Source organism: Euleptes europaea, chromosome 7 (assembly GCF_029931775.1).
Source record: "Euleptes europaea isolate rEulEur1 chromosome 7, rEulEur1.hap1, whole genome shotgun sequence".
Taxonomy (NCBI): Eukaryota; Metazoa; Chordata; class Lepidosauria; order Squamata; family Sphaerodactylidae; genus Euleptes; species Euleptes europaea.
The window spans coordinates 28,827,528-29,115,885 of NC_079318.1; the positions used below are offsets into that span (position 1 = coordinate 28,827,528).

General features: G+C 43.6%; 3 protein-coding genes across 11 annotated transcripts in view; 1 reads left to right on the forward strand and 2 right to left on the reverse strand.

Annotated features, from left to right (window-relative positions):
- Positions 1 to 11,327: 11,327 nt before the first annotated feature.
- On the reverse strand, positions 11,328 to 216,138 carry RGS7 (regulator of G protein signaling 7). 9 transcript variants are annotated; one of them, XM_056852417.1, is made up of 18 exons: positions 216,061 to 216,138; positions 134,919 to 135,015; positions 94,075 to 94,125; positions 68,761 to 68,867; positions 66,330 to 66,381; positions 53,140 to 53,204; positions 51,298 to 51,374; positions 51,114 to 51,195; positions 40,979 to 41,053; positions 36,521 to 36,619; positions 33,885 to 33,946; positions 33,569 to 33,679; positions 30,717 to 30,842; positions 26,224 to 26,410; positions 22,352 to 22,441; positions 18,068 to 18,121; positions 17,255 to 17,335; positions 11,328 to 12,008 (listed from the first exon to the last, which is right to left on the reverse strand). In XM_056852417.1, exons 1-17 carry the CDS (start codon positions 216,136 to 216,138, stop codon positions 17,261 to 17,263), a joined length of 1,488 nt encoding a protein of 495 aa, XP_056708395.1. In that variant the 3' UTR covers positions 11,328 to 12,008; positions 17,255 to 17,260. The 9 variants fall into 9 exon arrangements, with proteins under 9 accessions (XP_056708395.1, XP_056708393.1, XP_056708398.1 ...); XM_056852418.1 differs by lacking the exon at positions 11,328 to 12,008 and adding an exon at positions 14,688 to 14,801; XM_056852415.1 differs by lacking the exons at positions 17,255 to 17,335; positions 18,068 to 18,121 and adding an exon at positions 14,616 to 14,801.
- A 24,188-nt stretch (positions 216,139 to 240,326) lies between these two features.
- On the forward strand, positions 240,327 to 241,613 carry PIGM (phosphatidylinositol glycan anchor biosynthesis class M). The gene has a single exon (XM_056853339.1). It carries the CDS (start codon positions 240,327 to 240,329, stop codon positions 241,611 to 241,613), a length of 1,287 nt encoding a protein of 428 aa, XP_056709317.1.
- Positions 241,614 to 273,866: 32,253 nt separating this feature from the next.
- The window catches only part of OPN3 (opsin 3), a 15,331-nt gene continuing 839 nt past the window's right edge, over positions 273,867 to 288,358 (reverse strand). Inside the window, exons 2-4 of the mRNA XM_056853340.1 lie at positions 278,270 to 278,589; positions 275,878 to 276,129; positions 273,867 to 274,130 (exon numbers count right to left, since the gene is read on the reverse strand). Coding sequence (XP_056709318.1) covers positions 273,867 to 274,130; positions 275,878 to 276,129; positions 278,270 to 278,589 — 836 coding nt within the window. The remainder of the gene's footprint in view (positions 274,131 to 275,877; positions 276,130 to 278,269; positions 278,590 to 288,358) is intronic.

The following is a 288,358-nucleotide window of genomic DNA, read 5'->3' on the forward strand; positions in this document are numbered from 1 at the left end:
CTCTCTCTCTCTCTCAGGTGCGCCGGCTCCGCAGCCCGGCTGCTGTCGCGAGCGGGCGCAAGAGCAGGGGCTCCAAACCAAGTTCGGAGAGCCGCACTCAACGGGCCAAAGAGCCGCATGTGGCTCAAGAGCCGCAGTTTTGAGACCCCTGGCCTAGAATTTGAGGCTGTGTTAGTTAAATCCCATGACATGAATTGCTTCTGCGATTGGTATGATGAAAGCTAGACCATTGCTTGCTTTTCTGAATGCATCTGTTTTTCTGGTTTGTTCCATTTTTTTCAAATGGCCCACGGCTGACAGAAATAAACTTGAAGTGAACTGAACTAACAGTGCCATCCTAACCAGAGTTGAGGGCAGCAGGAAAAGTTGAGGGCAGCAGGAAAAGAGGAAGACCCAACAAAAGATGGATTGACTCAATAAAGGAAGCCACAGCCCTCAGATTGCAAGATCTGAGCAAGGCTGTCAAAGATAGGACATTTTGGAGGACATTGATTCATAGGGTCGCCATGAGTCAGAAGCGACTTGACGGCACTTTACACACACGCAAACAATGAATGGCACTGAAACTCCACTTATAAAATTCATTCCCCTCAAACAATGTGGGAGGAGAGCGATCATGCAAACTCAAGCTCATCCTCGTTAGCCATTTTATGTTGATGCCCAATTCAGTGGGAAGTTGTCTGTATAGACGAGAAATGGGTGATATGTCTACAATTCTATCTCAGCTTCAGCAGTGGTGGACTATGAAGCCAGGGCTTGGAGATCCCTAGCCTCCTTCCTGCCCCCCTCCTCCACCACCTTCACCAAAAAACATTTGAAGGAGGGAATGGCCAACTTAAGTCTCAATTGCAGAAATGCCTAGAATTTGAGGCTGCCTTAGTTAAATCCCATGACATGAATTGCTTCTGTGATTGTTATGACGAAAGCGAGACCCTTGCTTGCTTTTCTGGATGCATCTGCTTTTCTGGTTTGTTCCATTTTTTCCAAATGGCCCACGGCTGACAGAAATAAACTTGAAGTGAACTGAACTAACAGCGCCATCCTAACCAGAGTTGTGTGTGTAAAGTGCCGTCAAGTCGCAGCCGACTTATGGCGACCCCTTTTGGGGTTTACGCCCCTCTAAATGGAAGTCAGTGGGCTTAGAAAGGTGTGACTTTGTTTAGGATCACACCACATGCCTAGTTTAGCTTAAATCTGGAGCACAAAGGAAAGTATGTCGGGGCCATAACCGAACCATCCAAGATCTTGTAAGATATTTTAGCCAGAGGGTTTTGATTGAAGTTGTACTAATGTAGGTTTGCTGTGGATGAATGAAATTCACCTCGGTGAGATCAGGAGGCAATGAGGAAAGAAGACAGACTTGCCAGACCGTGTTATGCAATAACTCTGGGGCACTGCGGGCCGGAGCTGTCAGCTCACTGGTCCCCAGAGAGTCATGTGGAGCCAATTATGCCGATGAAGTGGTGTTGAAAACTATATTATTCAGCAGCTATTTAACATTCACAGATGAAACCCTAGCAGAGTTCTTCATAGGTCATGGTGCCATTGCTTTCCCAATCAGGACTCCCCTTGGGACATATTTATTGGTTTTGATTATACTGACGGATCATGTTATTTTTAACCTGTCTTTTAAGTCAAAAAGCCCCCCCCCCAAGGCTATAAAAACATTCAAATACACTTAAAATGGCAAGAGTCTTAAAAAGCCTCAGCTGGCTTTCTAAAAGACAGAGGAGGTGATGTGGCTGTTTGGTAAAGGAACATTCCCCACAAACCTGATCTTTCTACGATTTAACTATATCATTTCTTCATGGCTGTAGCTTTATGTCTGCCCTGTTTTCATGCGACAATCCATTTCTAATGAGGAATGCGCGTGTGTGAAAGAACAAAAAGACTGTACACATCTCAAAGACATTTTTTTGTCTTATTAGCATTCTTTCCAAAAATATTGGGCACCTGCGCCTTATTCAGTAAAACAACTCAATGCTGCCCTCTGCTGGGTTGGTCTGCTTCCAAGTGCCTGGAGTAGCAATTTTTGGCTTTCGCAGAATGAAACTTCAAAGGGAAACTTCAAAATCTTGCAGATTTGTTCCATACACAGGTTTATTTATTCTTTACTTCATTTATACCCCCCTTTCCTCCCCAACGGGAACCCAAAGCTGCTTACGTTACTCTCCTCTCCTCCATTGTATCCTCGCAACAACATCCCTGTGAGGTAGGTTAAGCTGAGACAGACTAACAGCCCATTCCTGGGGGGGGGAAACCTCTTAGGAGGCGGCCTGACCCCGCCGCCAGCATGTGTGTAATCACGAGATTACACGCACTTATGCAGGTGGGGAGGGTGGCTCCGCCGGCGCCCAAGCCATGGCACTGGCAATGGCGTAGAGAGGCCGGGTTGGTGCAGGGAAGTGGGCCGGGGCCGGGTCTGGGGGAGGAGCCGCCGGTTAGGCAGCTTCCTACCCCCTTTCAGCCACTTGCGCCAGCAGTCAGAATGGCGTTGCTGCGCCTGCTATTTTGCAGGCGCAGCCTTGCTGTTTGCAATGGGGCGAAAAGCCCCAGTTAAACAACAACAAAAAAAGCCGCTATACAGTTTTGTTTTTTTGTTTAATGGTGTGCGCGATTCGGCTTAGGAAGAGGCATCGTTGCACCTCTTCCCCACCGACTCCGCACGCCGTATTTTCAGGAATGGGCTGTAACTGGCCCAAAGTCACCCAGCAAGCTTCCATAGCAGAGTGGGGAATCCAAACTTTGGTCTCCCAGATCCTAATCTGACGCTGTAACCCGCGCTATACCACACTGGCTCTCACATACATAATCGATTCTAATCTGTTTCCCTGTACAATCAGAGCGATGTCCTTTGTTTATTCCTGACTAAAATTTATATTTGTCAGCTGATATAGTTACCACTATATCAGAATGTGTGACCAAACACTCAATAGTTTATCTCCAATGAGTATAAGGCTTAATTTGAGCCTGAGCTCATCTGGGATCTACCCTATACTGGTTTTCCTTGCCAGAGTTCAGTCCTGGAACATTATAATAAAGGAAAATTCTACTGACCATGTGCAAAGTGCGTTTTCTTTCAATCTAGTTCAATATTGTCTACTATGGCTGGCAGAGAGCAGCTCTCAGGCAGAGTTAGACCTTTCCCAACATATACTAAGAGACTACAGCGAACCCCCAATATTCAGAGGCAGCAAATCTCTGAATACCAGTGCTAGAAAGCAGCATCAGGAAAGGCCTTGGTCTCTGTGCTGTATTTATTGGCTGTCCATGGCAACTGGTTGGCTGCTGTGTGAAACAGGATACTGGATTAGATGGATTCCTGCTCTGATCCAGAAGGGGTCTTCTTAGGTTCTTATGAGATCTTGTAGCTGGAGATGACAGATTGAACCTGGGATCTCAGGCAATGTGTCATGGAAAGTAATTTGCTGTGGTAGTTACCACAGGGAAAGGCCTCCAAGTAGTATGAGGTCAGTCCTTAAGGGAGTAATCCTTCCTGACTAGTGAGATGGCCAGAAAACAAGAATCAAAAGACTTGTGGGAAGACGCTGATCAGAGAGAAAAGTTTTGCCAGAAGGCCTTTGCAACTGGGAGGAGATATTCAGAAGACCCAGAAGACCCATCTCCCGCATCCATTCCAAATGGGACTCTATGTTAGCAGTGCACCATGGTCAGATGGTACCAGGGTACCAGTTTGTCCAGTTGTTTGGGATACTTGTTTTGGAATTTTCAAATTGTTTGTGAAGTGCTACATAGTCAGAAGTCTATATGGGGCTGCCCTCGAGAAGTGTTTGGAAACTTCGATTGGTACAGAATGCTGCAGCCAGGATGTTGACTGTAGTGGGCCGTAGGGACTATATCATTCCAGTTGTGGCCCATCTACACTGACTCCCAATTTGTTTCCAGGCACAATTCAAGGTGTTGGTCTTGACCTTCAAAGCCCTATATGGTTTGGGACCAACATAGCTGAAGGACCGCTTACTCCCTTAAGAACCTGTCTGACCACTATGTCATATTTGGAGATTAGTAGGGTTGCCAGGTTCCTCTTTGCCACCGGAGGGAGGTTTTTGGGGTGGAGCCTGAGGAGGCCGGGGTTTGGGAGGGGAGGGACTTCAATGTCATAGAGTCCAATTGACAAAATGGCCAGTTTCTGCAGGTGAACTGATCTCTATAGTTACTCCAACTATATTTAGGATGAGACTCTCTCACTGGGAGGGAGTCCAGAAGCCTTGAAAAAGGGAGCCTTGAAAAAAAAACTCATTTTTCCTTTTGTTTCTGTGTTGGGAGAACACGGGAACCATTTTAAGCCATGCATTACCCCAACATTAGTGGTCTGCCTGAATTGTGGGATCACAGGATGGTTCTGTAACTTTGGTCTTTTATGCATGGCTGTTTCACTGGCCGTCACCCCCTCCGATGACTTTGGGCCTTTATGTTGACTATGTATGCCATTTCCAACTGTCAGAGGTCCCCCTGCGTTTCCCCAAATTTTGCCCGCATTTTCAAAGTTGAGATAAAACAGGTCTCTGAAAATGCTGGCAAAATGCGGGGAAACACAGGGGGAGAGCGAGGCGACCTCTGACGATAGGAAACAGCATGCATAGTCAACACAAAGACCTGAAGTCATCGCAGGGGTGTTGGTGAGTGAAACAGCCATGCATAAAAGACCTCTGTCATTAATTTCTTGCTCTTTTGAGTTAGCTCCTTTAGTTTCCATAGAGCATTTGCAACTAGAGTTGCCAGGTCCCTCTTTGCCACCAGCGGGAGGCTTTTGGGGCTGCAAGTTCCCATGTGATTCCTCCAAATGTTCACAGCCCACACCTGTTTTCTGTCTCATGCCAAGAGTATGAAAGAGAACTGGCAAATATGGAGCAGCTTCCGAGATTAGAACAGAAATCAAGCCATCTGCAATTTCACATTCATCCCTGGGAGTTTGAATTATAACTCAGGGAAAGCTTGCTTGGACAAGGAAGCACTGCACACACAACAATTCTCACATGTGCTCCCCATCTTTGTACACTCATGTGATGGAAGGGGCCCTGGCTCAGTGACAGAGCATCTACTTTGCATGCAGAAGGCCTCAGGTTCAATCACTGGCACCACCATTTAAAAGGATCAGGTAGGAGGTGATGAGACTCACCTTGATAGACCAAGGATCATACTTGGAGTAAGGCATAAGAACATCAGAAAAGCCATGCTGGATCAGACCAAGGCCCATCACATCCAGCAGTCTGTTCACACAGTGGCCAACCAGGAGCCTCTAGGAAGCCCACAAACAAGATGACTGCAGCAGCATCTTGCCTAAGGCAGCTTGATGTGTTCCTGTGGGTTCAGAATCCCTGGGCCCCCAGTGTGACACTTGCTCCAGGCCTCTTAAACCCTCTGGGCAGCCATATTTCCATGCAAAACATTTTTCCACTCTGACTGTCTTTACCTCCAGATGACTGTAACGTTTTCTCTGCCTCTCTTCGAGATGGCGGACCTTTCTTCAAGGGGACCTTCTGCAGCATCTCATATCTTTCAAAACCAGCTTTCAAGATTTCATAGGAAGAGTCATTATGATGACTTTGCTCTGAGCAGTGAACATACAGCTTTACTCACAGTAGGACTGACTTACTAATCGGCGCACAGGTTTGAGGATGGTACAGCGTTTGCAGCCCAGTCGTCTCACAGTGGTGGCTCGACCTGGGCAGAGGATGAAATAAGCCTTCGAGATGAAACGGAGAGGAACCCTGAGGCGAATGAAGCGCTGCCTTTGATTCAGCACATAAATGGGCTGTTTGCTCCCTGGTCACAAAAAGAGGGAGAAGTTCCCTTTTTTGCCAGTATCATGACAAATATGCCCTCTGGTTTTGGAACCGTTGACTGTATAAAGACGTATGTGAATGTCATAAATAGACTGCTGAAAACACTCCTTGGATCGTGCTTTTTATTTCAACTGCCCCAAGCTGATGAATACAGATGAAATGAAATGAGATCCAGACCGTTCATTGGGCGTCCCATTATGATATATTTTGCTGAAGAGTTGTTTACAATTAAAACTGTGATAATTCCACCAGTGAGTCATTCTAGAAGATATTGCATTTCTATTTAAAAAAAGAGAAAAAGATGGAGTGACAAGAATTTAAAGATATCTAGGGAGAGAAGCACTTGACTAGCAGTTAGGAGCATTGCCGTCTACGGAAAGTGAGAAAATATATGAGTAAGAAGAAGAAGAAGAGTTGGTTTTTATATGCCAACTTTCTCTACCACTTAAGGAAGTATCAAACCGGCTTACAATCACCTTCCCTCCCCCTCCCCACATCAGACCCCCTGTGAGGTAGGTGGGGCTGAGAGAGCTCTAAGAGAGCTGTGACTAGCCCAAAGCCATCCAGCTGGCTTCATGTATAGGAGTGGGAAAACCAACCCGGTTCACCAGATTAGCATCCGCTTCTCATGTGGAGGAGTGGGGAATTAAACCAGATCAGAGTTCACCACTCCAAACCACCGCTCTTAACCACTACACGATTCTGGGAAGTGAAAGAGAAAAAATAGTGATGTAAGTGGCAAAAAAAACAAAAACAAGATAGCCACTGTGGTGTAGTGATTATGGCGCCCGGATAGGATCTGGGAGATCCGGGTTTCAATCCCCACTTTGCCATGGAAGCTGGCTGGGTGACCATGGGCCAGCTGCTTATGCTCACCCTAACCTATCTCACAGAGTTGTGGTTGTGAAGATACAGCAAAAGAGGGGAGAACAATGTTGTAAGTCACTTTGGATTCCCACTGGGGAGAAAAGCAGGGTAAAAAAATTAATAAGGGGGAAAAAGAATAAACGACTAAATAGTGTGAGAGAAATTGAAATGTTAGGACCAGAAAAAGAAGAGGTTGATTAAAACGGCACCTTCTACACGTCCACAGATCGCATTCCCCATCAAAAACCTAGAGGTGGAAGAGGGGAGAGCCACCAGTGAACACCAGAGTGGCATCAAGGACCTGGTCTTCTTGGGGCTGAATCCAGCGGTACCTGAAACGCTGCTAACTGCTGTTAAAATAAGGGGACAGGTCGAACAAGAGGCAGGGAAAGGACCAGAGAGCAAAAGGGAAAGCTGAATAGTGTTAAGAGAGGCAGGCGATGTGAAAGGCCTCTGCCCGAGACCCTGGAGAGCAGCTACCATTCTGAGTAGACTTCGATGGACCGAGGGTCTGATTCAGTATAAGGCGGCTTCAGGTGTTCATGTGTGAGTCAGCCATGCCACCGGCTAGTGCACGAGACCCAAGGAAGGACATTCATTTGTGGTGGCAACGAGTCTCTGATACACCAAGAGCTCAGAGTGGGAGGCCATCTGCAAGGCACAAAGCCCCACCCCTTCCCTCAGCGTTGCAGTTTAGCACCCTCAGTTGCCACACAGAGAGCCTTTAGATGGAACCCACCACTAACACGAGCAATACACATTGCAGACTCGCGATCTCATGACAGACAATGTGCATGTATGGCAGACGCACACGATGAAGAAAAAGGATCGTGCCAGCTGCCGGAAGAGCACGCCGCCAGTTATTTTACCACTGTTACGCTCTTCTTTGATCATGAAAGTTATTTTCTGCGTCAATTTAGCTCCGCGAGGATTTGAATGTACAAGCAACAATTGGCTGTTCTTCTGGACTTTGGCAAGTATGGCTAAACGGGAGAATCAAAACCCCAAATCCTTTACTGAACAGGCAATGCTAAAGGTCCCTCTATAAAAAGAACTGCCATCTGAGCTTTAGTTGTCTGTAGGGTTGCCAGCCTCCAGGTGGTGCAACCAAAAACAGCACACAAAAAACAATATGATATAAATATATAATAAAGTGACTATGTGAAAAATGTGAAATATACAAAAGTACAAATAGAACAAAATGCACAAATATATATATACACACACACACACACACACACACAAAGAATTCCCAGCCTAGACCATTCAAGCAATCATCAGAAACTTTGGAAACTTTGCATTTACTGCACTGGGAATAGTGTTGCCCTAAAGGTTAGGTGCTTGGTTACCTAGACTAATAAGTGCTCATCATACTGGAAAATCAGAATGCAGGCGATGCCGAAGAATGTTTCCCTCCACATCACACAGTAAAAAGCACCGGTTTAAAACAATAAGAACACTTTCTGAGGAGAAGTTCCATAGAATAAAGTGGGACTTACTTCTGAGTAGATGCGTTGATTGCTCTCCCTCTCACATACAGCAGGAAGCCTCATCTGATATTAGTTCTATATGTTCTTACACTTGTTATTTTCACTCATGCACACACCTGTTTTGATAGATCATGATGGGTAGCTGTGTTAGTCTGTCTGTGGCAGTAGAAAAAAGCAAGAGTCAGTAGCATCTTAAAGACTAACAAAAATTCTGGTAGGGTATGAGCTTTCTTGAGTCGCAGCTCACTTCTTCAGGTATCTGAAGAAGTGAGCTGTGATTCACAAAAGCTCATACCCTGCCAGAAATTTGTTAGTCTTTAAGGTGCTACTGTACTCATCTACACCTATTGTGGTCTTTTGTGAAATGCATTTTAACATGCTCTAAGACAAGTTAACCAAACTCTGTGGTGCAGAGTGGTAGGCTGCAGTACTGCAGTCAAAAGTTCTGCTCATGACCTGAGTTCAATCCCAACGGAAGTTGGTTTCAGGTAGCCAGCTCAAGGTTGACTCAGCCTTCCATCCTTCTGAGATTGGTGAAATGAGGACCCAGCTTACTGCTGGGGGTAAAGTGTAGACGACTGGGGAAGGCAATGGCAAACCACCCCGTAAACGTAGTCTGCCTAGTAAACGTCGGGATGTGACATCACCCCATGGGTCAGGAATGACCCGGTGCTTGCACAGGGGACTGCCTTTACCTTTTTAAGACATGTTAACACACACACATATTTGGGAGCAACCTTTGTTGAACTCACTGGGACTGATTTCTGAGCAAACATTAAGGATTGGGTCACATATTTGTACAGCCAACTACTGTAAAAGACAAAGCTAAAATTAGGAGGTTGGGCATGGGCTGTGTCGTTTAGCTGTTCCTGACACTAAACATTTTTCTAGAATGGTACAAAACCTTCCAGTGCGCCCCTGCTTAACCTCCCAGACGACCAATCAGTCCATATTTGCTAGCATTTTCCTTTAGAATTTCAGAGTGCTTTGATTGTTTGAACATCTGGAAATTGTCACATACTATTGTTAACTGCAAACCTCTGAAGTCTATCCAGCAGGACTTAAGAGACCCAGACTTAGGCAAGAAAAACATTTCACTTATAAGACCATTTGGGAGGAATTACCAAAAAGACATCCCCTATGAGACAGCGGCCGGGCTCAAAAAAGACTGCTCCTCCCAGCCCTTAAGTAACAAGACCAATTAGTCTGTACAAATATATACATAACACATTACCAGTCCTTGTGACCAGTCTTACCCTTTAGCCAATGCTAGACCAAGAATCTTGCCACCCAAGTGGTTACAATGCATGATCTATATATAAAATTTATGGCAGTCTTTGACCAGAATAACAAACGTTATCACAAGATTTAACAAAAGTGAATGCATGATCTAAGAGGTCAACCCCAAGCACCATTGCAATATTGATACTGGGGGTACCTTTTGAATCATCACTGCTTTGCTGGTGCACTAAAAAAAAAAGCATCTGAAAGAAAGTGGAAATTCTGGCTGTTACCGCACTAGGTATTCCCAGCGATGTATCAAGAGTTTGGAAATGTTATAAAAAAACATCGCTTTAAAAGGGTTTTTGGATGCCACGGCTAAAAAATGATTGGAAGACATCTTCACAGCTAAAGGGGCCAAACAAAGTGCGAACAGTATTTTTTATAACATTTTCAAACTCTTAATACATTGCTGGAAATACCTAGTGCGGTAACAGTTTTCTTATACTTGCATTGAAACTCAATTCTAGTCCTCACCACCACAATGGATGGGCATTTTTTGGTAGTAGCTGCCCCCTAGAGAGCCAGTGTGGTCTAATGGTTAAAGTGTCGGAGGGGGCAACTCATTTTTCTCTCCCCAATATTTCAGTCTTTCCCTTCTAGGGTTGCCAGGTCCCTCTTCGCCGCCAGCAGGAGGTTTTTGGGGCAGAGCCTGAGGAGGGCGGGGTTTGGGGAGGAGAGGGACTTCAATGCCATAGAGTCCAATTGCCAAAGCGGCTATTTTCTCCAGGTGAACTGATCTCTATCAGCTGGAGATCAGTTGTAATAGCAGGAGATCTTCAGCTAGTACTTGGAGGTTGGCAACCCTATTCCCTTCCCTGAAAGCCCTTACAGCCTCGCCTCTTTTTATGTGTACTTCTCTCATTCCCACCCATAAGCCAGCTACCTTTAGCCCCCCACATCTTCAGCTTTCCCTCCTTAGCATGAAATATGCCTGTAGCACTGTAGCACACTGAGTACAGATTTTCTTTGAGCTGCCCACCATGACCCCAAGATCTTCTTCCTGCTCAGTCACTATCCCATCAACATGCATTTAAAGGGGGGGGGGGAGTTTGGCCTCACCTTACACATACTCACAGAACCTCATTTGCCATGTTGTTGCCCACTCATTCAGCCTGCACCGTTAAAAAACAGTTTGCTACGGCTGTCACAAAAAGAAACACAGCCTTCTTGAAATGCAAATAATATTGAAAATCAATTTTATCTTAGATCCAAAAAGGATGTTGTTAAATGTTTTACCAGATAAAGTAAATTTAGTATATGGTGACAGGGGCAAGGGTGAAGTATGCAAGAAAGTGGAAAGCAGAAGACTACCCAGATGTAACTAAATGGACAGATAAAGTGGCAGCATATGCAACTATGGCTAAGTTAACATATTTTGTGGATAATACATCAACCTCTGATTTTTATGGGAAATGGAAAGTATTTCTTGACTATATAGCTATTAACTAATAAAAATAATGGAATATAAAAATCGAAGCAGCTTAATATTATAATTCAAAGAAGGTTTATTAGAATAGAAGTTATAAAGTACACATGAACACATGAGGCTGCCTTCTACTGAATCAGACCCTTGGTCCATCAAAGTCAGGATTGTCTACTCAGACTGGCAGCGGCTCTCCAGGGTCTCAGGAAGAGGTCACTTCACCTACTTGCCTGGTCCCTTTCAACTGGAGATGCCAGGGATTGAACCCGGGACCTTCTAAATGCCAAGCAGATGCTCTTTCACTGAGCCCCTGCCCCTCCTCATTAGAAGTAAGTTCCAGTATAATGTAAGAATCTGATGTGTATGTTTGTACGTTTGCATGCTTGTATGTTTTGTTTTACTTGTTTGAAAAATAAAAATGTTTATTAAAAAAAAGCATAGCCTTCTCAAAGGGAAGAGATTCTGCATATTTTAATGAAAGATAAAACAACAATATAAACATACACAAATTTACAGAGAAAGGATCAACTTTAATACATTTGGAGTAAAAGGTGTTCTTTTTTTAAAATATGGTATAAAAATAAATGCAAGAAACATTAACATAGAATGTACAGACAACAGACAAAGACACCGGCTTTCTTTCTCAATGTGGACACATCTGTGAGATGAAACCTTCTGTGCTAATTTATTGTGCAGTAGCTGTGATGCCGTAGTAGGTATATTTATGAATATATTCATTTTTTTTTTTTACACATCTTCCAGTTTGTGACTGACAGTACTGTAAATAAACTGTGCCTGACGGAAGCTTTTTTTTTTTTTCACTGTACTGGAGCTTGCGGAAAATAAAGACACAGATCCAGCTTGATATGAAGGCGAAAGTGAGCAGAGAGTTTTCAAAATGGAGGCATCGAAAGGTTAGCGAGTCCCTTGGCGTCTGCAATGCCTTTGATATACACAAAAGAAAACAAGTCAGGTCCTTGCTCATGCAACATCTCGTTCTACCGTCCTCTGATTTTTCAGGCAATTAGTGAGCTACAAAGTATGTATAATGATCTGAGTCTGCTTCCGTGCTACAAGGTGATCCTTTTAGTAGGACTGCACTAGACTGGTTAATCTCTTTGAGGCGAGCGATTTCCCCTAAGGAAAAGATAAAAAACAAACAAACAAAAGAAAACAGAAGATAGAGGCATGATCACTGGAAACCCACTTCAATGCCAAGCACCTAGCGTTCGGCAGGCACAGGCAAACATTTTGCACATCGGTACATTCAACCCGGGAAGTCTGCTCTCGGTCTAGCTTCAGACGTGACCATTTTATTTGTGGTTGACAACACTGCTAAGAAATGACATGCATATGTGAATGGACCATCGCTGATATGATACCACAGATTAAACTTTCCTATCACCCCTGTGGAGCAGAGTGGTAAGCTGCAGTACTGCAGTCCAAGCTCTGCTCACTACCTGAGTTCGATCCCGACGGAAGTCGGTTTCAGGTAGCCGGCTCAAGGTTGACTCAGCCTTCCATCCTTCCGAGGTCGGTCAAATGAGTACCCAACGTGCTGGGGGTAAAGGGAAGATGACTGGGGAAGGCACTGGCAAACCACCCCGTAAACAAAGTCTGCCTAGTAAACGTCGGGATGTGACGTCACCCCATGGGTCAAGAATGACCCGGAGCTTGTACAGGGGACTAACTTTATCTTTACCTATCACCTCAAATGCAAGATTTTCAGTGGAGTCAGCTCACACAAAAAGTTGCTTGTAATCTTCATTTTTGTTAATATCATTCGCATGGTAAACAGTGCAAAGAAATCGTGTGAACGGCTAGGCATGTATGGAACAGTGATTTGCCACTCTAAACAAATCCAAGTTCAGTGATGACAGGAGTCTGGCTTTCAGTTTAAAGTGCCACACAATGTACACGTTTGAAATCAACAGCTTGGATTTCAAAGTCTTTTCAATACTACAGTCACTTGAACTCCAGTAGACCATTTGTATCTCTCAACCAAAATGTGGATCTAATTGTATAACTTTTATTGGCAGTCACCGGGAGACAGCAACCACCATGGGAATTTCACTGCCAAAATCTGTCCCACTGATGAAATGAAATTTTTGTATTTGTTGTTGTTTTCATTTTGAAGACTGTGAAGTTAACTTTATAAAGTAAAAAATAATGAATATGGCATACCGTATTCATGTGAGTCTACTGCTAATATGCTCTTGTTTGCAAAATAGTCCAGCCAATGTTAGGTGTTAGCTTCAACACTCAGCATTTATCATATCCATGTATTATAACCATGCATGGATATCAAATTTCCATGGTTACAAGTTCATCACAGACTACCTTTACTCTCCGTTCATGGTTGCTGCTTGCATTAAACTGTCAATCATGGCAAAAGCCAATATGTGATAAACTTCAAACAACACTTTTACCGTAAATGCAGTTATTGTGCACCACACAGGTTAATCCTAATGCAAAGCAGCATGTAGATCTGAGCATGATGTGCAGCAATGATTTGTTTATTGTTTAAAAAGCGCAAAATGTGATAGGGACTTAGATTATCAGCCTGCAGTGTTTTAAAGAGCCCAGTGGCGCAGAGTGGTAAGCTGCAGTACTGCAGTCCCAAGCTCTGCTCACGATCTGAGTTTGATCCCGACAGAAGTTGGTTTCACGTAGCCAGCTCAAGGTCAACTCAGCCTTCCATCCTTTCGAGGTCAGTCAAATGAGTACCCAGCTTGCTGGGAGTAAAGGGAAGATGACTGGGGAAGGCACTGGCAAACCACCCCGTCAACATAGTCTGCCTAGTAAACGTTGGGATGTGACGTCACCCCAGGGGTCAAGAATGACCTGGTGCTTGCACAGGGGACCTTTACCTTTTTTTACCTTTAGTGTTTTAAAACTAGATATTTTAAACGAAATTATTTGATTGGGAATTCTTCAGATATTTTCCTCAACTGCTTTGCCTTTTCAGCCTTCCCTCTATATTCCCTTACATTAATACCACGAACCATCTGACATGTTCCTTGCAATATGTTCAAGCAATACAATGCTGGAAATTACAGATCATAAATATTGGATTGGACCCTATTTTTCTCTTCTACTTTTGCAACATTTTCATCTGTTACAGAGTACCTCTTTCCTACACGCAGTGCTTCCTGCTCACATAGAAAGCACCTAGCATGTGGAGATTTCGCTGCATCAGCAGAAGGAAGCATAGGATCCAAGCCAATGTTAAATTCCAAAATAAACTGAGATAAATATCCTTCTGCCACTCATTCTGCTTGTAGAAATTATTCTAAATTAGCTTTTCATGGTCCGATGTCCCAGCAAACACGAATGTGTTCTACAATCTCAGATGCTCTTTTTGATGATGGCGCAGGCTGAAGAGAAGCACAGCTAATACTACTACTCAGTTTGGCAACGTTCCTTTCTGAGGCTCTTTATTATTGCCCCATTTCTTGTTGAAATCAATGGGATGAGTTAGCCATGACTAAATTAAAGTCTTGCTGATTTTAACAGGAGTTAGACGCAATTAGCTATATTTGAACTAGGACTGGTAAGTAATAGCCATTACGTAGCCAGTACACTATTGGTAGATTAGCAATGGTCAAATCACAAAAGGGGTTCACTGCTTTCATTACTGGTGGGAGGACATGGATTTCCCAGCACTCCCTTAAAAAGGGCTATTGTTTGATTTCCAGTGGCAGAAAACCCAAATGCTGCAGTGTGAATACATGCTATAATTACCTGCCAATCTACAAACATATTAAGCAGCCTTACACTGAGCCAGCCAGTTTTTTTTTGTCTTCTGAAGGCAGAGAATTCAAGAGGATAACAATATTCTTCCAAGAATAGGAGAGTCTTACTGATAATAGGCCAATGCTGTGTAGCTGAATTACATGAATATCCAAGAGAGGGGCCCAGATTAAATTCCTGTAATCCCTGGTTACAAAATATGTCCAGAGAAAGATATTTTCCCAGCACTACTACCTAAGATCATTTCAGCTGGACATGTTAGGAAGCGAACCTCTGACTTTGGATATAGTAAAGCATATTCTTGCCACAGAACTAGGCTCCCTTCCTCTAGCTGACTGTATGTCTATCTATATGATACATCTAGCATATTGTGTTATGTATCACTTTAAATAAATCTCTTCTATTCCTGGAAGAAAAGTTACCATCTTGAATACACTTGGCCTCTGACATTAGATCAAGTATTCATTTCTTTTTCTTCTTTCATGATTTTTGTATTGCTTTTTGACCCTTTTCCTTCAATGTGAAAGAGGACATAAGTATTTATGAAATGGTGACTTGTCATTGCATGAAAGTACTGCAATGTATTGTACCACTGGCTTGGCTTGGCTTGATATCTGGGTATTTGGAATGGCAAAGAGGAGAAAACCTGTTTGTGCCCTGGATTAAAGAAGACTGAAAAAGGCTGATTGGTTGAAAAAAAGGAATATGTTAGTCCTAAATTTGTAAAGCTGGGCTATAGATTTAAAATTTCATACTAGGCTCCTGTAATTATTAGCACTTTATATAATAGACTGGCTAAATGGCAGCACTAGTCTGACACACACGACATAAGTGTCTTCGAGAACATGTGCAGAGGGGGTATGGGATTGGGGCCTCTAGTCCCTCGCTTGTATTTAGCCTATAAATCGGCACAAAGTCTCTGAATTCTGCTCATAAGAAGGTTCTTCCTCCATGCTTGGAAAATCTGCTTTTGGCAGGGTCAGTGTATGCCATCCTGCTCTTCGTTTTATGCATAGTCCCAGCACACCCTTATGTAAAAAGGCCATAACACTTCCTCAAGCATCCTGTGTTACAGGCGGTCAAACTGGGTAGACAAGAGAAGAGCTAACATGAACAGAACAGACCAAAGGAGAATAACACTTCTGTGGCTACTGATTTCTCATCACACAGCTGACATTTGGGAACGGCAGGTTAGTTCTCATAACTGTCTTTTTCTTAGGCATCAAAACCATATCTGTCACAACTATCCCTCCCCAGTTGCAGCTTTAGCCCACTGTTGCGTAAGTGGAACTAATGTCCTTTAGCTACATTTGATACTTTACGGTGATCCACAAACTTAATGTGCTGATGCAATCCTCCCATCTCAACTCTTCTACCCTATGTCAGGGTAGGCAGTTAGACTCTGGCAAACCTCAGAATACTACGGTTAGGGATATCACACAACTATGTTACTTCATGTACCCCACACTTTTCTCCCCAGTGGGGACCCAAAGTGACTTATGATGTCCTCGCCTCCTTCATTTAATCCTCCCAACAACCTGTAAAGCAAGTTTGACTGAGTGTGTGTGAGTGGCCTCCTCCAGCAAGATTCCATGACAGAGTGGAGATTTGAACCTGGGTCTCCCAGATCCTAGTCTGGCAATCTAACCACTTCACCACATGGTCTTCCATGTTTCATGCACTCTTGGCCATGGGGTAGCTAGCTCCCAGGTGTGCCTGGAGTTGGTAGTACTAGCCCAGGGAGGGAAAGTTGCATCAGCATGGCCCAGCCGGCTGGTGATCATCCTTTGCTTTACAATCTGCTAGTCACTGCAAAAGTGGAAATCTCCAAAACGCCAAGATTATTTGGTTCTCAGCTTTTGTTTAATATGGTACCCGGCATCATCGAAAAGGAAGATGTCAATCACACACCTTTAATTACTAAACTTCGTAACACTTATTTTATAAAAACTCCCCCCCTTCTTAGATGATACGGAACTCACAGAGTAATACGCTGTGGCAAAACCACCATGCAAAAATAGGGGTTTTTGTTTCAAACACCATACTATTTTTTTTTAATTGTGTGGCTAGCAGTAGGGGCACAATTTACAAAGATGTCTTGGTGTGCAAGTCCCATTGACTGAATAGGTTCTGGGCGAAGGCATTAAAAAGCCCTTAATCCAGTTTAATTCTTAAATTTACACTGTAATCTAGTATTCTTCTGAAACATTTGCATTATCCTAAATATCAATCACTAACCACTGCTTCACTCAGTCTTTATTTTGCTTGCACCAAAGATAGTTCCACTCCACCTGTTGCATTGCCTTCATTAGAAAAATTAATGGATTTTAGGTGGTGTTTAAAGCCTTGGTGACTTGTGGATTATTGAAGTCATTTAGGGGGTCAGGGGAAAATGTTCCGTAGAGAAAAAACGGAAAACAAAAACCATGATCTTTGCTGATGCTTTGTGGATTACCATTTCAACACACACAACTTTATTAACTGGGCATCACAGCAAAAGCCACAATACACCACACTTAAAATGTGCACATGCACACACACACACACACCACACACACCTGCACACATGAAAGGCACACAATTCAGCAGACAATGTCAACAAACTGGAGTAGAAGCCAAGATCTTTCTACCTCTTTTCATAACAGGTTAGTGCTCGCCTTCAGTGTTGGCGTACAGTTTTTATGGCATGGGAAAATTGGGATGTTTCTGCCCTACAAAAATAAATGTGTTGAACGCTTAGTTTGAACTTGCACAAAGTTGAGGGAAAAAATCCAAAGGCACTGGTACATAATTTTTTTGTTTGTTTGAGGTAAGAAAATGCAGCTTAAGGAGCAGCATTAGCTGGTCAAGTTATTAGCTAGTGGAAACAACTGGCTGTCAATGCCAGATAGTCAAGGTGGAGGAAAAGCCACACCCATACTAGGAATCTTCAAGAGGTCGTGATGGGACAGGGGTACCTCAGTCACCTCAGGGGCACCTCAGTCAATGATGCACCGTGGTGTGGTTGCTACTTTGGCATGGATGGCTGATGTTAGTTAGGGGCCGCTAGCCAATCAGCAACCACCCACTCGTACGGAGCTAACTGAGGGTCCCCTTGTCTCCACGGCTGCCTTTTGATGGTCTTCAGTCATGGTGGCAGTTCGATTCCCCTCGATTGCCTCACTCCCACCAATTTCCACCAGTGGCCCACCAACAGTCACCACAGGTGTGAAAGGACACACGAACTTAGAGTTTATTTCAGAGATCTCTCTCTCTCTTTTCTTAAAGAGTAGATAAGATGATGTTGCCTGCTTTAAAGTGCTCGTCCGGTTTACGTGATTCTGGATCATTTCATTTGAGCCAGTGTTTCAAGCAATTCCCGGTAAATTGAGTACAGGGGTCACCCCAGATAACAAACTGCGGCAAACTGTTAACTGTCAAGTCTTACAAGGTTATAAACTTACCACATTGCGGGTGAATTTCTCAAAAGACGTTCGGCGATCCATTGTGTTTCCAAACTTAAAGTGAAAGAAAACAAAAACAACCAAAAAATGGAAAGCAAACCAAACAAAAGAAGCCAAAAAGAACAGACCGGGGTGGGGGAGAGGAGGGAGAAGGCGCTATGAAGCAAAGGGGCTGCCAAAATACAAAGCCGATGTACAAAGCACAGCGCAAACACGAGCATAGAAGAGGACGCAAATGCTCACGGAAAAGCCAGGAGGAAAGCCATTGCACCTTTCCTCCCTGAGGCAGCATGGGCAATCCACACACACACACACATACAAGTGCAAGGGCCAAGACTGCCTTTCTGAACATGATCCCTAGCATTAAAAAGGGTGCTGTCAGCCATTCTCTCTTGCACCAAGGAGCCCATCAGAGAGCTCCGGCATGAATCATGGATCTTTGAATACCTGGCTGGTTCAGCCAGCTGTGACAGCACTGATCACCTGGGAGTGCATGGCAGGACCTCTGGAAAGAACGATTTTGTCCAGTGGATTAAGCAAATGGCATGGAGAGGAAAGTCAGAAATAACAAAACAATGAGGTGCGGACGCCTCACTTGTTAAAGGGATAGATGTTTGCAGAACCCCAAGCATTTTGCCTCTCTTGGAGACTCTCCAGCTCTTCCTGCCTGTTCTGTGGTTTGATATAGCAATGGAAGATGGAGCTTGGTTTGGGTCTATCCTGTTGGTATACCAGCTATTAATTATAAGAAGCCGGGCTTCCAGGGCACAAATTATCCATTGAGCATTTGAAAACATGGGGGGGGGGGGGGAGAAATCATTAAGTCTGAAGGTTCATCCTTGTTATGGGCATCATGGAATTCATTGCAAAGCCCTTTGAGAAATGCTCCCTGGCCAATTCTATCTCAGCTCAATGAAGTTTGGTTTCCTACATCACTTTTAGCCCTGCCTCGGTGCTATTTTTTTTTTACTGAGCGATTGGAATGTATATAAAAGTGGCAGGGCCTGTTTCTATGGTGGCCAACCTAGCAGCAGTGTTGTAAGCCAGATCTGCACAACTTGTTTGGACCCACCCACCAGCCACATCTGGCAGGCCACGGTGTTTTGGTCCACGGTTTTAGTTTCCTGGTTTTCGGCAGCTCATTTTGTAGATTTGTTTGTTTTGGGTATGCACGCTATACTTTTTTGCATACCCCTATACCTACATTTCTATGTATAATGCATAGTGCTGCTTTACTAACACATAAATACAGTTGAAAAATGAATCCATATGGGAGAAATTCAAGGGGAAAGAAGTAAAAGGTCGTAGGTTCAATTCACAGAAGGGAGAAGCAAAATCAAAGCTGGGATTGTCAGGCTGAAACCGCAGATATAAGAAATCCAAAACCATCCTTAGCCAGCGACCATAAAAACAGAAAGTTTGCCAAGTGCCTGGCAGGTCAAGACTAATGGGCTGCGTTCAGCTTGACTGGACACACAAGTAGTGCAAACAAGTTGTAATCTAAATTACAATTGATGGTGAAAGAGGATGGATCCCACTCAAAGGCATACCAAGGATGGTCTCTGTCTACATGCTGGCTGTCACCCTAAATGGTTGGCATGAATGATAGTATTTTCCTTTGTGGAAACCACGTTCATCTGGCAGCAGTTCAGCTTGTTCTTCTACACATTTTCTAACTTTAACACCGCTTTCAACCAATTTACCTTGGAGAATTGACCATGCTGCCACTCCCCAAAATCCCCACTAGATGTCTTCTTGAACACTGGTGTTACTTTGGCTACCTTCTAATCATTTGATAATGAGACTGTGAGTTGCATTTAAAAAAATGAGCAGTTTTATATTTGAATTCTCCAAGATGTCTTGGGTTAAGGTCATGCAACCCAGTGACTTGTCACTTTTTAATCTGCCAGTTAACTTTAAACCTTCATCATTAACCTCTCTACTTTACCTAGCTCTTCCAATACCCTCCCCCCCCAAACAATGGCTCAGATGATGAAGTCTAATTTTTTCCACAGTGAAGATCAAAGAATTGGCATCTCTCTGTCCTTGTTCAGTAATCCTTTAATGCATAAAAATTCTACTGCCTACCTAGCTGTTTTCCTGTGCTTTCCATTTGTCTGGAAAGTACCATCAGTCAGCCTGTGAACAAGGATGGGTTAGGTAGCTGGGTCTGTTGGGTGTGAGAGAGGGAATCCTCATCTAACAAAACAAAACAAAAAAGCTAACACAATCTTGGGGTGCATCAACTGAGGTATAACATCCAAAACGCAAGATGTCATCGATCTGCTGTATACAGCATTGGTCAGGCCGCACCTGGAGTATTCTGTGCAGTTCTGGAGGCCTCCCTTCAAAAAGGATGAGGACAGAATCGAGCGAGTGCAGAGGAGAGAGACGAGTATGATCAGGGGCCTGGAGACCAAGCCCTATGAGGAAAGGCTGAGGGAGTTGGGAATGTTTCGTCTGGAGGAGGTTGAGGGGGGACATCATTGCTCTCTTTAAGTATTTGAAGGGCTGTCACTTAGAGGAGGGCAGGGAACTATTCCTGTTGGCAGCAAAGGATAGGACTTGCAATAATGGGTTTAAATTGTGGGCAGAGAGGTACCGGCTGAATATCAGGAAAACATTTTTTACACTAAGAGTTGTTAGTGGAATGAGCTTCCTAGGGAGGTGGTGAGCTCCCCCTCACAGGCCGTCTTTAAGCAGAGGCTGGACAAGCACTTTTCAGGGATGCTCTAGGCTGATCCTGCATTAAGCAGGGGGTTGGACTAGATGGCCTGTATGGCCCCTTCCAACTCTATTATTCTATGATTCTAAATGCAAGAGGAAAGAGGAGGGCAGGTCTCAGATCACTAATGGAAAGCCACGTGGTTGTCTTACACAGACAGCCTACAATGTACAGCTGAGGAATGTGATGCCTTCTCCAGCCAGGAACAAAGCCACAGAAGGAGAGGGCAAAATTGTAGAGGTCCAGAAAGGATGGTCATGCGGGCCCTAAACAAAGCTAGGGAGCAAATCGGGTCTTCTCTGTAGCCTTTTGGAAACATGATTGAAGAAGACCATCATACAAGGTAAGAAGAAAAGGCCTCACTGGCTTCTGTGATTTGAACACTACCGTTGTTTGGACATTCTAGAAATGACATGTTCCACAGTTCCTCATAGCTAACATGTTTCCCTGGGATATGTAGTTTCTCGGGCACGTGATATTCATGCTAAAGATCCTGGTGCCCTGTATAATTAAGTTCCCTCAGTTTCCTGACATCTGGGAGACTGGTGCTGCAGCACTCAGGGTGGGAGACCTTACACAGAATCCTCTCCAAGGCTTCCTTGCAGGTACTCTATTGTGGCCCTGTAAGTTTCAGGAAAGAAGGGGCTTCACAAGGCAGGGATTAAGGAATCCTGGTGGTAGAGATGTGTGGACCTTGTCATGCCCTGATGTTACCATCCTGACTTTGACATGGTTCTAATACAGAAATGGGCTTAGAAACCCATTAGCTATTTTATTATTATTTTTAAAAGATACTGCTTGGTTTGCCTGACAAAGTGGTTCCTCAGTGGAACAGGCTTCCTCGAGAGGTGGTGGGCTCTGCTTCTTTGGAGGTTTTTAAGCAAAGGATAGATGGCCACCTGACACCAATGCTGACACTGTGAACTTAAGCAGGTCATGAGAGGGATGGCAGGAAGGGTTGCATCAGTGCTTGGCTCTTGTGGCCTTTCTTACATGCCCAGAGTAATGCCAATTGCCACTTTGGAGTCAGGAAGCAATCTTTCTCCAGGCCAGATTGGCCAGGGATCCTGGAGGGTGGTTTTTTGTTTTTTGTTTGGCCATCTTCTGGGCATGGAGCAGGGCCACTGGGGGTGTGGGGTGAAGTAGTTGTGAATTTTCTGCATTGTGCAGGGGGTTGGACTAGATGACCCTGGAGGACCCTTCCAACTCTAAGTTTCTATGATTTCTATGATTCTATGCCAAGCCTAAATTGAAATTGAGCTGGGGAGTTCAACCACCACTGGGCATAAACTACTTTCCAGATTTGGTCCTTGGTCCAAGAAGACTTGTATATTTTGAATGTCACAGTGAAACCAATTAAATCAACTTATCAAGCATACAAAAATGCAAAATAAATACATGCATAGGCACATCTAGTATTTGTGTGATGCTCAAAGATAGCCAACTTCACCTACCAGATATTCAGCTGAGTTACCCAAGCAGAATATGTAGCCAGCATGGTAGTTAAGGAGAAACCACTACTGAAAGAGCGGAAATAAATAGGCAAGATGGACTAATACCTTCTTCTTGGCCTGTAGTAGTTCCTGGTAGGCACTGGATCTTAGAAAACGAGGATATGAATCACTTTTCATCAATTTGTAAATGTGCTCCTAAAATAGTTTTTTAAAAGAAATAAAAACGTAAATCAACCATTTGAACTTAGATCACTTTGAACCATTTGAACTTATATCACCATGGCATGTCTTACTGGCACTGGCGTAAATGGCCCCGTGCCAACATAAGTGCCCCTTATCCTGGGATAAATGCCGATTCCCCCCCCCTTCAAGATTGTGCTCAAACTTTTACATGTGGATTGCACATATGGTGCATGCAAGTCCTTCTCAGATAAACCAGGCTAAACATATGTAGAAATAAACAAACAGCTGTGGGATAATATTATACAGGGAAAAGACGTGATCCACTCCTCTGACTTGCAAGTGTGCACACTTGCATGAAGTCCTGCAAGCAAGTAACACAGGGATGCCACGTACAGATCCTTTCCATAAACCCAGTCTGCGCAAATGAGCAAAGTCCAGACACAGTGAAACAATTCCTTACAATAAAAAATCATAGTTAAGGGGTGGCTCTACTCAGAAAAATAATCACGGAATATGATCTTTTGAGCAGGCCAAAATATATTTTTAAAATTATTGTTGTTCTTATTTATATAGTGCTCTTGAAAAGAGGAAGACCCAACAAGAGATGGATTGACTCACTAAAGGAAACCACAGCCCTCAATTTGCAAGACCTGAGCAAGGCTGTCAAAGATAGGACATTTTGGAGGACATTGATTCAAAGGGTCGGCCTGAGTCGGAAGCGACTTGACAGCACTTAACACACACACACTTGAAGCACAGGGCTTTTTACAAAATTTAATAGGAATGAATAAGCAATAGGGTTAGGTCCCTCTTCACTAGGTCCCTCTTCGCCACTGGCGGGAGGTTTTTGGGGCAGAGCCTGAGGAGGGCAGGGTTTGGGGAGGGCAGGGACTTCAATGCCATAGACTCCAATTGCCAAATCGGCCATTTTCTCCAGGTGAACTGATCTCCATCGGCTGGCGATCAGATGTAATATAAGGAGATCTCCAGCTAGTACCTGGAGGTTGGCAACCCTAATAAGCAAATTGATCCCTGCTCTCAGGGAACTTACAATTTAAACCAATCAACAGAAGAGTTAAGAATGGAGGAGAGGGAGAGGGAGAAAACACAAGGGATGGATGTGAAATATGTTCAAGGGGCTACTCCAGAAGTCTCACAAAAAAAGGTGGGATTTGAGAGATGGGGTGGTGCTACATACAAGTTCAAGGGAGCAGTTCCACAGAATGGAGACGCCGTTTAAGGCCTTTTAAGAAGCAAGGCAGAGTAAAGCACCTTTAAATAAATTAACAAACAAATAGCAAATGAGGATAGGCAGGGTCAGTTCAAAATGCATGAGACCTTTGGACAGCTGAGGGTGGTACAGAAATGAAGGAGCATAACTCAAAGGTAGGGACATGATCAGAAACACCAGCACAAGACAACATGGAGTATGTCTCTGGAGAATTTTTAAAGGTAAGAACGAATTGTTTTTGAGAGATAAAATCATATCTGAGGACAAAAAAATCCCTTGCTGAAATCTAAATACTAAATTCTGGGGGCTCCTTAGATGGTGGCTTGCTGTCATTCTCACGTTAGCTCAACGTCATCGGATCTCAGAAGTTAAGCAAGGTTGGCCCTGGCTAGCATTTGGATGGGAGACCACCAAGGAAATCCAGGATTATACAGAGGAAGTCAATGGCAAACCACCTCTTCTGGTCTCTTGCCTGGAAAACCCTAACAGCTCGCCATAAACCAGCAGTGACTTGATGGCACTTTACACACACACAGAATTACCTCCACCAATAAGCTGATTAATACATTAAAAAAAACTTGTAAAAAAAATGATATGTCTGATTGCGCTCAATGGTCTTAAGCCACTAAGTACCAAATGTGATACAAACCAACATAAAACCCTCTATTCCTGTATCAACAACTCACCAGCCACAGTCAGGATGAATAGGAGGTTTGTATGAAATCTATGAATAAAGACAGCCATCTAGTGGCCTAAAAGGAACTTAGCATTGACTGTATATATTCTTGTATGTTTAAGGGTATGGAAATATTTTATAGTGTAACCAGAATTGTTTCCAAGAGAAAAAACTTGGTTTGCGCATTTGTTGTGGATTAAAGAAGCAGACAACCTTTTTAGTAAACATGCCACATTGCCACATTGCCACTCCCAAACTGCCAATCTATAGTACATGCGCAATTCATCTCTTCTTATCCAACTATGTTGGAATATTTTTGCCTCTAGCTCACTGAGCCAAGGAGCAGACGTCTGTGTAGCAGGAGTATGCATCTGGCTCTGTGCCACAGCCATGCCCACTATTCTTCCAGTTCTGTCTATTCTTCCAGTTCCAAAGACCATGCCAAAGGCAGGTCAGCCATAAAAAAGATACCTTATTGATACAAATGACAAGTCATATATAGACTCAGGGCTAAATATTCTATTTAAACTTGTCTTCTTGGGAGAAACACAGGCCACGTGTGGGCTCCCGTTGTCACTTTCTGTACCCCGACCTCTTCCTCAAGGACCAAGTAATTGCTGAAGTCGTATGTTTTAATCCTGACCAATCTATACATTAGAAAGACAACTGATTTACAACTTTTTTGTTAAAGATATTCCATGGAGAAGGATCTTTTCTGATATGTCTTATATTAACCTTGGAGGACATACTACTTTGAATCTTGGGTATACATTTTTTGGTTGTTTGTTTTATTCTAACTGCATGGGAAATAACTGTCTTTTAAATTCCTGCATACACTTTTAGTAGGTAAAGTCTGAATCATGTATAAAAACAGTGTGGTGTAGTGGTTAAGAGTGGTGGTTTGGACCGGTGGACTCTGATCTGGAGAACTGGGTTTGATTCCCCACTCCTCCACATAAGCGGTGGAGGCTAATCTGGTGAACTGGATTTGTTTCCTCACTCCTACACATGAAACCAGCTGAGTGACCTTGGGCTAGTCACACTCTCTCAGCCTCCCTTACCTCACAGGGTGTCTGTTGTTGGGAGGGGAAGGGGATTAAGACGGTTTGATCTTCCTTAAGTGGCAGAGAAACTTGGCATATAAAAACCAACTCCTCCTCCTTTTTCTACATTTGACATGTAACAGCTTTTCCCATCTCTAGCAGATAATTCTTTGAAAGCTGGTTCTTTGGATTTAGGTCAGTTTGGAGAACGCTATATCTTTCAGATCTGCAGAATAAAATATTTGTTCTGAAGTCTGGCACACAATGTCAGCTCAGCCTTTCAAAAAACACTGATTACTCTTAAAGATAGCTTCTGCTCCATGTGAGCATTTTCTTGTTAATGGTGATCCAAATTCAAAACTATTATTACTTATACTGTGGAAAATGTAAAATAGAGAATGGGAAAGATTGCATGGAGGAAGGAAGAGAGAAAAGATGCAACAGATGAATGAGAGCATCTGTATTTATGTGGGTTTTGTTTGTAGAGAATTTTTCTCCTTTGTGAAGGACCGTCCTTTAAAAGCTACTCTTGTGAGCCAAGCAATTATATTTAGGTGAACAAAAAAACTCAAGGACAAGTGGGGCAGAGGAAATTTTAATCCCGGTTTCCTTGATCCTAGTCCAACACCCTAACCACTACACCACACTACTCACTTTTTAAATTATGTGTTGAGTTATTATGGACCTTAATTAATCTAGACAGGCATGTTATGTGAATAATGTTCAGTCTGTTAATAACGACTTTAGAGAATTCAGAATGAAAGACTAGAAAGCAAGTCAGGTATCTCCCATACTACATATCCACAGCCGATATTGGATGCATATATGAACCAGTTATACTCACCTGAGCATCATTAAAAGTATACCGGCCTGGTTCCTTCACCTTCTGAGTGGTTTTGTCGTAACTTTTTGAATCTAGGTTAATGGCACTCGGGGCTCCAGGTGCAAGAAATTCTTGCCAGATTTCCTGGGCTCTGGCAGGGACTTCCCGCATTGGTCTCTTTTTCAAATCTTCTACAGATAACCAGAACCTGAATAGGGAAATGCAGAAAGGTCTGTTAGGGACTTGACGACAGAAGCATATATTCACTTTTTTTCATGTTCAAATGTGATATTAAAAATAATTTGGAAAATTTTTGAAAGCACCGCAGTGTCAGTCCAGAATCCCATGTTCACTTCAGTGTGGATGTGAAGAATTTGTTTTATATTTATTTTGCTTCATTTATACCCCACCTTTCTCCCCAGTGGAGACCCAGAGTTGCTTACATTGTCCTCCTCCCCTCCATTTTATCCTCACAACAGCCCTGTGAGGTAGGTTAGGCCGAGAGTGTATGACTGGCCAAAGGTCACCCTGCAAGCTTCCATGGCAGAGTGGAGATTCAAACCTGGCTCTCCCAGATCTCAGCACTGTAACCACTATACTGGTTCTCATTTGCACATGAAGGGCACCCATTCACTTTACTTGTGAATGCGGCTCTGGATATACGTCTCTGTGTTTGTTCAACTGCCATTTTATTTAACAGGATGCTCTTGCGCATAATGGAGCACATATATATGGGGACATCAGAACGGCAAGAAATGAATGGATTGAAAGACTCATTCTGCCTTCACTAACTGCAATTCATCAATGTACAGTTGCACTTTAAGAAAGATTAAATCAGAGGTAATCAGAGTTAATACTTTTAATTCATTTCTTCAACTTGGCAGCATTGCAAAATGGCTACTTAACAGTTTTTAATGGCATTTTAGACAGCTATTATTTTAGTTTGTGCTCATTCATGGTTACAATGAAATGTGTCAGTTGTCAGTACAGGTGGGTGTAAAATCAACAAATTATGCTATCTTGAAAAACAGACACATTTCACTGGAGTATTATGCTGGTTTGCTTCCTTGCTGTCAACAAGCAGGGATCTTTAAAACAAAGCTGAAGTCAGGAATCACTGGATGAAATAGATGAGTCATGAAAACGATGCAGAAAAATATAGTATACACTGGATAAAACATCAAACATGCTTTTCAGTCCTATAGCCAGCCTTCCTCTGTAGGTTGACAGACTCATTTCCAGGGGGAGTTTCTAAGAAATGAATGGAAAATCAGTGATTTCCTCATAATTAACAGTAACTGTAATCCTGTTGCCAAGCCCAAAAGTCCATGTCCATGTCTAGTTCTAAACTACAAACATGGAACATTGGAGGGGAAATCTTAAGTGGCATATGGTAGGAAAGGATAAGTGTGCTTTTAGAATACCACAGGACTATTAGTTGGAATGGGGCAATTAGATCCCAATTTACATTCTAAGAAGGGAAGATCATTGACTGAGCTGAGAAATGAAACTAAATCCCAGTCTCATTTTTGCCATTTGGCTAAGCTGCCCAGTGCCTTTGATGGTTTATTGCTAACTTTCCCTTGGTGGGCTGATCTCCTTTAATCCAGACTTTCGTAGCGATTGGTCAAGAGTCAGACAGCTAAATGGGAAAGTTTGAGCCTGCACCCTACATTCTGGTTGGCCCCAAAAAGGAACTCCCATGCTGTAGAAACATCCATAAATGTGTAAGCCCGGGTTGTGGTTCTGAGTCAACACTTCAGGAAATATGGCAGAGACCCTGTGCATCAGTATCAAGATTCTGGAATCAGTATCAAGATTCTGGATGGTCAAGATCTGACAATCTGAATCTGTGGCTCCATCTTGTACCCACTCATAGGAAAAGATATGTAGATATTCTTGTAAATATAGGATTAACTAGTAAAATACTTTTCATGTTCCTTCATAGTGTTCTGCCTAAAGTTTGCATGTCTACCGCTTATTCCCAAGTATCTGTGTTTCCTATGATTTATGTGTAGTTACTGAAGTCTTGCTATATTCATGATTCCTGAAAACTGGTTGGAAGAATTTCACCTTTCCCCAGATGTTGCTCTGTAGAGTGAGCCAGTGCTGAAGGACAGCTCCAGGTGAGAGAGACACAAAGGCCCTTTATGCATGGGAGGTTTTGCTTTGGATTTGCCACTCTCTAGATTCACATTTTTCCCATCCGAAATCTTAAAACTCAAAAATAAGCCCCCATGCAGAGTTTTGAGAATTCGGATGGGAAAAACATGCATCTAGGGAGTGGCAAATCCAAAGCAAAAAAACCCATTCATAAACAGCCAAAGACATTTGAGGGTGGGGGGAAAGCAGCAGGAAGCCCCTCCCCTCACTGTCAGGCAAAACACATGCACATAGACTGTTGGTTTGCAGGGGAACCAGAACCACTGATAATAAAACCACTGAAAATAACTGAGGGCAACCAATACCAAGGAAGATTCCCAGATGGGGAAGATTCCCAGATGGGACTATTCACGGGGGGAAGTAGCTTTTAAAAAACACCAGACTTCTTGGTTCTTGGCCAGCTTGGAGCACAGGGCTAAGCCACAAGTGGTGGAATACAGCACAGCAGCCAAAGGATGCTGGGACCCAAGCAGATCTATGGTAGGGCAAAGCAGTATTTTATTCTCGTTGGGGCAACACGCTTACTGGGCCAACCCTTCCCACATTCTGAACTGCATGACGTAAGAAATTAACAGAAGATTTTAATTTTCTTTCAAAGCCCATGCTGATAAAGATGTTTGTGGGCAAACAGTCAACTGAGGTTACAGCCCCTTTGCCAGCCTCGTTGATTAATGGGAAGGGACCAGCGCTCCATGAGGTGGAGCTCTCTTCTCCATCTTGCCTCCCCAAGTTTATTTTCTGTGCATGGGCCATTACCTGGAATAGGACACCTGTGTGTGGTACCCCTTTATACATCTAGATTTCCCTCCCATCCAGAGTCTGAGTGTGCATCTAATAGGCTGAGACCTGAAGGCCAGCCAGGGATAGAGAACAAGCAGGAAGTCTACACTGAGACCTCCACCAGTTCTACCGTGTGAGCATAACTATACAAAGGGCACAAACTAACAATTAACATACTCCTTTACGCACAAGTAGGATTCTTGTTTTAAAGAAATGTTTGATATTCAACATCCACAGCAGCTTGGATGTTGTTTTACTGGTGGGCTACCGGTTCTGCGACTATATGACACGGTACGGGGACTTGTCTTTAGCAGGGTTTGTTGCAATGTAAATGAATGAACCTCGACACCATGTAGAGGGACTACTGCATGAGGGAGGTGGGGCCAATGCCTTTAAAGGAGTACGTGGGGAGGCAGGAGTGGAGATGCAAGAAAATGCCTCAGGTAAAGTTGTCTGGAGGTGATTTTTCAGTGTGTCATTGTATCATTTGGACTTACATGCTCACATGAACACATGAAGCTGCTATACTGAGTCAGACCATTGGCCTATCAAGGTCATCATTGCCAACTCTGACTGCGAGCAGCTTTCCAGAATCTCAGGTTGAGGTCTTTCACATCACCTAAAGGTAAAGGTCCCCTATGCAAGCACTGGGTAATTCCTGACCCATGGGGTGACGTCACATCCCGACGTTTACTAGGCAGACTTTGTTTACGGGGTGGTTTGCCAGTTCCTTCCCCAGTCATCTTCCCTTTCCCCCAGCAAGCTGGGTACTCATTTTACCAACCTTGGAAGGATGGAAGGCTGAGTCAACCTTGAGCTGGCTACCTGAAACCGACTTCCGTTGGGATCGAACTCAGGTCGTGAGCAGAGCTTGGACTGCAGTACTGCAGCTTACCACTCTGCGCCATGGGGCTCTTTTCAGACCATCAGCTACCACCTGATTATTTTAACTGCATATGCCAGGTACTGAACCTGGGAATGTCTTCATGCAAAGCTGATGCTCTACCCATGGCCCCTGCCTAATGCTCAAAGGTGGCGGGTTTTTTGGAGGGGGAAGATTGCAAGGAAAGCTCACCAAAAAGCAAGTATAAATTAAGGAGATCTAAGAAGACAAATTAGAATATCAGTAGCTGGTGCAGCAGCCCATGAATTCCACTTCATTATAGAGCAATGCAGAAAGAGCTATTTCATAAATTAGAACACTCTCACGAAAGCTTTTTAAAAGGTGTGCTCTCTCAAGAACAGTAGGATGTATAATTACTCTCCTGTATAGGTGATGAAAAATCAGATAGTAATCCCTGCTTCTGTTATATCCATTAAAAAAACACCTAGAAACATTGTTCCTCCTACCTAAATCTTCCAAATGGGAATGCAAAGCCTCTTTTCCCTTTTTTTGTCAATTTAATGTCTTAAGTCACCTTCAGAAGGGGAAAAATACCATATGGACAGACATGACTAATAGGAGGATTTGTGAATGATCTCTGGCAAAATTATCTGGCCACTTCCTCAGAGAGACTGGGTGTTAGAACAAAGTCAGTAACTGAGAAAAATCAAAAAGGGAATAATCTTACCTCAAGTTTTCTGAGCTGAATTCGGACTCCAGGAATTTAAGAAACTGCTCTCTTCCCACAGGGTCTTTCAGGGCTTCATCCATGCAAAAGCCCCATCGTTTTACCCTTTGCTGACCTGGCTCTTTACTGGAAATGGGGCATAGGGGAAAGAGAAGAGTTCTCACAGAGTTAAGACTTCAGGCTTTCTTGAGATTTCATCAGTTACATACTCCCTAAAGTTCTGATACTAATTTACCATTATTCGAGACAGTATTTCACAGTTATTTGTTTCAGACTTGTCTACACACATCCTTTTTTCCTACAGGGACCTAATGCTTATCTAGAACAAAAATATGTCTAACCTGTCATATGTAATATTTGATTTGAGTATTTATTTTGCTGCTGGGCTGATTTTTGGGAAGATGACATGCAGTCTATGAAGTGGCCCTGAGAGAACTCTTGTGGCTAAGTCCAAGGTTTGTCAAAAGCAGTAAACATAATACCAAGCACTACATCTTTACAAAAAGCAATTGACTTATGGTCTTTTCCTTAAGGTATGTGATGCAATGATGGTGGATAAAATGATATTGCTTTGGCCAGAAGAGTGTCCCCACATGCTGCTTCTAGTTCATCACGTCTTTGCTCAGTTCTTGTTTCATAATAACCACTGTATAACATTGATGGTAATAGCAATTCCTGGTAGGGATGTCGATTCGGTTCCATCTGAACTGAAAAACAGCCGAATTTTCCTCAATTCAGTGGTTTTCAGTTCGAATGGAACTGAATTTTAAAAAAGACGGGAAAACAACAAGCCGAAATTGGCGAGTTTGGGCGACTGCTGAATAAATTTGGCAAATTCGGCGGCTCCAAATCAGCACCATAACCATCAGTTAGTAAGCAACATTGGCCCACGGCTAATGGTGGCCAATCTGGGTCTTCTTCTGGCCAATCAGAACAGGGATTCTCCCTTTTTGAATTGGCCAGAAGAGTATAAAAACTCCCGTCCTCCTGTCCCATCCCGAGTCTGGAACTCATTTCCTTCCATTTTGGTGCTGCTGCTCCTGACTCTGAGAGATCCCAATTCCTGCTTACTGGAATAGAACTGGATTGGATTTACTTCTCGTCCCTGCTCCTGCTGGAAGACATCCACACAGTTTGATTTTTGGGTTTTTTCTCTATACCTTTTCTCCTGTGTGTGTGGGGAAGAAACAGATTCTGTGTGTGTGTGTGGGGGGGAAGCAGTTTCTGTGGGTGGGGGGGAAGCCAAAGGGGGGGGTTGCCTGTTCTGCCGTGTGTTTGTGCCCGCTCACCTCTGCGGGAGTTTACGTTCTGCTTTTTTTGCCTGCCCATGGCCTGGCAACCCTCGCCTGGAGTTGAGTCCGTGCGGCGGTGCACACGTGTGAGTCTCTCCCTCCGCTCGCCAACCGCCCCTCCTCCTCCTTGGGTCGTTTGTAGGTGGTTGAGCCGAGCCATGCTGGCTTGAGGGAGGGATTTGGTGCCCGCTCGCCTTTATTTGGGGTTGAGCCAAGCCATACTGGTTTGAGGGGGGGGTTGCCTGTTCTGCCGGGGGTTTGTGTTTGTGTCCGCTCACCTCTGCAGGAATTTGCGTTCTGCTTTTTTCCTGCAATTGCAATGGTTTGCAAACTCCAAAAGGTCTATTCTGTTCATTCCAATGGGCTGATCAAGGGGGGACCCACTTCCGGGCCCCATAACTTCGGACCCCCTGACCCAATCTTAACAAAACTTGTGGGTTCTTGCAAGAAGGGTCCCCTCAAGCTACACTGAAAGTTTGGGACCTCTACCTCTAAAAATGCCCCCCCCCAGAGCCGCGGAAAGGCGTGAATGTGTTTTAATGGCTTTAAATGGCTGAATTTATTCGCAAACTCTGAACTTAGTGCCAAATTCCATGGATCTGAATCGGGGGAGTTCAGACTTCAGCATTTCCTGAATAAAAACGGGTCGAATTTTGCCGAATTCGAATTTCACCTTGTACAAAGGTAGTGATTGATCAGACAACTGATGCAAAGCAAGCGTCCTCTTCTTGCGATGTGACTGGCTAGGAGCTTCGTGTTCCCTCCTAACATGCAAAAACATTTCGCGTGAGGTGATTTCCCCTCTGTTGGGAAGGGTCAAGCATGGAATGTGCTTAGACTTTGGAAAAGCCAACCTCACCAATTTCAGCTGAATTGAAGAAAAAAGCTTTCTTCAGACGTTTGAAGAATCATAGAATTACGGAATCATAGAATCATAGAGTTGGAAGGGGCAATACAGGCCATCTAGTCCAACCCCCTGCTCAATGCAGGATCAGTCTAGAGCATCCCTGGCAAGTGTTTGTTCAGCCTCTGCTTAAGGACTGCCAGTGAGGGAGAGCTCACCACCTCCTTAGGTAGCTGGTTCCACTGTCGAACAACTTTTACTGTAAAAGAATGTTTCCTAATATCCAACCAGTACTCTCCGCCTGCAATTTAAACCCATTATTGCAAGTCCAAGAGGCTGGAATAAACATGGGGGATGGGGTAAAATCACATGTGGGTGGGCGGAGAGTAGTGGCATGCTTATCGTACATTTCTTTGAATTATATGCATTGAATCTACACACATACAGCTCTCTCTATGAGCTTGGAAACCTTGAAAAAACAGGGCTGCTAATAGGTGGGTAGAGCTGTATGCACATACAGATGTATACACATAGGATCTTTCCATATAGTCAAATGAATCCCATAAGTAAAACACAAGAGTTTGCCACTGCAATCTCACTTTTCTTTTATCCCCATCTCTGATCATCTGGCTAGAATCTCTACTTGGACTATGAATTTTCAAGTTAGTAATACCATTAATCTGAAAACAAATATAGATAAAATTCACGTGACATACCTTACTTCTAATTCCCAGAAAATGGCATCATCTGACAACCAGGGGTTAGACGGGTCAGGTGGCACAAGAAATGGGTCATATTCCACATACTGCTCAGTGTAAGCTAACAGACTAGAAAAAAAATTGCATTTTTGTGAGAGGACTTTTAGTTGATACCTAGGTTTCAGAGGATAAACTACTGTATAGTTTGGTAAGAAGAAGAAAATCCAATATATTCTTGTTTGCATGCCAACACAATCAAGTATCTGGCAATGAACTTAGTATAATTAAAGCAATCAACTTTTTTATGTTAAAAAAGACATGGTAACATACATACCTTTCTGCAACTTTTGACATTTTTAACCGATGTCTGTCTAGCTGTATTCGCCAATACTTTATCTATAAAATGGGGAAACAGAAGACTGTGATAAAAAAATAATTGCTCAGATGGATTTTCAGAGAACCTAACCTTTCAATATGTACAATTTAATTTAGGCTATTGGAAAATAAGAATTCTACATAGAGACTGTACGCAGTGCCCTGAGCTCTTACACACAGGACTGGTTACAAATCAGACAGAGAACACAATACATCCAAAAAGCAGAGAGCAAGCAAATCTATGGGAGATTTACTGGTGGTGCATGGATGACACACAAAGCATGTGTTTACTCTCTCACTGTCTGTGGAACTTAAATATGGTTAACTTTCCATTTATTTACTAGCTCCTTTGACCAAAGGTCTTGAGCTTAACCATAACAATAATACATAATACAACAACACATAATCAATTTACAACACCCAACGTATACTTAAGGTTAAAACACAGTAGAAAACAATTACTAAACATAGCATCACTAATACCATAATAATATATTCCCCCTGAACCAGTCTCATTGAAATCACAAAATCTGTTTCAACATTCAACTCGCAGTTTACGTGCTTGTTTTGTTTTGACGTTTGAGCGACATCACCTCCACCAAAAATCTTGCAACAGAACTAGTGATATCAGGATGAATATCTCCCATCATGTGGGATATCACCCAGGACTCCAAGGGAAGTTTGTATTTAGACAATATTGGGGTGATCCAACGCAACCGAGGAGCTGACCAGTGCTGACAAAACAATAAGAGATGGTGTAAAGTCCCAATATCTCCAGATTTACATTCACAAACTCGATCTGAGTATGGAGTTTTCGCAAAACGAGCTGACATCTCTGCAGTTGGGTAAGCATTTAATCTGGCAAGCATAAAGGCACGTCTATGGCTTGGGATTGTCAGCAAGCTCACATAAGAGGGCACGAACTCAGGAGGGGGAATCCCCAGTGCAAGGGTAGAACATACGCGCCTAGCGCGGAATGTAGTGCTAACACACTCAAGATTTCTCACCCTTGACCTTACTAATTTAAATGCTTCAGAAAAGTTTAAGTTGTTAAGAACTAATGGTGGAAGGTCAAGCAGTAAATATGGTTAACTTCTGGTAGACCATGACTTAAAAGTTGAGAAGCATTTCCACCCAACATTTTGTACTGAGAATGTAAAGTCATGATTGAAACAGACCCAAGTACTTTGGAAGCTCAGAGGTTAAATCTCACATGCTTACATTTCTCCCATTGAAATAATTGGGGCTCCAAACTGTTTAACTTCAGCTAATTGTGCCCCGAGACAATCCACAGCACAGACAATGCCAAAAACTTCTGTGGATACTACGGGGTCTGGTTTGAGCCTTCAATACATTGTTGTTGCACTTATCATTTCAAATGCTCAAGTCCCTTGAGAAACATTATCTCCAGAATCCTTACAACAGCCCCATGAGGGTAGAATGTTATTATCAACGCCCTTTTGCAGATGAGGGACTGAAGAATGGTAACTTTCTGAGGTGAAATCTGAGCCAGGAATTCCCCAGCTCATGACTCTCCCACTTAGCCAATGTACCACAGAAGTACTTCGGGAGGCATAATATGTCATCTGTTTCCAGTCAAATTGTTTACTTTCCAGCTTAACTACTTTGGCTTTGATCCTAAGCAGTACAAGTAGAGTCGTGCTGCATGAAAGGAACTTCCCTGCCTCTCCCCTCTCACTGTTGCGTTATTTTATTTTATTTTATTGCCTCATGAGAAATTGTTCCTTCATGACAGTGGGCCTGATGGGACAATGGGGGGGGCACCATAAGAGAGGAGAATCAACAGAAATCCCTCTCAGGAAAACCCTCTCTGTTGGAGGAGTTGCTGCTGTGCTGACAGGACCGCGTCCTTAGATCCAAGCCTTTCGGTCGGAACAGCACCTACAGTTTGGACATACAATGAATTCAATCCTATAACTGCTCTTAATTCTGTATGGGTCTGTCAGCATCTGTAGCGTTTTCTTACAAATCAAAAGCGTTCTTTGGTGATTTTTAGGAAAATGTTACTGTGTGAAACAAAAATCCCTGGGTGGAGGAAATCCAGTCTCCTGTTATATCCTTCTTTTTTTCTTTTCTTTTTTACTTTGAGTAATTTTATTTAACTTAAAATAGTCACCTCAAAACATCATGAAATACATTTTTTTTAAAAAAACTATGTGAATAATAAGAACCCCCATAAACTCCCATCTAGGCTGCAAAACCAACTCTCAGAAAGGGCAAAACAGGCAACAAAAGGCTCGGTGTCCCCCATTAATACTTTCAAGACCATCATAAAACATTGCAAGGTAGTTCAGAGTCTTTGACAAAAGAAAAACCTTCCTTCTGTTCCTCTCCCATCCTGGGTGTGTGCATAATGCCTAGAACCATACACGGCACATTTCCATTCATGATAATCAGACTGGATGCCCCCCTCCAAGATAGCTCTACATTTCAAGGAATAATAATGGAAAGAAATACATTCTCCAGTTCTGAAACATTTTAGGGGCCTCATTTAAGCATGTTCCATATATTCTACATTTAATTTCCCCCCAGAACTCATTTGATTCAGTGTTCTGTTTTTATAGACTAGCTAACCTCTTGACGCAATTCATCTTCTGTGGGTGGTTTAGTTTCTGGCACTGGTGTGTGTGTAGGACTGTGACTTCGAATGTCATTTTGTAATCCATAGACAGACTGCACATAAACAAGGAAAGAGAGAAATTAGTATGTAGACAGTGCTTTCTTATGCATAGTCATCCTTATTGCACATATATCTGAAGAACAAACCATTCAATGCATCCATTTCCCAAGACCTGTTTCAATATGTTACCATGTGTGACTTATACCTTATCATGACTATGAGCCCATATAGACCACCAACCTATTCTCTAGTGAGCTCTCTGACCTTATGGTAGCTTTACATTTTCACCTTATGTCATCTCATGTGGGTCACTCTGATGTATGTATTTGTTTCGACACTTTTGCTCTTTACTTTCCCTCTGGATTGTACTGTTATGTTCTCTCTTCATTTTCTGTCAATCGTGGTCTGTTCCCACTCCTTCTTTTAGTGGTTCTTGTACAGTTTAACCCTTTCCTGCATTCACATGATCTCCCCTTTTCCCTCTCTCCAAATTAAAGAGGTCCGTATCAATTTGAACACAGACAGTTGAGGGAAGCACTCTTCCCATGGTTCAACAGAACAGTACGTGAAGAATAGGTAAAGAATACACAGCATTAAATCTAGATGGAAGCAATCCCTCCCATATATATTATCCCCGAGAGGAAACCCTAAGAAAGAAGCAGAGATCTGTGGATACTTTAAGGACACATGGAGAAGCAGTTACACAACCAGTTCAGTTTCAGTCACCTTTATTGGTATGATAATAATAATAACAAGAATGCATACATGTACTCCATCTCACTCAGAAGGGTCTCACATACAATGATATAACTAAAACATGGCTATCCAATTAAAACTCTTCAGTTTAAACGCTGTAATAATACATTCTTCCGGACAACAGATAAGAACCACAGCTAACACCAACTAACACCAGCGCCCTTTTGTTTATTGGTACCCAGTATCTAGCAATTGACTCAGTTGGTTTTATTTATTTATTTCCTTACCCTCTTGGTTTTTAAATTTTTAATAACAATTGTCAGAAATTCTGCTACATGTTCGGAAACAACAGGCATCGTGTCCGCTAATAAAAATGTGATGCCATCATATGCTGGATTTTTTAAGGGCATAATGTGAGGGTTAATTAGTTCTAGACGTTGTTTATAATACAGGGGACAATATAGAAGAATATGCTCTACTGATTCTGGTTCTCTCAACTGACAGTTGCAAAGTCTTTTGTTCCAGGGAATACCCCGATATCTGCCAGAAACTATGGCTGATGGGAATGTGTTTAATCTGGCTACACAACCACCATTACCACATGAAACAGAACCGATTAGTGTGCGTATGTAAAGTGGCTGTTAATTATCTGAATGTTCCTGACAAGTGGTAGAGAGGATTTTACCACGCATCAAGTACAGATGTGAAGTAGGACACGTCCATCTGTGTTTACCATCTGTAAATGACAGATCTCCGAAAGCTGACTCATGTAACATCATAATAGTTACATTTGATGGTGTTAATATTTTATCTGAGGCTGAAGAATAGAAAGTGAGGGGAAACAATCCATAAATAAACAGCTCTTATCCTCACTGGGAGTCAGCTGAGAAAAGAAAATGGAAACAGAGAGGTACAGCGTCATAATAGACTGCTATTTCTATAGTTCCCCAGTGTGTGCCAGATGTTTGATTCATGACTAATTTCCATTCTTGGCAAACTCGATAACACATATTGTATCCAAAATGTCATTACAACCTGGTGGCTAGCAGTTGTCTTAAATCCTACTATAGTCCTACTGCCCGGTCTGTGGATTCAGCTGCAGGTCTTCTCTGTATCTTGACTGCAAAGAAGTTTTAATCCCCTGACAAAAATATTGTTTTTAAGCATGATTTAAACTGTAATTCTTATTTGAACAGGCCCGGTATCTAGGAGTGCTAGAAGCCAGAAGAGGAACATTTGAACAAATTGTGTCGGAACAATGATTTGGATTTAAAATCCCAAAACTTAACTGAAAAGCAGACTTTTTTTTTTCTTACAAGAGAATTCAAGGAACCATTCCTCTGCTGTTTCTATCAGTTATATATAAGGGTGCTGAAAATTCTTCATGCGTCTAATTTATTGTTTGTATATTATTCGCTGTATTTATATCCTTCCTTTTCCCCATCACGAATCTCCAGTGGCTTACATGGAATTCCCAGCAAGACTTCCTTCCAGGTACTGATAGATACTGTTAAATGCAGGCAGTGGAGTCGTGTATATACCCCCAAAACAAGAAAGGACATGGTGGGAGGAGGGCCCAGTAGATAGGGTTGCCAACCTCCAGGTACTAGCTGGAGATCTCCTGCTATTACAACTGCTCTCCAGCTGATAGAGATCCGTTCATCTGGAGAACATGGCCGCTTTGACAATTGAACTCTATGGAATTGAAGTCCCACCCCTCCCCAAACCCCGACCTCCTGAGGCTCCGTCCCAAAAACCTACCGGTGGTGAAGAGGGACCTGGCAATAGAGCCACTGCTGCCAACACCATGAGAGACAGGGTAAGCAGTGAGACTGCACAGTGGTGAGTAAGAGTTCAGCAGTGAACCTTCCTGGGGTCCCAGCAGCTGCCCAATGTTTTAAATAACCACTGACTTTCTTTAAGCATATCAATATGCTGAATTTTTTAAAAGCTTGAAAAATGCCCCCTAAAAATTGTGTGTGGGAGGGGGTTTACCGGCAAAAAAACAGGTGCAATAAATAGCTGTCGAAAAAGCGGGCCCCGGATCACGCTGAATGGCCCTGCCACCATGGAGACTGGCTTTGGCGGACAGGGAGTGAAGATCGCACTGCCTCATGGCCGGGAGACAGCGCGATCTTCAGTTTCCCATCCTCGCCCCAGTCAAGCCCGTGGAGCTTGCCTGGGGTGGGGAAGGACTGAAGATTGCCCTGCCTCCCAGGAGGTTCGGATCAGTGCTGCTTGCTGGCTTATGCCTACTCCAGGAGGCAGGAGCCAGCAAGCTGCGCTCATCTAAACCCCCAAGTGGTGCAGAACTGAATGCTGGGCTTTGGAGAGCCCCATGTTCAGCTCTGAGCCCATATTTTTTGCGTTCAGGTTTTATAAATCTGAAAATTTTCGATTTTCCAATGGATTCAGCTTTTCCGTTTTTTCAAAAGTTTCTGGGTTTATTAAACCTGAACCAAAAAAAATGCTGAAGGGGGAAAAAGCTGCACACCCCTATGAAGCACCCTGCCAGACTCACAGCGATTGGTTGGTTGTGAGCACTAAGGATGATGGTGGACTATTAAGAACCTTAAATGAAAACATGAAGGTGCCTGAACTAAACCATCAGTCCATCTAGCTCTGTCTTGTCTACTTTGATGGCCAGCAAGCTCTCCAGGGTCTTGACAGGAAAAAGGACTCACTCAATACCTGATACTTGAGATCCTTTAAACTGAAAATGCCAGGTACTCCTCCAGAACTGTGTACAAAGAGTAAAAATATCCCCAGTCTATGCATCATAATGCAGGTGTCTGGCCACAGGGCCAAGACAAATATGATACAGGAGATCCATGACTCCAGTCAATTTTTAATGACACAGTATGGGAAGGGGTGAATACCTCTTCTCACCACCCCAGTTCTTTGATTGAAATCATCCCCTCAAATCTTTAATTAGCACTAGCAATCAATCAATCAATCAATACAGACATCAGTATGGTGTCTGGATTTTTGTGCTGCTAGATTATAACAGCATCAGGAGAGAGAGAGGATTTAGCAGATTTAAGATACTATGAAGGAAGTATAAAACTAACACTGCCTACCCATCATGTGCGTATGAAGGTTCATGGCTTAACCAGGGTAAGTTACCCTCTGACACCAACTAGGATTCTAAACTCAGACTAAACCTCAGAAAAGAATCCTGGTTTGTGTACATGGCAACTAATTCTGGTTAAGCCACATACCTGATTTTTGTATATCATAGGGAACTGGATTTAGTTTTAAACCACTCTTCTTTCATCATGCTTCACCCGAAAGGATGCGCGTGCAAGTCCAGCAACAAGCACATTCAGATTTTATGTTGGTTTGATGTGCCATCTGAATGTAACCAAAGTGTTATCCCATTCTTGGTGAGAAGGACAGAGAAGAGATTTGAGTCATGGCTGGGGAGAGCTGCCAACTTAATATGTATCCTCTAAATTATATCCTTAAACTCACTCTTCATAGGAATGCATTGGTAGATCTGTGAATATCTATGACAGTACACCACTCAAAGTTTACAAAGTTTAGATTCAGCAGAAATTCATATATGCTTCATGTTTTTTTTAAAAAAAAACTTGCCAAGAGTAAACAGAAGCTTGTTTCCAAGTCACAAATAGTTGATTAACTCCATAAGAGCCCAGAAATATGGGTCTCTTCAGTGTAAGGCAAGAATTATAATTTACCATACATGTACGTACCTTTCTTGTTTTGTGAGGATTTTTCATTCTAGAAGACTTTTTAATATCCACTTCAGTAGTATTTACACATCCAGGCTAAAGATTTAAGAAGAAGAAATATGTGTGATTTTCCATTTCATATTTTATGCAGTCAGTTACCAAATCTGGCTCTGGGTTGAGGAAGTTTGACTTCAACAAACAGGGTTGCTGTTCTCTGGAATTCTTTCCTGCCTCTTCAATGGCAAAGGCCCCCTGAGTTACAAAGGGAGAGACAGCAGAAAGAGAAAGTAGCAAGTCATTCTTGATCTACGGCAAAGTCAGCCCAGATCATTTTGTGAAGGGCTAGGTACGGCATTGACCAGGGAAAACACGTCTTTCTTGTCTGCAAAGTAGGGGTGCTTCCAAAATTCTCCTCATCTGAAACTTTCCCCCAACGGTTGGAGTTCCAAATTCCCTAGTCTTGTTTCCAAAGTTCAACCGGTGCATTCACAATTCTCCATTGTCCCACTATTTAATTGTGTACGTTTACAATTTGCTGTCACTTTCAATTCAGACCCCCCCACCCCCAGTGTATGCAATGTTGAAACACTGCAAAGATCCAATCTTGGTGTGACTGTACATACATTGCATTAATTGTCTGTGCGTTTATCAGTGAGGTAAAGAATACACATGATGCATTAAAAAAGAAATTGCAAACCAAGAAGCAGAATGCAGTCATAAGTATGAACAATGTTGCTTTTTGCAGCATTTTAGTTAAGTGCATGCATTCATTGGCAACCCTAGGGTGGGGATGTAAATGAGCGAAAGGAAATAAAGGCTGTGGCAGATTGCATACGATCAATTCCAAAATTAAGTTAAGTTTAGGTTTTCTTCTAGTTAAACCAAAGCAAAGGAGGAGTGGATTACAGCGCACAGAGAAGTTCTTTAGTATTCTTCCCCAATAGATGCTCAACTGATGCCAAGCTTACATTCCTTCAGGCACCAGTCAAAGTAGTTTTATTTGTTTGTATATTTACTTCATTTGTAGTTCTAACTGCCATGTCTGCATAATTTCTCCCCACTATGGCCATTTATGCACAGGAGGTTTTGCCTTGGATTTACCACTCTCTAGATGCACATTTTCCCCATCCGAATTCTCAAAACTGAAAAGTAAGCCCCCATGCAGAGTTTTGAGAATTCAGATGGGGAAAATGTGTATCTAGAGAGCGGCAAATTCAAGGCAAAACCTCCCGTGCATAAATGGCCTATGTCATTTTAGACTTCTAATGCTGGTTCTTCATTTTATATCCTTAATCGGGTGTGTTTTGAATTGTTCATGGTTCTTCTTTTAGTCTGCTTTTTGTAGAATCCCATGCATGTTAAAGTGTTGCATTTTGAGATTTTTAATGTATTAATTTATGACTACGCTGTGAGTTGCCTCGATCACAGACCTGTAAAGAGGCAGAGTGCAAATGTTTTAATTAAATAAGTTCTGGAATAATAAAGGAGTGGAGTGTAAGGAATCCACTTACAGATAGTCAGAAGTCTCATCTAATGGGTGAATGGCTTCATTGGCCCAAACTGTCTCCATCCAGATATTCAGACTAGATTACCCTAGTGCATTCTACAAGTCCTTGAGGATGGATCTCCTGAAGGAACTGGGTCATTAACAGGCTAGTCGAACGGTGATTGCCAACATTTCTCCTCTAATTGATTAAAAAAAAAAAATAGAAAAAAAATACAAATCCCAGAAACATAAAGAAAATCACTGGTTACCATGCACAGCTCCAGACCAGGTGAGCTGCTCTTCCACTTTGTTTAGAAGCGAAACAAAAATCTGTCTTTTTAATTTAAAAAAAATCACTTCTACATCTTTTGTTTGAATAAACACTATTAAATAGTGAAGAAGCATGTTGTCAGCATTCTCAGCTCAACCTATAACAGCCATAGGGCTATTCTTAAACAGCCAGTAATTAAAACTTCTTGCAGTTGGTGCTTGATAAGTTGATGTTTTGTGTAATGATTCCTCAAACAAATTTAGATACATGGTGGGAGAACGACGCTTACTGGACACATTCTGCTTTTAAGCTAGTACCTCTAACATAATAATTAGTCTCAAGGTACAATTATCACCAGCTGTGCTGTCTTTTATAATCCTTTATGCAGATCATGTGGCTTTTGTTAATTATGGGTCCTTTGTATTGGGCACTGCCCAAGGTGATTGGCAATACTTTCAAGCTTCTCAAGAAGAGATATTTCTTCATCATTCCACAGAAGAATTTTTAACTAAGTACGAAGTGATTGAACCTAGAATGTTTTACATGTTTGTTTGTTTTTAAACCATGTTGTACAAGTGAGCTGTCAAAGTCCTGGTTTATAGTACAGAAGTATCTAAACCTCAATAGGTGTGGTGGGAAATTGGTGTGGAGTCCATGTACTCCAGCCCTGCCCACAATGTAACAGGTGATGTGATGTTATACACAATCTTCCCTGGAAGAGGAAGGATCACAACATATTCAGATGGCCATATTAAGCATTGTAGAGTGATATGGTCCCTACAACCAACCCCAGTCAGCATCCTGGCTGCAGCCTTCTGTATCAATTGAAGTTTCTGAACACTTTGCAAGGGCAGCCCCACATACAGCACATTGTGTGTGTGTGTTAAGTGCCGTCAAGTCACTTCCGACTCATGGAAGTCTATGAATGAATGAAAGTCCTCCAAAATGTCCTATCTTTGACAGGCTTGCTCAGATCTTCCAAATTGAAGGCTGTGGCTTCCTTTGTTGAGTCAATCCATCTCTTGTTGGGTCTCCCTCTTTTCCTGCTGCCCTCAACTTTTCCTAGCATGACTGTCTTTTCCAGTGACTCTTGTCGTCTCATGACGTGACCAAAATACGATAGCCGCAGTTTAGAGCACATTGCAGTAACCTAATCTAGATGTAACCAGGCATGCACCACAATGGCCAGATCTTTTCTGCCCAGGAAATTCTGCAACTGGCTAACCAGTTGAAGCTGGTAAATGGTACTCTTGGCCACAACTGCCACCTGCTTATCCTGCAGTAGGCCTGCGTCCAAGAGAACCCCCACACTACGGTCCTGTCCTTCAAGGGTAGTGCAACCCCATCCGGAACAGGTGACACCTTCAATCCCAGGTCAGGCCTTCTGCCCACCAGTAGCACTTCCATCTTGTTGGCATTAAGCTTCAGTGTATTAGCCTGCATCTATTCCAAAACTGCCTCCAGGCACTGGTTCAGGGTTTCTACAGCCTCCATGTGATCAGCTGGAAGTGCAAGCTAGAATGGAGTATCATCTACATATCAGTGATAATCCAATCCAAATTTCCGGATGACCTCACCTAGTGGTTTCATGTAGATGTTAAAGAGTATAGGGGATTAGAGGGAATCTTGGGGAACCCTGTTGGCCAAAGGCAAAGGGGCTGAACAGCAGTCCCCTAGCATCACCTTCAGAAAACTACCCTCCAGGTAGGATTGGGACCATCGCAGAACAGTGCCTCCCAATCCCAGTCCAAATAGGTGGTTCAGAAAGCTATCATGACTGATGGTATTGAAAGTCACTGAGATGTCCAGGAGAATCCATAGAGTTGCACTCCCTCTGTCCATCTTCTGGTACAAGTCATTAGTTAAGGCATCCAAGGCTGTTTCAGTCTCATAGCCATGACTAAACCGAGACTGGCAGGAGGCTAAACAATTTGCCTCATCCAGCACAGCTTGGGGTTATCCAGCCACCACCCATTTAATTGCATTGCTCGACAATGGAATATTTGAGAGTGGTCAATAGATATTGAGATTTCCTGGGTCCAGGGTATTTAGCATTGGATGCACCACAGCCTGTTTCAAGGCTGGAGCGACCACCACCTCCCTTAATGAAGCATTAATTACCTCTCAAACCCAGTGTTTTGTGGTCTGTGTCTAGCTTGAGGAGTATTTTATGATTTCCCTTTCAGGCTTTTGAATTCTGCTTTCTAAAACATAAGAAGGTTTTAGAACCTAAACTTACTATACTGTAGACTAAGATGACTAAGATAAAAATAACAAAATAATAATTAAAGTAAAAACAGATAAAATCAAAGTTATTCACAAAAGAAATAATATTTATAATATTCTGCTCTGTGTAAGGAGAGTTGGAAATCGGTTTCTGTATTGTTTTATATTTCACTTTTTCTTTTCTTTTTTCTTCACTTTCTTTTTTGTATGTTCTTTTGTATATCTTGACATATTCTGTAATATTTTATATACTTCAATAAAACTATTTTTAAAGAATTCTTCTTTATGCTGTTTTTATGTCTTTGGTTTGTTTTTTATAGTTTATTATTATTAATTCTTATGTGGTTTCATCATTGGTTTTACTTTGAGGGTTGCTTCAAGAGGGTATATGGAAAGGTGTCAGTTACATTTTCTAAATAAATAATAATTCATGATCCCTCTTTCCCAAAACGAGTAACAGGAACCATCGAATATGACCCTGTCCAGCAGTTCCTCTAATATCAGATAGATTGCAGATTGACGATTAACTCATATCGTACTCTGACTGTGTTGATCATCTCCTGCATTGCTTCTTGGGAGGTGCATTTCGCGCTGCAGTATCATGACTCACACTCTTACTCTTTCCTCTGATCTGCTGTGCTCATGAAACAGAACATGCAAAATGAAATGTGCAAATTTCTGCTTAAATACAGGTAGTTATTTACATCCCTCAAAAGACTGTGAGATGATGTTGGCAATTTGACATCTTTTGTTGTGAAACATGAAGTTTTTAAATGTATGACTCACAACGAAATCTATTATTTTTTTCCTCTAACATTAACATGGAATGCTGCAGAGATAACGATGCCTGACATTCTGTCCTACAGCTACCTTTTGCCATGGTGTTTGCTTTTGTGGTAGCTAAAGAGTAGATGGTTTGGGTTTGGAAGGGTTTTGAATCAGGTGTTTTTAGCTGCTTAATTGTACATGAGTTTGATTGGGATAAACTTTACATGTCCCCTCTCCTAGACAGGAGCTATTGCATACATTTTAATGGGGTTGCTGGTTTGCATGGGAAAGACCAAGGACTTCCTATTAATATCCTTTGTAGAAAAAGGAATAAGGCATTTAAAGTGACAGTTATTGGCTAGTGTAATTCATGCCACTGTTTACAAAATGTTCTGCACAAGGTAACCCTTCCAGAATGCTTGCAATAAAATGTCTAGATGATACCTGCATATATGATTATTTTAGCAAGAGGCACCCAACACATTTATAACTTGCCTATGAAATGGTGGGGGAATGTACCCCAAAGAATATTAATTGATCCTGCTGATACAGTGGATAAATTTTAAGGGAGACAGATGTTTTACTATTGGTAAGAACATTACAAACCTAAACTTTAAAAAGGAGAGAAAATAATCAGAATGGCTTGAAAATCCCTAAACTAGAATGGATATCTATTTCTAATACCTCATTCATGGTCTTAAAAGGAGAATGGTTTTTCCTGATTATTCGTTGTTTGCATTTGTATTCAACTTCGTACTCACCAATAAGTAAATGTTTCTTTGTTCTCTTGCCACTAAGAAGTTAACCTTGCTTCAGGCAACCCTGATCTCATACTGCTACTGCTGAACTTGAAATAGATTCAAGATATTTTAGGGCACTATATGTTAATAGCTGTTGTGCCTCTAATTCCTAAAGGTTATTTCTGAAGGTTATTCCTGTGCTCTTTTACAGAGGCCTTAAAAGTCTGCCCCTATGCTAAATGAAAACTTACTAGAAGCTGGTTAACACAAAGACAGGAAACAAACTGGAATTTCCATGCCTTCAGCAGCAAATCAGGGCCATTGCATTTTTGATACGAACATCCAAAAACTGTTTAAGAGAGTACAGCCTAGTCAAAAAGTTAAAATGTGAAAGCAAAAATGAGTAACATACAGGCCAGAGATCATAACTCAGATGCACATAAACATGAAGAGTGAAGAGTAGTCTTTGTAATGTCACTGGGTTTGTCCCATAACCCCAGCAGAGTTGGAATCAAAAGAGCAATCCTGAGGGCCAGCATGGTGTAGTGGTTACATTGATGGACTAACATCTGGGAGCTCCAGCTTCAAATCTCCACTTTGCCGTGGAAGTTTGCTGGGTGACCTTGGGCCAGTCACACACTTTCAGCTTACTCCGCTTCACTGGATTGTTGTGAGGATAAAATGGAGGAGAGGGGAATGATATGAACTACTCTGAACTCCCATTGAGAGGGCAGAGTATAAAGGCAGTACATAAAATCACCTGAAGAAGAGTTGGAATCATGAGGAGTTTTGTGTTGCAATGAGAAGCATCCTGTGTAGGCCCTCTGAGGAGCTCTGAGAAACCCCTTAGAGAACAAGGGGCCCAGCTGAATCCTGCCCCATCCTTCAACTTCCCATCTAAACAGAAGCCCTTGGGATTATCATCTGAATCCCAGGAAAAATGACACCAATGAGTCCAACAGGAAGCTCAGGCTGGTAGGGACAATGGAAAGCATTCCTGATCTCAGCCCTGTTTCTAAGGAAAGGGTGAAGCTGCACATCCAAAAATAAAGACTTTTAGCTGCTGCTGGGACTTTGTGGGTATGCACCACCTCTGTTAGTCTCTTGCCTTGAAAACCCCATAAGGGGTTGCCATAAATCGGCTGCGACTGGACGGCACATTACACACACAACACCATCTTCTAACCAGCTACAGTTTTGTATTAATTACCTGGTTGGACAGCTCCCCTGCTAGTTTTGCAAACCTGATCTGGATTCTGCTCCTTGCCCAGCTGGACAGCTCCTTTGCATCTCTGGTAGACAGAACTCTGAATCTGGTAACATTGGTCATTTACGCAGGGGAAATTTGCATTTGGTTTGCTGCACAGTTTTCTGCTCCGAATTCTCAAACCTCATATGCAGGAGGGCTTCTTCCCCCCTCCAATTCCAGGAGTCCCTTGTGATTAATTAGGCATCCCCAGTGAATCACGGAGCTTCTGAGTCCCTCCTCCTGAAAATGCAGCCTTGTTGCACTTTACTTGGAGGGGGCAGGTCAGCTCTTAAAGGGACGGTGTGTGCTTTTGCTGGGTATTCCTTCCCACCTTTCTTCAATCTTCCAATCTTTGCTTTCCAATCTTTGCAGCCTTCTTCATTGTCTTCCTGCACATTTCATGAAGGTTTAACTCCCTCTTTTGTGCTTTGCTTTGAGGGAAGGGGTTGGATGGGAGGGACAGACACGTAGGAGGGAGAAGCCAAAATGGGTGTGGGGAGAGAAACCCGAAGAGCTATGCATGGAAATAGGGGGAATTTGCATTGCTCTTGCCTCAAAGCAGTATTTAAATTTGTCCTAAAACAGGATCCTACAACTGCGGGGAAAGAATGAGGCCAGAGCGAAGACACATCTGAAGGTTGGTAATATCATGGATAATGCAAAAGAAGCCTCAAAGCAGTCCAGCAGGGACTGCAAAGTAAATACCCCTGCATAAATGGCCAGTGTTATCCATGGGAATTGGTGGGGCCTCTGTGTAAGGTGTGAAATAGTCTTAAAGAGAACAGATTTTGGTCTCTTCACATAATTTTTTACTCACATCCAGAAATCCTTCTCTGTCTGTGGTAGAAATGCATGTGCAAAACAGATGCTCTGTGTACACAGTTCCTAAAGGATCCAAATGAGTGTGGAAAACAAGAGTAGATCCACCATTCTTTCCCAATACAGTGATCTGAGTGAGATCTTGCTACATGAAGGTATCACATGAGGATGAGGAAAGCCAACCTAAAAAAATTTGATTATTAAGAAATGGACACGATGGAAATGCTCTGAAGTTTAGATACCAGAGGTTTGGGATGTGAATGCACCCAGATCATAATGGCCAGGTATATTCCTGAGAAAACTGTTGTCCAAAGCCAAAATTGTCTTTCTCCCTGTAATTTTAAAATGAGAGTTTAAAGAGTGCATGCTCTGTTTCTGTGCCTATGCAGAACGCACTGTGCAGACTAAAGGTAAAGGTCCCCTGTGCAAGCCCCGAGTCATTCCTGACCCATGGGGTGACATCACATCCCAGCGTTTACTAGGCAGACTTTGTTTACGGGTTGGTTTGCCAGTGCCTTCCCCAGTCATCTTCCCTTTATCCCCAGCAAGCTGGGTACTCATTTTACCGACCTTGGAAGGATGGAAGGCTGAGTCAACTTTGAGCCAGCTACCTGAAACCAACTTCTGTGTCACAATAGAAAATATGCCCACTGATACAGTTCCCAAGTGGAAGTGGAAGAATGCACCCACATGCTATCTGGAAAGAAACTGCACGCACACACAAAAAATATGAACCAATTTAGAACTCTTGGAGAAAATGTGAGGGGTAGATTCAAGTCTAGTAGCACCTTTGTGTGTTAAGTGCCGTCAAGTCGCTTCCGACTTATGGTGACCCTATGACTCAATGTCCTCCAAAATGTCCTATCTTTGACAGCCTTGCTCAGATCTTGCAAATTGAGGGCTGTGACTTCCTTTATTGAGTCAATCCATCTCTTGTTGGGTCTTCCTTTTTTCCTGCTGCCCTCAAGTAGCACCTTAGAGACCAACAAGATTTTCACAGTATAACGTTCCCTTCATCAGAGGAAGGAGCATTCCAGCATCACTTTCTAGCTCTCCTCCTGGGCTGGCTACCTGAATCTTAAATCAATGGCAAATACTTCATCATTTCTTATTGCAGGTAGACATTTTTATTATTTTTATTTAGGATTTTTTTTAATGCCACCTCTCCAGGAACCTACTTGAGGCAGCTTATAAACTACAAAACAATAAAAACCTAACATTAAAAGATCTTAAAATCCAGCATTAAAAACCCAGCAAAGCATAAAAAACATACACCGTACAAACAGAGTACTGATAGCTTGAAATAACATTCCAGACAAAAGTAATATTAAAAGGTCAACCCCTTAATTAAAAGCCTGGTTGAACAGAAACCTTTTAGGCCTGGGGCCTAAAAGAGAGTATTAAAGTACTCCCATCCTAATCATGTCCAACATCACTTTGAAAGCGGGTATCTCTGGATTAAGTAGGTAGTATACCATACAGATTACTCCATCTGATTTTCTGACCTGCCTACAAAAAAATTCAGTAGTATTATTGCAAGCAATCCCTTGGATTATATTTTGAAGTGTCATTATTAATTCACAATTGCTGTGTGAATTAATAAAATTCACAACTATCTCCCCCTACCCCCACAGTGACCCCTACTCCATGCCCAGAAGATGGCCAAGATGCCCTCCCTCTCATGATCTGCCCTCTCACGATCTGCCATAGAATCAGCATTGGTGACAGATGGCCATCTAGCCTCTGCTTAAAAACCTCCAGGGAAGGAGCGTTTACCACCTCCCGAGGAAGCCTGTTCCACTGAGGAACTGCTCTAATTGTTAGAAAATTCTTCCTAATGTCTAGACAGAAACTCTTTTGATTTAATTTCAACCTGTTGGTTCTGGTACGACCTTCTGGGGCAACAGAAAACAACTTGGCTGTTGGCACCATCCTCTATATGCCAGCCCTTTAAGTACTTGAAGATGGTTATCCTATCGCCTCTCAGCCTTCTCCTCTTCAGGCTAAACATCCCCAGGTCCTTCACCCTTTCCTCATAGGACTTGGTCTCCAGACCCCGCACCATCTTTGTTGCCCTCCTCTGGACACATTCCGGCTTGTCTACATCCTTCTTAAATTGCGGTGCCCAAATCTGAACACAATACTCTACGCAAGGTCTAACCAGAGCAGAGTAAAGCGATACCATCACTTCACGTGATCTGGTACATTAGTAGTACATTAGTAGGGTGGAAAGCAGCAAGCAGAAAACGTAGTTTGATCCAAGCTGTTATGTATTTTGCTGACCAGAGTTATAAGCAAATATTTGATTGGAATTGTGTCATTGTGATCATATCTCAATAGCACATTTCCCACTCTGTAAGCACATTTTCCACTCTGTAAGATCTCAGAAGGTCCAGCTCAGAGATAACATTGTGTTAACTCATAACAGCAAGAATCAAAGGATGGGTCAGCCACTTCATGTGGTCCAAAAGCATGAACTAGTTCTGTGTGGTCAGCAAAAAACAGGGATATTTCTTCAGATCCCAGACATATGACATCATCTTGTACAAGATGATTTTTGGATTTACATGTTTACTAACATAAATGAATATACATACCACTGGCCGGTGTACGTCCCAAAATGCTCTTTCCTGGCTATCGAGGATTTTTCTCTCTATCTTGTCCCTCTTCTTGTCCACTCTGTCGATGGGGAGGTAGATATGTAACATAAAGAACATCAGTGGAAATGGCTCTTAAGATGGCAGCTGACAAATCCAGCAACAAAATGTCAATGGGACTCACTTTGCTTGTGCTTCTGCTTGCATAAAAATAAACTCCCATTTCCGTGCAAAGGCTCGCTGTAACCTGGCCAAGCTCTCCTGAAAACACACCACACGTTAGCAAGTTTCTAGGGTAGCCCTTTACAAACTTTCTACAGGCTTCTTGGAATTGACAGTCCCACAGGATGGCTACAGCCTGAGACTGTCGCTGGTCCATCCGTGAAGCTCTCACTACAGCCCATGTAAGTTGTTGGATGAGTATGGGGGGTGATTCTTTTACAGTGCCATTTTAAACGACACAATGGAAGTATCTCCGGGAGGTTGAAACATTCTTAAAATACATTTACCTGAAATCATTTAATTTTTCTACAGCTACTCATCAGAGTCTCACACTGATATTCTAGGATTCATTTTACTGGGATATGATAAGATGCTAAGGGCCATTTGACACAGAAATGCCCTAACCCCAAGACCTGCGTGTACTCATTTCCCTCAACATTCTGATGGCCTGCTGTCACAAGTCAATCCTACATGTAAAAATGTAACATAAATAAGAGTTGAATACAGATCTACTTCCAAGAGAAGACTCAGGTATTTGTTTGTTACTCCAGATTTTCTACACACCCGTGCCTTCCTCAGAAGTAAACTGTCTCTAAATAAACCTTTCTTACATTACATTTTTAGATCCAGGCATGACTCATGGGGAAATCCGTATCGTTCACACAACACAATGCAGAAGTCATTCTTGAGAAGCAATGGTAGTTGCAATAGGGCTTCTGCTGCATATATATTGGTTAAAAATGAAAGAAGAACTTGGCTTCCTCTCTTCAGTCGGATACAAAGTGGGCTTTGAAATTGGTCTCGAGCTGGACATGTAGGCATCCTCTCAGAAGAATATTAGAATAGTGTAATCTAGTATGCAGCTCCATAGTCGAGTATAACAATTATGCAGGTACTACTAATAAGAATGCTTCAAACATTACTTTTTCAAATAGTGTTTCTGAGCAGCAGAGAGCCACACAGTATATTAGTCTTTCTGATGCAAGTTGGCACTATGCTGATGCCTATGCTAGTTTCCCAATCTAAGTACCTATAGTGAAAAAAGCATTCACAGTGCACTTTAAACAAGATAATTTTGGAGCTGACCCTCATTTTGTGCTGTTATGCAACTTTTTGGTTCAAGTTCAACCAAGGCCAGCCTGGATATTTATTATATGTCCTAAAACAAAAGACTAGCTTGTGGCTATACACGTAGGGTTGCCAGGTCCCTCTTTGCAACTGGCAGGAGGTTTTTGGGGCAGAGCCTGAGGAGGGCAGGGTTTGGGGAGGGGAGGGACTTCAATGCCACAGAGTCCAAAGCGGCTATTTTCCCCAGGTGAACTGATTTCTATTGGCTGGAGATCAGTTGTAATAGCAGGATATCTCCAGCTACTACCTGGAGGTTAGCAATCCAAAAGGACACCTCTGTACCAAAACCTAAGGTTAGTAACTAAGCACAGACTATGGCTATATATAGAGTTATATATAGACATAGTCTGTGCTTAGTTACTACCTGGAGGTTGACAACCCTATGTATATGCCATTTTGTGACTGTAACTTGGTAGAAGGTTAAACAAAAAGATCTCTGTTTTCAACACGGTTCCTATCTTCTTTCTCACCTCAGCCCAATGCAGTTGTTTTTTAATGCAGGGAGTTGAAAAGCCTAAAACTCCAGGATCATTTTCAGCGCACCAACATTTGGGCTATAGGTTCTCAACTGATATTTTCTGGGAGCTGTGGATTTTTTTTAATGTTGCGGTCTTGTTCCCTGCACACTACTCGTTTATTTGACATCTCAGTTCCAGGAAAGGCCCCAGGTACTTACTGCTTCATAGTCTGCTAGCTCAAGCCGTGCTTTGTTTTGCATTGTTCGCTTGCAGAGGTAAACCGCTGGAACACAAAAAATAATCAATCATTTCTTGCTATCTCAGACACTATCTAAAATCCCAGACATCAAGATCTAATGGCTCAATAATGCCTTCCATTCAAGCAGAGGTCCCTGACTGCTGCGTCTCCCTCCTGTGTGTCAATTTCAAAGGCTATGTTCCACAAAAAAGGGGCCATTTTTCACTGAGACGGACTGGCTGTCGACTGCAATGTCACTAATTCTCAGGCGGTTCTTATGTACATCTGGTGTTAAAACATTTAAGTAGGATTGATTGTTTTTATTCCCTTTGTTTGTAGCCTTCTGAATCAAGAGGAAATGTACGGTTCCCAGCTAAGGACCGTGGCCTACAGCTATATGCTAGATTATCAGCAGTTTTGGGAACCAAGCTTGAAAAGATAGAAAATGCAAACCCTTTACTCCCTTTTAGCTCCTTTGATTATAAATATAAAGGGGGATTTAAATAGGAAATGAGGAGGGCTAAATAAATCTGAGAAGAATGTGGATCACAGGGGCTTGCAGGTTAAGTCCTTCAGCCTAAGTGCCTTCATTTTGGGTAGTACAAATTCTCTGAAAGACTAATGGGCCCCAGATGGAGAAGCAAGTCCATCTGTAACACAGCTGCTTATTTGGAAGAAAGGAAGTATTTTAGAACTATAGAGTTGTTTAAATATCCAATAAGATTTACTTCCAAGAAAGACTCCTGCACCTGCGTGCCCAAGACTTCGACTGACTCATGCACAAAGCTAATTCTGAGCTCTTTCGTAGCATATTTCCTTGACAGAGCCCTAAGAACAGAGATGAATATCTCTTCCATTTACAGATAGTGAAACAAAGGAGCGGAGGTTATTCTTAATTCGGAGAGAATGGTTAGCGCATGACAAAGGACCTTTCCCAAATGGTTCTATAAGCTCAATGCAAAATCAGGCATCTTTCTCTCTGTAGTGTATATGTGAAATGGAATCAAGAGACATCTTATTAGTCGTCCCCCCACCATATGCTGATTCACTTTTTATGCAGTAAATGAGCCTGCCATATGTACACCAGTGTTTGTAGTACTGAACACCATAAGAAGAGGAGAGGAGAGGAGAGGAGAGGAGAGAACAGGAGAGGAGAGGAGAAGAGAAGAGAAGAGAAGAGAAGAGAAGAGAAGAGAAGAGAAGAGAAGAGAAGAGAAGCACATTCAGAACCTGAGAATACATTCTATGGATCCATGATTGGCTTGTGACTTCCTTGCACAGATCCACCTTTGTTCCTCACTGTTTAGAGATGTACATATCTCCATTACATGTTTAGGATCATAAAATCAAGGTATGCATGTGCTGCCCTGACCTGGATAGAGCAGGCTAGTCTGATCACATCAGCTCTTGGAAGCTAAGCAGGGTGAGCCCTGGTTAGTATTTGGATGGGAGACCACTAAGGAAGGCTAGGGCTGCTATGGAGAGGCAGGCAAAGGCAAACCACCTCTGTTAGTCTCCTGCCTGGAAAACCCTGTGGGGTTTTCAAGTTGCAATGTGAGCTGCAACTTGATGGCATTTGCATGTGCTGCAAAAAGTTACATTTGACCATCAGGATCTAAGTCATTCAAAAACTAATTTGTTTGTGCTATCTAGATTATATCCTTGCACAAAGTAGGATCAGAAGATGCACTTCAGAGACGTCTAAAGGAATATGAATCACAAAGCCATGTGAAAATGCTCATCACTGCCAGGAAGCCTATCCTGGAGGGGCAAGAATTCTTACCCCTCCCCAATATGCAAATTGCCAATTGGTAAAGGGGTCAGACAAGGATGTATTTTATCTCCCTATCTCTTCAATCTATATGCAGAACATATGATAAGGAAAACTGGATTAGATTTAGATGAAAGTGGAGTGAAAATTTGGGGGGAGGAACATTAACAATTGGAGATATGCCAATGATACCACATTACTGGCAGAAAATAGTGAAGACTTGAAATGACTACGGGTGAAAGTTAAAATGGGAAGTGCCAAAGCAGGACTGCAGCTGAACATCAAAAAGACAAAAGTAATGACTACTGGGGAATTACTCAAATTTAAGGTTGACAATGAGCAAAATGAAATTGTTCAAGACTTTCCATTCCTTGGCTCCATCATCAATCCAAAGGGAGACTGCAACCAAGAAATCAGAAGGAGACTGAGACTGGGAAGGGCAGCCATGAAGGAGCTAGAAAAGATTCTTAAGTGTAAGGATGTTTTACTGGCAACCAAGATCAAGATAATTCATGCTATAGTATTTCCTATTACTATGTATGGGTGTGAAAGTGGGACAATGAAGAAAACTGACAGGAAGAAAGTAGATTCCTTTGAAATGTGGTGTTGGAGGAGAGTTTTACAAATTCCATGAACCGCCATAAAGACAAATAAATGGGTTCTAGATCAAATCAAGCCTGAACTGTCCCTAGAAGCTAAAATGTTTAAACTGAGACTATTGTATTTGGTCACTTTATGAGAAGACAAGACACTGGAAAAGACAATAAGGCTAGGAAAAATGGACGGCAGCAGGAAAGAGGAAGACCCAATGTGAGATGGATTGTCACTATATAAGAAGCCACGACCTTCAGTTTGCAAGACCTGAACAAGGCTGTTAATGATAGGCCATTTTGGAAGACACTGATTCATAGGGTCGCCATGAGTTGGAAGTGACTTGACGGCACTTAACACACACACACACACACCAATATGCAGTCAGTTTGACTCCCAAAATGAAATTAAAACTTTATCCTAGGGAGATTTTCTTGCAGACATTTAGCAACCGTCTGTCTTATTCTCATTTGTGTCATGTCTAATGTTTCAAAGAAAATGAAAACACACCCAAAATTGGAAGAGAAAAAAGAGAGAGAGAAAAATTAAATGAATAAATGTACAATTTCTGACAATTCGTTCAGGTCCCACTGAAGCAAGGAACATTAATGCCTGCAGTGAATGGCTAAGTATAAAATTGCTTTAAAATCAGAGCTGAATGTTTATTCGGTTATACAAACAGTTTTAGCGAAGCCTGCTGAGATGCTCCATTGTGTCTGAAATAAACACTAATTACACAGCTTTTCTCTTTTTTTACTAAGTAGGAAAATGTACCTTCCATTAATCACAGTACAGCTTCCCTGAGGTGTTTCCTGATGACAAGATTTTTATTTAGATGTATTGCTAATTATACATTATCTATCCATCTATCTATCCATCCATCTATCCATCCATCCACCCATCTATCCACCCATTCATCTATCCACCCATTCATCTATCCATCTACCCACCCATCTATCCACCCATCCATCCAACCATCCATCTCATTAGCAACAAATATGCATTAATACTTTGCAAGCACTAGTCTGATTCAGTGCAAAGTGCTCAATCTATATTCTTTCTTCCCAAGGTATAGCTCTGCTGAGGAAATGTTGCCCATCTTTCTAGAGTCCCAGCTTCCACTGCTGGCCCAGCTGGGAGAAGTCCAGTTGGCTACCTCTTTCCCTTTAGAGTGCATCTCCCACCATTGCTGCTGCCGCTGGTTCAGAGAAAGAAACGGCGCTGCCTTTTTTACTAGGGTTTCCAGCTTAGCTGATGTTGCCAACCGAACCCACCCTTGTCCTCCTCTAAGAGCCCCTGTGCCATTTTCGCTGCTGCTCTTATGAGAGGAAAGGCAAACATGAAACGAATGATCTGTTTTCACCTCATTTCTGTCTGGAAAAAACACCGTAGCAGGACTGGGAGCAGTGGTAAGGGGAGGTGAAAGCCTTTTCAACTTCGTTTTTTAAATCAGAGACAGTGTGGACAGAACTGAAATATTGCTGTGTGTGATTCATATTTTAATTTCGAAAAGTGAAAGTTACAGGAGGCTTAGATCCAAAGGTCATTTTCTACCAGTGGAAGGAGAGGCAATTGTTTTGCAATTTCCCCCTCTCCTTGAAGACTCCCACTTCACCTCTCAACTATTCCTGAGGGTCTTGCATCCTCCAGCAGCCCCATTTCAGGAAGTTCAGCGGGCTGAAGGAAGAGGAAGTGGAAGGAAAGGTCAGGTCCACCGGCAGAAGTGCCTTACACCCAAGTATATATTCTGCATTCCTGCTAGAGCACAGTTACTCAGACGGATGGCTGGGGATCCTGGGGGTCTGTGATGGTACCTCAGAGTGTCAACTAATCCTTTGTAAAGCAGAGGGCAAGCCCACCTTGTGCTAATGGGCTAACTTGAAAACAGAGCCCTCTCATCTTTCATTAATGGGGCAGGGACTCTTCACCTAAGAGAAAGAGGACAGAAGCAGTCATCTAGCTTCCAGACTAGCTCACCACACTAGCCAGAAAATGTGCCAATTGGTCTCTGGGAACTAACGTCTGAGACCTAGGAACTCTAATGGAATGAGTGGCACCAAGGAAGTACAAGCCGCATCTACAAGTTGCCAGATATTGCTATGGACAATGATAGCATCTGGATCGACTTGTCCACATGCAAAAAATCAGGAAAGCAATTATTTGGGGTAAATGTCACATGGATTCTTAGGATGATACATGTGAGTCAGTTGTGTCCCTGATCCTCTGATCATGTGTCCCTGATCCCTGATCCTCTATGGATTTATTTCCAGATTTACTGAGAAATGTGTAGACGTTATTGAAGGAGAGCCTGAATTTTAAATCCATTCTTAAATGTTTTAATAAATGGGGAAAAATACGTAGTAGTTTACATAATTTGGCCTGATGTGTCAGTACATAAGAACATAAGAAAGGCCCTGCTGGATCAGACCAAGGCCCATCAAGTCCAGCAGTCTGTTCACACAGGGGCCAACTAGGTGCCTCTAGGAAGCCCCCAAACAAGATGACTGCAGCAGCACCATCCTGCCTGTGTTCCACAGCACCCAAAATAATAGGCATGCTCCTCTGATACTAGAGAGAATAGGTATACAGCATGACTAGTATCCATTCTAACTAATAGCCATGAATACCCGTCTCCTCCATGAATATGTCCACTCCCCTCTTAAAGCCCTCCAAGCTGGCAGCCATCACCACATCCTCGGGCAGGGAGTTCCACAATTTAACTATGCATTGTGTGAAAAAATACTTCCTTTTATCTGTTTTGAATCTCTCACCCTCCAGCTTTGACCCCGTGTTCTAGTATTATGGGAGAGGGAGAAAAACTTCTCCCTGTCCACTCTCTCCAAACCATGCATAATTTTATAGACCTCTATCATGTCTCCCCTCAGCCGCCTTCTTTCCAAGCTAAACAGCCCTAAGCGTCTTAACCGCTCCCCATAGGACAGTTGCTCTAGTCCTCTTATCATTTTGGTTGCTCTTTTCTGCACCTTCTCAAGCTCTGTAATATCCTTTTTTAGGTGTGGTGACCAGAACTGTACATAGTATTCCAAGTGTGGTCTCACCATAGATTTGTACAAGGGCAGTATGATATCAGCAGTTTTATTCTCTATTCCTTGTGTAATTATGGCCAGCATGGAATTTGCCTTTTTTACAGCAGCCGCACACTGGGTTGACATCTTCATTGAGCTATCCACTACCACCCCAAGATCCCTTTCTTGGTCTGTCGCTGTCAGCACAGATCCCATCAGTGTATATGTGAAGTCGGGATTTTTTGTCCCAATATGCATCACTTTACACTTACTCACATTGAATCTCATTTGCCATTTTAATGCCCATTCTTCCAGTATGCAGAGATCCTTCTGGAGCTCTTCACAGTCCGATTTTGTTTTAACCACCCTAAATAATTTGGTGTCACCTGCAAACTTGGCTACTTCACTGTTTAACCCCAACTCCAGGTCATTGATGAACAGGCTGAAAAGCACCGGTCCCAACACAGATCCCTGAGGCACCCCACTGCTCACATCCGACCATTGTGAGACCATTGATTCCTACTCTCTGCTCCTATTTTTCAGCCAGCTCTCAATCCATAAGAGGACTTGTCCTCTTATCCCATGACTATGAAGTTTGCTTAGCAGTCTTTGGTGGGGGACTTTGTCACTGACTCCAGTTCGTTCACATAAAAATGTGATTGCTCAAAATACTAACAAAACCCAGTTCTAAGAGTCTGGATGGCAAAGTAGGTCAGATGTTTCCCTTTGTCAAAACTGACCCAAAGGGATTTTATAAAGATTCTGGCTTGCTCTGAAAAAGAAGTCAACTGTATGGTTTTACGGAAGCCCTATTCATCCCAAGTGCGACTACCTATGAACTGAATTTTGGCTATGGACCCAGGTGAAATCTCTACAGAATACTCATCCAGACACCACTGAATTGGATGTGGCTTTTTATGCAGTGTGAGATGTGCATCTCCATCTGGAGCACTAGTTGTCATTGCATGAAACTAGATGAGCACAGGTACATCTGGACAGAAGCCATATTCTCTATGTGTCAAATGGTCATTTATGATCTTAGGTTATAAACTAATTTTAAAGCCTCATAAACTCAGCTTATAAGTGAGTGTGTGGCTCTTTATCTGTTTCTAACTTTTTATACTGTATTTATATTTTATTGTTCTCATGATTCACCACCTTCGACAATTTATGGAAGTATGGGATGGTAAGGTTTTAAATAAATATAAGCTACCTAGCGACTGATGAGATACTTAAGACCAGATTTTAACACATTTTAAAATCTATTTATTCAGATTATACACACATACATTATTATACCACATGTGGTTTACAGCTCATTAGAGATGATTGGTAATGCCATCCTAAGCAAAGTTACACTCTTCTAAGCCCATTAACTTCAATGAGCTTAGAAAGGTGTAACTTTGCTTAGGATGGCACTTTGAAGTGCTACAGGGAAGAGACAAAGGTTACTCCATCTTTAAGACAATTTGATTCTGTTTTTGAAAGCTACCTAAATCTTTGTCTTAATTACATTACAAATTCAGACAATTTAACAAAACATAATATTACCATTCAGGTGACAGCTTTATGAATGAATTTGGCTTAATTTGCATGGGAACATTATAAGGTGTTCTCTGAATTTAAGGGGAAACATATTAAATATCATGTACAGATGGTAACACTAGACATAGTTGCAAAAATAGAAAAGGCCCGCTCTAAAGGTTACTATAGGTGTAATAGTAAAGTGGGTTCATTTTTACAAATGTGGTGGCAATGTTCTATAGCAAAAGAACATTGGCAGAATGTATTCAAAATATTAGAGGATATTATCAAGGAAAAACAACCAAGCAACCCCATAACTGCCCAACTGGGAATCCTCCCTAGACAGGTGAAACCAGGAATTAGAAATGTAGTTAAGAACTTATTGGTAGCCACTAGGATGATTTTGGTACAATATTGGGAAAATGACACACAGTCAATAATTTGGTTCTCTAAAGCCTGGTTTATTATGCTAATGAATAAGATAACCGCAGTTAAACAGATCTGGGTTGTAAGGAGAAATGCTCAAGAAAACTTTATTAAGACTTGGCAGCTGTTAATCATATCTTGTATAGGTGTAAAGTGCTGTCAAGTCACAGCCGACATATGGCAACCCTGTAGGGTTTTCAAGGCTAGAGATGCTCAGAGGTGGTTTGCCATTGCCTGCCTCTGTGTAGCAACCCTGGACCTCCTTAGTGGTCTCCCATCCAAGTACTAACCAGCCAAGGTCTGATGAGATCGAGCTAGCCTGGCCAATCTAGGTCAGGGCACAATCGTACACTGGACCTCAACTAAGCCAGAAGGCACTGCTAAAGCGGCATTTAAACAGAATCCATTTCTACAAGGAACAGAAGCAGAATTCATTTTTCCCTCATAACAAGCCAGATGACATTTTAATTTTGACAATCAGCTAACAGATGAGGATGTGTCAAATCAGTGCACCAAGGTACCTGTGCGCATTAACTTCTCCCTCTGGGAAGGCAAATACAAATGCTGCCACTGTAATCGTGATATCATATTTTAACCGGCTTTAGAATCTGAACACATGGTTCCAAGATTTCCCCAGTATAATGGTGCTTTAGAATCTGAACACATGGGTTCCAAGATGATCCCAGTATAATGCAGGTTTATACATTCTCAATCAACCTAAGTAAAAGATGAGACTATACATCTCCATGCACGCTATGCAAGGACGATGGGGGCATCGCTGGACAGTGAGCATTATCATCACAGGAATGTACTTTGGGAATCTGTGGTTCTGTTCCCACATCTGCACAAGCCAGCTGCCTTAGCTGCATACAGCAGTATCTACCACGAACCTTCATATAGACAAGGGGGATGTCTTTATTTTCTCTACGTGCTGCAGGCTGTTTTTCCAGGACGTGCACCATCTATTGCATTTTGATCCAGCCTTAGCTTCAAAGAGCTCCAGACAGTGTACGTGATCCTTGCTTCCTTTGCTTATTTCACTACAACCCTATGAGGTAGGTTAGACTGACAGAGAATGCTTGGTTCAAGGTCACTCAGTGCATTTTGTGGCAAAGTAGGTATTTGAACCTGAATCCCCTTGGTCCTAGCTTATGACTCTAACCCACTATGCCACAGTGGCTCTAAATGCCTAAGACTCCAGGTGAATGGCCAAACCTCAATCTAGACCGGGGCAAGTGTTGTTGAGAGAAAATAGGCCTGCATGGTGGTGGGTTATGCATTGCACTGTTGATCAGAATTCCTATCAAGAAACATACGTAAGAAGAACTCCTGGGTTATCGTTCCTAAAGGTAAAGGTCCCCTGTGCAAGCACTGGGTCATACCTGACCCATGGAGTGACATCACATCCCAACGTATACTAGGCAGACTTTGTTTACGGGGTGGTTTGCCAGTTCCTTCCCCTGTCATCTTCCCTTTTATTTTTGGTCAGGAGAGACCAGATAATTATGAGGTTCCATACTATGAGTGGACTAATTAAATTTAGCATAAGTTGACTTAGTAGGAAACCCACAGCTTTCTTTATATAGCTGGGAAGCTGAGTCAGACGTTGTGATAAGAGTTAGACCATACTTACAAGGAAAGGAGAGGAAGACAAGTACTAATTTTTATGCCCATATCATTGCGTGCGAATAAAGTGCCATCAAGTTGCAGCTGACTTATGGCAACCCCAGCAAGGGGCTTTCAAGGCAAGTCATTAAGCAGAGTTGGTTTGCCATTGTCTTCCTCTGCAGAGTCTTTCTTGGTCGTCTTCCTTCCAAGTACCAACCCTGCTTAGCTTTCAAAATCTGACAAGATAGGGCTATACCATGCTACTTTCCCTCTGTCTGTATCATTAGGCTTTTACAAATGGTCATAGTCTGACAAGTGCACATCTTTCAAAGGTCTAGTTGAGGTTTTCATCAACCAAGAATGTCCAGGAAAATCTGTAGCCTTCACTCATGCATGCACCTCACTTAGCAAGGGCAAACTTTAGCAGTGTCATCTTGCATATGGAAACAGTCGCCTCCAATCATATACTGCAAGCAGAACTTAGTTTCGAAGCAACTGACTTTACCTCAAACAACTTATTTTTCTGTAAAGGCAATGGCAATATTCAGCCGCAAGTTGAGTGACAGATCCCCAAGTAATGATGAATCACCGAATGGTGTAAATCAGCTCTATGCTGATGTGAAAAAGGAGAGGGACTGCTGAGCCTGCTGTCTCTGGAGGAGCATAAATGAATGCCTGGACTGACTTCCCATTCCCCAGGAATGGGGTCTTCCCTGGCCAAAGATCACTGGAATGGATTGTTTCCAGACAATTAGTCCTAAGGATATTACTATACAACTCACTTTGAAACCTGAATCCTACAAAAGTGCACATAGGAACACAGCACTGATAGTCAATACTATAAACAGTCTGTTGAATATTCTAAAATGGCTATTGATTAAGTCTTTTATAGTCTGCCTTTCTTTCAAGGCAGATTACACAGTGTAAATCAAATACAATCAATAGGAGGAGGAGGCAGAGGAGTTGGTTTTTATATGCCGACTTTCTCTACCACTTAAGGAAAAATCAAACCAGCTTACATTCACCTTCCCTTCCCTTCCCCACAACAGACACCCTGTGAGGTAGGTTGGGCTGAGAAAGTGTGTCTAGCCCCTTCATGTGTAGGGGGGGGGGGAAAACAAATCCAGTTCACCAGATTAGCCTCCGCCACTCATGTGGAGGAGTGGGGAATCAAACCCAGGTCTCCAGATCAGAGTCACCTGCTCCAAACCACTGCTCTTAACCACCACACCACGCTGGCAATAGGATGGGACATCTAATAAACAAAACAATAGGGTCTGTATTCCAGACATCTGAAATCTTGTATTATTTCCCTGTGTTTTAGTCCATGCTATTTAGTATGAGTACCACAGGAATGAATTCTAGAGATGCAAATACAATTAAAACATACACAAACTAATAGCAATAGCAGACAGTTTCCCCCGTTTCCTCACTTTAATCTTCCGATGTCCTCCTTAACAACATTGTTTTACAAGTCCTTCGTAAAGTAAAGAGTGACAAGTACTTCTGCTGGTCAACTGTTCCAGAGCACAGGTGCCCTAACAATGGGAATGATTAATGCAGATGTGGCTGGCACAAAGATTCATGAGCTCGATCTATAACTGAAATATATAAGCTATAATGGTAGTTTATGATAACCATTATAGAAGGGCTCCTCCTCTTGGGCATGGTGTAGCGGTGGTCTCTAATCTGGAGAACCGGGTTTGATTCCCCACTCCTCCACATGAGCGGTGGATGCTAATCTGGTGAACCAGGTTGGTTTCCCCACTCTTCCACATGAAGCCAGCTGGGTGACCTTGGGCTAGTCACAGCACTCTTAGAGCTCTCTCAGCCCCACCTATCTCACAGGGTGTCTGTTGTGGGGAGGAGAAGGGAAGGTGATTGTAAGCAGGTCTGATTCTCCTTTAAGTGGTAGAGAAAGCCAGCATATATAAAAAAACAACTCTTCTATTAGATGACAAATATTTACTTGCTTCACCATCTGGATTTTGTGTTTATATCTATAACTTTTTCCTCCAACCACATTTCACACAGAAGTTCATCTTGATCCCTCCCAGTCTTTGATCTGGTAATATTCCATCACAATGATGACCCTCTTAGTTTTGCCTATGTGCAGACTATCAGACCAAGGGACCTACAGAAACATTGCAGTCTTTTAACATCATGAGCCCCTGGAGAGAGAGAAATCTCAGGCCTTATATGATTCCTGTAGAATTAGGGTGAAAATGCATGGTCGGTTTATCCTCCTTTAATCCCTGTTTCAGCCAGGATTCAACCAGGATCGAACGCATGCGTTTCGCCTAATGTGTGTTCAATCCTGGCTAAAACAGGGATTAAAGGAGGATAAAGTGACATGCATTTTTGCCCTTAGTTAAAGTTCAGGACTTTCGTTTGTAAGATATTATTCTTGAAATTCTAGGAGAAGACTGTCTTTTAGGTTTCTTATAACATTTAGCAGGTACTTTTCTTTTGCCAAGTCGAGGCCACACTAATACTTTGGGGAACTTTGATTTACTAACTACTGCAGATCTGCTTGTATCCTCAAATAGTATTTGTGGATGTTTTGGATATGACATTAATACAGTACAATTTATCATAGTCTGGGGAAAATGCATAGTGTGATAGTACCTGGGTATGTTTTGGTCAATAGAGTTAAGGCTAAATTTAAATCACACTTTAAGAGGCTTTAACTCTACAATTGGTTTTTCAGTGCCCAAATTGAACACCTGAATGTGTGCATAGCTTCAACCAAATTGCACACATCTGGATCCTGATGAAGGGCATAATGTGTAGGTACTGTTGAGCCCCAGAACTTTTCATTTCAGAAATCCACAACTGTGTGGGATGGATTTGAGGTTCGAGACAGGCTTGGATTCAGTGATGTACATGCAGAAACAAAAATAGATTTAGCACAGCCCTGCTTGGACAAGGTCTCATGCAACACCAAGTGCTTTCCTCCCTTTATATTACAGTTGCAGGAAATGCAAGTGGGGATACGATAACTTTGACTTAGCGCAAGTGGTCTTTCTCTTGAGTTTCCATTTGCGCAACAGCTCTAATGCAAGCAGAATTTTGTGCTCAATGAAACCCAAAGAGCATTCAAAGGCCCAGGGTAATCTGACCTTTGTGACAACCTACAAGCACAACTTTTCAATGTGCCGAAGTATGTCTATCAACCAGCATTATCATGCCCTTCCTAATCACTTTAATGCCAGACTTTTTAAAAAAAGTTCTCTGTTCATGTTTTTGTCTACCCTTCAGAATTTCCAAGTTACTCAATATACAGTTGCTTCATCAGTGTTGCCCTATTCATCTTTGTCCCTTTCACTTCAATTATACACTCCAGAGAAGTGAAGAAGATGTCCAACACAATAAACAGGCATGGTGCCATAAGGTACAGAGTACAGCACCACAAATGTTCAGGATTCTCTAAAAAAAAACCATGATGCCTGAATTCACATTTAGCTGAATCAGTCAACTCCCAGCTTTTGAAATATGCTGAAAATATTTCATGTTTAATGCTCAGTCTGATCCCTTTGAAGCCCCAGATGCATCATATAGGGTAAGAATATCAAGAAGAAATTAACCTCATGGACTCATTTTGAAAAATCTGAGCTCTGGGAGGAAACTAATTGACCATTGTTACTTATCTTTGATAAGAATGCTATAAGAGTTCACGCCGTCGACCCTGATGGTTTGTTGTGTCTCAGAGTTCGAAGTAAAGGTCCATAGACATAATTGTGAATGCCTTATATATGTCAATAGGATAGTCACATTTATGGCCATTTATAGCTATGACTGCTACGGTGGACATACACAGAACTCATTGACATACATCTGTTGTATCTTCTCAGAACAAGTTCTCAGCTTGACCATTCTTTAGCCAGCTGCTAGCTGTCGTTCCAACCTAACGGAAATGGCAGAATCACTACCTCCAGATTCTCTTCTGAGTCACTGCAAATGTATCATCGTATGCATTAACAAAGTAAAAAAGAATGCTATTTTTGTATTCCCAGTTCATGTGCAGATTTGACCTCTGCCTTAGTAAACTTTGTAAACCAAAGCCAATCTTGAGCTCAGCATTAGCAGTTCTTGCCCTGGGTTTGGAAAGTAAGACCAGGAAGAGTTTAGGAGTGCTGGGTTTAAATGAAAAAGACGGTTATGAGATAGTTATCCATACAATGCAAGACTCCGGAGTGAAAGAGAAGAGAGATCCACACTGACCATAATCTGTGTTTTCCGGCTCCCAACAATTGGATGGCCAAAAATAAGGTGTCTGCAAAACAAAACAAAACCTTTACAACTGGAATTAATCTTAGGCAAGGCGAACACATTGCAATACTAGAACTGCTTTGGTGTATAAAATGAATCCTGGGGAGATGCTAGTAGTGCCAGCTGGATGCATTTAAATACTGCATATCAAAATAAACAGAATACCTGTGGAAGGTTAATTTTATGATGTATACCCAAATGTTGGAAGGGCATTAGGTGCCAAATAAGGCAGGAAACTGTTGTTGTTTTTGCAAGCAATATTCACTGCTTCTAAACTGCAGAAGAAAACCAACACAAGCCTGAAACCAGCTTCCATCTTGAGAAAGGCACTCCTGTTTACGGCAGCGATTGTCCTCATCTGTATACAGAGTGAAGAGTGTCCACACCTGCTATGGGTTCAGACCGAGGGTTGCCTTGGGCTAATTACAGCCTGTGGACCTGACAGAAGCTTCCACAAAACAATGAGGAAGGAAGAAGAAAAAGACTCTCCAGTGTTCTCATTCTAGTGTGCAAGAAATAAAGCCTCCATTAAGGTTCCCACCAGCTACTATCAGAGGCCCTGATGTATCTCCAGCCTTTTTAGAAGCAAGGGAGGCTGTTTTCTGAGAAGCATGGCTTTCTCAGTGGTGGCACTAAGGTTGCCAGTTGTGGGCTGTGAAATTCCTGGAGATGTCTAGCCCCCACATGGAGGCTGGCAACCCTAGGTGGCTCTCCAAATGTGGAATAGCCTCCCCTCGATTTCTCACCTTGCATCAAGCCTATTAAAGCCTCAGTGCCAAATAGGGTTGCCAGGTCCCTCTTTGCCATTGGTGGGAGATTTCTGGGGGTAGAGCCTAAAGAGGGCGGGATTTGGAGAGAGGAGGGACTTCAATGCCATAGAGTCCAATTGCCAAAGCAGCCATTTTCTCCAGGGGAACTGATATCTATTGGCTGGAGATCAGTTGCAATAGGAGGAGATCTCCAGCTTGTACCTGCTTGTTGGCAATTCTAGTGTCAAGGAACAATACTGGTTTAACCTTGTAATTTGATGTATTTGAATTCATTTTCCCTTCACAATGCTAGGGGGTTTTGTGTGTGCATGCATTTTCCTGTTTTGGCTCATTATTGTCCACATATGCTCCATGTTATTCATTTGACTGCTTGATGTTAATTTGTGTCATTTCCATTTTATCTCATTCACTGCTGTTGATTAAGTCTTACTTGATGAACTGTTTTACTTTTTGAATACATTACTTTTCGTACGTTTTTAGAGAGTTGGTGTATTTGTACACTATATTAATTGACTCATTTTTATTTGTAAGCTGCTCTGGGAATCATTTGATTGAGAGGCAAGATAAAAATTCCCCAAATAAGCAAATAAATAAAAGAGAATTGAAGAAAATTATTAATAAAGCCAACATTACATGATACTGATCTGCTTAAGACTGCTCTTTTTAATTCAACTATCGCAAGACGAAGAACTACGTGCAGTTCAAAACACATTTGGCTTATTATTACTTTTCTGATAAGCTTCCCTTTGAATGACATTCTGACTTTTTATACTGTTATGGTTGTGTTCAGCTCTTTTAGTAGCCATGGACACAGCAGCACAAGGCCTCCTGTGTGCATAAAACCTCACATGAACACACATGAAGCTGCTTTATACTGAATCAGACCATCAAGGTCCATCAAAGTCAGTATTATCTACTCTGGCAGCAGCTCTCCAGGGTCTCAGGCTGAGGTCTTTTACATCACCTACTTGCCTGGTTCCTTTAACTGGAGATGCCGGGGATTGAACCTGGGCCCTTCTGCATGCCAAGCAGATACTCTACCACTGAGCTACAACACCATACTAGGGGAGGTCGTAGAATCAGAGAATCATAGAGTTGGAAGAGCCATACAGACAATCTAGTCCAACCTGCTGCTTAATGCAGGATCAGCCTAGAGCATCCCTGGCAAGTGTTTGTCCAGCCTCTGCTTAAAGACTGCCAATGAGGGGGAGCTCACCACCTCCCTAGGAAGCTTGGGCTCTGTTACAGCCTTTAAATCCCCCCCCCGCATCACTGACCTTTGACCAGGTTGATGCAATGCCAAGCCCAGTGCAAGTTGATCATGATCTGGAATTGAAAGCCCACCTGTCTCATTTCAGGTTGATCGTAACAAGGCTGCTTGTTCTGAGCAGGGCTGCTACTGAGCTTCATAATGGAAGATGTGCACGGGACTGCATCCAGCTCCCCTGGTTCCGTACACGGATAAATAAGGAAATCCAGGGTTGCTCTGAATCAGAATGTATTTGAGAAATGAGCAGCACTTGGTAACATCGTGGATAGGACTCTCTTATTTGCAGTGAAGAAGATATTTGCTAACTAGTGTAAGGTCAATAAAAGAATGCAATAATACTTACTTGGAACCGGTAAAAAGTACCATCATCCTTCAGTGTTAGAACATGGTCTGAGATAGGAAAGAAGTACCCATGGGCAGCCATTAATGTTCCCAAATGAAGAGCTTCCACTGTACCAGAGAAAGATAAAAGTTATGAAAAAAAAACATTTTACTTTGAACTACAAGGGAAAAAACCATTTGAACATTTCTGTTGCTGGTAAGAATTTCACGTTGTTAAATTGAAATAAAAACTTCAGCTAGAACCTGAAATGCAAACCCTCCTTATTAAGAGGCAGCATGCCTCTGATTCCTACATGCTGGCAAAGAGATTAAGAGAAGGCAAGTTCCCTTTGTTCCCTTCTCAAGACTGTGAAAGCTTGTTGGGCAACATTTCAGATTCTGCTTTGCTGCATCAGGGAGTCATCCTAGCAGTGTTAATCCAAAGGTTGCTAAAAACCACTATATATTCTTTTCAAAACTACAGCAGAAACATATATCTGCTTTAAGAACTGGTTTGCACAGAAGATGCATTCCAACAAGATCTCCTGCAATTAAGGACATCACAGTAGCGTTTGTATCTGTGAATAGGGTTGCCAGCCTCCAGGTAACAGCTGGAGATCTCCTGTTATTACAACTGATCTCCAGCCAATAGAGATCAGTTCCCCTGGAGAAAACGGCCGCTTTGGCAATTGGACTCTATGGCATTGAAGTCCCTTCCCAAAACTCGCCCTCCTCAGGCTCTGGCCTAAAAACCTCCAGCCGGTTGTGAAGAGGGCCCTGGCAACCCTATCTGTGAGGCACTGTTTCATATAACTTCTACCTGCACCAGAGGCATTTAGAGGGACTGCAAGAATGCCATTCACCTCTCGTACCCCAGGCCTAAACCTGTGCACATGTAGAAAATCCTATTTAAGAAGTGACATTTCTGTGAAAATGCAAATGACAGCAAGTAAGAACCTCAGAAGGAGCCTGGTACCGCCAAAACCCAAAAAATGTGATCCCAGTATATGCAGCGGTCACTGAAGCAAGGCTCCTTCAACCATCCATCACAACTGGGATAGACAGCAAGAAAATGAGCGATCACATTCTTTTTCAGGCTAACAACAACAAACAAAAAAATGACCCCAAGCTCAAACATTTGAGCAGCCCCCGGGAATATTTAGGGGGCGGAAACTGATGTGCTGGTGTCACAGTTGCAAACTGACATCACTTCCAGTTTTCCCTGTAAGTAGGGTTGCCAGGTCCCTCTTTGCCACCGATGGGAGTTTTTTGGGGCGGAGCCTGAGGAGGATGGGGTTTGGGGAAGGGAGAGACTTCAATGCCATAGAGTCCAATTGCCAAAGCGGCTATTTTCTCCAGGTGAACTGATCTCTATCGGCCAGAGATCAGTTGTAATAGCAGGAGATCTCCAGCTAGTACCTGGAGGAAATCAGCACAGATCAGCACAGATGCGAAGAGAATTGACAAAGTGCAAACATTTATATAAATAGCTACACAAATATAACACTGAACATCACTTGGCCATTCATACATACATATACACCCTAAACTATCCTAAAGCACATGAACATATAGGTGCAATCATCAATAGTCCAAATATCGTGTTGAAAGTGGTTCCACGGAGGTTCCCATAAAGTGGAGCTGCAGAAATGTAAGAGTCATTTCTAGGGTATTTATTTCTAGGGTATTTATTTAAACTAGTTTTCAAGGTTTCTTTTCAGGAAATGCTCTTTTGCTGTATTTTCCCTATGTATTTCACAGCAGGGAGTTGTTTTCCTAACCCCCATCTGCCATGTTCGCGATCCAAAATTGTACAAGGAAGCCTAACTCTCCAGATTTCTGCTACTAAGTATAACATACAGCAAACTCTGACTGAATTTCCTTGCTTACAAGTTTTTATTTTAGTTCTATGATATATTTTTTCTCACTTCATCACTAGCAACCTACATTCACTGAATGACAGAGAGGGATTGAGCACTCTTCCTGGACAGAAGTGGTATGGCACAGGGGCTTCTAGCACACCACTGCTACCAACACATGACTGCTAAAAGGTTAGCTAGCAGTGCCTGGTATTGGTGCTAGTGGTGACACCACTAGATGCTTCTAGGCAGTCAGCAACCGTGTGCCTGCACAGTGCTATGGGAGCAGCCCTAGTAACTCTCCTATCACCTCCTGACCTCTGGCTTGACTCTATTACAAGAAACTGAGATGCCGAAACAACATGTGATGATCCTAAATCAGCACTGCCTCAAAACATGGTCTAAAACTGCCGATGCAATAGGCTGAGGCGGTTCTGCTGTCTAGTATGGACAGAGGAGGTCAGAGCAGGCCAAGGCACCTTTGTTCCCCTAACGTTAACTTGAGCCCCTGAAGATGCTCGTGTCAGTCCTAGGTAATGAGTGCACACATTCAGATGGGTACTAGGACTGTCGATTTGGTTTGTCCTGAACTGAAAAACAGCCGAATTTTCCCCGATTGGCAGTTTCTAATTCGGATGGAACCGAATTCAGAAAGGGCAGGAAAACAACGAGCCGAATTTGGCAAGTTTGGGGCGAACGCCGAATAAATTCGGCAAATTCGGGGGATCCAAATCATCAGCATAACCATCAGTTAATAAGTAACTAGCCATTAAAAACACATTCGTGCCTTTCCACAGCTCCGTGGGGGGCATTTTTGGAGGTGCAGGTCCCAAAATTTCAGCGTAGCTTGAGCGGACCCTTCTTGCAAGAATCCCCAAGTTTTGTAAAGATTGGGGCAGGGGGTCCCGAGTTATGGGGCCCAAAGGGGTCCCCTCACCCATCTGCCCATTACAGCCTTTAAAAACACATTCGCATTGGGCCGTACCATTACCCCGGCCCGGGGGTCTGGTTGCCTCGGCAGTTGGGCCGTACCATTACCCTGGCCTGGGGGTCTGGTTGCCTCGGCAGTTGGGCCGTACCATTACCCCGGCCCGGGGGCCTGACTAAAAGGCAATTAATCCTGAGTTATGTGGTCCCCCCATCCACCCACTGGAATGAATGGGAGCAGGCAATCCTTAATGTGCATCTAGAGAGCGGCAAATCCAAGGCAAAACCTCCCGTGCGAGAGAGTATGTGTGTGTGAGTCTGCTAGAATCGTATTGGATAGGATTACTCCTGAGTCCTCCCAGTCCCTGCTCCTGATAGAAGAGAAGAAGACATCCACAGTAAGACCCGAATTCCATGGATCTGAATTGGGGGAGTTTGGACTTCGGCATTTCCCAAATCAAAACGGGCCAAATTTTACCGAATCCGAATTTTACCGAATTGTTTTTTTCAACAGCCCTAATGGGTACTTCTTCAAGTGTATGCCTCATTTGAGATGTTGTTATGCATGAATCTGGTTAGTGCTGAGGCTGCCCTAGTTGAATTATATCTATCCTAGATTTTCTTTGTATGCCAGTTTTCCCTAAGGAAATGGGAAGTGTATTTGCAGAGGTGGTGGCTGAATTAGATTAATGTGTTGAAGGCATGTGAAAATGGGCCAAAGTGAGTAACAAATAAGAGTGAATTGCCATTTATGCTTGGTAATTAGCAGCGCATTCCAGGCTAAAGTGCCCCGCATATTTTTTTAGTTTTTCATGCTGAACCGTCATTCAGGAAGTGACTGCGAAGCTGGCGCATACCTGCTTCACATTTCTTACGAGCCCCTTTAATGTGACCTTTTGAGTTTGCTCCGCCCCCACCTCGAAGAATCCTCTCAAGGAAGCATGCAAAATCACAGCTGCGTATTAGCTATGCAAATGGCAGTTGCTAATGGAAGGAACGAAGGAGCAGGCGAGTGTGTGGGGGGTGGAATTTCTCCTTTTGCGTCAGGACCATGAATAGGCATTTTGAAGGTCGCATTTACAAAAAGAGCTTTGAGTGAGCATCAAAATCGACCCTGCATATAGGGTTGCCAACTGCCAGGTAGTAGCAGGCAATCTGCTAATTCAACTGATCTCCAGCCGATAAAGATCAGATCACCTGGAGAAAAATGGCCGCTTTGTCAATTGAACTCTATGGCATTGAAGTCCCGCCCCTACCCAAACCCTGCCCTCCTCTGGCTCCGCCCCCAAAATCTCCCGCCAGTGGCGAAGACGGACCTGGCAAGCCAACCTGTATAAATAGCCAATGAGAATGAGACTGAGAGAGTTATGTGAAAGAAAGCAGGGTACAATGCAAGCCATAAGAAAAATTTTCTGTGGTGAGATGCCCTAACAATAGTATTGCACTGGCTTCCAAATGACTATCTTCCAGCCACCTAGTTAGAGAGAGCTCATTGTCCTGTCACTGCTGCCTCAAATATGTAACAGCTTAGGGCAAAAACGCACGGTCGCTTTAGCCTCCTTTATTCCTTGTTTCAGCCAGGATTAAGCCAGGATCAAACGCACGTTCAGCCAAACGCATGCATTCGATCCTGGCTGAATCCTGGCTGAAACAGGGAATAAAGGAGGCGACCATGCATTTTCGCCCTTAGTCTCTAGCTAAGGCAAAGGAGCTGCCTGCAGAAGCCAGGGAGGATGGATGGGATGGAACCCCATAAAAGCAGGAGACTCTTTTATACTTGGAAGCTGACCTCAGGTTCTAATGGGTACATTTTACCAGGCTGCAGGGCTTTAGGGGAGCTTGGCTTTGGTTGTGTGTCCAAGCCATTACCGTGTGTTATGGTCTAACCATTGCATGGTGTAGTGGTTAAGAGCAGTGGACTCTAATCTGGAGAACTGGGTTTGATTCCCCACTCCTCCACATGAGTGACGGACTCTAATCTGATGAACGGGTTGGTTTCCCCACTTCTACACATGAAGCCAGCTGGGTGACCTTGGGCTAGTCACAGCTCTCCGAACTCTCTCAGCCCTGCCTACCTCACAAGGTGTCTGTTGTGGGGAGAGGAAGGGAAGGAGATTGTAAGCCAGTTTGATTCTCCTTTAAAAGGTAGAGAAAGTCAGCATATAAAAACCAACTCTTCTCCTCCTCCTCCTATTTATGATTTTACAGAAATAAAATTGACTTTATTTTGCTTTGTATGACTCATGAGACTGTATGATTGCATTAGATTTGGGTAGGGGGGCATATGAGAACAAATTGTTCCGAACCCAAATAAGAGATGCTTTGGTCCTCTTTGCCTTCTCCCAAGCCCAGAGGCAGAGAAACAAAGTGCAAGGATGGGAGGAGGCAGCAAACAGCGAGCTTCTCCTCCACAGTCCCACCAGCTTAGCTGGTAGAGGGAAAAAGTCACTGCTGTGTGAGCCTCTCACATCTTAGTGATGGGAGCCAGAGAATGAGACAATCCAAGAGGAAAGAGACTAGAACCATTCCTCTCAAGGTTCACTGGAGGGTTTTTTGCTGTTGTAGTAGTTTTTTTTAAAAAAAAAAATTCCATAGAGGTAGGGTTGCCAGGTCCCTCCTCTGCTACGGCGGGAAGCTGTTGTTTGTAAGTGTGTGTGCGCAAGCGTGTCACTTATGGTTTAGAACCAGAAGTGCACTCTTGCAAATAGCCTTTACCTCTTAGTTTGAGTAGTAAAGCAGCCCAAACCGGAAGTGATGTGTGCAGTATGCACGCACGCGTGCACATTTGCCCACCGACCCTCAGGTGGTCATAGGGTTGCCAGCTGCCAGGTAGTAGCAGGAGATCTCCTGCTAATTCAACTGATCTCCAGCCGATAGAGATCAGATCACCTGGAGAAAAATGGCTTTGGCAATTGAACTCTATGGCATTGAAGTCCCTTCCTCCCCAAACCCCACCCTCTTCAGACTCCATCCCCAAAATCTCCCGCCGGTTGAGAAGAGGGACCTGGAAACCCTAGGTGGTCGGCTAGCAGAGGGGTAAATTGCCAGGGGTTTGCCCGCCACCAGCGGGCACCTGGGAACCCTACATATAGGCCCATCTTTCTCCCAGAAAAATGAGCCCTGGGCAATAAAAGCAAAACCATGTTAAAAACAAGACCATTAAAAATACCCAGCCCTTTCAAAGTTCCTTTCTGTTTATACTTCGCACTGAAGAGCCAGAGAGTCACATAATCCCAGGCCTGGCCAAAGCCTTTGCTATCTGTGCCCACTGATGCCTGGAAGATAAGGCCCCAAAAAGCCACCTCTCCACACAACAGCAGTGAAGGTCCTCCCCTCAGAGCTTACTGTAAATTTCTCTAAGGGTTAAAGGTAAAGGTCCCCTGTGCAAGCACCAGGTCATTCCTGACCCATGGGGTGATGTCACATCCCGACGTTTACTAGGCAGACTTTGTTTGCGGGGTGGTTTGCCAGTGCCTTCCCCAGTCATCTTCCCTTTACCCCCAGTGAGCTGGGTACTCATTTTACCGACCTCAGAAGGATGGAAGGCTGAGTCAACCTTGAGCTGGCTACCTGAAACCGACTTCCGTTGAGATTGAACTCAGGTCATGAGCAGAGCTTGGACTGCAGTACTGCAGCTAACCACTCTGCGCCACGGGGCTCCTAGTTCTCTACAGAGGTATAAATTACTCACTGGGGAAAGGGCATCGGTATCTTGATGAAAGGTCATTTTAAAAAATGATGTGTTCATTTAAAAAAAAAAAGATAGAAAGATCACCTGGAACTAGAGACAGGGCTGACTCTTTTTCATATTAAAATCCAAATAATAAAAGCTTGTATAAATGACATTCCAAACAGACATGATAGAATTATATTCTTAGCATAATGGAGGGTATTCTAAATAATAAGTTTCTGAAATAGAAATATAGCTTCCACTTCAACAATGTAAATATAGCTTCATATTCATGGTTACTATGGCAGTTGAAAGCAAATCTCAAAGAGATTCCTTTGAGCTGCATTTTGTGCTTTCTGTTTGCCAAGGACAACACGGAGCAGATGCTTCATTAACGTGCGCTCCCGACAACTGAGGAAAGCGAGAAGGGGTGAGTCCAGGACCGGCCCGTATTACGCAGATAATAGTATGGAGATGGAACAAGGCTGTTCATAGGAGTTCCTGTGTTCTCTGGCTTTTCCTTCTTCCGATCAAGCGTATTTGCTTAGCAATTAAGGAAAGGCAGTGACTATTTGGGAAATCATACTGCAGTTCAGATAAAGTGGGTTTGAGATATGCCAGCTGACGATACGAGCATCCTTTCCTGCTTTCTCGAAAAGGCCTTGCAAAATGCATTATTAGTCAACGTAGCTGCAGTTCTTGAAATATTCTCTGCTTAGTCATGTACAAAATTAAAGTTTTGGTTTGGGATTTTTTTTCCCCTAGAGAAAAGTAAATCCCATCAAATCTAATAGGGATGGTCAATTTTGCCCAAAATTGCACAGCAAGGCATGGCCAGAGGGATAAGTATTTGTTCTTAGAATACACTACAATTCAGGAGATAGCTCTGACTGGGAAAATGGCAGAGGGAACCTAACTCCCAGGCCATTGATTCATGGTCAATTTTGATGCTCACTCAAAGCTCTTTTTCAAAATGCGACTTTAAAAATGCCTATTCACGGTCCCGACACAAAAAGAGAAATTCCACCCCCACCACTCGCCTGCTCCTTTGTTCCTGTTAGCACAGTCATTAGCATGTGAATAGCTAACGCGCCACAGTTGTTTTTGCATGGTTTCTTGAGAAGGATTCTTCTAGGCAAACGCCAAAGATCGCATTAAGTGAGCTCTTTAGTAATGCGAAGCAGGTATGTGCCAGCTTTGCAGTCGCTTCCAGAATGACGGTTCATCATGTAAAATTAAAAAAAAAAATATGCAGGGCAATTCAACCTGGAACGTGCTGCTATTTACCATGAATAAATGGCCCCACAGTACTATGTGCCCAATCCAGATGCCCCCCATGGCTGCTTTCTAGGACCCACAAGTTCTAACAGTGTAGCTGCAATGAAACGAATGGGCTCCTTGGTCCCAAAGCTTGTTGGATGTGCATAGGACAGTTATTGTCTCTCAGCCTACCCTACCCCACAGAACAGTTGTGGGATAAAAGTGGCCAGTGGGAGGGGGGAACCATGTACATGCCCCTGAGCTCTTTGGAGAAAGTAAAAAAAAAAAAAATCTGATAGAGAGATAATTTCCCATGAATTCATCCAACCATTTAAAACTGTCTTTTCTATGTGCCACAACAACATCTCTGCACAAGGAGTTGTGTAGTTTGGCTTGTCTACAACCTGCGGCCCATCAACGTCTTTTTAGATAACCCCAATTTTTGTATTATGAAAGCAAATGTCCACTTTTAAAAAAATTACCACCTGTCTCATAATTCTCACTTGTGCCACATTTGACAAATGTGAGACATGGTGCCATAAGCAATGTGTTCAGCCTCACTTCTCATCCTGCCCTATACGTAAAACCAGAGTGCTAGATTTGCCACATACATTTTTACAGGGTGCTATAGAAAAGAGCAAAGTAATTTTAATGTGCGATTGGCAGCGTTTGCATTTTCGCTTCTTGCAAACTTTTCACATCTTATGGTTGTCAGAGACTCTGAAATAAGTGGTTATTATAATGCTTTAATTATAAGTGTAGATTTTGCGACAGACTTGGATGTAGAGGACAATGGAAAGAGAATGCTTGACGCTGAAAAACACGGCCTCAGAAAAACATGACTTTAAGCTCCAACAGTCAAGGCAGTCTTGTTTACATAGAATTTGGTTAGTATAAATTGCTATCATGAAGTCAAATCTTCATCAGGTTATAGGGAACATACAGTATATGGGGGCATCGTTTTTGTAAACATGAAGCAGGGAAAGCAACCGAGAAAAGGCAAATAAACCACAATAAACATGAAGGAAAGGTTACATCCAAGCCAGTGTGCTCATTATCTCAATTGTGAGAATTACACAATGTAACATAAAATTAGTCAAAGCATAACTTGAGCTCCGCAGAAAAATCCAGCCGGCTGCCAAATGCTGAAAGAGGCTAATTAGAAACTCTCTTGCATTGTGAACCTGATTCCCTAAGGTAACTCCAACAAATACGTCATGCTACAGGCCAATACATAGAGCCCACAAAGTGCAGTCAAGAGCCAACAAAAAAAGCAATAACCACCCCGCCACTGGTCACAGCAGATCAGCTAGCAACCTCAGAGATAGTACACAAAAGCAGAAAACTTTCCTTCCAATACATGTGTTCAGGATTATAGCCTAAGGAGGTACTCTGATTCAGTGGAAGAGAGTTGCATATGGCAACAGCAGCTGTAGAAAGAGATGCACACTAAGACCATGATGCTGATCTGGGCCCCCTTGAACTGGCTGAATGCACCTGATGATGCAGACACGCCCATCCATGAATACATCTAAAGCTGGATCAGGGGACAAATCTGCAAGAGTCCTTTGTTCTTCACGTTTCAAGTCAGTCTTTTTCACTACATATAACAGACTTCTAAGGGCCGGTGTATATATTACGGAGTACACAGTGTTATGTATGTACCTAGTTAGGCCGATAAGCAGGGGAGAAACCTAGGAGCTTGAGTCCCCGACCAAGGATCCTAAACCTGCATGCGCCATTGGCCTAAACTGGCACGCGCCATTGGCCCTAAGCCGGCACGCGCCATTGGCAACCCGGGGGTTGTTCCCCTCTATCACAGATCGGGGGAGTGGCTGCGGGCGGCCAGGGGGGCATAGAAGCAGGGCCAGTTCACTGTGTTCTCTAGTTCTGTTCTGTTCACAATAAACGCGTTGCTGTTGGAACTCTGTCTCGACCTCGTGTGTCCTCCCCACGCAGACTTAACACACAGTTTGGCTCTTCGGTCCCCCCTTGTGTCAGACATGATAGTAAGGTACGAATTGTGGGTTTTCCTCAATTTCCATGTGTGAGGTACCTGACTATGATTAGGTCCAAGGAGTGCATGGAAGTGTCTTCAGGCTTCCCCTGACAATGCTGTTTTCCTGACCTGCAATGGTCCTAGAGGGATGTTATTTTTGTCCTGCTGGGGAAACCCATGGCGGTTGCTACTTTCAAGGAGTGGTAGGTAATGAATTTCCCCACCCCCATCCCCAACTTCTTTGCCATAAAAATACATAAGGGTCAATCTGGCATAAATCTCTGTGTGTGTGGAGTGGTTTGTCCTTTGGAAAGAGTTTTAGCTTGAAACCCCAACTGCTTCAGGGAAAATCCACTGTCACAACAGTTCTTTGAAGAATTAAGGGAAGGTATAAACTAGGGGTGTGCATTCAGTATATCTGAGTTGACCCCCCCCCAAAAAAAAATACCTTGCTGCTATTTTCAGGTGTTTTTTCAGCCTAATACACATTTGAGAATCTTTAATGCTAGCCATTTATGCCCAGCCTGAAAAAAATCCAAAAAAATGCAGGTTTATCCGGGATTATTCAGGAATGCCGAACAGCAGCAGTTAAAGGGCTACGAAGTTTCCCTATGCCTGTTTCCTTCCTTTGAAGTGGTTTCTAGGGGATGAGGCATTTCTCACAGGTAAATAGGAGAGCACGTTAGGGGGATCTGTACTGTTTGCCCAGTCACAACAGTTATTTATCAGGATTGTTTGGCTTTAAATGTGGAGTCAAACAACCTTGTTCCTCCCCCATTAGCAGGTTTCCCAGGGAACAGGAGGGAGGGGGGAAGGAGGCAGTGGCATATAGGATTGCACACTAGGGAGAGCAGTGCTCTTCGCCCAATCACTAGGGTTGCCAGGTCCCTCTTTGCCCCCGGTGGTAGGTTTCTGGGGCAGAGCCTAAGGAGGGCAGAGTTTGGGGAGGGGAGGGACTTAAATGTTATAGAGTCCAATTGCCAAAGCGACCCTTTTCTCCAGGTGAGCCGACCTCTATCGGCTGGAGATCAGTTGTAATAGCAGGAGATCTCCAGCTAGTACTTGGAGGTTGGCAACCCTACCAGTCACAGGAGTTGTTTCAATTACACCTTAGTCAGGTTTTAGAATAAAAAGTCACTAATTCTTTAAAACATTGAAGCAAGGCTAGGTTAGATGCATTTTTACAAAGCAAAAACTTAGTTTTTTTGGGGGAAGGGTTTATTAAAAAAGGGTTTCAGAATCTGTTAGGTTGTAGTACAGGTAGCTAGGTACCCAACTTTCCTCAAGCAGTTTGACAGCAAATGGGATTGCTGGATAACCAAATATGCCAGTTGACAAAGCTTTTACCCAGCAACAAGATACCAACAGTGTTGAATGGGCAGCAACCATGTATGGGAACTGCAGCCCACTCCAATACTTCCCTCTTAGCACTGCCCTACATGAATGACTCAGGTGATGTCCGTCCAAGTTATTTGCAACGTGCCCACCATTCAGCCTGCATACCCGAGAGTGACTCGGCTGGCACCCACCCAATTCTCTTGGCAAGCGGGTATGTGAGTGGCTTTGCCACCACCTGCCCAAATGACCCAGCCAGTGGGGGTGTGACTCCTACAGAGTCTACCTGAGGGACTCAGCTAGCAGGCACAGAAGTGACTTGGCTGATGTAACTTGGCCAACAGGTGCGGGCGTCACTTGTAGGGCACCTGCCAGGGTGACTCAGCCAGTGGACATGCAGGTCACCCCAATGGTGTCTGTCTAAGTTACTGGACCACGAAGTCACCCACACACCTGCCATTGCCACAGCTTAGTGCCAACAAGAGGGCAGAAGTGCCAAGCAGGCAGCACATAAGTGAGTTAGGCAGACCCTTGGTCCTGGTAGAATCCCAACCACCAGGTGGGGCCTGGAGCTGGGTCCTCACTTTACCGACCTCAGAAGGATGGAAGGCTGAGTCAACCTTGAGCCGGCTACCTTGAACCAACTTCTGTTGGGATCGAACTCAGGTCGTGAGCAGAGCTTGGACTGCAGTACTGCAGCTTACCACCCTGCACCATGGGGCTCTTCTAATTTAGACACTAGCCCTCTAAGAATAGATTGCATTTTGTTGTCACTAGCACATGTTTGTTCCGTCTTTCTCCAGCATGGCACACATCTCCTTGTTCACCACAACACTGTGAAGTACGTTAGGCCGAGAGAGAGCAACTGACCCAAAGGTCAACCAGCAAGCATCATGGCTGAGTGGAGAGTTTGAACATGGGCATCACTAGTTGAACTCCAGTACTATACCACATTGGCTGTTAATGGCTACTTAGGCTATCCATCTAGGAGCCCCGTGGCGCAGAGTGGTAAGCTGCAGTACTGCAGTCCAAGCTCTGCTCACAAATTGAGTTCGATCCCGACGGATGTTGGTTTCAGGTAGCTGGCTCAAGGTTGACTCAGCCTTCCATCCTTCCGAGGTCAGTAAAATGAATATCCAGCTTGCTGGGGGTAAAGGAAAGATGACTGGGGAAGGCACTGGCAAACCACCCCACAAACAAAGTCTGCCTAGGAAATGTCTGGATGTGACATCACCCCATGGGTCAGGAATGACCTGGTGTTTGCACAGGGAACCTTTACCATTACCTTTTTAGGCTATCCATTCTTCCTGCCTAGCAGGAAAAGAGGAAGACCCAACAAGAGATGGATTGACTCAATAAAGGAAGCCACAGCCCTCAATTTGCAAGATCTGAGTAAGGCTGTCAAAGATAGGACATTTTGGAGGATGTTGATTCATAGGGTTGCCATGAGTCGGAAGAGACTTGACGGCACTTAACATACACACACAGGCTATCCATCAGAAGTTAAATCACGCCAACGAAGTCCTGCTTTTCCTAAAACCCTGTCACCACTGTTTCTTTGTGAAGAAAGATACCAACGAAAGACATTCAGAGATAAAACAGTAGGGAAAGGTGATCCAAAAAATGCAGCAGTATTGAAAAATAACATTTCCGCTGAGGCTGTCTCTCTCCAGAGTGATCCATTACTTAAAACCTGGCTCCTGTAGAACACCCATAAATCTGCCTGCAGAAGACAAATCAATATCAGTGTTGTGTTGCCGCTTTTATTATTTCTTCAAAGCTAAGATACAGCTAATCTAGCAGAGTGGGATCGCAGTTGGGAACGCTGACATCATAGGAAATGTGTGTGGTGCTTTCATTAGAAGCCAGGATGAGTGGCTTAGGGGATTTATCACAAAACTTCAGCCCAGATTTGTGGTAAACACAGCCATCACTGAAAGCTGTGTTGTTCAGTTTAATGGAGGGAGGATATAAGGCATCTGTTGAGCAGAATTTGTTTATTTTAAAGCTTAGCTAGAACTGTGTCCCAATTGTGGGAACTAGGAGTACTGAGAGACTATGTGCCTGCTTTGCTTGTGCACTCCCAGAAGCTTCTTTCACATGTTACCCAAGCCATATGGGAGACACACTAACTTCTCAGTAGCACCCGTGCAGCTGGGGTAACATTTAAATTACCCAGCTGGATGTGGAACAAACACAGCCCCCTCTGGTGGAATGCCAGTTCTAGAAATAAGGCTTATGCTCATGACAAGCAGCTTCCATGTACCTTGAGTAAGGTATGAAGGCCTCAAGAGTCCCCTTCCTCCCACCTAACAGATGTTTGGTGTTGCCAGCGGATAGGCAGTTAGAAAGAGAGGCAAGTTGACTGTCAGTCAAGCACCTCTAGCTAAACACAGAGACACAACAAAGGTTTTAACCTTTAAAGCCTTACACGGTCGGGGACCCTCGTATCTTCAGGACTCTCCTGGTATACCCCCCCCCCGAAGAATGCTACGTTCAGCTGATACTAATCTTCTGGTGGTCCCCGGCCCTAGGAACGTACGGCTGTCCTCAACAAGAGCCAGGGCTTCCTTGGCCCTGGCCCCGGCCTGTTGGAATGCTCTGCCTAGTGACATCAGGGCCCTACGGGACCTGAAAGAGTTCCGCAGGGCCTGTCAGACAGAGCTATTCCACCAGGCCTATAACTGAGGGCAGCCGTAGGTGTTATCTATGCTGGCCTCCTAGGGTTGCCAACCTCCAGGTAGTATAGGGTTGCCAGGTCCCTCTTCGCCACCGGCGGAAGATTTTGGGGGCGGATCCTGAGGAGGGCGGGGTTTGAGGAGGGGAGGGGCTTCAATGCCATAGAGTCCAATTGCCAAAGCGGCCATTTTTCTCCAGGCGATCTGATCTCTATCGGCTGGAGATCAGTTGAATTAGCAGGCGATCTCCTGCTACTACCTGGCAGTTGGCAACCCTAAGGTAGTAGCTGGAGATCTCCTGCTATTACAATTGATCTCTAACCAATAGAGATCAGTTCACTTGGAGAAAATTGCCGTGCTGGCAATGGGACTCTATGGCACTGAAGGCCTTCCCCTCCCCAAACCCCACTCTCCTCTGGCTCTGCCCCCAAAACCTCCCACCAGAGGTGAAGCGGGACCTGGCAACCAGGCCTCCCAACCCCTCTCCATCCTTCTTTCTTCATCATTGACTCTGCATATGCATTGACTTGAGGGGGTCCTACCTGCTTACAGCCTTTCAGCAAATGGTTTACAATCTTATGTGCCATCTATGGTTTTAATAGTGAGAAGATTTCTGTGCTATGTTTTAGTATTTAAATTGTTTTTATTGATATACTTATATTTGAATATGTGCTGATTTTATGGTTGTTACCCACCCTGAGCCTGGTTTCGGCTGGGGAGGGTGGCCTATAAATTGAAATAATAAACTAAGTACGGTAAGTAAGTAAGTAAGTAAGTAAGTAAGTAAATAAGTAAATAAATAAAAATAACATAAGATTAGTTAGCCTGAACTAACTCTAGAAGCTAAAATGACTAAACTGAGGCTATCGTATTTTGGTCACATTATTCATAATTTTTTTTCTGTATTCTTTATTAAAAAATCAATATAAAAATTATATATATTAAAAAAAAGACACTGGTGGCCAGGGCCCCCGGCTCCCCGTGTAAATACAAAAAAAAAAAAAACTTTATGAGACGACAAGAGTCAATGGAAAAGACAGTCATGCTAGGAAAGGTTGAGGGCAGCAGGAAAAGAGGAAGACCCAACAAGAGATGGATTGACTCAATAAAGGAAGCCACAGCCTTCAATTTGCAAGATCTGAGCAAGGCTGTCAAGGATAGGACATTTTGGAGGACTTTCATTCATAGGGTTGCCATGAGTCGGAAGCAACTTGACAGCACTTAACACACACACACAACATAAGATTTCACGGTGGACACCACTATATAACACTTACTGTGGTCACTGGGACACGAATGAAGGGTCAAATTAAAGAGCAGAACATGTTGGTCTCCCCCCAAAAGTTGTTTTCTGAAGGAAGACTGACAGGAACAATTCAAAGAAAGAGGTCAAGAAAGATGTGAACATGGGACTAGTCTGCGTGAGGGACTAGTCCCTCACAGCCACTGATGGAACTGCTGCACTCTCAAGAATCCAAGAGAGGAAGTCAGAGGATGGCGGGGGGGCTGAGAAAGAGGTACGAGCAGAAAGAAGACAGGGAACAAGGCTGGAAGGCTTTGAGAGACAGCCAAAAGAAGGCCTGAGGAAGAGGAGTATGGGGAACAAGGACAAAAAAAGGATGCTAGAAAAAGGAGTAGAGGAAGGAGGGCACCAACGAAAGGGGGTGTAAGAGGAAATAGGATCAAGGGAGCCCAATTTGACGGTCCCAGAGCCACTGCCCTAGCATTGAGTGAGCCTCTCTGATGCCATATGACGTTTCAGAGGAAAAACTTGCTTATTACTTCCTTTTTACCCCACCTTTCTCCCCATTAGGGACTTAGAGTGGCTTACGACTTTCTCCTCCATTTTATCCTCACAACAATTCTGTGAGGAAGATCATGCTGTGTGAGAGAGAGAGATACTGGCCTAATGTCACCCAGCAAGCTTCCATGGCAGAGTGCAGATTTGAACCTGGGTCTCCAAGATCCTAGTCTGACACTCTAACTACTACACCACACTGCTTCTAAGTGCCGAAGGATGAAAAGGGCTTATGTGTTTGTTTGCACATGCATGTGTGCAGGCCAAAGTTGCCAGGTCCCTGTTGGCAACCAGCGGGAGGATTTAGAGGTGGAGCCTGAGGAGGGTGGGGCTCAGGGAGGGGAGGGACTTCAATGCCATAGAGTCCAATTGCCAAAGCGGCCATTTTCTCCAGGTGAACTGATCTCTATCAGCTGGAGATCAGTTGTAATAGCAGGAGATCTCCAGCTAGTACTTCTCTCATACTGTATGAGTATGGAGTACTTCTCTCATACTGACATGTGAACTAGGCATTGAGCAGACCATGTCATATCCTGAGGAAGATTCACAAATCGAAACAGGAAGATTACCGTATCCCTGTATTCCAGTCTTGATAGAGGTCAAGGGAACCTTTATGCAGAAATTTATGTCCAAGACCGTACGCTACACAGCACGTTGTTTGATTGCCATGGTAGCTTCTTTGGAAGACCAACTTCATAATATGTCCTGGTCTACAATATGACCTCTTTGCTTGGACTCTTGACTCACTTTATATTCTTGTATTTTGCTATTGTATTTTGCTTTGTATAGTCAGGGTATTATACCTTGACCATTTGGATTTCTTCAACAACGTATACTCTTCTGCATATATTTAGTAGTTTGCCTCTCTGTTGTTAATTGTTGACTACCTTACATGACAGCAGGCTAACTTATTGTTGATTCAGTACCTGGAGGATGGCAACCTTAGTGCAGGCTGGCGCAGCGTTCTTGAACAGGGCTATCACACCACTCAATAAGTTGCATCATTGCAGGAGCTTTGCATTTACAAACTAAAACAACAATCCAAAGTGGGCCATGTCATTTTGAAGCAGAATATTGCCACAGTAGGTTCCTTCCGTTTTGTGCTAGTTTAGCATCCAAACTGGAATGTTTGTTTTTTCTTTGTTTAGTATCCATATGGCGTTGCCCCCTAATTGTCCACTGTCCAGGTTTCTCTCTGCTTTTCTTTTATCTTTCCCAAACCTGATTTGGTAGGAACTTCTGGGAAAGATTGCAGTCAAAGCATGTTTGCAAGCCATGTAGAAGGAAAAGTGCTAATTTTTGCAAGTCCTGCCCACACTGCTGCCATTTTCTTTGACTCAACGCCCCCACCCACCTTTCCCTGTTATGCCACTTCAGGAGTTTTTAAGACTTTTAAAAAGAAATGGTAATTTCTATAATATTATAGTGCTATAGCCCTGGCCTGGATGGCCCAGGCTAGCCTGATCTTGTAAGATCTCAGAAGCTAAGCAGGGCCGGCCCTGTTAAGTACCTGGATGGGAGACCACCAAGGAATTCCAAGGGTGTTATGTTAACATTTCTTGGAAACGTATGGTAGTCCAACACCAGAATCAGTTTCCTTTTACAATTTCTAACCCCTATCAGTCTGGGAAAAATCTCATAAATTGTGGTTCTGGTCTGCTTCAAAGGCTTGGATAGAAACTCTGGATTATCCATTGCTGAAATTCAGCCATTATGTTCTTTTAAACTGTCCTCTGAGATGACTCTACAACAGTTTATGGGGGCGGGGGGAATAATTACACATCCTATTGGAACTACTGGCACAGTGTAAGAACCACAATCTTCCTGAAAGTACTGAAGTTAATCCTACTTATCGGAACAAACATGAACACTTTAATTCTTACATAAAATCTCCTGTGACAGCTAATGGCCACCAATGCTAAGGAACTTGACTTTGAGTTACTTCCAAACTGAGGCCCATTTTTGTAGTACCTCTTAGCATTTTTGATAGAAAAGTCCCAGACCATGTAATGTTTTAAAGGTTAAAACCAGCACCTTGAAACTGATCCGGTGCTCCACCTGGAGCCAGTGTAGTTGATGGAACAAGGATCCTTGCTGCAGCATTTTGAACCAGCTGGAGCTTCCAGGTCAGTCTCAAGGGCACCCCTACATAGAGTGAGTTACAGTAGTCTAGTCTGGAGGTGACTGTCACACGGATCACCATGGCCAAGTCGGGGCGGGAGAGATAAGGCACCAGCTGCCTAGCCTGGTGCAGATGGTAAAAAGCAGCCTTGGCTGCAGCTGTGACCTGGGCCTCCATTGATAAGGAGGCACCCAGGATCGCACCCAGGCTCTTGATGACAGAAGCAGGTGTCAGCTGCATGCCATCAAGAGCTGGGAGCTGGTGCACAGCCTCTGAGCCATCCCAGCTTAGCCACAGGACCTCCGTCTTCGATAGATTAGGCTTCAGTTGGCTCTGCTTCGGCCATTTCGTCATGGCCTCCAAGCACCTGGCCAGTGTGTCTGGGGTAGTATTGGTCTGGCCGTACGTCAACAGATAAAGCTGGGTGTCTTCAGTGTACTGATGACAACCCAGCCCGAACCTTCTGAGTAGCTAGGCAAGGGGGTGCATGTAGATGTTAAATAATATTGGACAAAGGATTGCACTCTCTGACACCCCAAACACCAAGGAGTTCCACAGTGACACCCTCTGCCCCAGCGCCACCCTCTGTCCCCAACCATGAAGAAAGGAGCACAGCCATTGAAGGGCTGAGCCCCAGATCCCAATGTTGGTGAGGCAGTGGTCTAAAAGACCATAATTGACAGTGTTGAAGGCTGCTGAAAGATCTAACAAAATCAGCAACACCAACCCACCTCAATTCAGCTGTCAACAAAGATCATCTGTGAGGGCGACGAGCACCGTCTCCATCCCGTGACCAGGGTGGAAACCAGACTGAAATGGATCCAGAGCTGATGTGTCCTCCAGGAACACCTGGAGCTGTTCAGCCACCATTCTCTCAACTACATTACCCAGGAAGGATAGATTCAACACTGGGTGGTAGTTGGCCAGATTGCTAGGATCCAAAAGTGGTCTCTTTAAGAGCAGATGCACTACTGCCTCTTTCAGCCCCCCCCCCTTGGAAAATGCAGAGGCAGGTTGATGATCTCAACCAGGCAACGCATCCCCTCTGGCCTTCACCAGCCAGGATGGGTACAGGTCCAGGAGGAATACAGAAAGGATACAAACTGCACTTTGAACATGATCATTCTATTGAGAAATTCACAATTTAGAAAAGTGTGTCAAAGATGGTAAAAAGCAGCCTTGGCTGCGGCTGTGATCTGGGCCTCCATTGATAAGGAGGCACCCAGGATCGCACCCAGGCTCTTGACGATGGAAGCAGGTGTTAGTTGCACACCATCAAGAGCTGGCAGCAAGCTTTTCCTGGTACTGTGTCAAGCTTTTCCTGGTACTATTGTGGAAAGAGAAGCACAATGCACAAGAACAAGCAAGCAGGGGACTACGGAAAAGATTCTGGTTTAAACTGTTTCCTTCTGTAGGAATGCAAAACTCTTCTACTCCCATCAGTGAAGAAGGGCAGCACAGGCTAAAGGAAACAAATGCAAACTATGTGAATAAATAAGAGTTATTCATAGCTGCTAACCCGTTAACACCATACCGGTGAATCTCCAAAGTGTGAAGACAAGATCTCGCAGTTTCCTGCCATGAAAAGCAGCAAGCTGTGAAGCAGTAGATACCTCTGTCACTAAAAAGACCTCTGCTGCTCAACTGCTGCGAGGGGCTTCTGCAAAGGGTTTTGGAAAACATTTGGCCATGTCCCAAAGCAGCAATTGAACATATATCAACCAGCAGCATTTGTATTGACTTTTTAGATGACCACTAATATATTTATGTAACACTTAGAGCCATGCCATCTTCACTCAAACAGCCTATGAAATAGGTTGCTATTGGTTGCATTTTACACCAGTAAACTGAAGCTGAAAACCAGTTATTTGTTCAAAAGCCAACAATAACTCAAGTCCCACCAAAGAGTTCAACTGACTTGAATTCAAAACCAATCCCAGTCACACATGAAGCTGGCTTATACTGAATCAGACTCTTGGTCCATCAAAGTCAGTATTGTCTACTCAAGTAGCTGCTCTCCGGGGTCTCAGGCAGAGGTCTTTCCCATCACCCACTTGCCTGGTCCCTTTAAGTGGAGATGCCGGGGATTGAACCTGGGACTTTCTGCATGCCAAGCAGATGCTCTACCACTGAGCCACAGCCCCTCCCCATCAGTCACCAGATGGTATTGGCTCTGAGCCTTGACAAACCTGGAACCAAGCTTAAACCAGAGACAGCAGGAAGCTTGAAAACTGTCTTCCTGGAAGGAATTTTCTAAAAAGGGAACTAAAGAGAATTTCTTCTTGGTTAATGAATGAAAAACAAGAGTGGCAAGAAAGGAAATGGAGAAGCATCACAGGTATTGACTGAAATGGAGAAGCATCACAAGTTTTGACTGAATTCAAAGAAGCATCTCAACTGACAGTATATTCTAGTTCAGGATAAAATGTCTGTCCCTCAATAGCATGTATCATCTGAAAACATTCTCAGCTACAGTATAGCCTGCACTTTTGCCGCTGACTTTTGATCTACAAGCACTACCAACCACAGCAACTTTCCACTAGCTACCTCCTCAGCAATGGCCCAGTGATGTTCTAGTCACTAGTCAATCACCCGCTGAAGGACTCATCTGTCATTGGAAGCAGCTCTGTTGGTTGTTGAGAATTCACAAGGATACCCCATCCAGAAACCATGACAGAAAATAATGGTGCTCAGTGCCGGGTAAGATTTCCATTTACGGTGGTCTGAGAGAAACTGAGAGTATGCTCAGTTGCATGGTGACACCGAGTTGCGTGGTGACACCAGCGTATTTCTTACATTACTTCTGTAAATCATTCTCATAATAATTTTTCACTTGAAAAATGGGTATGCTTTTTACTTAGGCAAGATGCTAGGGGAAGTGAGGAGCTCTTACTGGTTCTAAGGGCAAAACTAGATGTTACACAATAGGTCACATAAATGTTTGTTTTTTTAAAGTCAGATACTGCAGGAACCATGGTGATGAAGACTGGGAGCAAAAATGAGGAAGCCACCTTTACCCTGGTAGAAAGAAAAGCAACTGATTTGGGGGTGTAACAGCCTTTAGGAGGGAATCGACAGTAGGGGATAGATTAGGTGGAACTGCTTCAAAGTGGTCTTGCCACAGCACCAACAACCTAGCTAAGGTCAGTTGTTCAAGTGGGAAGTGAAAATGACCTCTTTTGAAGGCAGAATGATTAGAGGGGGGGCACCCAAGTAGTATGGTACAGTATAAGGTAGAGAAGTAGATTTTAATTTCCTGGACAACACAGAGCTGGAATGTTGGGACAAAGAATATTATTTTTAAAAGTGGGTAAAACTCTTTTTCAGGTTTTCTAACTTTGGGTGTAGATATAGGTTTGGATATAGTCATTCTATTAAAAGATGCCCAATCATTGTGTAATGTCTCAAAATTTGGCCAAGTTGCTAATGCAACCCAAAACAGAGCCCCAAGGGTCATGAGAAATCAGACATTATTTTGGTTGCCATTGCAGCCAGATCTATCTGTGATACCTCCCAGTCCTACCCACAAACCACAGGAACCCCTTTGTAGGGGGGATGCCCCAGCTGAAGGATTAAGAGATGGAGGAAGTCATATTTTTGGTATACTTTCCTGTTTACCTAGATACATATAAATTAGTTATAGAGATAAAGAACAAATGCAGCACACACGGTTTGTATAACGGTTCTCTTACTACAAGATATACAGCTTTATGTGAAGAATTAAATTCATGTGAAGAGAAGACTCAAATCCAGTAGAAAATTATTTTTCAAATCTTACGTGGTCACCGATTTTCCATTGGTGAGCAGCAGGGAGTTTTTCATACCCATTTACAACTTTGGCATTCCTTTTTAACCAGCTGTTCCTAGACAGCCTTTAAATACTGATTTACGTAACAAAATCAAACAGCACTGCTGGTCCATTTCCCCCTACAACTCAGCAGATAGAATTCATATTGATTTTTAATCAGCGCTGGTAATAGCGAGTGCTCACATGTTTCATACTCTAGCAGCAGGGGTTGCTTTCCTTCTTTCGAGTTACTATGACAAATGATCTGTAAGTATCAGCCCAGCCGGCAGGGCCCCATCCATAAGCCACTCCTTTTGTGGGATTAAATAGGGACACATTCCAGAGAGCTAAATTTGAGGCCAGTAGCACTTTAGAGGCTCTGACATGGATAGCCCAGGATAGCCCAATCTCACCAGGCCTTGGAAGCTAAGCAGGGACAGCCCTGGTTATTACTTGGGCTGGAGACTACTGAGGAAGTCTGGGGTTTCTACACAGAAGCAGGTCATGGCAAACTACCTCTGAACATGACTTGCTTTGAACACCCTGCAAGGTTACCATGTCAGCTGTGACTTAGGCTTACCAGGTCAGTTTGCTCCACCGGCGGGAGCTCTTCAGCAGCACCAATGCACGCAACTGCCTCACGCAACGCGCACGTAACCCGTGCATGAGCCTATGTCACTTCTGAGTTTACTCGGAAGCAACGCGGACGCTCTGTCCATCTCTGCAGAAACTCTATGGTTTCCATAGAGGTTTGGCGGAGGTTGCTAGAGCATAGAGCTAGAGCAGGTAAAACCGGAAGTGACGTGGGTGCATCGCGCGGGCGCATGTGCACGCATTGCCCGCCAGCCCTTAGGTGGTCGGCGGTTAGCCCAGTGGATTGGCAGGATTTTACCTGCCACCACTGGGCACTTGGCAACCCTAGCTGTGACTTGATAACATTTTCTACCATCAGCACCTTAGAGACCAACAATATTTTCGGGGTATAAACTTTAGAGAGTCAAAGGTCCTTTCGTTAGATACAGACAAACATAGCTGGGACAAACATAGTCTGTTGCAGCCCAAACAACTAACCGCCTTGTGAACTTTTCAAGGCTATTGCCTTTTCTGTAGCAAAGGCTTTTGCTGGCCAGAGACCTCTTCATAAAGTGCCAGAATGGCAATTTAAGAGCATAAGTATACAGGGTGGGTGCAAGAGTAGAAGGGGTGGAAATGTTCCTTTATGAAGTAAAGATAAAAGATAAAGCTATTCGAGAGGTACATCCACACTGTTAAATGCTTTCCTGTGAAATGCTTTCTCCCTTGGAATGCTTTTGAGAACAAGATTTTACAGACTCGAAATGTATTCATATTTTTATGTAAACCAATCTAAAGAATTAGATAATGGTAATTCCTGTGCATGGTTTCGTCATTATAATATTTTCAAGGATATATTACCTATTCAAATCTGACTAATTTTGTACCCAATGAGCACACTATAGAATTAGATAATGGTAATTCCTGTGTGTGATTTCGTCATTATAATATTTTCAAGGATATATTACCTATTTGAATTTGACTAGTTTTGTACACAATGAACACGCTATAATGTCTATGAAGATACTAAACTCTATAAGAGTTTAATGTGTTCATTAACTCAGTATCCAAATATGCTTCTAGTCCTGTTGTGACCTTTTGAGACTATTTCTGTCCAAATCATACTCTTTTTTGTTTACTACAAAATGTTTCTATTTTCAGCTACTTTTTCCTACCTCTCAGGTGGGAAAAACTAACAGACATGAATGAAGGTGGCATAAGGTGCAGCAGTTTGCAGCATTCTCTCTCTCTCTAGAGAGCCAGCGTAGTGTAGTGGTTCAGAGCGGTGGTTTGGAGCGGTGGAGTCTGATCTGGCGAACCGGGTTTGATTCCCCGCTCCTGCACATGAGCGGCGGAGGCTAATCTGGTGAACTGGATTGGTTTCCCCACTCCTACACATGAAGCCAGCTGGGTGAGCTTGGGCAAGTCATTCTCTCTCAGCCCCACCTACCTCACAGGGTGTCTGTTGTGGGGAGGGGAAGGGAAGGTGATTGTAAGCCGGTTTGATCCTCCCTTAAGTGGCAGAGAAAGTCGGCATATAAAAACCAACTCTTCTTCTTCTTTTTCTAGTATGGGTATTACTGCAATTTTTCTTGAAGAAAATGAAGGCATACACAGTGCAATCCTCAGCAGACGTATATCTTTATAAGCCTACTGAAGTCAATATGCAAAGTTCCAGATGATGCATTTTATATTGTTAAAGCAGTAAAAAAAGAAAAGGTTGCTAAGAAAGAAAGCATTGTAGAAAATTCCCAAAATTTCTGAGGGGAGTTTCTGCAAAAGGGGAAAAAATTTCTCCATGGCTTCAAAATTTCTGGAAAATTTACATCCCTAGAGAGCACTTCACTTATTTGACTAGTGACATCTCGGCCATGAAACCTAACGCCACAATAGATTTGTTATGCAGAATTCACACGTTTGCAATTTTCGCCCTTGTACATTTGTGAAAAACTGAAAGGCAAGCTTCAAATGTGTGAATATCAAGTTTCTGGCTTGTGAAAAAAAAACAGTAAGGCAGCTTTTATTCATTTATGGTAAAACATTTACCTCAGAAAATTCAGAATGGAGAACAATATCAACAGCATGGCTTCTGTAAAGGGAAGGCCTGCTTCACCAACCTCTTGAAATTCTTTGAGAGTATCAACAAGACAGGGTGATTCAGCAGACATTGTATACTTGGACTTCCCAAAAACATTTGACAAGGTGCCTCACTAAAGGCTTCTGAGAAAGCGTAACTGTCATGGGAAAAGAGGACATGTCCCTTTATTGTCATTGATTTAAAAAAGAGGAAGCAGAGGGTAGGAATAAATTGATAGTTTTCACAGTGGAGGAGGGTAAGCAGTGGGGTCTCGATGATCTGATGCTATTGATTTATAAATGGTATGTAACTGAAGGTGAACAGTAAGGTTGCAAAGTCTGTGGTTGATTTCAAATTGTTTGGGATGGTGAAAACTCAAGGGGATTGTGAGGAGCTGTAAAAGCACCTTCCCATATTGGGGGAATGGGTAACAAAATGACAGATGCAATTAACTGTAAGTGAATACAAAATGACTGGCGAAAGGCCAAAATGACCTAATTTTATGCATATACTGTTGAGGTCTGAGCTGAGACAAAGGGGAAAAAAAACATCTGTAGGTTGTAGTGGATAATTCACTGAATTTTTTTTACTCAGTTTGGAGTGGTTATATAGAAAGCAAACGCCATGCGAGGAATCATCAGGGAGAATAACTCTTATCTGGACAAATCTGGAGAAAGGGAGATTGAAGGCCAATTTATAAGGGGAAATCCTTCATCTGATCCCTCTCAACTACCACTAGGTATGCCAGCTCCACTAGGGAACGCCCCCTCTACCAACAGCGTTGGTGCACCAGGTTTTTTCCTGGTGCAGCCTCACTGTTTTCAATGGGGGGGAATTCCCCATTCCCCACCCCCAAGTATCTTTAAAGGCTTTTTTTAAGGCTTTCGGTGGCCAAGAAACCGCATTGGAGGCGGCACGGTGGCGCCTCAGCTATGCCATCCCTGGCCGCCACAAAGCTCAGGAATGAGCTGTATAGATCATGTATTGTATGATCAGGCACTTAGGCTCACTTTAATTCAGTGATCAAAACGGCAATTTTAAATCCACTGTGATCATCACAGATTCCAGAATTCCATTGTTCTATAAAGCAGCTGTCGTTGGTTTCATTATTATACCAGGAACAACATCAAGCTTAAATACCATGAACCAAGAGGAAAAGTGGGTTGTAAATATTTTCATTAATAAATAAGTAAAATATTCACAAAAGCACAAGATCAGAAAGTATTCAGTAGATTAAAATAAAGTATTTACCTGGATCTTCTATAGATAAATTCTTCGTTAACCACTGAACAATGTCTGAACCTAGAAGGAAAGTTATAATGTAACTGAAAATGCATTGGGTATATTTTAAACATGTATTAAATTATAGTATAACATTTTAAAAACTGAAGTTTGTTCCCCTGAGAGAAATCATTTTTACTAAATGACTACAATATTTTGTGAAAGATTTAGGACACACTTTGATTCCACCATCAGGGAAATACTGGTATGTACCATTTGAACATTATTGTCACAATACAGTAGGGTCATTTATGCATGGGAGTTTTACCTGAGGTTCGTTGCTTGCTGGATCCACACTTTCCAGTTAGGAATCTATGCACCACTATGTCTCCAAACTCAAATCAAGTACTGCCCCTTTAAATGCTGCTTTGTAATCGGCTTACTTCCCCCCCCCCCAAAAAAACCCAATTGCCACATAAAAAAGCATTTTAAGAGCAAAAAACAAAAACCAGAGCAATCTGAAAGGTGGGGGGAGAAATCCAAGCCTCGGTTTTAAAAGGCCTTTCTTTTGCTCAGAAAGAGCCCCCAGGAAGCAGGAAGCATTTGAATCCCCACCTCTTTACACACTGCTTTGTGACTGGCTGTGAGAGAAGCCAAGCCTCTGTGTCCTGTGCTTTGCCTTCTGCATGGACATTTCAGCCAGGCTGAGCTCAAGGGAGAGGGAAGAGTCAGGTTAACAGAGGAATGGGAAGACCCGGATATTGCAAGGGCTGGCAGCGAGGTCATGTCTAATGGATGGGAAACTCATGCAGAACTCCAAGGAATAACCAAGTCAGAAGGGGGGGGGGGCGAATTGAGTCCAAGTACCCATGCATAAATGACCTAGGACTCTTTCCTGGACAGACTATGTTGCAGCCATGGTGAAGTGAACAGTAGTGAATGTGTCTATGTCAGTTCACTTCGGTGGGGCTTGCACAGAAGCATTTAAGAGCTTTTAACTCCAGAATCTTAACACCTAATGCCAACACCGTTTTGAAGAGCATTGCACTTCCCACACTTAATAGGGTCCAGCTGACCCACAAAGACTCAGTTAAGAGTCTAGAGATTATACTGGACCCACCATTATTGTAAGAGAAGCAAGTTACACTAGCTGCAAAAATGCTTTCTTCCATCTTCAGCTTCCTCTTCTAACGATATTATTTGGCCGTACGAATCCATACTACCGTAAACCCGAGGCTAAACTACTATAAGGCACAGTACATTGGCTGGCCGTTGAGGACAACTTGGGCATCCAGCTGGTACTGAACTTTGCAGCTGAATTTGAATCTTAGGTACAAACAGAAGTTGTGTAGTCAAAAAGCTGCTCTAGAATCAGATTCAGACACCTTTATTGGCATAGTAAAACAGCAACAACTGCTCTAGAATCCACTCACAGCTTCTGATAGTCTTTATTTATTCATTGGTACAGTCAATCAGACCAGTAAAAACTATACAATAGACCTCACATGAACAATATAAACAAAAATGAGACATATTTATATAAATTTTAAGAACACTTTACATAAAAGCGGATTGAGTAGAAAAAAGTGCAAAAAGTGCCAATAACATCATTCTAGAAGAAGTCTACGAAGCTTCATAGAGACAGCTTCTGATAGAGGGGAGAATTATTTTTATTATATCCTTCTTCATCCCAGGAAGGCTCTTCATTCCAGGACTGAAGTCAGCACCAGGAAAAATAATGTAAAATACCCCCCTTTTCAACAGAACAGAGTTTTTGGATGTGAGGGAAGTTGCCTAGCTAGGGTTGCCAGGTCCCTGTTTGCCACCGGCGGGAGATTTTTGGAGTGGAGTCTGAGGAGGGCGGGTTTGAGGATGGGAGGGACTTCAATGCCATAGAGTCCAATTGCCAAAGCGGCCATTTTCTCCAGGTGAACTGATCTCTATCGGCTGGAGCTCAGTTGTAATACCAGGAGATCTCTAGCTAATACCTGGAGGTGGGCAACCCTATGCCTAGTGCATTCTCTTGGCTGCCTTAGACACTTGTTTCACATTCCTGATGTTTTCTGAAGCAGGAAGGCAGAGGCAAAAACTATTGCTCTTCCCTGCCATAGAGAGCTCCTTTTATTTCGAGAGTGGGTCTGGATCCTGCTATAAAGCAGCAGATCTCTGATCTGCTCCAGAAATCCTTCTGCATCTGCTAGAAGCCACACTTCTAGTGCAGCTTCAGGTGGGGACAGACTACTATCACATATCTGAATTAAATGGAAAGGGATTATTGAGTATCTTACTCTACGCACTTCCAACCGTATGCATTTTTCTGGCAAGGCCGTAATAAAGTTGTTTGTTTGTTTGTTACTCTACGCACCTACCTAATTGGATTAATAGATTCTCCAATAATTTTCCTTTTGTTCGGTTCCTTGACCTCAGGTTTATTATTTATTCTGAAATGTTTCTTTCATCTTATCCTAGGCTCAAGATGTCTTAGGTGTTTGCTATATTTGGATTAGAACATCCTCTTGCACACATCCCAAAGGGCTCCCAATCGATGCTTCAACTTGGCAGTTTTGTCCCATGTTTTAGAGCTCCCCACTGTCCATTAGCATACCATGTAACTAAAAATGCACAAGGAAATGTGGCTAAAAACAAGTCTGAAGTTTTCTTTTAATTGCAAACTCCATTTAAAACCACAGTCACCCAATACTTTGTTGTGAATAAGAAGTACAGGCAAAAATACTAAAGGGTATTATTAAGTCGCCATAAAACTGTCCACCCACTGCAGCACATTGGTAACAACACCATTGCTTTACGGCATAATGCACTAAAAGGAGCATCTTTAATTTACATATTTTTATTTTAATAAATTTCTTTTTAGGTTTGTCCTTTTTGTTATGGCCAAAAATCAGATTTGTATTGGAACTTTCACAAGTTGTACCCTCTCAGTGGGGAAACTGAAAACTGGAGAGAGGCTGTTGGGTGACATGAGAACATGCCTGTGTAGATCAACGCCAGAGGTTAACAGAAAGTGCATGCAGCTACGTTTTATCTGTAGATAAAATTAGACTGAAAAGTTCAGTGTTTCGCTTAAAGCTGTTGGTAGGTCAGATTAAAGCTGGAGTTCAGAGAACAGGCAATCAGTTGTTTGTGGATTAAAACAGTTTGTCCATGGTGACTTCAATAGTGTGAACTGGACAGCAATTCGAGTACGCTGGCTTAACAACTTTGTACCTCAGAAATCAAAACTTCCTATTTTTTCACTCTTCCACTTTATCCCTCAGGTACAGCGCTGCCTCCTCATTATTAGAACCACCTGGGAATACAACACTGAATTTTATGGTGCTTTTCAGCCCTGTGGCAATAGCTTAATTTGTTAGTTTGCCCTAATGGCCTCAATCGCTGTGTTAAAAATAAAGGTAACATACAGAAACCCATTTTCTTAGTTCTGCTATTGTACGTAATGATGATCACCAACTCTTTTCTATTATTGTACCTTCTGCACTGAGCATATGCTATATTCTACCACATTGAATGTGCACTTAGCACTAAAACAGTCTAGTGAGGCAATGTTCCTAAATGATATAGGTCTTATAATTATTCCTCAGGCAGAGAAAATATTTACTTATGCTTCATCACTCTACACTATTGATTACAGTTAAATGTTAGTGATGTGAAATTCAATTTTCATTGTCATTAGAGTAAACCTAGACCTACAGAGCATTCAAAGAAATTGACATAGCACAAATAGACATTCCTACATTTGTTAAAAATGCATGTGCTTGCATGTATTTGTACATACAAATGCAGTATACAACTACAGTATACACACACACACACACACACACACACACATATATATATATAATGACAAGCCATAATTTAAATACAAATATTTAAAAAATCATGCAAACCAATTTCTTACTAAATTAAGATTGATAACTGGTAAAGTATTTTTAATTGTATTACTGACATCAAATCTAAATGGATGGTGCAGAATTAATTTTGCTCCTGTAGTTTCTAATATTTAACAGGATCTAGAAAATTATCTGGGCTTGAGAAACATATCTCCGATTAAATAACATCATTCTAATTTTTTCCCTTTTCAGATTTTGTCAGTATCAGTACCACCTATATCTTTGAATGAGTGAAAACAAAGTGGCGAATGAGGGGCAGCAAAGACTATCTCAGATCAAAGGCTAGGGACAGACAGATGCCAGTCTCGGAGGGGCAGATAGGTGGGATATAAGTGAACTAAATAAATAAAGAGTAAAATATTGTCGAAGTCTTTCACGGTCAGAGTTCATTAGTTTTTGTAGGTTATCCGGGCTGTGTGACCGTGGTCTTGGTATTTTCTTTCCTGACGTTTCGCCAGCAGCTGTGGCCGGCATCTTCAGAGGACTAACACTGAAGGACAGTGGTACTCCTCTGAAGATGCCTGCCACAGCTGCTGGCGAAACGTCAGGAAAGAAAATACCAAGACCACGGACACACAGCCCGGATAACCTACAAGAACCAAAGAGTTAAATGTTTCAAACTAAAATTCAAGGATGTACTATATAAAGAATGGTATTGGGACAGAATTCAAATCAAAATGTTAAGTAATAATACCCTTTAATAGTTTCCGTATTTTCAACTCTGTAATTAAACTATCAGCACATTCTTGAAGAGGTGGCAGATCCGCGGGACTAGGTGAACACATGAACACATGAAGCTGCCTTATACTGAACCAGACCCTTGGTCCATCAGAGTCAGTATTTTCTACTCAGACCGGCAGCGGCTCTCCAGGGTCTCAGGTAGAGGTCTTTCACATCACCTACCTGCCTAGTCCCTTTAACTGGAGGTGTTGGGGAATGAACCTGGGACCTTCTGCATGCCAAGCAGATGCTCTCCCACGGAGGCTTCCATGGAGAAAATAAAGGTATTTAATTAAAAAGAAAAATGGAAAAATGGGGGAAATGCCCCATTGCAAAAAGCGAGGCTGTGCCACCAAAAAAGGTGGCACAACCACACAGCAGCTTGAGGGAGCGCTCCCAGGGTGAAAGGGGTTTAGAAGATAACTAACATCAGCTCTGCCCCCCAGGAACGTCCCAAGAATGCCCCACACACTGGTGCTGCCTCTTCCGGGATTTCACTCCCAGTGTGGCTGTGCTGGCAGCGGAGGCTGGTGCGGCTCCTCGTGTCCCAGGCACCGGCGTGTTTACCCCCACATCGGCGTAGGTGCCACATACATACAAACGCTTTCCTTGCCTCCCTTCATCTTCCCATTTTTTGTAGACAAAAAAATTAGGCAACCCTAATGAATAAGTAGAAGACACTGGGTTGGATTCAGTGTAGGTGGAAAGCACGACAGCTTCAGGAGCTTCGAGTAGGGTTGCCGCCAGTCCCCTATCCCTGCTTCTTGTTTCCCACTGCCGCTCAGAGTGATAGCAAAATAAAAATTTTAAAAAAAGGCTGTCAGGTCGATGGTGTGATTTCGCGTCTGGGAAAAACCTGGAAGTGATGTCTGACTGTCCAGAGAGTATCTATCTTAGAGGAATTTTCCAGCCTGATCTAGTTCTCTGCCTCTTGCAGGTGCAGTGTACACTCCCCCAAAATGAGTCTCTCTCAAGGGCATGTTCCCAGGCAGGTTTAACTGGATCTTGCGGTTCAGCTGAGAGTTTCATTTGAGAGGAGCTCTTTGCTCATTCCCTGGAAGGTTCCATAAAGACAGCCCTATGGTTGGTTGTGGGGAGGGGGTCACACGGTTAGGGGGCCTGCTTTCTCCATAAGTGTAGTTAGTACAAAGAATAGTCTCATCCCCTTTTCCCCTTGCTGCTGCTGTAAAGACACTAGTCTTAAGCTCTGGAAACTTTACACCTCAATAAGGTTGCCAGGTCCCTCTTTGCTACCAACAGGAGGATTTGGGGGAGGAGCCTGAAGAGGGCGGGGTTTGGGAAGGGGAGGGACTTCAATGCCATAGAGTCCAATTGCCAAGGCAGCCATTTTCTCCAGGTGAGCTGATCTCTATCAGCTGGAGATCAGCTGGAATAGCAGGAGATCTCCAGCTATTATTTGGAGGTTGGCAACCCTACACCTCAAGAACCAACTACACTGTGTTAGGACTGCAGTAAGTAGTCAGCGAGTTAGCTTTGTTATTTTATATGCATCCTGTCATCACATGAACTGTATGCCTTGTTTTTAACATCTTTTTTCTAATTTCCTCTAATAAAACTCTTTTTAGCTTTTTATGGTGTGAGTTTACTGGTGCCAGCTCAGGTGAGCTTGGTTACATTACCGCACCATGGCTGGCCTGCCATGATACACACCTCTCTAGAATTGCTGGAAACTATATTTCCAGAGACAACTGATGTCACTTTGGGGGGAAACCTGGAAATGACATCAAACCTCCCTAGAATTCCTAGAGAGGCATGACATCGCTTCCAGGTTCCCCCCCCCCCCCAGAACTGACATCAAGCCATCACCAAAGGCTGCCTCCTTGGCACCCCACCTCTTGGCCCTCCTGTGCCTGGATGCAAATGAGGACTGAATATCAGGCAAAATTGCCTCTCCTTCCTCATTTTGCTGGCAGAGGAAGCGTTTTGTTCACTCAAGAGGAGAGTGGGGCAAGTTTGCTTGATTTACTCTTCTTTTCTGCATCCAATTACCAGAGTGACTAATACCAGGCCAATATACTTCCAGATTTGTAGTAAACTGAGCAGTTTAATCCACAAGCAGTAAAGTGAGGCTTTCCTTTTCTAGTTACTATCAAAAGAGCAATAATTTCCCACTAGAATCATCCTGAACAGAACTAAATTCTTTATAGCTTGTCTCTCAATTCTTCCTGTAAGATTTTTTTTAAAGGAATACTGATCACGTTTCAAATAGAGATTACTTCCCCTCTTGGGTCAACAATCCTATAAAAGTAAGAAAAGTATACAGCCTATTCTCCCCCCACCCCACTACAGTGTTTGGCTACTTCAGTTAGTCCTAGGTATTTCTATGCTTATTATTTTTAGAACATGTGCAAAAAAAACCTTTACACCCTGGAGACAGTCCAGTACTTATTCGCTAGCAAAGTGCAAATTTTCACACTTCAGTCGCAAGGAAGAAACTCCAAAAAGGGGAGAAGCAAACTGGAAGGATAATTGCTGGCTAAATTACCGAGGCCATTTTATTAGCCTTTATGAATGGCGTCATCACATCTTCTTCAGTTCCGAGCTATATCCCATCCCTAAACACAACTAATCTCTTTCTCTAAAAAGTATCAGTAACAGTCTGTAATTTGCACGTTGGTAACCTCTTCCATAGCACACTAACAGCTGTTTGTGACTGTTAAATTTTCTGAAATAAGGAGTTTAGTCAGCTGGGGATTGCATTTTTCAACACGGCATTTGCACTGCTGGCTGGAGGTTATTCTCCAGCCTCCGCACCTATGCAGATCCCAATGAACAATGCAGTGTAGGCTTTTTAAAAGATTTGCATTAATATAGGGAGGGTAAATTGGTTAGTCTTGAGGCTATAATAGCCAAATGCTGCAGCTGCATCCTGGAGCCCCACCGTCAGAGGCGAAGCAGCGGCAGCTCCTTCTGGCGCCAACGCCGTGCACTTCCAGCCGCCACGTCCACTCACCAAAGGGGTCGCCTTTGCTAACAACAAAAATAAGGCAGCACGCAGGCTCTCTTATCTAACTAAACACACACAATCAAATCCTTTATATACCATATACAAAAGTGAAGGTGGAGTAATTCAAACAAACATACATGCTCTACAATCCATACTCAACATACACATACAAATAATACATTCAAAAATTGTGTAAACATTCTGGAAGTATCTGGCTAGTAACAACAGCCCCGAAGTAACATGCGGGTGCAAAGTTCAATGGAACAAGTCCCAGATCCGCAGTGCGGATCCCTTCCAAAAAGGAAGTGCGACAGCTGGAAGCGCGAGGCGTTGGTGCCAGAAGAAGCTGCCGCCGCTTTGCCTCTGACAGTGGGGCTCCGGGATGCAGCTGCAGACGGCTTTAAAGTGTGCTGAAACCCTGGCTGGTTGGTGTTGGTGCTGGGGGGAAACGGAGGAGGGTGCAGGGAGGGGGAGAAGGGGAGAAAGAGGCATGGGTCCAGGAGGGGAAAGGAGCCCCCGCTGCTGTCGCTGCCCAATTTGTTTGTCCCTGTCCCCATGCATTCAGTTTTTGGAATGCGGGGTCATTAAATGAGGGACAGGACAGGGACAAACAAATGCGAATACAGCCATCCGTTAATGGCCATTGTCTCCCATTTGCCTGACCTCTGGGAGGGAAGATCCATTGGGAGAGATGCATAATTTCTTAGAATTCCATTTTAGCTGTTGGGGGAAAACAATTTTACCTAGTCATGTGTTTCCCACTGAAATCAATAATTGAAACAATTGTCAAATTGAGTAGCTTTAACTCTGACAGGAAAGAATTAAACTCAAGCAAAGCATCAAAATAACCGAATACACTTTGTGGCTCATGAAGAGCCACATTCCCAAATTATCATCCGTCAGAAGAGCCACTACCTCCATCTCTGACATGAAGCCTGTGCCTCAAGGAGTTCTTACCTGTATCTCTGGTGGTAGCAGTTTTAAGGTGAGAACCCTCTGCTATCCGCAAATTGACAAGCCACTGAGTATCACTGATCAATCAATCAATCTTTATTAAAAACAGTCATAGACCAGCACAGCTCTTCACAATTTACCCCTGAAACCCTTAGTATTACACTCTACCCACAGGTTCAGACAAATAGTCAAAAAGTTATTTGCACAATTTGTAAACTATATATACTACCCAATAGAATTATTGGCATACCGATGTTCTCAGCAGCGCCCGACAGACTCAGCAGCGCCCGAACGCTGCACAAAACTTTGCCGTTCCAACTGTAACCTGTGGATTTTCATCTATAAGCAACATTTTAGTATACTCCACCTGAATGGCTGGGATGCCGACGGAGCCAGGGGGAGATAAACTTAGAACGAACCTCTTGATATAGTGGACAGCACAGTAAAACGTGCTCCGTTGTTTCAATTTCCTTTTAAGCACAGGAGCATACCCTGTCCTCCAAGGGAACCTTTCTATATCGCCTATCCAAAACCGCAGAGGGAAGAGCTTGGCATCTAGCAAGGGTGAATGCTTTCCTATATCTGAAGATCTCTAATTGGGAGAGGTAGGTGGGAGTATCACTGATCTAATTTTTTAAAGAATTTTCTTTGTGTATACTTCTACTTTCTGGCTGATGTTCCATCCTTAGGCCTCTGTGAATGTTAACTACAGTGCCAGCTCCACTGTCCTGGGTCTGAAAAGGGTGCCAACTAAGTGCCTTACACAACATCTGAAGAGCTTTTTAGTGTCACCGGTGTCAGCTAAGCCAGGGACTCGCAAGCTGGTCTTGGGTGGGTATGGTACTGTTAGCCAAAATGCCCGGTTACGAATTATTATATGGGGGAATTAGCATTCAATAACCGGCACTGGACATAACTTAAGCAGGATGACAGAGTCTAGGAATCAAACGTGTTAGAGTAGAGACATTTGCCAATGTGGCAGGCCCTCTGAAGATGGGTAATACTGCACCTGGTCCAGAAGCAGATTTCTGAGGTTCCATGCGGCTAAAGGAGGGGGAAGGGGTAGGGATTCCCGTGGCTTAACCAGCGAGGCTGGGGAGCTGTGTGGTCTGGCATTGCTACCCAGACCGACAGAGTAACAGCGAGTGTGTGAGGGAGAGAGAGAGAGCTGGCGTATGGATGAGAGTGAGCCCAGATAGTCTCTCTCTCTCTGGGGTGGGGGAAGTTGGGTCTTCCCCCTTGTGGTTCCCAGTGTGAACAAAAGGTGATAATGACTCTAATGGTCGGCTACTGGGGTGGGGCAGGGGGGTGATTGAGACGGGCTAACTAGAACCTATGGGCTTTGCGCAATTCCGGGAGGTCCGGGAGACAATCGTTGATGGGTTGATTGAGTTTGACACAAAGGCGCGAACAGCTGCGTCCGGGGTGAATCACTTCCTGGTTGCCTGAGGTGCGATCTCTGGCCACTGGCTTCCGATGAGTCGCTAGTCATGCAGATGGAGGGGGGGGGGAATGACTGCGTACATGTCAGGTCTTCTCTTGCGAAATGACAGCTGCTGGAGACACAATCTGGGCACAGAGAGAGAAAATGGATTCCCTCTGGTTCTTCCTTCTTGCTAGTGCGGGGGCCTCTGTCCATAACGTCTGGGCTTGACTCCCGCCTAATGGTGGTGACACGTATCTCCAGGTAGCACAGGCTTGGAGGAGGGCCACTGCTTGGCCACAGTACTACCAGAGGGCAGACCATGCTGGCTTTCCTGACTCAGCAGAGGAGATTGCTATGGTGGTGAGAACTAAAAACCAGTATTTGTTTTATGTTAAACAAATATTTGCTTTTGTGCAGCTCTACATGACTGGGGTGTAAGGCAGTTAAAAAGACATCTGGCTTTGCTTTGGGCTGTCACATTCTCTTTCTCTAGCACCAAGGTTACACACGTTATGCATGCACAAGTGTCATTCATTGCTCTTTGAGCTTTCCATTAACTTTGTTTGGCGCACAGCTGCATCCCTTCTCGGAAACAAATTACCCGGCCACAGCTACCCATGCTTGAGGAACATTATGTCATATTATTGTCGAAGGCTTTCACGGTCAGAGTTCATTGGTTCTTGTAGGTTATCCGGGCTGTGTAACCGTGGTCTTGGAATTTTCTTTCCTGACGTTTCGCCAGCAACTGTGGCAGGCATCTTCAGAGTAGTGACACTGAAGGACAGTGTCTCTCTGAGACACTGTCCTTCAGTGTTACTACTCTGAAGATGCCTGCCACAGTTGCTGGCGAAACGTCAGGAAAGAAAATTCCAAGACCACGGTTACACAGCCCGGATAACCTACAAGAACCAATTATGTCATATTATTACTAAGGCCTTTTATGCAGGGACGTTTCCCCGTGGTCACCCCCGCCGACTGCTTCAGGTCTTCCTTTTGATTATGCATGCCTTTTCCATCAGGCAGAGGTTGCCTTGCTCTCCCCACGCGTTTTGCCCACATTTTCCAGATTCTGGCTAAAACAGCGTCTGGAAAACATGGGCAAAATGTGTGGGAAGAGCGTGGCGACCTCTGACGGGACGAAAAGGCATGCATAATCAAAAGGAAGCCCTGGGCCCGAAGCAGTCGGCGGGGGTGACCACAGGGAAACGTCCCTGCATAAAAGGCCTATATTATATGTGGGAATGCTTTTGAAATGTGATCACAAATATCAATTGGTACAAATGCACTACCAAGACAGAGGATGTTTTCTGTGGTGGAACCAAGAATATGGGACTCTCTCTTTAGGTCTGTTCACCATCTTGGTTAACATTTAGGTATCCAAAAGTCCATCCTGTTCTCATCTCCCTCCCCTCAGAGGGCACAAAGAGGGTCACAGGATATGCCGCCTAGCATCAACAATAAAACAACCTGGAGTCAAAGATTAACAACTACCAACACCCCCGCCAAAAAGAGTCAGAAAGCTTTGCTTACATATAATCCCACAATCATACCAAAAATCTTCAATTTCAATCAATAAATCAAATACCTCGCAGATTATTTGTTAAGCTGCATTGATAGTTGTTTGTTCTCATTCCTACAGAGTTCCAATGCAGAGAGAAAGGGGGCGAATCAAGAGATTTTTAAAAAGTGACAGAGAATATTTCCAACCACTACAATCAAACAGATCTTTCAATAGAAGGTTGTTTCCCTTAAAGGTCTTTCTTTCCACAGTGACTCCACCAATCATTGCTGGCTTGTCAAGGGCTTTCTTCTGTATAAGCAAGCCCCAGTCCCAGCCAGCATCTCTGAGCATCGGCGAGTTAGTACTTTCCTCTTTGAGAATGTTTTCAAATTCTTTCAAACTGCACAGCTACCATTCTACTGAGTAACAGTGTGTGAGAGTGTGACTGATTTACTATTTCACTATTTACCCCTTGTGCTATTTACCCCTTGTGCAAGATTTCCCCTACCCCCTTCCCTCTAACGCAAGTTTGTCTGTCACTGATTTGTGTACACTTGTGGGTACTTGCAAAGTGTACAAATATTTAGTTTTTGCTTAACTCACTGAACGCACACATTAAGAGTCAGTTCATCTGTCTCTGTGCGTCACTCACCGCAGGACACACCCATGGAAAATGATTTCCACCAACCGCTGTTCTTCCAGCATTTGTTTTCCACACTCAGTGTCTGAACAGTGAGCAAGGCGAGGGTGGCATCTCCTGTAGTCTCTAGAAGAAGGAGAGGGAACAGTGCTAAGAAGGCTGAGCCCTAGGGTTGCCAACCGCCAGGTAGTAGCTGTAGATCTCCCACTACTACAACTGACCTCCAGCTACTACCTGGAGGTTGGCAACCCTAGGGGTCAGTCCATTGCAGTTCCACACGCACTCCATATTTTGCCCAGGAGGCTTCATGACCCCCACCCCAAAAGGGGGTTATAGAATCATAGAGTTGAAAGGGACCACCAGGGTCATCTAGTCCAACCCCCTGCACAATGCAGGAAATTCACACACACCCAGTGACCCCTACTCCATGCCCAGAAGATGGCCAAGATGCCCTCCTTCTCACAAACTGCCTAAGGTCATAGAATCAGCATTGCTGACCAATGGCCATCTAGCCTCTGCTTAACAACCTCCAGGGAAGGAGCGCTTACCACCTCCTGAGGAAGCCTGTTCCACTGAGGAACCACTCTGTTAGAAAATTCTTCCTAATGTCTAGATGGAAACTCTTCTGATTTAATTTCAACCTGCTGGTTCTGGTCCAACCTTCTGGGGCAACAGAAAACAACTCGGCGCCATCCTCTATATGACAGCCCTTCAAGTACTTGAAGATGGTTATCATATCCCCTCTCAGTCTTCTCCTCTTCAGGCTAAACATACCCAGCTCCTTCAACCTTCAACCTCATAGGACTTGGTCTCCAGACCCCTCACCATCTTTGTTGCCTTTCTCTGGACACATCAAAGGGGGAGAGAAAAGTGAAGTGAGAAAGATCCACAGTCCTGAGCATTGTTGCCCTGGCAGTCTGTATTTATTTATTTATTTGCTGCATTTTACTAACTGCATTCTCCGCAGAGCGGTTTACCAAGTTCATTAATGCGGTGAATGCAAAAAGAGAACACTATACAATAGACTTAGGAAAAACCTAATTAAAAACAGTACCAGCCGCAGAGATAAAGCAACACACTGATAAAAGGTAATGAAAACGGATCAGCACAGATCAAGCGATAAAAAGTGATCTTTGCACAAGAAGAAAGGTACAAAAATCAAAACTTCATCAATTCAAAGCAAATAGAAATATTTTCATCGGATGCTTCAAATGTCAACATATGAGCCCTGTTCATAAGTTATAATGAATGCACATACAATCCGTGTACAGTGTACATTTTTTCTTTAAACATGCATTAACCCATTCTCATGTTACAGTCAACAAATATATGGCTGTACACATGATCTAAACCTCACATTTGCCCAGGTAGTGGATGCCTGGCTTCATTTGTAAAGTGAACGCATGTTGCCTCTTTTATACAAACAGATGTACGCATGCACAAGAAGGATGTTATGTACAAGTGTTCAGTGTAATGTGCGCATAAGGCTTGTGCCAAGGCAAAGAGCTGTAAGGAGGCAGTTCCACAACAGAGGCACCACCACAAGGAAGACCATGTGTCTAGACATCACCAACTTAATTTTGTTTGAAAATGTATACCATACATTATCCCCCCCCCCCATACACACACACACACCCAAAGGGCATTTATTTGTCAGGAATACTTCAGGTAATCCTGCAGGCACAGTGGGTTGGACTGGATGGCCTTTACGCTCCTTCCAACATTTTGATTCTGCGATGCAAGGCTACTCACTCACTTAATTTCAAGTGAAGGCACATGTGGCAAGGTCTACACGCTCGATTTTAATAAAAAGCTAAGTGAACGTACAAGCGCAAATCACCGTGGCTGGGTGCTCTCTGGGAGTCTCTCCCTTTCCTTGCAAATTAGCATTTTCACTTGCAGACTGTCGTTTTTGCAAGAAGACGCCAACGGTTCTCTTGCAGGCTAAGACTCTTCCTGTTATCTAGGCCCTTCAGCCATATGTTATCTCAACCTAGCATATGCTACTTTTTCCATCTCACAGCTTAATTGTCTCCTTTACCCCCTGAAGTACATGTTTCGTTTTTTAAGAAAGCGCTATATTGGATTTATGTAAATGTGTAGACTGAAAAGAGGAACAGAACAATGTCTATTCATCCCTCTCGTACTTGCTTGTCTTTTAGGTATAGGAAATATGGGTGAGATGTTGAAAAGTTAACTCGGGGAAGCTGTACACACGCACTGCTTAGTGACATGCTACTTGAAATGTGTGCTGTGGACAAGAAGAGCTTAGCATTTTCACTCATGTGCATTGCCACAGGTGCCGAACATACGTAAGGTCACTCACATTCCAGAACCCAGGATGCCCATCAGAATCTCAGTCCAACAGAAACGGCTGTCAATGGTGCATTCACTAGCACAGATACCTTTCAGCCGAATCCAACTCATGTTTCCTCTAAGTAAGGCTGCCATCCTATACGGATAGAGTTCCCAAGTGCTCGGTGGCGGCGGGTAAAATCCCGCCAATCCACCGGGCTGTCCACCGACCACCTCAGGGCCTTCGGGCAACGCATGCACATGTGCCCACACGATGCGCCCACGTCACGTTCAGTTTTACCTGGAAGTGACGCAAACGCTCTAGCAACCTCTGCTGAAACTCAATGGAAACCATAGAGTTTCGGCTGAGATTGATAGAGCATCCGCATCACTTCCAAGTAAACCCAGAAGTGACGTAGGCACGTTGCTCCGGTGGAGCAAAGGGACCTGGTAAGCCTATATACGGGCACTCATTTAGCGGCAAGTGCCACTGAACACAGCGAGATGCTCAATGCACGGATTCGGGCTGCAGACCCTACTGCAAGCAATGGAACAAGATCAATCAGCCCAACCATTGTAAGCAAATCTGACCCATGCCTGCTGCTTCTGCCAACTGAGTCATCAGCAACTGGATGCATCTCCTGGTCTGCATTACACCACTTTAATACTCTTTCCTGGTAGCCCCTTATAATATAAAGTTCAAACTGCCCTCTGATAGCCTGGATCCTGCCCCTTGCACCAATGGGGGTTTGGATCCTAAAGTTGCCCCAATCATAGTGTAACACAAATTCCACTAGTGAGCAGCCGGACCCTGCACTTCTGGCGTAATGCCATCATGGATCCTAATTCTGCACCAAATTTGGTCAATAGCAGTGTTCTGCCTATTTGCACCCGGGTAAATGCAGGTGCATAATAACGGCATGCCAAGCCCCCCCTCCCCATTTTTGAAGCTGGCTCAACTCTCCAAGCCTTCTGCTGCTGCTGAAACCACTAGACTCTCATCAAGACAGAGGAGTATACTTTTCCTCTTTTGTTCTGCTGCCCTTTCCAAATGGATCCTCCACATCTCTTTATCCACTCCCCTTCTCTTGGCTCCTTCCTCCTCCAAACTCACCAGCTAGCCTTTCAACCAACCTGACCTCCCCACAGCATAACTGCCTGGCTGGGAACTCCTCTTTTTATTTCAAACACCATTTCTCATTCCTTTTGGGGGGTTTTTTGAGCAACTAATCATATCTCCCCTCTTTGGGTTAGTGTCTCTGGACTAGCCATATGGGAGGAACATAATTTGGATTAAACGTAAAGCTAACTGGTCATTTAACTTAAAGTAATACAATTGAACACTAGGAATGGGCAAAAATGAATGGGTTTTACTGGACATCTAAATCACTGCTGGGCTGTTGTCATTGAAAAATTCAGTCTCGTTATCTTCTACTACTACCATTCTGCTCTTCCTTTTTATTCTGTACCATGGATAGGGTAATAAAAGTTACTTGTTGGTTAAGTATCTGTCGTTTTCATTCCTTCCTGATTGTGTTGGGCTGCCAACTATGTATACTGCAGACTTTTTACCCCAGAACTAGTGTTCTCATTCTTCATTTGTAGGCGACACTCTCACATGATAGTCCTGACGCAAAGATTGATTTGGGTAACATCAAAGTTGCATGCAGTAACAGATAACCCTTCTGTTGCTGCCAAGGAGCCATCTCTTTGTCTTCCCTCCTATCTTCTGAGACCAAGAAGGAAGGCACGTAAAGTACAGAGAGTGCTAGCAAGAGAAGGATTTATCTTCTTGATTCCACATAGATAGCTTTGTCTTCATTTTCTGAACAGGTGCAAGAAGCCACAGGAGAGGAGTCTTGGCAGGTACGGTGCTGGACTGAACCCATGGACTGTCAGCTACCAACTCCAGACTTCTGAAATCCCTCTCTTAATTGCTTAAACTTAATTGACATTCTCCATAAGAAATTATTCTAAAAGAAATGTCGTGAAATGATTGAAATTAATGTCTCTTTGCACCTGTCTCTTTGTTCTTATACCTCATTGTACTTCCAATTAAATCTTCATTATATCTTCATTTATACTATTAAATACTCATTTCCTTTATCCTACTTCTATAAAATCCTCAGGATAGTTGGCTTTTTAAAAAATAAACATTGCCTGCTCTGAATGTTTCCCAGTAATATGCTTGATATTTTACCGAATGCAAAAACCTGGGGAGAAAGCTGAAGCTGAATAGGCAATTCCGGAAAAAGCCGAATAATTATTCAGCTTTTTTGGGGTCCTGGGGGCATTTTTTTATGTAGAGCCCCCAAATTCATAGCGTAGCTTGAAAGGACTCTCCTTGCACGATCCCCGAAGTTTGGTGAAGAATGGGTCAGGAGGTCTGATTTTATGGGGTCTGGAAGGGGCTGCCCCCCTCCATAGACAACCATTGCAAACTTCGCAATGGTTGTCTATGGAGGAGGAGGGGGCAACCCCTTCTGAACCCTATAAAATCAGACCCCCTGGCCCAATCTTCACCAACCTTTGGGGTTTGTGCAAGGGCAGTCTCTTCAAGCTACACTGTGAATTTGGGGGCTCTATCTCAAAAAAATGACACCCCCCCCCGGGGCAAATGTTTTTGGGAAACCCGAAAATAAGTCGAATGCCCATATTTACTGGTATGGGTATTCAGCTTATTTCAGGTTTCCCGGAAAAAAATTGGGCCCAATAAACCCGATCCTTAAATTTACCAATTTTTTTTTATTTTTTTTTTGCACATGCAGGTTGGTCATCCACATTTTGGATATTGATTCATTTGTGTTTTATCCCACCCTAAGGAGCTCAGGGCAGTCCCCTCCTCACATGTCTGGCCCAAGGTCACTCAGTGAGCTTCATGGCAAAGTGGAGATTTGAACCTGAATCTTCCTGTTCATAATCCAACACTCTACCCATTGCACACGGGCTAATACCACACAGGTATTGTGATCTAGTTAATCAAGGGTTGCTTTAACTCTCCCTTGAAGTTGTTCTAATGCAGGATGTATATGAAATCTGTTGTCCCTTCTTGCTGTTTTCCTTCAGTAAAGTAACAGTCAAATCAAAGATTGCATTTATGCTGTAGGAGGGCAGGATTTGGGGAGGGGAGGGGACTTCAGTGAGCTTTAATGCCATAGAGTCCACCTTCCAAAGTGGCCATTTTCTCCAGGTGAAGTGATCTCTATCACCTGGAGATCAGATGTAATGAGAGAGCACCAGACACCACCTGGAGGTTGGCAAACCTAGCTTAACACCAAGGGGAGAATGTAATATCAGCATCAAGTGTCCAAAAAGGCCTGTGCTGAATATACCTGGGTCTATGTGCAAAAAAATATAAGCGCATAAGCGCTTAAATCCCATGTTTAGGATGTTTTTACACAAACACATTTTTATTAGGAAGCTGTCTGCCTTTTACCTCACTATTATCAGATATACAAAAACTGTCCCTTGCTTAGCCTTGTCAGACCAAATCCAAACTAATAAGATTATTTATTTAGACCATCTTTAAACTGCCTTTTCCCCAAACCAGACTCGATAACTGGATTAAATGTTAAACATTTAAAATGAAAACAGGCTTCCAGGCTGTGAGGTACGGACTAAGAACCATCGCCTCATACCTCTGACAGTGCCTAGAGTAAGGACTTACAAGAAGAGGAGAAAACAAACTCAGCCGGATGGCAGCACGCTTGCAGGATCCTCTACACTTCCTCCCCTGCCCAAACAGGCATGGAATTCTAGTGAAATCCATTAGGATCAGATCTGGCTGTTAATCCAGTGTGAATTCTGCATTTAACTGAAGCTCTCTGGAGCCAGAGTGATGTAGTGGTTAAGAGCAATGGTTTGAAGCGGTGGAGTCTAATCTGGAGAACCGGGTTTGATTCCCCACTCCTCCACATGAGCGGTGGAGGCTAATCTGGTGAACTGGATTGGTTTCCCCACTCCTACACACAAAGCCAGCTGGGTGACCTTGGGCAAGTTACAGCTCTGTTAGAGCTCTCTCAGCCCCATCTCCTCACAGGGTATCTGTTGTGGGGAGGGGAAGGGAAGGTGATTGTAAGCCAGTTTGAGTCTCCCTTAAGTGGTAGAGAAAGTCGGCATATAAAACCTCCTCCTCCTCCTCCTCCTCCTCCTCCTCCTCCTCCTCCTCCTCCTCCTCCTCCTCTTCTTCTTCTTCTTCTTCTTCTTCTTCTTCTTCTTCTTCTTCTTCTTCATTTTGGCACCCACCTGAAACTTATAACAGTCATAGGGCAGTAGACAGAGTTTGATGATTTCCCCACCCCTGGCTTTTGTGAAGAGAATAATCTGAAGCTTCTCTATATTTAGAGATGTAACTGAAGACATTTGCATAAGAGTGCAGCAAAGGTCTCAGCAGAGGGCAAGCACCTTGTGCACTTCGTGCTCTGAGGCAAAATGAGACCTCAGTTCCATCTCGGCTGATAGTCCTTTCCCTTCCAAGCTGTATGATTATTTAAACTTCTTCAAATTGAATTTGCGCTTTGACTTCAACAGAATGGTAGCCTTTTATATCTACCGCATATTCATTTCAGCAATTTCAAAAGAGGGTGGGGGTAAAGTTGGGACCCAAATTAGAACATAAGAAAAGTCATGCTGGATCGGACCAAGGCCCATTGAGTCCAGCTGTCTGTTTGCACAGTGGCCAAGCAGGTGCCTCTAGAATTACAATGGATAAATACAAATTATGGATGAGTGAATCCCCCCCCATCCTGAATTGTAATTGAGGTGCTAATTACAAACTCCATTTTCAAAAAATCCCCTCACCCCACAACTTTTTATTGAAAGTTCAACACTGGCTTCCATAAGGAGGAGCCGATAAGAAACTAGCAATGTGGTATAAAAATACTGCATCCACACAATAATTCAGCAAAGATGATATTACCATATTGATGAATTGGTTAACTTTGCACATTGAGCTAGAGACAACCAATGGCTGCATTATTGGGTTACTGTTTTGACCAAATTATCTTCTATAAAAGAAGATAGAAGATACAGCATCCAATATAATATTTATACACAATTTGGCAGTTAAGAACATGCATTTGGAGTGTTGTGTGCTTACCTCAGATTGATTCCCAGCACATACCACACCTAGGGTTGCCAACCTCCAGGTAGTAGCTGGAGATCTGAATGTCTTTTTGGAGAGTGCTGAATGTCTTTTTGGAGCTATGCCCACAGATGCCTCACTCTCTTGGAAGCAACTTCTGTGCTGGTAGACAAAATACTCAAACTTAGGTGACCTTTCGAAACAGCCTCCAAATGCAGCACGTTGATGCATTGCTGGGGGATTAACAGAAGCCAAGAGCAAGGACCTAACTCATACTGGATTTAAAGTAGTTCCTTCCTTTAGCATTTAGGTTTAAAGCTGATTATTTACTTCAATTTACTTTAGACTTATCCTCTGCCCCTCCCCGCCAAACAGTTCCCTAGCCACCTAACTATCCCAGAGTCCAATCCACAGTCCTCCTACCCATCAGAACATTATCCAGGTAGGATTTGCACAGGCACAAAATAAAGAAGCAATTAGGATCAAGGGCTGGACTAACCACACCGTTGGTCTGAACCAGCAAGGCAATACTCATGTTCTGATGCCCTCTGTAGTATACATCACACCCTACACTATGTAAATGTGACATCAAGTGTTCTAATCTCAGTTTCAGCCTTCCATTGCAGTATTGAAGCATGAGGATCTACATCTTTGTCGCTCACGATGTAAGCAGTAACATGCTGGCTTAGTATAAAGACCCATCTAATTCAGCATGCTGTTTCCAACAACAGCCAGCCAGATGCCTCTGGAAAATATATAAACAGGCCGGGAAAGCAATAGCTCTCCCAGCAGGTGTTTGGCAATGAGAGGCACTTTGAACATGGATACATCCAGTTATCGTGGTTACGTAAGGGCCCATGGCAGATCATGGTTGCATGGGGGGGGGGGTTGGGAGGAGTCAACCATGGATCTCATAGCATGTTGTTTAATTTGACCCTAAATTCAGCTTATTTTTCTCTTCTTGAGCCTATTAAGTATATGAAGGCCTTTACCCTTGCCAAAAGTCAGGCCCTAACACCGGCTGTTTTAGAAGGGAAATATAAAAAGATCATTAGATCAGAGAGGTTTTGTCCATGTGGGACAGGGGACATTGAAACCATCGAACATGCACTGATATGTTGCCCATTCTACCGCAAAGTTTGAATGCTTGATAAATTCCCTGAAGAGTCAGTTGAGCTTTTGCAAAGAAGCTCCTATTAAGAGAAGATCCTCAGCTTATGCTCCAAACTGCCAAGTTCTGCGCTGTTGCTATTAAAATATGCAGAACTTTATTCGAGAATGATCATTAGAATATTTTACAATTTTATCAATTTTAAGGTGATAATTTTAACCAGGGGTTGTTTTTATCGATCTTACACCTTTATTTGTACAGGCAGTCTGATTCTGCAGTGCAAAACTATTTAGTCTGGAAATTTTGATGTGTTGGAATGTGATTGGTCAGTTGACCATATTAATAAATTTGATTTGATTTGACCCTAAGTTAACAGCTATAACATCATCTTGCAGTAATAAATTCCATGTTGAACACATGAGGCTGCCTTATTCTAAATCAGACCCTTGGTCCATCAAGATCAGTACTGTCTACTCAGACTGGCAGCGGCTCTCCAGGATCTCAGGCAGAGGTCTTTCCTATCACCTACTACTTGGTTCCTTTAGAAGAAGATTACGAGTGGGGGAAGGGCATAGAACAACGAGAGTGGGGGAGGGGTGACCAGTCAAAAATGTAAGGGGTTGAAGATGACAAAGTGTACTCCTAATCTTCTTCTCCCTTTAACTGGAGGGGTCATGCAGAACCTGGAACCTTCTGCATGACCAGCAGGTGCTCTACCACTAAGAGCCAGCATGGTGTAGTGGTCAAGAGCGGTGGTTTGGAGCGGTGGAATTTAATCTGGAGAACCGGGTTTGATTCCCCACTCCTCCACATGAAGCCAGCTGGGTGACCTTGGGCTAGTCACACTCTCCCAGCCCCACCTACCTCACAGGGTGTCTGTTGTGGCGAGGGGAAGGGAAGGTGATTGTAAGCCGGTTTGATTCTCCCTTAAATGGTGGAGAAAGTCGGCATATAAAAACCAACTCTTCTTCTTCTTTTAAGACACAGCCCCTGCCTAATTAATTATAGCTTTGCTAAACTAGTAAAAAGTCTAGCCTTTATTTGAGCCTTCTGCATTCTTAATTTCAGTTACATTTAATAGTAGAGATTCTATGTTTTAATGACAAAAACGATCATGACTGCTAATGTAGAGAGAGTGGTATATTTATTAATCGGTTTTTAATGTGCCATCTTTGCATGTATTAGTCCCATGTTTCTTAGAACCATAGCAGGGAAAGTGTTTAGCGTCATCTGTGCTGTTGCTATTCCATTCATCCACCTACTGCCGCTGGACAGGGGTCAGCGTGAACAAAAACCAATCCATCAAGAAATAAACAAACCAAGAGAATGGAGAAAAGTCATCAGACATCTTATTTCGGAAATGTCGATCAGGTGTGTTTGCATGGAAAATGAGTTATGTTCTATTTCTACCATGCATTACGATAGAAATAAGCAAGTCATAGTAATTTCCAGGCCAAAGAAAATACTGCACTGGGCCCATTTTCATTGTGATAAAGCTGGCAATTTGGACACATTTAAAACATTCTTTGCAAGGTTTTCAAGACCACTAGCTTTTCTGCGCCTTGCTGAAGGCATCTTTGCCTGTAAAGGTTATGAGAACTGCTTGGTACAGGTTTGAGTATTTTTAGCATCTTGTACCTGAATTTAGACGTTTCAAGGGAGAAATGGTGACATGAGACAAGCTTGTGCGGCAATGACGTCAATGGTCCTGGAACACTCATGCAAGATTGATTTGGGCTACAAACGAAGACTGGAGGAAGTATGTTTTTCTCCTTTGAATAGGTTGGTTCACAGTTTCCAGCAGAACTAGGAACACTATGAACACTGGAGACGCAGGTAAAAAGCTTTGCAGTGCAATCCCATAAAGGGTGTGATTTTAGGACTATACTGGCACTTATAGAAGGCACTGGGAATGTTTGGCATTGTTCCACCAAATGGCCTGGGAGTTCTCAGCTCAGAGAGTTTCAGCTCAGAGAGTATCAGCTCAACTCAGAGCAACAAGTTTCCAATAGGGCAGTTTCCTTACCCCATATTAACAGACATGAAACATTGGGAAGGAGGGCATTTGCCAGTGAAAGCAGTAGGCAGGGTTGCATGTGCCACTTATATGAAAAGATATTGACTTCATTTTGTTTATTAAAATATTTATATTCTGCCCTTCCCCATGGCTTCAGGTTGGTTATAATACATAACTGAAACATCAAACAATAGTAAAACCCCAACTCCCCCCCCAACCTAATGAAAGAACAATAGTTGGTTTTGATACCCCACTTTTCTCTACCTTTAAGGAGTCTCTACCTTTTCTGTACCTGTAAGGAGCAGCTTACAATTGCCTTCCCTTCCTCTCCCCACAACAGACACCTTGTGAGGTAGGTGAGGCTGAGAGAGTTCGGAGAGAACTGTGACTAGCGCAAGATCACCCATCAGGCTTCACGTGGAGAAGTGGGATACAAACTGGGTTCACCAGATTAGAGTCTGCCGCTAATGTGGAGGAGAAGGGAATCAAACCCGTTTCTTCAGATTAAAGTCCGCTGCTCTTAACCACTACACCACGCTAGCTTATAAACAGAATCATAGAATCACAGAGTTGGAAGGGGCCATACAGGCCCATCTAGTCCAACCCCCTGCTTAATGCAGGATCAGCCTAGAGCATCCCTGACAAGTGCTTGTCCAGCCTCTGCCTCCCTAGGCAGCTGATTCCACTGTCAAACAACTCTTACTGTAAAATAAACCAATTCAAGCCTGATAAAACCTAATAAGATGCAATAAAATGCCTGGCAGCAAGTTAGCAAATATCCAGAGAACTGGTGTAGCAGAGTAGCTAACAGCAGAGGTAGACTTTCAGTAACAAAGATAGGATTCTCAACCTCTGTTTGCCATCCTGATCTAGACAGTCCAGGCTAGCTTGATTTTGTCACTCCTCCAAAGCTAAGCAGGGTCTTCCCTGGCTAGTACTTGGATGGGACACCGCCATGGAAGTCCAGGGTTGCTATGCAGAGGTAGGCAATGGGAAATCACCTTTGTTCGTCTTTTGCCTTGAAAACCCTAAAGGGTTGCCAGAAGTCGGCTGCAACTTGATAGCAAACACACATACACACCTGACCTGCCATCAGTGTTTGGAGCGGGGGATTGCAAGGAAAGAAAGAACCATTCTATACCACCACCTCCTCCTTGGCAAGCCTTTCCTTTGCAGCCCTACTCAGCAATCCCCCCACTCCCCCCGCCACAGTTCTCAGATATATTTGCCTCACAAAACTCAACCATGTGGTCACATGAGCTGCCTGTGCACTTCGGTGGGGTTGGAAAGATAAACAGGCCCTGTTATGTTGCTTTCTTTTGATTTAATTATGTCAGGAAAGGATGGTGAATCCCTGATTGGGATAATAAAGGTTGCTCTTAAAGTTTGATCTTCAGTAACAACACTATCATTTTTTCCTCATCTCTTAGGGTTTGTATATTAATTAACCTTCTACTCCTTTACAGTAACATTACTAATGCAAGGCCTTCCATGATATTATCCACAGAATTAAAGTGACGACTGGATTATTTTTAGATCTCCTGGTGATTTTTTTCTAGGCTATATTTCTTCCATGGTGTTTTCCCGGGAGCCGTGCTGAGTTGCCGGGGGCTGTGCATATGACAATTGTGTTTATCCTTTCTTTTCCATTCCAAGGTGTACCTGCATTCACCGAAGTAGTGGTTTTTAAGCTTTGTTGTTAGGAAGTCTGGGTAATCTGGAAAGTTATTAGGATTCCCCAGTGTGAAGATGATGAACAATGACCAACAAACTTCTGTAAAGGAAGACAATTAGGTAGACTCCAGCACTTCTGTAAGACCCTCCCTCTCCTTTCTCAAGCACAAAAAAATTACCTGTGAGTGGGGTAATGTGGTATAGAGAAGAGGGCACTGATGCAGGGAGTAGGGTTGCCAGCTCTGGGTTGGGAAATACCTGGAGTTTTGGGGGCGGAGCCTGGGGAGGGTGGGGTTTAGGGAGGGGAGGAACCTCCTCAGGGTATAATGCCATAGAATCCACCCTCCAAAGCAGCCATTTTCTCCAGGGGAACTGATCTTGATTGCCTGGAGATCAGTTGTAATAGTGAGAGATCTCCAGGTACGACCTGGAAATTGGCAACCTTAGCAGGGAGGCTTGCTGAGCCCCCTCCTAACTAGGAATGACAATCCTGGCCACAGTCATGCAACACAACTCTTGTATGCACAACCCTGACGACAAACAACATGCTGGGAGAAATCTAGTCCAGAAAGGACAATCTTGAGCATGCTTAGGAGAGTTGTTTCCTGTTGGGTAGAATGGAATTTGGATCTCAGGAGCAAAATTTCCAACTAAGAAGCCACCCAGGAAGGCCTGTCTTCCCCTTGCCCATATCAGTCCCCCTTCTCAGGGGAACTGGCAGGGAGGGCTGCCTAATGGCAAGAGTAGGGAAAAACTCTACTGCAAGCCAGACTTTAATTTGAAGGGGTCTGGCCCTCCGTTGCAATGGGGAGCTTTCCATTGGAGAGAGATCATATTGTGAACTTCCTCAATTCGAACTTTTCCTCATTGCTAGGTATCAGGCTTGGCAGAGTTGCCTAGAATCGACAGAGTTGCCGATCATGCACTCCAACACCAGGTTCAGCCTCGTGATGCATACTTAACTCTCCCGTTGTTTGATTTCTAAATGCCATTCATTAAATGGGTTTGTTTGTGCCCATTTCCCAAATTCCCGTCGAAATTTCTTACCAAACGTGTTTTGTCTGCGAATATGGCAAAGAGACCAGTTGCTAAGGCCAACAATGAAATGCAAAGACCAAAAAAAAAGAAAACCGTTCAGCTTCACCTTGAATTGTTCTGCCAACGTGGACAGTGTTGTTTAAACAAGCCTGTTGCCATGGCAGATTTGAGAGCAGCTATTCTTTGAGCCTCCGTTTTACAAAACAAAATCACTTGAAATTACAGGCACCTGAAAATTACTTTGGCTGCATTAACAATATTTCTTTCTGCAGTGTCCCGAGTGCAAAACCATGTCAAGGCTGATTTCGTCTGCAGCTAACTGCCCCCGGGAGGTTCATTCCTAGCAGTGCTTTACTGAATGGTCTGGAATCTCATCATAATATTACTTGATATGCCTGCTTCTGAATTCTTTGCATACCGTCACACACTCTACCTCAGGCTGTTTTTAAAGAGTCTCTGGAAACTTCAGCAGGTTCAAAATGCCGCTGCTAGGCATTTTAACTAGACCCACTGGGATGAGCACATGTCACCAGTATTGTCAACTGTACCAGCTTCCTACTGGTTTCCAGATGCAATCCAAAGCCTTCAGGGTTGTGGGACCAAGGTACCTGAAGCACTACCTCCTATAAAGGGTCTTAAGCCTGGCTGTTAGTTCCCTACTGCAGGAGCATGTTTTGTCAGAGGGGAGGGTGCTGAGCACCCAAGACAGAACCTTTAGATCCACTAGCTATAAAATGTGATCCACTAGCTATAAAATGCTCCCCTCGAATCCACCTGGTCCCTCTCTCCTTGACCTCTGGAATTGGCTGCTAACTCATTTATTCTGGAGTCACAGGTTTATGGGTTAAGGTAGACTGTTATACTGCCGTCACGAACAGAATCCCCTTGGGTGCCTTTCTGCATAGGAAGCCATTTGCGCAAAGCAGCTCACATCTTGGGGCTTCTTTGTGAGGGGTAAAACTAGCCCAGTTGATCTGGGAGCCGCTTCAAACAAATGGCTCCCCTGTTCAAAGTAACAAGGATGGGGCACAAAGGACTCTGGATACAACTTGCACGGGGGTAGAAAACAAGCATCCAAGATCATGTAATACTGATCATGTAATACTAGAGAAGCTAGAGCTTCTCTAGCTACTCAACCTGGATTGAATAGCTAGAGAAGCTCCACTGAAGCTTCTCATTGGCCTCATGCCTGCAACCTAGCACAGTAAAGCATCTTAAATTACTGATTACTGCCCCGATGGCCAGCTGTGTTAATCTGTCAGTAGCAGTAGACAAGAGCAAGAGTCCAGTAGCACCTTAAAGACTAACAACATTTCTGGCAGGGTATGAGCTTCCGTGAGCCACAGCTCACCTGGATCTGAAGAAGTGAGCTGTAGCTCACAAAAGCTCATACCCTGCCAGATAATGTGTTCGTCTTTAAGGTGCTACTGGACTCTTGCTCTTGTCTACTGATTACTGCCAGTGATGAAAAAGGGGAAATGGAACCAGGGGATAATAACAGCCATTATGTGTGTGTAAAGTGCTGTAAAGTCGCAGCCAACTTATGGCGACCCCTTTTTGGGGATTTTCATGGCAAGAGACTAACAGAAGTGGTTTGCCAGTGCCTTCCTCCGCACAGCAACCCTGGTATTCCTTGGTGGTCTCCCATCCAAACACTAACCAGGACTGACCCTGCTTAGCCTCTGAGATCTGATGAGATCAGGCTAGCCTGGGCCATCCAGGCCATTAGGGTTTAGTTTTTGTTTGGAAAATACTCCACCCTCGGCAAGGAGAACTTGGAATATCTGCAGCAGTACACTTAAAGGTCATTATCTTTCTTAACTTGCACTAGTATAGGTTCCTGGAGGTGGGGGAAAGGGGTGTGTGTGTGTGTGCGATGGTGTGTGTGTGTGTACTTGGAGCACACACCAGCTCCAATATACTTGGAGCCCACACCATATCACACACACACACACATATATATATATATACTTGGAGCCCACACCAGCTGTTGAAATGACTAGTTTTACAGCCCAGCATGCCGCCAGTATAATATGTAAAACGTGTATTAGCCTGAAAGAAGCAGGGAGCTACAGAAGCAGCATCAACATGATGACTCAGCCATCAAGACCGATCGAGTCTTGCCTACGTCATGAGATGTAGAACAGATGGCTAAAAGAGAGAGCAATATCGTTTTGCCTAGAAACACTAAATGCGCCTCTGCATCAGTGGCCGCCTCACAAGGTCCCTGCATTTTTAAGAGTCTTTAAAGTACAAAAACAAGCAGATTATTACACTAATTCCTATGGTTTTAATAGATGACAGAGAACATTAAGAAATCTAGCACAATTTGATTAATGCCCAATTTGAATGGCTGTCATTCAGGACAAACTTTAGTCCTCCTAGCATAGTCAACACTGCATTACAAAACAGGGTGGATAAAAATCAAGGATTACTTTTAATTCAAAAAATCGGATTTTTAAAACGTAAATTGGATTGTTTAAATTTAGATCAGATTTTTTAAATAAAATGCTTTTTGAGGAAAAAATCTATCTAAAGATAGTTTAAATAGTTTTCTATTTAAGATACATTATAGTCCAAAGGTTATTCATCACGAAATATGGATTCATTTCTAATTATGTAGCATGCCACTGTATATTCATGCAATATAGGGTTGTACACAAAAAAATTCAGTAAATTTCGGGTTTGGATTTATTTGGCTTGATTTTTTGGGGGTAAACCCGAAATAAGCGGAATACCCATACCAGTAAATATGGATATTTGCCTTTATTTCTTGGTTTCCCAAAAAAATCCGGGTCCACTATATATGGACATTTTTCCGAAGCTCCTGTGGAAGCATTTTGGGAGATAGAGTTCCCAAATTTTCAGGGTAGCTTCAAGGGACTCTCTTTGCATGAAATCCAAAGTTTGGTTAAGATTGGCTCAGGGGGTCCAATTTTATGGGGACCTGAAGGAATCACCCCCTCCTCCATAGAGAAGAATTGTAAACTTCGGGACCCATAAAATTGGGGGCCCTGACCCAAACCTTACAAAACTTTGGGGTTTATGCAAGGAGAGTCCCTTGCAGCTACACTGTGAATTTGGTGACTCTACCTCAAAACATGCCCCCCTCCCAGGAGAATTTTATAAGTACTCACTTTTCACAGTCTGAAATGGTTGCTTCCTCTCCAAAAAATGCTTGCAATGGGCCTGAACAACTGCACAGATAACATGCCTCATCTTCACAATAAAAATGTTATAGACTACACATACAGAGTTGAGAAAAAGACCTTTATTTCATTGTTCCTTTCCAAAGCTATGTACAGAATCAACCCCTTACCCCTGAAGTGCTAAGTTTCAAGAAGTTCAGTGAATAGAAGGTTGCTTGGAGTGGAATAGATCTGCACAAGGTGCTAAGTGTAAGGAGGGAGGAGCAAGCAGTAAAAATGAAAGGGAAACCTTTTGAGCAGCACACTTCTCATGTCTTGGGATCTTTATGTGTATAGCCTGAGGTTATTTTTCTCTCCCTAAGGAGAAAATCTGTAACGGTAGCAGGCCAAAAAAGAGACCCTGTTTGGGAATATTTTAATGAAGTTCCTCTACCTATGGGCAAGGCAAAATGCAAACACTGCAACAATGAAATGCAAGGCCTGGTGGCCCTAATGAAACTGGAGATAGTTCACCTTGCAATAATTTCATAATTATCTATCTATTTCTAATAGTATAATCAAATCAGTAATTTTTGATATAACTGTAAAACTAATCTGAAAAGTTATTATTTTAAAAACAAAACCTTCGATGTAAATATTAAGATTATACCAGCAAAAATGAGTCTTTATGTACAAAACCATAATTTAAATCAAGTCTTACTGACTAGTGATTTAACTTGTGATTTAAATCGTGATTTAAATTGATTGGATTTAAATTAAATCCACCCTGCTACAAAATGTTCAAGAGCCTCAACAAACAGGCACTATTCTCTCTGGTAATAGCAAGCCTTTCGTCAAGGAAGAGCAACATCAAAACGCTTTGTAAAATAATAACAGAAAAATACGATGACACATCTTTATTCATGAAATGTGCCCGTTTCCATGGGAAAAAGCTGAGCCAAAAGCCCTCACTTAGGGTGAGGGCAAGAACTGTGACTCAAATGGAATCTCTATGAATGAAGCTAACAGCAAATCATTTTTTTTGCAGCTACCAGTAAAATGAGGGGGAAGAGCATTCTTATATTGTCTGGTTAATGGATACTGACAGTTAAGACAACTGCCTTTCACAGCAGATTACTTTAAAGAGGCACTTTAATAAGTTATGTTTAAGTCTGTGATGACAATTTTTCAAAACTGCCTCAGACTGCCATTAGTGTATTCTCTCTCTCTCTCTCTTTTCTGCAAATGCCCCAGATGGCTCAATCCAATAGATTGGAAAGTAATCACAAGAAATGAAGAACCGAAAAACCAAGCAGAATCTTTTAATGAGATTTCATTTTTCCATTTTCATTTGGTTGCTCCAAAACCACAGGCAACCCTTGATCTTGACTGGTCTCTAGCTTTAAAGTAAACTGTTAAAGGGTCAATGCTAATTTATGCCTCCTCTTTCCAAATGAAATGTGGCGAGCCAAATCATCTCTGCACACTAACATTATTGGAAACATGGCTTTTCATTTAATGAAATCTGCATAAAGCCATTATTAATCATAGTGAGCAAGTCTTCTTGCCAGATATGGTGAGCTCCAACATTTTCATGTGACTTCTGAACTGAAACACTCGTCAGGCCAGTATTGGTTAGCGGTTACAGTGTTTGACTCGGACCAAGGAGACCCAGGTTCAAATCCCAGCTTGCCATGAAACATACTGGATGACTTTGGGCTAGGGTTGCCAACCTCCAGGTACTTCAATATAACATACAACAAAAAGCTCAATAAAGTTTGAAGAGAGCTCGAAAAGAGCTAAGTTATAAGCCTTGGAAATTTCACTTAGCTCTTTTCGAGCTCTCTTCAAACTTTTAAATACTCGTTGGAGTATATTGAGCAGTTAGAGAAACTCTTTGAGGCTGATGAAGCCTTAGGTGAAATGCATTGAATACCATGGATCTGCGTTCCTCCCTTTGATCCAGTTCTGAACACTTTTGATGGTCCCCACCGGACAATTGGCATTACCCTTTTAAGGGAATTTCAAGACACAGACGAAGCCGGGTGTACTTTTTTGAGCTTACGGACATATTTTCTTATAAGTTATTTGGCTTTATATATTTTCCTGGTGGGGACTACTCATGACAATTGTTGTATATATTGTATATAGTATGCACTTTTTGTTCAGTTCTGTTGTCTCTTTGCACAGTCTTGGTATGTAGTGTGTTGTCACTTGAATATATTTGATGCAGTTTGAACTTTATCGAGCCTTTTGTTGTATGTTATATTGAACTATTCAACACAACTGAGAGTAATTTTGTTTTGGTGGAACCTCCAGGTACTAGCTGGAGATCTCCTGCTATTACAACTGATCTCCAGCTGATAGAGGTATGTTCCCCTGGAGAAAATGGCCGCTTTGGCAATTGAACTCCATGGCATTGAAGTCCCTCCCTTCCTCAATCCCCTCCCTCCTCAGGCTCTACCCCAAAAACCTCCAGTGGGTGGCGAAGAGGGACCTGGCAACCCTACTCTTTCTCAGCCTAACTTCCCTCCCAGGATTATTGTGAGGATAAAATGAAAGATGGAAGAACCACGTATGCCACCTCAAGCTACTTGCAGGAAGAGTGGAATATGCACTAACAAAAGCTGTTCTTTGTGATTCTTATTGTTTCTACACAGCCATCATTGGGCACAGGACTATTGAATAAACTTAAGATCTACATTTTGACAGTAGAGGATACAACAAAAGGAAGGGAGAAGTGGAAGAGGAAAGGATAACAAGGATAATGCACAAGATGAGGGAGGTAGTCCAGCATGGGTAAACTGGGAAAACAATTCCAGGCAGAAGAGGACAAATGTTTACGGGAGCAGGAAATGTTTGGGAACTGGAGGAGCAATGGTCAAGGGCAGAAAGACAGAGGAAAGGAAAGCTATAGAGATTTTTAAAAAAAAAATGCAAGGAATTTGTGTTGGAAGTGGAAAGAGATGCAAAGCTAACAGCGATTTGTGGCAGCGTGTCACCTGGCCTAACCTGTAAGAAAGCTGAATTATTACCACAGTGGAGTCTAGGACAGAGGTAAAAATAGGTCTGAAGGGTAAGGAAGGATGGTGTGCAGAAGGTTGCAGTAAGCCAAGGCAGGAAATGCAAGTATCAGTTTTAGCAGATGGAATAGAGAGGAACAGGCGAGTTTTACATAGTCGTAGAGTGATTGAGGAGTAGCAGATTGATAGAAACGACGGGCTCAGTCCATATTTAAATTTAGAAGCCAAAAAAACTTCCAAATAGAAGAAGCAGGCCACTGGAGATGCAGGACTGGACTGAAGGGAGAAGGTAAAGAGTCCAAGTCTGGATTATTTTTGCTAGTTTTCTAGTTTTATATTAGTCTTATCCTATTATGGGTATTATGAGTATGTGGTGCATTAGTAAATGTGTATTTATAATAGTGTTGTATTTATAAAAATAGATAAAAGTAGAGAAAAGAGCTGTTGGGGCGAATGAAGAAGGATATTTTATTGTTCCGGTAAGCAATCCCCAATGCATTTCACAATAATGCTTCTTCAGAGGAATCTGCTAGTCCTTCAGCAAGAATGCAAGATACAAAATTCGTATTATGTGTGTGTGTATGAAGATACATATAAAACATAAAGAAAGTATGGAATTACAAAATGGAAAAATAAATTGATCAATACTGGAAAGAACTGCACTATTTTTGTTTCTTTAAAACATGATGATGTCATCCCAGAATGACCAGGTATGTTTCAGAGAGAGAACTTTTGTGCCGAATGCAGATGAATGTAGATGAGAAAAGGATACCACACTCAGTAAAATGCTTGAGATCAGCTTGCCCTTGTGAAAAATTCAAATAACACATTTGCTTCTCTATTATAGCTAACTGCCACATTAGACAGGCAACAGTAAAGTGAATGGAAGGAGAAGGGCCGCTACCGGGCTGGGTGATTCTTGTCACTGCAAATAGCCCAAAATTAATCTGAGGGGGCATGAAGAATGTGATCTAATCCAGCTAGTGAGCCACAATTTATTTATTTATTTATTTACTTCATATACCTTGTCTTTCTCCCCATTGGGGACCCAAAGAAGCTTACTTTGTTCTCCTTTCCTCGATTTTACTCTCACATCTCACAAATGGTTCACAACATGGAGATAACGGGTTGGATCCTGCCAGTTTTTCCACTGGTAAGAAAGGGAGAAGGGTTGTTTCCATGTTGAGACCCAGCACAGTGTAGTGGTTAAGAGCAGTGGTTTGGAGCAGTGGACTGTGATCCGGAGAACCGAGTTTGATTCCCCACTCCTCCACATGAGTGGTGGAGGCTAATCTGGTGAACTGGATTTGTTTCCCCACTCCTACACACAAAGCCAGCTGGGTGACCTTGGGCTAGTCACACTCTCTCAGCCCCATCCACCTCACAGGGTGTCGGTTGTGGGGAGAGGAAGGGAAGGTGATCGTAAGCCAGTTTGATTCTTCCTTAAGTAGTAGAGAAAGTCGGCATATAAAAACCAACTCATCTTCTTTTGACCACTGAAAAGGCAATGCTGGGGACTCTGGGAACCACATGGCTTAGTGAGGAAGGAAACAGGGTAAAATTTGGAGATGTAAATGTATGCCTTTTGCAAGAAAACTGTATTGTGAGGCTGAAGATTGCGGACTAAGAGCACTAACCAAAGAGAACAGAAATGAATTAATGACAAACAGTTTGTTAGCCAAAGGAAAGAACAAAATCCTTAGCTCTGAACTTTGGTTAGACCAGTCCAAGTCTAAAGAGATGTCCTTGAATGTTCATGGAATAACGATGACAGATCTGCATGCTAGAATCCTGTTTGCCTTTACAAGATATCAATTACATAGCATGGGGGGGGGGATATTGCAACATATGTTTTCCACAAACACTAACGTCAACAGCATTTTAACATGTCTGACATCTGTTTTTCCAGGAAGGATGCATGATGTATGGAGCTTACAATTCTAGTGAATAAGAAGCTGAAGACTGAACAAGTCAAAGCATACTGAAGTAGAAGAAGAAGGAGAAGAAGAAGAGTTGGTCTTTTTATACTCCCTTTTTCTCTGCCTTTAAGGAGTCTCAAACCAGTTTACAATTGCCTTCCCTTTCTCTCCCCACGACAGACACCTTGTGAGGTAGGTGGGGCTGAGAGTTCTGAGATAATTGTGACTAGGCCAAGGTCACCCAGTAGGCTTTATGTGTTGGAGTGGGGAAACAAACCTGGTTCATCAGATTAGAGTCCACCGCTCATGTGGAAGAGTGGGGAATCAAACACGGTTCTCCAGATTAGACTCCATCGCTCTTAACCACTACACCCCACGGGTTCTCTGTAGAAGCTCCAGACCACTGAAAATCTGGAACACCACATAGTTTGCTTATGGTTCTACCTCAAAGGTACGTTTCAGAGTGTGGTGCTGAGGGACTTCTGTTCAGCCCCTTGGCCTGGGATTCTGCAAGGTTCCATCTTGTCTTTCATGCTTTTTACTGTCTACTTGAAGCCACTGGGACAGGCCATGCAGAGATTAGGGATGAGTTGCCACCAATATGTAGATGACATTCGGCTCTATCTCATGCTTCCAGTTGGAGGCTGTGGAACCCGTGAAAAGATGCTGAGGGCTAATAAGGGCTAACAAGCTGATACTGAATCCCAGCAAGACAGAGTTGCTACTGGTGGAGGAAAGTCTGACTCGGGAATAGGGATATTTCCTGTTAATGGATGGGATTGCACTACCCCTAAAGGAGCAGGTTCATAGCTTGGAGTGCTGCTGGACCCAGGCCTCCTGTTAAATAAACAGGTAAAAACATGGCCCGGGGCACCCAAAGCTGGTGAGCCAGCTGCAGCCATATCTGGGCAGGAAAGATTTTGCCACTGTGGTGTATGCCCTGGTATCATCTAGATTTGATTGTTGCAATGTACTCTACATGGGGCTGCCCTTGAAGACTACCTGAAAGCTACAGTCAGTACAGAAGCCTGCAGCCAGAATACCGACTGGAGTGGATCATAGGGATCAAATCACTCTAATCTTGTTCCATCTACACATGCTCCTAATTTGCTTTTGGGCGCAATTCAAAATGCTTGTTTTGATCTTTAAAGCCTTATATGGTTTGCGGGCAGCATACCTGAAGGACCTCTTTCTACTTCATGAACCTATCTGACCACTCTGGTCATCTTCAAAAGTGCTTTTGGTGCTCCCAACATCTGAGGATAGACAAGCAACAACCCATGAAAGGGCCTTCTAGGCTGTGGCACCAAACTTTAGAACGCCCTACCCAGGGAGAGTCATCTGTCTCCTTCTATCATTGCCTTTTGCCAGTGGGTAAGGATTTTTTGTTTGTTTGTTTGGTTTGGTGTCTCCTCACTAATTCTTATTAGCTGTCCTCCCTGCTTGTGTGTTTTTAATGTGTTTATATTTTATGTGTTTAGATTATATTTTATTTAATTGTTTAAACATAACCTAAACACATTAAAATATAAATATACGTGTGTGGGTGTTTAAAATGCTTTTTAATGTCTGATATTTTAATTTGGAGGGGATGCTTTAATGTTCGCCACCCTGAAATGGGTGGAAAAGCAGCATAGAAATGTTTTAAATGAATAACATAAATAAATAAAAAGGCAATCGAATAGAAACTCACAACCTGAGTTTGATCCCGACGGAAGTCAGTTTCAGGTAGCCAGCTCAAGGTTGACTCAGCCTTCCATCCTTCCAAGGTCGGTAAAGTGAGTACCAGATTGCTGGGGGTAAAGTGTAGACGACTAGGGAAGGCAATGACAAACCACCCTATAAACACAGTCTGCCTAGTAAAAGTTAGGATGTGACATCACCCCAATGGTCAGAAATGACCCGGTGCTTGCACTGGGGACTACCTTTACCTTTAGTACATGTCTAGCCCTGCAAAAGCATACTGATGAATGGTTGGATCTGTGAATCAGGTGCATGTGTGGAACCAGGCTGCACTGCCCAGTTATCCCTGACCGGCATCCAGGAAAGGAAGAATGCTCATATACATACCCCTGGGCAGCTGCCACTTAAGAAGCAATGATTCATTCTGCGCAATGGTTCTATGGCCCCAAAATTAATGACATCATGAGTAGGCTTACCAACCTCCAGGTGTGGCCTGGAGATCTGCTGAAATTAAGACCGATCTTCAGACAACAGAGACCAGTTCCCTTGGAGAAAATGGCTTCACTGGAGGGTGAACCATATGGCATTATACCCTGCTAAAGTCCCTCCCCTCTCCAAACCCTCCCCTCTCCAGGCTCCACCCACCAAATCTTCAGGAATTTCCCAGCCTGGAGATGGCAACCCTACTTTATGAGGTAATGCTGACATCGAGTGTCATGTTCAGGCAGTATCTGCCTAACTTGGAGCACCCTTTCTTTACTGCCCTAATCCATAGGTTTCCTGTGGGATGTAAACAAGGCCTTCTTATTTTGCAGTTCAATATCAAAAGGCAAGTAGGCAGTGGAGAACAGATTATATACTTTACTCTCAATGGTGAAATGACATAGATTAGTTAAGCACAGTGTTAGGAAAGTCATGCTCATTCCATGTCCTCTGGAAAACAAACATTGGAGCTTGTACTTGAAAATCAGTATATTTCCCTTTGCATGCATATGAACTTGTATTCTAACCTCACAGTGTTCATTGGGGATATTGCATTGTGTTATCATTTTAATTTACCTTTTCCTGATATGTAAATAACGATGGGGGTCAAGGTGGTACGTGTCAGGCCTTGCTCTCTAACAAGAGTGTAGGCTGTTGACCTGAGTTAGGCCAGTGCTTGGCTACGTGTCAAGCCTTCAGTTCTCATGCCTGTAAACTCTGTGTCCCCCGTCCTGTTTTGCTCAGCTCCGCAGATGTTTGGCCGCTGTTTAGTCTTTCTTCCTGGGAACTGCTTATCTCGGGATTGCTTGCTCATGTTTACTTCCAAAGCCTGCATTGCTTTTAAACCATGTAACCTACCAACGTTTCCTCATTACAAGCCATACCTGTTTGTAGACAGTCAGTTTCTTTTATCTATCCTGTTGCTCCTAATAAAGTATTACTGCTTCAGAGCTGCCAGCCTGGATGAGTTTGCTTATGGGATGCTAGGGACAGATTCCTGAGCCTGACAGTACGGTACCCAATACTAAATTTCATTTCAATACATTAATGTCAAATAGAATTACTGCATTACAAACAAAACGAACACAGTAACAAATGGAATACCCAATACCGCCGATTGTTTTTTCTAAAAACATATTTTAGAGTACTTTTCTCCCTAAAGGAACTCAAAGAGGCTTAAGCAAAATGAAACTGATACTAATTTGCTTTGTCAGGCTTTTCAAACACAGTGTGTACTTTGAGTCTCAAAGCAGCTTACAATCACCTTCACTTCCTCTCCCCACAACAGACACTTGGGGCTGGGTTTGGAGAGAACCGTGACTAGCCCAAGGTCACCCAGCAGGCTTCATGAGCAAGAGTGGGAAAACCAACCCAGTTCTCCAGATTAGAGTCCGCCACTCTTAACCACCACACCACACTGACTCCCTAATTTTTTTGTATCATGACAGGCATTTGTATGCAAATGTGGGGGTAGTGCCAATCCCCCACCCGCCCGCTATATCCCTCTGTGCCACACAAGTATCTAATTAATCTCTAGGGTGTTCCCTGACCCTAAGGAATGGCACTGGGGGAAGGGATGTGCAAGGCGGCAGCATGAAGAGCAGCTTGGAAAAACCACGGTGCTCTCATGGAGCACCATGCACAGTCCTCTGAATACTAGCAATGGTTTTCACAATATAATTTCCTGAAGAGACAGCCAAGGCTTTGAATGCACAAGCAAAATAATCTGCATTTACTGAAGATGTGCCTTCATTATAGATCAATTAATCTATTCTGAATATGTCTAGGTGATTAAATTCAAATGCATGTCCTCCAAGCTTCAACACTGACCAAAACGCCATTAACATATATATTTTTTTAAAAAAACCTTCTTATCCATAAATATATCCTGGAAAGTTTAACTCAGTAAAGACTGGGGTTAAATGAAATCAGAGTACGTAATTTTATGTAACAATATGGGATCAGAAACACAAAGGTTTAATTAATCCAGATTGCCTAGGCAGGCCAAACATACTATCAGAGCTGCTTGTTTTTTCCTTCAGTGAATTCTTCAGTGTTATGCTGAACTATGAACCCCTTATTCAGATATTCTTAGCAACAGAAAACCCACTACGAGCTGTAAAGTCCATCATCAAATCCACTTTTAAATCCCACAGGAACATTCTTCATTGCTGCTCTGGTTTATGTAAAAACATATACAGGTTTTGTATCCCTGAACCGGACATCCAAAAACCGAAATGACCTGAAAACCGGAAGTTTTGAGCTGACATGAAAGCATTACTCACAGGCCTTCAGCAGCATGCCAAGCCTTCATTCATTCATTCATTCATTCATTCATTCATTCATTCATTCATTCATTCATTCACATTTCTACCCTACCCTCCCCAGCTTAGGCTGGGCTCAGAGTGCCTTTCTCACCTTTGCTTTCTGATGGTTCAATGTATACCAAATTATTTAAAATAATATTGTTTAAAATTACATTCAGGCTATGTTAGGGCTGCCAAGGTCCTTATTCGCCACCAGCGGGAGGTTTTTGAGGTGGAGCCTGAGGGCGGGGTTTGGGGAGGGGAGGGACTTCAATGCCATAGAGTCCAATTGCCAAAGCGGCCGTTTTCTCCAGGGGAACTGATCTCTTGTCACCTGGAGATCAGTTGTAATAGCAGGAGATCTCTAGCTAGCACCTGGAGGTTGGCAGCCCTAGGCTATGGATACTCAACCTGTATAATAGTGCACTACTCTACAGCAATTCCATGGTTAACATACCAGGTTTCCTTCACTAATCATCAGTTCCAAACATTTTTGTACATAATCACAGCTGAGCAAATGAATCCTGCAGTAGATATCAAGTACCTCTTGTTATGAGTGATATTCTAATCAGCATCAGACACCAAGGCTCACTGGGGCTCTCTTCAGTATCCCTGCTGATTTTTTTTTCAAATGATTAAGATATTAAATGGCAACTTCCCTGTCAGAACTGATGTTGACTGCAATAATAATAATATGGAGGAGGGGAAAACCATGGCGCTCCTTGGTCAAAGAGCAGGATAACATTGGGTAGAAGAGTAGACAGACAGTGTTTCTGAGTCTTCTCAATACTTCCTCAATGAATACAAAGGGAAACAGCCTAAGGAATGTTGGCACCTCAGGCATGGTTCACGTTGTCACCAACCAGAAATCTTATGCGTGCAAGGAGGTGAGGTATCAGGATCATGCGCAGCCCCAAATGAGTTAGGTACATGACCCAGAATGTGCACATCTAGATTCATATCTGCTCTTTATAGGGTTGCCAACCTCCAAGTACTAGCTGGAGATCTGCTATTACAACTGATCTCCAGCCAATAGAGATCAGTTCACCTGGAGAAAATGGCAATTGGACTCTATGGCATTGAAGTCCTTCCCCTCCCCAAACTCCACCCTCCTCAGGCTCCACCCCAAAAACCTCCCGTCGATGGCGAAGAGGGACCTTATAACATGCTGGAAACTGATCTTGAACATATTTGCTGCGATTCATTTACCAAAACAGGATTTTGCACTCAGAAGAACTTTCTGAACTGGGGATCTTACGAGAGGTGGAGTCCGAGGAGGGCAGGGTTTAGGGAGGGAAGATCAGGTGATTGTAATGCCATAGAATCCACTCCCCACAGTGGTCATTTTCTCCTGGGGGAAAGATCTCTGTCATCTGGAGTTCAGTTATAATTCTGGGGGATCTCCACATGGAGGCCTGGAAACGACATGGCAACCCTAGGCCTGGAAACAACCCCGGGTGACTTGATACCACCTCACTTGCATGACTCAACTAGGCTTGGCTGCTTGCTACTGTTCAACAGCAGCTACCCTATGCAAGCCAGCTGCAGTTAGAGCTTCCAACTAGGGCCTGGGAAACTTAGGTTCAAATCCCCATTTTGCTGAGGAAGCTCACTGGGTGATTTTGGACCCATCACATACTTGCAGCCTATCCTACCTCACAGGGTTGTTGTGCAGATAAAAAGGAGGATAGGAGACTAATGTAAGCTGCTTTGGTCCCGACTGTGGAGAACAACTGTAGTTTTTCAAGGGACTACCGGGGTGGGGGGTGAGGAGAGAGAAATTCTAACACATTCATTTGTTGGCAGCTCTCTGTTGAGAGACTAATAATCCTAAAAGGGAATGAAGGTACTAAAATGTCCAGTAAACAAGTCAAGTAGTACCCTCTGTCTGAGAGTATTTCTTGTTAACAATTTCTAACACATATCTCTTTAAATGAAATTACTGGTACCCACATTCAGGTTGCTAATTCACCAGGAAAAGTTCCAAATCATATACAACTTAAACTTCAACTGTTTACATTTATAATTGAAACAGAAAGCTTACAAATGACACATCACAGTTAATACAGGGGTAGTCCCAAACAAATATACAAAAAGCTAATTCAACAGGTAGTGTTCTGTGTTACAAATAGATTTCTGTGTTGTACACACTCAAACCACAAGTCAAATAATATATTTAAAAATTAATTCCAAATATAATGTACAGTCATCACAGTCAGTTCAAATTTCCAATTATACAAATTTAACCAATACTAAGTGGTGAGCTTATAAAGGGAAGTCTAATTATGCTTTTTTTCCTTAGAAGGCAACGTAATGAAAGAGCTATTAGATATCAGCTATATAGGAATTTGATACGGTAAAATCATTTCTAATTGACTTTTGTTCGCCTTAATAATGATTTTTAATATTTTAATACATTAAGAATTTATTTCACATATAATACATTTATAGTAGGATTAAAGAGTACTGACTGAAGAAGTCACTATACGAAACAAGTTTATACCCGGGAACTTGTTTGAATGTGATCAAAGGAAGACTATATGTGGATACTGCAACCTGCTTCTCCCGGAAGCGCTGCATCACTGCAGCAGTTTTAGCACTCAAACCCCAGCCCCGCCCCTAAAACCTCCCGCTGATGGAAAGGGGGGACCTGGCAACCCTAATAATTGTGCTTAATAGCCATTGATAGGCCTATGTTAATTTGTCTAAACCCTTTTTAAAAAACCATGCAAGCCCTCACCACATCTTGTGGTGGCAGACTGGAGAAACAAAATATAGATTGTGCAAACAAGCTATTTCTTTTGCCTGTCCTGATGCATATGCTACCCACCAATTCCATGAGATAACCTCAAGTTTTAGTACTAGGTGAAATGGAGCCCAACATAGCTCGTTTGCTAATGACTTTGGTTGCTTGCTTCTTAACTATATAATTACGCACATATATCTGTTACAACCAATGCAAATTGAACACAACACAAATTGCCCTTTGAGTCTTACCAGAAAAGACGCTGGGAATCTTGGATAGAAAGCTTTTAACTGTCCGAATGGGAATCCCGTTTTTTTCATCCTGCATGCGTGCTATGACATCCTCCATCTAGACACAAAAAAGAAAAGAAACAAAGCAAATGATTTCATTGTAATGTGTGTGTGTCCAAAAAAATGCCAAGACCCGTTTCTGTATTTGCAAGGAGAAAGACAAGCAATTCCAGATGATTAGATGCCCTCAGAAGAAACAATGGAATAACCCAATAACTAGGGTAGCCAACCTCCAGAGGGTGGCTGGAGATCTCCTGCTATTACAACTGATCTCCAGCTAATAGAGATCAGTTCACCTGAAGAAAATGGCCATTTTGGCAATTGGATTCTATAGCACTGAAGTCCCTCCCCTCCCCAAATTCTGCCGACCTCAGGCTCTGCCCCAAAAGCCTCTCACCGGCGGTGAAGAGGGACCTGGTAACCCTACCAATGACCTGCCCACTAGCATCCATAAATTTCTTTCATGTATCTAAGACCTGGAAAGCCCAGAAGGACCAAAGTGACACTAGCAATTGCAAACCACAATCGAGAGAAAATGCAACTACGTTTACTTTAGTGAGGCTTTGGGCCTGAGCATTTCAAACAACCGTTTTCCACTTTAAAATTCAGCACTGAAAGCAATTTGTGATTAATACATATGCATACGAAGTTGCCTAATACTGAGTCAGACCACCGGCACATGTAACTCACTATTTTCTGTTCTAACTATAAGGGGATTTGCAAGCCATAGTCTCTCACCAGAACATCTGATGTTCCACATTCATCTATTGACATGAAGCTAATGTCTCTATAGGGGTTGCAGAGAGCTTAGTCACACATGAACACAGGAAGTTGCCTTATACTGAATCAGACCCTTGGTTCATCAAAGTCAATATTGTCTACTCTGACTGGCAGCGGCTCTCCAGGGTCTCAGGCAGAGGTCTTCCACATCACTTACTTGCCTAGTCCCTTTAACTGGAGATGCCGGGGATTGAACCTGGGACCTTCTGCATGCCAAGCAGATGCTCTACCACTGAGCTATGGCCCTTACCTAGTCCTCCAGAATCTACTGTTGAGCATCTATAGCAACAGACGTCAACATTTACTAAGCGTCTCTTCTGAGCTGTGGGCTGCCAACAGTCTGAAGTCTCCTTAAGAGAGGCTTAATAGGTTGTTATACACAGATTATATTATTTACCTCTATGTCCTGAAGAGCTTTAGTGGCATATTTTTTTATTAAAGGAGCAGAACATTTTTCTCCAGGCTGTTGACAACTTTACCTGGCATGCTGTTCTTAAACTATTCTTGCTCTCCAGATGGCTTACCGGACAAAGAAAATGCCTCTGCATGCAGCGAATGAGTGATCAAATCACTTTCACAACATTTCAAAATCCTTATCTTCACAAAGTGATACCAACAGTTTGAGAAACCATGGACTCATAATACAAATTTCCCCGGCTCATAATGGTCATTTTTATCATATAGTGAGCATCCCCTTGCCTGCAATCATACTCTGTCTCCAATTAAAAATGAGGTTGTCTTGTTTGTTTGTTTGAAATATTTGTATACTTGCCTTTCTCCCAAACATCTCAGGAGCCAAGACAGGTAATAACATTATACAAATCATTTGATAAAACAATAAACATTAAACATTATTTCTAATTTATATGCCACATTAGCACTTGTGCCACCGGCTTTAATTGGACTAGACCAATATCCCATGTTGGCGCATCATCAGAAGCAGATTACTTTAATCCCCTAGTTGATTTTGATGAAATGATCCTGTTTACTGAAACTGACTTGAACTTTACATGAATGGCAATGTAATTTGCAGAATAATACAATGTCATGGATCCAGCAATCAAATCATCATCAAGGTCAAGAAGGGCATGTACTCCCCTTCTGAACAAATCAATCATCTAAATAAAAAATATTCCCTGAATGAACTAATCATGTTAAGAATACCGCATGCCATCCAAGGCAACAACAATTTTTTGAGAGGAATAAAAAAAATACACACTGATTATTTATAAAGCACTGTTCCCCGCAACACTCCGATTGTCAAGTGGCAATGGGAGAACCTGCATGTGCAAAATAGCATGAGCTTTTAGAACTGTGCTTCTAAATGAAAGAAACAGTCCCCATTTGATAAATTTTGGGCGAAAATGCATGGGAGGTTTTGTCTCGGATTTGCTTCTCTCTAGATGCACATTTTCCCCTTCTGAATTCTCAAAACTCTGCGTGGGGGCTTATTTTTGAGTTTTGAGAATTTGGCTGGGGAAAATGTGCATTTAGAGAGTGGCAAACCCAAGGGAAAACTTCCCATGCATTTTTGCCCAAAGTGACCTTTTCCTAAGTGTGCTGAGATGCCACCCATAACTGATGACACTAATACCGTCTGATCAGCAGGAATTCACCCACTAGTGGTCTTCATCCAAAGACGGTGGACTGACTATCCACTAAAAGTCATCCTATATTGTTTGAAGTAATTTTGGGACGATGATCGCTTTCAGGATAAACCTACATCCTCCTACAACGGGAATGTGAAAAACCTTTTTCCACCAGAGTGCAGTGGCAAAATAGTCAGAATTTCAACATTTTTAAAATTAATGCGTATATGGTCGGCTGAAGATGCCACTGCAACACTTTCTTTAGAAAATTTTTTTTGTTGTTTAATGGCAGGGTGAATTATGGTCAACTCTCATACAGTCAGCAAGACAAAGGCTGGCTCTTTCAGAGGCCAGTCTGCTCACTGGACTTCTGGTCTCAGCAAGTTACCGCTCAAGAATCCATTTCAAGGGAAGACCTTTCACAGTCTCACACTGACCACCCTCTGCTCAATGAGTTCTCATCCTGCTTTTGAAAGCACGTCTCAACATTGATAATGGAAAGGCGCAGAAAGATAGAAGACAAAAAAAATGAAATGTGGAATAGCTAGAAGAAGAAGAGTTTGTTTTTATATGCCGACTTTCTCTACCACTTAAGGAAGACTCAAACCGGCTTACAATCACCTTCCCCTCCCCACAACAGACACCCTGTGAGGAAGGTGAGGCTGAGGGAGCATGACTTGCCCAAGGTCACCCAGCTGGCTTCGTGTGTAGGAGTGGGGAAATGAATCCAGTTCACCTGATTAGCCTCCGCCGCTCATGTGGAGGAATGGGGAATCAAACCCGGTTCTCCAGATCAGACTCCACCACTCCAAACCACTGCTCTTAATCACTACACCACTAGATATTTACAAAGCATTCATTGCTGAAAACCAACATGGATGCAAAAAGTAGCTCCTATTCACTAGTTGTTTCTACATTAGGATGCTTTTGTGAAGCTCAGTCATTCCTCATCTGCATTCAGCTGAAAACCGAATTTTTAAAAAACTAAGCACAATAGCGCTTATTCTATTGCTACATTCCCCTCAGAAATCCTGCAATGCCTATCTTATATAAAGCAGGACAAGATCATACCATATACTCAGGGTATGTCCCATTCAGCATTCTGTTTCTCAGTACAGCTTTCTTTTGTTCTTCTGTCTCATAGCCTAATTAATTGCTTCCTATTCTTTTCACAGAATAGAATTCTGTGAATTCTATAGAATTGCCATAGAATTCATGAATGAATGGTTATGAATCAGGGTTTGGGCAGGCAGGGAGTTGGGGGGGAAATAACCACTGCTTTTCACTTTGCAGGTGAAATCACTGCTCATTATTTTTATGATTTGTAAATTATAGTTATAAAATAGCATTATGATGAACATAAAATTAGAGTGGCTTTGCCTACAAAGTAATCAAGTAGCACTCAATCCCCTTCCACACACATGCTCACACAAGAAGGGATAATTAACAATTGATTTATGAATGCCAAGATCTGCCACAGGAGAGAACAGCAAGTAATGAATAACGCTGGAACAAGGAGGATTTTTTAAATATATATATTTATTTTTTAAATGTCATACATTAGGTTTGGAGAAAAAGGGTAATGAAGAAAATACTGCAATGCAACACAGTCTAGATTTTCTATCGATTTAAACTATGGCAACCCCAGATGAAATAGTTAACGTTTAACTATTAAATTTAAATGTTTAAATGCGAAATAAATGCAAATATGTAGAAGTATCCAAATTCCTCTTTAAAATGGTCTGTTCCAAATAGAAGCCCCTTGAAAGTAACATGGCTAGCAGTCCATGGCCTGTGTGTGTAAAGTGCCATCAAGTCGCAGCCGACTTATGGCAACCCCTTTTGGGGTTTTCATGGCAAGAGACGAACAGAGGTGGTTTGCCAGTGCCTTCCTCTGCACAGCAACCCTGGTATTCCTTGGTGGTCTCCCATCCTAATACTAACCAGGGCTGACCCTGCTTAGCTTCTGAGATCTGACGAGATCAGGCTAGCCTGGGCCATCCAGGTCAGGGCAGTCCACGGCCTACCTCCTCTTAGCGCAGAATATTTTTGTGTGGGAGGAAGATTGGTACTAGACCATCAAATGTGTCTTGTTTTGCAAAATTAGAAGTCTCCACAGAATGACGAACGACTCAACCCTCTGGTATTACAGTCCAATTTTCTGTGTGGCCTGCTTCAAATTTAAGACATGTATTCCCTTCCATTGCAAAACAATAGTCCTTGTTGTCCACCACTTGTTCGTCAACATTGCCTGGAACAATGCAAAATCTGCAACAACTCAATTAGGGTGAGACAATGCAATCCTGTTCTAGTTTTGATTAAGTACTCTAATCTAGGAAGTGCCAGCTGTCCTCTGGCACAGTCGCTTGCCTCCCTGATATGTCACTGTTTACTGCCTAAACAGCAAAGTAAAGAATAAGCTCCTTTGCTTAGCGCCAGCATTTAGCCTCTTGTGGTCCACTTATCTCCTTATCTGTTTAAACCAGACCAGCATTTCTTTTCAAACACCAACAAATCTTTCATGGGCGCAAGGCACGGAATAGCTGCCGCGATTGCGAGGGAGAAAGACACGCCGTTCTGCTACAAATATGCAACTCGCCGCTTTCAAAACATGACATTGTATGCACAGAGCTGCGAAGAAACAACAAAGGATCGTCAGACCCATACATTAAAAGCATACATGTTATGGTAAATGCCAGAAACTCTGAATGTGTATGTTGAATCGAGCTTATAGAAGCAGGACTGCCTCTCCTGGTACGTGCCCCAGAGAGCATTAAAATCTTCGACTACGAATTTGCTGGTGGTCCCTGGTCTAAAGAGTGTCCAGCTGGCCTCAACCAGGGCTTTCTCGGCCCTGGCCCCTGACTGGTGGAAGAGCCTCTCAAATGAGACCAGGGCCCTGTGGGACCTCAGGGATTTCCACATGGCCTGCAAGACAGAGCTATTCCACCAGGCCTTTGATTGAGGCCAGCTGGAGTTGGTTTCCATCAATGCTGGCCTCCCTACCCTACCCTGCACACCCATCCCCTTTGAATTATTCCACCTTGGGGATGTATAATGTTGTACTTTTGCTGTGGCCTGTATCTAGGGTTGCCAACCTCCAGGTACTGGAAGGAATAAAGGCTCAGTGCTGTATAGATAATGGAAAAGATCCAAACAGCATTCACAAGGTAATATAAAGAGGAAATAAATTTATGGAAGTGCAGGTAAGTGCAAAAAGTGAACATATATACATACAAGAAACAAGAAGATACACATCCAAAATTTTCATATGATTAGCAAAATTAGTCCAGCAAAGTATGCAATGTAGCAAAGGAAATAAATGTCCATTGAATCACATATAACACCATATATTGTCCATAAAAGACTTTCCTGTGCTTCTAAGTAGCTGGACAAAAGATGTCTGAGGCAAGGACCACAGCGAAGAGGTGCCAAGAAGAGGTGCCAGGACGTGTCGTCTAGATCATGCACACGTTTCGCATATGGCTTCATCAGCTACATGTATCAAAGAAGTTCATAACAATCATACCAATTTCAAAAAGGGACCAAAAGGATTTCTATCTAGGTCTCCAAAGCATGCTAATGGACTAATTTTGCTAATCATATGAAAATTTTGGATGTGTATCTTCTTGTTTCTTGTATGTATATATGTTCACTTTTTGCACTTACCTGCACTTCCATAAATTTATTTCCTCTTTATATTACCTTGTGAGTGCTGTTTGGATCTTTTCCAACCTCCAGGTACTGACAATCTCAACAAACACAATACCTATGCTGATTCTAACGTGGTTGTAAATTTGTGCATCATAAGGACTGACTTTATTTTTACCACAGACAGTAGTGGACTTACGTATGAACTTATTCTGGGTTCTGCTTTATGTTGAATACGTTTTGATGGATGAACTTACCTTGTACTAAATTTGAGTTTGTTTTCAATTTGCATACTTTGGATTGTATTAATGCATGAGGCAATGCTTTTATGTTTCATGTTACAATAATTTGAATACAATTTTGAACCAGTGCATTCACGTTGATTGAGAGCCTTCGTGCTGCTATTTTTTACAACCTCCAGGTACTAGCTGGAGAACTCCTGCTATTACAACTGATCTCCAGCCGACAGAGATCAGTTCACCTGGAGAAATTGGCCACTTTGGCAATTGAAGTCACTCCCCTCCCCAAACCCCGCCCTCCTCAGGCTCTGCCCCCAAAACCTCCTGCCGGTGGCAAAGAGGGACCTGGCAACCCAACCTGTATCTCACACTAGTGGGGCCTTTAGATGTTTGTACGGGCTGGTTTTTAATTACTGTTTTAACTGCTTTAACATGTTTTTATGATGCTATTATTTTTATGTGAGTTGCCCTGTGCCCGGTCTAGGCTGGGGAGGGCAGATTAAATAAATCTGATATATAAATAAATAAATATAAATGTAAGCCCCAAAAGGAAATGTCATAAAATTCAGGATTTTTTTCCAATAAATTATCAGAGTTCATTCTCATTTCATAGATACCAGAACAGGCAGAGAATGCCCATGTTTGTGAAGAAATGTTTTGCTACTCACACATTTGTATTTCAGTTGTAAGTGATTACAATTATTTAAAAATATTAAAAAGTTAAGAATGCCATTCCTAGGATACATGGATGAACTGTTCAAGTTTCCCTTAAGACATCACAGTGCAAGAACACAAAATTATTGTGAGTCATTCTAAAGTCACTCCTGTCATCCATTATGATGACAGAATGCCCGAAGCTGCTCTGAGAAGGCCAACTTTAAATTATTCAGGCTGAGGCTACATACATTGTGCCTATGCGGAGAGTACAGGACCGGACCTCAATTTGCTTACATTTTAGAGACTGGCGAAACTGAGTAGGAGCACAACCATATAAGAACCTGTCAAGTATGGTCAAAAAGCTCATTTCATTTAAATATTTCATTCTACAACCGTCCTGTGCAATGGCAAATGTTTCAGAGGCCATCCCATGGTTTTTCTGAACATCCAGAGCATATCTTAGAGATCGTCCAATGGAAGGGGACACAAGACTGAGAACAGCAGATGTAGCACCGCATTAAACAACAGGTACTCTCTATGAAGAAGTTCAAACCTCAGTTCGCTATAAATATCCTATCTTCCCACCTCAAGCCTCCATCTCTGCTGACCTGCCTTACAGACTTCTTAGAGGACAACTGGGATAATGCATGTGAAATGCTTTGAGCACAATATCATGAATATATGTAAATCCAGAGAAGAGAGCCATGGACAGACAAGACAGATTGTTTTACAAACATGAGAAAAACCCCACATTTGCCACAAATTGAACGTCTAAAAAAATTAATCTGGGGGGTTAAAAAAACCCAAATTAAAAAAAAAACACTTATAGTTTTAAGAAACGAATGCCTTCAGCCACCCCATGAAAGCCAGTGTTATCTAGTGGTTAGACTTTCAGACTGGGAGCAAGGTTCAAATTTCCATTCTGCTGTGGAAGCTCACTGGGTGACCTTGGGCCAGTTTCACATGTTCAACCTAACTTACCTCAAATGGCTGTTGTGAGGATAAAACAGAGGAGAGGGGAATGATGTCAGCTGCTTTGGGTCCCCATTGTGGAGAAAGGTGGGGCATAAATGACACAAATAAATGTAGCTGAAGATGAGGGCAGGTAAAATAAGTAAGTTGGTGGGTGGGTGGAAAGGAGAGAAGAATGATCCTAATTGGAATTATTAGGAATGATCGTAGTTAGGTGGTGAGCTGGAAGACATTTTATGCCATTTAGGAGATTTGTTGGCATCATATTGAATTGGTGATTACAGCATTAATCCTTCCATTGACAGAAGACATAAATTTAAGAATTTTAACTTTGGTTTTGATTTGATCTGCACAGTCAATCAAGTGAATTCATCACTTGATTTTTATTTGGATTATTATTTGTATTTGTTTTCTTATTATTTTCCCACACACACATACACTTTCACTTTGCAAATTAATGCTCTCTCACACACACAATTCCTAGGGATAATCACCTGAAAATCACTAATTACAACCTTGAGGCCGCCAAGCTTGCCTAATATTGTACTGACAAGGACATCCGTTCATTATCATTCATTTTATTCCACGTTGAATCATTAGAAACAGAAAATTGTCTGCAGAAAAATAAAGCATGGGAAATCGTTCCTCCCCACGTCACGGCTTACGATGCAGCAGCTGAGAAACAATTCTCCATACCAACAAAATACCATGAATGGTATTCCATATGAACAGTTCTATATGAAAGTTTGTTTATGGAATATCCTTCCTCTTGACACTTGCCTGGCACCAACACTGCTTTCTTTTAAAGGATGGGAGACCCCTCCAAGGAACACCAGGGTTGTTATGCAGAGGAAGACAATGGCAAACCACCTAGACTTTTGCCTTGAATACCCTACAAGGTCGCCATACGTCGGCTGTAACTCGACGGCACTTTACACCAATCCACACTTTTCTGTTATTCCTTGACTAATGTTTCTCGTCACCTGATCTCATAGCATTGGCTCAAGTTTAATCTACCATTATTCTATTCACCTGCAGTTTCTGGACCTCCTTTCTGAAAGCTATTTTATTCCACCAGCAAAATTAATCTGCTTCTGTTCCTGTAACCTGGGAATGAGTTTTTCTTTCAGCAAGCTGAGGAGTCACTACAATAAAGTCAGTTTGTGTAAGAAAGAAAAGCCAACAAGAGGTGTGCATTAAATGAGAAAACAGTCGGTATTAGAAGAAGAAGAAGAGTTGGTTTTTATATGCCGACTTTCTCTACCACTTAAGGGAAACTCAAACTGGCTTACAATCACCTTCCCTTCCCCTCCCCACAACAGACACCCTGTGAGGTAGGTGGGTAAGGTTGCCAGGTACCTTACCTCCTCCGGCGGGAGGCTCTTCTTGTTAAGTGCATGTGCCACATCACAAAGGGCCTTTACCTCTTAGTTTGAGTGGTAAAGCGGCCCTTTACCATTCAAACTAAGAGGTAAAAGGCCCCTCACAAGGCGGCACTACCAGTTCTAAACTGAAAGTGACGCGAGTGGTATGCACGTGCGTGTGCACATCTGCCCACTGACCCTTAGGTGGTCGGCGGGCAGAGGAGGAAATTGCTGGGGTTTGCCAGCCACCAGCGGGCACCTGGCAACCCTATAGGTAGGGCTGAGAGAGTTCTAACAGAGCTGTGACTTGCCCAAGGTGGCTTCATGCGTAGGAGTGGGGAAACAAATCTAGTTCACCAGATTGGCCTCCACAGCTCATGTGGAGGAGTGGGGAATCAAACCCGGTTCTCCAGATCAGACTCCACCGCTCCAAACCACCACTCTTAACCACTACACCACTCTGGCTCTCAGTTTAAGATTATACATTAAATCAGCTTGGATGTGAGCATGAAGATTGCTCATTATATAGAGAATGCAATCTGACTAAAGCTTCACACTATCGAAAATTCAGCAGCTGCTTCTCTGTTTTCTTAGAAAATTCCCTGATATTACCATGAAAAATTCTGGAAAACGTGTACTGACTATTTTAATCAGCTGTTAAGCTAGAAGTTATACAATACCCGACAGGATGTAAAATAATACTTTGGCAGTGTCAATGAAAGAACATGAAAGGATGACACCACCGCCTGGCAAAGGAGCTGAGTCATGTGAAAATCATTTTCGCTTTGATCCAGCAAGTTCATTTCTTAGAAACTTTAGCCCAAGCCCTGCGGAAACAGAGTAGTGAGATCAAAGCAGAGTTCACTGCAATGTCTATAGACCAACCCTATGCATGTTTACACGGAACTAAGAGCCAGTGCATTCAATGGAGCAATCCCCCCCCCCCCCCAGTAAGCATTAAGTATCCTTAATAGGTAAAGGTCCCCTGTGCAAGCACTGGATCATTCTTGACCCATGGGGTGATGTCACATCCTGACATTTTCTAGGCAGACTTTGTTTACGGGGTGGTTTGCCAGTGCCTTCCCCAGTCATCTTCCCTTTACCCCCAGCAAGCTGGGTACTCATTTCACCGACCTGGGAAGGATGGAAGGCTGAGTTAACCTTGAGCCGGCTACCTGAAACCAACTTCCATTGGGATCGAACTCAGGTTGTGAGCAAAGCTTTGGACTGCAATACTGCAGCTTACCACTCTGCGCCACAGGGCTCCTTAAGTATATTTAAGCAGCCTAAATAAGTGATTTAAAAAAACTGCTCTATCTAAGGGGCAAGATAGTTTTGATTTTATGACTTAGAACAGGGGTGGGGAACGTCAGGCCCGGGGGCCGTTTAAGGCCCGCGAAATCATTTGGTCTGGCCCTTTGTGGGTCCTGGCAGATCTCTGTACTACAAGAGGGCTGGGGGCAGAAGTGGTGACAATGGAGGGGTTAAAGGGGGCAGGGACAGAATGCGTTGGGGGGGGGAGTTCTTAGCCAGTGTGTCCTCATTTCATCCCTGCAGGCGGAGGTAGCAGGAGTCAGCTGTAGAATCCGGCCCCGACCATGCAGAGTAGGAGCAACTGTGGTGTGTGGCTGGACGGCTACACCCGCTGGTGCAACAGACCATCCTGTGCCACCAGGTGGGCGAGTGCGCCACCAGTTGTATGCCTGCCTGCTTGCCCATGCGGGGGGGGGTCATCTGGGGCAGCTGCCTGCTTGGGGCTTGGTCGGCTAATTTTTAAGTTGAAAATTTTGTATGGCCCGCGAATGATGTTATAAATATCCAAATGGCCCTTGGCGGAAAAAAGGTTCCCCACCCCTGACTTAGAAACTGCTCTTGTAAGAGATGAAAGCTTTATGGTGGATTTATTTATTTATTTATGTACTTCATTTAGAAGAAGAAGAGTTGGTTTTTATATGCTGACTTTCTCTACCATTTTAAGGAGAATCAAACCAGCTTACAGTCCCTTCCCCACAACAGACACCTTGTGAGGTAGGTGGGGCTGAAAGAGTTCGGAGAGAGCTGTGAGTAGCCCAAGGTCACCCAGCTGCCTTCATGTGTAGGAGTGGGGAAACCAACCCGGTTCACCAATCTGCTGCTCCTGTCCGCCGCTCATGTGGAGGAGTGGGGAATCAAACCCGGTTCTTCAGATTAGAGCTCTTAACCACTACGGCACGCTGGCTCTCTTGCCTTTCTTTCCAATGAAGATCCAAAGTGGCTTAAGTCATTATTGTCCCCTCCATTGTATCCCCACAGCCACCCTGTCAGATAGGTTAGGCTGTGACTGGATGTCACCAGCCCCAGGCCACCCAGCAAACTTCTGTGGCAGAGTAGGGATTCGAACCTGGGTCTCCCAGATCCTAGGCCGGCACTCTATCAACACCTATACACCACACAGGCTGTCAAATGATGGAGGCAGAAAAAAGAGGGAAATAAAACCCAACCTAGAGAACAGAAGCTGGGTACCCAAGGTTGGGTAGAAAAAAAATCTCTCTCTCTCTCTCTCTCTCTCTCTCTCTCTCTCTCTCTCTCTCTCTCTCTCTCTCTCTCTCTCTCTCTCTCTCTCTCTCTCTCTCTCTCTCTCTCTCTCTCTCTCTCTCTCTCTCTCTCTCTCTCTCTCTCTCTCTCTCTCTCTCTCTCTCTCTCTCTCTCTCTCTCTCTCTCTCTCTCTCTCTCTCTCTCTCTCTCTCTCTCTCTCTCTCTCTCTCTCTCCAATTAATGAAAATATAATTTGTTAGAAGCGCTATGTCAAGATTACACTTATTTAAAAATGTTAAAATAGCACAACGCCATTTCCTACGGTTAATATCTATAACCACATGCCAGACGCGTTTTGGCCTATTTGGCCTTCATCAGTGGTCAATTGAAACCCATGTAAAACCTGCAAAGTTTGCAAACATTTACAGAAATATATACATATACACACAGTTTAAATCAAACCAGGCATGTATATAGGTTGCATACTATATTACCAATTACTCAAACATCTGGTAAGATTGACTCTAGTTGTAATACTGGTTCACATATGTCTTTAGGGTTGCCAGGTCCCTCTTCGCCACCGGCGGGAGGTGTTTGGGGCGGAGCCTGAGGAAGGTGGGGTTTAGGAAGGGGAGGGACTTCAATGCCATAGAGTTCAATTGCTAAAGCAGCCATTTTTCTCCGGGTGATCTGATCTCTATCGGCTGGAGATCAGTTGAATTAGCAGGAGATCTCCTGCTACTACCTGGCAGTTAGGAAATAAACAATACACAAGCTCAATATTATACAAACAGATCACTTGTTTTTTATAAAGTAAGTTTCTTAATGCAATATGAATGCTCTCTATAATATGCCTTATTCATGAAAATACAAACACAAAATTTCTCAGGCTGTGGAAATGTCCATAAGACGAAAGAGACCAAGGAATGCAAGTCCCAAAGTAAGTTGGTAAGTACCTGGCAGTTGGCAACCCTATCTGTCTTCCATATATGATGTGTGCAGTTATCAACTTAGTAAAGCAATGTCAGCCCTGACCTGGATGGCCCAGGCTAGCCCGATCTCGTCAGATCTCGGAAGCTCAACAGGGTCAGCCTTGGTCAGTATTTGGATGGGAGACCACCAAGGAATATCAGGGTTGCTGTGCAGAGGAAGGCACTGGCAAACCTCCTCTGTTAGTCTCTTGCCATGAAAACCCCAAAAGGGGTCGCCATGAGTCGGCTGCGACTTGAGGGCACTTTACACACACACACAAAGCAATGTCAAATGATGGAGGCAGAAACTTGAGGGGACAGCAAAGTCAAAGATGTCAGCAAAAGTTCCAACCTTTCACATGCTTACTTGGCAGTAAATTCTATGGCTATGCAGCAGGGGTGTTAATCAATCCCAAATGTTAAGGCCTCAAGTACCAAACTCTGCATTCAAATTATACAACCTTTTTCTTTCTCTTTCACTTCTCATCGGGGAAAGAATCACCAAAATACTTTGAAACAAATGACCACTAGCTTACAAGGAGACATAATCATTGACTGAACTTAGTGGCATCTGGACACTTAACTTGCCAAGCCCATGACAAAAGCTCATACAGAAATCATGCTGCTCTTTACACTTTACAAATATATTACTTTAATGTAAGCCTCACTACTTAACTTGGTTACTGCTGAGCAACATGCTCAGAAGGGCAGCTTTTGCACTTCTCTACAGTCTCTGCCTATGAAAGTTTTTGAAGCTGTCCTTTCTACAGTGGACTCAGAGTGGCACATCCTTCTCTCAAGGACCAAACATGTACAAGCATGCACACTAGGGTTGCTAACCTCCATGTGCTGCCTAGAGATCTTCCAGTATTGCTACTGATCCCCAGATGACAGAGATCCCCTGGAACAAATGGCTGCTTTGGAATGTGGACTCCATGGCATTATATACCAATGTGGTACCCCCTTCCCCAACCCCCCTTTTCCAGGCTCCACCCCCAAATCTCCAGGTATTTCCCAACCCAGAGTCGGCAACTTTAATGCACACTCGGGCAACAGTTCCAGGATGGAATCATTACTGAAGCTACAATTCGGAAGGAGACTCTCAGCGATCTTTGCAAGTAGCCAAGTATTGCTCTGTAGCTTTTAAAATTCGTTCGGAGAAGGGTATTAGCGATTTTAATTGATTTTAATCGTTATATGCCTTGTGAATATGGTGATTTTTAATTGGTACAACTTTATCTGTATTTTGTATAGAGAGGTTTTAATCTAATTATTTATTTATGTAATCGATTTTAACTGATAAGGTTTGTAGTTTGTCTGGCTATTGCCGTAATAATAAAATCATTCATACTGAAGCTACAAAGTTCCAAACTAGATAATATCCAGCAGTTTCATTGAGAAAACTTGTTGGGGATAGTGAGTGACACGTTGGGCATAGGGGGGGGGGGACGACCCCCACTGCGCCTTCATCAGTCTGCTCTGCAGTATAGAAGTGATTGAGCCTTGGAGAAGTACCACGAGAAGAACTCTCAGCCGTTTCACCAGATCACTGAAGGCTGCTTCAGCTGAACTGCAAATAAAAATGCTGACAATGAAGCTGGAAACTTTAAACTAGCCACCCGCAATTAACCATTTGCGCTCTTCCCTTCCCAGTACGTCCGTTCTTGTTATGAGCCAGTTCACTGGAAGAAGCAGTAAGCTTGGGCATTTAGCACTGAACAATGTAAACAAACAAAAAGTCCTCGTCGCTGCTGTTCCTGAAGCAAGTTGAGTCAAATCAAGCACCATTAGTATTCTGTCTCAGTTGTATAGCATTTGTAGTCTTTTCTGTTTTGCCCTTTGGCTTCACCCAGTTACCCTTACATCTATCATCCCAAAGGATTTTCCTCCCAATGACTTAGCTGCTCTGTGTGTGTTAAGTGCCGTCAAGTCGCTTCCGACTCATGGCGACCCTATGAATGAAAGTCCTCCAAAATGTCCTGTCTTTGACAGCCTTGCTCAGATCTTGCAAACTGAAGGCTGTGGCTTCCTTTATTGAGTCCGTCCATCTCTTGTTGGGTCTTCCTCTTTTCCTGCTGCCCTCAACTTTTCCTAGCATGACTGTCTTTTCCAGTGACTCTTGTCGTCTCATGACGTGACCAAAATACGACAGCCTCAGTTTAGTCAGTTTAGCTGCTCTAGCCAGTGTTATTTGCTGTATTACTTTTTGCAGTTTATGTTTGTAACCAGACTGTTTGGCCTTCCAGCCAAATATAGGGTAAAGTAACACTTTCTCTATCTGTGCCCATAGATGATAAACAAAATCTGAAGGGGAGTCTTGCCAATATTTTGCTTGCATTACTAAAAACATACTAAATAGTCCTTAAATTAGTGATTACAAACCCTCCTTTTTCAGTTGGTAGCTGTAATTTCATATGCAATTCGGGCTCTTTGATTACTAAGTTTGTAGCCTTATCTGTCAATCTCTAGGACAGAGATCCCTCTCTGTTCCCTCCCAGGCCAGGAGGAGCCTAGCAATGTGAAGCCATGTTCCCTGGGGATCCTGCCATTCCAGATTTTTCTCCTGAAGCTCCATTTTGAGAAAGCTGAGATGATACCATATTTAACAAAAGGAAAATGACCCTGAAGACCCTCCCCCCTAAAAAATTTATACACACACACAAAGCACTACTGGACATAACTGTATCTTGAATGCGAATGTAAGATGATCCCTCTTTTATGGCATACCTGGAAAAAGTCCTAGTCTTGCTTTTGAGTAAATACAGTAGTCCAGAGGTCCCCAAACTGTGCTCCAAGGAACACTTGGTGTTCTGCGAAACATCTCCTAGTGCTCCATGAAGAGATTGAAAAGAAAAATACTACTGACATTCGGTTTAGTATATAGGCGCTAGGTGAAAATTAGTGCTCCGTGACAAATTTCTCTCCTGAAAAGTGTTCCTTGACTCAAAAAGTTTGAGTCTGCAGTAGTTAAAAAAGTTTGACTCTGTAGTAGTCATATGAAGTCAAGAAGATGAGTGTTTCAGGCAGAGAACTTTCACAACAGCTAACCCATGACATCCTTTAATTGAGATGCCAGGGATTGAATTTGCAAAGCATGCCCACACTGCCACTGAGTTATGGTCCTCCCAATATGATATGGTCTGATTTGAAATGTGTCTATGAGTCAATTTATCCAATAGACAAGTTGGAGCACTCTAGAGGAGACTGCTAGAATGAGAAGCATTATGGATTAGGAGGTATGGAGCGCAGGTAAGAATCTTATGAAAAACTTCACTGTTGAGAATGTGGAAAGATGCAGTTGCTGAAGGGAGTTATATACAAGGCACAGCCAGAAGAGGGACAAAGCACTCCCCTACTGTCCTGCTAAGTGATGGGTGGTTTCTAGCTAAGGTTGCCCTCTCTGGGTTGGGAAATACCTGCATCTTTCAGGGGCAGAGCCTGAGGAGGGCAGAGGTTGGGGCGGGGCTTCAATGCCATAGAGTCCAATTGCCAAAGCTGCCATTTTCTCCAGGGGAACTAATCTCTATCAGCTGGAGATAATTTGTAATAGCAGGAGATCTCCAGCTAGTACCTGGAGGTTACAAAAAATATAAAAGTTAGCCTGCTGTCACAGGGGTTTGTAAACAAAAAACAGCAGTAAGGAAGAGAAATACCATATAGTAATGCAATGTTGCTATATTGCTATATTAAGCATAGGTAATTCACCAAGCACATGTGGTAAGTATATAGTCTATACAAAAACAAATACAAACAAAGTAGTCCAATATTGTTGAAAAACTCTGTTGCTTCACAGGTGTTTAAAGGTAGAGTAGACAAAACAGTTCTTGCAGATGTCTCACTTAATTGACATATGAGGAGCACAGGCAGCTTTCACGGTGCGTCTTGCAGCTTGTGTAAGAGATAAAAATTTGCTTCTGTTTAAGCTCCGTGGAGTATTGTAACTCATTGTTCACATCAGTGGCGTTGATAAAGAAAAGACGATAGATACAGGGGGCCAGTTAATTACCCTGTTTCGACCACGGGGTAGGACAGGTTTTACTGTAGCCAGTTTACATTCCTGGGTAAGGGCCTCAGTACCTGCCCAATATAGGAGCTAGTTACATAACAGCCCAAGCTGGCTGCTGATGAAGGCCCCCGTGGTCAAAACAGGGTAATTAACCGGCCCCCTGGGTCTATCGTCTTTTCCTTATCAACGCCACTGATGTGAACAGTGAGTTACAATACTCCACGGAGCTTAAACAGAAGCAAATTTTTATCTCTTACACAAGTACCTGGAGATTGGCAACCCTATTTCTAGCAGGTATCCATATTTATGATGTAATGGGAAGCCTACTAAAGTTCACCGGGCCTTCTATTATGGCACACCATTTATTCGTAGGATCACTAATGATACTGCCATTATCTAAAGCAAAATCAAAAGTGATTATACAGCTTGGTGAGCAATGCTAAAGGAAGCAGGAGTTCACGTGGCCTCCTTGTCAATCTTTCCAGCTAACACCAACTAGAGGGGAGCTACTTTAGACCTGGTTCTCATATAGAGAGAATAATTAATTACCAATTGATGCAAAAGGGAGAGGTGAAAGCAGTCATGAATTCACCAATGCAAGTAAAAAAACAGTGCCTTCTTATGGGCTTAGGATCCTTTCTCTATCAATTACAATAGAAGAGCCACTGAACCTGGACAAAGGCTTCAAACTTTGCTCAGAGGAGTGGTAGGATAGGAGCAGGATCCAGCCCACTTTCACTGCCCTACACCATCAACTGTAAATGTCAGGACTGGGTGGGAAGAAAGTGGAAGATGCAGCTCTCTCTTCCCTCGCTTTCCGCTTGATGATGAAAGAAAACCAGTATTCAGCGTTCATGACAAGAGTTAGCAACTCCAAGTAGAGCAAGAGGTCTGCAATTTGTTGCCAATTTGTTTTACTGTTATTCCCTTTCTTCAAAATCTATTGTACCCCTTTGAGTACTTTGGCTGAACAAAGGTAACAATTGGTTCTTGTAGGTTATCCGGGCTGTGTAACCGTGGTCACTGATAGGATGGAGAAACTTTCGAAAAAACATAACCTACAAACAGTGTTTAAACCCACCAAGAAAATACAACAAATGCTACGATCAGCAAAAGACAAAAGAGACCCCCTCACCTCTGCAGGAGTATATCGTATACCTTGCAGCTGTGGAGAAGTTTACATCGGGACCACAAAACGCAGCATACAAACAAGGATAAAAGAACATGAAAGATACTGCAGACTTGGCCAACCTGAGAAATCAGCAGTGGCTGAACATGGACTGACACAAACAGGACACAGGGTCTTATTCCAAGACACTGAAAGACTGGACAATTCTACCAACTATTTTGTCAGATTGCACAGAGAAGCCATTGAAATTCATAAACATCAGCACAACTTTAACAGAAAAGAGGAGAGTTTAAGAATGAATAAGGCTTGGCTTCCTGCCCTGAAAAACCTCCAAAGACAACATTCAACAATAGCCATACAGATTAGTTTTGGATTACACACATTAACAGATCACTTCAGGATACAATGGTTCCATATTAACATACCATACCCTCATTAGCACATTATCTTGATACTTACAGGACAATACTTTTGCAGGACAATACTCAGCTCAAACCCAACCCCTTTCTGACTATATATTACTCTTCCTACACCCTTGACACTGAGAGAGACTGTCCTTCAGTGTTACTACTCTGAAGATGCCTGCCACAGTTGCTGGCGAAACGTCAGGATTAATTACCAATTGATGCAAATTACCAATTGATGCAAATTCCAAGACCACGGTTACACAGCCCGGATAACCTACAAGAACCAATGAACTCTGACCGTGAAAGCCTTCGACAAAGGTAACAATACTGTGACATACATTCCCCTCTGGAACAGTATTACGTACATTTTGTTTCCATTAGCACATATATGCTGGCCATAATTGAGAGAAGTGTGCAACTAGTTCCATGAACCCAGCAGGGACATTAGCGTTTCCACACACACATGCCTCCACCCAACACTGTGGGCATAAGTTGTTGTTGTTTTTTAAATTCAGGAAAGCTTCCAAAGTGGTTCATGTTTTGGTATTACCTGGATAACTGTGAGAAAGCCTTGCTAAAACGTCTCCTTAAAAACACTCTCCCTGCTTTAAAAAAAACCTCCCAAATTGCAGTGCATTCAGCCATTCATTTTAAGTAACGGGGTCTATCTATTCTCTTTCTCTACTATTGAAAGCACTGCAAGATTCTACATTGCCAATATAAATGTTTCAGATGTTTAGTATTCTTGATATCCCATAAATTGCTGGAATTTCCAGCAGTACTCTGAGAACAAGCTCTCTTGTTATGAAGGTTCTCCATCAGTTCCTCGGAAATGGTTCCCAGATCATCATAAAAGATTTAATCATTTTTCTTAAGGTTGCTGAAGATGATCATCATTGGGTATCCAAACCTGTTTGCCCCATTCCTTGCTCTACAGTGTAGTCTAGTGTAGTGGACAGTGTCAGAATAGGAACTAGGAGACTCTTGTTCATCCCTCTCACACTGCCATGAAATAACCTTGGGCCAGTCGCTTTCTCTGCCAAACCGACCTCACAGGAGTTGAAATAGGACAGAAGAATCAGATACGCCACCCAGGGCTCCTTGGAAGAAGGATGGGTATAAACATGTACTACATAGAGTTCCAAAAACTTCAAAGCCATACTTCAAAGCTTCCTCAGGAGGTGGTGAGCTCTCGTTCCCTGGAGGTTTTTAAGAGGAGGTTAGATGGCCATCTGTCAGCAATGCTGATTCTGTGACCTTAGGCAGATGATGAAAGGGAAGGCATCTTGGCCATCTTCTGGTCACTGGGGGTGTGGGGGGGGAGGTAGTTGGGAGTTTCCTGCATTGTGCAGGGGGTTGGACTAGATGACCCTGATGGTCCCTTCCAACTCTATGATTCTATGATTCTATGCAGTGATCTGTTTTCTGGATGACTCTGATTAGGCCTGATTCACATATTTACATGCACTTAAGAAGCCTGAATCACCTAGTTGGCTTTTCTATCTCAGATAATCTAATTCCTGGCAAGAGATACACCTCAACAATGACTTAGGTTCATTATGAGTATAGTAAACAGAATCTTTGCTTCTATTTTACGGTAATCCTTTATTACAGGCACACCTCGCTTTATTGTCCTTCACTATTGCGCTTCGCAGATTTCGCATTCTCGAGCAAGTCTATTGGTGCCATTTTTCCAACAGCATGGGCTCACATTTTGTCTCTATGTCACATTTTGGTAATTCTCGCAATATTTGAAACTTTTTCATTATTATTACAGCACATTTTGTAGACATAATGCTCCTGTGCACTTAACAGACCACAGTATAATGTAAACATAACTTTTATAAGCACTGGGAAACCAAAAAAATTCTGTGACTCGCTTTGTTGCAATATTCACTTTATTGCTGTGATCTGGAACCAAACCCGGAATATCTCCACGGTATGCTTGTACATCATTTTCAACATTGACTAATTCAACAAAAAATTATACCAGTTGTTACTGCCACATGAATAATTAAAGGAGAGTCAGTACATGAGTCCACAACAATGTTTGAGCCAAAGCTAAGCAGGTCACAAGCAAGGAGATCCTTCTAAGAAGAAGCTCCCAATCAATCCAGCTTACTGTATTCGTATGTGGTTTTTTTTAATCATCTCCTAACAATAGCTAGCTGCCCACTTGATAAGGGTGCACATTCTTGGCTAACTAATTATCTTATAACTTCAAACACCATATAAAGTTATCTGTACTTGAATATCTTCTTAAAATATATTTAAAAAGTTAGTTCATTCTTGCTACTTTTAATCATAATGCAGTCTATTTAAAATGGTGATTACAAGTTTCTCATACGTATGAGTATCTTTCGGCCCTCAACTGATTCACCCCATCTTTGAACTGTATCTTTGCTTCTGTGAAGTTGGATATTCCTGCCATACTTCTGCACTTGGGCCTCAACACAAAGTATCCACTGATATAGGTTAGATGACTTCTAACCTACAAAAGGTCCTGTAATTGTGTTACTTCTTTATTGCCTCTCACCAAGGCCACATTGTGGATCTCTAAACTCCCTTTTTGGCGTGTTTAGCTGAGAGGCTAGACTTGGTCTGCAGGAACATCCTCCATGATCTTTTTGGTCAAATCCAGCAACTGTTTCCCTATATTCCTGGCCATATCTGTGGCATCTGGCCAACGAGTCTTGATTTTTTTTCCCTCAAAGTAATCTTGTAAAGCAAGATTGATCTCGTACAGACTTGAATATGCATGTATACTATAAATAGCAAGAAGACTGCTAAAGAAGCAGAAAGGAACCTCTGGCTATCCTAGAGATGAGTCACCTGCTTCTGAAACAAAATTAGAACTGTGTGGGCAGGCTAGCGTTCCTTCAGTCATATTGCTTGTTCTCACTTCACTTACTTTTTTCAAAAGTAATCAGTAACCACAATTGGAGTCTCTCTGCAGAAACCCCAGTTCACAAGTAAGCCTATGAAACACAACAGCTTACTTCTAGTTGAATTGACAATGGGTCCTAACACTTGGAAGACAGGTAGGCTTGGTATGACTTGCTGGGGAATTCCTATATTTCCCATGCAATGACTGCTACTATATAAATCTGATCATTGCAAATCTTTTTCATGGATCTGCTTTAGGGTTGCCAGGTTCCTCTTCGCCACCGGCAGGAGGTTTTTGGGGTGAAGCCTGATGTGGGCAGAGTTTGGGGAGAAGAGGGACTTCAGTGCTGAAGAGTCCAATTGCCAAAGCAGCCATTTTCTCCAGGTGAACTGGTTTCTTTTGTCTGGAGATCAGTTGTAATAGCAGGAGATCTCAAGCTAGTACCTGGAGGTTGGCAACCCTAATCTGCTTTCTTCCTTGTAAGTGTTGACACAAGCAAAGACCTTAAAGTGGAAAGAACACCAGCAATGAACATTAAAATGTGAATAGATCATCAGTGAGCCAGTATTAACTGAAAAGGAAACGAAGCCATATCTGGAAAATGTCTCATTTGGTTTCCAATAAGTGTTCAAAATTATTTACCTATTTCACACAGAAAACCATCACCAAGGTTCCAGTACAACTGTTTTGGATTGGCCATCTGACTTCCCAGGAGATGCCCTGGTCGGCTGCCACTTCAGAGAGCTGGCAGAAGCCAATCAAGGGCAACTCTGGCTTGCTCCTAACAGGCAACAGTATGGCAGGAGGCAATGAGCAAGCCGACACCATCATTGCCACCACCAGCTTAAGAGAAGGAGGGCAAGAGGTGGCTATTACCTTCACACCCAGATGGGCACCTTGACAGTAAGAGGAGGCAGCGGCTGCCATCACTTTCTTGTGAAGAGGGCAATCCAAGAGCAGTGCTTCCTCAACTCTTTGCAGGCAGGAAGCTGTGGATGGCGAGGAGCCTTGAAGCAGTGGCTGGTTTCACCCTTGGCCCACCTTCCTTGTTAGGAAGAGGCAGTGGCCATAAGGAGGGGCCAGGGGCCGCCGCCGCCTTGCCTCAACAGCTACCTCCTCAGGACTTCTGTGCCTCAGCCACAACAGCCCAGCAGGATTACAAAGCCGGACCGAAAGGGATGCATCACATGATGCGGGCTGGCCATGTGATGTGGGCTTCAGGGCTGTTCTGGTTTCCCAATCTTCCCCCTATGGAGAGAGCTGTAGTACAATAAAACACATATCACAACATGCAGAATGGGAAATAGGGACACATGCTGTACTAGTGAGAGCTCAGAGGCTTCCTAGCCACTGCTGGAAACAAAATGCTGGACTAAGGATTCATTCTTTGTTAAGGAAGATTGCAGGACAGATGCCTTACATCCATTGTTCAGTATGATTAGAGTTGCCAGGTCCCTCTTTGCCACTGGCGGGAGGTTTTGGGGGTAGAGCCTGAGGAGGGTGGGGTTTGGGGAGAGGAGGGACTTCAATGCCATAGAGTCCAATTGCTGAAGCGGCCATTTTCTCTATCAGCTGGAGATCAGTTGTAATAGCAAGAGATCTCCAGCTATTACCTGGAGGTTGGCCACCTACAAAATGTTCTACAAAATATGTATTTTACTGTCATGATCATGCTTATATCAATTGTTCATTGTTACTTATTCCTCAGCATGAAATGTTATATTGTCCTATATTTATTTCTATGGTCATTTACTTTGTCATATAATTCATTTCTTTTATTTGGGTCCTTTCTTTTATTGTTGTTTTGGTTTTCCAGAGGTCCCTCTTCCTTTTAATTTCATGAATGGATGTTTTAAGGAGACCTCAAAGCCCATGAAAACTGACTGGACCCATCATAATCAATCAAAATGAAATTGTTTATAGCAGAGACCAAGGAAGCTGACACCGGCCTATCTAGCCCAGTCACAATAGCAAATTTTTAGTTGGGTTCATGTCTGTCAAATCAAGCCTGCAGGGTAATCTGGGATTTAAAAAATTCGAAACACAATAGAGCCTTCAGAGTTCTCAGTTAACAATGAAGGGGCTAATGGCACGTTACACTTTTCCTGGGTCCTCCCCAGGTCTACATGACCAAGCTTGTATTGCGAGTTCTGTGCTGGAAATCTGAGCTTGAGTGTGCCTGGCATTTAGATTGGGACGATGGCACACAGGGAGCGGGAGTTTCAGTCTTCCCTCTTTCCTGGCACCCCTTTCCCGACCTGAAAGGGCCTCAAGGAGTCATTGTTTGCCTCAATGGAGGCTCCCACATGACCTGATGGGGGCACATCTAGGTTTCTCCAATGGGGCAATTAACTCCCAGGGCCATTTGTCAGGAAAATGGTGTGGAGCAGAAGGAGGAAGGAAGCCCCCTCTCCTTCTGTACCACAGTCCTGATGAAAACCAGGCCTGTGTGCACATGGGATTAAGTTCCCAGAACAGAATTCACAATACATGTTTGACTGTGCAGACCCAGGGAAGTAGGGTCGTCAGCCTCCAGGTTCTAGCTGGTGATCTCCCACTATTACAACTGATCTCCAGCTGACAGAGATCAGTTCAACTGGAGAAAATGGCTGCTTCGGCAATTGGACTCTATGCATTGAAGTCCATCCCCCTCCCCAAACCATGCCCTCCTCAAGCTCTGCCCCAAAAATCTCCAGGTATTTCCCAACCCAGAGCTGGCAACCCTACAGGGAGGTCCCATGGAAAACATAACATGTAGTTAAGCTCTATTCAGCGTTGCCAACTTCGAGGTTGGGAAAGTCCTGGAGATCTAGGGGTGGAGCCTGCAGAGGGTAGAGTTTGGTAGTGAAAGGAGCTCAGCAGAGATGAGATACCACACAGTCTGCCCTCCAGAGCTGCCATTTTCTCCTGGGGAACTGATCTCTGTAGTCTGGAGATTAGTTGTAGTTCAAGGAGAATTCCAAACCTCACCTGGAGGTTGGCAACCCTAGCTCTATTAGGTATCACTAAGGCCTGAACCATTTTTAGAGAAGGGCACAATGAATATGGATTTTAGTGGCAGTTTCAGAATCAGGTAGAAAAGGGATGAAGGTGAGTGCCCTTCCAAAATGGAATACATGGGTAATCCAAAAGTCACAAAGCAAAGAGGTTGATTAAATTAAATGTTCAAATACTAGCAAAACATTGAAACCTGTATACACAACTTTCTGAATTTATTTTCAGCAGGCTTTAGGTGAGATACAATGTCAAGTAGTGTCTGTTTTCTGCATCAAAAGTTCCAAGAAGTATTCTGTTTTTAAGAGACAAGGACAATCTCGCAAGTGGTAAGTCAGCACCAGATAACAGTTCACAATAAGGAACCTGTCTTCCTTAGTCAGGCAAAGTGGGGTGAATTGCCAGGGGTTTGCCTGCCACCACCGGGCACCTGGCAACCCCAGTGCAGGGCTTTATCCAAACAACCTTATTTAGCCCTGCTTTTTCTGATTTCATAATTGGATTAGTGGCTTTGATTTCAGAAAGGTTTTTCTCAATGTCTCATGGAGTCCATGAGTCAGCTAATTAATACTGTGCAGAAACCAAACATGGCATCCAGGGCTGTACAGAACACTGAAGGGGGTGAAATGACACAGGCAACTGAATTTGCACAGTAAGATGGCTAGATAAGCCTTTCTTTTAAACAGTTGATCTTTGCAGAATCCTGAAAATAATGACTGGCTTTTCTCTTGAATATGTCACATATCCATGCAACATCAGTGAATATTCTGTATTTCCAAAACCATGCCTCTTAAGTCTCCTTATTTGGCAGTTTTAATATGGTCACTTTGCCACTGAAAGATGAACCCACAGTAATGCAGCCATCTCCACGATCCCTCACATTTAACTAGCTTAAAGGAACAGAGGCGTTCTCCACTTAACCTCCCATGCCACACACATAAGACCATAAGAAAGGCCATGCTGAATCAGACTAAGATCCATCAAGTCCAGCAGTCTGTTCACACGGTGGCTAGCCAGGTGCCTCGAGGAAGCCCACAAACAAGACAACAGCAGCAGCATTGTCATGCCTGTGTTCCACAGCACCTAAGACAATAGGCATGAACCTCTGATCCTGGAGAGAATAGGTATGGTTCATGACTAGTATCCATTTTACATGTTTACATGCACAACTATGTTCTCTTACAAACTGAACTAACTAGCAGCACAGAGAATGGAAAGAGCCCACCATGACTAAGACATAACACATGAAGCTGCCCTGAAGCTGTACTGAATCAGACCATTGGTCCATCAAGATCAGTAATGTCTACTCAGGTTGGCAGTGGCTCTCCAGGGTCTCAGGCCGAGGTCTTTCGTGTTACCTACTGCCTGATCCTTTAAATAGAGATGCTGGGGACTGAGCCGGGGACCTTCTGCACGCCAAGCAGATGCTCTACCACTGAGCCACAGCTCCTCCCCCGACTCTCTGTTGCACAACAAACCGTGTCTTATTGGGTCAACAGCAGTAGTACAGCAGAAACCAAAACCCTTCTCTTCATCTATCCAGCACTCTCCCCATCGCTCTCTTGCTTGAGACTGGCTGGCCAAACTAAGGTCTACAATCAGGCTGCTCAGGTTAGTGCTCTACTGCAATCTTGTATATTCTTGTTTATTTGCATATAGGAATCCAAAGTCTCTCGATATGGAGGCATACAAGTCTTGTATATTTTCAAAACTCCTTAGGCATTTCAGATTTTATATAAAGATGTACCTCTTCTGCTAACGGATGTGATCAACTGTATGCTGCTAGGAGGATCCATAGCCTGCTTGACTACATCTCAGGATAATTGGGTTTTTCAGATCATCAGTTCATAAATACACACACAGTTGGTTCTGATCCATAAATTGTTCCTTCCACATTTGACTTCATGACAGCCAATTGAGATAATTTAGCCTTTTTATTGCTTCAGAGAAATGACTGTTCAGAACTGGTAAATTAATCTCAGTAATCCTAGGCCCGAAAAACATCTGGCCGAAGAGAATGACGGGCAAGGGGGGGGGGAAGGCAAGGGCTATTATCAGAAGCCAGGCCTGCAGAGGGACAATTGTATTAAAATATTGAAAGTGTAATTTAGTACCAGCAATGTCCTTTGCAAGTTCTTCTCGTCTGCATACTATAAAAGACTCTTTCTAAGTGTATTATTGATCATTGTGATGTACCTGTCCCAGAACATTACATTCTTTCTTTTAATAATATTTTATTAATTTTTTTCAATATAAACAAACAAACATACAACCACACTTACATTCATACAATTTGTACTCCTTCGGGGAGTCTGTTTCATCTTACATCTCAAAAGTCTTTGACTTTATATACATATAGTAAAATCCATCTATTTAAATTAAATTTTATGCAATCTTAATTTTACTTCTAACAAACTATCCCTTTTGTTGTACATAATCTAAATACCCTTCCCAATTTCATTGGAAAACATCAGTTGTCTTCTCTTTCATCAAACTAGAACATTACATTCTATGAATGATAATGAAAGCACCATTTGCTAGATTCTGGTAAGCAATCACAACATGCTTTAAATCATCGGGATACTAAATATAACCTACAGCATATATGTATGGGTACAATATATAGCCAACCCAAGGACTTTTGGTGCCCTAGGCAGTGAATAAGTTTGCCATCACTGCCGCGTGCTTTGAGGAAGTGACCACTCCTCTCTCCCCTACACTGAGGTGCAGCAAAAAGGCACTTTCTGCCCTCTTGTCTTCCTGCAATAAAGCAGGAAGCTGTGCCCACCTTCTAGGGTTGCCAGGTGGCTGGGGGAGCGTGAGACGTATGCTCGCCCCGACACACTGACATCACTTCCTGGTTTACCTAGAAGTGACGCGGATGCTCTAGCAATCTCCACCGAAACCTGATGGTTTTCAGAGAGTTTCACAGAGGTTGCTAGAGCATCCACATAAACAACATTTACGCTGAAATCTTTGTCCATTCCGATAACTTTATTAACTTTTAATAACTGCTGAAGCTTTGGTTTAAAAACTGCATTTCCTATAAAACAGTTGGTAGGGATTGCCTAGTGATGTATATGATTTTAATCTAATGGAAGTTGCTAGGAATACTATTATTATTAATCGATGCAGACTGTGTACACGCAGCAGTACAAAAGACCATTTATGTAATTCATTAAAAATGATCAGTGAAGCAATCTAGAGCAATCAAGATTAAGAACCAGTTTGATTGTCCGTTCATAGCTGGCTGCATCTTTTCACAAGTCTTCAGGGCCCCATTTGTCAGAAACGCTATAAAAGCGTCGATGTTCACAGGAAGCAATTGCCTTTTGGCTCTATATCTTTCCTTAACTCATGCTCTGCAACCATTGAGATGGCGCTATGCGAGCATTTTACAGATGCGAAACTTTGTGAGAATACTATCATTCATAAACACCCTTGGGATCCTGCAGTCATTCTAGGCTAATGATTCATTGGCTTCTTAGGTGAGGGTGGAGTTGAAACCTCTTGCGGTGCTTGGCTGAGCTGCTCTAATGTCACAGAGAAATGGGGGAGGTGGGCCAGTTGCTACTGGTTGAGCTGTTCAAATTCTACAAAAGGGCAAGGCAAGCATGGGTCCTGGAGGAAGGTGGGGTCTAACAGCAGAGTCCTATGAAAGGAGAAAGTGCCAGACCAAAAGCAGCAGCAGATCTTACCACACAGAAAATTAGAGGAAATTTAACTGGGGAAACTCATTTAAACCCACCGATCAACTCTCCTCCTCCCTCAAAAATGTCTTCTTTAGCATGGTAGTGTTTTGTTTTTGTTTTTTTAGCACACTATTTATCATGACTTTTCTCATTAGATGGAATTACACCATTGAGAATTATCTCCAAAAGTATGGCAGCAGTAGTGAGAATGACGCCTGCCAGTTTGGCTCGCGTCCTGCTTGCAGCTAGTGATCACTGGAGCCAAATGGAGCCAAATGTTCAACATACTGCCCAAACAGCTAGAATGTGTAAAACTGTTGTGCATGGGCAATTACACACTGCTTTGCTTCAGCTGATTCCCACCACCATTATCATTAAAAAGCACATACTTAAAAGAAATAACATTTGGTTTTTAAAACTGAGACTTACTACTTAGGTGTTTCTGTGTGCTTTATGACAGCCTCACCCAGTATCCACTAAACTAGTGGATACTAAACTAATGCCAGACTAGTCCAAGACTGGATCAATAACCCCTTTATCATGATAACTGTAGTTTCTTTGCCCCACATGACTATGAAACTTGTTTTTCAATTATGTTGAATACAATAAAGCATCATTGTGAACTTCTTTAGACAGACACCTTCTTTAGACAGACACCTTGCCGGTGCAGGGAGCTGGAAATCAGAGCCTTGCTGACCTAAGGGCAAGAAAAATTATTAAACCACATTGTCAATGATAGTGATATGTCCTTGACATTTCAGAGGCTTTTTAATCACCTAGTTTTCCATTTTGCATCAGGATTAAGGCCATGATTTTACAAAATGCCAATTTATCAGGTTATGTCACAGCCATTTCCTTCAGTATGCACTATCTGGCGTGGCATGTTGCTACTAGTTAAAATGGATACTAGTCATAATGCATACCTATTCTTTCCAGGATCAGAGGAGCATGCCGAATATATTAGGTGCTGTGGAACACAGGAAGGATGGTGCTGCTGCAGTCGCCTTGTTTGGGGGCTTCCTAGAGGCACCTGGTTGGCCACTGTGTAAACAGACTGCTGGACTTGATGGGCCTTGGTCTGATCCAGCAGGGCTTTTCTTATGTTCTTATATATCACATAGCCCTCTTTCACACTTGCTGAATAATGCATTTGTACAAGGGCTATGATAGCAGCAGTTCTGAAGTGGTACTAGCCATCCTATTGCTTCTGCCACCTCATTTCTTGTATGTACAGATCCAGCTTTGCCAGTGCAGAATTTAACTCTGGCTTTCAGGAGGTTCATCAGTGCTCCAGCTCTTTCTCTCTCTTCCCCCACATTCATGCACTAACATCTGAGTCATAAGTCAACTCTTTTCGATCTGAGGATTACACTGCATAAGCAAAATAACAGGATAACTGGAACTATGCCCAGATAAGCCAAGGGGTTTCCTGTGTACAGAAAGAGTCATTATTTAAGATGCTTTTAAAAGGCAGCACACATCTCTTTGCTTCAGCTGAACTAGTCAGGTGAATAGCTCCTTCATATAGATCACTGACCATACTTAATCAGACAGCTGAAGTTATCAAACTACCATGGCCATGCTATAACCGGTAGAAAACTAGTGCTTTTCTGTGAAACCTAATGGCCTCTTCTTTCTGTTATATAAAAAATATTGATCTTGCTAACACTGCACAGTTCAGCTACGTTGCTTGTAAGCTACCGAAGTCCCAGGGTTTCTGCTCCAATTTCACTTTGCAGTTTAGCCTGCCTGAGGATTTACATTCATGACCTTTTCTTGCAGGCAAAGGACAATGAGTGAAATAGAGAATTTGGGCAGCTGAGTCATTAGAATAGCCTTATCTAACTCCTCCTGCTGTTTAATGTACTTTCCAGATGTGAACCCGAAAAGCTCTGTGGCGACTTCACTTGTCTTGAAGTGACAGAAAGCATTTGCATTCATAACCAGGTTTTAAGATCTAAATTTGGTGCTTTCATTCAGCCTAATGAAAAGCTCTCTAAAGCTTGGTACGTTGCCTGCTCCAACAGTGATCGGTCTGTCAACATATAGTGGCCTCAACCCACAGGTGTGCGCATGCCCCGGATTGACTTTGTGAGTTTTCTGCTCAGCAACTACACGTCAATTGGTTCTTGTAGGCTATCCGGGCTGTGTGACTGTGGTCTTGGTATTTTCTTTCCTGATGTTTCGCGACAAAAGTCATGGATCTCCACCCATCTGCAAAAGGTACATTTAGGGTTGCCAACTGCCCGGTGGTGGCAGGTAAACTCCCGCCAATCCACTGGGCTGCCCGCTGACCAGCTGAGGGCCAGCGGGCAACTCATGCACGCGCGACGTGCCTGCGTCACTTCCGGGTTTACCCAGAAGCGGAACGGACGCACTAGCAACTTCTGCCAAAACTCTATGGAAACCATAGAGTTTCGGCAGAGATTGATAGAGCGCCCACGTCGCTTCCGAGTAAACCCGGAAGCGATGTAGGTACGTTGCGTGGGACGCACACACGCGTCACACCAGGTGTGCGCGGGTGCATCGCACCAGGTGCGGGCATGCACCACGTAATACAGGAAGGCTCCAGCCAATGGAGCCACAGCACCCAGTAAGCCTAGGTAAATTGTATGTATTCACAGCCCCACACAGGGAGGGAGAAGGGAATTTAATTCCTCAGCCCGCTCTTAGTTTGGCTAATCCAAACCATTACTTTTCTTAACAAACAAAATAAAGCAAACCTTTATGTGTGAAAGATGCACAGATGTCTCTTTTGTCCTCAAGAACATCCATCAGTCAGAGATGCCAGTTTCTTCATGCATGGCATGTACCCAGGGAATTTACCCCTCACACATTGAAGGATACACATTTTTGCACTCTGGAAATGAATATCTCAGACAGAGGTGAAGGTGAATTGGCTGGGTCAGGTACAGAACGCCAGACATTTCACTAGAGAAGCAAATCCCTTAATTGCTAGTTTATACTTGGCACAATAAAAAGTCTTACAAAGAAAATCACCATATAGTTCTGCAAATGTTTTCTCACATTTCTCAAATGGTACTTGGAATTTCATAGTTATCATTAATATATACCTCTTAGCAGTGGAAGCTATTTTGTGCTGAGGGCCCATGATTATGGGGGCAATTTACAAGACTCATTTATGCTAAACACATTCCGAACGCCATTTATTATGGGCTAGTTTGAGGAACTCTGTTCTGTTTTTACTAAACCATTAAGAACTAGTGAGGGGGACAGTCTCCTTAGCTCACCTCAGAAATGTGTTCATTGTTGTCAAGCTTTCCCTGGAACTTTTTCTAAGAAAGCATGGAAAGACTCTAGCCCCCTTTTCCCCTCTTAAAGAGAACGCTTACTGTCGAAGGCTTTCACAGTCAGAGTTCATTGGTTCTTGTAGGTTATCCGGGCTGTGTAACCGTGGTCTTGGAATTTTCTTTCCTGACGTTTCGCCAGCAACTGTGGCAGGCATCTTCAGAGGAGTAACACTGAAGGACAGTGTCTCTCAGTGTCAAGTGTGTAGGCAGATATAGTCAGAAAGGGGTTGGGTTTGAGCTGAGTCTCAGCTCAAACCCAACCCCTTTCTGACTATATCTGCCTACACACTTGACACTGAGAGACACTGTCCTTCAGTGTTACTACTCTGAAGATGCCTGCCACAGTTGCTGGCGAAACATCAGGAAAGAAAATTCCAAGACCATGGTTACACAGCCCGGATAACCTACAAGAACCAAAGAAAGCTTACTCTTGAGAGGGGGGAAGGAGTATCGGATGAAGGAAGAGCTCATTAGACTTGAATAGAATCAAAAGGCAGAACTACAGATCCCATACTCCCTGGCAGAATGACACTTCTACGCATGCTTAGGAGTATCACTTCCAGTATTTCCCTAGTGTGCTAACCAGCTGCTAGTTAACTCCTGTCCTCTGCAACTTTTTTTGGGAGGGGGGGTTACTTTGGAATTCTAGGGTTTGGTAGGGCAGGCTAGCTAGTAGTCTTTGGGGCAAGCTCCATTGTCATCCAGGACCAAATTTTAAAAGGCCTAATTGGGAAGCCTTTCCAAACTAGCAGGTTTGTGTTCTGCGCTTCTACATTTCTGAATTGGCCCCATTATTCTTTAGAACGCTTCTGTTACTCTAGAATGGAGGCGACAGCACTAGGGCGAGAAATGGAAGTGCAGTGGCCGGCCTATGGTAAAAAAAAAAACCATACAGTCTGGTGAAATTCCTACAGTGTGCCAGAAAATATGATGGCACTTATGGGTGGAGAGTCGGAGAACATGATGTCACATCCGGGTGATGCTCGAAGAATCCCTGCAATCTCTGTGGAGACTGAAGAAATACCAGAGCAACTCCATCAACACAATTTCCCCTCCAGCCCATTTTTTCTTTCATCCTCAAAGATTTGAGCAATGTATTGGGGCTTAGGGTGAGGGGTTCCCCTCCCCAGGTGGGCTAATGGGAGGCCAAAACTGAAGCCCAGTTCAAATGTTTCTCTGGTGGCGCAGCAGCCATTTAAAAAGGCAGCCACGCGGCTTGAGTTGCACACAGTTGCAAGTACATGGGTCTACAAGATCACATGGGAAGTTCCCATGAACATACCGCTCCTCCCTGGAGTCCAGAGGTGCTGGCATTGTTATTTCTTACCAGGGCAGTGGTGCAGGTAAGAACTTTAGACTCTGAGAGATTAGATGGTTCGGATGCAAAGCTGCAGTCTTTTTTTGATCCCCCCTCCTTTGCTGAGTCTGTGAACTGGGGCCCTCATCTTCTACCACCAATGTCCAAAAATCATCATTGTGCTCAGGCTGGCTCATCCTGATTTCATAATGTTTTAATGTCCTATAACTGGATCCTTCAGCCAAGTGAGGCTTCAGAAGGTAACTATGCTTCAAATATCATTTTATGCTCTCTTTACAAACAATACCCTGAATATCACATGATCAAAGTAAATTCAAGTAACGATTAATAGGGATAGCTAAATAAAAATAGACGTTATGTCGGCATAGTAGTATTTGCCCTTTACCTTGATTTCAATGTTCAGAACCTTGATTTGTCTCCAAAAAGGAATATAATCCTTTGATAGCTATGAATTACATTGTACTGTGCTTTGACCTAGTAAAACAAAACCAGAGTTTGCTTCCCTGGCGAGGGATATTAATGGGCATTTTCAGTAAAAATGTTTCCCAGATATCTGAAGTTCAGGTTATCTAAACCGTAGTGTATAACATGCAGGTGTCAGCACCAAAATGAAAGTCCCATGAATGAAAATGGAGGAAGTATGTTATCGTTTCAACATCTGGCTGTGAAAGCCCCTGGGTAGGGTTACCAACCTCAAGGTATCAGGCTGGAGATCTCCTGCTATTACAACTGATCTCCAGCCGATAGTGATCAGTTCACCCAGAGAAAATGGCCGCTTTGGCAATTGGACTCAATGGCATTGAAGTCCCGCCCCTCCCCAAACCCCACCCTCCTCGGGCTCTGCCCCAAAAGACTCTCACCGGCGGCGAAGAGGGACCTGGCAACCCTACCCCTGGGTGAACCGGCTACTCTCTTACCTTTCTTTCCATCTTGCCCCATCCACCTCTGCACAGAGGTTCTCATTTTCACAAGTGGTACTTCTGACTAAACTTTGCTCACAGCAAGCCCAGAGGCAGCACCGACATGTGGGCTGATGTGCGAACAAGCGACAAAGGTGTGTTTAGGTAAATTTGAATGTCAGAAGTATTACCCAGTTCCCAGAGCATTTCTGTTTGCTTCTTTGGCTCTACTTTGTACTCTGTACTGGCTAATGTTCTTTCTGGAGGCTGCTATATCATATTTCCATGTCTTTATTGGTGGCAGATATAATAATTGCCATCATGTATAATGTATGCAGAACTGTTATGAGAATTGATGTTTCCATGCTCACTTGCTGCTCAACCAAAGACTCCCAATTATTGTGCGGAGAGTAAAGGTTAGGCAAACACATCTCATTGAATCTCTTTTTAATTACCAACAAAAACGCTGGGTGTATTTTTAGAAAGAAATTTGGGCCAGGATCCAAAGATTCATTCAGTTTCCTACTTATCTAAGGGAACTTCGGCCTTGCGTTTCTCAAAGGCCAGTCTCCTCATACCATAAGGAAAACCACTTTCTGAGGGGCTATCAAAAGCAGTTTTTGATATAGCAGGAGATCATCTATGCATACCCAAGACATGAGCATTACTTATTGGGCATGATTCCATTTCATTTTCAGAAATAAAACTCGAGAGCCAGTGTGGTATAGTGGTTAAGAACGGTGGTTTGGAGTGATGGAGTCTGATCTGGAGAACCAGGTTTGATTCCCCACTCCTCCACATGAGCTGTGGAGGCTAATCTGGTGAACTGGATTTGTTTCCCCACTCCTACACACAAAGCCAGCTGGGTGACCTTGGGCAAGTCATTCTCTCTCAGCCTCACCTACCTCACAGGATGTCTGTTAAGGGGAGGGGAAGGGAAGGTGATTGTAAGCCAGTTTGATTCTCCCTTAAGTGGTAGAGAAAGTCGGCATATAAAAACCAACTCCTCCAACTCCTCCTCCTTCTCCTCCTCCTCCTCCTCCTCAATGCTGGTTTTCTCTCCAGCTAAACATGCCCAATATGTAATGAGTAGGGTTGCCAGGTCCCTCTTCGTCACCGGCGGAAGCTTTTTGGGGCAGAGCCTGAGGAGGGTGGGGTATGGGGAGGGGAGGGACGCCATAGAGTCAAATTGCCAAAGCGGCCATTTTCTTCAGTGGACTGATCTCTATCGGCTGGAGATCAGTTGTAATAGCAGGAGATCTCCAGCTAGTACCTGAAGGTTGGCAACACGAATAATGAGCAACTGAACAATTAAAGCAGTAATGCAAACTAAAGGAGTAATACGTAATAATAAAGAACATGCAAAATATTTACAAATCAATTTACAATGCTCAGTTAACATACACATATTCCATGGAGGCAGACAAAATGGACAAGGCTAGAATAATGCAGAAGCCATACAACTTCCTCCGCCACCCAGCAGGATTAAGACAGCCAAGAAAAGCAGAATTTTGGGAAGTTAATTGGGTTTCTGGTGGGTGGTGGGTGGTGGGTGGAGGAGGGAGACAAAGGCATCTGTGTGGAAGTAGGGAGTAGTGTGTGCGAAAAGGATCTTGGGGTCATAGTAGACCATACACTGAACATGAGTCAGAAGTGTGATACAGTAGCTAAAAAGGCAAATGCGATTTTAGGCTGTATCAACAGAAGTACAGTGTCCAGATCACGCGAAGTGATGGTATCGCTTTACTCTGCTCTAGTTAGACCGCACCTAAAGTATTGTATTCAGTTTTAGGCACCGCAATTTAAGAAGGATATAGACAAGCTGGAACGTGTCCAGAGGAGGACAACAAAGATGGTGAGGGATCTGGAGATCATGTCCTAAGAGAAAAGGCTGAAGGAGCTTTGTATGTTTAGCCTGGAGAGGAAATGACTGAGAGGTGATATGATAACCATCTTCAAGTACTTAAGTACTATGTAGTTTCCTGCATGTGTGGCCTGGGGGGGTGGGGAGCAGCATGCAGAAGAAGGCCAACAGTAAAGTAGTCCTAGCTAAGACCACTCTGTTGAAGAAGGGAAGTTTCTCCCCTGCCTGGCCCTACCTCTGGCTGTGCCAGCTACAACAAATCTTTGGCTTCCTAAAAATGTTGCATAATGTGCCATTTGTAGGTGGGCTGAGAACAAGCTGACGAACTTGACCATTTTCGCTGACTTTCCTGCAAATCTTCTCGCTGAGTGCTTTGCATGCCAAATGCCATCATCAGCACCAGCTGCTATAGCAACTAGGACATTTAGGAAATGATTTCAAGTGAATATCACAGAAATCCAATACCTCAAGAAAGGAGCTTTCTAAGGAGGCAAGAGATATGAAAGCTACTTGTTTAAAGCCTTGTTGCTGTTATTTCCCATTATAATAGCTGCATGCCATTCTTCCGAATCAATTAATAGTCATAAGATGTAGTTAGAGGTGCGTCATATTGAAGACCCTTTGGGCGAAAACGCACGGTCGCTTTATCCTCCTTTAGTCCCTCTTTCAGCCAGGATTCAGCCGGGATCGAACGCACGTTCAGCGAAACGTATGCGTTCGATCCTGGCTGAATCCTGGCTGAAACAGGGAATAAAGGAGGATAAAGCGACCGTGCGTTTTCACCCTTTATTAGGTCAGGTTAAAAACCTCTTAGATGCTATCACTTATTCATATCACTTTTTCTGCCATGATATACATACACTATTGCACTGGGCATGAAACTGTCCGTGGCTTCAATAGGCTTAGAAGGGCATCACTCTGCTTAGGATTGCATGGTGTAACCCTTAACGGTGCAGAATGCTCATCGGGACTTTATCAAGTCCATTCCAGTTACCTGGCTTCTACAGAATTCCACAGGCTTGGAACTCATGAGACGCCACGGTCTCTTCAGGGATCTCATTACTTTGTTTTGCAGCATTAAGTGACATTTGCAGAGCAATAAAGAAATAATCTCTCTCCCTGAAGATCAAGCATGGGCTGAATTTGCCATTAGTTTTCCTTATCTATAACATTCTGCCATATCACCAATAGTGTATGAATAGTGAGAACCCGCCAGCAACTTGTGGGAGTGGCCATCCCATCCCCTCCACCTCTGATTCCTCTCCTTTTCCCCCACTTCTTTCAGTGCCTCTTTCTCCCCACCCCCGACCCATCTCCTACTTTCTGTCTCTCTCTCCCCACCATGTCTACTGTCACTCTTTTTCTGCCTCCCCCACCCCATCACTCTCCTTTACTCCATCAGCAGCGGTGGCTTGCCTGGTTGCCATCAGCTTCACTCGCCCCCATGTATAGAGTTACCAACCACCAGGTGGTGGCTGGAGATCTCCCACTATTACAACTGATCTCCAGCCGATAGAGATCAGTGCACCTGGAGAAAATGGCCGCTTTGGCAATTGGACTCTATGGCATTGAAGCCCCTCCCCAAACCCCGCCCTCCACAGCATCCGATTGGTTTGATGCACATGTACTCCGGACAAGAGGCTAATGTTAAGACAGAATGTGGAGAAGCAGAATGACTCCCAATTGGCAAAGGTGTCAGACAAGGTTGTATTTTATCTCCCTGTCTCTTCAATCTATATGCAGAACATGTCATAAGGATAGCTGGATTACATTTAGATGAAGGTGGAATGAAAACGGATAGAACAAATGTTAGTAATTTGAGATATACAGATGATACCACATTACTGGCAGAAAATAGTGAAGACTTGAATCAACTGCCGCTGAAGTTTAAAGCAGAAAGGGCCAAAGCAGGACTATAGTGCAACATCAAGAAGTCAAAAATAATGCATATTGGGGAATTACTGAACTTTAAGGCTGACAATGAAGAAATTGAAATTTTTCAAGATTTTCTGTTCCTTGGCTCCATCATCAACAAAAAGGGAGACTGCAGCCAAGAAATCAGAAGGAGATTGAGACTGGGAAGGGAAGCCACGAAGGAGCTAGAAAAGATTCTTAATGTGTCACTGGCGACCAAGATCAACTTAATTCATGCCATACTATTACTATGTATGGGTGAGAAAGTTGGACAATGAAGAAAGCTGACGGGAAGAAAATTGATTCAAAAAGACCAATCAGTGGGTTCTAGATCAAATCAAGCCTGAACTCTCCCTAGAAGCTAAAATGACTAAACTAAGGCTATTGTACTTTGGTCACATTATGAGAACACAAGACGCACTGGAAAAGACAATAACGCTAGGAAAAGTGGAAGGCAGAAAGAAAAGAGGAAGACCCAACATGAGATGGATTGATTCTATAAAGGAAGCCACAGCCCTCAATTTGCAAGACCTGAGCAAGGTCGTTAACAATAGGACATTTTTGAGGTCATTAATTCATAGAGTCACCACGAATTGGAAGTGACTTGATAGCACTTAACACAAAACAATGCTGCTTACGATGGCAGTGGAATGTTGGATCACCTTCAAAACCTTAGCTGAAGTGCTTGACCTCTATTTATTAGTTACATTTCCATCTAACCTTTCTTCCATCATGGAATTCAAGGTCGTTTACGGAGAGATCATCTGAACATTCTTGGCCAGATCTGCTTTACTTCAGCGAGGAGCTGTAATATGCCCTCAGACCTTCAACTGTTTGTAGTACTTTTCACCCAGAGATCGGATTATGAGATCTGATTCTGTATTAATATTTTAAAATATTTAGTACTCGTTGCCATTTTAAAAAGTGCTTGTCAATAACATACAGTCTCGCTTAGTGTTGCTAAAGGAATTTAGAATATTTCATTTGACAATTGGTCTTGCTCCAGGTATAGTCAAGCTTATGCTCACATTCAGCAATCCGTTTCATCAAGACCCTGCATATGAACTCACAATAACATTCCAATTTGCAGAAATGGTTCATGCATGACAAAACATTTAAAGGTCAATAAATTCAACAACGCTTCATTCTAACATGGCAGCCAGCCACAGATTGCCACTCCATCACAGATTCTGTAGCAGCCATCTATTCTGCTGAATAGAAATGCATGAAGTCCTTTAGCTTTCCTGCAAGGGTATCACCACACATGAATACTGAATCAGACCCTTGGTCCATAAAGTCAGTATTGTCTACTCAGACCGGGAGCGGCTCTCCAGGGTCTCAGGCAGAGGTCTTTCACATCACCTACTTGACTAGTTCCTTTAACCTGAGATGCCGGGGATTGAACCTGGGACCTTCTGCATGCCAAGCAGATGCTCTACAAATTGAGCCACAGCCAATCTAGCACTGAAACAACTCAAATACAAAGACCAATCCTGCATTCTGCAATGCCGTGCAAAAAGTAGAAAGGGCCACAAACAATGCCCATTGCATTGGTGTCATAGCCTGCATTGCCAATGCACCATGACAGCAGGAGATCATGCCAGTAGAGCAGCATAAGGGCACCAATAGACCAGTGCAAAGGGCAATCCAGCTGACCCAATACAAGGGTTAGCCTGAGTCAGACATTGGGGTGAAGCCAAGGTATCATGCTTAGGTTTGCCAGGTCCCTCTTGGCCTCCACTGGGAGGTTTTTGGGGCGGAGCCTGAGGAGGGAGGGGTTTGGGGAGGGGAGGGGCTTCAATGCCATAGAGCCCAATTGCCAAAGCGGCCCTTTTTCTCCAGGTGAACTGATCTCTATCGGGTGGAAATTAGTTGTAATAGAAGGATCTCCAGCTAGTACCAGGAGGTTGGCAATCAAAGTTATGGCTAGTGCTAACCAAACAGACGTACTACAAAGAACAGCACTATGAACTAAACAATTAATCATACAGTAGTGAATATACAGTTTATATGAATGTATTGTGAATATGCTATTATTATTTTTTACCAATACATTTCAATGAATAAATACAAGGCTTGTAACAGAAAAAGCCTTGTATTTATTCATTGAAATTTATTGGTAAAAAATAATAATAGCAATATTGCACAATACATTCATATAAACTTTATATTCACTACTGTATGATTACTTGTTTAGTTCATAGTGCTGTTCTTTGTAGTACCTGGAGGTTGGCAACCCTAATCTTGATACGGGTGGGGAGCAGGACTCGGAGCCAGGGAGACCTCTCTAGTTACAAGCAACTGCAAGAAAGAAACACGTGCATTAATCAAACAAGACAAGTATGAATTATAGGTTCTGGGCCAGACAGTCATTGTAGAATACAAACAGCACACATATGAAAAACAGCCCACACTATATCCGATCACGTTACCAGGCACTGATCTAGTATTGTCACAGACTCCAGTCCCAACACTCCGGTGAGAAAGGACCTCAGAGGGAAGGGAGCAGCACATGTCATGCGCATCAAGGAAGTAACCCTCTGAGCAGCGACCACAGCAAACACCAGGGGAATAAAAGGCTACAGGATGCCAGATGGGAATGGCATGCTGAGCAGTTTACACTGGAGTTTTTAACAGCCCCTTGCAAGCACCCATAATAGAACAGATCTGGTACCATCACCAAATGAAGCTTTGCCTTGTGTTTCTATTCTCATCCTTCACGAGAAGGACAAAACCTGCAGCCCATATGCTGGCACTGAGGAAATCTGAAAGGCAGCCAGAGGTAAAAACATCATTGTCAGGGTTGGTGCTAGTGACAAATATTCAATGCCACTGGAATTCAATGGAAGGCAAACATCTCTTTGTTGCCGGTCTAAAAACAAACCCAACCTTTTAGCACACGTTACGCTCAAGAGTTCGGCCTCAAACCTGCTTCTACAATGATCCAGACAGGAACCTCTTGTGTTTCCTCATCCCCAAGAATTTCTTCCCATAATTTTTCACACCTTTCATCTTAGCTGGTCTTGTTCCACTCTTGGTTTTAAATAAGCTCGTAATCTTTTTAAACACCCATACAGGAGTGCTGGGTTCTTTCTACACTGGTGTGATTCAGCCCCTCTGAGAAGTATCTGTGAATATCATAACTATGTGGCTAGGGTCAATTTTCTCTGCCATTCCTAGGGTTGCCAACCTCCAGGTACTAGCTTGAGATCTCCTGCCATTACAACCGATCTCCTGCCAATAGAGATCAGTTCACCTGGAGAAAACGGCTGCTTTGACAATTGAACTCTATGGCATCGAAGTCCCTCCCCCTCCACTTCTCCCTCCCCAAACCCAGCCCTCCTCAGGCTCCGCCCCAAAAACCTCCCACCAATGGCGAAAAGGGGCCTGGCAACCTTAGCCATTCCATCAACATGTATTTGATAGCAAAACTGGTGCCCTAGCTCAGTTACAGACTGTGATAGTGTATGTAGAATATGTTATGGCTGTTCCACAGTTAGAATCCCTGATCTCTGACCTAAGAAGCACCACTTGTTCCTTATGCCCACTCTCTTCTTGGGCAGCTGGATGACCACACTGCATGCTTTAAAGTGGAGGGGGTGGCAGGCAGGCATGTGGGAAAGGGAGATGCCCAGTAGCTGGCTGCACAGCAGCACTGGCCAAGGTAGTACTTCTCTCGCCCTTTTCTACTTCATCTCTGCCCTTTGCCCCAACTGCATCATGCCTTCCCCACCATTATAAACATAAGAACATCACAAAAGTTGTGCTGGATCAGACCAAGGCTCATCAAGTCCAGCAGTCTGTTCCCACAGTGGACAACCAGGTGCCTCTAGGAACCCCCAAACAAGACGACAGCAGCAGCACCATCCTGCCTGTGTTCCACCGCACCCAATATGATAGGCATGCTCCTCTGATACTGTAGCGACCAATTTCAAACCATTTTTTTTTCAACCAGGCCTCTTTTTATTAGTAATGGAAATCATACTGAGAAGAAGAGGAAGAGGGGAAAAATAAAAGAGGAACAAAAAAGCAGTTAACGTAAAAAATAGCATCAGCTTCTGTTTCTCTCTGTTCAGGTAACTGACGGTAATAGACCACTCAAGCACTAAAAGGTAATGTTGGTGACATGGGTATTCAACCTGGAGAATGGCATTGCAACCATATCAATGTTTGCTCACCTGCCGCGCCACTATTGTTTAAGCAGGTATTATTAAAATATTGCCTGTTTGATAATGCTAGCTACAAATAAGACGACAAAATTGGCCTCCTCCTGTGCATTTTTGTCTACTCAGTCCAAGTTGCTCTTTTGAGACACTGTAGTCTCCAAAATGGTGATTAATAGAGTCAATTGGAATGCCTATTCATACCTGCTACAACTCCGACTACAAAGGGCCAGCATTTATTGTTATTTGAGCAGGGACAGGGGAGTGCAAAACACACACCAAGTTTTTGAGGAACAAGAAGAAGAGTTGGTTTTTATATGCCGACTTTCTCTACCACTTAAGGGAGACTCAAACTGACTTACAATTACCTTCCCCTCCCCACAACAGACACCCTGGGAGGTAAGTGGGGCTGAGAGAGCGTGACTTGCCCAAGGTCACCCAGCCGGCTTCGTGTGTAGGAGTGGGGAAACCAACCCAGTTCACCAGATTAGCCTCCGCCACTTATGTGGAGGAGTGGGGAATCAAACCCGGTTCTTCAGATCAGACTCCACCACTCCAAACCACTGCTCTTAACCACTACACCACGCTGGCGCTCCAGTGGCATTGTCAAGACTCATTTGGCCCAATCAGTAGGGTTGCCAATCTCCAGGTACTAGTTGGAGATCTCCTGCTATTACAACTGATCTCCAGCCGATAGAGATCAGTTCACCCAGAGAAAATGGCAGCTTTAGCAATTGGACTCTATGGCATTGAAGTCCCTCCCTTCCTCAAACCACGCCCTCCTCAGGCCCCGTCCCAAAAATCTCCCGCCGATGGAGAAGGGGGACCTGGCAACCCTACCAATCAGGGTTCAGCTGTTGAACCCCAGCCCATCCTATTCCATAGCAGGACAGGAAGACTTGCAAGGTTATTCTAGAAGGCAAAAGCCCCAAAGATATAACATTAACTGCATATGAATATTTCATTCAACTGAAGAGATTCGTCTTCTAAAACCCCGATGCGTCTCAGGCAGGATCCAGGGAGAAAAGAGATGGGGAAAGTGGAGAAAGGCAAAGAGTGGGGAGATGGAAGGACTTTGCTCTGGGGAGCCATGAATGCAGTTGCGGGCTGGCAAGTCTCTCACTGTAGTTCTGCATAATGAATCCTCTCCTCTTCTGGTCTCGGATAAGCTGTGCCTATGAAACGGAGTGCCTTAGTATGCTAGTAAGTTTACACCGGTGCTTTTTTAGGTGCCACTTGTCTTAAAGATAGAGATGTCTACATGGACCAGGACTGAAGAATATTAAAAAACTGTTCATTTCAAAATAATTTTATTGTTTTATTCTCATTCTTAATAAGCTCTGGGTACGTTTTCCATATTAAGGCAAAAACAGCTTTTTAAAATCAGTTCCGTCAGTCACAGCACACAGGTGACCTGCAGAGGGTGTCTTTTCATGTTTTATGAAATTACCATATCCTATTATAACAAAATCAAATTGCCTTGGCCTTTTGACCTGACAGATTTTCTATCCTATGGTCTTGAAACCTAGCGAATCAGGGGTCTGAAATTATTCACTGTGAGATGGAATATGTTGCTTGATTAAAACCTACAAAATGTGTGTGTGTGTTAAGTGCCGTCAAGTCGCTTCTGACTCATGGCAACCCCATGAATGAAAGTCCTCCAAAATGTCCTATCTTTGACAGCCTTGCTCAGATCTTGCAAATTGAAGGCTGTGGCTTCCTTTATTGAGTCAATCCATCTCTTGTTGGGTCTTCCTCTTTTCCTGCTGCCCTCAACTTTTCCTAGCATGACTGTGTTTTCCAGTGACTCTTGTCGTCTCATGACGTGACCAAAATACGATAGCCTCAGTTTAGTCATTTTAGTTTCTAGGGTCAGTTCAGGCTTGATTTGATCTATAACCCACTGATTTGTTTTTTTGGCAGTCCACGGTATCCGTAACACTCTCCTCCAACACCAGATTTCAAAGGAATCTATTTTCTTCCTATCAGCTTTCTTCACTGTCCAGTATTCACACCCATACATAGTAATAGGGAATACGATGGCATGAATTAATCTAGTCTTGGTGGCCAGTGACTCATCCTTACACTTCAAAAGACTATACTAAAATACTATCGGTACACAAAATACTAAAATACTACACAAAATACTATACTAAAAAAAATAAAAATTAATAGCCTGAGAAATGGAGAGCCAGTAAAAAATTTAAAAAGATGAGGATTGTGGGGAAAAACTTAAACATCATATGAATCTCCATAATAATAGTATGGTCTGAACTGGCTGTCTGAATGTCACTAATTTAATGGCTCAGTGAGCTTCCCTTGCAGGACAGTTCCACAGTTTCAGTATCACTGCTGAAAAATCTCCATCACACATAGCCATCTACCATACCTTAGAGGCCCATGGAACAGAGCATCTGAGTAAGATCTTAAATTCAAAATAGGTTCCGATAGGAGAAAGTATATCCTAGACACCATGGGGCATTAAAGGTCAAAAACAGCACTCCAATTAGGGTCTAGGTAAAAAAGGTAAAGGTAGTCCCCTGTGCAAGCACCGGGTCATTACTGACCCATGGGGTGTCGTCACATCCTGAGGTTTACTAGACCGTAAAAATGACAGTTTGCCATTGCCTTCCCCAGTTGTCTATGCTTTACCCCCAGCAAGCTGGGTACCCATTTTACCAACCTAGGAAGGATGGAAGGCTGAGTCAACCTTGAGCCGGCTACCTGAAACCGACTTCCATCAAGATCGAACTCAGGTCATAAGCAGAGCTTTTGACTGCAGTACTGCAGCTTACCACTCTGCGCCACGGGACTCATGTAGATTAGGGTCTAGAAAGCAGCAAAGATGTGGCGACAGGAAGTGGCATTGTAGGCTGCTGGTGGCCTGCTCCAGTCAAAATTCATTTGGAACCCCTTTTCAAAGACAGTCTTACTGTTACAGTAGTATAAACAAGGTGTCAGTAGGGCATGGAGTACTTTGGCTAGACCCTATGACTCTGCACATTGAGTCAACCAGTTTGAAATGGTAAGGAACTCTTGGCCATAGCCATCATTTGGATATCCAGGAGCAATGATGGTCCAAGGATATCTTCAAATTGTGAAACCTGGGTTTTAAGGGGCGACTGCAACCCCATCCAAACCAGTGACCTACCCATTCCAAGATGCCCTACCAACAGCATCTTCCTCTCATCTAATGTAAGCCAAATCTCATTTCCTTTCTTTTGGAATATTTCGGATACGTATAATCCAAACTGATGCTCTTTGTGGGAGAACCTGGATCAATGATGAAAGATTATACAGGGAGTCTCATATGGTTCTATGTTAATATTATTGTTGGCTATTATAGGTCCCTGCTCCCAGAAGCTGTGGCTTGCCATTTTTATCCACAGGACTGTGAGATTATCCTCAACGCCTTCATGGACCTTTTCAGTCATAGTTTCGACCCTATTGGGATGTGCGCCCCCCAAGGAAAGGTGCACAGGGTGACTTTTCAACCTTCAGTCGGCTCTGTAAAACACTTTTATTCCAGAGGGATTTTGCTTTGCTTTCTGAGTTACGGTGCTGAGTTAGTGTTTTCTTTCTGACAGTTTTTGCTTAGCAAGCAGTTTTGTAGGGTATGGATGGTTTTATAGTCACTGTTTTATATGCTTATTGAGGGGGCATGTATTAAACTTTAATATAAATGCTATTAATGAACTGTCGTAAAAAAACTGGTGTTCTTTATTCTGTGGCTAGTGGAAACAGATTTAAACCATGCAGCGAACGTGAGAAGTCATTTCCTTTTCTTAATGAATAACCATAACATAGTCCTAAAAGGGATTATATCTGGACAAATGAAGATTCACAATGTTCGCAGAAATCGCAACGGGCATTTGCCAATTACCTAGATCAATGAAGTCACGTGTTGCTGTGGATGTGCACTTAGAGAAGGAAATTCTTTAAAAGTATTTAGGTCACAAATCCTGGCCATCAGAGGCATCTGGTATTAAAATTGTCAGCATCTGCCATTTAACGTTCTGTCCTAAAAACAGAACGAATTTAACCTCAATAAATACACAGTGTGTTCTATGTGGCACAATTTCCTGATTAAATACATCTGAAGGGAAGTTGCTTTGTCTGATGGAATCTCATTTGGAAAGCTCTCCTGTTCAGCTGCATGGGCTTTTCAGCTCAGACCACTTATTTTAGCTTTTGGGGACGAGGTGGCAGAACAAAGCAAAAAAAAATTCAGCAGATCGTAATAGACCAAAATAATCACAGATAGCTATAAAGGTAAAGATCCCCTGTGCAAGCACCGGGTCATTCCTGACCCATGGGGTGACGTCACATCCCGGTGTTTGCTAGGCAGACTTTGTTTTACAGGGTGGTTTGCCAGTGCCTTCCCCAGTCATTTTCCCTTTACCCCCAGCAAGCTGGGTACTCATTTTGCCAACCTCGGAAGGATGGAAGGCTGAGTCAACCTTGAGCCGACTACCTGAAACCGACTTCCATCGGGATCAAACTCAGGTCGTGAGCAGAGCTTGGACTGCAGTACTACAGCTTACCACTCTGCGCCACGGGGCTCTTCAGAGATAGCTATACAGATAAAATAGTCATGAAAGTACAGTCAGAAGCAGTTCAGAATAGGATTGAATAATATGTATGTTCTGACAAAATGCAAGAATTGATTAGTAAAATACCTTCTGTGTCAATGTCTTAGACTTCAGTCACTTGCATATGAGCATTTTAACCCACACGTAGGCTTCTGAAGGCAAACAGAGTTCCTAAAAGGTTTCACAGACATAAAGGATAAAGCGCAACAACAACAAAATGGTAGAAATAGGCCTCATAAAACCTGGATTAAGGCTTCATTAACTCCAGAAAGGGGGTACTCATTTTATCCTTAAAGTGTAGAATCATAGAGTTGGAAGGTATCACCAGGGTCATCTAGTCCAACCCCCTGCACAATGCAGGAAATTCACAACTCCCTCCCCCCACACTCCCAGTGACCCCTACATGCCCAGAAGATGACCCAGATGCCCTCCCTCTCATGATCTGCCTAAAGTCATAGAATCAGCATTGCTGACAGATGGCCATCTAGCCTCTGCTTTAACCTCCAGGGAAGGAGAGATCACCACCTCCCGAGGAAATCTTTTTTAAAAAATCATTTGTCTTCAGAAGCCAAAGTGGATTAAAGAGCCCAGGTGAACGGGACCTTCAGTTCTAGCCACAACTTGTAAGGAAGCTCCATTATGTTCAGTGGGAAATCTTTTTTTGCATTGAACTAGAGTGTTGTTGTACAAAATATGGAGGTGATCAAAACAGACTCTCAATTTGAAGAATTTTTAGCTTCTTTTGCTCCTTGCTGCATTGAAAGGTTTGAATGAAAATTAAAATCTGCCTTTTTTGCTTCTCTGGCTCTGTCTCTGGCTCTCTCTCTCTCTCTCTCACACACACACACACACACACACAGAGAGAGAGAGAGAGAGAGAGAGAGAGAGAGAGAGAGAGAGAGAGAGAGAGAGAGAGAGAGAGAGAGAGAGATTTGAATTTAGTATTTTGCTCAGTCCAGGAAACATGTAGAGTAATGCATCCACAGTTAAGCACTTTTAAATCCTGTCGCTTTCAGTGGGAGAGAGTTTAAGCACATGCTTGACTCTCTAATTGAGATCAATGGGACTTAGAAGTGCTTAACCTGAGCTGCCCCGTGCCTTTATGTATTAGTCTCTCACTTTAACTCTAAGGGGCTCAGAATAGTATGTTAGCGTCACAAACCACTGCAGGTTAGGTAAGACTGAAAAACAGTGATGTGCAGGCCATGATGAGTAAATGTATCAATTTCATTTTGATCCCACCTTTCCCCCAGAGATCTCAGAGTAGGGGGAAAGTTATCTCAGCAACTCTGAGAGAGAGAGTGACCAGCCTAAGTGTTAACTAGTGAACTTCATAGCTGAGTTTGGCTTTGGACAAGGTCTCCTCATTCAATGGTTCCTATGGCCAAACCCAACATAGCCAGAGGAGTACCCTGGTTCTCGAGAAAGTGAAATTGTTGTCTTGGTTGGTACCTAACCTTGGTACCTGACTTTGGTGAGCAACAAGAGTTCACCTGTCAGCCATCTCTATTAGAGCCACAGCCCCGCTAGGTCTACCACATGGACTCAAGGAGTCAACCAGCATTCCAGAACTCCCTGGGGAAAATGTTTTGCACATATTATGTTCCATCCCTTCCTTCCACGTTTACCAGATCCTCTGAGTATAAACAATGCTCAAAGGTAAAGGTCCCCTGTGCAAGCACCGGGTCATTCCTGACCCATGGGGTGACGTCACATCCCGACGTTTCCTAGGCAGACTTTGTTTACGGGGTGGTTTGCCAGTGACTTCCCCAGTCATCTTCCCTTTACCCCCAGCAAGCTGGGTACTCATTTGACCGACCTCGGAAGGATGGAAGGCTGAGTCAACCTTGAGCCGGCTACCTGAAACCAACTTCCGTTGGGATCGAACTCAGGTCATGAACAGAGCTTTTGACTGCAGTACTGCAGCTTTACCACTCTGCGCCACGGGGCTCTTATAAACAATGCTTACATGACAGTATAATCTCCCAGAGTGTTTGCATATTTTGACTAGTCATGTCTAAGGTAGCTAATGAAGTTCAAACATGAAGTACAATATCAGCAGTAAGACTACAGCAAGGTTCTGGGAACATAATCCATCTCACAATCTGGTTATTTCCTAGCCAGGCTACTGCCATCCATTGTGCTCAGTCACAAAAATACTGTTAGGCTTACTATGCACATGTGGGAGAACGAGATAAGTATAAGGCGGTACAGTGCTGAGATGGTAAATTAGACTGTTCCACTTCAGACTACATGTTGAAGATCATGGAAGTTCACATTTCGGAATGTTCCCCCTATGGTAAAAATAAAGCAGAAAACCAGCACAGCAGGCAAGGAGAGGATATCGAAGTTTTCTCCTTGCTGTGCTAGCTTTGTGGGGGATTTGTGTGGAGGATAGAGTTGCCAGATCCCTCTTCGCCACTGGCAGGATATTTGGGGGGGCGGAGCCTAAGGAGGGTGGGGTTTGGAGAGGGGAGGGACTTCAATGCCATAGAGTTCAATTGCCAAAGCAGCCATTTTCTCCAGTTGAACGGATCTGTATCAGCTGGAGGTCAGTTGTAATAGCAGGAGATCTCCAGCTAGTACCTGGAGGTTAGCAACCCTGGTGGAGGAACATATCACCTGCAGTCCAAAGTGGTGCATTCCATTCTATCCCCATGATCATCAGCATGGATATAAGTCACAGCTTCATTTCAGATTCAGTTCCCATAGGGTTGCCAACCTCCAGGTACTAGCTGGAGATCTCCTGCTATTATAACTGATATCCAGCTGATAGAGATCAGTTCACCTGGAGAAAATGGCCACTTTGGCAATTGGACGCTATGGCATTGAAGTCCCTCCCCTCCCCAAACCCCGCCCTCCTCAGGCTCTGCTCCAAAAATCTCCCGCCGGTGGCAAAGAGGGACCTGGCAACCTTAGTTTCCATTCAGGATTAACACAGCAGAAATAAAGCCAGAAAGGCTGCTTATATGCAGTTTGAGTGAGCACAGAGAAAGGACTCCAGAAACCAGAGATATATGAAGATAATAAATCAGTGACAAAATCTGTCAAGATGACTACATAAGTATAAATGTACTCTAAATTGGTGCCACTATCTCCAAGTAAGAAATACAAATAAGAACATAACTTCAAGAGCTAACTGAATCAAGAATCATATCTTTGGGACATTAAAATTAAAATCATGCCATATGTCTGGTTGTGATACATTTAAGTGCTGTCAGCGCACCACACTGTGCATCCACACAGTATTTTTTGTCTTTTAAAAATTATATGCTATTTGTTGCATTTTCAAATATAGACAAAACCTTTTCATCAGATTTCTTCTGCAGGCCCAAATATAAGCAATGCAACATTTGACTGTACAAGTCTAAAATGTGAATTCCCGCCAGAACCAAATCTTCTCAGTGTGATGGGTCCTTCATGATGATCTAAGACAGGGGTGTCAATTGTTACGAGGGCTGGATATGACATAAATGTCATTTGATCAGGCCGAGCCATGCTTCGCCATCCCAGATCGAGAGTGGAGGGGGGCTGCCTTGGTTGGCTCGCGGGCCGGATAAGAGCTCTCAAGGGGCTGGATCCAGCCCACGGGCCTTATGTTTGACACCCCTGACCAAAGATCTCTGAGCAGCTGGAGCGGAGAGGATCCTTTGTCTCCAGTTGACACAGCCACTCGTAATATATGAAGGTGCAATGCAAAAAAGTCATTATGTGTCATAATTCAAAGTTTGCCTTCCCCCCACACACACACTATGAAAGACAATGTCATTTTGTACACATGCAACCAATATTTCTGAAGGACCTGGCACCTCTGCTGATGTGCGGCACAGCTGAAAGGGAACTCCCATCAGCTTCTATCGATTGCAGAAGACTGCCAAAGCCACATGCTTCCCCACTCCCTTGGAGCTCACAGAATCTCTTCTTGTGGAGCCCCATGAGATTCTGCAGTAGCCTAGCACTGTTTGAGGGGAGAGGCTGGTGGCAGCAGGAAGAGAACGAGCACCAGGCAACCAGCATTATCAGCATCAAAACAATTTGCCTTTTTCGTCTATGAAACAAACCAGCCACATTAAAACAATTGGGAATCCTGCTGAGGAAAGGTCACTTCAAGGTACTCCAGGCGGGAGGGCCAGCGGTGAGTGAATCATTTCTCCAGACGTAAAGGCTTGTGCATAAAGCCGCTCTGCCCAGTTTTGGCTGGGAAGAGTGCGGGTTATAAATTGAATTATTGTCATTGTTGTTGATGATGATGGTGATCATAATCATAATAAAAATACAGTGCTGCAGATTTCTCTAGGCCACTGTCTGAAGCTCAACTGAAATCAAACGTGTTTGCTTCCACATAAGGGCTCAGAGGCAGATAGCCACCTGTTGCTTTTGTCTACATAGGGTTGCCAACCTCCAGGTAGTAGCTGGAGATCTCCCGCTATTACAACTGATCTCCAGCCGATAGAGATCAGTTCCCCTGGAGAAAATGGCTGCTTTGGCAATTGGATTATGGCACTGAAGTCCCTCCCCTCCCCAAACCCCGCCCTCCTCAGGCTCCACCCCCAAAACCTCCTGCCGGTGGTGAAGAGGGACCTGCAACCCTATGTATACACCTGTGCATAGGATCATAGTCAGCAACTAATTTTAAGAGGTCAGGGAAGATGGGGTGGAAAGTAGTGAGTCAGGTCCTGCCCTTCCCTTAAGCCAGGCAGTCAGCCATTATTCTTGCTATAGCCACTACACTCTTCACACACCTTTCTTATCCTTGGGAGGGAAGGGCAGCTGTTACTCCTCAGGGGTCTAGATCAGGGCTGTCGAATTCAATTGTTACAAGGGCCGGGTATGACATAAACTTCACTTGGTGGGCCATACCTCGCCAGTGCAGATCGATAGTGGGGGAGGTGGCTGTCTCGGCTGGCTCACGGGCCGGATAAGAGTTCTCAAGGGGCAGCATCCGGCCCGCGGGCCTTACGTTTGACACCCCTGTCTACATTAAACCACTGGACCTCTAACCCTACTCAGGATGCCTGAAAAAATTCTAATAGGCAATATCTCAGTATAAGATGACAATTGTGAAGACGGTTGCTCCTAACAGGCTTGTTATATGCACAGCTCATCATACTCGTTTTATGATGTGTTGGGTATCTTGCCCTGAAACTCTTACTCCATTAATCACTCAAAGCTAGACTTAGGGTTGCCAGGTCCCTCTTTGCCACCAGCAGGAGGTTTTTGGGGTGGAGCCTGAGGAGGGCGGGGTTTGGGGAGGGGAGGGACTTCAATGCCATAGAGTTCAATAGCCAAAGCGGCCATTTTCTCCAGGGGAACTGATCTCTATCGCCTGGACATCAGTTGTAATAGCAGTAGATCTCCAGCTAGTACCTGAAGGTTGGCAACCCTAGCTAGACTATTAATGTTGTCCTATTTCTGCACATGCATAGCTGGCATCCATCAGACCAGGCAGCTGAAATCAATGACCACTATCAGTACATGTGCCAAAAGTAATTACTTTAATCCTTTCCGGGGCCCCTCCTTCCTGATAGATGAAATTGACCTGAGGCTTATTCAGTGATATGTTGTTTTTTTTGTTTATATAAACCACTGGCCTGGTTCTGTTCAGTCTAGCCAGTTCATCATCATCAAAACACTGTGTTGTTGCCAATGCACTGCGCTGCGTGTCCACTCCTGTATGACAATTCCCAAATGGCATGGCAAGAAAATGCATGCTCCTACAATATTACGAATCAATTTAGAACTTGGGGGGGGGTCAATTGTGACTTGGGAGGGGAGGGGCCATGGCAAAGTGGTAGAGCATCTGTGTGGCATGCAGAAGGGTCCCTGGTTCAATCCCCGGCACCTCCGGTTAAAGGGACTAGGCAAGTAGGTGATATGAAAGACCTCTGCCTGAGACCCTGGAGAGCTGCTGCCGGTCAGAGTAGGCAATACTGACTTTGATGGACCAAGGGTCTGATTCAGCATAAGGCAGCTTCATGTGTGTTCATGTGTGTTCAACTCATAATTAGCATTCTAGTTAGTGGCTTCCTAGAGGCACCTGGTTGGCCACTGTGTGAACAGACTGCTGGACTTGATGGGCCTTGGTCTGATCCAGCAGGGCCTTTCTTATGTTCTTATGTTCTTATTCTCCAATACAATTTGAGTGGGGGGGGGGGGACCGCAAACACTAATTTACTGTTAATAAATGCATTGCAAAAAATTAGCTGGAGATCTGAGTGTGCCAGCAAGGGGTTCATTGGTCTACCCATTCTTACTGCCCGATCCCAGCCTCTGCTGCTCACCCAATGTATTTATTTTATTTAAAACATTTCTATGCTGCCTTTCCACTGAAATAGGGTCCCGGATCCCAAGTCACATCAAGTGAGAGCATTGGAAACCAAGCAGAAAGAGTATTGAACTGTAAAGGGCTTGAGAGAATGTTGAGAGAGCTTACTGGAAGGGGAACCAGTGGCCAGAACCATGAACACGTCAGCCCTAGGAGGAGGAATAAGAAGAATTGGTTTTCATACCCCACTTTTTTCTACCTTTAAGGCATCTGCAATCACCTTCCCTTCCCCTGGGGCTGAGGGAGTTCTGAGAGAACTATGACTAGCCCAAGGCTTCATGTGTAGGAGCGGGGAATAAAAACCAGTTCTCCAGATTAGAGTCCACCGCTCTTAACCACTACACGACGCTGGAAGGAAAGCCCTAAAAACCGGTTCTCCAGATTAGAGTCCACCGCTCTTAACCACTACGCCATGCTGGAAGGGAAGCCCCTTTCTTGCCTGCTTCAGCAGCCTAAATGCCTGTTGCCAGGCCCAATTTTTAGATGGCCAGTGACCACTGGATACTAGATTTTTTTTTAAAAAAATTGTTTTTATTACAATTTTTGCATCACTGATCAAAAGTGCCGTATCTACATTGAAGGGAGGGGGCAAGAGGACAAAATGACGCCCCCTTATATTATAGTCAGAGCCACACGATTTCCTCCGCCCCACCCCAGCCACACGATTTACTCCCTCCCAGCCCCGCTGCGTGATTGACTCCCCCTCCCAGCCACACAACCAATCCACCGGCAGCAGGCAGCATGAGGGACCCACCCGGCGATGGAACTTAGAGCAGAAGCACCGCGCCAAGTTCTTCTTGCCGCCCTTGCCTTGTCTCCATCCATGGTCAACTCAGCAATCACACAACCGCGGCGAGTGGCACGAAGCCAATCACCCTTGCCTCGCCACCACAGGCTTGCCCACCCCCTGGCCTGGTCGCTCTCACTGGCTGGAAGCAGTCGGCGCAGGCAACGGGGAAGGGCACGTCGCTACAGGCTTCCTGAGGGCAAGCCCACTAGCTGGGCTGCGGTGGTGCTCCTCTTCTCCCCACGCCCCCCTTCCTCATTCTCAGGGCTGCAGAAGGCTACCAGTACCTACGCAAGCTTGGCTTCCTGAGTGTGGGTGGCGCACTCACCAGCCAGGCCGCTTCTCTATGCCAGTGCTGGTGCCCGCTTTCCTCACACCCGGGGCAACTGCCCCCACCAAGATCCAGCCCTGCTAGGGTTGCCAGGTCCCTCTTTGCCACCGGCGGGAGGTTTTTGGGATGGATCCTGAGGAGGGTTGGATTTTGGGGAGGGGAGGAACTTCAATGCCATAGAGTCCAATGGCCAAAGGAGCCATTTTCTCCAAGTGAACTGATTTCTATCAGCTGGAGATCAGTTGTAAGGGCCGGAGATCTCCAGCTAGTACCTGGAGGTTGGCAACCCTGAGGCCTGTTGATCAATATGATATACACACTCTATGTAATAATGTTTTTAAGGGGAATAGCACTTATTGAAACAAGAACTGTGAAAAGCATGAGCTATCTGCAAGGAATGGGCGAAACTGGCCGTAGATCTTCACTCTGCTTGCTTGCTTGCTTGCTTGCAGCAGTGAATGGATTCCAGTCCAGAGGGAAACTAATGAATCCAGCCCCAACCCACATCCCTACGCGCCGCACTGATTAGCGCAATGCCTGCATTTGTCATCTGGTGAACCAAGCCAGATCGGTGTCACAGCTGTGCTGAGAACTCTTACTTTAATATAAGAAGAAGTATAACAGCAGGAGCACTGTAAATCGTGCCAGCAACACTGTGTGAGCTGCTATCTCCTAACTGCTAGACCTTTTATGATAAAGTTCTCCCCCAGTGTGTTCGAGAAGCTATTTGCACTAACACATGTCAGTGCTAGAAACCTAGACAGTGAAAGAGAAAATAATTCCTTTCGGCCCTCTTGACTGCAGCCAAGGGTAGGTATTTTCTAGTCAGTTTTATATGGATAAAAAGATATAACGAAGCCATGTTTGCCAGGGCACAACAAACTGCGTTTTCCGGCAACACAGTTAAACCAACATTTTGTTTTCTCTCTTTCCAACATTCTGGTCACTGCCACAGCCAGCAAACGCTTGCAAGGGGTCCCACACCTAGGGTTGCCAACCTCCAGGTTGTAGCTGGAGATCTCCTGCTATTACAACTGGTCTCCAGCCGATAGAGATCAGTCCACCTGGAGAAAATGGCCGCTTTGGCAATTGGACTATGGCATTGAAGCCCCTCCCCAAACCCCACCCTCATCAGGCTCTGCCCCAAAAACCTCCCACCAGTTGCGAAGAGGGACCTGGCAACCCTACCCACACCATAATAGCTGCACAAGTGTATCTTTCACTTGGTTGCATAATCTCAGCAACTAGCCTCTACAGAGAAGACCATGCTGCCAGCTACTTAACTGTCTTCCCTCCACTGACTTATTTGGCTCCCTTGGCCAGCCTGCTTATTTGATACTTGCCCAGTCCCTGCCTTGTCTGGATTTCCAGATCTCCAGCTTTATATCGACTACATCTGAATGGGCAATGTGGCCAATACTAACTAAAGTATATGACTTTTCACTATCCCTACAACTGGCAATGACTAGGGCTTGCCAGCCTCCAGTACTAGCCGGGGATCTACTATTACAACTGATCTCCAGCCGATAGAGATCAGTTCACCTGGAGATAACGGCTGCTTTGGCAGTTGGACTCTATGGCACTGAAGTCCCTCCCCTCCCCAAACCCCGCCCTCCTCAGGCCCAGCCCCAAAATCCTCCCATCAGTGGCAAAGAGGGACCTGGCATCCCTAGCAATGACTGATAGTCAAAGGCAGTTTCTGGGTAGCCAGATCTGTATATTGCAATTCAAGGGATCATCCATTTAAAAAATAAGCAAAGTCAGATTATACAAGTGGGAACCCGCAATGAAATGAGGGAGGCATCTCATTTCCCTGCCCCCATTATTTCCTCTACCCCTTTCCTGAAAGCCTCTATAGTCTCTCCCCTTTTCCTGCTTCCTTTTCTCCTTCTAGGGTTGCCAATCTGCAGGTAGGGCCTGGAGATCTCCTGTAATCAAAACAGATGTCTCAGATACAGAGATCAGTTCCCCTTAGGGTTGCCAGCTCCAGGTTGGGAAATTCCTGGAGATTTGGGGTGGGAGCCTTGGGAGGGCAAGGTTTGGAGAAGGAAGCTCTAATCTAATGGCTACACCACACAGGCTTTCACAAGAGTGGCTGCTGTGAAATAGGAGAAAGCAGCCAGGTCTAGTTGAGTCACTGAAGTCGGGTGGTATCAAGTCACCCAGAGGTTGCTTCAAGGGAGGGTTGCCAACCTCCAGGTGGTGGCTGGCGATCTCTTGGGATTACAACTCATCTCCAGGCAACATAAATCAGTTCACTTGGGGAAAACAGTAACTTTGGAACATGGACTATATGGCATTATAACCCTACTCTCCCCAAACCCCACCCACCTCAGGATTCACCCCCAAAATCTCTAACCCGAAGCTGGCAACCCTACTTCCAGGCCTATGGTTGGCAAACTCCAGGTGGCACCTGGAGATCTCCCAGAATTACAACTAAACTCCAGATGACAAAGATCTGTCATCATGGAGAAAATAACTGCTTTAGAGGATGGACTCTACGGCATTATATTTAACTGAGGCCTCTCCCCTCCCCAAACACTGCCCTCCTCAGACTTCACCAAAAAATCTACAGGAATTTCCCAATCTGGAGCTGGCAAACCTAGCCAGGCCTGGCCCCAAGATGACCTCCCTCAAAGGTCTTGCTTTTACTAACAGATCCAAGCCTTGGAACTCTGTGGTTGCCTAAAGACAGCCACTGAGGGAATCCATTGCTTAAAGCTACAGGCACTCCTTTTATAATTTTCAGGGTTTAAAAAAAAACACCAATGTATTTTGTTTTTTATTTCACATTTTTCTGCAAACCTAAAGCCCTTTTCAGGTTTGTAGAAAGATCTCTCTTTCCCGTCCAAAGCTCCAGTCACCAGATTAAAGTATCCAAATATTTGGCCTATATGATGCATTAACAAGACATCAAAGCATATTCTAATATTTTGCTTAGCAGTGAGAACTAAGAGGGCTCTGGAATTAAATCATCTCATAAGTCCAGGAGATGAAAAGTGCTTTCACCTTTTTCTTCCGGGTTCCTGGATGATCAAGAGAGTTGTTCAATTTAACTACAAAAGCAATTGGGTATTATAGAACCAAAAAGGAAACAGGATTGCCCAGAAGTTTATTTATTTAAACAATTTGAAAGAAGACTAATTTGTCCTGCTCTTCACTGTGCCTCTTCTCTGCAGCACAGATTGAAAAGGATACACAGCTACACTTTAGCTTGTGTCTGAAATATCTCCTCAAAGAGCTACTATTTAGTCAATCAGCATTAGCATTTTTCCCTTCTTGCAATAACAGCTGGACTGCCACATTTTAAAAAAAGAATTACAGTGGTTCCCTAAATAAACAGCTCTTCACTCATCTGCAACTTAAAAACTAACGGGAGCAATCTTAAGCAGGTCTGCTCAATAGTGTGTCCAATTTTACTCAATGGGGCTTACGCCAGTTGCTTATGTTCTTAGGACCGTCACCAATGACACAAGGATTCTAGTTATTTCAGAAACATCTAAGTGCACATCAGCACAAATGGTGTTGCACGTATGGGGGAACAGCATAGCCTTCTGCTTTATCTTTTTGCTTCAGCAGGATTCCTCCTTATCGATTTTCTATTTGCCATGAACAAAGGCAGTAGAGAAGGCACAAGATTGCTTTGTGCTTTCATCAGTGGGTATAGGTAGGGATGTTGCAGATTGCACTGTGAATGTGTTCAACAGCTGCACATACCACATTTGACTTCGGCAATCAGACATGATCCAGTTGCTGGGTGTGTTTGGTTCAGTATCAAACATCTTGAAGTGTGCTGAACAAGTTTGCATTGAGGATTTTGGAAAACTGTGCATGTGCAAAAAAAAAATCCTGATCCAAACAAATTAGCAGCCATTAATATCACCAAGGACTATTTAGATAAACACAAAATGGTAGGATTTTATGCAAAGAAGATATGTATAATCTAAAATGTTGATATATTGGTGCACAAATTATAATATGTATATCTTTTTTTTCAGGAAGAAGTTTGTGTTAACAAACAGAAAACTGCAAAAAAAAAAAAAACCATTCACAGGTTCACTTACACAAGGAAGGAATGGAATTTGAAAAGGCGATTTGGGGTCTAAACAGCAGGGATGAGAAATTCAAAAGCACACCTAATGTAAACCAACTGTTCCCAGTCAATTCCCAGTGATCCTCGTTGAGTATCAGCTAACTTCGGTTGATGGAAATTTCAAAGATGCAATGGATGGAAATGATCCAATTCAAGCAGGACTAGCCAGGCTCTTCTCACTAAGAGCTGAGATGACACCTTCCCTATAATAGTATCTTATGCCACTTATGCTTCTGTCTTGTTTATTCTTAGAAAAGAAAAGAGAATGCACCCCACACACACTTTACTTCCACTTTCCTGCAATCTCATGCATCTTATTTTTCTGGGCAGCTGTCACACACAGACAAGAATACAAGAGCCAGCTTGTTTTGTCAAGGTGGGGAGGGGGGGGGACCCTGTTTTAATTGTCTACCATCTGGCAAGCTGTGCTCAAGAAAATTGCTAGTGCAAAGGAAAAGACACTCTAAGAGAATTGCAGCCTTATTTTGGACCCTTCTCCTGGGCCTTCAACTGCAGCCTGAGATGTCTTCAGTTGAAGTTTTCTCATCACTTAAAACTTTGCTCTGGAATAAATGTCAAGCTACACAATTTCAGGCAATTTTTCAAGGCACAGAAGCAGGACCAGGGGGGTAAGAGGAGGAAACATAGTATGTAGGGAGTAATTTTACAGCTGAGCCAACAATTTTAAAAGTACAATGCAAAGCCAGTAAAATACACTAAACATTCAGTTAAAATATGGTGAGATTGATCAAAGTCAGTTTACCAGTAGCAGTCGAAAGAGTTGGCAATACAACATATCTGCCAGCAAAATGTCATTGGCATTTTTTTTAATTCACATGAATCACAAAGAATATTTGGTGCCAGCCATAAGAGAATAATGTAATTAGTTCTAAAGATGAATTTGTAGAAAAGTTCACAAACTGGAATTTTTAAAAAGTATGAGATTCCCATACATTGCTTAAGACAGCAATTGCTGCTGCCTTGTTTTGATTTAAAAAGGTAAAGGTCCCCTGTGCAAGCACCGGGTCATTCCTGACCCATGGGGTGACATCACAGCCCGACGTTTCCAAGGAAGATTTTGTTTGCGGGGTGGTTTGCCATTGCCTTCCCCAGTCATCTTCCCTTTACCCCGAGCAAGCTGGGTACTCATTTCACCGACCTCGGAAGGATGGAAGGCTGAGTCAACCTTGAGCCGGCTACCTGAAACCAACTTCCGTCGGGATTGAACTCAGGTCGTGAGCAGAGCTTTTGACTGCAGCACTGCAGCTTAACACTCTGTGCCATGGGGCTCCTTTATTTACTTTAATCAATATCCCCTACTCTGCTCAAAAAACATAAAGCCTGAGCATGGGATCCAGACACTGCTTGACAGATCTATGCTTATCTCTAAGTAGCTTAAAGAATCTTTAATGGGGCAGGGTCCTGATGAAAGCTTTTTTTTTTGTCTGCTGAATGGCAGCATCTTTGGGAATTGGGGGAAACAGAGAGGGCAGCATTTGTGTAAGTGAGTAAATACACACTCTCATTCCATCAATAAAGGTCAGTAGCTCCCTTCTACTTGCTAGTTTCAACATACGAGCTTTCCCTTGATGATTCAGAGGAAATGGAAACCAAATCATTTGGAAAATGGTTACCAATACCATCTGGCTATCACAGATGGGTCTCTACTGTGGGTCTTGTATATTGTAGCTCTTTCCCCCCATCCTTCCTCATGGAGGATTTTGAGGCAGGAAAAGATGCAGGAAGGATGACAGCAAACTGTAAAATTCTGTCTGTTGAGCTCCGTTGACGTCAATGGAAATTACAACTTCACTTTACATAATAAGCGCAGTTACATGGCATTTCCCCCCTTGAACTGTACGACCTTGGGCTGTATGTGAGGATGCAGGTTGAAATCTTCACCCTCCTCTCCCCACTCACCCAAAAAAATCTCTTTGCATACCTTGTGAGATATTGGAAAAGCAATAGATTCCCTGATTAAAATAATTGGCTTGATAAGGTTAACGAAACCTATGCTTTAATTAAGTTGACATGTTATAATAAAAACAAAAATATGGAAGAACTGGACGCTCGCTGGAATGTAACAATCTCAAGGATGGAAAAAACACTCCAATGTGTAAATTGCAGAGAGGGAGTGATGTAATAATCATCGGATTTTAGATAATTAGATAGAATATTGTTTGGTTCACTGGTATGGATATTTTAGTTATATTAGCAGCACGGTTTTAGTTTATTTTCAAGAATTTGTAGCATGTGTATTTTAGTAAGGTTATATTTCCATTTTATTGTTATATTCTCATTTTCTCTTAATAAAAATTAAAATTAAAAAATTGCTTTGCATGCCAAAGGCACAATTGTCAGGAAGATGGGAAAAGGTACAGAAAAGGGCAACCAAGAGGATCAAGGGGTTAAAGTACCTTTCCTAAGAGGAAAGGCAAAAAGGGTCAGGATTTTCAGTTTACAGGAAAAAAACATCTGGGGGGGAGGAACATGATAGATGTTTATAAAATTATGGAGCTGGAGAAAGTGGAAATTAGGATTTTCTCTCTCACACCCATAATACTAAAACTGAGGAGAACCCATTGAAACTGACAAACAGAATTACTTCTCCATTCAATGATTTATTAAATCACGGCATTCACTATCAATAGACGTTGTGATAACCACTAGTATATATGACTATAAGAGGGGATTAGACAGATTCATGGAGAATAACCCATCTATCAATGGCTACTAGCCATGCTAATCAAAGGGTACCTCCACATCTAGAGATAGTTAGCTTCTGAATCCAGGCCTTGCCTTATGTGCCCTGTTGCAAATAGAAGCAATTCCTAAACCAGTTTAAATCTTACTCCAGCTTTGTGCCTTATGTTCTTACTTGTCACTGGGGACATTATAGAGGAAAGAAACAAACATGAAAGAATCAAAGTTCCCAAGAAGAATAGGGTATAGGACAGAGCAGATGTCATAAATGATTGAGTGAATAAATGAAAATATTTATACCCCACTTTTTGTCTGAGCAACAGGAATTTGGTCAGAAAGGGCTTAACTGTCTCAGCTGCTGTCATCTTGCACCTTCCAGGCAATGCAGACAAACACACTTTGTAGCTTTTCTCTATAAAAATAGGGGCCAGTGACTTTATCTTTTTAAAAAAAACTTGGAATACAGGGACCAATCCATAACATGTTTCTGAGGGGGCACTGCCCTTAAATTAGGGTTGCCAAATCTGACGGGGGGGATTCCTAGAGATTTGGGGATAGGGCTTGCAGAGGGGAAAGTTTGAGGAAGGGACGGAGCTCACTGGCGATTTGATTCCATAGAGCCCCACCTTCCAAAGCTGCCATTTCCTCCATGGGAACTAATCTCTGTAGTCCAAAGATCAGGTGTAACTCCAAAGGAACTCCAGGGCCCTTCCAGGGTGGCAACCCTACAAAATGCCTCCAGTAGCTATGAACCTGTGGACCACTGGTCTGATCCAGCAAGGCACCTCTTATGGCTATAAGGTTTCCATGTCCCTCTTCGCCACCAGTGGGAGGTTCTTGGGGCAGAGCTTGAGGAGGACGGGGTTTGGAGAGGGGAGGGACTTCCATGCCATAGAGCCCAATTTCCAAAGCTGCCATTTTCTCCAGGTGAACTGATCTCTATCTGCTGGCAATTAGTTGTAATAGCAGTAGGTCTCAAGCTAGTACTTGGAGGTTGGCAACCCTATGTGGAGGAGTGGGGAATCAAATCAATTTTGGTGGGAATTCATTTTTTAAAGTTACCGATTCATTTCTTAAAGTTATAGAAGAGATAAGTCTGGGTTTTTTTTAACTCTCCAAATATTTATTTTATATTTCAAACTTTTCTGCAAACCTGGAGCTGCCCTCAAGTTTGCAGAAAAAAATCCCCCCTGCCTTACCCTAGCCCCATTGTGTGTGTGTGTTTACTTTCTTTGGGGCAAGGTTTGGCATTACATATACAATGGAAAAATTGCTGAATACATTCAGCATAGCTACAAGGACAGGTCTGTGATTGTTGGCAGGCAACTCAAGATACACTTTAGGACCTCTTTTGAAAATCCTTAAGTGCTGCACTCAGTGATTCAGAGTACAAATAGAGGCTGCCTTCTGTATGGTGAGAACTCTCAAAGGAGAAGTTGCTACTTGTTACACAGTCATTCATAATCCATACCATACCTTCTGACATGTGTCAGCTAACAAAAGATGCACATTTGGTTTCCATTAGGCAAATGGTTCAGATGGAGATAAAAATACTAAAGGAAATGACAAACTCTAGACACAGGATTGAACCTAAAAATTCCATGACTACAGCAGAGTTAAGAGAATACCGCTTTTTCCTCCTCTCCGCTTCTGCTATACCCCTCGGAGTACCCCAGAGTCTGCTTGTGGGGATCACGGGACCCCCATGTAGGGATGTCAATTTGGTTCCATCCGACATGGAAAATTTTCCCAATTCAGCAGTTTCCAGTTCAGATAGAGCCAAAGTAAAAAAAGGCGGGAAAACGACGAGCCAAACTCAGCGAGTTTGGGCAGACGCCGGATAAATTTGTACAACTTTGGTGCCTGCCGAATCAGCATTCTCCCGTGGTCAATTGGTGGCCAAGCTGGATCTTCTTCTGGCCAATCAGAGAAGGGATTTTCCCTTTTGAATTGGCCAGGAGAAGAGTATAAAAACTCTCGAGTCCGACCCGTCCTCTCCCGAGTTCATTTCCTTCCATTTTGGTGGTGCTGCTATTGGGAGATCTTGAGCTGAGCTGCTTACTGGAATAGGATTGGATTTACTTCTCCTCCCTGCTCCTGCTAAAAGACATCCACACAGTTTGATTTTGGGGGGTTTTCTCTATACCTTTTCTCCTGCGTGTGTGTGGGGGGGAGCAGTTTCTGTGGTTGGAGGGGAAGCCAAAGGGGGGATGTTGCCAGTTCTGCCGGGGGGGTGCCCGCTCACCTCTGCGGGAGTGTGCCTTCTGCCTTTTTCTGCCCATTGCCACTCTCGCCTGGAGTTGAGTCAGTGTGGCGGTGCGGCGTGAGTCTCCCTCCACTCAGCACCTGTGCCTCCTTCTCCTTGGTTCATTTGTTTGGGGTTGAGCTGAGCAGTACTTGTTTGAGGGGGGGTTGCCTGTTCTGCCGGGGGGTGCCCGCTCGCCTCTGCAGGAGTATGCGTTCTGCCTTTTTCTGCCCGATGCCACCCTTGCCTGGAGTTGAGTCAGTGCGGCTGTGCAGCGTGAGTCTCCCTCCGTTCGGCACCCGCTCCTCCTCCTCCTTGGTTTGTTTGTTTGGGGTTGAGCTGAGCCGTACTGGTTTGAGGGGGGGGGTTGTTCTGCTGGGGCGGCTTGATTGCCTCTGTGGAGTGTAATTTGGGGGGGTTACCTGTCCTGGGGGGACTGATTGCCTCTTTGTGAGTGAAATCTATCAATCCTGAAAATACGGAATTTGCACAGGTCGCACTTACGCTAGTAGCGTTATAAGATGCACTGTGTTGTATAAGATGGCTGTGTTGAAATGAAAAGATACGTTACCCATGCTAGTTACGCTGTTTACTTACACTTTGAGCATTGTTGGATGCACTTTCGGCGTAGTTACATCGGCATTTAGACTACTATGTGTGTGTGGGGGGGGAAGCCAAAGTGGGGGGTGACCTGTCCTGTTGGGGGGGCTTGATCTCCTCTTTGCGAGTGTGATTGTTGCTGTTTTCGCTGGTTGCCACCTTCGCCTGGAGGTCAATGTGGGTTGGTGAGTCTCTTTCTGGCTGCCCCAGAAACAATGGGAGGTTTTGCCTTGGATTTGCCGCTCTCAATTGCACATTAAGGATTGCCGGCTCCTCTTCATTCCACTGGCCGGAGGAGGGGAACCCCTTCCAGACCCCATAACTCGGGACCCCCTGACCCAATCTTCACCAAACTTGGGGGTTCTTGCAAGAAGGGTCCTCTAACTCCAAAAATGCCACCCGGAGCCGTGGAAAGCCGCAAATGTGTTTAAATGGCATTATTCGGCAAATTTATTTGTGAACGCTGATTTTCATGCCGAATTCCACGGATCCGAATAGGGGGAGTTCGGACTTCGGCATTTCCCGAATAAAAACGGGCTGAATTTTGCCGAATCTGAATTTTACTTAATTTTTTTTCAACAGCTCTACCCCCATGAGCAATGTGGAGGGGAACAAAGAGTGAGTTTGCAGTGGGAGGGGGAATGGGCAAAAATTGCCCCCTTCTGCCAACAGAAGTGCCAGTAGAAGAGCACCTTTGGATTCAAGTCATGAAGGTTAGATAGATAACACTGTGCTCCATAACTAGATCTCCAAAATGTAAACATCCTTACCACTGCAAAAGGGTATTATTTTATATTTAGTAGCACAAAAGCATGTCATACAGTATATGTACTACAAGCTGCAACTCTATGAATACCCACGAGTGTGTAAAGTCACACTGAAGCCAGTGAGTTTTACTTCTTGGTAAACTTGTACAGGTCAAGGATCATGGTGCTGTATCTCTGTCGTATATAATACTAGAAGTCACGGTTCCCTAATGAAATACGTTCAGACAAAATACAATATAATGACACATAAGACCTAGTTAATTCGTGGAATGTGCTGCTTCAAGATGCAGTGATGACCACTAGTTTAGATGACTATTAAACAAGGGGTTAGGCACTTAATGGGAGATTGGCCTATCAATAGTTACTTGCCCTGATGGCCATGCGAAACCCCAATGTACAGAGGCAGTATATCTCTGAATATACTGGGCAACAAAAAGAGGGGAAGATCTTTCATGAGATTCCAGATGTACCTGGTTAGTTACTGATGGAAACAGAATGTTGACTACATGGAGATAGGTATAATCCAGCAAGGTCATTCTTATGCCATGTTTTAAATCTAGCTTGTAAATGCTACTCTCTTTTTTTACTTTCACAGCATAACTTTTCTAAATCTCTTACTCCACAAATTTTCTTCCCTCTCTGTGAAAATAGTCTGTCCATATTCACAAAATTTAAAGATCCTTTGCTAAATGAAGTGTGCAAATTCTCCTTCTGGTTACTAGTATGAGCTCTCCTTTAGAGGTACAACAACGGCTCCCACAAGAATAAGACAGAAAAGCCAGAGGAAGAAGAATTTAATACCATCTGAAGGTGAATATTATCTTTGTAAATGGGAAATGCCCGTTGCAATTTGAGAGACAGCTTGTTTCTGGCAACTGCATTTCCTTGGAAGGGCTATATGTGAATGGGAGACCTGAGTCAGATCCCCACTCTGCTATAAGTTTGAGCTGGTCTGTGTGTGTGTGTGTGTGTGTGTGTGTGTGTGTGTGTGTGTGTGCGTGTGTCTTTCAGCCTAATCGATCTCACAGGAGTTTTGTGAGGATACAATGAGGACAACAGAACCATAGATCCCATTCTGTGCTTCTTGGAGGAAAAGCTGAAAAAATATGATAGACGTGTGTGTGTATGCGCCGTCAAGTTACAGCTGACTTATGGTAGGGTTTTCAAGGCCAGAGATGTTCTGAGGTGGTTTGCCATTACCTGCCTCTGCATGGGCTGAGGGAGTTCTGAGGGAACTGTGACTGGCCCAAAGTCACCCAGCATGTGGAGGAGTGGGGAATCAAACCCAGTTCTTCCGATTAGAGTCCCCCAAACTTAACCATTACGCCATTCTGGCTCTCAGATGTCCTTTACGTATGACTTGCATATGATAGATCATAGAATCATAGAGGTGGAAGGGACCACAAGGGTCATCTAGTCCAACCCCCTGCACAATGCAGGAAATTCTGAACTACCTCCCCCCCACACCCCCAGTGACCCATACTTCATGCCCAGAAGATGGCTAAGGTACCATCTAGAATGTTATTTCTAGATATATGGATGGAAGAACACCAGAAAAAGAATGTATTCATTCCAGTTGCCAGTTATTCATTCTGATGATACAGTATATCAAAAGAGACTATATAGTGTGGGGAAACAGAATGGGAGATATACACCCAACCCACCAGCATAAGTGATACCCTCTAGTTAAATTTTAGAGGTGAATTTAGATGCTTTATTGCCAAAAAGGAAATCTACCAGGTATTCTACCAAACATGCCTGTTTTATTTAGGTTGTGTACATGGAAGCAGAAATGTAACCAGGACAGAGTTTCAGTGCAAATTGAATATTTCAAGATGACCATCATTCCAAGAGATATTGTCTGAGACAGACTTTATTATAAATGCAAATGCACTATAAAGCAAACATTTATTTTCATGATGATTAAATTATGACTGATTATGACTCATTAACGAGCAGCATGCAAGGAAATCGAGTTTGCCAGACTAATAGTCTTACCAAGTAGAAATACATTTCAGATGAGAATTAATTTTACACACCAATTCCTGGTGAACTAAAGCAGCATTAACTACACTAGGTGAAATGAATAGATAACAAGCCAACAACCCTGTCCTCGAAAGGGACTCTATTGGTAATACAATGGAATGCACACTGGCCGATCCATGTAGGCATGCCCATCACTTGGTGATTGCAACATGAAGTAACCATTTGCATGCGTGAATGGCCCATCCCAGAAATAACACCTCAGACAGTATTTCGATTTTGCCTTGTGTCTTCTCATGCAATACTTTGCAGTGGTTAGATCAACAAGCACAGTGAAATCTGGAGATATACATGCACATGTGAAACAAGCCTATGACTTCAAACCATGCTATCAGAAATCCTCTTTACAGAACAATTTTCCATAAAGAAGTGAACAGGACTAAATCAGAACCTCAGTTCCCATGTTATGATATCTCTTACTTTACATTATCATTTCCCATGAAGCGCGTGTGAGTTGCATTGAATGGACTGGAACAAAAACACTATAGCACAGTTGCTAAGATAACCTTTGGCCTGTGCTGTATCCATCTCTCCACCAAAACTGGTTAGATGGGACAATTATCACAAAGATGTAGGTGGGGGGCATATTTATAGTAGGAGTGAATGGAAAGCTCCAGCATCTCTTAATAGGGTAATGTACTTGTTCCTCACACAGATATTGGTTACATTCCTTCACACAAAGGGAAACATTAACTACTTCTGTGAGGAAGAAATATCTGACTTCACATATCTGACTTTGCAGTTCATAAGAACTGGAGTACATAGGTTTGTGAACTGACAAAGATGAGTAGGGAGGAGTTAAGTACCTCCAATTAAGCTATGCATAAGGTGACGGACAAGGAGCCCCGTGGCGCAGAGTGGTAAACTGCAGTACTGCAATCCAAGCTCTGCTCACAATCTCAGTTCGATCCCAACGGAAGTTGGTTTCAGGTAGCTGACTCAGCCTTCCATCCTTCCAAGGTCGGTAAAATGAGTACCCAGCTTGCTGGGGGTAAAGGGAAGACGACTGGGGAAGGCAATGGCAAACCACCCAGTAAACAAAGTCTGCCTAGGAAACGTCGGGATGTGACGTCACCCCATGGGTTAGGAATGACCCGGTGCTTGCACAGGGGACCTTTACCTTTTAAGGTGATGGACAGCAGACCATCTTTGACTGACAGACTAGTGTTGTTATGGGAAGTAGAATTTCTTTTTCTGAAATTCATTTTTCTAGGTATCTGGGAGCAATCCTAAGCATGTCTACTCAGATGTAAGCCCAATGTTAATCAGGGGTCTTACTTCCAGGAAAGTGTCCTTAGGATTGTAGCCACAGCCATTGATACCTCTTATTCGCTTTTTTCAAAAGAAGAATTTCTCTTTAATTTCTCTTTGTAGTTTTCTGTTATACCTCTATTCACCCTTTTGTAACTTCAGCCCCCCCTTTTTTTATGTCCCATGCCACAGGGTGCTCTACCAGGAGGGTATGAAAATTTGGGAAGACATTGCCTGCCACTGAGCATTTGCAAAATGAAATTCTGTAGAACCCCTTTTCCTGCCCCTCCTCTTTGAATTTCTCTTCCTATTAAAACTGAACTGATTCAAAACAGACTCGAGATTCCTAAAAAAAAAGGGGGGGCGGGGAGAAACATATTGTTGGATTTCAGGGAGAAACTGGATAAGGCAGAATTAAGAGAATTCCTCTTAACAACACTATCAGAGATAGGGTTGCCAACCTCTTCTGCTATTACAACTGATCTCCAGCTGATAGAGATCAGTTCACCTGGAGAAAATAGCCACTTTGGCAATGGAACTCTATGGCCTTTAAGTCTCTTCCAAACCCCGCCCTCCTCAGGCTCCGCCCCAAAAATCTCCTGCCGATAGCAAAGAGGGACCTGGCAACCCCAATCAGAGACCATATGAGAGACCAGAGAGGAAGACATGGGCACTTGTTATTTGTCATGTTGTTGTTTTTGCCGTCAAGTTACATCAACCCCTGGTGGGGTTTTCAAGGCAAAAAACATGCTGGCCATAATTAGATGAGGAATAGAGAATAAAACTGCTAATATCATACTGCCCTTGTACAAATCTATGGTGAGACCACACTTGAAATACTGTGTACAGTTCTGGTCACCGCACCTAAAAAAGGATATTACAGAGCTTGAGAAGGTACAGAAAAGAGCAACCAAAATGATTAGGGGTCTAGAGCAACTGTCCTATGGGGAGCGGTTAAGACACTTAGGGCTGTTTTGCTTGGAAAGAAGGCGGCTGAGGGGAGACATGATAGAGGTCTATAAAATTATGCATGGTTTGGAGAGAGTGGAAAGGGAGAGGTTTTTCTCCCTCTCCCATAATACTAGAACACGGGGTCATCTGCTAAAGCTGGAGGGTGAGAGATTCAAAACAGATAAAAGGAAGTATTTTTTCACACAACACATAGTTAAATTGTGGAACTCCCTGCCCCAGGATGTGGTGATGGCTGCCAGCTTGGAGGGCTTTAAGAGGGGAGTGGACATATTCATGGAGGAAAGGGGTATTCATGGCTATTAGTTAGAATGGATACTAGTCATGCTGCATACCTATTCTCTCTAGTATCAGAGGAGCATGCCTATTATTTTGGGTGCGGTGGATCACAGGCAGGATGGTGCTGCTGCACTCATCTTGTTAGCTTCCTAGAGGCACCTGGTTGGCCACTGTGTCAACAGACTGCTGGATTTGATGGGCCTTGGTCTGATCCAGCAGGGCCTTCCTTATGTTCTTATGTAGGGGTGGTTTGCTATTGCCTGCCTCCATATCATGACCCTGGTATTCCTTGGAGGTCTCCTATCCAAATACTTGCCAGGGTCGACCCTCCTTAGCTTCTGAGATCTGATGAGATCAGGCTAGCCTGGGCTATCCAGGTCAGGGCATGATTTGCCATTAAAACACTTCAAATGTACAAGCTATTTTCTGAGTGTGGGCATAACTCTTAATGTGTCATGAACAGGATGTGTCACTATTATAAAAGTCTGTTATAGTTAGGCAATGACCACTCAATGTTTTCCTTAGAAGAGAGAAGATAGGATTTGTGGGACTACACAGATAATTAAAATTGTAAAGAGTACATTTCCTCTCCTTTAAACACTTGGTTTCTCTTCCATTCAAGATTATTTTGTTAATATGAATATGTAACCTTTCCAGGAGGAAAATCCCAGATATATACTTCTGTTCTAGAATGCTAATAAACATATGCCTAAAAATATGTTAACCACAGCAGCACACTGATATAACCACACTGGGGGCAGAAGTTAAGGTCTCAGAGTGATATATATGGAAACTAAGCCTATGAGCTATTTCTGGAACTGCTGAATGATTGTACTGAAATGCTAGATTGTGAGGTTTTCTGCTATGTGAGCTCAATGCTTTGAATGAAAAAGGACATCAGGATTGCAAAATGATTAAAAATTAATCCTTTTTGCTTTTGAGGTCTAAGAGTGCAAAGCAGAATATTTTGGGACTGGCAAATGTACCCTCCCAAACCTAAAAGGCTGATTTGAATAGGTACTGTTTTGTTTACTCCAATATCACTTTGCAGATCATTCTTTTAAAGGTAAAGGTCCCCTGTGCAAGCACCAGGTCATTCCTGACCCATGGGGTGATGTCACATCCCGACGTTTACTAAGCAGACTATGTTGACGGGGTGGTTTGCCAGTGCCTTCCCCAGTCATCTTCCCTTTACCCCCAGCAAGCTGGGTATGCATTTTACCGACCTCAGAAGGATGGAAGGCTGAGTCAACCTTGAGCCGGCTACCTGAAACCGACTTCTGTCGGGATCGAACTCAGGTCGTGAGCAGAGCTTTTGACTGCAGTATTGCAGCTTACCACTTTGCAGATCATTCTTTTAGTATTAACTTAATGTCGCCACATGTGTGGCCTCTACAGTCATCAGTCAAGAGCCTCTTCCTGGGAAAACTATGCAAGATGCCAGCCACTGAACTGGGCCCAGCTGTGAGGTGCTGGCTGCTGGGCCATGCCCATTTATACAGTGGGGAACCTGCAAGGACTTGCAGGAGGCATCTCATTTCCCCTTGTGTTCTCTTCCCCACACTATTTCCTCTTTCCCTCCTCCTGGCAATCTCCATATCCTCACCTTGCCTTGCTTCCTTCTCTCCTTCCCACTCATCAACAAACCTTTTACTTGCCCACTAATCTTATATTTGTAGTTATATTTATTAGTTATTTACTTTATTTATGCCCAGCCCTTTTCTATATTGGCAACCCAGAGCAGTTTATATCATTCTCCTCTCTTCCATTTTATCCTCACAACAACATTGTGGGGTAAGTTAGGCTGAGAGTATATGACTTGCCCAAGCTCACCACAGCAGAGTAGGGATTAGAATCTGGGTCTCCCATATCCTAGTCTGAAACTCTAACCACTATAACACACTGGCTTTCATGGGGGGGGGGGGGCTGCTGTTGAGCAGTAGCAAGCAGCCAGTTATGGGTAAGTCAACTTGCATGGTACAAAGTCACCCAGAGGTAGCTGGTGGGCCTAGCCTTGATGAGTCCTCCATTAGAGGCTGAAACAGCCTTGGAAAGGACACTACCCCATCTTTTACTGATGGAAACCAAGGCTTGAAGATTGGCAATACTGTTGTGGTTGCCTAGAAATGGGCACTGAGGGAATAAATTTCTTAAAGCTACAGACACTGCTTTGGGGGGGTTAACCCCCCTGCTTTTTTAAAGATTTCAGTTTTTTCTGCAAACCTGGGGCATTTTTTAGGTTTGTAGAAAGATCTGAGTTGCCTGGCCAGTCAGAAACATCAGTATCCTAGTGATGCAACAACAACCACAGAAACAGAATTTTGACTTGAGTACAAAGTACAAGCTCTCACAGGCTGCCTTCTTCCCTTTTACATTTACTCTGAAGATAAATGGATAGGATTTCCCAAATCATTTCTGTCTACTGATGATGGCCCAAATTAAAGAAGACCCAGTTTAGCATATTCCCAAACTTAATGGACCCTTTGGTTTGTATATGTATATGTAAAGCTAGTTTCTAAATAAGTACCAGGTACTGTGAAAATCTAGACCCAGGCTAGGTTAGCTAACTGTTTCAAAGTAATGTTGGTGTGGACAACAAAATTCTTAATATGATCATGTTGAATGTTTCAGAAATGTTCCCAGCTTATGTAACCATATTTAATTAATACTTCACACAAAAATAAGCATAAAATTATACCTCTGATTGTTATAAATATGTGTGCCATTTTGAGAAATACCTTTTTATGGTCACAAGATAGCCAAGGGAGACACTGCCAAAGTTGTAAAATATGCAAAAGGGACCTATATTAAGAAGCTCATAAAATGATTTTAATTTAGGAAGATCCAACAAAATACATTTTCCATGCACTAGACCCATTTATTATCCACAAGGACGCTAACCTAACTTTAATGACTCAAAGTTTCAAAAAAGTTTTGAGTAGGACTGGCCTCGTTTTGCACAAATGCAGTCACACAGCTTTCAGCGTGAACATAGTTCAATAGCTGTCGGTGTCACCTTAAGATCCACTCTGATAGTTCAGTCATTCAGAAATATGCTCAGTCTTGCTAAGCAGTTGCACCTCTTCCTCAATGAACTATGAAGCCTCAGGTGATGATCTCCTCAATGAGCTGAGAATGCTGCACTTTGGCTGATCCAAAGACGAGACAGATACAGCAGCTGCCAAATCTCTGGGTTCCCTCCCACAAAGGTCTACGTAAACATCATGCTCAACCAAGCTGTGACAAAGAGTTCATCTTTGAGAGAAGCTCATAGAAAGGGAATGGGAGGAGCTAAGGAGCTCACTCTCTCTGTTCTGAACAAAGGGGTTGATTCTCTTATTGGTAACCTGTGTGTTCAGTAGCTGTGTTTGACTCTGGGAACCTGAGGGTTCAGATTTGCCTAAGCTGGTGTGAAACAAATCCTGTGGAGTGACAGACAAGGAAGGAAAATGACCCTTTTTCAGGACACTGGAAGTGAATAGGCTCTGGGAAGGAGATATTCAAAATACAGGGTGTTGTTTAAGGATTACTGCCACAGAAGTGGGGTATATCTATAGTGAGAACTGGAAGAGAGATTTGAGGAGAAATCTCCATACTTCTGTGTTTCTCTGGGGAAGAGAGATTGTATAATCTCCGACGCCTTGTTAGCTAGGCAGCAGAGTCTGAATATAAACATCTATAAGAAGTTCTGGTAACTGAACTGAAATTGTGAACTGAATTTAAGAACTGTAATTCTGTACCAACTAAGCCTTCTAAGAGCTATGCCTTCTCTGAAGTGAAACTTATAGAAATAGTTCTGGTTCTATGCTTTTCCTAACCGCCGTTTCCCTTCCAAATCTATCCCTTGTACAGTGTTTAATAAATCTGTTACTTGTTTGTGAACTTGAAAAAGCCTCTGGTGTCTCATTTCTTCTGAGGTAAAATAAGTAAAGGGGACTAACAAAGAGAAAATTAAAACTCCAAATAAACATTCTGGCAAACAAGCCAAGCTCTCTCTCATTCAGTACCCACTCAGAGGGATCGTGATAGAAGCTGATAAGCATCAGTGTGGACACAGGAATGTCTTCTTCATAAACAGAAAACATATCTCAGGTCAACAGGAACCTACAGCAATAACCACAGGGATCTCTGATTACATGGGAACACATGCGGTACCAACCTAAGAACAGCAGCTCTGTCATATCCAAATGCTCAGACCCAAGGGCTAGCAAGTCACTGAAGCAGTCAGGAAGACCAGAAACTGATAGGCAAGCCGTCAGTAGGCCTGGTGGTTCCCAGTGGCCTTTCTCAGTAACAAGATGCCTGACTTATTTGGAAACTTCCTAAGAGCCGGTGGCTGGTGATTTGCTCTCAGGGACTAATTCCCAGACGATTCTGGGCTGTGGTGCTAATGTGCTATCTCAGACTGTCTGCCTTTCCTGCATCCAGTCAACAACCTGGTAGCCTGATGAGCAAGGAAAGCAAGCAGTCCCACTCATCTGGGCTGTACGTGAGCCCCTAAAACATCAGACACAAACATGCTTCCGAGAGGCAAAATATACCACAGCCTGCTTTCTCTTTAATGGCCTTCACTTTGCTACCAGCTACTATTTTAAAAAAATATATTTTTAATAAAACATAAACAACTTCGCATGCATCACACACTCTTCATACTTCATATCTATGACAAGATCCTCCTCCACTATACAGTAGAGTGGTTCTAATACATTTTACATCATCTAATATTATTATTTCGGTCTACACAAGAACATGCCTCTATAATTAAATGGATATATAAGCTGTTATTCTCTAGCCTTTATTTTATCTAAGATATTTATCTTAGTTGCAATTATAATGAGCTTAAAATATTGACACTAACATTTACAATTTTATAGAAGCATAGAGTTGGAACAGACCACCAGGGTCATCTAGTCCAACCCCCTGCACAATGCAGGAAACTCACAACTACCTCCCCGCCCCACACCCCCAGTGCCCAAAAGTGCTAACATTCACCCCCAACATGTCTTCATCAAATCTATTTTGATATTTGCTGTGGGAGGGGGGAGCTCAGTATATGCTGAGCCTACCCTGAAATGGTGAAAATTTTATCCCTTGAGTTCTAGTGGCTGATGGCAAGTATTTAAAAACCTGGCCACTTTAACACAGGCACTGATAAGAAATTACTCTTCATGCCTAACCCAGCGCACAATAAGGTATATTCAGGTCCTTGTCATTTCAAAGTGCTCAACCATGCCTTGTTCTTTGCTGAATTTGTTGTGGCCAAAGTATTGAATAGCACCAAATACTGTGAACCAAGGTCACCCTCAACAGTGATACCATTAATGAGTCACTCAAGGGCAGCCCGGCAACTAAACAAGCTGAGACTTGAATAGTTGGTTGCACAGCAAAAAAAAACTATAAAACAGCGGTCAAAAGTTCTGACATTATAATGGAGCAAAAGGCCAGCTGAAGTCAACACCAGAGAAGAAAATACAATAACAATTTGCCCATTTTCTGTTCTTATGACCACAAACGCAGCAATAAAAAAGTGGGAATCTTGCCAGGAACCTGAGAAATGGTTCCCTGTTGCAATATTACAGGTTTAAATACAGGTTGAGGTGTAATGTCTTTGTAGTTTGTCTGTAGTCTTGCTTACAGAAAGGGCTGTTTAGGAGAAAAAAATATAAGATTTCTTTTGGAGTGTCATTAAAAAATAATAGCAACAACTCCAGTACTGACTGGCATATGTTTAGTAGGAAATAAAACAAATACTTTTTTTATATGTTCATATCTGCCACAGGCTACTAGCTTGAAAGTGTATACATTCCCCAAATGTAGGCCAACACCGACTATGTGACAAACGGTATTTCATAATTAGGATGGCATCTTTAAAAGGCAATGCAGCTGGCATTCTATTTTAAGAAAGAGCTTACCCTTAAGGTACAAGTCCCTGGCATGCAAGCATCTTCAGATCTGGAATAAAGCTTATAAAATGTGGCATTTTCCAAAGTGAGATATTTTTTTTAGCTCAAAATGGGATGCAGGAACCTGAGTGGGTAGGGTTGCCAGGTCCCTCTTCGCCACCAGTGGGATGTCTTAGGAGCGGAGCCTGAGGAGGGCAAGGTTTGGGGAGGGAAGGGACTTCAGTTCCATAGAGTCCAATTGCCAAAGCGGCCACTTTCTCCAGGTGAACTGACCTCTATTGGCTGGAGATCAGTTGTAATAGCAGGAGATCTCCAGCTAGTACCTGGAGGTTGGCAACCCTATACAGGCTGGGTTTTCTACCTGCAAAGTCAGTGTTCTGCTACTGGGCCATGGCATCTCTCCTGTGCAGTGCATTGTTTTCTTCCATTATTTAGTTAACTCAAAACATTTAGGCTGTAATTTAAAAAAAAAAAAACCTTCCCTGGTATAAGCAACATTTAATAAAATGGGATTTGCTTCCGAATCGACCTGCTTAGGATCTCTGCCTTTGAAAACTGCCCTACCACCTTAGAGCGGTGCCCAGTGCAGCTAAACAACGTTGACGTAAGAAGTGGGACACCCATTAAAACAATTCTTAAACTACCCTAATGACCTCTGCTTGAAAGAACCGGTAACTCTGATCATTCCTCTCATCTAATTAAGTGTTTAGAATAAATGAGGTTCAGAATTATATGAAGAGCTAGCTTAGCTAGGGCATTTTCTGCTGCAATGCTTATAAGTGTTGCTGCACAAGGGTCAATGATAAATATCAACCCTAAATCCCTTGAAATGTGGGAAAGGCCCACCCCAGTTTTTTTGTAAGCAACTATTCTTGATCTGATTATTATCTCGGAAACTTTACTTCAAGCTGAAAACATTTCAGGGATTCCAGTTTTCTACATTTCTCTTTTAGTGTCAAGTATCTGTGCTGGAAAAGCTCGGCGTACCAGTAACACAAAATAGTTCAGTTCTACTGGGAGCTAAAAGCTTCAAAGCGCCTGCCTAAACTCAGCATCAATAAAATATCATTCTGTACACCAGAAGGAAGACTCAGATCTTCTTTCATGCCACAAATACTATGTGCACCATTCAATATGTGTCTGGGGATGTGGCACTAACTGCTCCAGCAGAATTTACAGATGGCACAGTAATTTCTGCTCGGGCAAAATTGGAAACTGCAGGGGACATTCCTTACACCAGGGATTGCCAACTGGCAGCCTGAGAGCCAGAGGCAGCCTGCAAAATAATGTTATCTGATCTCCAGGAGTGGTTCGACCAAATTTCAGTCAAGGTGAGATAAAATTCTGCCCACAGTGTCTCTTGTAAGGAAACAAGGTTGTTGTTACAAGAGACATATAATTTAATATTACTGCTCTGGTAAGGGTTTGCAGGATGTGGAATGGTGTAGTATAGCCCAATCTCATAAGATCTTGGAAGCTAAGCTGGAAGCTAAGTATTTGGAAGGGAGACCTCCAAGGAAGACTCTGTAGAAGAAGGCAATGGCAAACCACCCCTGCTTAATCACTTGCCTTGAAAACCCCAACAGGGATTGCTGTACGTCATCTGTGGCTTGACAGCACTTTACACACACACAAGAGTTTGTAGTTAATATTTGTTTCATTCCTCCTTTCCTTCAAGCAGCTCAGGCAGCATACATGGTTCTCCCCTCCTTCTTAATCTCACAAGGAGGTGGGTTAGGCTGAGAGCAAGAGTGTGTGGCCCAAGGTCATTCAGTGACCTCCATGGCAGAGTGAGGTTTTGAATCATACAATCCCCCAATCTTAATTATTACACCACTCTGGCTCTCAGCTGTCCTTTACATATGACTTGCATATGATAGATCACAGAATCAGAGTTAGAAGGTACCACCAGGGTCATCTAATCCAACCCCCTGCACAATGCAGGAAATTCACAACTACCTCCCCCCACACCCCCAGTGACCCCCTACTCCATGCCCAGAAGATGGCCAAGATGCCCTCCCTCTCATGAACTGCCCAAGGTCATAGAATCAGCATTGCTGACGGATGGCCATCTAATCTCTTCTTAAAAACCTCCAGGAAAGGAGAGCTTACCACCTCCCGAGGAAGCCTGTTCCACTGAGGAACTGCTCTAACTGTTAGAAAATTCTTCCTAATGTCTAGACTGAGGAACCGCTCTAATTGTTAGAAAATTCTTCCTAATGTCTAAACGGAAATTCTTTTGATTTAATTTCAACCCGTTGGTTCTGGTCCGACCTTCTGGGGCAACAGAAAACAACTCAGCACCGTCCTCTATATGACAGCCCCTCAAGTACTTGAAGATGGGTATCATATCCCCTCTCAGTCTTCCCCTCTTCAGGCTAAACATACCCAGCTCCTTCAACCTTTCCTCACAGGACTTGGTCTCCAGATCCCTCACCATCTTTGTTGCCCTCCTCTGGACATGTTCCAGCTTGGCTACATCTTTCTTAAATTGTGGTGCCCAAAACTGAACACAGTACTCTAGGTGAGGGCTAACCAGAGCAGAGTATCGTTGCGTCTCTAGTTGTAGTCGAGTGTTCTAACCATTACGCCCAAGCTCTTCCTAACTGCATATAAAGTCTTAAGCAATGCCAATTTAACCATACAGCCTATCCATTCATGAAGAGTTTGGTTCAATGACAAAACACATTTCTGGCTCTTGGAATGCTCTTTGGAATATAGCTTAGTTCCCAGGAAGGCAGGGGTTGGTCACCTCTGCATGAAGGCATGTCAATTAGTCATACACAGCACAAATATCCTGATCCATTGAGTAGGTGAGAAAGTGGCCAATAAACCAGCAAGTTACCAGGAATACAAAGGAGGCATAAGGGAAACAGCAGGAGCATAGCTAATGCTTGTGTCATAGATACCAGGAAACGACTGGCAGGAAACATCAGTTGCATTGAGAGCAAAGCTTACCTGCAAATTCAGTGCCAAACTAAGGACACTTTCACACATGCCAAATAATATACTTTCAATCCACTTTCAATGCAGTTTAACGATTGTTTGCAAGTGTATTTTGCCATTTCACACAGTAAAATCCAGCTGCAAGTGCATTGAAAGTGGCTTGAAAGTGCATTATTCAACATGTTTGAAAGTGCCCTTGGCAACAGTAACTGTTCTGTATATTCAGACCCAGAACTGTCCAATCCCATTGAGTGAAGAGGATGGAGGTCTAATTGTAAAAACAAAAATCAGTGAAGAATCCAGTACTCTCCCTTCCCTATGGGTACCTGCCCAAAACTTCTCTCCTCAGCCAGTTTCTCATACAAGAATGAACTTGGGAGAAAAATTACATGTGGGGAGGGCTGCATGCACACAAGAATTCCTTGCCTGTGTACCCCTTGCCTGTGTACCCCTTTTTTGCTATTAAAATCAGACTTACATCCTCTTGCTATAAAATTCAGCAATTCCACGTATATAAGTACAGAGCTGTCTCTGGCTCAACCCAGTTTGCCCCGCAGTTTCCAAAGAGAATGGAAGGAGACAGTAGCTGCATCCCACACAAGCAGTACCATTTCAGAGAGATCTTCCCTAATACCCTCCATATTACATCTACCACTGAGCCAGATTGTCAACATACATATGCATGTACTGATTGATTGTGTTGAAGAAAATCACAAGAAAAGACAAAGAAGGTTGTATAGCTATGTTTTGTGGGACTTGGATCCTTAGGGAAAAAAGTTGTTCATCAAGGTCCTGCATGCTTGAGACTATCAGAGATGGGCAGCTCAATCTTGAACGGTGGATAGTTCGGCAATGGCCGGGGACGGCACAGCCACGTCATCTCCTGAAAGGCTTCCCGGGCCATAAATAAAATTTTAAAATACACTTTTTACAAATCCCTGTGGAACTCTCCCATTGAGTTTCATGGGCTATGCCACCTATTTTGCATGCACAATGCCCCACCAGCAAAATGGTGCATTCCCAGAGGGAAAGGGCTTTGGAAGCTGCCTATAGACAGCTCTGCCCCCAGGGATGCCCCCCAGGATGCCAGTACGAGCACTTGTGCCAGAAAAACACTGCTGGGGAAGCAGCGCTAGTGCATGAAGCTTGCACTGCTGTGCAACACCCATATACCAGTTTAAATACCCTTGCGCCGGTGTCCATGTCCATTTAGCTGGTGTGAGTGGCACTAACGCTGGCGTAGGGGGTCACGCTTCCTCCTCAGCAGCTCAGCAACTTCAGGATTGCACAGTAAGTATAGCTTGTGAAACCCTCTTTAGTAAGGACAGTGCCTTCATTTCAGGTCAGAAGAATGCAGTTTTCAAAAACTGTCTTTCTGCCTGAATAATATAAAATTGGCAATGAGACCCTTCATAAACCACACTTAGTAGTCAACCTGTGATTTCGTACGATAGCTGACAGATTTGCTCATGCAACACACTAAATTTCTGTCTCCTTGATTAACCTTGACATAACTTCCTATTTGTTTCCCTGCAAACTTGCTTCAGATGGAAGCGGGAAAAGTGGGTAGTCCTCGCATGTTGGCCAAACATTCAAAAGTATGACCCCTCTGCCTGTAGTATTATCACCTCAGCCAATGTCATTCTACTTAATATGTAGATTGGCTCCAACATTCTCATATTGCTATGTTCCAGACAGAAATTCCTCCTTCATCTCATCATCCCAATAGCATTTGCTCCTTGGCAGAAAACAATATGCCTTAAAATATAATCATCAGACTTTATTTTGCTGCCTACTCCATAGACACCTTCTAGTACCAGATATATTGAAACAGATCATGGCACATCCTTAAGGGAACCGAGAATGCTTCTGTCGAGTTCTGCAGGAATTACATAGCAACTCTAGTGAGAACTGCAAAGATACATCACAACACCAGCACTCGGTATGAATCACTGTTAATATTACAAAGAAATCTAAGAAATTAACTCCATAATTATGCTTCCTAATACATATTAGGCTCTTCTGAAATAATTCTGTCAAAACAAAAACCTTAGAGGAATAAAAAATATATCCACACCCAGGTTTCATGCTATGTAGCACAATACAAAATTTCTTATAAAATCATCCTTTCCCATGTCCTACTTAGTGCATCTGTTAAATTAAATAACTTTATAAAACCATAACTCCAGTGTGCTTTTAGTATATTAAAATATTCTTTGAAAGTTCAGAAGTAGATTGTGCTGTCTATTATCTCTCTTTGCATAAGTATTTGCAAAACAATAAACGTGCATGAACATATTTAATTATAAATATAGGCACCAGTGTCAAGTATAAACATTTACTAGGCTAAATTAGTGTCTACTGAAGTTGTCCACCTACAATATCAATACACTTAAGAAATTAGTATTAGGCACTTGCATTAGGGGAAATGAAAATTGCTGAGCCATAGTTACTGTATTAGTCCACTATAACCTAGAATTTTGAAGACATTACATTGGGTATGTGCTAGGGTTAGTACATAGGCCATATTAAAGTATAGATGCAGAAACATACCATGACATCTTCTTCTAAAACTAGAAAACACAGTGGATTATGCAGCCCAGCCTAAAGCAGCCTTTCAAAAATTCCCTGTACAGTTTGTTCTGTTTGCTAAATTGATCTTAGAGACTTAACTGCTCTTTGATATACAACAATTATAACACCAATAACACACCACCGGCCCTTTCACTTTTCATTCCTAGTCTTTTTATGAAATAATAACATGATTGCAGATGTTTCAATTCATCTTGAGCATGTTCTACAGCCACATGTTTGTAACAGTTAGAACTTCATATCCTCCAGCATGACTATAATAAACATAAGACTGTTATATTAAACACTTCTAATTCAGCTAAAATAATAAATATGGAACAGAATTTTTAAAAAATCACTGAAATTCCATATGTATGAAGCCCAAAGGAGAATTTCCCAATTCAGTTATGCAGTCAAAATTTTTTACAACCCTATAACTCCCTATGCAACATCTCTACTCAAAGTGCAGCATCCAAATGACATTCATTACTGATACTGAATGTTTGAATGTTTGCTTCATGACAACATTATTATTGAAATTATAGTGCCAGAAAATCTATTGGTAAATTCAACACACAATCCAGTCAGGACACTTCCAGTCAAAATGAACAGGAGCATGCAATAGCTTTGATCTTGCCCAAATCCCAATAATTTCAAAGAGGAAAGGCAAGTCTTTTTTTCCCCCAAAGGCGAAAAGAGGAAGGAAGTTCTCATAGATTTGTACCCTTTGTCCTGAGGCTGCATAGATTTTGTTTGTTTGTAAAAATAGATGTCTGCATTCTGCAATAATAACACTTGTTTTTCCTCTAGGGAGTACAAAAGAAAAGGACTAACTTAAAATGCAGAGTCTTCAATCAGACTAGAACGAGCCACATAAATACCTTTATATTAATGATACCCCATATTTTAGTTCAAATGTTTTTCATATCTTTGGTCAGTTTTAAACTGAGGAGACTTAGAGACATACAGTGATAATTGCAAAAGTTCTTCTTGTGTGTGTGTGTGCGCGCGCGCGCACGCGCGCGCATGTGGCTGCACCAGGGGAAAATCTATAATTTTATTTTCACATGCCGATTTTGCTATCAAAGTTACAACAACAGTCTGGATGAAAAGTGACTTTGATCTTGAAGTTCCACATAGCTCTGCTTCCCCCCCCTTTCCATGATCTGCAGCAATCGCTCTGCTTTCCCCCCCCCCCCTTTCCATGATCTGCAGCAGTGGAATAAACTAGGCAGCAGAGGTTTAAGCAGCATATTTAAAGGACCAATAACTGATAACAATGCTGTGGTGTAACACCATAAAAGACATTTCATTGGCAAGGAAGGAAATTAAGAGGGAGGAAAAAGCTCTGCCCAAGTATCTGAAAACGTTTCCTACCTTTCTGTACACCAGCATGTTTGGGGATTCATCAGCTACCCCGTTGGTGCTCTGTCCATAATTATTTCCTTGTGCCATGTCTTCGATCTGTTGAGAAATCTTTTGCTGAGCAATTTGCCCCTGTAAACAAAAAAAAGTAATCTCAGTTAAGACATTTTGCAGGTCTTCTTCCCAGGTGGATAAATTAAAGGCGTTGACTTTTTCTCAAGACACTTAATGAGAACCAGGTCCCTGTGAAACATTCACACACAAACAAACAAACAACCAATGTGGTGCACTGGGGGAAAGTACTACATATTCCCACCTAATACTTATTCATCTTTTCCCTGCCTATGACGCAGGGCATACACTTTGATAACCTAGTTCAGAGTTAACTGGCTTGTCATGTGAAATACTTCATCAGGATGCTACAGAGTATCAGCCTGAAGCAGGTGTCTTCCTGACCATTCTTGTTTCCATCCTCTCAAAACGTTGGCCACCGGGCAAGCTTTTGCTCCAAGTTCCAGTCCTGAAAGGGTGGGGCAACTGCACTTTCACCTCACTGTTTGCTGACAGGTTAAGCTACTTCTGCCCCTCACCAAACAAACAAGTAAGCCCAAATAAGGTTCCTTCTGCAACAGTCTGCATAGTATAAATTGTGTGTGTGTGTGTGTGTGTTAAGTGCCATCAAGTCACTTCCTACTCATGGCGACCCTATGAATCAGTGTCCTCTAAAATGTCCTGACTTTGACAGCCTTGCTCAGATCTTGCAAATTGAAGGCTGTGGCTTCCTTTATTGAGTCAATCCATCTCTTGTTGGGTCTTCCTCTTTTCCTGCTGCCCTCAGCTTTTCCTAGCATGACTGTCTTTTCCAGTGACTCTTGTCTTCTCATAATGTGACCAAAATACAATAGTTTTAGTCATTTTAGCTTCTAGGGTCAGTTCAGGCTTGATTTGATCTATAACCCACTGATTTGGTTTTTTTTTTTTTTTTGGCAGTATAAATTATAGTCACTGCTTTCTCTGCCAGGGTCTTTCTCAAGAACCTTCCTTTCAATCCCTCACTTCACTCCTCCCCAATTAAACAGTTGCTTCACAAACACAACTAACAGAGCACGCTGCGTCTCACTCTTCCCCTGGAGGTGGAAGAAGGAGACCTAACGAAGGGCAGCACCGGTCGCTGCAGCGGATCGAAAGCCTGCCGAAGCCCAAACATTTTAAATATATATATATATACACACACACATATATACATATACACACACACACACACACACACACACACACACACACACACACACATATATATATATACATATATAAATTTATATTATTTTTATTTTAAGATAAGCTCCGCAACAGTGCTAGGGAATGTAATTAATTATAACAAACACAACTGACAATTTATATCTATTTTTAATTTTAAAATAAGTGCCACAACAGTGCTAGGGAATTCACAGTGGGTAGCCCTGTTAGTCTGTCTGCAGTAGTAGAAAAGAGCAAGAGTCCAGTAGCACCTTAAAGACTATTTTTGTTAGTCTTTAAGGTGCTACTGGACTCTTGCTCTTTTCTACTAGTGCTAGGGAATGTAATTAATGATAACGCCCCCTAAAAGGTTTTGTGCTGTGGTTCCCCCCCCCCCCCCACAAGACATCCGTTTTTAAATATTGGTTAGCAATTAGGGGTGGGGGTGGGGCACAACTAGTTAGCCTTGCCTAAGGCGCAAAAAAAGACTGGCACTGGCTAGACAGATTAGACAGATAGATAGATAGATAGATAGATAGATAGATAGATAGATAGATAGATAGATAGATAGATAGACAGACAGACAGACAGACAGACAGACAGACAGACAGACAGACAGGTAGGTAGGTAGGTAGGTAGGTAGGTAGGTAATTCACAGTGGGTAGCCGTGTTAGTCCTTCTACAGTAGTAGAAAAGGGCAAGAGTCCAGTAGCACCTTCAAGACTATCAAAAATATTTTCTGGTAGGGTATGAGCTTTCATCTGAAGAAGTGAGCTGTGGCTCACGAAAGCTCACACCCTACCAGAAAATATTTTTGTTAGTCTTGAAGGTGCTACTGGACTCTTGCCCTTTTCTACTAGATAGATAGATAGATAGATAGATAGATAGATAGATAGATAGATAGATAGATAGAGAGAGAGAGAGAGAGAGAGAGAGAGAGAGAGAGAGAGAGAGAGAGAGAGAGAGGGATAGAGGGATAGAGGGATAGACAGACAGACAGCCCGTCCTGGCCACGCCAGCCCTTCCATCCTCCGCTTCCCCTCGTTTCCGCAGCCCTGGAAGCTGCGTTACCGCCGCGCGCCTTCCCCGCAGCAAATGGCAGGCGAGCTTGTTTCGCCCTGCCTGGGGCTTCAGCACCGCGGACAGCGCCCTGGGCTCCGACCAGCCGTCCCTCCCCGGCCCGGCCCAGGGGACGGGGAGGGGGGAAGGCGGCGGACCCCCCCCCCCCCGCTGCCCGCCGCCCCGCGTTTACCTGCTGGGCCAAGGTCACGCCCTGCCCGGCGTCCGCTTGGCTCCCTCCTGTCCCCGGCGGGCCCCCGGCGCGGCGCGGCGTGGCTCAGCCGGCAGCGGACGGCCGGGAGGCGGGCTCGGGCATCACATCCACGCCGCGGGGCTCCCGGCCGCCGCCGCCGCGCCTGCTCCTCCCCAGCTGCCCACTCCCCCCAAGCGGTGCGGGAGCGGCGGCCGCGGCGGCGGAGGCGGAGGCGCCTCCCTCCCCAGCAACGAAGCGAGGCCGCCCGTCACGTGGCGCAAGGGAACGTCAAGGGGGCCGCCGCTCCAGCGCGCGCCATCGCCCGCGCTCCCTCCTCGGCGGCGGCGCGTCTCGCCAGGCAAAGGAGCGGCGCCCGCCGGCGGCGCCTTTCCGCAGCAGCCTTGTGGCTGGGGCAGGATGGCGCCAGGGGGGGGGGGAGGAGGAGGAGGAGGAGAAGGAGGAGAAAAAGGAGAAGGAGGAGGAGGAGAAGGAGAAAAAGAAGGAAAAGAAGAAGAACAATGAGGAGGAGGAGAAGAAAAAGGAGGAGGAGGAGGAGAAAAAGAAGGAAAAGAAGAAGAAAAAGAAGGAGGAGGAGAAGGAGGAGGAAGAGGAGGAGGAGGAGAAGAAGAAGAAAAAAAGGAAAAGAAGAAGGAGGAGGAGGAAGAGGAGGAGGAGAAGGAGAAAAAGAAGGACAAGAAGAAGAAAAAGGAGAAGGAGGAGGAAGAGGAGGAGGAGAAGGAGGAAAAGAAGGAAAAGAAGAAGAACAATGAGGAGGAGGAGAAGAAAAAGGAGGAGGAGGAGGAGAAAAAGAAGGAAAAGAAGAAGAAAGAAGGAGGAGGAGAAGGAGGAGGAAGAGGAGGAGGAGAAAAAGAAGAAAAAAAGGAAAAGAAGAAGGAGGAGGAGGAAGAGGAGGAGGAGAAGGAGAAAAAGAAGGACAAGAAGAAGAAAAAGGAGAAGGAGGAGGAAGAGGAGGAGGAGAAGGAGGAAAAGAAGAAAAAGGAGGAGGAGGAGAAAAAGAAGAAAAAGGAGGAGGAGGAGAAGAAGAAAAACAGGAGGAGGAGAAAAAGGAGGAGGAGGAGTTGGTTTTCATATGCCGACTTTCTCTACCATTTAAGGCAGACTCAAACCAGCTTATGGTCACCTCCCTTTCCCCTCCCCACAACAGACACCCTGCAAGGCGGGTGGGCTGAGAGAGCTGTGGCTGGCCCAAGGTCACCCAGCTGGCTTCTTGTGTAGGAGTGGGAAAAGCAACCTGGTGCCTCCCCCACAACAGACACCCTGTGGGGTAGGTGGGGCTGAGAGAGCTCTAAGAGAGCTGTGACTAGCCCAAGGTCACCCAGCTGGCTTCATGTGGAAGGGGGAAGACAGATCCAGTTCACCAGATTAGCGTCTGCTGCTCATGTTTAGGAGTGGGGAATCAAACCCCGTTCTCCAGATCAGAGTCCACCGCTCCAGACCACCGCTCTTAACTACTACACCACACTGACTTTAAGTGGGGCAACAGCCAGTCGGTGGCAGCCCAAGGATGGTAGCTTGTGCATGGGCTCATATGGGAATAGAAGGCCCTCTTGTTATGTAGGTTCTAGGCCAGAGGTGCCCTCTGACACTTTTTCTGGCACCCACCAAGTGTTTTTAAGAAGAATATGGCGCCCAGCCAGGCTTCTGATTGACTAGTGGAGATTTGGTTGGCTGTTCAGACTTTTTAAAATGTTGTTTTGGCAGCAGCTGCCACCACAGCACAAGGATCGGCACTGTGTTACGGAAGTGAAGCTGTGGAAATCATTTTGTGGCTGGCTCACCTGTGGCAGCCATCTGGTTGCTGTACCCACCACACTGTGTCAGAACTCCAAACATTCTTGCAAGCACAAAAGGGTTGGGGACCTCTGTCCTAGGCTGCAAAGGGATTTAAAGGTCACAGCCAGCACTTGGAAACGAACTGGCAGCCAATGTCGCTGTTCTAGAATAGGCAAAATATCTCCTAATTGGCTAGCCACTGGCAATACTCAGGTTGCATATTGTGAACTAAGTGGTGTTCAAGGACGGTCCTACCCAGAGTGCATTACAGTAATTCAAACCATGAGGTTACAAAAGCATAGATTAGCATGGCCAGTTTGGCTGAGTCTAAGAAAGGAGAGAATTAACAAACCAAATGTAGCTGATAGAAGATAGTCTTGGCCCCCACACCAGCTGGGTGCAGGAGCACCTCCAAGCTCTGAACCTGTTCTGCAAATACTAGCTCCACTCCATCCATACCACATATGCCCAGTTCTTCCAAATCACTAAGCGTTCCGGACCAGATTAACTCTTTTTTGGTCATTTATGCATGGTCGCTTTAACCTCCTTTATTCCCTGTTTCAGCCAGGATCAAATTTTTCAGTATGCATGATACCTCATTCCTTGGAAGCTCAACTTCAATGCAAAACGAACCCGGCTTTTCCCATTCCTCTTCTGGCCCGAATTAAACCGTTTACCCTGGCTCATTTCGGAGACACAGAGCGTGCATACTGCATTAGGGGAAAACACAGAAGATTGGCTTCTCTCATAGCCAATCACAAAGCAGTGTATAAAGAGGCAGGGATTCAAGTGCTTCCTGCTACCTCGGAGCTCTATCTGAGCAAAAGAAAGGCTTTTTAAAAACGAGGCTTGGAGGTAGCTCGGTTTTTTTGTTCATAAAATGCGTTTTTATGCGGTCATTGGGTTTGGGGGAAAGGAAATATTTCTCTCACGGTAAGCCAGTTTCAGAGCAGCATTTAAAGGGGTGGGACTTGATTTGAGCTTCGGAGACTGCTTTTCTGTATTCGTGGCGCGATTAGCACACAGTTTCGTCCCTGATCATTCAAGCCAATGCATACAGTCTCCCCCAACCCGGGTTACTTTAATGTACAATGAACCCAGGTCCAAGCAGGAAGATCCAGCCTATGCATAAAAGACCTTTGTCTCTGTATTCAGCTTCAGAATCAGCTTCAGTTTGTTTTGCCATAGCCACTTCAGTTAGGCAAAGAGTAGAAGACACCGAGAGGCAGCATGACCTTGCAAGATCGGCTGGTTTTATAGCCTCAAAGGAATCCAAGCATTTGATGAGGGCAGCCCCATATCTGATGACATTGGAAGTGAATAAATTTAGAAGAGCTTTCACGTTAGCCAGGTGTGGAACTTTGCCATCGGCTGTCGTAGAAGGCAGATATAGGAAAATCCCCTTCTCCGAAAGAACTTGCCTGTGTAATGGTGAAGAAATTGAGACCCGTGAGCATGCCTTACTGTATTTTCCTCTTTATCGTGAGATAAGAGTCAAGACTATTCAGGAAATTTTAAAAAACAATATGGGTCTGTCTGATGAAATTTGTACTGAACGACTTTTGGAAGATAGTAACCCATTAATCTCGAGATGTGCGACTGAACTTTGTGCTGCTATATATAAGGCACGGAAAGATGTAAGTCATAAATAGTAAATGCTATTCGATAAACCTTTTAAAAGTTAGAATATGGTCCATTTCAGAAATGGGATTTTATTGGGATCGTGTCAATAATTTTTTATCTATGGATTTGTTGAGCAATTAATATTGTTTCATGGTGATCGTATGTTAATTTGATTTGGTCAAATGACTGTAAATTAAAGATTGATTGATTGCCATAGCCACTTCACCACAGCCTGAAAGCACTGGGTTCAGAGCTGAGACTAATGCATCATGCTTGGGACGGAGGTAAGTGCCCATAGTAAGGGAAAGAAAGCCATGCAGAGTGAAAAACACTGGAAGCGCCAATCAGCTTTTCTGAGCCTTAAGCAGGAACTGCACGTATATTCAGACTTGGCTCTGCAGCAAGGAGGGCTAAAAACCTCTTCTCCCCAAATGAAAGAATATCCTCCAGATATAGAAAAACCTCCAGATTCTTATACTAGAACATACCGCTGAAGATCTGGTCTTTACCTTTCATCCGCAACGTTTTAGATATTTCCATCTTCACCTCCAGATTGTCAGTCACAAGAACATAACCTTTTGTTATGTAACAGTTGTGGTGCCGAAATCACAAGTTCACTTTTCCAGGACTATTTTTAGTGTGATGCCTGGCCAGGATTTGTTATTATATCACTGTGAGTACATTCCCCCAGCAACCTGGCTCTCAGATCCAGATGTGCTGGTTGGTAGCCAATATGAGAATAAAAGATCTCCAAAACTGAACCCAATTTTATTTTACTATTTATTTATTTTATTTTATTTGTATCCTGCCCTTTTCTGGCAAACCTCTTTTTTTCTAACAACCAACAAGCACTTATTGTCTTGGTCTCAAATCCCACACAAACTCCTCATCCTTATATTCCAGGCCCTTCATGACTGTTAAGTAAAAGGTAAAGGTCCCCTGTGCAAGCACCAGGTCATTCCTGACCCAGGGGTGACGTCACATCCCAACGTTTACTAGGCAGACTTTGTTTACTGGGTGGTTTGCCAGTGCCTTCCCCAGTCATCTTCCCCTTACCCCCAGCAAGCTGGGTACTCATTTTACTAACCTCGGAAGGATGGAAGGCTGAGTCAACCTGGAGCCGGCTACCTGAAACCGACTTCCGTCGAGATCGAACTCAGGTCGTGAGCACAGCTTGGACTGCAGTAATGCAGCTTACCACTCTGCGCCACGGGGCTCCATGACTGTGCCCCTCTATTATTCTCTCCACTCTCAAAACCCAATATATCTCTGCCCCTGACCTTTGCTCCTCAGCTATCCAAAGGTCTCCTATTCCTCTAAACAACCTAGTTCTTAAGCTGTTGTTGCCTCTTATGATTATTCCTGGAACACCTGTGTGGTATCATGTCTCATTTCCTCCAAATGTCTTCTCAAAACCCACCTCTCCTGTGAAGCCTTGCGCTCAGCCCCTTACACTGCAATCCTAAACAGTTACTCCAGTTTAAGCCCATTGAAATGAATGGGTAACTCTCTTTAGGTAACTCTCTTTAGGATTGCACTGTTAGTTGCCCCTTCCCTTCTGAAACTAAGCCTACACACACATAATGAATGCATATTCTTCCCTCCATAGCTCTGATCCATCTTTTCTTTGTTGTCTTTATTAAGGCAAATTTTAGATTGTAAACTCCTTGGGGCAAGGACCAGTCATCATGTAATCTGCAAAATACCATGCCCTTGAGTGGCACCATTTACCTAAATCTGCATGTTATCTGTAAAGTCTTATTGAATGGCACAACTTTTCAGTTTTGTACATCTGGTCTGGTTGAACAAGCAGCAACAACAAAAATTTTAGTTAACATTATTTTTTTGGCTCTAGATTTAAATCAGTACAATGCTAGCAGGGATATGTTATTATTTGCACTGTGCGCTTAAAACAATAATTATTCATGCTGGTAAAAATTACTGTTCCCAGAACTAATCCACATTTTAGTCATATTATTATATTTGATTCCCAAAGTAACTGCCTGTTTCTCCCCCTCCCTTCACAAAATATTTATGTTTATGGAAGATAAAGAGCTCCTTCCAATCAAGCTCGGCAGGAGTTCTTTTTTGTTGGGCAAAGGCAGACACCTAGATACAGCAAGGAAGATCCACCCGCGCAGGCAGGCTTCTGCATCTGGGTTGCCTCTCTGAATGTCATAGGTACATGCAGAAAAGCTCTGAGATGGAGGGTTGTGTAACTACATCCACTGCCAAGGATATGCCTGGATACAAATTTACAGCCCACTCCTGACCTTTTGGCGGCCTGGGACGATGTGGTCAAGGCACCGCCACGGCGCCTCCAAAACCATTTCCCAGCCACCAAAAGGCTTTAAAAAGCCTTTTGCCGGCTTTTTAAATTTTAAACGGGGCATTTTGCCTTATTGAGAATAGCGAGGCTGCGTCTGCAAAGAAAGCAGTCGCACCAACGCCGTTCTCCCCACTGGCGTGCCAGGCCGAAAGGGGACAGGAAGCTGCCTACTGGAAGCTCCATCCCCTGGCACGCCCCAGGAATGCCCCCCAGGAAGCCGACGCAGGGCATTGAGCCGGTGGGACGCTGGTGGAAGGCCCAGCCGGTGTCCCTGGGTGGCGCTGCCATGGCAGCATGGGGAGACCAGCATCCAGGCCTTCCCACCGGCATTGGAGCCGCTCTGCATGGCATAAGTATCCTGGGCACCGATGCCCCAACGCTGGTGCAGGCTCTTCTTGGCCACCTAAGGACTTTCGTCCTTGGAGGTCAGGAATGGGCTGCCAGTATAGCACATGTAGGTTATATTGGGTGGGTCTGGAAAACCAGCACTATCTCCTACATCATCACTGTGTTTGTGAAGTCTAACTGATGAACAATTTATAGGAATAGTTGCATGGTCCTGCTTCTTTCAGCACCTCAGGAGCCAGAACTGAACGCAGGCATTCCTCAATTTTGCATCTCATTGTTTAGATTGTCTTAACTTTGCCCATAGTTGCGTTATTTGACATTTTTAAAAAAATGATCAAAGTCCTTGACGTTTATTTTATTTGCCATCAGTGATGTTCTGTAATAGCTAATCTGGTATGTCTAGCTGAACTTGCTGTAGGCAAGAACAAATTTCTGAGCCATGGATATAGCCTACTGTGTAATGTGCTCTATGTGGTGCTGCCCTTGAGAAGTGTTTGGAAACGTCAACTGGTATACAGTGCTGCAGCCAGAATGTTGACAAGTAGGTCACAAAGACAATATCACTCCAGTCTTGGCTCATCTACACTGAAGAAGAAGAGTCGGTTTTTATATGCTGACTTTCTTTACCACTTAAGGGAGAATCAAACCGGCTTACAACCACCTTCCCCTCCTCACAGCAGACACCCTGTCAGGTAGGTGGGGCTGAGAGAGCGTGACTAGCTCAAGGTCACCCAGCTGGCTTCATGTGTAGGAGTGGGGAAACCAATCCAGTTCACCAGATTAACCTCCGCTGCTCATGTGGAGGAATGGGGAATCGAACCCGGTTTTCCAGATCAGAGTCCACTGCTCCAAACCACCGCTCTTAACCACTACACCATGATGGCTCCCAGTTTGTTTCCAGGCACAATTCAAGGTGCTGATCTTGTCTGAAGGACTACCTATTCCCTTATGAACCCGCCAGACAACTCCAGTAATCTTTAGAGGCCCTGATTCAGGTGCCCTTGCCTTCTGAGATTAGGCAGGTGACAATCCAGGAGAGGGCCTTCTCAGTCATGGCTTTCTCCCCAGGGAGATTCATTTGTTCCCATAAGTTAACATCTTCCACCTGTGGGTGAAGCCTTTTTCTGTTTCATTTGGCATTCCCTCAGTGATCAGTCCTTCCTGGCCATGGTTTTAACTGCTGTTTTTATGACTTTGTACGTATTTTAACTCCATTTGTAATTGTTTTAATGATGTGTGGATGGGGCTGGTTGATTTTACTGTTTTTTAAAATGTGGTTTTATCCTGTATGTTTTAAACTGTGAGCCACCTTAGTGGCGCTTGTGAGGGCCAAAAGGTAGAATATAAATTTGGTTAAAAAATATATATCCTGCTGTATTTATTTTATTTATTTAGAAAATGATGCCACCTTTCCTCTCACAACTCCCAAGGCAGCAAACATGAAAACATTAATGTATTCAAACAATTAAAAACAGCATTTAAAATTATAAAACAAATCACTACAAATCTATTAGCTACATCAGCTTAGCCTTTCCCATTCGTAAGATATCGACCTATCTTATGCTGTCCTTAAGAGGTGATTAGGAAAACAACGCCAAGTGAGTGTAGAATATGGATGTATAGGTACACAGAAAGCTTAAGATGGATTTGAGATACAACAACACACTATGTTGCAATCCATCCCATTAAAGTTTGGGACACCAGTTTAAGGAGGCATATGTTCTCATGGTGTCATGGCCTTTGTCAGAATCCAAACAAGAAGAAAAGCAAGCAAGATTCATGCTGTGTCATAGGGCATGGAGCTTGGCATCCATAAACCCAAACACTTTGTGTATAATGAGGAAGATGCAAACATGCCTGTTTTCAATGTTCATCCCAAACATCCTTTGGGGTGTTTTGGCTATCCACCAGCTCTGTGAAATATTTGGACATAAAAACATAAGAAAAGCCCTGCTGGATCATACCAAGGCCCTTCAAGTCCAGCAGTCTGTTCACACAGTGGCCAACCAGGTGCCTCTAGGAAGCCCCCAAACAAGACGGATGAAGCAGCACCATCCTGCCTGTGTTCCACAGCACCTAAGATAATAGGCCTGCTCCTCTGATCCTGGAGAGAATAGGTATGCATCAAGACGAGTATCCGTTTTAACTAGTAGCCATGAATACCCCTTTCCTCCATGAACATGTCCACTCCCCTCTTAAAGCCTTCCAAGTTGGCAGCCATCACCACATTTGGGGGCAGGGAGTTCCACAATTTAACTAATGCCCAGGTCTCTACCACATTGTATTCCCAGGATTCCTCTGTCTCTCTTGGGTGATATCAAACACAGATGGAGGATGTTATCAGCAGAGTGGACAATCGGCAAAAAGTGTATAAGTTCTGTATGAATGGCCACAACCACGAATGTTGGGTCCAAGGTAGCAATGCCTGGCTTGGTTTCCAAAAATGTAAGATGTCAGAAGACAGCTGACTTTTGCTAGTGCCACATAACTGTTCTAATATCTGCAGTCATCTGCCAAGCTGCTCACAGTCAGTAATCTGGATCAGAGAATCCCAATTAATCACATAAACAAGGGCTGAAAGAACAGGAGATGAATATGTTATCTTTAACCAGACTGACTGTGTCGACAAACATCTCACTCAGATTTGTTAAGGAATAACTAATCTGTGTTGTGACTGAATGGATACCCTAACAGTACACTTCCCAACTATAAATATCCATATGGATGCACAACCTCGTAAGCAGGTGGCTACTAAATCCAGAAAACATCTAATATCTAGACAGTGGGATGCTTTAATTTATTTAAAGCATTTCTAAGCTGCCGTTCCACCCAAGCAGGGTCCCTAAGGTGGCAATCATCAAAACACTAAAACGGCATTTTTTTAAAAAAAAGGTATGTATAAAATATTTGACCAATTCAATAAAAACAGATTGATATACAAACACAATGCAACAAGGGAAAGGGGCCAATAACAGTCAGTGGGGGGGACACAAAACAAAAGGAAAAAAAGTCTTCACCCACTGGCAGAGGACAATGATAGAGGGAGACAGACAAATCTCCCGGGGGGAAAGAGCTCCAAAGTTTCAGTGCCACAACCAAAAAGGCCCTTTCTTGATTTGCTACCCATCTAGCCTCAGGTGGTGAGAGCACCCAAAGCAGGGCCTTCAAAGATACATGGAGTGGATGGAATACAATCATGCAAAACCCATGTTTTGACATGGTACACTATGCTCTTGAAAGGAAGACTAGAAGGTCTGTCTTAAATTCACAGTTATGTACAGTAATAAAAAAACAGTTTGTGCATTACTTTTTAAAAGGGAATCATCTTACATTCAAGGTTATCTTCCTTTTGGGGATATCTGGTACCACACATCGGATTCTATTTTTCGCTTATGCACAGTCCATTGTAGCTTCCCTCCACCCAAAAATGTTTAAAAAGCAATGAAGTGATAAATAAACTTAGCAAAGCACCAATGATAAGAAATTCTTCTAAAAAGATGAGATCATGCCACAATGATAAAACATGTCCTGGCACTCAACATTCACATTTCCAATAGGCTGATAAGTCTCTCCATTGCAACAATTCACATTGGCAAACGACAATTATTTTTCCCTCATTGAAACAACAGGCCAGGTTGTCCTTGTATTCCTCTGCTGGAAAGCACTCTGATGTTTTCCTAAAATGTCAAAGTGGGTTTGGTATTGGATGACCATAGCATCCAACTGTCAGAAGCATAGGAGGATGAAACTGAAGTAGGGATAACTCATGCCCTTTAAGAAAGGTTACAAGCTTTCCGTTTCCTATAACCGGTGCACGTTTTCCTGATGCTGTTTTTACAAGACGGTTGGGGAGAGAGTGTTGCTGCTTGCTTTATCCTGTCTTCTCAGTTGCATTCCCAGTTCCTCTTCTTCCTCTGGTGCTGAGTGATAATGTCGCGCCTTCTCAGGAGCGTAGCCATGCAGAGAGCTGTCATCTCAGCTGCTGCTCTCCCAACAGTCAATGAAATCCTTGCGGAGAGATTAAGGGCCACTGGTCATGAGTTCTCTGTGAATAGTTTTCAGTAAAGGAATCTGTTTCCCTTCCACCTCCATTTTGCCACAGGTATGCTGTAACATAATTCCTTAGGCTTTCCTCCTGATGAACTCAAACGTCAACCGCAACAATAATCTCCATCTTCATGGAGTAAACAATCATTTGATTTTGAGGTTTAAACGTTGCTGGGTTATTTTTTTAAACACACTTTTTGTTCAAAGCAACATATTCCTGCTTTCATTTGCATACACACACATGCACAGATAAAGATCTAGAACTCCAGGAAATATCCTACCCCCCAGGCTAGCCTGATCTCGTCAGATCTCAGAAGCTAAGCAGGGTCAGCCCTGGTTAGTATTTGGATGGGAAACCACCAAGGAATACCAAGGTTGCTGTGCGGAGGAAGGCACTAGCAAACCACCTCTGTTCGACTCTTACCACGAAAACCCCAAAAGGGGTCGCCATAAGTCGGCTGCGACTTGACGGCACTTTACACACACACACACACAGTTCTTTATCCATATAATGATTAAAATATAATTGTTGCTTACTGCAAAGGGGTGTATTTATGAAAATATGTGGATTACCAATTATGTCCACAGACATAATGTTGGCTAGATGTCTTCCGTGAGTAATTTTCTGTTACATGAGCAGGTAACCAGAATAAAGAATCTCAAGCTCTACATGCTTTATTAATAATTTGAATACAATTAGAACAATAGAGGCCAAATAAAAATTAAATATACACTGAGTACAACAATACAAACTCATTATTTGTAATACACAGAAGAGTCTTTCAACATCTGTCGCTGTATTCCTAAATCAATATATTTGTCCCAAATTTCACCAAAAAATCCAAAGGTTGATGCTATTTCTGGAAGATGTCTGAGCTGACATAATCTGACCTCATTTCTCATTTTCTTAATTCTGGGTAAATCCAGTGTTTTAGTAACCAACTCTTTCTGTCTTACAGTGTGGTGCAAAACAAGAATAACCAAGCAATATTCGAAAAGTAGAGCCCAAAGTATCCAACATTCCTACCCCTTCCCCTCCCCAGTTTTATATGCTTCTTCCAAATTACCTTCCATCTAGATTTATATATTCTAGAAATATTTCCTCTTAATTCAGATTTCGTAAAGATTTTCTGTTCAATAATCATTAAACTTTTCAGTACACTTTGATGCATCTTTTCTGTTACAAAACATCTAATTTGGAATAACTGAAATAAGGGTAACTGTCCATATTGATCATCAGAAAAGTGATCATCCAGCAAAAGCCCATAAGCATAAATAGAAATCACCTTGTCCACATACTGTCTGATCCCATTAAAATCCTGCTCTTGAACCCCTTCGTATATAATACTTGAGAGAGGGCGCATCTGCATTAATTATTCCACAAGTCCTACATTGAAAAACCAATTCCCCCCTTCAAAATGAGCAACCCCGTTTTGTGAAACCTCCATATATTTTGCCTAGTTCTTTCTGTGTTACCTGAAGAGCTTCAGTCTCTGTGTGAAGTCTTTGACAACCTACATTATTAGGTAAAACTTCAGATGAATGAGTTATTGAAAGGGGTTACATGCCATAAAGATGAAGGGAAAAGCCATTCACGCCTTTTTTTCTAGCGATAGTTCAAATTTCTAATCATCAGGTTCAGTTTGCGAGTTTCAGCATGAAAGGTGGGCCTTTTCCGCCTACTTATTATCTTGGGGTCTCGGCTAACCTTTTACTTATGCAGGGTTCTCAGTGTTTAACTTTTTTACTTGTGTTAGGTAAAAAAGAAAATTAAATCTCAGCATATTTTTAATTTAATCAAAAGATTATGCACACACGCAATTAAATAGTCTACAGTTATTCACTCTGCACCTATTCCTAGTTCCCTGCGGCACGTTCTGCTAGTCTGTATTGATAGCGGTGTCCTCCCATCAACTGTGGAGACATTCTTGAGTTAGAATTCTGCCCTGACATTCTATAAGAATGGGCTTGGACAATAAGCAAGAGAATGAAAGCTACATAGTGAAATCTGAGAAATGAAACCTGAAGGGCACACGCATCAATCCATAAACATTAATAGTGCTCTCCTCGGTGCCTTGAATTACTGCCTACTCAGCTCATAAAACTTTACCCTCTCTTTCTGCAGAAGGAAGAAGCTTTGCTACAACTGTTTAATCAGCAGAAACATAATGCCATATACCGACATTTGGCTGTGTTGAGAAGGGCTAGACCAGATTTAGAGAGAGAATCGAGTATTACTAATTCTATTTCTATGAAGAAGGAACTTGTGGGAGAGGATCCTATTTGAGAAGGAGAGTTGAAGATCACTAATCCCTAAGAAAAAAGGGTGAGTTGGGCCTGTGGCTCAGTGGTACAGTATCTGCTTTGCATGCAGAAGGTCCCAGGTTCCATCCCTGGCATCTGCAGTGAAAAGAATCAAATAGTAAGTAATATGAAAAAAGTCTACCCTGGGCAACAGCTGTCACTCAGAGGAGCCTGTACTGTCTTTGATAGATCAATGGTTGGATTCAGTATAAAGCAGCTTCATGTGTTCAAAAGCAGTTAACAGAAAAGTTAACCCTGAAATAGGTGGAGTCCTTGGCCCTGATAAAATATGAAGATTTCACCATCTTCATAGAACAAGGGTAAATTCATAGATTGGGGAAAAGGATAAGGAAGAAACATACGCTCAATAAAAGCTTTATTGGTCAGTTTTATGTGATAACGGGAGTGTACCTCAGCTTTTACTCGAGTGTTCCCATATAAAAATATATTGCACTATAAAAAAATATACCATTGGTTTGAAAGAAAGTACTTTTGTGCTCCAAGTCACAGAAACTGACCACTGGCACTTATTAAGATGGTTTTAAAACCCTGTAACACTGAACATTACATAGTTTCACGGTGAGCGTTCTGGGGCTAATCAGACATACTTTTTAAAAACGACTAAGCCATTTATTTTAAATTCATAAGGACAGAGGAAAATTGTGAGTTCAGTCGCTACTCTAGGGTACGGATGAGATCTGTTAAAAAGAGTGACAGACCTTTTGCCATTGACCCCAGCAGGATAGGATAAGAAATTAAAATTATCTTTCAGTTCAGTAAACAGACCATCGGTACACTCAGCTCCATAGGGATATCAAGCAATAATAGTGGTTCAGACATTAATAGTAAAGATTTCAGAGCTAAGGCAGAAGCTTGGCATAACTTGCTACTTTATTTCCACTTCATCCTAAGGACAGACCTCTAGTCTTGGATTAGGCTGTCAAGGCCTTGCCTAGGCCAGCAAATCACTCACGTCCTGAAAGAAAAGTTCCTTTCCAGCTTAGCTCTTCATTCACTCCCTCTCAAGGACCGCGTCGGTGGGCACAGCCTAGCTCAGTCCGAACCATAAATGTTAATTTTTTAGCTTTACCAGGCACACACGCACATTGTATTGAAGCAAATAATTAATTCCTCCCAAGGAATATATCCCAAAACATGACATATGTAATTTAAATTAAACACATGACGGTCTTAACCTCCAGTGCAAATGTCTACTTCTGTAAACAAAGAATCAGGAAATGGTGACAGAAATACTACAACAGAGCACGAATGGATAAGTAGAATGAGCTTCAGGACTCCATAATAACCAAGGAACCAGAGGTGGGGCAATAGCCACCACTAACTATTGCACTGCTAGCTAATATCATCCTATTGGAGGACTCTGTCAAACACTGAGCAAACTTCCCTGTATTTCCCACATGGCAAGCTGATCACCTGTCTTCATCCTAGGTATGAACCTTTGCCAGATTTTATTAAGAATTTATTAAGAATTTAGCCCCTGTTGCTACTCCAGCTGTTGGGAGAATAAATGCTTTGCCCATTCTACAAGGAATGGGTGTGAGAATGACGATACGCACTACCCCCCCCACACACACACCAAGTGAGACTGCCACCCAAAAGAAGTAGCCCTCAGCACAACCTCACCCTCTTTCCCCATGTAATGTGCAATACTGGGAGAGCACGGTGTTGAAATGTAACACATCACAAATGTAGCCACACACCCCACTCCGCATAGGCAGAGAGATGTATAGGTCACGCTTCACCCTCAGTACACATTACTGGGTAAAACAGGGGGGACATCCTTGGATACTGATATTCTCAGCCTCATGTTTGAATCAGCATCTGGTTCTGCCCTGTGTCGGACTAACCAGTTTTCAATTTCCGGTATTTTGGCTGTCATATTGGCCGCCTTCCAATTCTCGGGTCAGGGAACTGATCTTATTTACGAGTTATGTCTTTGACGCCCTTAAAAGTCAGGCCTTTCCCTTTAGGTTTTATTAAAAACCTTAACATAGCCTGAGAGATAAAAGACTATCTGTGGAAAAGATAGAGATCAGTCCACCCTGTTTCCTTTTTTATGAGCTGCTCTGACCAAATTTGCATTGTCTTTCTCAGTACTGTTTGCACCTTCCACATACAACATCATCAGCCAGCTTGAGTTTATTAGGGGGCTTCCTCCTACTCCTCCCCTGATATTTAATCCAAGCCGCTCCTTGGTAACGTGTAGAAGCATTATAAGGAAACGGCAGATTTATGGATTTAATGCAAACCCCTCCGAACTAGCAAAATCCTTGTGTTTAATGAATCATTAAAGTTAGTAACCAGGTGGTGATCTTTAAAGGTGTAAATAAACAATACAGGTAGGGTTGCCAACCTTCAAGTTGGGCCTGGCAATCTCCCATAATTACAACTGATCTCCAGACTACAGAGACCTGTGCCCCCGGAGAAAATGGCCAAAGGTGGACTTTGTGGTATTATACAGCGCTGCAGTCCCTCAGCTCCATAAACCACCCTCCCGAGGCTCCATCTTCAAATCTCCAGGAATTTCCCAACTCAGAGTTGGCAGCCCTAGGGAGGCCTGCAATCCTTTTTTCAATGTTTTTGAACCTTTTAAAAATGTACCCACTGAGGCTGGATGTGGAACTTCTTAATCGCATGGACACAAGAAACTGCCTTACACTGATTCAGACTCTTGGTTCATCAGAGTCAGTATTGTCTACTCAGACTGGCAGCAGCTCATCTGGGCTTGGGTCTTTCATATCACTAGTGCATGATCTTTTGAAATGGAGATGCTGGGGGTTGAACCTTGGCCTTTTTGCATGCCAACAGTGCCAAGCAGATGCTCTACCACTGAGCCACAGCCCCTCTCCAGTCCATTACCATTTTCCCACTGAAAATTGCCCCCTAACACTGCTTATATACCTGTGTGTGCACGTACACACACTAAAACACAGTGGAAAACAGAGATTTATGACAACCTAGCAATACCTTTGTACCCAGGTTACAAAATGTAGGCATTATCACAAGACTGTCTGATGGAAGGAGCAGAAATGGGTGGAGTCTGGGTTTAGTTTAGGCCTGCCAGCTCTGGGTTGGGAAATACCTGGATATTTTGGGGGTGGAGCCTAAAAAGGGCAGGGTTTGGAGAGGGGAGGGATAATTGGCTGGAGATCAGTTGTACTAGCAGGAGGTCTCCAGCCATCATGTGGAGGTTGGCAACCCTAGCTTAGCTGGAATCCTATGCTCGCTCAAGGGTCATTCCTGCTCCCAACATTTGTGTAATTTATACCTGCAAAACTGGTGGCACAAGTTAAAAGATGGCCTTCGTACTCTGTGTTCTCCAGCTTCTTGCTTCTTAATCTCTTGAGCTCCAGTAGAAGACAGGATTCTAACTAACCATGTAGACTCTTGTGGTGCATCAGCAATAGGAAGTCCCAGCCAGGGAATACACATTTCATATTCATTCAGCACGTATAAAATTAAGGATGTTCCCCATCTCCAGCGCTATACAGATCACAAAGAAAACCAAATGTCCCTCCATGGCGCTGCCATCTTTTCCCCAACAGGGCTGCTGTTTCTTTCCAGTGTGGTGTAGTGGTTAGGAGTGGAGGACTCTAATCTGGAGAACCGGGTTGGTTTCTCCACTCCTATCCATGAAGCCAGCTGGGTGACCCTGGGCCTGTCACAGTTGTCTCTGAAGTCTTTCAGCCTCAACTACCTCACAAGGTTTCTGTTGTGGGGAGAGGAAGGGAAGGAGATTGTAAGCCTTGATTCTTCTTATAAGGTAGAGAAAGTCGGCATATAAAAACCAACTCTTCTTCAAAGTATAAGGCAGGTAGTAACCCAGCAGGTACAGCTGTACCCTCAGCATGGAGATACAGTAACAGGGGGACCTGCACATGTTGTTTTTTCTGACTGTCACCCATCTTTCTCAGATATAGGACCTGGCATAGGTTAGGTTAGTTACTCCTGTCCTCCCTGTTGCTTTCAGAACTTACGGTGTCACATGTATACTATTTAATAAAAATTTCTCTGTTCTAGTGCAAGTCAGTATATAGCATCCTCTCCTCCACCCATCATGTCATTCAGTGACAATTTCCTACACAGGATAGCAACTGCCTGTAGTTAAAGGCGTACCAAGGCCCATATTCCTGAGTTCTGCCTTTCACCACTCTTTCTAAACACTGGTGCTCATGTCTCTTCTTAGCCTTTTCTCTTGGTAATCTGTGACCAGGGATTCATTCAGGGACACAGTATTTGGTAGGCCTGTGCTTGGCTGCTCATTATCGCTCTTTGAGTCCTAGGATAAAGGGACTAGATTGTCCCCAGTGTGAACAGAGGGGCTATGTCTCCCCTCTCTCTTTCAAAAAGCTTGCTTCCCTAAAAGCAGTCACAAATACCAACACTTGTGTATAGCAAAAGAACATTTTCTTAGTATCGTCTGTGTGGACTCTTTTGGTCCTATAAGAGGTCTGGAATGTTTCTCCTATGAGTTCTATATAAATCTATGAGTTCTGTGTAAAGGCTTTCAAACTAACAACTGAGCTATGGAGTTGCTGACAGAATGATTTCTGCCCATGGGGTGCAAAGTTCTGACCTGCCCCCTCCCACTGCAGTCCAAAATACATCCTGAAATGCTACTCCTGTGGGACAGGGGGTATTTGGGGCTGCAGCAGGAGGGGGGAAGTTATGTTCCATGAGCTGAAGTCCTTCCATCCAAGGAAATGCTCTGTTGGACCCAAACTGGTGTCTGGAGACCCTCCTTAGGCCACTGTAGAATATCCAACTCCTGGTAGAAAGCAGGGAGGGGCCATGGCTCAGTGGCGCCTAGGGTTGCCAGGTCCCTCCTGGCCACCAGTGGGGGATGGGGGGTAGGGTTGCCAGATCCAGGTTGGGAAACTCCTGGAGATTTGGGGATAGAGTCTGGGGAGGACAGGGACCTCACTGGGGTACAATGCCACAGAGCCCACCCTCCAAAGCACCCATTTTCTCCAGGGGAACTCATCTCTGTAGTCTAGAGATGAGCTGTAATCCTGGGAGATCCCCAAATCCCACCTGGAGGCTGGCATCCCTAATGATACAACACATGCTTTGTATGTAGAAGGTCCCAGGCTCAATCGGTGACACCTTTTGCTGCAGGTAACCACTGTTGGAAAAAAGCTATTTTCTGCTTGAGAGATCTCAGAGAGCCAAATGCACCAACCGGCTGACTCCGTTTAAAGCAGATCTATATGCTCACGTAAGCAGCAGGCGTTGCACATCAGGGGCCTTGTGAGTATTTACAGACATTTCCTGCCCATCTCCCAGCATCCCTAATCCAAAGGTAGCAAGTAGGGTGGTAAAAGCCCTGGTGGAGGGATAAATAATTCACAGCTCTTCTTCCCCTCACACACTTAGGATTAAGAAGTAAAGCTTCCAGAGCAGATGTCAATGCTTAAAGGCCAGCACTTCCCTTTCTAGAGATTAAGTACTGCCCACTCCATCACCTTTGTCATGGGGCACAGAGGAAGAGTTCACGTCATCACTGTTCATTAATCTTCACGAAAAATAGGCAAAGAGTAAAATGCGCCAGGGAGCAGAGCAATGACTCCAGTACATTAAACCGTGCAGGCCCTGGGATCTAACCTCCTAGCAATCCATCACCTCTCTTCCTCAGCTAGGGTTGCCAGGTACCTCTTCACCACGGGCGGGAGGTTTTGGGGGCGGGGTTTGGGGAGGAGCTTCAATGCCATACAGTCCAATTGCCAAAGCGACCATTTCCTCCAGGGAAACTGATCTCTGTGGGCTGGAGATCAGTTGCAAATAATAGCAGGAGATCTCCAGCTAGTACCTGGAGGTTTAGAAAAACAGTACAGGAAACTGTATATACACAAAGTGCAAATATTTATAAGCTACTGAGGTGAAACATAGACCATATACGTGACATATACACATATGTTTCACCTCAGTAGCTTATAAATATTTGCACTTTGTGTATATACAGTTTCCTGTACTGTTTTTCTAAACCTTTTGGTACGAGTACAGAGGTGCCATTTTTCTCCCCAGTACCTGGAGGTTGGCAACCCTATCCTCAGCCCTGGCTTTTCTTTTTCTTTTATAATAATTTTTTCCCCAAAATTATTAATCACATAATTTAACAATTTACATAAACAGAAAAGAATAAAAACAAGTAGGTAACACTGTTACTAAATGTATATATAATAAAGAATTGTTGACTTCCCCTACACCTCCCTTCATCCTGTAACGAATTAGTAATCTCTTTTTATTATTAGTGAGATTTACTATTTCTTTTCTTTTTTCTTTTCTCCTTATTTCCTCAGCCCTGGCTTTTCAGGGCTGTTTTGCAGCTCAGCCGCACTCGGCTTGTCCCGCACGTGCTTTTTGGGGAAAAAAAAACACGACAATAGGAAGTTGAATCACAAAGGATGGGCAGAGCAACTGAGGGCACTCGCTTCCGACCGCCGCACCGCGCATGCTCGGATGGATGGCGCAGCCTCCCTGCTACAAGGTAAGGTTTTGCGGGGCTTTATAGCAGGAGGAAAGGTGTGCCTTGCCCTTCCGCCCTCCCCGTGCCTCTCCAGCAGCGGCAAGCTCTTGCCTCTGCCTAGCGCTGCTTTCCCCCCCCCTTTGTTTGCATTTCACCTGCTTGCACAAAGCGCCTTGGAAACTGCACCGCGAACTCACAAGGGCTACCTTAACCCTGCTTCCAGGGCTGTCTTCGGTCCTGACCTCGCTCCGGGCATCGGTTTCCAATAGCAGAGGCTGAGTCCGAAAAGAGAGCCTCGCTGCACAATCCTGCCTCGCATGACAAAGCACGCTGGACTTTTCTTGATTGCTCCGGCTTTCCCCCCCTTTGCTGCAGCAGGCCCTGGAAAGGGCTGGCTTCGCTTCTGCTACTGCGCAGGCGCGGCTGGAACCCACGTCCGCCGCTAGAGGGAAGATGCTCTTCAAGGGAGGGGGGGGAAATGCTGGATCGCGTCTCTGATTGGCTCCCTTCGTTCCTTCCGCAGCGGCTCTGCTCTCGGATTGAGAACGAGGCTGGAACCGCACTAGGGGTTCCCAGCGATGTATCAAGAGTTTGAAAAAAAAACACATCGCTTTAAAAGGGTTTTTGGATGCCACGGCTCAGAAATGGTTGGAAGACGTCTTCACAGCTAACAAAGTGTGAACAGTATTTTTTGTAACAGTTTCAAACTCTTAATACATCGATGGGAATACATAGAAAGTGCGAATGGTATTTTTTATAACGGTTTCAAACTCTTAATACATTGATGGGAATACATAGAAAGTGCGAACGGTATTTTTTATAACAGTTTCAAACTCTTAATACACCGATGGGGATACATAGAAAGTGCGAACAGTATTTTTTATAACGTTTTCAAACTCTTAATACATCGATGGGGATACATAGAAAGTGCAAACAGTATTTTTTATAACAGTTTCAAACTCTTAATACACCGATGGGAATACATAGAAAGTGCAAACAGTTTTTTTTATAACATTTTCAAACTCTTAATACATCGCTGGGCATACCTAGTGCGGTAACAGCCCGAGTCTCAGGTGCTCTTCTTTCCAACCCTACGGAGTTAGGAAGCAGTAGGGCTGCTGTTGACCTTTCTCCACCCCCAAAAGGAGTTTATCCATTTGCACTCAACGTGAGCACCACTCACTCTGTGCCCTTACAAGGAATCTTTCGCACAATCCAAAACATCCTGTTCTTCCCCCACCAGCTGCCATCCCCTAATAGTGAATGAAGGAGGGGTTATTCACCGAAGCTGGCTTCTCTTTTTTCACACGCCACTGAGAATCATCAAGTTGATAGGGACCACCAGGGTCATCTAGTCCAACCCCCTGCACAGTGCAGGAGATTCACAACTACCTCCCCCCACACTCCCAGTGACCCCTACTCCATGCCCAGAAGATAGGATTGCCAGGTCCCTCTTTGCCACCAGCGGGAGGTTTTTGGAGTGGAGCCTGAGGAGGGCAGGGTTTGGGGAGAGGAGGGAAGTCAATGCCATAGAGGGACTTCACTGCCATAGAAAAAGTGGTCATTTTCTCCAGTTGAACGGATCTGTATCAGCTGGAGATCAGTTGTAATAGCAGGAGATCTCCAGCTAGTACCTAGAGGTTAGCAACCCTACCAGAAGATGACCAAAAAAAAAATCTCTCCAGGATCCCTGGCCAATCTGGCCTAGAGGAAAATTGCTTCCTGACCCCCAAAGTAAGGTGGCTCTGGTTCCTGCTTTTTGTTTTACTCACCTGCTCCCATGGTGTGGGACTTGCTCAACAAAATAACGGGGGGGGGGAGAGTTGATCTATTACGAGAACCTCAGGAGATGCAACATGTGTATCCTGTACACATGCAAATAGTTGCAGCCATTTGTGCAGTGCTTGAAGACGGAGACACCCACTGTCAAGAGTGAAGGACAGAGTTGTTGTCACTAAATTCCCAAGTGCCATGCTTCATGATTCCCCCAGAAATGGATGGCAACCATAAGCATATTAGTGAGGGGAGTGTATTTAAGAATATAGTTGTACATTGTCAGCGGGATTCCACCTACATAGCCTGAGTCCTATGTTTGGTCACTCTAGAATGTGACATAAGCGTGAGATGCTGAGATTTGGCTGGGCAGGGAAGAAAATGATACAGACCTCCATGTTAGTGTGTGGGGGGGTATCAATGAAGTAAATAAATAATAAATATAATATAAATAATAAATGTAGCTGAAGATAAAAGTTAGGTTGACGGGTGGGTGGGAAGGAGAGAAGCAAGCAAGGAAAGTTGAGGATAGGGGAAGGGGGGAAATAGTATGGGGAAGGTATATAGGGGAAGATGATGTACCCCTTGCAGGTTCAATACTGTGTAACTGGGCCTGCAGGAGGGAAAACTGAAGACCGGGGAGGGGAAATATAGGTAGGTTGGCTGGCTGGCGGGATGGATGGAGAAAGGACAAAAAGGAGAGGCTATGGGGGCTTTCAGGGAAGGGAAAGAAGAAATAGAGGGGGGGATGAGACGCCCCCCTGCAAGTCCTTGTGGGTTCCTCCATGTTGATGCCTAATCCTTAAAGAGGACCCTGCAACAAGAAAACCAAACCAGCTGCTTTTCCTAGTTTCTTCCTTTACTGCGATCACCAAGCTAAAGTCATTTTCCTTGTTCTAACTGCTTTTTTGTCTTGTGAACAGGACCGCTTGCGATCTGAACAAAGTTCCTCTTTGGATTCCATACAGAAGAAGACGTTAAGAGGCTAACTTCATCTTCTTATGCAGACAGCAGCAAAACCAGAGGATGGTTCAAGCCTACCAGGTTTTATTTCTCATTTTGATTTCTGCTAAAGAGAACCAAATATGATTCCCCATCAGATACCCGGGAAGCAAATGTTGACAAAATTTCTCAGGAATGATGTTTTGTTTGGCAGCGCCTTCCTCGTCAGGCTTTTGCTTGTCTTTTACGGAGTTTATCAGGACAGAACCATGTTGGTGAAATACACAGACATCGACTATCAAGTATTCACGGATGCTGCCAAATACATCACAGAGGGGAAGTCTCCTTACCTAAGAGCCACGTACCGTTACACTCCATTGCTGGCCTGGATCCTAACCCCAAACATCTACGTTACTCATCTGTACGGAAAGCTCCTCTTTATTGCTGGGGATCTGGTTGCCGCGTACCTCATGTACCAGATTCTTCTGCTCAGAGGGCACGACAGCAGGAAGGCCTGCGGGTGCTGTGCGTTCTGGCTCCTCAATCCCCTGCCCATGGCGGTATCCAGCCGAGGAAATGCTGAGTCCCTTGTGGCGAGCCTAGTCCTGGGCACCATGTATTACATGGAAAAGAGGCATCCAGCCAAGGCTGCTGTTCTGTACGGCCTGTCCGTACACATGAAAATTTACCCAGTGACCTACGCGTTGCCAATAGCTCTCCATTTGCAAAGCGGCGGAAGCTACGAGAAAGGAAAGACAGGCACACCGAAGAAACGGAAAACCGGCTACTCTGTGGGCAGCATCTGGCGGTTTTTCTTCAGGTTGTTCAGTTGGGATGTTCTGCTCTTTGGAGCGGTGGCTGGAGGCACCTTTGCTGCTCTGGGCCTCGTTTTTTATTTCTCTTATGGTTGGGACTTTCTGGAGCAGGCCTATCTCTACCACTTGACCCGCAGAGATATTCGACACAACTTCTCGCCCTATTTCTACATGTTATACTTGACTGCAGAAAGCGAGTGGAGTTTTTCTCTTGGCCTGGCAGCTTTCTTGCCTCAGCTCCTGCTGCTTTTCGCTCTCTCCTTCGCTTACTATAAAGATCTCGTCTTCTGTTGCTTCCTGCACACTGCAGTTTTTGTGAGTTTTAACAAAGTGTGCACCTCCCAGTATTTTCTGTGGTACCTTTGCCTTCTGCCCCCCATAATCCCCCTTTTGAGGATGTCCTGGCAGCGGGCTGCGTTTCTTCTCCTGCTCTGGCTTCTTGGGCAAGCACTGTGGCTGGCACCAGCATACTTTTTGGAATTTGAAGGGCAGAACACTTTCTTGCTCATATGGCTAGCAGGCTTATTCTTTCTTTCTGCCAACTGTGCAATTCTCATTCAGATTATTGCTCACTATCACACAGGGAAGATGACCAGGAAAATGAAGCGACACTAAGACTTTCTTTGTGGCACAGGTGAAATTCTGTAGGCAGCTCTCAGAATGGTGTTACTCACGTGAACAGAACTGGGTAACCACTTTTTGAAATGTTGAGCTAATATCATTTTGCAATGTTGCTGATTTGGACAGGTTTACAATATATTGGATATGAAGAGGTCTCAGGATGGGCTAATGATGTAAGAATAACACGTTCTGATCTTTAGGAAGTCTTTTTGTTTGTGATGCTGTGATGGTAGCTTGTTTAAAACTTGTTAAGAATTTAGCCTTACCAACCAGCGTCACCGCTATCTTATTTAGGCTCAGCCTTTGGAGAATCTCAGAAAAAAAATCCAGTGTTGGGGGGGGGACCACTAAGAACACTTCTACCTAGTCTAATGTACAGATATGCTAAACTTACAAGGATGTTCTCAGCTGATCTTGACAATACAGGTCACATGGGAATGGCTGGCAAATGTCTGTTTCCTCTCATGCTCACTTGAAGACAAGGAATATATCAGGAGGGGAAAAGATACAATTTCATAATCCTTGCCATAACATGGGTGTGTGAAAATAAACACAAGAGGCAGCCTATAAATGCTGCTATGGTTTGTGTAGTTGTTTTTGAGAGCATCTGTGGAAATATCACATGCAAGCTTGCTAGTAGTGGGGATTTGGAGAGCTGGCAGTGAGTGTCCGTCCGTCCCCCCCCCCCCCCACCAGCTCTGGCTTGAACGTACAGCTGCAGCTAGAAATCCAGCTGGAAAATGCAACTGTCATGAATTATGCCAACATGTTACAGGATGTGAGGAAGTGGTTTCACCACCCACAGATATTATTTTGTCCTATTATTGTCCTGCTGCTTCGTAGTGGTAGCTAGCTACACTATGTCCATTACAAAGTTTTAAAAAATTGGGGGAAATGGTATTCTTGTACACATGCGTCAATTACATTAGCTTAATTTTGAAAGAGAATGCCTAAACTGTAGCCTGCCTGCCCAACCATGTTTTGCTATCTGTATTACAATCCCTGCATTTTAATCCTAAATGTGTACTTGTCCAAGCTGTGGTTTTTGGGTGACAAATCACTCTGTTCTTGCTAAAAGGCCCTTCCTTGTATAGTGCACTTATTCTAGGGCCTAGCCTGGTGTGGAAAACAAATTCTAAAATGGAGCTTTGCATAAATCCAAGTCTGCCTTTTTGTACAGCACCACAGTTGGGGGCTTCCAGTGGATATAAGGGGCTTTCTTCCTTTGTAGTTCATTAGGGTGCTCTGTATGCTGTAGTTCAAAAACTATTTTTGCTGCAATCCTTTAAAAATCTGACATCAAATGCCCTGATAGGCAGGATGTCTAGGTGCAAGAAACTCTGTGATCTCAGGTTAAATGTGTTTATTAGCTATTTTGTACAACGGTCTGATTGTACGTGTGTCTTATTCTTATGATGTCAATCAACTTGATGTTGAGATATTGATTTGTTTAGAATGATAAAACACCGTTATGCTACCTTTCCACCCAACTTAAGGCCACAAGGCAGTGAACAATCAAATACATTAAAACCAGCTTTAAATGTTTATACACCCTTTTCTTCCCAATGGGGGCTCAAACTGGCTTACATCGCTTTTCCATTTTATCCTTACAACAACCCTGTCAGGTAGCTGAGAGTGTGTGACTGGCCCAAGGTCACCCAGTAGCTTCCATGGCAGCGTAAGGATTCGAACCCAGGTATCCTAGTCCTACAGTCTAACCACTACATCATGCTGACTCTCTACATCACTCTGTTTCTCTAAATAATTCTATACAAATATAAATCTGTTCTTAGCTGGTTTTGCTTCATGTGTCTTCACATTGTACCTGTGCAGGAATGGTAACAACACCTCAGGCAGGAGTGAGGGTGGAGAAACAGGAATTGTTGATGGGACACATGGTATTTCATTACTCCTCCAATTAGTTGGCCTTTTGAACATATGGAGTTGTCTTATGGTGAATCATTGATCCATCTAGCCCAGAATTGCCCACCATGATTGGCAGCAGCTCTCCAGGGTCTTAAACAGAGAAAGGCCTTTCCTAACACCTGCTACCTGAGATTTTTTTAAGCAGGAGATACTAGGGACTGAACCTGCAGACACTTCAGCACACAAAGCAGATGCTCTACCAGCAAGTCATCCTCCTCAACTGTTTCCTCGTAGAAGATGAAGAGCTGGTTTTTATACACTGCTTTTTCTCTACCTTCTACTTTCTCAAAGTGGCTTACACTTGCCTTGCCTTCCCCCACCCCACCCCACAACAGACACCTTGTGAGGTAGGTGGGGCTGAGAGAGTTCTGAGAAAACTGACTGGCCCAAGTAGGGTTGCCAACCTCCAGGTGGGGGTTGGAGATCTCCCACTATTACAACTGATCTCCAGCCGATAAGAGGTCAGTTCACCAGGAGAAAATGGCCACTTTGGCAATTGGACTCTATGGTGTTGAAGTCCCTCCCCTCTCCAAACCCTTCCCTCCTTAGGCTCCACCCCCAAAACCTTCTGCTGGTGGCAAAGAGCGATCTGGCAACCCTAGGCCCAAGGTCACCCAGTAGCCTTCATGTGGAGGAGTGGGGAATCGAACCTGGTTCTCCAGATGACAGTCTGCCGCTCTTAACCACTACACCACACTGGCTCCTACTTTTCATCCAAAGGCCAATGGGAGAAACTGTACTGATGAGCATTAGGAATTTGAGAAATAAATAAGGCCAACTGAATAATTTTGTTCATTGATAGATGCTTTCAATCAAAATAATTGCGCCCTAGTGCTAAATAAATTCTAATTAGAAAAGTCTTCATGATTCATATACTTTAAAATATATTGAGGGCATTTTCTGGGCACTTTTTGTTAGTTCATCTGGTTTTCAAACATACATTTTCCAATTGATTGCTTTGTTGCTGCAATCCAGGAGCGACAATATATCAGCATTAGGTGTACCGTTCTCCAATAGCTAACAGAATTGATTTATTACCAGTTGATGGATAGATGTACTACACTGGTGCTAATGAAACCTCATTCAGAGGTTTCATTAGCACCAGCATTCAGAGGTTTCATTAGCATTCAGTTGTAATAGAGATCTCCCGCTATTACAACTGATCTCCAGCCGATAGAGATCAGTTCATCTGGAGAAAGTGGCTGCTTTGGCAATTGGACTCTATGGCATTGAAGCCCCTCCCCTCCCCAAACTCCAACCTCCCCAAAAACCTCCCACCGATGGCGAAGAGGGACCTGGCAACTCTGCTAATGGCTGTTCCTCTGCACAGATCCTGAAGATCCTGAGTCATCTTCCTGAGGGTCAGAAGGAGCTGCAGCAATGGAGGGGAATGTGAGGGGGGGGACTTAAACAATGGAGAAAATGGATGCTTATAGGGTGGACTCTAAGGCCATTGATGCTTGGTAATTAGCGCGTTCCAGGCTGAAGTGCCCCGCATATTTTTTTTTAATTTTTCACCCTGAACCGTCATTTAGGAAGTGACTGCGAAGCCGGCGCATACCTCCTTCGCATTTCTTAAGAGCCCCTTTAATGCGACCTTTTGTGTTTGCTCCGCCCCCGCCTCGAAGAATCCCCTGAAGGAAGCATGCAAAATCACACAGCCGTGGCTTAGCTATGCAAACGACTATTGCTAATGGAAGGAACAAAGGAGCAGGCGAGTGGAAGGGGGGTGGAATTTCTCCCTTTGCTTTGGGACCCCGAATAGGCATTTCAAAGGTCGCATTTTAAAATAAGAGCTTTGAGCGAGCATCAAAATTGGCCCTGCATAAATGGACTGTGGCATTGTGTCCCACTGAGGCCCCACTGAGACACCTGTCCTTCCCAGGCTCCACCCCCAAATCTCCAGGAGCTTCCTAACCTGGACTCCTACTCCAACCTGGACTCCTACTTCCCAACCTGGACTCCCAACCTGGGCAATCCTACTCCGCACACCCCCGCTGGGGGCCAGGGAGGACCTGGTGACCCTAACTTCAGTGGGGTGTGTCACTTCCATAGGGCATGTGCAGGAGAAGGTCCTGCTCCAGCATTTCCAAGAGTACATATGTGAAGAGAACTGGCTGTTAGAGATGTTACTTTCCTGCCTGGTTTTTAATGCAAGTATCGTACTACAAGCACAGATCTAATATGTTTTGTTATGTACTGGAGTCTCAGTGTGTTAACAGTGCATTGTACCAACTAAATGCAGTGATGTTGGATGCTAATAAGATGATAATCGTCTACTCAATTCTAATCTCGTTGGAGGTTTGGAATACTAGTTCGACACTTTGTGTTGAATAATAAGGGATCATCCTAATAGCCTTTGACGTTCTGCAGGATAAGCCACTGCAAAAGATTGATCGCTTTTTAAATTCACTGTTATCACTGAACTTTCATAAGTTTACCTGTCAAACTCCTTTTGTTGTTTTGTTTTGTTTTTGGTCATGCTCGTGGTGTAGTGGTTAAGAACGCTGGTTTGGAGTGGTGGAGTCTGATCTAGAGAACTGGGTTTGATTCCCCACTCCTCCACATGAGCGGCGGAGGCTAATCTGGTGAACTGGATTGGTTTCCCCACTCCTACCCACGAAGCCAGCTGGGTGACCTTGGGCTAGTCACAGCTCTCTTAGAGCTCTCTCAGCCCCACCTACCTCACAGGGTATCTGTTGTGGGGAGGGGAAGGGAAGGTGATTGTAAGCTGGTTTGATTCATTCTTAAGTGGTAGAGAAAGTCAGCATATAAAAACCAACTCTTCTTCATTGTATAGAAAGAGATGGAATGTTTTCATCATGTTTTAACATTTAATTTATCGCCTACTAAATAGATTCCTTATCAAAGGACTTTGAATGCTTTATAGAAAAATGTTTCTCTTGGCATTGCAGCCTGATCCTTAATATATTTACTCTGAAGTAAGTCCCCCTACATGTATTTGCTTTCTTTACCCTGCACTCTTAATTGATTCACCAGGCAGCTAACAATTAACAGTGACATCCACTGATAAAAATAACAGCTATGGTCAGCCAAGAAAATGTGGGCGTGTTGTGGTTCCAGATCAATGGCACAGCCATGGGTACCTGTATGGCTACTGTAGGTGCCTACTGATTGCCAAACATACCTACATGCCTCCAGTCACCATCCCAAACACACCAAATGATCCATTGTCTACAGCCAAGCTCTACACCACAACCACCTCTGTTCCAATCCTTCATTCACAGCCCTCCCACCTTCTGACTGGGATATCAGGACTCAAGAGATCTCCATTCCAAATCGAATTTGACCAAGCTTTGACTCTTGAAAGCTTATACCCTGGTCTCTAAGGTGATATTGGTAGGGTTGCCAACCTCGAGGTACTAGCTGGAGATCTCTTGCTATTACAACTGATCTCCAGCCGATAGAGATCAGTTCGCCTGGAGAAAATGGCCACTTTGGCAATTGGACTCTATGGTATTGAAGTCCCTTCCTATCCCAAGCCCCGCCCTCCTCAGGCTCCGCCCCAAAAACCTCCTGCCGGTGGCAAAGAGGGACCTGACAATCCTAGACACTGGACTCAAATCTAGCTGTTCTACAGCAAACCAACGTGACTACCTTTCTGAAATTATCTTGATTAAAATAAAATATCCATAAAAAGACATGTAAAGCATTAAAACAGTACCACCACAGCAGCACAAACCCAGTGCAAAAACAACAGTATCAAAAAACCTCCCACAAGATTTAGCATCTAAAAAAGTTTTTTTTAAAAAGGCTCGATATAAAACCACAGAAAAGGTGCAGGTTCAGGGGAAGGCTCAAAGAAAAGCCAAGCCAAATATATGTATCTGATGCCAAAAATATAAAAGAGTCAGTGGTGCCACCCAGATAGCTATGAGGAGGGTATTTAAAAATTGAGGTGCCACAACAAAAAAGATCCTGTCCCTTCAGCTACCTGCCTCTCTTTAGAAAGGGCACAAAGAGCCGGGACTCTGAGAATGGCCTCATTTGATTGGAAAGTTCATTAGTTCAGTGAGACTTATTTCCAGGCAAGTGGATCTATAGTGCAAGGGCTCATTGCTAAGAAAAGTTATGTTTTTTTCCAAAACCGTTCCTGTGCACTGCTCCTGGGGCCCAATATTTACCCAAAAAGATACACTGATGATGTAGGCAAAGATACACAAATAATGTGTGTTGCTAAACAGTGCTTGTAATGGAGACAACGAATGACACTGGAAGATACGTGACAAACTGCTAGAGTTACACCCCTTCCTGGATCAGAAAATAGCCATTTGATTTTATGTAGGCCTAATCCCAAATCAGACTTCCTAATCTCGCACTAAATACACATCCCTCATCTAACATAAGTGAAGCTTCCCTTTGCTTTGCTGTGGCAAGCACACTAGCTCCAGAAGTCTTGAAGGTAAAGGTCCCCTGTGCAAGCACTGGGTCATTCCTGACCCATGGGGTGACGTCACATCCCAACGTTTATTAGGCAGACTTTGTTTGCGGGGTGGTTTGCCAGTGCCTTCCCCAGTCATCTTCCCTTTACCCCCAGCAAGCTGGGTACTCATTTCACCGACCTTGGAAGGATGTAACCTTGAGTCGGCTCAACCTTGAGCCGGCTACCTGAAACCGACTTCCGTTGGGATCGAACTCAGGTCGTGAGCAGAACCTTTGACTGCAGTACTGCAGCTTACCACTCCGCACCATGGGCTCCTCCAGAAATCTTAGGTGAGGTTTTTTTTCCAGTTCAGAAATATGTGAATTCGTTTAAAAGTTATCATAGCAAAAGAGAATTCTTTTCCATCTTGGGAATGTACCAATCTTACCCACATCTGGTCCAAACCGCTCTGCCTGAAATGTTGTTGCTTTACATTAAGAAATGACAATTTTGTGACACAAATTGTAAATATTCATAGAGCAAAGCATGACGCTCCATGTCCGGCAGCTTTTAAAAACTCTTGTTTCTCAGTCAGCCTTGTTAAATTTCACTCCATTTAGCCCCTGGGACGTAACATTCTGAATAAAGCTTGAGCTGATTTTGTTATCTCTGAGTATTCAGAAGGCATATCTATAACACAAACCTATGGCTACGTTTTGTGCAGTGGCCTGTAGAATCCGTCAGATGCTGCTGAGAACATCGGCGTGTCGATAATTTTAATGGGTAGTTTATATAGTTTGCAAAGAGTCCAAACAACATTTCTACTATTTGTATTAACCTGTGGGTAAAGCGTAACACTAAGGGTTTTAATGGTCATTTATGAAGAGCTGTGCTGGTCTATGACTGTTTTTTTTTTTTTAATAAAGATTGATTGATTGAACACAAACCTATGTTGATTTTACAGCCGTTTAATTGAAAGAATTCTGAGAATTCCAGCTCTTGAATTGTGCGTGAGAACTCTCCCCTTAACCCAGCCCAGAATTACAATTCACAGGCATCCTTGACTGGTCCAGTTTTAGAGATACCTAGCATACAAGGAAACCAGGGTTGTGACGCAGGGGCAGGCAATGGCAAACCAACCACCTCCAAATGTCTCTTGCATTGAAAACCCTATGGGATCGCCATAAGTCAGCTGTGTCTTGACAGCACACACACACACACACACACACACAGCAATGCTGATTCTATGACCTTAGGCAGATCATGAGATGGAGGGCACCTTGGCCATCTTCTGGGCGTGAAGTATGGGTCACTGGGGATGTGGGAGGTAGTTTGGAATTTCCTGCATTGTGCAGGGGGTTGGACTAGATGACCCTGGTGGTCCCTTCCAACTCTATGATTCTATGATTCTAGTAGCTCTTGAGATTCTTTAGCCTTGTTTTACCTCTGGTTGCTTAACAAAGGCCCACAGTTATTAACACTTGCTTGGAGATATGTGGGGCTACTAGCTGCCTGGGCTTCTGGCCAGACAATCCTTGCCCAGAACTGCAAACTGGTTCCTTCACTAGTGGACTTTCATTCTGCTCCCCTGGTTTGTGTAATTGCAGCAGCCCCTTTTGAGCCACCACAGAGAAGCAAATCATAGCATCTACACAAGATAGCCTTCCCATGACTCCATACGTATACAGACTAACAGAAATCCTTCCTAGTCCTCAGAAGGTCATGAAGGGTGCACTGCTAAGAGCCCATAACGTTATTGTTATCTTTATTTTTTGGCAATGTCATTGCTATCTCTAAACAGTGGCTATAGGAAATTATTTAGTGGTGAGACAGAATCTCTGAGGTGATAACTGGAACATACCTACAGCGTATCAAGGGGTATGTGGTAGCTATCCTTCAAAAACATTGCACACTAGGATAAATTCACACAAAGCAACAGCCATTTATCTTGGAGCAGATGGTAAGGACTCAAAATTATGAACTGAATGTTCATAATTCATTCAGTGATGAGCAATGGTGCTTTTAAATATAAAATTGGGGGAAATACGTAGAGTGTGTAATGTATAAGGGCATCCAGGCTAAATGGGCCTGATACAAAAGGGAAATGAACATGTTGCGATATAAATCATCTGTTTTTAGAGAACAGATTTAACATCCAAGATTTGTATCCCACTTTTTTACAACGAATCTTGATTAAAATGGGGAGGGTGTCGTTGGTATACAGATCCTTATCTTTGGCAGCAAACCTAAACAAGTCTTACTCCCAAGAAAGGGTTATAGCCTTTGTTTCTCAATTTTACATGTCCCATCCTGTCATTTAGTACTTATTCTCCATTTGAAGAGCAGAGTGCATAAAAATTACCCAAAGTATTTAATTCATCAATTTTGGCATCCTTTTTCACTTCCCCAGTTTCTAGACAGAAATGGTTTGCCATTCCCCTGAGTACAGTGTGACAATGCATATGAGTAACAGGCACTTCCTGCCATATTCAAAACTGTGAAGTGTATTTGAAAATAGATTTTAATTAACATTAGCACTTTCATAATTAGTGCTGGCAACAGGCTGACTCCAGCACCATGGGAAATGGCAACTATTTTCAACTTGCTTGTTACACTGGCTCCTCAATTAGAAAGTTAGTTGAACTGATTACAGTAATGCTTGCAGACCAAAAAAGAGGCTGTGAAAAGATGTAAGGTTCAGGGAAGAGGAGGAGGAGGAGAAGGAGGAGTTGGTTTTTATATGCCGACTTTCTCTACCACTTAAGGAAGAATCAAACCGGCTTACAATCACCTTCCCTTCCCCTCCCCACAACAGACACCCTGTGAGGTAGGTGAGGCTGAGAGAACGTGACTTGCCCAAGGACACCCAGCTAGCTTCGTGTGGAGGAGTGGGGAAACAAATCCAGTTCACCAGATTAGCCTCCGCCGCTCACGTGGAGGAGTAGGGAACCAAACCCGGTTCTCCAGATCAGACTCCACTGCTCCAAACCACTGCTCTTAACCACTACATCACGCTAGTCATGCTCATCCAAGGAAGAAATCCTAAACAGGTCTGGGCAGGTCTGACCTATGGCACTTTCTCCCAGGAAAGGGCTCTTAGAATTGCACTCTAAGTAGCCAGGTTATTTTGTGCCACAACTGTGATCCTTTGGCTGGGTTGCCAACCTCCAGGTACTAGCTGGAGATCTCCTGCTATTACAACTGATCTCCAGTCGATAGAGATCAGTTCACCTGGAGAAAATGGCCACTTTGGCAATTGGACTCTAGGACATTGAAGTCCCTCCCCTCCCCAAACCCCGCCCTCCTCAGGCTCCGCCCCAAAAACCTCCCGCAGGTGGCAAAGAGGGACCTGGCAACCCTATTCTTTGGGTTTCTGTGAGAATGTAAATGATGGCGGTAAATCATGAGTATTTGCTGTGTGGTGTTCTCCAGCCCTGCACGGCTTGTGAATCCCAAAGGAAGGCACACAGAGTCAATCTGATCTAAAGGCTGGGCTACTGGACTAGTACCTGGGACCCCAGATCCAAATCCCAGCTTGGCCACGAAACTCACTGGTGACCTTGGGCCAGTCTTGCTCTCAGCCTGACCCAACCACACTGAGTTGTTGTGAAGGTACAATGTGAGAAAGAGCCAGGATGCCATCCTGAGCTCCTTGGAGGAAGGCTGGGGATAAAAATACATAGACAGTACGACTGCCAACAGGCCTGAGGAGAAAGGTCTTGTCCCTTTAATAGATGCTTAATGTGTAGAACTGGGCAGTTGAAGCTTTTCATGGCTCGGAATTAAGCAGCATCACCAGGTAAATGACATGCTGTTAAACCTCTATTAAAGGGACAGGACATTTTTCCCCCTCTAGGCCTGTTTTCAAGCCTAATAAGTATATTAGATATAGTCCGTGCTCACCCGTCTTTTTAAAAGTATGTCTTTTCGTCTTTAAAATGCTAATCACAGCATGGGAAGCCTGGTTTTGATTAGCAAAACTGAATGTGGGTTGAAGAGTTTAATCCCCTCTCACTTCCCTGCAAAGCTCCAATCTCTACACATCATATCCCCTGACAGACCGACAGAGATCTTCATCCCATCTGCTTATCCTGGGGTGCCATTTGCCTGCTTCTGGTGGGCAAATCCCTGCCAAAGCATCCCCAATCCCTGCTGATGCACAAATGAGCAGTGGGAGAAAATGGGGTGGGGGAGTAGAAAGATGTTGTCAACGTGACTTCCAGCTAAAACCCAGAAGTGACATCACTAACCTTCTTGGATTTTGCTGATCTCTAAACAAATCCTTTCCCCGTGCCACCCTCAAATCTTCTCCCCCTACCATCTTCTGGATGTCCCTGGCAACCCTAGTTTATGCCCTCAACCTCCCATTTTTGTAGCGCCGCAACAACAGGGAGTATCAAGGACAACTGGACCACATAATTTGGCTGGGTGGCCGTGTTTGTTTGGTGAGTCACAAGTTGTGCCAGCCTGGCCTAAGGTCGGGGAGAGGATTGCAGACTAAAAGCCATGCATCTATGTCAGCAGCGGATATATTGATAATAGGGTTGCCAGCCTCCAGGTACTAGCTGGAGATCTCCTGCTTTTACAACTGATCTCCAGCCAATAGAGATCAGTTCAACGGGAGAAAATGGCTGCTTTGGCAATTGGACTCTATGGCATTGGAGTCCCTCCCCAAACCCCGCCCTCCTCAGGCTCTGCCCCAAAAACCTCCCACTGGTGGCGAAGAGAGACCTGGCAACTAGGGTTGCCAACCACCAGGTAGCTGGAGATCTCTTGCTATTTAGGGTTGCCAACCTCCAGGTAGTAGCTGGAGATTGGTGGGCAATTGCCCCCCAAAAAACCCACCTGGCAACCCTAGAGACAGGACCTCTTTTTTCCACGTTGGCAACCCTATTGGTTGGTCACATCCAAATGTGCAGATCTGTGCCGCAACAGTCCCAGTGATGTAAAGTATGAATGGGGCAAATGTATTCCTGAGGTAGCTCTGATCGATGATTACTGATCAGCTCTCTAATGGTCCTTTTATAGTACGGAATAAAAATGCATCATTTATCATCAGTCTATCAAGGCCAACCTCAAAGCCACTTCACAGGCAGGGGAAAAATAATTACATGTCATTTTATCCTTTAAAGTGTTTGTTAGTTGCTGACATTTTGCCTAATCCTCTGGGTGGTACATCATGTCTCATCTGGAGAGTAAACTGTTTGGAATTCAAGTGTCATTTGAGATGAACTAAACACATATTTGCACAACCAAAGCCAGCGATAGATTTCAATCTAGACTACAAGCCTGCAGCCCAAAAAACTTGCATTGATAATGCTGTTTACAAAAGAACTGTATTGCATTAGCCACTCTGCATTCATACCATATAGCATGTTGAAGTTTAGTATAATGAAAAAAATGTAAGCTACTGCTGGTTTGTAAAAAAAATTAAATAAAGCAATGGCGAGAAGGAGCATGGATCATGGCTTTGCTAAGAATGAACACAGGTCACACCGGTGGTAGGCAAAATGGTAAAACTGGTCTTGGGATCGAGTTGCTAGCCCCCCAATAATAACAAAATAAGAGTGTTAATTTTATGCTTGTGAGCAGCTGTTTTCAGCTTTGAATTATATCAAATCTGACACCAGAAACAGGCTAACAGATGACCTGAGTGCTGCATGTGTTGCTCTCAAACTTACAAAGTATGAGCCATGGGTAGAGAAATTATCAGCATACACACAACAGCAAAAATCACATTAATTGTTCAAAAAATTTGACGATGTCCTCAAAGATGTCACAAAAATGGTGAATTACATCATGGCTCATGCTCTGAATTGTCAACAGTTTCAAGCACTTCTTGAGGAGGTCCAGGCACAGTATAATTGTTTACTTATGTACAATAATGTCCGGTGGCTGAGCAGAGGACAAGTCCTGGAGAGATGCAGGCCAAATGCAAACTTTTACCTTTCAATAAAAAGTTGTTTGTATCATTGAAAGCTCTGTTATTGTGTTTTTCTTTTAACGCAAAGTATGTGAATGTATGAGATGTTTTTTCTAAAGTAAAACCTCAGTATTCAGGTTAAATTGCCGTATTGGCACTTGGCGATAAATAAGTGGGTTTTGGGTTGCAGTTTGGGCACTCGGTCTCTAAAAGGTTCGCCATCACTGTCCTAGGGAGACTGAAAAAACCCTGAACCAGTGTCTGGAGGCCATCTTGGGGCAGAGAATGCTAACACAGAGAAGCTTAATCCTGAAAAGATGGAAGTGATATTGGTGACTGGAAGGCCTGGCCCAAGATTTAAGGCAGGGGTGGGGAACGTCAGGCCGGGGGCTGTTTAAGGCTCACAAAATCATTTGGTCTGGCCCTTTGTGGGTCGTGGCAGATCTCTAGCTCAGAAGGATCTAAGACTGGTGATCCGCCCCCTCCTGCGGACAGGAATAGCCTCTATTCAAGGTGGATATGAGTTTGTTTTGCCCAGAAAGGGAACCTTTTCCCCTCCTTGCAGAAGAGTTGCTAGCTGTGGAGCTGCTAGGACTGCCCAAGAAACTGTGTTAACCCTTTCCCACCTGGGCCATGGAGAAACGTATTGGTCTGCTAATTTTTAATCTGATAATTTTGTATGGCCCGCGAATGATGTTATAAATATCCAAATGGCCCTTGGCGGAAAAAAGGTTCCCCACCCCTAATTTAAGGTGTCACCTGTTCTGTATGGGGTTGCACCCCCCTTGAAGGAAAAAGTCCATAGCTTGGAGGTGCTCTTGGAGCTTGTCCTTCTGCTGGATACACTGGTGGCAGCTGAGACTAGGAGGATCTTTTACAAGATTGTCTGGTTAGCCAGTTGCCGCCTGTCCTGGGCAGAAAAGATCTGGCCATTGTGGTGCGTGCCCTGGTAATATCTAGCCCTGGAAATATCTAGCTATGCACTGTGTGTGGGGTTGCCCTTGACAAATGCTCAGACATTTCAGTTGGTACAGAAAGCCAGGATGTTGACTGGAGTGGGTAATAGACAGTGTATCACTCCAGTCTTTTCCCATCTATACCTGCTCCAGATCTGTTTCTGGGCATAATTCAAGATGCTGGTGTTGACCTTTAAAGCCCTATATGGCTTGGGGCCAGAATATGTGAAGGACCACCTATTCCTGTATGAACCTACCCAACTGCTAAGGCCATCTTCGGAGGCCCTGCTTCAGGTGCCCCTGCCTTGTGAGGCTAGGTGAGTGGCGACCCAACAAAGGGCCTTCTCGGCTGTGGCACCAAAATGATGGAACTCTTAGGGTTGCCTAATTCGGCTTGGGAAATTCCTGGAAATTTGGGGGCAGTGACTGGGGAGGGTGGAATAGGGGAAGGGAGGGCACTCAGAGAGGGTTGTCAACCTCCAGGTACTATCTGGAGGTTTCCTGCGATTACAACTGATCTCCAACCGATAGAGATTAGTTCACCTGGAAAAAATGGCCATTTTGGCAATTGTACTCTACGGCATAGGAATCCCTCCCCTCCCCAAACCCCGCCCTCCTCAGGCTCCATCCCAAAAATTGGCAGGTATTTCCCATCCCAGAGCTGGCAGCCTTAAGCTCAGCAGTGATTTAATTCCATAGAGTGCACCTTCTGAAGCTGCCATTTTCTCCAGGGGGACTGATCTTTTTTGTCTGGAGAAAATGTTCTAATTCCAGGAGAACTCCAGGCCCCATCTGGAGGTTGGAAAGCCTAGGAAGTCTCTCCCCAGGGATATTCATCTGTCTGCTTCTGTCACTGTCTTCCACCAGTGGGCCAAGACCTTCTGGTTTTATCTGGTATTCCCTTAACGATCCCTCCTTCCAGCCATTTGTTTTAATTACTGTTTAATGTGCTTCTAATATGTATTTTAGTTTTTATTTAAACTGATTTTTATTAGTTTTTTCATAAGTTTTAAAATGTTTTCTTTTTACTGTTAGCTGCCCTAGTGTCCCTGGTGGGGCAGAAACGTGGCACACCAATTTTGTAAATAAAATAAATGAATAAGAAGACAATATTGCTCTTGAATAGATGCCTATTTACATATTCTTCTAAAGGTTCTATGTAATAAGCACCTGTCAGGCACTAAAGAAACAGGCTCATTGAAGAACTTAGCATTAAATGAGCATTGATAGAATTTGCATTCAGGTAAAGATATGCAATATTTTCTGGTAACCAGACCACAGCATGTTGTGTACATTACCATCCAGCGAGCAATTGCTATGCTGCTTACACTGGAGTTTCCTGGCTTCCAAGCAATTAAAACCTCATTTGTACTAGTATGCTAAAAGGTATTTTCCATAATAGATCATTTTTCCTGATGCCAAAACAATCAGGTAAAATGCAGGAAGACAGATTTAAAGGCTCTGCTAAGCACCCAGCGCAGGTGCATGATTTATGCAAATGTGACAGACTATTTGCCCATCCTTAGAAAGAATTTTCAGGGAATCCTGGTATATTTGCAGAAATATTTTTTATACAAGCTTCTCTCTGAAACAGAGAGCTGAATTGCTATTCTAATAATCTGAGTTGTCAAACCATTGGCAAATGAAGTACATAATTTGCTATAATTCATCACAGTTTTGCTTCTCTAAAAGGGATTTTTTGATAAATACACAAATACAAAGAACTCTACTAAATATTCAGGAGCTTGTGAGTAGAGCGCCATACAAGCCAGTTTGTCTTAGTTTTAGAGGATGAGACTAGGATCTGGGAGACGCATGGTTAAATCCCCACTCTGCCATGGAGGCTTGCTGGATGACCTTGGGTCTGTTGCTCACTCACTCTCAGCCTAACAGCCCATTTCTGAGCCTTGCAGCAGCCGGGGTAGAGTTGCCAACCTCCAGGTGGTGGCTGGAGATCTCCTGATATTACAACTGATCTCCAGCCGATAGAGATCAGTTCACCTGGAGAAAATGGCCACTTTGGCCATTGGACTCTATGGCATTGAAGTCCCTTCCCTTCCCTCCCCAAACCCTTCCCTCCTCAGACTCCTCCCCAAAAACCTCCTGCCAGTGGCGAAGAAGGACCTGGCAACCCTATGCTGGGAGCAGCGGGGCTGAGGCGCTGCTGCAGCGCCTTGAAAGAGGTTTTCTGGCCACTGAAAGGTAAAAAAAAAAGCCTTTTAGAGACTAAGAAATAGAAAATGGGGGAAATAGCCCTATTGAAAAGAGCAATGTTATGCCAACATCAAGCAGGCACAGTTAACCTCTCAAGTTTGATCCAAATTTGATTTAACTGATAATAGATTTGTTGAGCTGTTTTGGCTGTTGATATAGTTTGTTCTGCCAACATTGGGCACTTTACACAGCCCAAATGATGCACTTTCAACCCACTTGCAATGCACTCTGAAGGTGGCTTTTACTGTGTGAACTGGCAAAATCCACTTGCAAACTATCGTTAAGGTGCACTGAAAGTGGACTGAAAGTGCATTATTTGGGCCCTGTGAAAGTGCCCATAATATTCTCCTTGGCTTGGGCTCTCAGCGAATGGACTGGTTTGGGAGGTGAGGTACATTTAAAACAACCCTTGATGTTTTCTGGGGATGCTGTTGCAACATCAGGGGAAAGGGGATCAAAGCTGGTGGGGACAGCTGAAATTATCGGGTCAGCCTCAAAATTCACAGAAGCAAAAAATAATAATAATCGATTCTACTCTGCTTTGGTGTAAGCATCAGCATAAGTTCTCCTGGGCTGAATACGCACTTTGATTTGCTCATTTCTGAAATAAGGACCCCAAAGGTTAGAACAAATTTATGGAACCCTTAAAGCCCAATTAAAGCATACTTAACGCCTAATTAAAACCTGCTCGACAAGAGCATCCAATTAAATCAATAAACCAAGAGAAGGCTTACAAGGTTAGAAAACTTTTTAAAAATGGTTTTGAAGAACATGGTTGACGTCAATGACTACCACTCATTTCAATTCATCCTGAGCAACTTAAAGGTGGTGGCTGGTGGAGTACAGTCTGTTTCACAGCCACGGTTGCCAACCTTCAGGTACTAACTGGAGATCTCCTGCTATTACAACTGATCTCCAGCCAATAGAAGTCAGTTCACCTGGAGAAAATGGTCGCTTTGGCAATTTGGGCAATTAGTCCCTCCCCTCCTCAAACCCCACCCTCCTCAGGCTCCGCCCCAAAAACCTCCCGCCGGTGGCAAAGAGGGACCTGGCAACCCTATTCGCAGCAGATAGTAAACAACAGACTTACTCAACAAACTGGGAGCCTCCAGCAAAGCTCAGGCACGTGAGGCAGTGAGGGAATACCTTCACCGTATTTTGAACCACTTCTCTCAGAAGAGAATTATGATGTATTCTTTTAATTGTTTCTACAGCAAAGTCCCCAAAACAAAGACTATTTCAAGCAACTGTCCATCTGAGAGTATTTGGCATTCTATTTGACAACTATGGGAGTGACTCGGGTGTCGTGTCCTGGGTCTGATATCACTGGCAATCCATCTTCTCAAAGCTTACCTGTGTTACCAGGTCATTGCAAGACTTCGGTTGTCAGGGGAACGTGAATGGAGTGTAAATGAGAGCCACAAATCCAGATGAAATCCAGTTGTTTCCGGAATTTATCTGCAGCAAATCCGTGGGGAAGGTGGCAAAGTCACATCATTATGGTACACACACCCTGAAGGATACTACGTTCCGCTAATAATAACTTGTTGGTGGTCCCTGGCCCCAGGAGTGTGCTGCAGTCCTCCACAAGAGTCAGGGATTTTTTCAGTAGGGTTGCCAACTTCAGGTGGCAGCTGGAGATCTCCTGCTATTACAACTGATCTCCAGCTGACAGAGATCAATTCCCCCGGAGAAAATGGCTGCTCTGGCCATTGGAATCTATGGCATTGAAGTCCCTCCCCTCCCCAAACCCTGCCCCCCTCAGGTTCCATCCCCAAAACCTCCCACTGATAGTGAAGAGGGACCTGGCAACCCTATTTTTCAGCCTTGGCTCCAGCCTGGTGAAATACTTTGCCTAGTGACATCAGGTCCCTGCAGGACCTGAAAGAGTTTCTCAGGGCCTGTAAGACAGAGCTGTTCCACCAGGCTTACGACTGGGGTTGCCAGGTCCCTCTTCGCCACCTGCGGGAGGTTTTTAGGGCAGAGCCTGAGGAATGCGGGCTTTGGGGAGGGGAGGGACTTCAATGCCATAGAGTCCAATGGCCAAAGTGGCCATTTTCTCCAGGTGAACTGATCTCTATCAGTTGGAGATCAGTTGTAATAGCAGGAGACCTCCAGCTACTACCTGGAGGTTAAGAGAATAAGCAGCACATGGCCTCTATATTCATGTAGCGTTAAAAAACACTACTGTGAAATTGACCAACATCAGTGAGTAAATTAAGCTGACATTTAATGAAAAATAAGACAACATTCAAAAGGAAATATCAAATGAACATCAAAAAGCATACGTGCAATATTAACAACGCTGTAGCTCCTGCGAAGTCAATAACAATGGAAAACAAGACAACTAAGGAATGTATACATGCATTGCTGATACAGCTCAGTCAAACATGAAAAAAAAATACAACGGAAATAACCACGTGAAAAATAACATAGCCTGAAGGTTACTGATTGTTTCTCAGTGTGAGTATGCACATAATAGGCTAAAAATAAGAAAATATCAACAGGTGAACAAAAAATTTGAATGCTGTGCTGGACTCAGAGTGGTCGAAGGAGACTGTGGTCTCAAGGCTGCGTGGATGCAGAATTTCAAAGTCCCGTGAGTGGAAATATTGCACATGTATGCTTTTTGATGTTCATTTGATATTTGCTTTTGAATGTTGTCTTATTTTGCATTAAATGTCAGCTTAATTTACTCATTGATGTTGGTCAGTTTCACAATAGTGTTTTTTAACGCTACATGAATATAGAGCCTGTGTGCTGCTTATTCTCTTAGTCTCTACTAATTACAGCACAGGTATATTATTATCCCCAGTACCTGGAGGTTTGCAACCCTAATGGGAACTGAATCTGTGACTTATATCCGTGCTGATGATCTTGGGGATAGAATGGAATGCACCACTTTTAGATTTGAGTTCTAAAGGGGTCCTGGTGATGCGGCGCTTCCAGGGGTAAACCTGGAAGTGACATAAAAGCGTGTGCACAGCCACACATGCGCCCAGCCCTGCCCCTAAAACCTTCCAGCCATCGAGGGGGGGGAGAGAACCTGGCAACACTGCCTGTGTCCTTAATAGAGGCTTCATGTGATGTTATTTACCAGGTGATGTGATTTACCTCCATGACATGAAAAGCTTCACCTGCCCAATTCCAAACATTAAGCTTCTATTTAAAAAGGCTTTGCTTTGTTCAGATTGTCGGCCACCCTACCAACCAAGTCAAAGCCTAGGGGACATGATAGCTAGGATTGCCATGTCCCGCTTCGCCACCGGCGGGAGGTTTTGGGGGTGGAGCATGAAGAGGGCAGGGTTTGGGGAGGGGAGGGACTTCAATGCCATAGAGTCCAGTTGACAAATCGGCCATTTTCTCCAGGTGAACTGAGCTCTATCAGCTGGAGATCAGTTGTAATAGCAGATCTGCAGCTTCTACCTGGAGGTTGGCAACCCTACCTACAACTGAAGGCAGCCACAGGTGGCTTATCAGTGCTTCCCTCCCCATCCTTCCCCCACCTTTTCTTGTAAAATTGGTGTTTATAGGGGGGTGGCCTGCCTGCTTATGACATCCTCTGCTATAGCATGTACTACAGTGATTTGTACGCCAACTGTTTCAATAACCACTTTCAATAATTTGTGAGTTTGTATTTATTGTTAGATGTTGTAACTGGCAGAGAGAGAGAGAGAGAGAGAGAGAGATATTTTATTGTTGTTTCCTGCTTGTTAGCCGAAATGCTCGGTTATGAATATTTATATGGGAGAATTAGCATTCAATAACCTGCAGGATCTAACCTATGTCTATGGGAGTCCAATCCGTGATTCAAAATAAAGCAGAGTCAATGGATTTAGTTTCAAAGTTTTACTTATTAATAGTATGTGCACAGGCACTCCAATAACATGTACACAACAACACAGAGAATCTAGGAATTAAAGAGAGAAGTATAGAGACAGTTGCCAATGTGGCAGGCCCTTTGAAGATGGGGTAATACTGCACCTGACCTGAAGCGGAGTTGTCCTGGGTTCCGTGGGCTAAAAGGAATAAAAAGGGGGCAGGGGGGGTCCCCTACGTGTTCAAGCATAGCAGCCTACTCCGACAGAGTGACCGCAAGTATTCAAGGGGAAGACCTAAGGGGGGAAAATGGATTATAGGAGACCCCAGTTATACCTTTTTCCTGGGGGCGAGGTGATTGGATTACCCCTTCGTGGTTCCCGTGTGAGACAAAAAGGTGACGAAAAGACTAATGGTCAGCTGCCGGGGTGTGGCAATAGGGCAACTGAAACAACTATTCTATTCCAATTGATTTGCGTAATTCCGGTAGGACCGGGAGTCATCCACAGATGGGATTAACGAGCTGAAACAAAGACACGTAAGGATGGATCCGGGGCACGTCGCTTTGCATAGCCGGGGGAGCGATCCTTGTTGTGGCTATCTCGATGCTTGTTGATGGGCCATCAATCATGCATATGAAGGAGGGGGGGGGGGAAGGACTGCATGCATGCCTGGACATCTCTCGCAAAATGACAGCTTGCTGGAGACTGGGTCAGAGAAAACGGATTCCCTCTGGTTCTCCCCAAGAGGCTTCTCTGCCCGTGGTTCCTCCTTGTCAGTTTCACTGGATGGTGCGGGAGCCTTCCCCATTGCGTTTGGGGCTTGGTTCACACCTGGAACAGTGGTGGCACGTATCTGTTGGGGTTGCCATAACCAGTCTGGGAGATTGGCAACCCGTTTCCTTACATGCTCTGAGACTGGTCTCGGTCGGCAGGGGAAGGTGGGCTAGAAACATAATAAATAATAATATGTATGATTTAGAACATAATATGGTTTAGAAAGGGAATTTTATCCACTTGTATAATGTTGGTCCCTCCACTGGCTTCAACTAGTATTAATACATGAACTGGAGGTACAATCAATATAAAATGGGGGGAGGGGCTTTTGACTCAAATCTGACCAACTTTCAAGAGCTAAGACAAGCATGCAATCTTCAGTCACCAAATCAGAATGCATAAAGGCTACTTTAGTTGTCAAATTGGTGCAGCTCAGCTTCAGTGGAATATGAGGATCAATACTACTGTAATTTATTTCAGCCCACATGGTCTCTGACACATCAACATGCAGGAGCCTCAAAGCAATTGAGAAGGAGGTCCAATGGGCTTTAAACCAATACAACACTTCCCTGACACTTTGACCCTACTACTGCCTACCAGGAAAAGTGTACACCTGACTTCACTGATTTTCATTCTTCAAGCCCAAGGATGTTCAAAAATAGAATTTGTGGTTAAAAAGTGGGATCTCACCATTCTTTCAGCTTTAATAATTTACAGCAAGTCCTTTTAGTACCAGAGACTGATTTTGTTGCATCCATTCATTCATTTTCCTAAATGTCTGCCTCTATGGGATTCTGTTCATAAAATCTTAAGGTCTGATGGGTCCGAAACGTTACTGAATTAGATCCTTTCCTGCTTCCCCCTTCCTGTTGTAGTTCTCTACACTCCTCCCGAAGCTATTTCTGATTCAGGGGACCATCTTGAATATCATGGGGTAGGACACAGGGATCTGCAACTGGAGGGAGAAGTCCACAGAAATCAGGGGCCTTCATAAGAACATAAGAAAGGCTATGCTGGATCAGACCAAGGCCCATCAAGTCCAGCAGTCTGTTCACATACTGGCCAAACAGGTGCATCAAGGAAGCTCACAAACAAGATGACTGCAGCAGCATCCTGCCTGTGTTCCACAGCACCCAAGTTAATAGGCATGCTTCTCTGATACTGGAGGGAATAGGTATGCATCATGACTAATATTCATTTTGTCTAGTAGCCATGGGATAGCCCTATCCTCCATGAACATGTCCACTCCCCTCTTAAAGCCTTCCAAATTGGCAGCCATCACCACATCCTGGGGCAGGGAGTTCCACATAAGCCAAAGCGTCTCCTATTTGTGACAACCCACTATACTAGATATTTCATATCAGTGTTACTAAACATAAGAACAGATGAAGCAGCCTTACAATAGCCCTGTTCACGGGTCACAGTGAAAGCACGTACTATCTGTGTACAGTGCACGTGTGATTTTTCTTTATACATGTGTTGCATAATTTTCATGTTCAGTTCAACACATGTACAGCTGAATGTGTGATTTAAACTGCACATTTATCCAGGTATTGGTCCCTGGTTCCATTTGTAAAGTGAAGCTATGGCTCACTCTTACAGATGTACATTTGTAAATGCATCTGCTGTTACGTGTGAACAGGACTACTGAGTAAGGCCATTGGTCTATCAAGGTCAGTGTACTGTACTCGAACTGGCAGCAGCTCTTTGAGGTCTCAGGCCAAGGTCTTTCACATCACCTGCTACTTGATCTTTTTAACTGGAGATGCCAAGGCTTGAACCTGGGACCTTCTGCAATCAAAGCAATCTTTACCACTGGGCCACAGCTACTGCTCCACCATTAATGCAGTGCTTTCTCCCGATCTCCCAAGAAGTGCATTTAGAACTATCTGTATGGAATGTGTTCTTTATAATATTAGAATTGAGCAGCCATGGGGGCGGGTGTCAGGGATGGGTTATGACAGATCTTTTAACAAGATCCCGCTTTTCATGCCATTGAACAGATCTTGCACAAAATACTTTCTGTGTGTATGCTTCCATGAGGATTATTCCAAAAACTTTCTTATGGAGACAGAGGGCGAAAACGCACGGTCACTTTAGCCTCTTTTATTCCCTGTTTCAGCTAGGATTCAGCCAGGATCGAACACACGTTCGGCGAAACGCATGTGTTCAATCCTGGCTGAATCCTGGCTGAAACAGGGAATAAATGAGGCTAAAGCGACCATGCGTTTTCACCCAGATACTGTCTAGGAACCGGCCAAGGAGCTGATCTAGCCTTGGGAATCAAGGAACAATCAGGTTTTCTTTCCATCCGCCTTTCACCAATGTATTACATGCTGCTGCACCTTGTTTATATTTTAGTTTTCCTTTTGGTTGCTAATAGAAAATAAATCACTTGTGCATACAGAGTTGTGACTGGCTAACTGGAACTTAGATTTTGTGTTATCATTATCACTGGTTTTATTTTGACGTATAATTTCCTGATGAGCTAGTAATCCTGACTTGGTTTTATATGACAGATTGTAATGGCCTTTGGCCACAAACAGTAACCTTTATCATGTCCTATCCTAGTAATCCTGACCTTAGGCTTCAAATGTCAACAAACATCAGTATAGGATAAATTACAATGAACACACAAAATGAATAATTACTTTAAAGATGATGAGCTCCAGTCAACAGAATAGAAGCAATTTCAGTCCTTATATCCCTTAAACATTAGATCTAAAATTACGCTGCTCAAGATCAATGGATCAAGGAGCTTCTAAGGGATAAAGGAAAGGAATAGAAGCAAACCATATATGTTAACAGAGCTGGGAAGTGGCATTACACTTAGAAGTTATGTCTGATCATCTCTCACAGGCATAGAACTAGTGCCACCTAATGATAGGACTCCAATGGTGGAGCTACTGAATACAACATTTGCATGAGGTTCTGAATAATGCAGTCCTTTGCATACAACCAAACAGAAAGACAAACCACTGTATATTTTAAGGTGATTTTATAATAAGGGGGAAGAAGTTATATGGTACAAATCAATTCAAATAACAGGACATTCTCTCAGAGAGTCCCCAAAATGTAATTACTCCTCTAGAAACAGAGTCAAGCCTGGATGTGTAACTAAATAAAATGCACATGATTGAAGCCTATGGACGTAATCCAGAGATCTTGTGCCCTGAGGTGTATAGCACATCCCAACTATCTCAAGATAGTGGCTGAAGATGAGAGCCAGTGTGGTGTAGTCAAGTCAATACCCTTATTGGCATAACAACGTCATAAATTACATACAAGTCAGTGGTCAAAAACATATCTCCTCCTAGTAGCATAATAGAGACATTTTGCTACCGATTCAATTGTATTCCTATTCGGTGTTACAATAAGTTTGCGGACTTTGGCAGAATCCGATTGCCCCTCAAGCAATTGCAAAATAGACTGTAGAAGAGTAACTCGAAGATCATTATAAAATTTACAGTATAATAAACCATGTTCATTATCCTCTATCTTGTTCATCCCACATGGGCACAATCTTTCTGTATAAGGGATTTTCTCAAATCTCCCGTATAGCACCCTAGAGGAGTGAACATTAAAACGAACGAGCATATATGCCCTACGTAAGGGCGGGTCGGTCAGGCAAGAAAAATATTCAGGAAGCGCGGACTCAGGTGAAAAACCGCAAAGCATTGGGGAGCAGCGACCAGAAGCAAGGCTTTTCAGTTCTTGTAACTCAATATTAATAAGCCTCTGTTTAATCAACTCAAAGGCACTGTTTTCTGAAAGCATGGCCAAGTCGTTTATGTTAAGGCCTATGGCTGTAATTTTCCTATCAATGTTGAGCAACCATTCAGAACTGTGGTGTTCAGCGAGCATAAGTGATACCAGGCTGTTAGAATCACATCTAAAGTGAAGACATAGCCAAAATTTAATCGTTATCAGCCAAGCCTTGGTTATTAACCGTCTCTGCTTCAATTCCAAACATATAGCCGCATAGGATACACAAAACGGAACCCCTAAAAATTTCCTCAGAAATTTTGCTTGCACCCTCTCAAGTGCACTAAAAGCAGAAATCCAAATTGGGGCACCATATAATAGTCTGGTGCAGATTTTTGCATTGAATACCTTGAGTACAGCAGATTTTTGCATTGAATACCTTGAGAAAGGAATACTGATTTCCTTTAGTAAAAAAGAAACGAGAAATTGCTAGGGCTGTACCTGTTATAGTTTTTACCGATTCCTTGACATGAGTGGCCCAACTGGAACTATTTTTAAAATAGACGCCGAGGTATTTAAAGCTTCTGACTTGTTCTATACATCTGTCTTGGAAAATCTTGGGTTTCCAGTTTTTCCTGGAATGTGAGAATCTTGCCAAATATGGGCGCCCGTTTCAATTGATAAAGTCAACAGGAGATGGTCACTCTCAATTCTATCCATGACTGAAAAGGTCCGAATCTCGTTATTCAAGGATGTTGAAATTGATATATAGTCCACAGTGTAGTGTAGTGGTTAAGAGGGATAGATTACCACTTAGATTTACCAGCATGGTATAGTGGTTAAGAGCGGTGGACTCTAATCTTGAGAACCGAGTTTGATTCCCCACTCCTCCACATGAGTGGCAGGCTCTAATCTGGTGAACTGGGTTGGTTACCCCTCTCCTACACATGAAGCCAGCTGGGTGACCTTGGGCTAGTCACGGTCTCTCAGCCCCATCCACCTCATAAGGTGCCTGTTGTGGGGAGAGGAAGGAGACTGTAAGCCTGTTTGGTTCTCCTTTTTTAAAAAAAGGTAGAGAAAGTCGGCATATACAAACCAATTCTTCTTTTTCTTCTTGTGTAATCCCTCCTGTATTGTATGCCACAATGAAATACCTCCCCATCAGCAACCAGATGCTTTCAGGCTTTGCCAGTATGATGTTAAATTGTGGTTTAGATGCTCGGTCTCCTTAGGAAGTGGCTCTGCTTCCATTAAAATCCATATATAAGATATACGTACTTGAACAGTGCTATACACACACACACTTTACAAAGTGGCTCACTACATGAACATTATAACATTCTAAAATTATGAAACAGATTTTTTGGGGGGGAAATTCCAAAACATAGTCTCATTGTGGATATTTATTTTATTAAGACTTTAAAAAAAAGGATTATGCTTTATTCTCTAAACCACTCTGAGGGTCAGTACAACCATTTCCAGCCTTAGCTTCAGACCATGTTCTCCACCCAGTAGAACAGAAGCCAGGACCTCCATTGTATGTATACCGTATATACCCGTGTATAAGCCGACCCTCGTATAAGCCGAGGTGCCTAATTTCTCCCCAAAAATGGGGGAAAATTAGGCACCCGCGTATAAGCCGAGGGTCGGCTTATAACCCCCCCCCCGCAGGCTTACCTGACGGCTCCGGCAGCAAGGCGAGGGTCTGGAGACGGTGGCGGCGCGGCCCAGTGGGGGGCGGGGCAGCCTTCCTGCGGCTGCCAAAGGCCGCTCCGGGCGGCGCGAAGCGGCGGTGCGGCCTGGCGCGGCCCGGCAGGGGGTGGGGCAGCCTTCCTGCGGCTGCCCCAGGCCGCTCTCGGTGGCGCGAAGTGGCGGTGCGGCCTGGTGCGGCCCGGCGGGGGCCGGGGCAGCCTTCCTGCGGCTGCCCCAGCGGGCGGCGCGAAGCGGTGGTGCGGCCTGGCGCGGCCCGGCAGGGGCCGGGGCAGCCTTCCTGCAGCTGCAGGAGGCTGCCCCAGGCCGCTCCAGGCGGCGGTGTGGCCTGGCGCGGCCCGGCGGGGGGCGGGTCAGCCTTCCTGTGGCTACAGGAGGCTGCCCCAGGCCGCTCCGGGCGGCGGGAAGCGGCGCGGGCTCGGCGGCGGCGGTAAGTTCCCCCCTCCCTCCTCCCTCCTCTACCGTATTGACCCGTGTATAAGCCGAGGCCGGCTTTTTCAGCCCTTTTTTTGGGCTGAAAAACTCAGCTTATAGACGAGTATATACGGTATAAGAAATGCATTAAAATGACTACACAAAGGTTGTGAACGTTCAGAGACCCAAACAATTTAAGCTATGCAGCTCTGCTTTAGGTGATAGCTTAAGGAAATATAATAAATTTGCTATGCAAAGAATAAGATTGTGAAGATATGCTCTCAAACAAGAGCTATATAGCCCATAGCATATTGGCACTAATAACTTTTTAAACAATACATTATCTACATGCCTGTGGTCTCTCTCTCTCTCTCTCTCTCTCTCTCACACACACACACATCTGGATATGTTTGTCTTTCGGAGTTTGTGTATATGAAAGGTCATCTTTGAATCTGAGGGTCCCTTAGAATCCTTGAAGGGAAAAGGGGGGGGGGACTTCAAATAATGACAAGGACTGTGAGATGTCCTGGGATGGAATTACTTTTTTCTCTGAGGAAATAAAAAAGAATTGCATATTGACATCCATTTCTCCCGGGCTCAATTATGTCAAATGCGTCCATCAACACATAGCCTGTGTTTCCATGCAAACGCATTGCTTTTCATTACTAGGGAAAATTGTAATTTTAAAATGTTCCGTTCCCTCGGGAACTTAGAAACCGTTCATGAATCAAAGCGCAGCTGCTACAAAAGATATTTTCCCTTGCAATGTCTAAGCCAACCTGCCTTGATTTATTACGGAGGGAGGCTGGGATCTCAAGAACTGCACACAGTTATCCAATCAAGCTATTTGAGTGCTTCCCACAGGCAATGCCTGGGAATATGTCCCTTGGGCCACAAGGTGATATACAGATTCACTATGTGATGTGCCATATTCGTAATTTCCAGTGAGCATCTCAAGAATGAGAGAACTTGCCAACAATCTGTCAGTGGTACATAATCCTCACCCAACCCTTCTCTGAAAAGCCCTGCCAGAATCAAGCAGCTCTAGACACAGTGGATTGGATCCAAATAACTTGTGCTGACACAATACAGTTGCCAACCACCGGGTACTAGCTAGAGATCTCCTGCTATTACAACTGATCTCCAGCTGACAGCGATCAGTTCATCTGAAGAAAAATGGCCGCTTTGGCATTGAAGCCACTCCCCAAACCCCGCCCTCCTCAGGCTCTGCCCCAAAAATCGCTCACCAGTGGCGAAGAGGGACCTGGCAACCCTATGACACAAGGCCCTTCATTCCAGTAGAAGAGGTTTGTTCCACCAGTGGAAGGCTCCTTGTGTCTGATGAAGGCTCCACCAGTAGCAGATCAAAACCTTTGAAGCCTATTCCTCCCTTGGCAGGACCCTTGGCCATGCTGGCTTGTGAGATGAGATGGGGACAGGGAGGGAGGCACACCCTGTGTGGAGAAGGTAGCACACTACTCAGCAAGCTCCGGGCAGCAGCAATTCAAGCAGGGGCTGGGGCAGCAGCCGAACGGGTGAGGGAAGCAGAAGCTTCCACGTGCTCTTATTGTAGCACTTCTGAAATCCAGTTTTTGAAAGCAACTCAGGGTTGAAGAGCTGCCAGTAACCCGCAATCCTTTAGGTCAGAAAGAGGATTCCTAAAGACTGGATACGACATTCAACTAGTTTACTCCACAAGGTAAACAGGACTTCTAGCTGGGTTTACTGACTCATTTAGATATTAAGCAACGCTCTCAGCTTGTTCTAAAATAAGATCTGAATTAGAAAAAGGCACAAGACCGAAGCCTAGATTTAAAAATAAACCGTAAGAGTTCGTTTATACAAGCCTGTCCACCATTTGACCACTGGCACACCAAGTAATGACTTACATGTGTGAAAAAGTTTCACATTTCATCCAACACAATGGGTTGTATCCTAATCCTACTAGTCTGTTTGGCTAACACTGGCACAAGGTGCATCCTGCTGGTGGCAGAGCCTCATGCCTCAGCCTGAAGCACCTCGTGCCAACAAAGTTGCCAACTGGCCAAGAGACAGGTGTCCTGTGCTTTTAATAGAGGCAGAATGTGTGGAAGCGGCCACTGAAGCTTTCCATGGCATGTAGGGTAAATAATATCACCTGAGAACTGTTTGCAGAGCGAGCTGACATTAAAGGGACAGCTAGAGGGACCTCTTCAAAAGTGGGCACCCTCAGCTGGATGGAATCACAGGGAGACATTGGGCGAAAATCCATGGTCGCTTTAGCATCCTTTATTCCATTTCAGCCAGGATTCAGCCAGGATCAAACGCACGTTCAGCGAAAACGCATGCATTTGATCCTGGCTGAAACAGGGAATGAAGGAGGCTAAAGCGACCATGGGTTTTCACCCGATGTCTCCCTGTGATTGTTTTCCAGTGGAGTCAGCACACACATCTCTTTCCTGGTTGACAAGTTGCAAGTTATTAGTCAGCTCAGGGGATCTAGCTGGATTGCTACTTTAGGACTGTAACCTCCCTGGCTAGGAAATCCTCCTGGCCTTGATGTTATCAGTTTGCCAACCCTTCCTGGTTGTGTACTTCTGGCCTCTTTACTTGAGACTATATTCTCGAGGCTTTGTGACTCCTTGCTGTTGTTTAAGTTCTGAATTTTGACACTAGGTATCTCCTAGCTGCTGATCCAAGCGTGCCTTCCAGGTTTTGACAGGCCTATGCCCTTCCCCAACTCAACTTGTAAAGCTGTGATCTACATACTTCAGGACTGGCCCCAGTAAACTGGTCAAACAGAAATGTTATTTTGCATGTATATGTAAGTTAGTTACTGGGGCTTCTTTGCTGTTATAACAGTGATCGTGTTTGTCTCTGTTGCAGCAAAAATAAGCAGGTGTCATGCCCTTAAGGTGCCACATGACTCCTGGTTGTTGCCTTCAACAGCCAGTGGAATGGATCTCTCCCTATAAATCAAACACCTCCATAGTTTTAAACAGGCAACGTCTGCTGAATGAAAGTGATCTGTTTATTTGTTCTGTTCTCTTACGCATGGTATAATTTTCTGTAATGAGATCCATTTGCCACTAGAGGGAGATCCTGCACTTTGGTGGATGCCAACAATTGCAGCAGCTGCAACAGACATGGAGGCCTGTTCAGATTTACTAGCATGCTTGCAGTTATCACAAATGTATCAACTTTCCTCCAAAACTGCAGCCAAAGGAAATGGTGAGCACAGCTGGAACTGTAATTCCACTCCCTTTAAATTACACGCCTGTATGCACAAATACACACATGTCCACACTATGATCCAAAAGCTGGAAGGCTAAAGTCAGTGTGTTATAGACCCACTCAGCAAAATGCATTAAACGGTGTATAACAGATGTTCCCGAATAGATCTCCTCAGTGTTGTTTCTAGTTTGGCTTTAATTTAAATAATAGTTAATATTATTTGTTGAAAATCAATACTACCATCAGTTCGCCTCTTCCCATATGAACCTACCTGTACACTACGGTCACCTTTGGAGGCCCTACTTTGGGTTGCCCTGGCCATCTGAAACTAGACAGGTGGCAACTCAAGAAAGGGCCTTCTCAGTCATGGCCTGAAAACTTTGGAACTCCCTTCCCAGGTTATCCAGTTGGCTTCATGTGTAGGAGTGGAGAAACAAATCCAGTTCACCAGATTAGCCTCTGCCGCTCATGTGGAGGAGTGGGGAATCGAACCCCTTTCTGAACTTGTTGCCCTGTTGCCTTAAAGGCTACTCATTGCTGCCTGAATATATTCCACACAGTTACTGCTCTGGCCCAGCTGTATTTAAGAAGAGGAAGAGTTGGTTTTTATATGCTGAATTTCTCTACCACTTAAGGCAGAATCAAACCAGTTTACAATCACCTTCCTTTCCCCTCCCCACAACAGACACCCTGTGAGGTAGGTGGGGCTGAGAGAGCTCTTAATAGAACTGTGACAATCCCAAGGTCACCCAGCTGGCTTCATGTGTAGGAGTGGGTAAATCAACCCGATTCACCAAATTAGCATCCGGCGTTCGGTTCTATGGAAATAAGCCCACACGGAAAAAAGCCCACACGGAAAAAAGCCCACACGGGGGAAAACCCACACAGAAAAATGCTCACATTTGAATACTTAAGATTATTTGTTTTGTTTTTAAAAAATTACAGCCATAACATTATTTTTACAACCCATAACATAAATTTCACAACTATTAACATTAACAATTACTTAATAAAAAATAACTAGATCAGAAAGAACTGTATTTTATTATTTCCAAATCATGAAAACCACTATTTGTACTGGTATGATAATACCTGATAATTATTCATTTTTTATTCTTACATTTAACAATAATTTTATTCACACTTCTGTAAAAGTCTCTTATTTGTTATTTAACTATATTCTTTATTCCTTTACAGTGATTATTTGACATGAAATTAAAGCCATTTCACTGTTTTAATATCCCTGCCAGTTCTTTCATTTGACATGAAAATGAAGCTATTTTACTGTTTTTATATCTCTGCCAGCTGTTGAAAACAAACCCGGAATGAATGGAGACCCCCTGGATTAAATAAGGGACCAACATTCAATAATAAATTGAGTAAATAATAATTCAGATATAAATCTTTACTGCAAATTAGCCAATCTCCTTAAGTAAGTTTATCTTCCACCTGCTCATACTCCTGCACAGAAGTGGCAACCATGTCATGTAATGCCTCGTATCTTTTCTTTTTCACCTCTGGGCGACCTGCTTGTGCATTAGCCAATGTTAATTTGTGGCAAGGGTAGGGGCGCACAGAGCCGGCTGGGCGCGCTGGAACGACGCGAGCCTGCTTTCCCCACCCCGACGGCCAGCTGGGAGGCGGGCGGGGCGCACAGAGCCGGCTGGGTGCGCTGGAACGGGGTGCACTGAGCCGGCTCGCGTCGTTCCAGCGCGCCCAGCCAGCTCTATGCGCACATTCGCTCCATAAGACGCACAGACATTTCCCCTCATTTTTGAGGAGGAAAAAAGTGTGTCTTATGGAACGAAAAATACGGTAGTTAAATAACAAATAAGAGACTTTTACAGAAGTGTGAATAAAATTAATGTGAAATGTAAGAATAAAAAATGAATAATTATCAGGTATTATCATACCAGTACAAATAGTGGTTTTCATGATTTGGAAATAATAAAATACGGTTCTTTCTGATCTAGTTATTTTTTATTAAGTAATTGTTAATGTTAATAGTTGTGAAATTTATGTTATGGGTTGTAAAAATTATGTTATGGCTGTAATTTTTAAAAAACAAAACAAATAAATAATATTAAGTATTCAAATGTGAGCATTTTTCTGTGTGGGCTTTTCCCCGTGTGGGCTTTTCCCCATGTGGGCTTTTTTCTTGTAGGCATTTATGACCATGGGTTTTTTTTTGTGAGCAATTTTCTTGTGGGCTTTTTTCATGTGGGTTTTTTTCTGGTTACCCCAGCGCTCATGTGGAGGTGTGGGGAATCGAATCCAGTTGTCCAGATCAGAGTCCACTGCTCCAAACCACCGCTTTTAGCCGCTATACCATGCTGGCTCTCTAAGATGGCTTCACCGTCCATGAACTTCTTAGCTTGCCTAACCTCTCATAACTGATTTAGATGTTGAGGAAGAAAAGATGCGCTCAACAAAGGTATCATCTCCGGCTGTTTCTGAGCTGCCAGCATGGTGTAGTGGTTAAGAGCGGTGGTTTGGAGCGGTAGAGTCTGATATGGAGAACTGGGTTTGATTCTCCACTCCTACACATGAAGCCACCTGGGTGACCTTGGGCAAGTTACAGCTCTGTTAGAGCTCTCTCAGTCCCACCCACCTCACAGGGTGTCCGTTGTGGGGAGGGGAAGGTGATTGTAAGCCGGTTTGAGTATCCCTTGAGTGGTAGAGAAAGTCGGCATATAAAAACCAACTCTTCTTCTTCTTCAACTTATGCATGAGTCACCAACCGGGCCTACACGTCATCACAGTGTCTCTCTCTAGTCAAGTGTTTGAACAGCACGGCCTGTACACTGGCCCAGACTATCCTGTGATATCATAATACATTGAAATAGAATCAGCTTTTTAAAAAAAATCAATGAGGCTCTACAGACAAAAACATTACCTATTTCAGAAGCTCCTTTATTTCCTTGGAACGTCTACTGTGCAGCAAGTGCTATGTAAACAAGACATGATATGGAAAAATAAATATTCTCAATTTAAAAAGTCCACCTTTTTGCAAAATATTGTTATTCAGATCCCGTCACAACCATGTACATGCTCACGAGTCACTCAACTACTTCCATATTGCCCTCCTCAAATGTGCTGCTTTCTTCCTAATTGTGCCACAAGATACCCAGCCAACGACCAGTAATTAACCAAGTGTTTGGATGGCAAAAGTCCACGTTGCTTCCGACAGCAGTTAAAGGCAGCCTGCTATAGCGACTTCACTTGGATTATGTTGATTTTGGGGCCGGCGTGTTTGGTACCATTTTCTATTGGTTGCACGTCGTCGTTGGTGATAATGAAAATGATGGAAGAATTGCTGAAAGTCACTTTCTTTTTGGGCCTGTCCCCTGCTTTCTGGGACACGACTATGGGCCTTATTGGCTTTTCACTCTCGACCGCTGGCCTGTCTTTCAAGGTCCTTTGGAATTTCAGGAGGTGGACGCAGAAGAGCTGCAGGAGGCATCGCCGAAACTGAAAAGAAAGGAAAATGACAGTGACAATCCAATCCACCACTTTCTTACAATATATTCAGGATGCTCCAAGGAATCGGTGTCAGCTCCTATTGAATACGCTCAGACACAGTTGATCCATTTTGTAAAGTTCAAAAACCACAATGAAACTACTTTGGAGTTGCAAATAATCCATCTTTTTAATACATTTAGAAGAAGAGTTGTTTTTTATACCCTGCTTTTCTCTACCTTTAAGAAGTCTCAAAAAGGTAAGGTAAAGGTAGTCCCCTGTGCAAGCACCGGGTCATTCCTGACCCATGGGATGACATCACATCCTGAACGTTTACTAGGCAGACTTTGTTTATGGGGTGGTTTGCCATTGCCTTCCCTTTACCCCCAGCAAGCTGGGTACTCATTTTACCAACCTCGGAAGGATGGAAGGCTGAGTCAACCTGGAGCCGGCTACCTGAAACCAACTTCCGTTGGGATCGAATTCAGGTCGTGAGCAGAGCTTGGACTGCAGTCTCAAACAGGCTTACAATTGCCTTCCTTTCCTCTCCCCACAACAGACACCTTGTGAGGTAGGTGGGGCTGAGGGTTCTGAGAGAACTGTGACTAGGCCAAGGTCACCCAGCACGCTTCATGTGTAGGAGTGGGGAAACCAACCCGGTTCACCAGATCAGAGTCCGCGGCTCACATGGAGGAGAGGGGAATCAAACCCAGTTCTCCAGATTAGAGTCCACTGCTCTTAACGGCTCTTAATTTGGGTTTAGGGCTGTACTGCATTTTGACTTACAAAGATTTCGGGGGCAAAAGGGTAGGGTAATAGCATGAAATGTCCCATCTTCACTTCAAAAATACTTTTATCACATTTGTTTATGGCTTTCTGCCTCCATTTGTTTCTGCTGTTCTGCCAGTGCCCTTAAACAAAAAACTGGGGCTTCTTCTCCAGTGTGATCCCAGCCAATACAGACTACGCTGTGACTGTGATGTGATCGCTTAGCCTATCAGATTTGACCGCATGGTGACGCTACTGAATACAAACAGAGCCATTTTACTGCTCCCACTCTGAATCAGGTCATGTCATGACCTGAAAAATCTGCCTCCCAACCAAGCACCCCTATCTTTTTTTAAACAAAACCCATTGCATCCAGCCTGATGAAAAATTCTGGTGGCCTGAAAGCCTCTACAAGGTTTTATGTCAATTTGGTTGGTCTTAATAAAAGGTATCACACAGATTTTGTTCTTGTTTGGGGATTCTGTGTGGACCAATATGACTATTTATAACTTCTGTGTTGCTCAGTGAAACACCTTATTCACAGGGGAAAGGAAATAGGATCCAAAGGGAAAAGGAAATGGTTAAAAATTGCCTCCCTTCCCCACCTTCTGTCAGTAGAAATTACTGGTGGGATTCAACCCAAGGATTCCAGGAGCGCCTTACCTAGCCAGTTAAGATTCCCCAGCGCCACACCTATTGCCAGTTTCTCATCTCATCCCCAATGGAATCCTGCAGATGATTGATACTAGACCCCACCAGCGTGAGAGTTTAACCCTGGAGTCTACTTAAATTCCTCTTCTTCCATAGAAGAAAGAGTTACGAACTGGAAGTGTTCTCCTCTATGACTGGACCTGTATTTTGAGCGGAAGAGAAGGTAGCCTCGTCTGCCTGCTTTCCTACCACTAAACAATATCATGTCAGCCGAGATAACAGACTGAATTAGATATGAACCTTGCAATGTGTGCTAATGTGCCGTTTGAGGAATCCTTACCTTTCTGCTCATGAAGATGTAGATAACTGGGTTATATGCAGTGCTTGATTTGGCAAAGAAAGAAGGGACGATAGCCACTGTGGGAGTTATCAGGTGACCATACCCATAGGCCATCAGAAGAGAGACCACTGCATATGGCATCCAACAAATGAAAAAGGTGACTATCATTAAAAAGCACATTTTGGCTACTTTCTTTTCATATCTTAGGATTTTGATCACTTGGACAGTCTGTAAATCTTCAACACGACGAAGCTGAAAATAGAAAAAAACGAGTCTGAAAAGACACTTATTTTAACAAGCAAAACATTCAGATCCCTATCCTTGAGATAAGAACATAAGAACATAAGAAAGGCCCTGCTGGATCAGACCAAGGCCCATCAAGTCCAGCAGTCTGTTCACACAGTGGCCAACTAGTGCCTCTAGGAAGCCACTAACAAGACGAGTGCAGCAGCACCATCCTGCCTGTGTTCCACCGCACCCAAAATAATAGGCATGCTCCTCTGATACTAGAGTGAATAGGTACCGTATGCAGCATGACTAATATCCATTCTAACTAACAGCCATGAATACCCCTCTCCTCCATGAATATGTCCACTCCCCTCTTAAAGCCCTCCAAGCTGGCAGCCATCACCACATCCTGGGGCAGGAAGTTCCACAATTTAACTATGCGTTGTGAGAAAAAATACTTCTTTTTATCTGTTTTGAATCTCTCACCCTCCAGCTTTAGAAGACCCCATGTTCTAGTATTATGGGAGAGGGAGAAAAACTTCTCCCTGTCCACTCTCTCCAAACCATGCATAATTTTATAGACCTCTATCATGTCTCCCCTCAGCCACCGTCTTTCCAAGCTAAACAGCCCTAAGCGTCTTAACCGCTCCCCATAGGACAGTTGCTCTAGTCCCCTAATCATTTTGGTTGCTCTTTTCTGCACCTTCTCAAGCTCTGTAATATCCTTTTTTAGGTGTGGTGACCAGAACTGTACACAGTATTCCAAGTGTGGTCTCACCATAGATTTGTACAAGGGCAGTATGATATCAGCAGTTTTATTCTCTATTCCTCGTGTAATTATAGCCAGCATGGAATTTGCCTTTTTACAACAGCCACACACTGGGTTGACATCTTCATTGAGCTATCCACTACCACCCCAAGATCCCTTTCTTGGTCTGTAGCTGCCAGCACAGATCCCATCAGTGTATATGTGAAGTCGGGATTTTTTGTCCCAATATGCATCACTTTACACTTACTCACATTGAATCTCATTTGCCATTTTAATGCCCATCCTTCCAGTATGCAGAGATCCTTCTGGAGCTCTTCACAGTCCGATTTTAACCACCCTAAATAATTTGGTGTCATCTGCAAACTTGGCTACTTCACTGTTTAACCCCAACTCCAGGTCATTGATGAACAGGCTGAAAAGCACCGGTCCCAACACAGATCCCTGAGGCACCCCACTGCTTATATCCCGCCATTGTGAGAACTGACCATTGATTCCTACTCTCTGCTTCCTATTTTTCAGCCAGCTCTCAATCCATAAGAGGACTTGTCCTCTTATCCCGTGACTATGAAGTTTGCTTAGCAGTCTTTGGTGGGGGACTTTGTCAAAAGCTTTTTGGAAATCCAAATACACAATATCCACAGGCTCATTCCTGTCCACATGCTTATTGACACTTTCAAAAAACTCTAATAAGTTAGTGAGACAGGACCTACCCTTACAGAAGCCATGTTGGGTTTTGCCCAGCAGACCTTGCCCTTCTATATGCTTGACAATTCTATCTTTAATAATGCTTTCCACTAATTTACCCGGAACAGACATTAAGCTAACTAGCCTGTAATTTCCTGGGTCCCCCCTGGAACCTTTTTTATAAATGGGTGTTACATTGGCCATTCTCCAGTCCTCTGGTACAGAGGCTGATCGAAGGGACATATTACATATCTTTGTTAGAAGTTCAGCAATTTCCCATTTGAGTTCTTGAAGAACTCTAGGATGAATACCGTCTGGTCCCTGTGACTTGTTAGTTTGCAGTTTGTCTAGACGTTCTAGGACTTCCTGCCTTGTTACCACTATTTGCCTCAGTTCCTCATTTTCCCCTCTCCAAAATCTCTGTTCAGAAGGAATCTGCCCTGTATCTTCAACAGTGAAGACAGATGAGAGTAAGAACACTAAATTCACCATTTAATTCTGCTCTCACATGGAGCAGTCACTGAAATATTTCTTGGAGAATACTGTCGGAAACTGCAAGATATGCAAACACCTAGGCAAATCCTCTTATCTGCAGTGGTAATTTTGAAATTTGTTCAAGAGGAGGACCATTTTGGTTCACCTTTTAGAAATCCATGCCGCATTCACTCATTTCAGCTCTTCAGTGAAAAGCCATTGCTGTAATCAACTCACCATCCGTATTGCATAGAGAATATGTCCGTAGCAGTAGGCCATGATCACAACCGGAGCCACCAAGCAACCAAGAAAGAAAAAGAGAACAAAGGAAGCGTCGTTGGGCTCTTTTGACCCCCAGTCCACTGAGCAACCTAAACCGTGTATCTCTAGTGTATAGTGGTTCCAGCCCAAGAGAGGAGCTCCTGTCCAAACTAATGAATAGAGCCAGATGTAAGTGATAGCCCGCCAGGACCATGAGAAGTCAATCACTCTTGCATGCACTAGTCGGATGTAACGTTCGTAGGCCAGGACAGTGAGGGTCATGACGGAAACAATTCCTGTACAGAGACATAAAAGAAAGCATGTCTTGGTCAATAAGTCTGACTTATGTTTTACTTCTTTTGTTTCTGCCATTTGCATCGTTCCTCTGTAGTTTATTGTGTTAGACCCATGATGAGACCAAGAAACATTAGGCTGGTTCGTTGAATAAGCCAACATTTCTGGCTCGCGTACACGGTTAACGATACCATATCACTACTAATGGTTGTTAGCAAGGGGCAGCGACTGCTTGTAGTCAACCAACATCGCCTCCAAACGTTGATTGGCAGGAATTTTTAATGCAAACACTACACAATCACTGGCAAGCGCCATCATGGTGAAACATACTCTGCTACACAGAGAAAAACTACCAAAAGACGAATCAGTGCAATTTTAAGGACAATGTCAAAAGAACACAAACACTGTAAGAGTCCTGGTGGACTCTGCATAAGAATCTGCATTAGGCAAAGTTATCCGAACTTAGCCATTTACTGATTCTTTGAATATAGAACTTATTTGACTAGATGACCCTGGGGGTCCCTTCCAACCCTATGTTTGTATGATATCCAATTACACAACATGAGAGAGAAGTCTGCAAATCTCATCAATGTTATTTAAAGCGACTCAGGCTGTTTTTCACCTTACTTCTCTGCTCATACAGAGTTTACTCAGCCAGGCTATTCTGTGCTGCTTTATTTGCCAAAATTCTGCTTAAACAGCAAGCCAACTTTATTATATGAAGATTTGTAATACCTTACAGATGCAGCATCAAAAGAAATCGCAGGTTAACTGAGCAATGTGGTTTCCCCTTGTATCTTAAAATGGCCTAACAGCAAGAGCCTATCCTTGACTTACAGTATGCCTGCTAGGCAGAACAGGACTGTTCCTAGATCCCCCTACACTGGCAAAGCAGAATGCTATACTAGGAAGAAGAAAAAATGCTGGCATAGCGATAGCCTTACACTGGCAGGTTTTCATCAACACACGGCGCAAATCTAGCTGGAGTTAGGGGAAGAGTTAAATTAGTGGGAATCCAATGGTGGTTGAGAGGTTGGTTGTACTCCTGATAGTGGCATAACAGTACGGCATCAAAAACTTTAAAGGCTTCCATAGAAGTCAATGGAGAACACCAGAACTGCTCCCCAGAGGTAATCCCACAGAGGAGAAGATTCCAATTATTCTGCAGCATATCACTAGGAGCAGGGGACACAGCTAAGAAACGAAGATCTTCTCTACTGAGGTTAGGACCGTGAGACTAGATCAGTCTGACCCCATCCTCAGAATTATGAGCATGCAACCGGGAATCTTGTACAGAGTTCCCCATCACCAAATAGCACACCTGGCAGCCAGGGAAAACATCACCGATGAAGGGAAGATTAATAACAGGTATCCTGGTTCAGGGATCCAGACACTAACGCCCAACTCCGTCACTGCAACTAGAGCTGTCAACTGTAAGGACGAGGCATACCAAGAAATTTGTATGGATTCAAAAACATCCACGGCCAAAGGGAACCCCACCCATTCCCCCTTTTTATTAAAGGTATGTGTTGGCTTACCCCTCACATACATACAGTCATGTATCACCATCCAAATGTTTCCCCTGGTCCCACATCACAACATACTCAGAAACATGAAACTGCCCTTGAGTTCAAATGACTAGCAGATGCATGGAAGAGCATGCAGCCTATTCTGGAAAACATGTTGCTTTCTTCTTAGTGCAGTGATTCCCAACGTGCACATACTGCCTTGCTGGGTGGGGGGAGACGGGATTACCTGGGGGTGCTAAAAGGTAAGGGGGCAGCAGGGGGGGCTGGAGGTGGGTTCCATTGTCCACACTGTTCACCTATTTACAACTGACCAGGCTATGGCACCATGCTGGCACTCCAAGTTCCCATTTAGAATTTTATTCTGAATAATGCTTTTTTAATAGGGTAGGGGGCACCTGGATGGAACCAAGGGGGGCAGTGGCCCAAAAAAGTTTGAGAACCACTGCCTTAAGAGTATTCTCATTTTATTGAAGGATGTACAACGCACAGAAATCACCGCAAGCATCTATTCTTAATGCTCCACAGCCTTCGAAGGCTTAGGGAAGCAGGAGCTAAATATATCCCGGTCTTAAGTAAACACTGTTCTGTGGGCTTCAGGGAAAGCTAAGCCCCATTGAACGCTATAAATCAAAAGCTACCAACTTCTATAACTCTTCCCATTGTTCTCTCATACTATTAATCTTCTCTTTCAATGCAAGGGCACGTACCTATGTTGTGTACTGATCCAAAAGGCATCCAGAAACCAGTTTCTGCAGGGAACCCATTGTAATACTACCCGGCATATCATGGGCGAACAGGACTGCTACCATTCTCTATCTTTCTTCCTAAAAGCAGAAATCTTTATACTATGATTGTTAACTGTAATACGCTTCACCCTAAAGTGGAATCAGCAAGCTATTTATAGCGTACAGTGACTTGGTAGTACAAATCATTACCAGAGATTCACTTCCTGCAGATAGCTCAGATTGCACAAAAGCCCTTGCTTATAAGGATCGGAAAGGTTTTATCAGTTAGATGTACCTTCTGATGAATGGTTCTTTTTCCTGCCAAAGCAAATAGGTATGGTCTATATTTTAAGATGTAGCTGACTATCCTCAGTGTTTGTCATCACCTGATATACAACCTGCCCGCTTGTTTTCAAAGATGTCCTTATCCATAACAGTTTCTTTACTTCCATCGTATCATTAATGTCTCGACATTAACCACTGAACAAACGAACACATGAAGCCGACTTATACTGACACACATCTTTCGTCCATCAAGACCAGTATTGTCTACTCAGACTGGCTGCAGCTCTTCAGAGGTCTTTCACATTACCTACTACTGATCCCATTAACTGGAGACACTGGGGACTGAACCTGGGACCTTCTACATACTAAACAGATGCTCCACCACTGAGCCACAGCCCCTCACCTAGTTCTGCTTTACTGTGTGGAACTGCTTAGGAACTGCCCGCTATCCAAGTAATCTTTGCTGCCTCTTTCTTATGTATAGCCTAACACCCCTCTTCAACCTACTGCTCTCCCCAATACTGATCTTCCCTCATTTTCAGTGTCTTCCTGATATCCCTCTTCATACCACTGAAAATGTCCGTGTCATCATTTCATGAAGCAGATTATCGGGTTAGATTTATGTTGTTTGGTTTTCTGGGATTGGTTTTCTGGCATTGCCTGGTCTCTCATCCTTTTTCCATCCCATCACGAAATGCTCCTGGGGGATAGGAGACCCTGATGAATGACATGAGGGAAGTTTGCAGTAGCACTCTGTGGAACTTGCCAACTAGTTGGATACAACCCATAGTGTTATAATTTTATTTGTTGATGTAAATATTTACATCCCACCTTTCCTTGTGGTGCAAAGCAAATTACCAATTATAATTTTAAAACGTCATACTTTAAAACCAACACCCTCCTCCAATAATCCTCCAAAAGAACAAATAAAAACGGCCTTGCAGCACCTTCTAAGAAAGCCTAAAGATGGTGTCTTTTTCTCACAGTAGGAACTACAGTGGCGAAGGCATGGGCTCTGGCTGATGCCAGGTGGGATACCTTAAAGGGGGGAAGAAGCAGTAGGTAGCAGCCTGAGGATGGCAGCTGGTGCACTGGAATATAAGGAAGGAGATGGCTCTTTAGATATGTAGCTGCTAGGATGTGTTCAATGTGACTTGCATACTTCCCTGGGGTGGGGCCACGGCTCACTGGTAGAACATCTGATTTGCATGAAAAGGTCCCCAGTTCAATCTCCAGTATCTCCAGTTAAAAAGATCAGGTGGGAGGTGATGTGAAAGGCCTCTGCTTGAGACCCTGGAAAGCCTCTGCCAGTGAGAGCAGACAATGCTGACCTTGATAGACCAAAGGTATGACTCAGTCTTCATGTGTTCTTATGCTCACACACACACACAATCAAGCCATTCTGAATTTAATTGCCTCTCCACGTAGGCCACACTGTGCGCATGATCCAGAGGGGAGCATTTCAAAATGTGATTCTCCACCTAAAGACTGCAGTCCATTCTAGCACCTCAGGTCTCTGCCGCTTCATTCCCTTGTGCTTGTGAACCTGGCAAGTTGCATTTTTCAAAGGAATGTTCAGTTATGCCTATTTAGGATCATGCCTAAAGGACAAGCCACAGAAGTAGTGCCACAGATAGAATGTATGAATCCTCCAACGGATGTCATATTTTTCAGTTAAGTCACTTCAAGGATTTGGCAGTGTGTCACTGAGAGTAAAAGTCTCTTGTGAGTCTCTATTGCTTGGGCTGATCCATTTCAGGCAGAAAGGGGGATTTTGAATATCTGAAGTGTACCATACAAATACTAGCAAGCAATACATGAGAAGGAATGTATGCTGGTTTTCTTCAGCTCTGAGTAATCAAGCATACAGAAACCAAGTGACATACATGCAAGTGTGATTTAGTGATGCACACACAAACAGAGGGAGCCAGGAGATGGTAGTGTTTGCATTTCAGGGCTGGGATGTCTGTTACTTTAAATGATCTCTTTGTGTCGGTGCCTTCTGGCAAAAATACAGGCTTTAGAATGCCAAGTGAACATGTAAAACCATTCTGTTTGTTCCCGATGGGCACGAACCTGGTTAATGGTCAAGTTGGCATGTTTCCTCCTTCCTTCTCTCTCCCAGTACATGGGGACGGAAGACAGAAGTCTTCAGCTAATTCCAATCAGTTGTGATGTCTGAGTGCTAGCACCTGGATAATCTCCCCCATGAACTGGGATTCGAAATCAGGATGGTTTGGAGGAAATTGTCCAGGTGTCTACAAATGGATGTCACAACTAAATGAAGACTTCCGTTTTTAATCGCTACACATCACATCGGGGGTGGGAGGGAGAGCACACAAATATGACCATTAATAAGGGTCATGTCAATCAAACACAAACCTTTATTGGCATAATTACGATGCCATAATCATAAATCCATACAAAATACACTTAAAGCATAATATAGATTGGATAGATACAATAAAATTCCATATAAACTAAAATATTATAAAATATACTAGTTAAAAGCAGTTTTAATCTTAAGCACTTCTGCGAGATCAAGAATAAAGAGAAATGACTGACTGGGATAGCAAGAAACATTGCTCTTTCTCTTACATATCTTTGTTTTTAAAAAATGGAAATAAAGGGTGTACAATGGTAAAGAAACAAGTTTAGCAGGCAACTCATTATTATCTGTCTCTGAGAATGGCAGGGAGGAGATGGAACAATTTTCCCACCGTTCGTTCTCAATACTCTCATGTGAAAAAAAGTTCTACTTAACTTTATCTCTCAAGTGATCTGCTTCTGTGTATAATTCAGATTTCAACTTTAAGGGAAGAACATTTTTGTATACTATTTTGTATTTCAGCTCACTTACAATATCCATCCACTGGGGTTTCCTTACAATTCATTCAGAATTATTTAGAAAACCAGATGTTTTTTTTTTCTTTGCATCATCACACATGAAAATTGTGAATGGCTGTGATATTTTAAAATGCAACTAGGTTGAGAAACAAGAAATGTTAATGAAACAGGACAGAGGATTATCAGTTATTAGGGAAATGTGGAGGAAATGAGGGGATAAAAGATGAAGTTGGAAAGAATCTTGCAAATTAGCCCCCTCACCTCCGGTTACTAATTATTGATGAAGCATCATCAGGATACAGTGTTCATAAGAAAAAGGCCCTGAGAGCTTATAATTTACAGTGGATACATGGGAAAACAACAAAGGAAGAAAGCCTACTAGGGGTAGGGGGATGGATGTGGCCAAATGCTTTTAGATGCGCTTTGGGAGCTCACTAGGGGGGAAAGTGGGGTCGAAAACGTAATTACATTTAAGGATATAAATTAAGGGGTTATGCCAAAGGCCTTGTGCAAAATGTAGGTGTTTGAGGAGCAATTTGGAGGACAAGACAGGGATTAACTGTAAAGTTGGAGTCACACAGAGAAATTATGTACAATGCTTGCAATGAAGATGGATGGGGCTCTAACTGAAATAGGAACTGTGGGGGTTACCGCATTATGTATTCCCAGTGATGTATTAAGAGTTTGAAAATGTTATAAAAAATACTGTTCGCACTTTCTATGTATTCCCACCGAAGTATTAAGAGTTTGAAACTGTTATAAAAAATTCTGTTCGCACTTTGTTTGGCCCCTTTAGCTGTGAAGACGTCTTCCAACCATTTTTTAGCCGTGGCATCCAAAAACCCTTTTAAAGTGATGTTTTTTATAACATTTTTAAACTCTTAATACATCGCTGGGAATATATAATGCGGTAACCCCCTGTGGCTGACAATGCATAACAATGATGGATACATGAGGATGCAAGAAAAAAGATATTCTGAGGCTCCAGCTAAGAAAGGAAAACAGACTGAAGACACAGATGACAGTGGGGGTTACCGCACTTTGTATTCCCAGCGATGTATTAAGAGTTTGACAATGTTATAAAAAACATCGCTTTAAAAGGGTTTTTGGATACCACGGCTAATAAATGGTTGGAAGACATCTTCACAGCTAAAGGGGCCAAACAAAGTGTGAACAGTATTTTTTATAACGTTTTCAAACTCTTAATACATCGGTGGGCATACATAGAAAGTGCAAACAGTATTTTTTATAACATTTTCAAACTCTTAATACATCGCTGGGAATACAAGTGCGGTAAGCCCCAGTGGTCCTGAAGAGAATCTGGCGAAGGCTGGGGACTAAGCTCAGGTGACTGATGGAGTACTGTATAATGTAGGTGAAGTGGGTATTTGTAGGTCCACTGAATGGGTAAATGGGGACATAATCCTGTGATGGCAAGATTGGCAAAGCAGAGTCAGGGAGAGTGGCAGGGTAGAAGTGACTATGGGAACATAAGAAAAGCCATGCTGGATCAGACTAAGGCCCATCAAGTCCAGCAGTCTGTTCACACAGTGGCCAACCAGGTGCCTCTAGGAAGCCCCCAAACAAGACAGCTGCAGCAGCACCATCCTGCCCGTGTTCCACCGCACCCAAAATAATAGGCATGCTCCTCTGATACTAGAGAGAAAAGCTTCTCCCTGTCCACGCTCTCCATACCATGCATAATTTTATAGACCTCTATCATGTCTCCCCTTAACCGCTTTCTTCCCAAGCCAAACTGCTGGACAACTACACACTGGCACCCTGATCATGCTCAAGTGCAGAGCCATGCAGCAGACCATGGTGCTCATGTGCAATCGCCCTGTCAAGTTGACCAGTATCACACAGTTCTTGCTTCAAAGACCTGTTTCCTGCTGTGGGAAGGGGAAGGAGTGAGATGAGTAAGGATAACAAGCAAGAAAAATAGCGGAACAGCAGAAGATTTGATGGGAGGCAGTGGGTAGATGATGGGCCATGAAAGTGGCACCACCATGATGAAATGGGTACAAAGCTGAATGGCAGGAGCAAGAGTAAATGCAAGGATAAGATGGGAATCAAAAGGGAGAAGTATGAAGTTTATGGCAGCCACTCCACCAAAGAAGGCTCCAGTCTGGCAAGCAGCAGGATAAATTCTCCTTGTACTGCAGCTGTTGGGGGGGAAGACAGCTCAGTCTTGTCAGATCTTGGAAGCTAAGCAGGGTCAGCACTTGGATGGGAGATCCCCAAAGGCTCTGCAGAGGAAGGGAATGGCAAACCACCCCCGCTTCTCATCTCACTTGCCTTGAAAGCCCATTGCTGGAGTTGCTGTAAGTCACTTGCTACTTGACGGCACTCACATGAACACAAAAAGCTGCCTTATACTGATGGATGGATTCTTTGGTACATCAAAGTCAGTATTGTCTACTCAGACGGGCAGCAGCTCTCCAGGGTCTCAGGTAGTGGTCCTTCACATCACCTATTTGCCTCTAGTCCCTTTAACTGGAGATGCCGGATTGAACCTCGGACCTTTTGCATGCCAAGCATATGCTCTACCACTGAGCCATGGCCCCTCCCCAGAACCTCCCGTAGGTACTGCAGCTATTGAAAGGGAAAAGAGCAAAAGCCAGAAAGATATCCAGGCAGCAGATCATGACAAAACCCTTTCTCCCAAATGTCAAATGCACGGAAACAAATGATAGTTAAATCAGTAGTGAGAAGGTGCATTCTGCACATGTTCAAGCACCCTAATTTTTCTGATGAAGAGTCATTCAGGCAGAATGGTTTACACTAAACTCGGGCTCAGAGCATACCCTGGGTAAAATGTTAATAATTGCGGGGGGGGGGGGGCTGGAAAAGGCAATGATGACCCCTGGAAATGTGCAGCAGGAAATTACTGGATCGCCTATTTTAAGGATGAAGGACGGTCAGTGATACCAAGCGGGTCAGATGGGCCTTCATTTTCTCCATTATTGAAAAGAACATAAGAAAGGCCATGCTGGAACAGACCAAGGACCATCAAGTCCAGCAGTTTGTTCACACAGTGGCCGACCAGGTGCCTCTAGAAAGCCCCCAAACAAGACGACTGCAGCACCATACTGCCTGTGTTCCACAGCACCTAATATAATAGGCATGCTCCTCTGAGAGAACAGGTATGCATCATGACTAGTATCCATTTTGACTAGTAGCCACGAATAGCCCTCTCCTCCATGAACATGTCCACTCCCCTCTTAAAGCCTTCCAAGTTGGCAGCCGTCACCAAATCTTGGGACAGGGAGTTCCACAATTTATGCGTTGTGTGAAGAAATACTTCCTTTTATACATTTTGAATCTCTCACCCTCCAGTGTCAGCAGATAACCCCATATTCTAGTACTACGAGAAAGGGAGAAAAGCTTCTCCCTGTCCACTCTCTCCACACCATGCACAATTTTATAGACGTCTATCATTTCTCCGCCTTGTCTCCAAGCCAAACAGCCCTAAGTGTTTAAACCGCTCCTCATAGGGCAGTTGCTCTAGTCCCCTGATCATTTTACCTGCTTTTTTCTTCTGGGGGGGGGGGGTGTTGATGTGAAACCTGAGGAAACAGCAACATAGGCCATTTACGCATAGGAGGTTTTGCCTTGGATTTGCCACTCTCTACATGCACATTTCCCCCATCTAGATTCTCAAAACTCAACAATAAGCCCCCATGCAGAGTTTTGAGCATTTGGATGGGGGAAAGTGCATCTATAGAGTGGCAAATCCAAGGCAAATGCCATTTATGCATGGGAGGTTTTGCCTTGGATTTGCCACTCTCTAGATGCACATTTCCCCCATCTAGATTCTCAAAACTCAACAATAAGCCCCCATGCAGAGTTTTGAGCATTCGGATGGGGGAAATGAGCATCTAGAGAGCGGCAAAGCCAAGGCAAATACATGGGAGGGTCTGCCTTGGATTTGCCACTCTATAGATGCACTTTCCCCCCATCCAAATTCTCACAACTCAACAATAAGCCCCCCATGCAGAGTTTTGAGATTCGGATGGGGAAAAATGTGCATCTATAGAGTGGCAAATCCAAGGCAAATGCGATTTATGCATGGGAGGTTTTGCCTTGGATTTGCCCCTCTGTAGATGCGCATTTTCCCCATCTGAATGCTCAAAACTCTGCATGGGGGGGCTTACTGTTGAGTTGTGAGAATTGGGATGGGGGGAAAGTGCATCGATAGAGTGGCAAATCCAAGGCAAATGCCATTTATGCACGGGAGGTTTTGCCTTGGATTTGCCACTCTGTAGATGCACTCCCCCCCTGTTCAAATTCTCACAACTCAACCATAAGCCCCCCCCCCCCCCGTGCAGAGTTTTGAGCATTCGGATGGGGAAAACGCGCATCTACAGAGCGGCAAACCCAAG

Excerpts from the sequence above, each read along its gene's own strand:
- RGS7 (XM_056852415.1), bottom strand. The coding sequence starts at position 216,138 with ATGGCACAAGGAAATAATTATGGACAGAGCACCAACGGGGTAGCTGAT. Across the intron at positions 135,016-216,060 it reads ACATGCTGGTGTACAGAAAG|ATGGAGGATGTCATAGCACG; the intron begins GTAGGAAACGTT and ends TTTTGTGTCTAG. Across the intron at positions 26,411-30,716 it reads TTCAGCTCAGAAAACTTGAG|GTTCTGGTTATCTGTAGAAG; the intron begins GTAAGATTATTC and ends TTCCCTATTCAG.
- PIGM (XM_056853339.1), top strand. The coding sequence starts at position 240,327 with ATGATTCCCCATCAGATACCCGGGAAGCAAATGTTGACAAAATTTCTC.